This window comes from Artemia sp. Qi Xiang Cuo, chromosome 6 (genome assembly GCF_049724085.1).
Source record: "Artemia sp. Qi Xiang Cuo chromosome 6, ASM4972408v1, whole genome shotgun sequence".
Taxonomy (NCBI): Eukaryota; Metazoa; Arthropoda; class Branchiopoda; order Anostraca; family Artemiidae; genus Artemia; species Artemia sp. Qi Xiang Cuo.
In genome coordinates, this window is record NC_142799.1 from 22,807,370 (window position 1) to 23,093,427 (window position 286,058).

General features: G+C 35.8%; 3 protein-coding genes across 5 annotated transcripts in view; 2 read left to right on the plus strand and 1 right to left on the minus strand.

Moving 5' to 3' along the window:
* The first annotated feature begins 40,068 nt into the window (after positions 1 to 40,068).
* On the plus strand, positions 40,069 to 195,090 carry LOC148951000 (glycerophosphocholine cholinephosphodiesterase ENPP6-like). 2 transcript variants are annotated; one of them, XM_089090552.1, is made up of 9 exons: positions 40,069 to 40,223; positions 81,871 to 82,006; positions 123,645 to 123,787; positions 139,886 to 140,066; positions 141,403 to 141,538; positions 165,258 to 165,395; positions 190,517 to 190,802; positions 191,546 to 191,677; positions 194,836 to 195,090. In XM_089090552.1, exons 2-9 carry the CDS (start codon positions 81,873 to 81,875, stop codon positions 195,027 to 195,029), a joined length of 1,344 nt encoding a protein of 447 aa, XP_088946678.1. In that variant the 5' UTR covers positions 40,069 to 40,223; positions 81,871 to 81,872; the 3' UTR covers positions 195,030 to 195,090. The 2 variants fall into 2 exon arrangements, with proteins under 2 accessions (XP_088946678.1, XP_088946679.1); XM_089090553.1 differs by lacking the exons at positions 40,069 to 40,223; positions 81,871 to 82,006; positions 123,645 to 123,787 and adding an exon at positions 138,372 to 138,521.
* Positions 195,091 to 202,211: 7,121 nt separating this feature from the next.
* Positions 202,212 to 213,887, minus strand: LOC148951001 (uncharacterized). The gene is made up of 3 exons (XM_089090546.1): positions 213,751 to 213,887; positions 210,458 to 210,697; positions 202,212 to 202,491 (listed from the first exon to the last, which is right to left on the minus strand). The coding sequence occupies exons 2-3, from the start codon at positions 210,695 to 210,697 to the stop codon at positions 202,246 to 202,248; spliced, it is 486 nt and encodes a 161-aa protein (XP_088946672.1). The 5' UTR covers positions 213,751 to 213,887; the 3' UTR covers positions 202,212 to 202,245.
* Positions 213,888 to 253,408: 39,521 nt separating this feature from the next.
* The window catches only part of TAF1B (TATA box-binding protein-associated factor RNA polymerase I subunit B), a 66,056-nt gene continuing 33,406 nt past the window's right edge, over positions 253,409 to 286,058 (plus strand). The window contains exons 1-5 of one of the 2 annotated variants that reach the window (XM_089090544.1): positions 253,409 to 253,561; positions 260,882 to 260,996; positions 264,319 to 264,496; positions 267,406 to 267,576; positions 283,578 to 283,759. In XM_089090544.1, coding sequence (XP_088946670.1) covers positions 253,475 to 253,561; positions 260,882 to 260,996; positions 264,319 to 264,496; positions 267,406 to 267,576; positions 283,578 to 283,759 — 733 coding nt within the window. In that variant the 5' untranslated portion in view covers positions 253,409 to 253,474. Of the gene's footprint in view, positions 253,562 to 260,881; positions 260,997 to 264,318; positions 264,497 to 267,405; positions 267,577 to 283,577; positions 283,760 to 286,058 lie in introns of those variants that run through there. The other variant, XM_089090545.1, reaches the window with a different exon arrangement.

A 286,058-nucleotide genomic window follows, 5' to 3' on the forward strand; every position in this document is an offset into this window, starting at 1 on the left:
TTTCGGTTTTGCCTCCTTCTCTCATGGTAAAAGTCTAAAACCTACTACGTCATTGGCTCTTTACTGAAAACGAATAATATTACAAATATTTTCTTTTCTAGTTATTAAAAAATTGAAAATAAGCTTAAAAAGTAGATTAGAAATAAATTTTGAAGTGATGGGTTTCCAGCAAGTAATATCATTATAAATCAAGTATTCAGTTTAATTTTATTAGTTCTTTCCAAGACTGTTCAAGACATATATAGTTACACTACAAACAAGAGTTTGGATACTGCCCCCTTCCTTAGCTGTAAAAGTCTAAAGCCTACTCCGTCATTGCTGCCTGACTATTTTCCTGAATATTTTCTTTTCCAGTTATTACAGCATAGAAAATGAAAATAAAAATTACAGCGAAATAAAATCTTGAACAGATTATCTTTCAACAAATGATATCGTTATATATTAAATATTCAGTTTGCTTTTATTTGTACTTTCCAAGACTGTTCAAAACACAAACCGATACAGTTTTCAGTAAAGGGCCAATGACACAGTGGGCTTTAGACTTTTACAGTAAGAGAAGGAGGCAAAACCCGAACTATTGTGTGTAGTGATTTTTGTTGGTTTAAAGCTTGGTTTGCATATTCAATATAAGTTTCACTCGTTTCAAGATTTATTTATCCATTTATATTAGTACTTACTGTAGGCTTATTTGCTATGATTGTTATTTAATTTCTGTTCATTTTGGGTTTTATTTATTCTTTAATAGTAAAATTCTTGTAATTTATTCATGTATATTAGTACTTGTTGTGTCTTTTTTCGCTATGATTAATTATTTAATTTCTGTTCGTTTTGGGTTTCATTTATTCTTTAATAGTAATTTATTATTCGGAAATCTTCTTTTTTGAAAAGTTTTTTTTAAATTAATTTTTGTTCGTTTTTGATTGTAAAAAGTTACAAGTTTTTAGAAAGTTCCTTATTTTAAAAAAAATTCAGCATCAAACTTTCATCACAGTGTCAAAGTATCAAAGTAAAGAAAGCATCTAAGTAAACAAGGTATCAAGGTAAACAAAGTAACAACAAGCAAGTTCCGTAGCTCAGAGCCATTTCCCTGGAGCTGGGAGGGGGTCGATATACTTTCAAAGTTTTTCAAAAATATCTCCTTCGTCATGTATTTCAAATTGTTGAACTTCGTTTAAGATAATCTCACATTTTATTCTATCAGAAACCATTCCAGTACAGCTGGAAATGGTTTAAAACATGGAATGTACTGGAAGTACATTTCAGTACAGGTATATGTTATCATTCCAGTACAGCTTTCACTAGTGGGCTTGGCTTTTGAATCACTGACAGAGTCAGCAAGATTTAAAGGAAGGGGATATTCTGGTAACCTTATTCTGGGACTGTTTAGTGATATTAAGCTATGGCATTTTCAGACTCAAGAGAAATATCGTCCGTTTGCTGCTGGCACGATGGGATGAGCTGTAAAAGTCAAATATTCCCTTAGTCATATCACTCTCTGCCGATTTCTTTCGTAAGGCTATGGCTGCTAAATCACTCTCTTGATCTTCTAGTTGTGTATCAGGAACTAGATAGACAATAAGGCATGCAACCTCTTTCGCTTTACCGAAATATTGGCAAACGTAGGTTCCATGATTTTTTTCTAAGAGGTGGTGCTAAAGTTTATTAAGTGCATATATTTACACTACTATATTTCTGATCACATTTGCAGTGGGGGTGTAGCCAGGATTTTGTTAAGAGTCGCTAAAGGGCTTGCTTCAGGTTTCTAGCTGCCACTAAGTGGCAGAAAATTTCTTGAATTTTCTTTATAATAGTCATTTGTTTGAATTTGACACTTAGAGAACTATTTTGGCAAGCTCAATACCTGAAAACATAATCTTATGCCATGGAGAAGCAATTTTATTTAAATTTATCGTTATTCTTATATAATTATTCTTACATTTTTCCTCTATTTTAAATGCGCTGCGCTTTTCGACGATCACGTCCCTGGGGACAAGAAAAGTTTTTCTTATGGTTTGTAGAAATATGAGCAAAAACCTACGAAGTTTTATAAATGTGCGTTCATAGAATCCTTTTGACCATACCAGACCAAGGCTCCTTAATCGTATGACCTTTTTCAAAGATAGAACTGTATAGCAAGAAAAATAGCTTTGACATTTCTACACAATAAATTACAAAAAAAATAATGGAAATCTGAAGAAATAAAGTGCAAGTGAAATGATGAAAAGACATTGAAATTTGGCTTCTTCATTGCATAATATTCCTTTTTTTTCAGGTTATTTTCGTACTAAAACAAGTTTCTTAAAAGGTAAACATACAAAAATTACACTATTTAGTGTTTAATTTCAAAAGTTTCTGCGGTAGAGCGACTAACATTTTTGTTATTCGCTCCTTCACAATTCTTCCGAAACCATGCCACTGAAAAAAAAAGATAGAAAAACCCTGAAAGAAAAACTATTTGATCATTCTAGTTGATCAGTATATATCCATTAGCTAATCAAATCCACTTCATCCAAAATTATTTTAAACACAAAGAGGGAAAGGGGCTTACCCCACTCTTATACTGCTACTTAAAATTAGCCTCACGCACAGTCTTAAGCGACAGTGGATGGGTGGTGGATCATTGGCGGTAGCTTTAACTTTCTATACTGCACTATTAACTTAATAAATTGTAATATACTTTTTAAAGAGTATTCTCCGAACTGATTGCTAAAATCATAGCTACAAATATTTTTTGCCTGATAGTAATGAATGAAATCATGTGAAGTAAATTGATATTAGTAAATATGAGAGTGACGAACAGATCGAATGACCGAGGAACGATCCAAAATGGAAGGAGATGGCGAAATCACTGCAATATTACTGCTCTTTCACGAGAAAATTAACTCCAAGGATTCCAGATGCCACCCTTCCACCCTACGCCTGAAAATGACGAACTTTTTTTAACCCCTTTAAAGAAGTCCAATACAAATTTCGGTCAATATATATTGCAATAGAAATTTCATACCTCAAAATATTGATTGTAAGCCGGCATCTTCACTCGCTATTGCGCATCAGATTATGGCAAGGCCTTAGGAATTGGTGAGGCGATTACCACCACAAGAATACTTTTACTGACAAAAGCTATAGTGATTGGAATATTGTCATCTCACTTTTGGTCCTTTGACGCCATAAACATGTCTTTAAACAACAGCACAATCACATATTTCTGTACTTCTTTAAGATCTTTATGAATATCAAAAACATGATCTTTAAAATAGCCTTTCGTCACATTGACAGCATTTGACGGTTATGCGGTTGGGTTTTTTAAAAGAAATATTAAAATTCTTATCGGCACTTGACATTTCGAAACAAATGTCTGAAAAAGTACGATCCAAGCTAATTCCACAAAACCATGAGTACGTTACTCAGAAGAATTCTAACCATACGCTAAATTCTGCTTCACCTTTCTTTTCAAACCACAGCATAAGTATATATTCGAATAGTAGCGAAAAATTTCTTCAAAAATGATACAGATTAAAGCGCTCAGAAATGGAAAACCGTCTGTTTCACAACAATAGTTTCAGTTGCTTCTTGGTATTCAGTTAGATCACAAGTTTTTCAATAAGCCGGGGTAACGTGCTAAACATTTTTCATTGCGCATGTGCGAAGGTGGTCATGAAGAGAGGTCTAGATTGATTTTTTCAAAAACCTTGAATGGAGAGTATATGACTTTTCGCTACTTATTGCGGGCGAAAAGCACCAAAATACTTCCGTGTTCGAGGAAAGCACCAAAAATGGCTGATATTTACTTTCGAGCATGCTCTTTAATATGGCTCTATTACGCAAGCGAAATTTATCCTTGGAACGCCGCTAGATGGCTTGAAATCCAAAATATTGGACGGAAATACGAGTTTATCAAAATGAGAAGACATGGCCGTTCAAATAGGCTAGTATGGGGTAATTGGTGGCAAAGGTTCCGAATGTAAGTTTAAAAATAACTTAAGTGTACCGTAGTGGCGCTAGATGCCTCAAATCCAAGATGGCGGTCGAACATATGAGTTTATCAAAATGAATAGGTATGACCGCTCAAATACGCCAGTATGGGGTAATCTATGCAAAAGTTCCAAATACGAACGTAAAACTAGCCTAAGTTGTGCCGTAGTGTTGCTAGGACTTCAGATTTAAGATGGCGGTCGAAAAATACAAGTTTTGTTAAAACAGGAAGTAATGAATTCAAATGGGTGGATTAATAGCAATTGGTACTTCAGATTATGAAAACATACGTATATGCACATAAAGGTATCTTAGTTGTACCGTTGATCCGCTTGGGGTCTTAAATCAGTTTACCCGTTGACCCACTTGGGGTTTAAAATCGAAGATGGCGGAAGAAAATGTCAGTTTTCCGAATCGCACGAGGTTAATGATCCCGATATAACAGGCTGGAGTGGACTAATTAATGCAGCAATTTTAAATATCGTTCTGTCATTCCGACATACGCCTAATAGTAGTACAGTCTGTACAGTACAATTATTTAAGTAAGAGACCAAGATGCGTCCAATTTATTGCTTTTATTTACATTTGCTTAACTAAAATCAGAATACTTGTTAACTCTTCATCTCTTTATTTTATTGTAAATGAATCAACAGAAGGTAATCAGACTGATTAAGGCATTTAGGAATTATAATTTTATCAGGAACACAAAGAGATCAATCGAATCCTCTGTTAAAAAAAAAAATAATCACTTGTTCAACAATTAAAGCACTTTGATTTGCACCAGCATTGTGGGCTGCAGTTAAGGTCAAATTTCCTGCAGCGGCACCTTTTTTCACACCTTTTTTTGCAACAACAATGCACTGTCTCGAGAGAGACTTTTAACGCTAGCAGAAGAGAACTTAATCAATTAGGAAGCCGCTATCCATCGGTGCCTCTGACCCAGTCAAAGTCAGAAAATCTGGGAAGGGTGGGTGTTGATTCCAAGCTGCGACTCCACGCATGATGACCTGACTGTAGAGCACCTCGAAGACTCAGTTGTAAAAGCAAAGCACTAGCTGGAGGAATTCTCTGCATGTTTTTGGTCTTTTGTCGTAGAAATGTTTCTTTCCTAAATTCATTCACATCGTCGCAGTCTTGTTTTACGTCGTATGTCTTCATGACAAAGCGTTCAAGGTCGTGTACTTGCAGTTCTGTCACTTGGGAAGGCTGGTTTGTCAGTTGAAGGAAAGTCTCCGTCAGCTCTGGCATATTTTGTCAAGTCGCAGAGAACTGCCTCTTTGAGTGGTGGATAAAAGAAGAAACGATATCACGTCCTGTAAACGCGTGGAAGAACAAAAGTGTGTGTGATTTCGGCGGCCTGAGCGATCGACCTACGTCGTGAATGGGAACGTACCTTAGGTTGGTACCGGCACCGAACGCATTAAATAGTTCGGATACTACAATACAATCAAATCATGAGGTTGCTTTCATAATCACGTCTATATCCACCGTTCGTATGAGAATCGATGCATTTCCTTATAAGGCTGCGTCAAAACCGTGAAGCAAAAGGCGGGTATCGGCCTTCGTGTGAACATAACTGGATGAGGTTCTGCTCTTCGAATGCCTGGTTAGCTGTGCATGTGTTTTCAGTAGTGCAACATACTCGTTTTGACTTTGGAGACATTTTCACGACAGTGTGGAACAGCAGGTTAAACAAGTGTGTTTTGTTTGCAGCTACTTGCAGGAATTCTTTCCACTTCGATGGGATTTTTGGGTTCGGAACAGCTTTTAGTCGTGAAACCTTGCCTCTGTGACTTCTGACTAACGACTTTAGACTATCCAATCTATATAAATCGAAAACAAGGCCAAGTCACTCGAAATATCTGAGCTGATTCTCTAATATGAGAAAAAACAGGTTTGCTGCATAAACTCCGAAGGCCTTCGAATTCCCTGGGTTCAACATTTGCGCCAGAGGAGCCCCATCTATCAGTTTTGCTGTAACATTAGGAACATTAACCTCAGAAGCTGGGGTTAATCTGATTAAGACATGTGCAAGTTCAGCCTTGTTGTCAACACGAATCTGGCCATCAGGCGTCAAAGCCCGCGGATACTGACTGTTTTCGTGTTTGAAGATGGCGTCTATGTCGCCTCTTCAAGGAACGCAGCCCACATAAAGTGCTTCAAACAGGCCGTTTTTTAGCACTAAGATCTTACATCTAAGATCTTGCATCTTTCTGCAAAAATTATCGTTTTTTAACTCATCTTTGTTCTAAGATCTTACAGCTCACTGATGTTAGCAAAAAGTGTGAAGACCGCCACTGTTCTGCAATATAGAATAATGATGAGAGAACTTTGATGATATACTCATCATTGTTCTCAGACCCCTAATCAGAGCAGAATGATGAAAGACGTTTTGCATAAAAACAACAAAAGATATAAGATCTTAGTTCAAAGATTTCACTTTTAAGCGTTTTCTGACAAAAGATGTAAGATCTTATCACATTGATGAGTGAGAAAACAGGCCTATCATTTCTAGCGGCGCTGAGCTGAGTTTTCGCTGAGGTTGGTCTTTTCTTCTTAGACCCCCCAAATATGGCGATGGAGTTCTTGACCAACGGAGCTGTTATTGGTTTGGAGCATTCAACGAGGCGACTATTTGGACTAATGAGTTTTTTATTTTTTTTTTATTGTGAATATCGGGTTTTTCATGCAAACTGCATGTATTTCTTTAGTTAGTTTTGTATCCAAATGTTCTGAATATCTGAATAACAATCCAATGTTCATGTTACAATGTTCATGACTAGCAATCCATATCCAATGTTCTGAATAACATTATTCAGAACAATAGGCAGAATTCCAGATATTATTACTTTAGTCCACTCTTACTTTCATATACCAGTGCCATTGATTACCCCAGACTAGCCTATTTGAGTGGTCATGTCTTCTCATTTTAACAAACTCACATTTTCGTTCGCCATTTTGAAATTGAGGCACCTAGCGGCACTGCGGTACAACTTAGGCTATTTTTGAGCGTATATTCAGAACCTCTGTCATGAATTATTTCGTACTAGCCTATTTGAACGGCAATGTATTCTCATTTTGACAGAGTTGTATTTTCGTCTGCCATCTTAGCTGTGTTTTCAGCCAACAGGTTCCAACACGGGTTAAAACCCAGCTCTGCAGCAGTTGTTTTAAGAAGTCTGGGTTCTACACGAGTCTGCTACCAATTGTGTTCAAACCCGGGTTTCTTAAATCTGGAACCTGCTTTAGTACCAAGTTCAAACACGGGGTTCACAGTAATTGGCGCTAGAATTTAAAAATGAACTACAAACCTGAGTTTAATGAATTTTGTTCATTACGATCTGTTGTTCAATTTTTTGTGGCCTTTGTCATTGTGCTGAAAAACTATCCATAAATTCAATCTTTCCCAATATGGCCAATTTATGCATCTCTTTAAGATACGGTTGAAATTCAATAATAGAAACAGCTTAAAAAAAATTGAATTGTCTTTATGGAAAACAATAAAAATCATTGAAAATCTGAAGCATTACTAACAGAAAAATATCTTTGTACTTCTTGACCTAATTTTTTTTTCTTAAACCTTAAGCTACTGGAGTCTACATCGGTTTAAAAGTTCATATTATACAGTTTTTGAATTCTTGCCTTCAATCCTACCATATGGCGTTTTCAGCAGAGCAGGTTCCAACCCTGTTCTTTGGTGGTAGAACCCGCAATTTAAAAACACTTATTGCCCTACACGCGTCCAACCCGTGTTGAGACCCGTGGTGTCTGAAAACGCAGCTCTTGGATTTCAAGCCTCTTAGAGGCGTTCCGATCCGAAGAAAATTTGACTTGAGTTATCAACCCATATTAAAGAACATGCTCGACAGTACATCTCAACCAATTTTGGTGCTTTTCTTAAACACGGAAGTATTCTGGTGTTTTTCGACGCTTTCCGCCCGCACTAACTGTTCATATATATATTTTTATTTATTTATTTTTGACCCACTAACATTATAAAAAGTGGAGTAACAAAAGTAAATAAAAGGAAAAGACACACAAAACAAAACACTTGCAAAACAATATCAATATAAAGAACTACAAATGCAAATCAGAACAATCGCACATGAGGATGAAAAGGACCCAACCGCTTGCAGGCCTCATCTTTTAACTTAAAGTCCAACTTTATTATATGACTTCAATATATAAGTTGCATTAAATATTCGAATAATCTTACGGTTTCTAAACCAACGAGGCAAATACAAAAGATATTTACAATAGCGGAAATACAAAACTCTAATATGCTGCATATCACTAGTATTAAAAAATGGGCGCAAACCTGATAGAAAAAGAATGGAATGGTCGCAATATGTAGAATAGAGTTTAGTCAGCGCCTTACGAGAATGTCGGCCATGATTTGGGACGATTTTAGCATAACCTGCTTTAAGGTTATTCTTAATATCTGCAAGTACACTAGCAAGGATAGCTGAAATATAGAAGATCAGATACTAATCCCAAGCCAACGCAACGCAGGAACCAGCTTAACAGAAAAAGAACTACAACTCAAATCACTACTTGGGTTTTTAGCATTGAAAATTAAATACTCACATTTTTCAGTATTAAGCACGAGGCCAATTTCTTCAAAAAGCTTAGAAACAAACTGTGTAGACTTAGCTAGGGTGAGTTTTGAACGGCTAATAAGTAATAAATCATCTGCATAAGCAATATAAGATAAATTAATTAGACCCGTAAAACACGACAGTAAAATACGAGAAAGCGCAGGGTATAAACGAGCATTAAAAAGGTATGGTGACAGAACCCCTCCCTACCTAAGTCCAGACCGAATAGGAATATTACTAAAAAAGATCTCTCCTGACCGAAGTCGAACATATGAATTTGCATACCAAAAACGAAGGACACATATAACAGAGGAATTCACTCCAAGCTGGGTAAGAGAATACCATAGTTTTCGTGACAAACCGAGTCAAAAGCTTTTGAAATATCTAACGCACGTAAATGAACTTCAGATCCATCTTTTTGTGCTTGAATTAAAAAAGAAGTAAGAATTTTATGCGCATGTTGGCATCCTATATTTGGGTTAAACCCAAATTGATTGGACACATAACCAACTTTTGGAAGAATTTCAGGAAGCAGGATATCTTCAAAAACTTTGATCTGCGAACAGGCTACCGTAATAGGTCTATATGATGCGCAATTAGTCAGATCTTTCCCACTTCTAGAATCAAAGTAACACTCCCGCACAAAAAAGTGTCAGGCACCAGAGACGTACATAGACAAATTTGAAATAATAACTGCAAATGATAAATCAATTCTTTCGAATCTATATGAAGGTGAAAAACACTAATACCATCAATATCACATGATTTAAATTTTAAATTCTTAACACAACGAATCACACGGTCAGCAGAATCGGGAGGCACATGGCCTTGGGAAATTATCGCTGGTAATACATAAGAACAGAGGCTAGCAAACTGAGAGTGAACCGCATTATTTGTAATATTAAAAATCTTATTATAATGATTAATCCAAGAGGCATTAGGGATCCCATCGGCATTAGGAGGTGAATTAAATTTCGCAACGTTAATCACTTTTTTCCACTGACTAGAGGTCGTCGGAAATTCCACACCATTGTAGCTTACTTTGCGAAGATAACGTTTAAACTCCAACTTTGTTTCCTGTTTAATGTCAAAAAGGTGACCCCTTAAAGGGCGGCCACACGCTACCCAATTTCTAAGCCAGAATTTTGCACGATTTTTCACAATTTTTAAATCCGGGTCAGATTTCCATATTGAACCTCTAATTTTAAGCTTATGTGAAGGAACCTTAAAACGACAAAGCGGGACTTCTTCAGCTTTTTTCAGGCAGGAAGCAATCTGGCTGTAATATATATTGAGCTGAACTCGAGCTTGTAGGGATATAACACTGGTACAGAGTAAATTAAATGGAACTTTAATTGTAGACAAAATAAGAGCAAGTGTTGATAGATATAGAGGCCAGTCCGCTTTATTCCAGTCTCTTTTGGTTATCCACTTTTTGCAATTAGTGCATAAGGTCTGTTCAGCCCGAGTCGTATTGATAGTGACAGTGGCTGAAAGGGGCAGATGGTCATATGGTCATATGATATATGGTATATATATATATATATATATATATATATATATATATATATATATATATATATATATATATATATATATATATATATATATATATATATATATATATATATATATATATATATATATATATATATATATATATATATATATATATATATATATATATATATATATATATATATATATATATATATATATATATATATATATATATATATATATATATATATATATATATATATATATATATATATATATATATATATATATATATATATATATATATATATATATATATACATACTTTTGCTGTGTTTCAAACTGACCGATTGACCGTCAAAAATACAGTCTAATAAAATGATTTTTTTCTTATTTCTGGAGGCACTGAACACCTAACTTCGGTAAGATAAAGGATGGTAACTCCAACTCGTGAGAAGCTTCGAAAGGCGAGCGGATACATTTACAGAACAGATTAAATGGGAGATGGAATAATAGTTATATGAAATGGTAAAAATTCACATCAAGTCAGAGTAAAGTCACTTTTGAATTGTATTCCTTGTCAAATAAATCCAAAAGTGTTGGATTTGACAAATTGTTTGTCAGTCGAGTGAAAAATCATCTTTCGAATTTCTGGAAAAACTTATACTTCCTTCCTAAGATAACAGAGAATTTCCAGCAGAAAGCTCAAACTTTCTGGTGATGTATGTTTATAAAAATAAAATTGTAAAATAAGATATGATAATTAAAAATTAGAAATGAGGACTTGTGGCTGGATAGTCTCAAGCTCAGTATGTTGGACTTTTTTATTTCTTCTTAAAAACTATGGAGGAAAACAAACATCATTTAAAGGTCTTTTGTTCTATAGCCTAATGACTTTCATAAAGATCAATTGCTTAATTGGTTAGAGTTTTTGTGCAAACTGCAGGATTTTGCTTTTTTTGACGTTTCTTTCGTAATATTGCATTTGAATTCTCTGCGATTTTATCAATTCGTCTGCGGTTCTCCGTTAACCTGCTCAGTTGGCTTTCTGACTAAAAATCAAAAAATGCATTTAGGTAATGAGTGTGAACCAGCTGAAATGCTCAAATCTTGTAAGGGGAAGTACTAAACAAATGAAATTCAATACTGGGATGGACCTAATTTTGAATTATACAAGTTTGCTCACGGATCAGATAAGAGTCAAGAAAAAACTTTGACAAATTTAGTGGCAGACCAGGACCAGAAGAAAAACCGAGTTTGGTTGTTTTTTAACTCCCTATATCAACAAATTTTGCGAACGCTTAATAAATTACAGTAGGAATTCAATGAACTGTAATGAACATTTCAGCTTACCTTAATTGCAAATGAGCGGAGCTAGCGCGATAGAACTAAGCAAATTCACTGAATTTGGTAGTTCTATAGTAGCGAATAGGAAACAAATGAACACCTTAAATCACCGAATTTACAAATAGGAAGAACTATTGCGATAAAACTACCGAATTTGGTAACAAACGGGAACAAAATGAACGTTAAATTACCGAATTTTCATTTAGGCAGAAGTAGTTCGATAAAAATATTGAATCCGCATAAATTCGGCAGCGAATGAGAATCAAATACATACGCTAAATTATGATACACGGAAACAGACGGAAAAGAAATATTAGAAACGGGGATTTTCCGAATTCGGTAAAGAATGGGAACAAAATGAATACATTAGTAGTACGGGGTCAACAAATTTGATGCCACCCATAGGGAATATACTAGGACAAAAATGGAGTTGCTAACCCCTCGTAAAGGTCTAAAAAAATCTGACGACACCCATAGGGGGTATACTATTGGAGCTGCTAGCTCTCAAACCAGTTTTTTCTAGGTAAACAGAAATTCCTCGGCCATTTTGTTTTTGTTGCCAACTCTTTTTGCTTCCAAAAACCCCTGTGAGTCCATCCGTTTAGGTAGGTATCAATTACAATGTACAACAACTGGACTTGGTATCCCTCAAAAGGGCTTTTGAAAGTCCAGGGATATTTCGGCCATCTTGTTTTCCGTGCATGCGCATTTGAAGGCTACTAATGCGTAATCTTTGAGCGAATAGACCATGGAATGCTCTAAAATACACTTTCAGATGTATTTTTAGTGCAGTAGTAAAAAAGAGTTCAGAATAATAACATTATGGCTATAGTTTTAATTCAAGTTTTTTCCATATTTTTCCATTGGATATGAGTGGTTTTACACCAAAGAAAGTGGAGAAAGCATTAAAATATGAACTAAGGAGGTGTAAAGTGGAGGCCATGGATAAAATTGCCGAGGATCTGGAAGATGCAGCTAGACGGCATAATGTAAAATATTGTACTGGCACGTTAACAAATTGAGAGGGAGTAGCCAATCCGGACTTGGCCCAGTTAAAGATAGGAATAGGGTCACAATTAGCGATAAGGAAAACACTAAAGAGAGATGGGCCCAACATTTTGAGAATTTGCTTAACCGAGATAGAATTGCAGGAAAAAATATAGAGGAAAATGAAAAAGTTTGTGATACCTTGGATGTGAAGGAAGATTTGTTTTGTGACGAGGAATTAGCAACAGTACTAAAAGGATTAAGGAATAACAAGGCTCCAGGTGCTGAAAGGGTAGTAAATGAGTAATATGGTGGCTCTGAGGTTAGAAATAAGTTACTGAAGATTATGAATATGATTTTTGAAAAAGTGGAAGCACCTACCCAAGGTTTTTTAGGAAAACCATGACTAAGCCACTTTATAAGAAAGGTGATTAAGTGAGTATGGTGATTATCGAGGCATTAGTCTGCTCTCCGTAGGAAGCAAATTACTTAGTAATATAATACTTTTTAGACTGAGAGATGACGTAGACAAAGTTTTAAGAGAGGAGCAGTGCGGTTTTAGAAAAGGTAGAGGATGTGTCGACCAAATTTTCACTCTTAGGCTAATAATTGAGAAGTGCCTGAGTTTTCAAACACCTTTGGTCCTCAGTTTTATAGATTATGAGCAAGCATTCGATTCTGTTGATATAAGAGCTTTAGTAAAGGTTTTAGCCTTGTATGGTATACCAGACAAATACATTAAAGTGATTAGTGCTTTGTACGAGAATAACACTGCTGCGGTTAAGGTAGGAAATGAGGTTAGCAGCTGGTTTTGTATTAAAACAGGAGTTAAGCTGGGTTGTGTTCTATCCCCCTTTGTAAGGATTATTTTGATGGACTTTGTTTTAAGGAGCACAGGAAAGGCAATGGAAGGCCATAGAATCAAATGGGGAGGAAAAATCCCCTGGACTTGGATTATGCTGAGTATTTAAGCATCCTAGATGAAAGTGTGAGCAAAATGAATGAAGTTTTAGAGGTTTTGCGAGTTCAAGGTGCTAGAATTGGTTTGAAAATTAATGTTAGGAAGACTAGGTCACTAAGGCTAGGAATAAGTGAAGATGAAAAGGTGAAGTTGGGTAACGAAAAGATTGATCAGGTGGGCAGCTTCACTTACCTTGGTAGCATTATTAGTAAAGATGGTGGGAGCAGTGAAGATGTTAAATATAGAATAGCCAAGGCTCAGGGTGTTTTTTCAAAGTTAAAAAAAAGTCTGGAAGAACAGAAAGATAAGTCTCCAAACCAAGATTAGAATATTAGAAGCTACAGTGATGACAGTGGTCAAATATGGCTCTGAAGCATGGACGCTCCGAAAAGCGGATGAAGATTTGCTAGATGTTTTCCAGAGAAATTGCTTAAGGATTGTTCTTGGTACCCGGCTGACTGACCGTATTTTAAACAATAGGCTATACAAAAAATGTGGTTCAATACCGCTCTCTAGGGTTATAATGAAAGAAAGGTTGAGGTGGCCTGGGCTCGTTGTGCGGATGAAGGATGACAGATTACCGAAGATTGTTCTTTTCGGCCAACCATCTAGGGCTAAACGGAAAGCAGGTCGTCCCCTTCTGGTCTGGGAGGACGTCATAAAGAAAGATTTAAAGGAAATGGGAACTTCGGGGGCGGGTGTAAAAAGGGACGCTTTGAATAGATTGGGGTGGAGGAGGAGCGTGCGTAGCTGTGTTGGCCTCAGGTGGCTTGGTGCTGCGGTGAGTTGTTAGTAGTAGTAGTAGTAGATGAATGCCAATCGATTTGCAATAAAAATGACAAATCTTGTGTTCTCTTCTTCTCAATTATTGGAACACTACGCCCTGAAGTATCGCAAATAAAGAATTCTCGAGGAACGATCAGACAATCAAAAATGGCTATGCCAGGTACCTAGGTGTACTTCTTCACGAAAACTTATCCTTCATACATCACATGCACGCTGTGGAGCTGAAGCTCTCTCGTAATCTTGGGATTATCAGGAAACTGAAACACATATTCTCTCAAATAAACCTTCGTCTGCTTTATAATGGACTTATCAAGCCTCATCTGCAGTATTTTATGTCAATTTGGGAGTCAAAATTTACATCAACCTAAAATAGGCTTGATTGAATACACAAACTTGCCCTGAAATTAATCGGAAATATGGACGGTTTTCTTTCCCGTGAATCACTTTATCATTTATCATGCTCAGTTATCGTTTTAAAATTTTGTTCGGATTACTTCCATCAGTATTCCACAGTCTATTCCAGTTGATATTGGAACAACATCCTAGGAACAAGAGATCTGCCTCAAACCTTTTGGTGAGACGAACACCTAAAGTACGGTCGGATTTTTCACCAGATGTGACGTGCGCGAAAGTGTGGAACGTGCTTCTACAAGAGCTGAGATGTAGGGGCTCCCTCGGGTCTTTTAAAAATAATTTGAAAAATTATCTTGTGGAATTTCAAAAAATAGAGTTAATTAATAATTGAGAATTTTTTAAATAATTATCATTATTATATCGGTTTGTTTTTTGTTATTTATTTATTTATTATTATTTTGCAAGGTTAAGGTAGCTGTGATTTTGGGGAGGAAGGGGAAATCTCTTAGATAATGAATTTTATGGACAAAGGCTGTTTTTTGTGTTGAAGAGCAAAGCGAGAGTCGTAAAGCATGATTAGGAGGAATTGTTTTTTTAAAGGACTCAACGTGCGTTTTTTTGCACACAGAAGTTTATTTATGTTTATTTATTTCTATTTGTTTTATTAAAACCCGATTAAATTGAATTGATCAGCTTTAGTGTGATATTGGAAGTAAAGGAGTACTTTTCCTGAACGTAAGTTAGTTTCTTTTTTAGCAGTGTGAGAGTCAAAAGTAGAAAAATGTTCTACACATATCGACTGTGTTAGCACAAATTGGGCAGCTGGTCGTCATGTAAGAACTGCACTAGTATAGATGAGTGAATGTGATGAAAAACTCCTTGTAGACTACACAGAGAATATGCAATTCGAATTGAGGATTGTAATTCCTGTCTTAAGAAGCTTGTGCCACTCGCACTAAAGGCTTCTAATGCTCCAATTGTCACTATGATAAGTTGACCAATGGGAAAATACTTACCCAAGTATGATTGGGAAAAAAACCCAAACATAGTTTCAGTTTATGTCTAAGAAACTGGTATCGTCGTGGTTTTAAATTGTTTTGGGAGGAAGAGCCTGGACTACATTTCAATTGTTGGAATAAAAATAGAATACGGCTTCTGCGTCATCGTTATAAAGACAATGGCTACTATGATTGTAACTCAACTGACTATTATTTAGCTGCTAAAGAAAGTGATTCTTCATTCGAGAATACTATGCGTTAAATTACTTCGAATAAGCAAATTGAAACACGTAAATTTTGCAATTTGAACGAAAATAGTATCATTGACTTCACAAAGAGACACAGTAAAAGTGAAGTTACATTGTATTTTAGGATATATGACTCAGACTTTTTTCACACAAAGACCAGTACAAGTTGAATCCAAATGATCCTCCGCCACTAGTGGTCGTCGATGACCATCCACTTGTAGAAGAAGAAGAAAAAATCTAAAAGACGAATCTACTTGAGAAAAAACGAGAAAAAAAACTTTTTTGTATCAGCCACTACCCAAGAATCAAAGTCAGAGTTATATCCTAGCCAACAAACAAAAAACTGTCTCCTGCCCCTCTGAATTCGAGTCTTTAATATATTTTCAATATGATAAATTCCATCATTCTTGTTTTTGAGTTATTGAAGTTTATAGTAATAAAAACCACCGAGAATCTCTTCAGCTTTCGTATCACGTAGAAGATATGTCACATGTTTAGCATCTAGGATATTTGACACTTTAAAAATCTCAGTGGACCACAGGTAGTACCGATTTTCAAAAACGTTAGTAGTTCATTTGGTTCGAACTATATCGCCAATATTGAATGTCTTCTTCTCTTTAACATTGCTTTCATTTGAATTTTGTATAAGAAAAATGTCACTTGTATCATCTCTTCGATAAACTTCCAGAGGGCTAACGTTGGACAGGGATCGATGGAGGCACTGATTGTAAATCTACATGATTTGATCCAGATCGTTAATAAAAGCAGTAGTATTTTTAATGTACAATATCTCGAGATTAGAAGTCGAATAGGACTTATAAGTCGCTCGGCCAATGCAGCCTTCATTGGACTATGACTATGATGGAGCATTGGATTATATTCAAACAAAACCTTTTTTACGCGTGGATTAATAAATTCACTACCCCGATACACATCCTTGGATCTCTAGGGTTTGAGCTTTCTGTTTTTCATTTTCACCCGCCATTGCTTTTTTAAGATGAGGAAGAAAATCATTTAAAAAAACTTTATGACTGTTGAATACATTTTGAATGCATATGGATAATTGAAGGAGGGCACTACTATAGGTAGGGAAAACCTCCATCCCATGATTACTATGAAATTAAATTATTACATATACTTAGAAATTAAACTCTTACCTGGATATATTGGCGTATCCTTTTTATAAATCCTTTTTATAATTCGGTCTTTGAACAATCATTATCAAAATATTGTGTCCCTTTCAAGTTACAGCCTGTTTTTATTGTGTTCATTCAAAGATTACGTAATATTAGCTATCAAATGCGCACACACGGGATAAAAGATGGTAGAAATGTCCGTCGACTTTCAAAACCAGTCTGGGGACTTGCTACTCCATTTACATCTGTATAAGGCTTCTCCCGGACCCATGAGACTTATTCGAGGGATCAGAAACTCCATTTATTCCATGTAAACCGGGATAGGGCTGCGCTTGGATCCATAAGGTTATATGAGGGTTGACCTTTTCCATTATAGTCCTGTTATGCCCCCTAAGGGTATCGTCGGATTCTTTGAGACATACAAGAGGGTTAGCAGCTCTATTTGGGTCTTAGTATACCCAAATGGAGGTCGTCAGATTCGTTGACCCCATACTACTGACGATAAATCACTAAATTTTCATACAAATATACGAATGAGAACCAAATAAATGAGTTAAATAATCATATATGGAATTAGACAGAAAAGAAATATAAGAAACTGGCATCGTGGCTTCGCCACGATGCTTGTTTCTGCCAAAATTTTCGCCTTCGCCGAAAATGTTTCTGAATGTCAAAGAAGTTGGGGGGGGGGGGAGCGATAGGCCCCCTACGCCCGCCAGGATGCCCCTGTTCGCTACTATTCAGTAGCATTGAGTAAACAAAAAAAAGATTGTATAAGTGAACGTTTTAGAGCACACAAAACTAAAAAAAAATCTCTGGATTAACTTTTTCATTTATTATTACTATTTTCCACTGCATGGTATTATTTTTTTTATAAGCTTTAATGGTGTATTATTTTAATTTTTTTTATTCTCTACCGTAAATTATTTTTTCCTTTTTTTGCTGTATTTTACATTTCTGTCTTTTATTTTTTGGCATTATAATATTATTGACTTGATATGTAAATTTGGCTTCTATAGCTTATTATAGCTAGTAAAAATTGGTTTGATGAATCTTATATGAACTATGTAGCTGAAGGATTCGCAATTTTCAATTTTTTTTTATGGACTTGTTTATATAAATTAATTAAAAAAAACTTTTACGAAAAAAACTTTTTCAAAGAAAAGTAAAAACCAAATTAAATTTAAGATCAGAAATTGTAAACCAAAGTAACTCAAATTCAAAACGATCAGAAATTACTATTAAAAAATAAATTTAACTCAAAATGAGCAGAAATTAAATAAACAATCATAGCGAGCAAACATACAATAGGTACTAATATAAATGAATAAATAAATCTTAAAAGAAGTAAAGATTAAATTGAATTTGCAAATCTAGCTGAAAACAAACAAAAATATTTTGTTATTGAAGTATAAATGAAACCCAAAACGAACAGAAATTAAATAAACAATCATAGCAGACAAACATACAGTAAGTACTAAAATAAGTGAATAAATGAATCTTAGAAGAAGTGAAAATTAAATTTAATATCCAAATCAAGCTTGAAACAAATAAAAATCACTACAAACAAGAGTTTGGGGATTGCTTCCCTCTCTCACTTTAAAAATCCAAAACGTACTGTGTCATTGGCACTTTGCTTAAAACTATATGTGTCTTAAAGAGTCTTGGAAAGCACAAATTAAATCAAACTGAATATTTGATATATAATGATATTAATTGTTGAAACAGCATCAGTTCAAGATTTCATTTCACTGTATTTTTTGTTTTCATTTTCAATTCTGTAATAACTGGAAAATAAAAATATTTGTAATATAATTCGTTTTCAGTGAAGGGTCAATGACTCAATAGGCTTTAGACTTTTACAAAGGGGGCAGTAACTAAACTCTTGTTTGCAGTGAAACTATATTTGTCTTGAAAAATCTTGGAAAGAACTAATAAAATTAAACTGAATATTTGATATTTATAATGATATTAATTGCTGAATGTTCATCAGTCCAAAAATTTATTTTACTGTAATTTTTATGCTTATTTTCAATGTTCTAATAAGTACAAAAGAAAACATTTGTAATATAATTCGTGTTGAGTAAACCGTTTAGACTTTTTCAGTGAAAGAAGGAGGCAATATCCAATAATTTCATGATTTTTTGAATAAAATATCGTTATATTATTTTTTTTGAGGGCGTTATGAGGGAGGGCCAGGGGTCAGCACCATGGTATTTGTAATACAATGTCATTAATAAGTTTTTTTTGTATGGGATCCGGGTCTGGCCATGGGGAGAGATCCAGGGGTCAGCTCCTGAGTTTTTGAATTAAAATTTCGGTAATAAGTTGTTTTTGAGGGTGCGATGTGGGAATAGAGGGGTTTCTGGGGTCAGATCTCATGATTTTTGGAATAAAACATCGTTGATAAATTTTTGTGGTATTCTTCTTTTTTTGGGGGGGGGGGGCATTGAAGGAGGGCCAGGGGTTTCAACAGAGGTTTCATTTTCAAGTCATGTAATATATATCTTTTTATGCTCATTTAAGAAGCAATTCTTGTCTTATATTTTATTTAATAACCGAAGATTGGCACAGCTGCGTTTCCCTAAAAAGGTTGTTTGTCAAACAGATGTAAATGAACCAGTCTGATGCGAATCTTTGTTTTGTTTTTAGTACATCCAATTTGTGCGAGCTATTCTAAAAAAAAAAAAAAAAAAAAAAAAAAAAAAAAAAAAAAAAAAAAATAGCTGTACAAAACTAAATAAAATTCTTGTTGAAACCGTAGTTTCTTATGCGAAAAATATTGTTTGTAGGATCAGAAGTCTTCCATAGAATCACCGTTTGTCTTTTGATAGCATTGATCTAAACAAGGCATTCAAAAATGTTTGCTTTCGGTGCTACTTAAGCTAGAGACACCTTATTTCAGTCAAATAAGCAGGGATGGAGCAGAATAAACAATTAAATAGATCCAAAATGAATCTTTAAGAAGCTGTTTTATGAATCGCAAATAAACTACTTGTAAATGGTATAAGTATAAGAGAGAGAGAGAGAGAGAGAGAGAGAGAGAGAGAGAGAGAGAGAGAGAGAGAGAGAGAGAGAGAGAGAGAGAGAGGTTTAAAATGAACTCACAAAATGTATTTCTTCCAAATCTGAGGGAAGAATGCTTTTCTATTTTTAATCAAGGTATAAAAAGGCATATTTTAGAACGTCCCCCCCCCCAAAAAAGGGGACCCCTGCTAGTAATATGTGTGTTGCCATACCTAAGCTACTCTATAGTTTAATTTGTAGATAAAAAAAAGAATTATTTATGACTACAGGTCCAATAATTCTCTCCGCACGTTATTTCGAGAGCCACAAAATTTTCTTATGATTCAGATCTCAAATTGAAAGTTAAATGCATGTCAGAAAAAATGGAATCCTGGAACATCAGTTTTCCCATCTTTATACTTGATCCAGTAGAAGATCTAGAAACAATATTTTTAATGAAAAATGTCTGTGAATAATTCAATAATCGCATAAGTATTTCAAACCAAGTTCTTGCAATTAAAATCACCCTGTTCTGTTGGGTGACTTTAGAATTTATATCAAAGGATGACTGGGATTTGGCTGAGGCATCAATCTGAGAAGTTTAGTTCTTATTGAATGAAAACAACACAAATTTAAAAATTTAATATTTCCGGCAGCTTTTCACGACTATAAAAACTGTACGAAGAAACCGTTTAATTGTTGAGTAAAAAATGAACACTTTCTATACACAAAATTTAACAAAATTTACACATTGGCAGCATTCAAAAGTTGGTGGGTGGCAGCGTCCTGATCATCCTGTGAAATGGATAGTGCTGAAGGTTGAGAATGGTTGGGGTCCCACAGAAAGATATAGTAGAGAGAAAGTAAAACTGCTGCCATTGAAACGGAGCAAGCATAAGCAATAACAGTCAGAATACGGATAATTTTGCTGGGGCCATTTTTTTCTACTATTGGCTTTTCTTGCTTTTCCTGAGCTTCTTCAGCAGACATCAGTGACTTGGTGAACTGGAAGGAACACATAGAGCATTGTTATACACTTTCAAAGTAGTTTAAAGGAAGAAATGTCGAAAAACAATACACATGAAAAATTTTGGGCAAGCAAAAATATTTAGAATCCAAGAAGTTTCAAAGAGGACCTCTACTATGGTATAAGTAACAATGGGTTTATTTAAAAAAAAAAAAATATATATACATCATCGATTCCCTGAAGCAATGCTTGTGCGGGAGAAAACCCACCTAATAAATCAAAAAACCAAGAAACCAAAAAAGAAAAAAGAAAAAAAAAGAAAAAAAAAGAAATATAAAAAAAAAAAAACATAATTAGAGCTCAACGTACCGGACCCGAAAACCAACGAACCTCCAAACAACACCCAACAAAAATATAATAATTATAATCATATTCAGCTGCAACTAAACCCTCCTCAAAAACAAAACTTAAGTGGCGTGGAATAATCCATTCAAAATATACACATCACAACAATGGTTCTTTAGCGACTTACGAAAATCCTGCAAACCCCCAACATTCCTCAAATCCTCTGGCAAACTCTCCCAAACTAACGGAACAACATGGCGAATTGAAAACCTAGACCTAGACGTGACCATAGCTGGTCTTCGCACCAACTGAGAAGATCGTGTCAAATGATCGTGAGTAGTAGACGCAAGACTAAACATTCCTGAAAAACATGATGGTAACTCCGAAGCTAAATATTTAAACATAAACAGAGCATTATAGAATACACATATTCCTGCCAACGGTAGAATTTTATACTCGCGGTAAAGATGCCTCACCGAAACAGATATGTTAATGTGATTACCATACAGAACTCTAATTGCCATATTCTGTGTTACGCAGAGCGGATGGAGGTGAGTTACGAATGTTTTCGACCAAACCATACAACAATAAATGAGATATGGGTGAACCATAGAAAAATACAACATTCTCAGAATTTCACACGGAAAAAGATACCTAAGTTTACCCATAATACCAATATTACGAGACAATTTGCTGCTAACAGATGCAATATGGTCTTTAAAACTAAGGCTTTCATCAATTATAACACCAAGGTATCTAGTACTAGTAGATCTTACAATAGTATGGTGCCCTACTTCTATATTATTAATCCATGGATAATGTCCAGTAATTCTACCATAAATCAAAAAATTCGACTTATTGTGATTCAGTTTCAATTTATTTACTCGCATCCACTTTTCAATCGAAGAAATACATTGTTTCAATATAGTCATCAACTCATTTTCAGTTCTAGCAGCTACGGTGAAATGGGCATCATCAGCAAAACATGGTAGAATTCCCTTAGTACCGTAAGTATCAAGGTCTAAAGAACAAGACACATTACTTGAAGCTCTACAAAGGTCATTAATATAAACCAAAAACAACAAAGGGCCCAAAACGGAACCCTGGGGTACTCCAATCGAAATATATTCAATTTTAGATGTAACTCCATCCATCACGACACACTGAGTCCTTCCACTAAGAAAACTAACTATCACATTTAAAAAATCACCACGTATACCACTACTATATAGCTTTTGAACTAGTATATCATGATCAACAGAGTCAAATGCTTTAGTAATATCCAAAAATATCGAAGCTATCTTCAGACCCTTGTCTAAAGCATCATTAATAAAAGTTGTTAAAAACAAAACTCCATGCTCTGTAGAATGATGACTCCTAAACCCAAACTGACTAGAGCTAAAAAATTGTCTTTTCTCGAAAAAACTTACCATCCTACTATGAATCAACTTTTCAAACACTCTAGAAATAAATGGCAGTAAAAAAATCGGTCTATAATCACTAAAACAATTCTTATCCCCTCCTTTAAATATCGGGATAACATTCGCGCACTTTAGACAATCGGGAAATATTCCAGCTTTTAAACAATTATTTATCAGTCCTAACAAATGACTAGATATAACAGGTAATACCGACTTCAAAACCTTCAACAAAATAAAATCGCCTCCTGATGCACCATTTTTCATATTATTTATAACATCAAATAACTCATCAATAGTTACAGATTTAAGGTACGCAGACACATCACAATCTTCAGGTAGGAACTGACGAAAATCTCCATCTTGATCAAATACTGGCACCGATGATGACACACGCTGCCCAATAGTAGCGAAGTGATTACACATCTCATCTGCAACATTATTATTCATTCCTATATTATCTGGACGGATCAAGACGCTACCAGGGCAAGTCACCGACTTAATCAATTTCCAAGTCTTACTCGGGTTACCCTCAACTTTTTTAAATTTAACCTTATAATATTCTACCTTAGCCAGTCGGAGTGCAGCATTTAACCTACTAGTATAAACAATAGTCAATATAAATAGTCAATATGTCAGTTTTGACTTTTTATAGAGCCATCTACCTCCTATGTATTTTTTTTCTACAGTTTTGTGTGAAGACGTGGTCGTAGAAACTGAGACGGAGGCTGATTCGATCAGATTGGAATTTTTAGTGTCATTTTTAAGACAGATAGATAGATAGATAGATAAGATTTTATTCATTATCAATACACATACAATAATACACTGTGCTAGTCCCCCCAAAGGCTCCTCGGTTTGTAATTAGGGGAGTATATACGGAATACAAACTCAGAGAACAATAGCCAATTATTTACTGAGATAAAAATGAAGAAGAAGAAGAACAAAAACAATACAAAAAAAAAAAAAAAAAATCAAACATCAATATAGCATAACATAGTTCATTTCTCTGTATATTATTCTCAGATCAAGTGATCTTCATACCCTTCTACAATCCACTGGTCACAATCAGTTTATACATAAAAAAAAGAAAAGAAAAACAGAAACGAAAAGCAATCAAATGAAAAACTATTGCCAGCCATTCAAAACACAAAAATAAAACACGAGAAAGAAAAATAACACTCATACTCACAGTCACAGAAAGAAGAGCAAAAAGGAGAAGAAAAGAAAATATAAATAAATAAAAATTATAAAGTAAAGCTTATTCTGGAAAAATTAAAAATTTATTCAGGCAAAAGTAAGGAAAATTAATCACATGAAATAAATTTCTTTTTTCTAGTATTTTGAAGGTGCCAAACGGGTAGCACCTAAGGGAAACAGTATTTAGAGGACTCTGTCCCCCCTACACGCCCTTTTTGTCCCAGGTTACCCCCATAACTCTCCATGGTATAAGATAAAAATTTCAAGACGTATTTATTGACCAAATAGTCAAAAGCCTTAATAAGTATAATTTATGGTTCGGCACAACCCACCCCAGAGGAAATAACCCCGTAACTTACCCATTGTTTATGGGTAGGTTTGTAGGAGAGGCAGGTGTGTTTGCTCTAAGCTATCAAACCATTATGGAAGTCCAGGGGTCGTTTACTAGGCCAAATTTCTTTTAGTTCCTCAAGGGTATGCTCCTGGAACGATACGCGCATCTGAGAAAATCAAAAGTCGACACACCAAACCGAGTTTTTGAAATCTGCAATATCTGGGAAACGACTCGGGGGATCGTTTTAAAACTTTCAGGGTATGTTAATAAGGAGTGGGTGGGAGTGTTCCCCAACTGACCACTCCCACACAGATTTGCCTCAACAGATGGGTGTGGATAGACCCCCCTTCCTCAGGGGATTTTAGTATCTAGGTGTTTAACCAAGCTCTAATAAAGTCCAAGGCCTTTGTTCGAATGGGCGTGTAACATTTCACCTGAAAACGAGCACATCGATTTCCTAGCCTCAGATCAAACTACAAAACCTTCTGAAGTTCCGACTAAGGCGATTTGTAACATGACCAACTGTGCACTAATATGCACTTAGGAAGTATATTTTATTTCCTAATATACTTCCTAAGAAGTATGATCTTGTACCGTTAGGATGGAAGCATCAGGTCACCCTTGAAGACATTTTTTATTTTTTTCGGCTTTTTTATAGAAAGCGTTTCTTGAAATTTGTATGCGATGCTATGTGGAGCTATGCGGGCTCTCGGAGCAGAAAAGCATATTGGATGTCATCTAATTCGTTTCCTCGCATAAGTTGGGCACCTGACATCAGGATTTGCCGTCAAACAAGCCCCTTACAGCTTTCTGTTTTCGTGTTCGCTATATTATGGGACGAGGGAAAAATAATATCTGTAAGATATATTGCTCTTTTGCTACATCTAAGCTAGCCCTCAACCGAAAATCAAAGGAAATCTTTGAGGTATTTACTAGCTGTGTTTTGCTTTTGGAAAGGAGGATCGGGCCCAGAGACTGCACTTTAGGCCATTCTATCATAGACACAAATAATCCTTACATGATTTGATTTTTGATGAGGCGTAATGTGACCACCTTTATGCTACAACGTATCTGTGTATCGTGTGTTTTCTAGTAAGATATTTTCTTAAGTTGAGGCACTTCCCCTCTTTTATATATGTGGGTAGAATATGCGCCTGCTATTCTTATACGATGTTAATTTGGGCTGAGAGGGTGCTCGAAGGTACAAAAGAATTTGAAACGGTGGGTAGGAACCCTCCAAAAAGCTTTCTTCGCATAAGACGGCCAATAGATCCTAGAATATAGCGTCATGTTAGCCAGGGACTATTGATTTTCCTGAGGCCACAATAATTTCAATTATTTACTACTACTGCTACTAATAACTGACTGCAGCACCAAGCCACCTAAGGCCGTCAGAGCTACGCATGCTCCTCCTCCACCCCAATCTATTTAAGACTTCCCTCTTTATACCCTCCCAAGTAGTTCCTATTTCCTTTAAATCTTTCCTTGCGGCATCCTCCTATTCTATTCGGGGACGACCTGCTTTTCGTTTGGCCTTAGACAGTTGGCCGACAAGGCCAATCCTTTGCAATCCGTCATCCTTCATCTGCAGAATATGCACTATCCATCTCATCCTTTTTTCTAATTATACCCATAGAAAGCAGAATTGAACCACATCTTTCTCACAGTTGGCTGTATGAGATTCGGTCAGTCAGTTGGGTACCCAAAAGAAACTCTAGGTAGTTTCTGTGGAAAATATATAGCAGATTATCCTTCATTTATCGGAGCACCTACACTTCAGGACTATACTTGACCCCTGTAGCTTCCAATATTGTAATCCTGGTTCGCAGTCGTAAAATTATCTTCCTATCTTCTAAACTTCTCTCAACTTTCAAAAAAAACCCGGACCTTGGCTCGTCTACTTTTAATATCTTCACTTCATCCACTTTCTTTACTAATAACACTACCTAGATAAGTGAACCTGTCCACTTGATCGATCTATTTGTTACCCATTATCCTCTTTTCACCTTCACTTATTCCTAATCTTACCAACTTAGTCTATTTAACATTGCTTTTGAAGCCTCTTCTTAAACTCTGAACTCGCGGAAGCTCTAAAAGCACGTTCATTCTGCTAACATTTTCATGTTGAATGCTTAAATCATCAGCATAATCTAAGTCTAGGAGAGATTTACTTCTTTGATTCCGTGTTCTCCCATTGCCTTTGCCGTGCTCCTTAGGACAAGGTCAATATAAATTATCCATATAAATGTAGATAGAACACAACTTTGCTTGACTCCTGATTTAGTACAAAACCCACTACTAACCTCATTTTCACCCTCAACCAGAGCAATGTTATTCTGGTATATAGCAGTTATCACTTTAATGTATTTATCTGTTACACTATACAAGGATAGGACTTTCGCTAAAGCTTTTTTATCAGCGTAAAAAGTTTAAAGGTTTCATCATACTCAGTAATTTGTTTCCTATAAAAACCAGGCTAATACCTATAATTGCCACATTCTTTTTTATCACCTTTCTTATGGAGGGGTTTAATAAGAGGTTTCCTAATCAATGTTTAGCACATTCTCATAATGTTCTGCCATCTCTTTTTAACTCTTTCCTTATCACTTATTTTGGCATTGTTCCTATTAGTAACTGGGACAAGTCCACATTACTATTCCCTCTCAGTTTATTGACATACCAGCAGAGCATTTTACTAATATGCCGTCTGGCGGCAGCTTCCAGATCTTCAACAATTTTATCCATGACCTCCTATTTACACCTCCTTAATTCAGATGTTAACGCTTTCTCCACTTTCTTTACATTCTTCTTATTTAGATATAAAATATCACTCAAATAATTCATATAGCCTACAAGGCCCTCCTCCTCTCTATTAAACATAAAGCATTTTCCCTAATATTCCTAGCTGCGGTTGTAACTTTCTTTCTTTAGGCGCCAACAGCAACTTCACGAACTGTTTTTCTAAAATTAATCATTTATCTTCTACATTTTCAAAATTAAGCTCTCTAGGTTAGTATTCAACTGTTCCTGGAAAGTTTCTCTTAGATTGAGGAAAAAAAACAAGAAAAAAACTAATTTTAAAAGCTTTATAGCTTGCTGGAAGATAGTAACACTTCCTAAATTTAACTAGCCCTAGCTTAAAACTTAAAACTAATCCTAGACCCTACTAGGTTGTGATCTTTACTTTTAACACCAATAACATCACTCTTAAGTATCCTAGTATCTTATATCGATCCTGCCAGTCTTCAGTTTACAATAACATAATCAGTAAGGTCAGCTGTCTTACCATCATCTGAGTATCATGCTACCTTGTGGGCCATTTATGACCAAACACTGTATTGGCTATAACTAGATCGTTATACCTACAAAATTACAACACTGTGCAACCATTACTGTTTCTTTTCGAACGCCAAATTTACCTAAGTTATGATATCATCTGTCTCTATTTCAATCCACCTGGGCATTAAAATCCTTCTAAAAAAGATACTATATTTCTACCTGGGACCCTGTCAGTTCGTTCCTGTAAGTAAAATCCATACGAGTCACTATTCTCTCTACTAGTCGGGTCTATAGTGGCATATACTACTATTACTGATACCCTGCACTTTTTAGTCATAAAATGATTGACTAGTGTTCTATTATTCCCAACCTAAACAAGACTTGGCAGCTTTCTTATTCATCATGAGCCCTACTCCCAGCAAGTACCACAATTTCTCCCTCTGAGTAGACCTAATTTTGTTTTTCCTACCCCCGTGATATGAGTTTCTGAAACTCCTAATAAGTTCAGTTCGAGGGGTCTGAATCCGTCAGTCAAAATATCGATGCAATAGTTTGTTTAACGTCATAACATTCCAAGTTGTAATTTTCATATTCTTTAAATCATTGAAATTATTATAGCATCAGAAAAAACAAAGTCCCCAAAACCAGCACAGGCAGGGGATCAACACACCTTCTCAAGCCTGCACAAGGCAATTTAGCCGACCTTGAACCGGACAGTAAGAAGTCCCTGAGACCACTAGTTGAACGGGGGCTTTATGCAATCCTTGGCCCATCTTGGTCACAACATGGTTTTTGACACTGTCTTGGCGATGCTCTTCAATCAACAAGAGTTGAAATCCAGCACCACTCTATATAAATATAATACTATTATACTATTAATATACAGTACCCTGCGCAGATAATCTCAAGCCTATTATCTCCGACTCGTTTGTTTATTGATACTGGTTATGATGTAAATTTGTTTGATTTATTTGTTTGGTTTCTGTTTTATTTGATATATTTTTCCTTGAGATTACGTGTGTTTTAAGCCTTATTTTTTGCCTCGTTTGAAGTGGCAGTCGGTCTCATTGTCTTGTTTATTTTGTCCTGGGTATTGTTTAGTTACTTTGCTATTAGTTTCCAAACATCTATAATTGGGATCTTGTCAGATGGGCCCGTGCGACGACCCCTAAATGTTTCGAGCCAATTGGACACCCAAGATCAAACATGCTACGTTTTCCGCTATAAAACCTATCTGTAAACAGTTGGTAATTTGCTTAATTTACGACTTGTGCATCAGGGGCTGTGATTGATTGATTAATTTAATAGTACTCCTCATTATAAAACTACATTGTTGTTCTCTTAAAACTTTATCTACGCCCCCTCTAAGTCTAAAAAGTATTATTATACTAAGTAATTTGGTTCTTACATAAATTAAATTAAAAAAAAACAAGTTTTTTAAACTAAAAGTAAGGAACGACATTAAAACTTAAAACGAAAAGAAATTATTCCGTATATGAAAGGGGCTGTCTCCTCCTCATCGCCTCGCTCTTTACGCTAAAGTTTTAATTGTTTTAAAAAATAAAGTTGTGAGACAGAGTCAAACTTTAGCGTAAAGACCGAGGCGTTGAGGAGGGGACAGCCCCTTTCATACACAGAATAATTTCTGTTCGTTTTAAGTTTTAATGTCGCTCCTTACTTTCAGTTTAAAAAACTTGTTTTTTTTTATTTAATTTCTGGTCGTTTTTTAGTTAATGCAGCTTTGATTTTGGCTCACCGTCATTGAATAAGTGAACAAATTTGCATAAAAATTTTAATTTTCTTTTGCTAAATGGCTGTCTCTAAATTTGGTTTTGACGTAATTTACAAATTAACTTACGTAACGAACTTCTATACTCGTATATTTTGCTTCTGGCAAAAAATACGAAGCTGCAGATATTTGCAGATATGAGTTTGAAACCTATGTTACAGGGTTTTCTGATACGCTGAATCTGACGGTGTGATTTTCATTAAAATTCTTTCACTTATAGGGGATGTTTCCACCCTCTTTAAAAAAAATCAGATAAATTTTCTCAGGCCCGTAGCCTTTGATGAGTAATACTAAACTTAATAAAATTTATATATTTAGAATCAGCATTATAAGCCCATTCTTTTAATATATTTATTGACATCAAAATTCCGTTTTTAAAAGTTTAGATTACTATTGAGCCGTATCGCTTGTTTTTTTATTGTTTTTTTTATTACGTATATGTTATTACGTATATGAGGGCGTTCTCCCCTTAGTCAATACCACGTTCTTTACGTTAAAAGTTAAAAAAATTTTAATTCCCAAACCCCTGAATTACAAAGGCCGTTTAATTAGAATAGATAGCTCTTTTGAAATCACTAAAAAAAAAAACTGTAGCGTAAAGAGCGAGGTATTGACTTGGGGGAGAACCCCCTCATATGCGTAATAATTTCTGTTCGTTTTCTGTTCTAATATTGTTTCTTACTTTCAGTTTAAAAAACTTATTTTTTTTATTTAATTTCTGATGGTTTTTTAAATAATGCTTGGAAATCCGGCGCCCCCTTCATAGAAATGTCCCTTGCCCCAAAGAAACATCCTCCACGGAAAGATTCTCCCAAGTAACCCCCTCCTCCAGCCCCCCCCCCCACCAGAAAAAATCCTTCCTGAAAATGCCTGTATACTTCCCAATAACCAATACAACATGTAAGGAATGGGCAAAGTTCATAACTTGCAGCCCATCCCCTGGGAAATGTGGGGGATCAAGTCATTCTAAAAGACATATTTATTAGATTTTCGACTATGCTGAACAAAATGGCTATCTCAAAATTTCAATTGCGTGACTTTGAGTAAAAAATGAGCGAGGGAGGGGGCCTAGTTGCCCTCCATTTTTGGGTCACTTAAAAAGGGCAGTAGAACTTTTAATTTCCGTTCCAATGAGCCCTCCTACGATATTCTAGGACCACTGGGTCAATACGATTACCCCTGGAAAAAAAACAAAAAAAAAAAACAAACAAAAAAATACGCACCCCTGACCTCTCTCCTGGTAAGAAATGGAAAATTCTTCATTTTTGTAGATATGATCCTGAAACCTGTACATTAGGGTTTTCTGTTACACTGTTTATGATGGTGTGAGTTTCATTAAAGAGTTATTATTTTTAAGGGGTCTTTCACACTTTTGCCGAAAATCAGCCAAATTTTCTCAAGCGCGTAACTTTTGATGGGTAAGATTAAACTTGATATATATATATTTGAAATCAGAATTAAAATCTGATTCTTTTGATGTATCTATTGGTATCAAAATTCCGTTTTTTAGAGTTTCGGTTACCATTGAGCCGGGTCGCTCCTTACTTACAGTTCGTTACCACGAACTGTTTGACCAAGCTAATGCCTCTATGATTACCCCACTCACTTTTATCACCTTTCTTGTAGAGGGGTACTTCCTCTTCTTCAAAATCATATTCATAGTCTCCAGTAACTTATCTCTAACTTCGTAACCACCAAACTTAAAAAAGAAACTCATTTACCACACTATCAGCACCTGGGGCCGTAATATTTTTTAATCCCTAAGTACTTGCATATTCTTTTGCTTTTTCTAATCTTTTTATAATTATTAGTCTTACGTCCTTTTATGTCATAAGGAAATGAAACAGGATAATTTCATTTGGATTGAAAATTATAGCCAAAATCCTGTACACTTATTGTGATTTTGAAATCTAAGATTTATAAATTCTAAAAAAAAACTCAAAGATTAACCCTAGAACTTCCTAGAATCCTAGATTAATCTAAGAGAGAGAGAGAGAGAGAGAGAGAGAGAGAGAGAGAGAGAGAGAGAGAGAGAGAGAGAGAGAGAGAGAGAGAGAGAGAGAGAGAGAGAGAGAGAGAGAGAGAGAGAGAGAGAGAGAGAGAGAGAGAGAGAGAGAGAGAGAGAGAGAGAGAGAGAGAGAGAGAGAGAGAGAGAGAGAGAGAGAGAGAGAGAGAGGAGAGAGAGAGAGAGAGAGAGAGAGAGAGAGAGAGAGAGAGAGAGAGAGAGAGAGAGAGAGAGAGAGAGAGAGAGAGAGAGAGAGAGAGAGAGATAGAGAGCGAGAGAGAGAGAGAGAGAGAGAGAGAGAGAGAGAGAGAGAGAGAGAGAGAGAGAGAGAGAGAGAGAGAGAGAGATAGAGAGAGAGAGAGAGAGAGAGAGAGAGAGAGAGAGAGAGAGAGAGAGAGAGAGAGAGAGAGAGAGAGAGAGAGAGAGAGAGAGAGAGAGAGACAGACAGACAGACAGACAGGCAGACAGGCAAACAGAGAGGAAGAAAGACATAAAGAAAGAATTTGACAGGAACTGCTAAGAATTCTTAATTTTCCCTCCTATATTTCTTAAGTTTTCCAAGGAAGTTGAATTGGGTGTTTTTTTTGTGTGTTTTTTTTTCATTTATCTTTTTTTACTTACTGCTATTATGACGCTATATTCATGTTTTTATTTTTGCTCGGTTTCACTTCATTTACTCAATTCCGAAATTTGTGCGCTGGACAGGTTATTTTTGCAAGGCAGCACAGGTCTTGCAATGCGCAAAATGGGTCTTCGACATATAATCTGTTGATACTTTTTTTTAGTTTCAGATGTGGCTACTAAGCCCCTCCCCCTATATTCGCAGCAGTTATCACCGTATTCAAGTTAATATTTCAGCATATTCTACTGATTCTTGCCTAATATTAAAGAAAATTGGTAGTACAAAAGGTGTCTGAATATAGACACAATTTTGTTATGATAAAATCCTTTTGAAAATTGGAATAAGGTCAAAAGCTATACTGCAACTTGCAGCTAACTTACCTCGATTTTAAAATGGTTGAGTTATCCTTTAGCTCCTTCAAATTCAGTTGCACTAGGAATGAGAAACTATGCTGAGAAACTTCATCGAAACTTGCGCCATCGTGGGAATCGATCAATTTGGGAAATCTTCTCTATGGCTTCACACAGGAGTTCTTGGCAAGAGTTTTCTTAATCTATTTTTTATAATTATTTGAAAGGAAATTTAGGTCAATTTGAATGGCTTCCAAAACTTTTTTCTTTTTAATCGGGCCTGTAAAGAGAGTAGGAGGGGGGCTTTGTATCCCTTCCGGTGAAATTTCCAGTTTTTTCCTTTAGTTTCTTTTTCACACAAGCTAACAAAGCCCGTATTTTTAGACCTCCCCCCCTGAAAATTTACCCCCTACCGCTCCCAAAGTAAGTTACTGAATACGTGACTGATTTCAACACTTTACACTGCCAAAAAACAGGAATTTGTCATAAGAAAATCTGCGCTTGGTGGACAACAAACCTGTGGCTTCGCACCACAGTTTATAGAATTATCCAGTAAGCTTATCGCAGATCATTTCTGGTCTACGTTCTTGGTGCGAACAAAAAGCTTCTCCCACTTATTCTGCATTAGCAAGAATGTGGGTTAGTTTGTTTCCGACTGTATCCAACAAAGTGCATAATTTGTAATAGCGGGGTTCCACTTGCTTCCGATTAGATCACAGTCTGGATTGTCCACCCATGAAAAGATGTGACTTCGCTTATGTTTATATTTGGATAAACGTTCTCCGGAGCACTTGTACCCCGGTCCGAGTTTTTATAATGTGTGAGATAGAGAATGATCATACTGGATAATTATATAAACTGTGCTTCGCACTCACTAGTCAGACAGTTTTACTGTCTGACTTTTTAATGTCAGACAGTTTCACAGTCTTACTGTCAGACAGCTGGACTACTATGGCGCATCAACAGATAATTGACTACGCAACTTTGCTCTGCTCAAAATAGCATAGAATAGATTTAATTATTTTAAGTTAGTTCATTTTAAGTTAAATAATTCCTTGGTTTAAATAATCATTTCCTTTAGCGGATCGATAAGGCTCCATAGTCTAATGGTATATGCATGAGCTTTTTTGGGGGTTGAGGAGGGTATCAGGGGCTAATATGAAAAAAAAGCCTACAAAACTTCATTAAATGCAAAAGATAGACAAAGCAAATGGATAATACAAGATACTATGATTGTAATTGGTAACTTATTAAGAGCTCAAATATGTATGGTCCCGAGCTTAGTAAGTATTTTTAATGCACAATAGTGGACTATGTTGAAATAAAGCATTGTTGTTTAAAGAACATCTCTGAATCGAAAAATAGGTACTTGTGCATTTTATGGTACAGACGAAAGAATCCAAGTTTGGTTAATGCTAATGAAATATAATAAAATAGGATGAATATATAATAGTTTAGAAACACATTTGGGCTATATATTTGCACATTAGGGGGGATGGGGGGAGCATATATTAAATACATAACCTAACCTAACCTAGGTACCTCCCCCCCTAAACCCCCAAAAACAGCAGTTTAAATATTGTAAACGCATTGAAAACCAAGCTTTGCATTCCATTTCTCTATTGCAAATACCCGTTTGACGGGTATCCATTAGTAGTTCATTGTACAATATATAGCGGTGGGTACCATAAAGTGCACAAGAACCAAAAAATATTTACTATTATTGGTTGTTACATGGAAATATGGCAAAATAGTAACAGTCTCTACAAAACAAAGAAGACATGGTCCCTGAAAGTACGAACCCTTGCTTATGGGTCAATTATAAACGCTAAATGGATTTTTTTTTTTTTTTTTTTTTTTTTTTGCAGTAATTTTGAACCATAATTTTTAATTTGTACGTTACCAATAGATAGTTATAGCTTTTTATAGACTAAGGACATTCATGGAGACTAATATTCAACATAGACAATCTTTAAACAAAATAAACAAAAGGGAGCTGAGGGGGCTGCCCCCTCCTCAATATCTCGCTCTTTATGCTAAAGTTTTTTAGTATTTAAAAAAAAGCTTCTTATTTTCCTAATTACTCGACCCTTGTTTTTCAGGAGTCGTTCTTAAAGAACTAGGACAAAAAGTCAAACTTTAGCGTAAAGAGGGAGGGATTGAGATGGGGCAACCCCCCTTATATACATAATAGTTTCTGTTTGTTTTAAGTCTTAATGTTGCTCCTTACTTTCAGGTAAAAAAAATGTTTTTTTTTATTTAATTTCAAATTGTTTTTTAAATACTGCCGGGAAATCCGGTGAGAGGGGGGCTAGCTGCCCTCCAATGTTTTTGATCTCTTAAAAAGGGGACTAAAACTTTTAATTTTCATTAGAATAAGCCCTCTCGCGATATTCTGGGACCACTGCTTCGATAACATCAACCATGAAAAAAAACCGAATAAACACGCATCTGTGATCTCTTTTGGCAAAAAAGCAAAATTCCCCGATACGCTTAATCTAATACGCTGAATCTGATTGTGTAATTTTCATTAGGATTTATTGACTTTTAGGGGGTCTTTCTCCCTTTTTTCCAAAAACATGCTAATGTTCGCAGGCTCTTACCCTTCGACGGGTAAACCAAACTTGATGAATCTTACATATTTTGAATCAGCATCATAAGCGGATTCATTGGGTATATCTTTTGCTATCAAAATTCCGTATTTTAGAGTTTCGGTTACTATTCAGCCGCACCGCTCCTTACTTACAGTTTGTTACCACGAACTGTTTGAAAATAGCCAATTTCAAAACTCAGGCCTTATGGATCCATTTCAGTAGAAAAGCGGCCCTGTTACACCTGGTCTGGACTAGAATCATGCAAAGATTCCTACTCTCAATGGATGGAGGGCCCAAAATATAGTCCTTGGGCCTAATCCACTTCACAAAAGCAAACACCAAGAAACAAATACCAGGTATTCCCCACAGTTAAGAAATACCTTAAATGCCCTTTGATGTCTCTCTGATCCCTAGTTTTAATCTAACAAAGAGCAACTTGTCTTAAAGGCATTATTATCTCCTTGTCTCATAATGTAGAAAACACAATCGAAGAAAGTTGTGAGTCGCCCTTCTAATCGCAAATCCTGATATTTAGTGCTCAACTTAAGTGAGGAAACGGATTGGATGACGCCCAAGCCCCCTTATCTGCCTCCAGGAGCCCCCTTAGCTCGACATAGCGTCCTATATAAATTTCTAAATTAATTTTACGTCAAAATGGCCGAAAAGGTTATAAAATGTCTTCAGGGATTAAATAATATTTTCAGCTTAACAAATCAATCGTCCTAATAGCCCATTTCAACATATACATCCTAGATACATACATTAATTATACATACATACATTAATTATTATACATACATACATTAATTAAAACGAAGAAGATATTTCTGAGGGAAGTAAAGAGCGAAATAGAAACTTAAAACGAGCAAAATTATTGCTTCACAGTCTATCTAGCATATATCAATAAAACTAATGCAAATAAACAAACTAATGATATTTCCCTATGTTTGTATGACGATAGAAAACTAGCGCTTTACTGAAAACACAAAATTATATAGGAGTTTTGGCACAGAAAAAGCAAACTGATTAAGGTCACTTTTTACAGTATAAACATAAAGCATTTAGGATTGTTGCTATTTATGTTTAATTTGTTATCACTTCTGCACAATGAGCTCAGTCCAATGATTAGATCTCGTTTTGGTTCTGAAAAGGATATTTCAGGATTAGTTTGTCGACAAGTCTGAAGTGAAGCCATCTTTGATAGTATTAGTACTGCGTGCTAGCTTTAGGATTTGTATCATAACTTGGAATTTTCCGTTGTATATAGAGAAACAACCGGATTTCTGGAGTTCATACTATGGTTTATTTGCTACAATATTAAAGCATGTTTTTTTTACAACTTGAAATTGTGTATTACTCCCTATTGGCATTATAAGCGGTGAGGGCAAGATGTTACCCGCTAAATCAAACCATTATTTTTTATGTTGTCCAGTGACTTTGCGGTTATTATAATATAACTCATTATTATGCTTTTGCTTTTAAAATAATTTTAATTGTATACTGAAAGTTACTGATAGTACAGCAAGTGTAAGACTATGAAATCATACAAACATCGAGAAACATCATTAGTTGGTTTATTTGCACTAGTTTTATCGATATATGTTAGACATAATTTTTTAGTAAAATTTTTCTAAGTAAAATTATTATTAATTATTACTGTGAAGTAATAATTTGTGTTTGTTTTAAGTTCCAACTTTGGTCTTTACTTCCCTAAGAAAAACTTTGTTTCAAAATTAATCTTTGACCGTCTTTAATTTAAATTTAATGTAGAAGCAACATTGCCGTTAGCTTTTTTATTTGATTTTTCTGAGAGGGGGGGGGCATCCCCCTCATAAGGAATAAATTCTGTTCCTTTTAAGTTTTACTGTTTCTCCTTACTTCCATTTGATTTTTTTTTAGTTTAATCTAAGTAAAATCTCCTACCTCCGAAGGTCAACTTTTTAGAAATCAAATAAATATATAACTTCAATATTGATATTGAAGAATATTGAATATTTTAGAATTTTGATAGAACCAATTTTGAATATTGATAGACTTCACATTTTCTCTTCAGAAACCTAAGCAAAATTTCTATATATGTCAAAAACTTTTGGGTACATTTTGGGTATATAAGGATACAGTAAATCCTTATTTCGAAAACAAAAATTCCGATTTTTCGAAAACTTTGGGCATAAAGTATTAATATATTTTATACGTTTAGTAACGTGCAAAGTAAGCAAGAAAACATGCGCTCTTCTATATAAAAAATCAACTGTATGCAAAGGAATATTTTCTAAAGTTGTCATCTCGCATCGATTTCTTTGACATAACTACTTTTTAAACATGATTTTGAAGATTTTCAAAACCTAAGCAAAATTTACATATTCCTCATAAGTTTTTGTGAAATTATACCGTATAACTAAATTGCGAAAAACAGAAGTTTCGGTTATTTTTAATGGGCCACTTGATACCAACAAAATTTGCGTATTCATTGCCCACATTATTCAATTGTTACTCCTGGGTCCTAATTACCTTCCCGGTAATTTCATAGAAATATGTGAAATTTCTGTCAGCAAGGTAATGGCAGCCGTAAACTCCGTCAGAGTCTACGACTCTGAAGGAGTTTTGCTTGTGGACTTTTTAAAAGGTTGTAGAACTATTGCAGAAGTCAATAATGTAAAAGTTATAAGGAAATTGAGAGCAGAATTAGCTAAAAAGTGCTAGGGAGAGCTCCATCGTAGAATCCTCTTCCATCACACCCCAGCACATTTTTCACACGCTAAAAAAGAAGGTTTGAGAGAGTTTCGGTCAGAATTGGTAACACGTCCCTCTTATAGCCTAGGCCTAGTTTCGTCTGACTTTTTTTTTACCCCCAGCTTTTCCACTTGAGAAATGACACCAAAAGTACCGTTTTGAGTGCCATGTGGCACTAAACCGATGATGTAATTTATAAAAAGCACTTAGATATGAACAATATATTATGAGTCACTAAAGTTTCTCTGAGATGTTCTGGTAACACGCTAGCCCAGGTAGAAAAAAGGAAAAGAAAACGAGACACAACAGTGCTATCCATGCAAAAAATTGATTTCCCTTGTTGTTCAACATGGAGGACTATATTTCTCCTATATATGGTCTTCGACTATGCTGATTTTAATGGCGTACTTTTTATTTTGATCTGACATCATTTTTAAAGGGTTTCAGGCTCTTTTTTAAAATTACCATATTTTTTTTTAGCAATAAACTTTTACTTGTAAGATTAACCGAAATAAAAGCTACCATTCCTGAATAAATTTCAAATGGTAATTCTTTCTCATTAGGCAGTTCTTAAAAAAAGGGTTTTTCAGCTATTGGTTACTATGGGCTGTGGTTCGCTCTTTACTAGGATGCAGCTAATGCTGCAACCATGATTAGCACGGAGTTGGCCATGTTACAACGTATTATGAGATTCATAAAAGGTTTTTAAGTCTGTAAACTGAAGGCCCCCAAGTGGAACTTCTCTTCGGAGCCCTCAGGTGGTCATTCGCCCCCTGAGGATCAATCCCCCCAGATTAAAAAAAAACAGTTTTTTGTTATTTTCACTGAAGGAAGCCTTTTTTTGGCGTTTTCATTAAAAAACCAAAATTATCTCACCCCCCCCCACCCAAAAAAAATGTGTCGAAAGAATTTGTTCCCTCCCACCCTTCTCGTCAATTGGCATCGCTGTCTTTTCTATTCTTGATCAGACACAGAGTATTGGTGTAATGGCCATAAAAAAAGATATTGCCCAAATATTCATTGAATTAATAGATTAAGTTAAAATTTAATGATATTTAGCCATTTGATAAGCTAAATGTTTTTTTTTGTAAGTATCTACCCTTGCTGATACTATTAAACTGCTACTCCTATAGGGATTATTTATGATCACAGCCAAAATATATTGAACCATTCATGTAAAGAGAAGAAGGTTCGGGCTCTTACCCTCACCCATCATGTGAAGCCTTAAGGTTCTTTCTATACTTTAGTTTTCTGCGCAAATGTGAATTTTCTTTTCTCCCTTTAGTGAATTACAGCATACGTGCCTTTTGCCACTGTTATACAACATACACCATATACACCGTACCTTCTATTTGTATATGCTGGTTTGTAACTAAAGGACGTACGCTGGGTAGCTTCAGGCCCCCTTCCAAGATCTGAAACCTAAGGTCCTCCCTGTTATTTTAGTATAATTAGTCAGTTTTCACCGGTGAAAAAAGAGAACATACACCATATACACCGTACCTTCTATTTGTAAATGCTGGTTTGTAACTAAGGGACGTACGCTGAGTAGCTTCAGGCCCCCTTCCAAGATCTGAAACCTAAGGTCCTCCCTGTTATTTTAGTATAATTAGTCAGTTTTCACCGTTGAAAAAAGAAAACATGCACCATATACACCGTACCTTCTATTTGTATATGCTGGTTTGTAACTAAAGGACGTACGCTGGGTAGCTTCAGGCCCCCTTCCAAGATCTGAAACCTAAGGTCCTCCCTGTTATTTTAGTATAATTAGTCAGTTTTCACCGGTGAAAAAAGAGAACATACACCATATACACCGTACCTTCTATTTGTAAATGCTGGTTTGTAACTAAGGGACGTACGCTGAGTAGCTTCAGGCCCCCTTCCAAGATCTGAAACCTAAGGTACTCCCTATTATTGGAGTATAATTAGTCAGTTTTCACCGTTGAAAAAAAGAAAAAAAAAATCTCCATCACTGAAATAAGTTCCTCTGTTCGTGCTTGTTGCCACTGTTGTTCACTAAAGCCAGTCCTATGTTTGGTGATGCTCGGGGGAAAATTAATTACAGCGCCCCCTCCCGACTCAAATATAAGCAATAAAAGCCAAGTTCAAGTGAACAAATTGATCATAGTATGAAACCTCACAGTCACGCCCCCCCCATCCACGGTGCCTGGCGCAGTTGTCCCTCCTTTGAACGGCTGTGTTGTTCACCATCCTTTATATGTAATAACTAAGGAACTGAATGATAGTATAAAATGAATTTTTGGACTGTTGTATTTAATTTCATGAATATTTATCATTCGTTAGGTATTTTATTACTTACAGAGTCTAATAAACAGTGCATTAACCTGTACTAGAATAGACAGTTTTTGCAAAGTTTTAATAAGTTTTTCGTTTCTTTGTCCATAAAATTTTTGTTCAACCTTATTTTGATTATTTCTGCAAACGATGTTATCCTTTTAAGAATTCATGCAAAGACTCATGAAAAATGCGCTTTGAATTTCTAATTTGAAAGATTAAAATTACACACGTTTCTCCCACTTGTTGCCCGCGACTTTGAGTATCCGTGGCCAGAAATTATTTTGGGAGAGAACTCGAAATTAGTTCGAAGTCCAGTTGATTTTTCCCGGTGCAACGGACCCGAACACAAAATATTTCTTGGATGATTCTTTCCTGAAAATAAAAGAGAACTTCAAGGTAAATAAAAGTTTCATTCATTATAAACAGCTTAATGTAGACAACTGTTCAAACAGAAATGTGCCCTATCGCTTATATATTTCAGTCAAAACCAAAAAGTCATTTAAATAATATTTGTTTTATTTGTGCATATTTTATTAGCTATAATCTTAAACTCAAGAAACCAAATTTAACTTTAAAAACCAAACAAAAAACAGTTATACCTTGCGTAGAAAAAAAGTTAGGAGCAATTATAGAATAATTGAGGAATTGGAATGAGTCAGATAGCTCCAATATACTACACACTACGGAAAGAATTTTATGACATACAGATCTGATACCAAATTCCTAAAAAGGGGGGCATATTTTAAGTACGTGTGTGCAGCGGTAGATGTAGAAATTTGAAGGAGGAGAGACAGAATTTGAGGGCTTTCTGCTTTTGCTCGACAGACTGTTAGGCTATATTCCTGATGACTTCTTTTTTGCAGAATGGACTTTCTTTTTTTTAAATACATATTCTTAAGGTCTTAGGCTAAAGTTTTGCTGTTTTATGTTGTTTTTTTTTTTTGCTGAAAAAAATATCTGGATTATAATTTTTACTAACATAGGTCTAGTTCATGGAAGATTTTTCTATCTTTACTCAAAATTCTCAGAAGAAACACTTTTACGAACAGTTTCTCCGTTTCGTGTATTCGCATAATTGTAAGGAAAAACTGCACAATTAAGCTTCACCAAAGATAAAAGAAAGTGACTCCAGCAATCCTTTTAGGTCTCATAAACTGGGGGGGGGGGGTATGAATACAAAAATTGTTTTTTTAGTCAATTAAGTATCTTAATAGGAGCTTAAAAATATGAAATAAAACGAAATTAATGTTAGATGTAGGAAAACTGGAGAGGGCAGCTGCCCCTTCTGCCCAGGCCTAGAGCCACTATTGAGTGGATCCCTTGAAACTTATCACTGGGCGAAACGCTTCTTGTAGTTAATGCTTTGGAGCAATGGTTTGACTTCTTCAGAAAAGCCGTACGCACTGAGGAAGTCAGTATGTGTTCAATATTTTATTTTTCTCTTTATTTGAATGTTTTGTTTCAGTTGCTCAGTGTGGGTTTCCTTTGTTATTTTTTACTTGGTAATTTATGTTTGAGCGGCACCTATACAATATCTGGCTCAACTCCAAAATTGACAAAGAAGATAACTTGATGTAGCGGCTTCAATGAAGGGCACGGGGAAGGGAATGTGCTTCCCTTTTGTTTTTTGCCCTCTTAAAATTTCGGAAAAAATATTTTTTTTTTGGGGGGGGAGGGGTATTTTCATGAATATAGCTTATTTGGTTTCATTGAAAAATATGAAAAATAAACTAATCCCCACCCCCACTCTAAGACTATGGGAAAAAACAGTTTGTCCCCATACTTCGCTGGTTTTATTTGAAACTTTTCACCGATTGAAACTTGTCATTTAATGTAATGACCGGCCACATAATATCAAAACGTATTTTATTTTTAAATTGTTAAAACATCTTTGTCATTTGGAATGAACAAGTACATAGAGGATTGAATCTTCAAATTCCCCCCCCCCCCTAAAAAAAACTCAGATTTTCATGATTTTTTTTTACTTGATGTTATATATTGTCACTAAAAGATTCCTGATTGTTATGTTTTGTAAAAGAAATCTGCCCCTCCAATATTTTCGGGTTTTCTCTTAATCAAAATATGTATACGTTTTTTTTAGATTCTAATTTTGTGGTAATTTGCTTGAACATAAGAATTTCCAGGGAATTTATTTCTTGGAAGCATACAAACTTAAGATATTTTGACATGGTACATGCATGGAAATTAATTTAAGGAAAATAGACAAAGTTTCATTTTTCTCTAGGTTGAGGGGGGGGGGAACGAGAAAAGGCAAATAATTTGAAAGATATAGGGCTTCTAGAAAGAATATAACAACTATGTTGTATTTTGTGGGACGGGAAGAAAGATAAAACCCCGTCATTAGGAGGTATTAAATTAAAAAAAAAAGTTTTTTGAAGTGAAAGTAAAAAGCAACATTAAAACTTAAAGGAACAGATATTATTGGTATATAAGGGAGCCAACCCCCTCCAAAATCCCTCACTTGCTACAATAAGGTTTTGTACTACTTAAAGCAATTTTTTATTCCAATAAAACGGCCCTTTTGTTTCAAGAGCCGTTAGTAAAGAATTGGGACAAAATTCAAACTTTAGCGTAAAGAGCAAGAGACTGAGGAAGGGGCAGCTCCCTTATATATGGAATATTTTCTGTTGGTTTTAAGTGTTATTATTGCTCATTACGTTTAGTTGAAAAAACTTGTTTTTAATTTAGTTTCTGATCGTTTTTCAAATAATACGGGGAAATACGGCTACCCCTTTCGTTGAAAATTCCCCCTCCCCCGAAAATGTCTCCCATGGAAAATTATCGCATCTGAAATGTCTACCCCTTAAAACCCCTCTCCCACAGAGAGGAGGGACAGGTCCCTCCTCTCTGAAAATTAAAACCATGAAAATTTCCTCCTGGCAATTTTCTCTAGAAAATTATCCTAACTTTTATTTTAAAAAAACTACTTTTTATCTAATTTCGGAGCATTTTTGAAATCATGATGGAAATCTCCCCCCCCCCTTCTTTATGGAACATTTCCCTTGGAAAATCTTACTCGGGACGGGTTAAATTTTATTGGTTTCATACCATTTTATTACAGTCCAATAATTATAAGCCTTATGATTGAATTAACCCATAGACCTCAATTTTGCTACCTAGCCTCAGAAATAAGCAGAGTTGATTGAATTGGAATTTATATAGTTTTAAATACATGCTAAAGGCTGTACATGGCTTAAGTTTTGATTTTTTAATATTTTGGATAAGAGTTATGAATAATATCGTAACAGCTATTATGATGTTGGTTTTACCTGACAATACACATAATTCTGTTTCGACGATAGGGATTCGCTTATAGTAATAATAATATATATATATATTTTTTTTTTTTTTTTTGAGTCTATTTAATATAATTAATAAATTTAGTTTATTTATTCTAATTTTTTCTATAGTTTCCAGTTTATCTATATTTTCTTTTCTTCTCCTTCATATGTGAGTAAGTGATCATTTTAAATTTTCTTTTGTTTTTTATCTCTGTGTATGTAATTCATGTGTCGTCCCTCTTTGTACAGACCAATGAGCCTTTGAGGGATTAATAACATGTAATATTATATGTGTATTTAATGAAGAATAAAACTTATCTTATCTTATCTTATCTTATCCAGCGGAAAGTTCCTCCCGCCGAAAATTCTCCCATGAAAAATTTCGCCCGTAGAAGTACATTCCGTAGCCTATATGAATTTTGACAAAATTCCCTGGTACAAAGTGTACCCTTGAAAATCCCCCCCCCCCCACCCTGGAAATTTACCCCCCCCCCCGCAAAAAATCCCCCGAAGAAAACTTCGGCTGAAAAGGTCCGAATTGGGTGAAAAACTTGCGCTTTTCATTGATTGAATTTTAGATGTTTTAACTATTTTCCCTGGTTAGATTTTTGCGGTTGATTTTTCTGGGTTATTTGCTGGGTTGAAAATTTCTGTATATGGTAGAGTTTTGCTTGTTGAATCTTTTTATTAGTAAATTTTGATAGACCGAGATCTGGTGATTTGAGTCTTGATGGGGTTGAGTTTTCCTTAGGTTGAGTTTTGCCGGCCTTAGTTCTCCATATGTGAATTTTGTAGTCGTTGATGTTTGCAAGGGTTGTGTTTTATGTGGATAAAATTCCGCCTGGACTGAATTTTCCTTTGATTGAATTTCGCAGGGGGGTTCGTATGGGTTGATTTTGTTTTGGTTTAATTTAGCGTGGGTTGAATCATGTGTGGACCAAAGTTTTCTTGGATTGAGTCCTGCTGAGTCAAGTTTTACAGGTGTAAATTTTGCTGGAGTTGGATTTTAACCAGTTCAGTTTTGTTGAGTCTTATTTTGTTTGCCGAGTCAACAGTGTGCAGCTGTTGTGGGCTGAATTCATGTGATGAGATCCAACATTATCCAGAAGGTAATTAAAAACTAGATTGTTTCTACCCAATTTGGTATAGAAATGAGTGTATGACTTTTGTCTAGACCTGGAAAGCATTAGGTGTGTTAAAAAACATTTATTATGCGTGTCACACGGCAGCCACAATGTACTTAAGTTGAAAGCAAAGATGTCACTTTTCCGTGGTGACTGTAAGAGCATGTCCACCGATCCTAAAAGCCAATTAACCTGCTCATGGCACTCATTTAAAAATGTTTCGCGAAAGTGGTGAGTTGAAGCTCATGCTTTTGAGTCAGAACATAATCTAGTCAAGGCCATATCCCGGGCGAAGGATATGATCTTAAAACTTTTGATGCATTAATTTAAACACATTTGATTTAAACATATAACAACTTTTGATGCATCTTTTATAGTTTTTTAAACCCCCTCCCTTACCCCGCGAAACAATACCCCCCCCCCCCCCTGAACAAAAATCCTAGATACACCGTTGAATCTAGTGATCCATAACTAGATCATACTATGTCGCTAATTCTGCAATTTGGCTTAAGAGAGATTTTCCTATTTGCATTCACCTTCAAAATACTTAGGTTTCAGAATGCTAAGTTCTTAACTTTGGCGATATGCATTGATGCAATACCCTTAAAATAAGATCGATCGTGACTAAAAACAAGTATTTCGAATTAGATCCTTTTCTTTCTTGATAATTATATGATCGTTAAAATTGTCACGCCTCAGCACTGGATTAGATAGAAAATCAAATGTCGAATTTAAGTAATAATTAAGGGGATAGATGGCCTACTGTAGGTGCACATGGTTTTGACTCTTCCTCATGTTCTCTCAAGCCTGCCATCTGCATTACAGTTAATTTTAAACCGTGAATTAAATTGTCACCATGGAATAGCTCTTATGGCATAAGACAAGTCATGTGGACATCATGGCTACTAATATCACCAACCATGGGCGTCTAAAAAATGGAGGAATGAAAGGAGGGGAGAGCAGCAAATTGCCCTCTCCCCCTGCGAAGACGAAAGCACATAAAAAGTCTAATTTGCTGCAAAAATTGGAAAAAATAGAACCCTCAGTAGAATAGATCTATGCAGTTCTATGGGGCCCCCGTACAAACAGGTTTCTGGACCTTGTATACGCCGTTTCAAAGAGATTCCTTTCTGTGCTATTCTGGACCTTGTATACACCCTTTCAAAGAGAGTGAGTATCCTCTCACATAGCCTCATGCTTCTACACTGCTCGCGTACAAACATGTCTATAGGTCTTTAAACTCTAGGAACGACGCACTTTCAAAGTTCAATGTCTTTTTTTTTTATTTCAAAATACCGGTGTCTCTTATTTTTTAATCGCCTATTATCTTTTTTATATAATCAGGTTACATATTGGAGTCTCCATCAGTTTCGAATCGTTTATATTAGAGTTATCATTTTTTATAATTAAATAGAAAAAATGGATAATTCTAACCTTTTTCTGGTGAGTAAAAAAAATATTCGCATTATTAAAAAGAAATTGTCATTAAGTTAAGGAAGAAATTCTTTCCTTACACTAGAACTAAGGGATACTTATACACTTAGAATCCTGTTGTTTTTAGTAGCTGAAAAAACCTCTAATTCTCTTATAGGTTTAAATTTACAGTGTGATTTTTTTTATCAAGATAAGTGGTATTTTATATGTTTTTTTTTGAAAAAAGTTATTATCTTTTAGATCGGTAATTTTGGATTATAATAAAATGTTGATTTTTTAATTTATTAATTGTTACAAAAGCTTAATTTTTTATAAAGATCAGTGGTTTTTTTTTTCTAGGAATGTTTTTTAAAATACTTCCAGGCCAGTCTGCATTTAAGGTGTGATTTTTTTTATCGGGATCAATGGGTATTTTAGTTTTTTTTTTAAAAAAAAGTGCTTAGCTTTTTCGATCGGTAATTTGGGAATTATAATAAAATGTTTATTTTTTAATTTATTAATTTTTACAAAATATTCCTTTTTTATAAATATCAGTGGCTTTTTTTTTTATAAAGATAATTTTTTTTTTTTTTTGGATTTTTTTTAAAATAATTACATGCCAGTCTGCAGTTATTGTGTGATTTTTATAAAGATAAGCGGTCTTTTTATTGATGTTTTTTAAAAAAATTGATTAGATTTCGATCTGTACATTGTTATTATAATAAAATGTTTTTAATTTTAATTTATTTTTTTTTAAAAAAGGTCCCTGTTTTATTACAGTTCGATTTTTTTTTTTTATAACTATAAGTGGTTTTTTTATTGATGTTTTTTTTTAAATTATTTAACTAAAAGTATGCTTTTTATAATATCTTACTTAAATTTCAATAATTCAAAACCCTCACCCCCCCCAGTTCCTCAAAAATAAAATTTTTTACCTTAAAACCCTCGTTAATAAATAAAAGTGTTAGCTCTCCATTTTATGTAACGGACCTAATTATCTCATAAGAGGGATTGACAGAGCCATGCTAATTAACTTTTCCACTTCTTAAATTTCAATTTATGTCTACATTTGATTGAAATATGATAGTTTTACTTGACTGTCATATGCAATTCTTCTCCATATTGTTTAATAAGGAACGCAAATACTGCTTTTTAAGTTTGAATTTACAAATACAGTCACGGAAGCATGGACATAGGAGGGGGGAGGGTGGAGGGGGGAGGAGCAGTTTAGAAAAGGTCCTCCATCCCACTATCAAAACCTCTGATTTTTAAATCAAGATGTCTAAAATAAACTAAATTATTTTCCAAAAACCCAAAATGCATTTTTGCTACAGGCTAATTTTTTTTTTTTTTTTTTTAAAGTAATAATTTACGTGCAAAAAAACACATTCGGGTAAAAAAGATAGATATGACGAAACTTAATTAATAACGCCCACAAGAGCGTCTTTTATCAAAGTCTATATAATAGTTACACACTATCATGAATAAATCAATCAACTTAGAAAGACAGAACAATCTGACCCATCAGCTGTATCCTTTGCAAACCCCCCCCCTCCCGTATTACAAATGAGTTCAGATATATAATACAAATCAGAATTTGTAAGTATATACATATTTTTTTTCTATCCTTATTTTCAAAAAAAATAAGACAAAATTTTCTCAGGCGCATAGATTTTTAAAAACTTAAAATTTTTTTTTAAGATATTTAATTTTATGTAATTATCAAAATTAGATATATTTATGTATTGATTATCATAAATTTATATAACAAAAAAAACAACCATACCACGTAAATTATAAATAATATTATTTATAATGAAATATTCCTTTTAGACAAAAAAAAAACTAAATATAAATGTAACGCGCACATTGATAAGGATATTTTCGTGCCTAATGCATTTGAATAAATCCGCTATAATTATCAGATATATCACTGCTTTTTAATATGATTTGAATTATAAGGAGGGTCGCATGCAAAGCGGTCTTTAAATGGCAAGGTCCTTAATTAGCGGTATTTAATAAGCAATTTACACAGGGAAAAAAGGTTTTTTGACAATTTCCAAATATGTCTTCGCAGCAATGTTAAGAAACATTATTTGAATGAAGCTGTTTATGGACATTTCATTGAAACACTGAGGTGTTTTTCAAGAATAGAATTATAGTAATTTTTAACATGGGGTTTCAATCAGCTCCCACTCACCCGGTGAAAGGTCATCGATCCTCCTCGCTCGCAGTAAGCCCCCCCGTGTACACAGGTTTATCCCTGGGAGGGGTTTGGGGGGGGGGGGCCATCACCCATTTTATTGTGTTTGTTTGATTGAGAAATAAGTTCTTCTCTCTTCAACGAATTTATTTTTCCCCGGTATAAAAAAAACGGTGGTAAAATAAAGAGGAAGATACGGATTATTGAGAAAGTGGCACCACCGAGCTCCGACATATGGAGTTCGTTTCCTTTAACTGAAGCCGAGGAGCAACTGCTCGTACAACATACCGCGTCGGTTGAACAATGGTCAAATTTCATCGACAGTTACAATGAAGAAGCTCAAAGAATTGAATTGGACTCATATTTTGAGTTTTTATTTTAAAAAAAAATTTTGAATAAAAACATTAATTTTTTATATCATGATATTGGTCGAAATTACCAGTCTAATAAGAAGACCAGGTCCATACAAAAAATATTTTTTTTTTTTTAAAATTGTAATGTGACATTAATAAAGAACTAAGTAAATTTAACTTTTTTTTCTTCTTTTAATTTTTAATTTGTTGGGACAATTAATAAGAGAAATTGAAAAAAGTGTATTAACTATAAAAAAAAAATAATGATAATTTTACATAAAAAATAAAAAACTTTTTTTTCTAAAGATTAAAAATATATAACCCCCAGCGGCAGCACCAGTGAGTGATGATGCAAGTATATTTACAGAACCAATTCTGTCACCACCAGCAGAGTTCAAGGATGAACCTACACTGGTTCTAGAGAATATGGAGTGGCATGAGGGATTCCTTAATGATGTTTTTGGGGAAATGGCCAGCCTGGAGGACCTCACTTGTGATATTGACATGGTTGAGGACCCAGAGTGGGCAGATAGTTTCATGCGCGAATATTTAGATGATGATGCTACAAGTAAATCTGAACTGGGTCCTCATAACGAAAATCCATCAGAGGACAATACAGGCTGGCTTGACCAATTGTCCCAAAACACCTTAGAATATGTACTAGGGGACCTCATGTCACAACCCTCCAATATGATTGAACAAACAGGGTCAGGACATCAAAACAGTACTACGTCCCCGGAATTGCCTGATTTTTATCTGTTAGAATCTGCTCTAAGCCATTTGCAAACGTACAGGGTAGATTTTAGCCTTCCCGAGGAAATCGCTGGCTTTATTTTAACTGACCCCGTGAAAAATCTCCATAGCTTTATCGACAAAATTCGAGCACTTATTGATATTCAGATCCAGAAATGGGGAGGTCAGGGGTGACTTAAAGCATCAGTGAACCAAAAAGTTTATTTACAAAAGGGGACATCTGGGGACATTTTTTATTTTCATTTTTCGACAGGGAACCAGACTTTCTACCCAGGTCTAAACGATTTTGAAGACAACTTTTTCAACTGGGTAAATAAACTAATTTTAAGTTTGGATACATTGAACGACAGAGGAAGTGGGTCCACCATTTTATACATTGAACGCATGGATCTGAATCTCAGTAGATTTAAAAAAAACTTTATTTTAAGGGGTGGGAGGGGTAAAGGAATAAAATGCCACCCAGATTTGTCGGCTACCAAAGGAGTTCAGGGTTTTAATTTTGACACTGGACTTCAATGCTTTAAGTATGAGTTCTTAGCAGCGGCCCATAAGACATTAAAAGATGAGTCAACAATGAAAAATCTTGACAAACTTGCACGTAACGGTGGGAAAAATTTCCCTAAAGTAAATTTTGATTTTTTAGAGGTAAAATATCCGGTGTCATTTAAATAAATAATCATCGTCGAGAACTCATATGACAATCTTGGGGTGGGTGGAGTTGTTCTCCTGTACGACACTGAATGGGTAGATGGGGGGAAAAAACTAACTAAAAAGGGGGTGGTGTACTCGGTGAGGACACCGATGGTGGAAACTGTTAAAAATTTTGTATGGATTATGGACCAGCCCCACAAAGATGTAAATTCTTATTGTCTTTTTTCCCCGTTACGGCGATAAGTCGACTCCTCTGTCAAGGCAAGACCAAAGGTGAACGTTTCTATAGCCCCAGGTGTCTTTCCTCATTTACATCCGACCGAACTTTCTCAGAACACATAGGGCCATGCAAAATTCACTAAACTGAGAGAATAGAACTGCCGATAGAAGGCAAAGACAATTTACAATTTAAAAATTTTCAAAATTCTCTTCTGCAATCTGATAAAGTGTCTTCGGACTGGGAAACAAGACTGATTGAGCTATCAGACCAATCAAAACCAAATATAGTCAATGAACACAAACTAGTCGCGTGTTCCTACGCACACGCCTGTCTCGACGTCAACAATAAAATGCACTTGGAAGAGTTTTTTTTGACTCTGGACGAGGAGGGCAGTATGGAAAAGCTATTGGTTTCTTTAATAAAAACAGCAAACAGGGCAATTTCACGATTACGTCATACTAATTATCCGATGACATTGTTGGATAAAGAGCAACTGGCGCTGGAAAAGGGGACAATTTGTTGGGTGTGTAGGGATGCCCGTGCCCCAAAAGACGAGGTGCAGGACCACAATCACCTTATTGACCCCAATTCAACGGGAAAAAGTAACTTTCGGGGGTGGTCTCATAATTCGTGTAATTTAAAAATTAAACAACAACTTTTTCTACCTGTTTTTATACATAACTCTAACTACTATCTGAAGTTTGTGCTACCTACATTTTCACATCTTAAATGAAATGGAACAGTGGATGATGCATGGGTGATAGACAGCTTTACGTACAACATCATACCTAAGTCATCGGAAAAGTTGATTGTTTTGGACTTTATGTGGAAATTTTTTGAAGCCGGTGTTGAGTACACGAATAAAATTCGCTTTTTAGATTCCTACAGTTTTTTTCCCAAATCATTGAGCGAATTAATTCAAGTGCAGAAAAACGATGACGGCAGCAACGCTGTCCCCCTTCTCAAGCAACGATGTCCAAATGATTTATGTGATTTGTTAACGGTCAAGGGCATCTATCCATATGACAATTAGTGGTCAAATTCTAGAGTCACAGATGAGGATGATCATTTTCGTTACTGTGTGTTATACATAGTTAACGATCGTGGGTTAACAACAAAGTAAATAATTTTTTCTAAAAAAGTTTGTTCCTAATGAATATGTAAAATTCGTTTTATTAATGAAAGATGTCTTTGTATAGTGACGTGTTAACTTTGCTATATATTATGTGTAAAAATACGGATAAAATATATGATGGATTTAATCGTGATTTGTGTTATTATTTTTCTTCACCTCATCTAGTTATGTACTTCATCCTAAAACTTGGTGAGGAAAAACTTGGGCTGAATACTGACATTGATCAGCACATTTTCATCGAGCGATAAATGAGGGGGGGTGTTGTATGTCATGGGGACAGTATCTTGGAAACTGATCCTACGGAGGAGAAGACGGGGACAGAATCGAATGCAGTTTTCCTCGATATGAATTCTCTCTACCGCTCAGCCATGTGCTATTATGCACTACCTTGTGGTGACTATAAATGGCTCAGTGACCCTCAAGCTCCCCATTTCCCCAACATTGGCGACGACAGTGTTGAGGAGACTGGACCGGTTGGATGGTTTTTTGAAATTGATGGAGAGATACCAGTCGAGCTTCACGATTCAGTAAAGGATTTTGTTTTCCCGTGCATAAATAGACCTGTGACTAAGGACTCTTTGATCCCTCGCAATAGGCGTTTAGTCGAGGTGGACGGATTGCATTGGGCACCTTCAAAACAAAAACTTATTGCTGACCTTCTGCCGAAAAAAAACATAGTTGTACACCATGTAGCGTTAAAATGTATGTGAAACAACGGTTTCAAAGTCACACAGGTTCACCGAGCACTCGAATTGAGTCAAAAACCTTATTTGAAAACATGTGTTGACACTTTTGTCAGCAAACGTTCTGCAGCAAAGACGAAAGCAGAAAAAGAAATTTATAAACTCATTTTGAATTCGGCTTTCGGCAAAATGTGTGAGAGTGTTCGTAATAGGAATCGTTGCGACGTTGTGACCGATCCAGAACAATGTGCTCGAATTATTGCCGATCCCAATTACATTTCCTTTACAATCATTGGCCCGGACATGGTACTTTTGAATAGGAAAAAAAGACGCATTGTCCTGAATAAAAATATTGCTGCAGGCAGTGCTCTCTGAGAGATCTCAAAAAAGCTCATGTTGGAATTATACTACACTGTGGCTAGGGTACAGTGGCCGGACAAGGGGCAATTAGAGGTCTGCTACGGTGACACGGATTCTCTACTGCTCAAAGTAAAAACATCAAATCTAATTGAGGATTTGGCGCAAGGTGAAATTATCAGCTCACGGATGGACTACACCACTTGGAATGTTGGTCTTTGCCCTGAGCTAGTGAACCGTCGGGCGCCAAATCAACTTTTATTTTTAAAATCTGAAACGGGAAGAGACTTGAGGTCCAATTGTATTTGTGTCGGTCCTAAGGTTTAATTTAGACAAACACACGATGAGTAAATCAAGAAACAGTGCAAATGTGGACCCATACACTAGGTGGATAAGAATATCGACATGAACAGCTAGAGGACTTGTATTGCTGAAAGTGCAATTCCACGAGTAACATTGTTGGCAATTCGTTCGTTGAAGTACAAGAACTATACTGTAAATGTAGAAAAAAAAGCCATGAGTACCATGTCCGACAAGGTCTATGTTTGTCAAGATGGTGTGACCACCCTCCCCCTTGGTCACTATTTAACTCCAGACCGGATCGAATGTACGGCCCACCGGGAAAGTCTCGGTTTAAATAAAGTCCTGTAACTACTTTCCTAAAAACCTTTGGGGGGGGGGCCTCGCGGCCTTTGGGGGGGGGGGGGGGCCTCGCGGCCCGGGGGGGGGGGCGGCCGCCGCCAGCGCGGGAGGCGCACCGACACCAAAGTTATCTCTTTTTTTTGGACTTAGAGCAGATTTTTTTTTTTTTTCAAGTGTGATCTCTAAATTAATATTTTTTTATCTGTAAAAAAAAAAAAAAAAAAAAAAAAAATGTTTTTCTGTCTATTTAAATTAAATTTAAATTTTTTTTTTTTTTTTTTTTTTTAAAAAAATTTTAAAAAAAAAAATTTATTTTTTCAATTGCTATCTATAATTTAATTTTTTTTTTTTCTCTGTAAACAAAGTGTTTTTTATCTGTGTGTACCTATTTAAATGTTGTCGTTGTTGTTGTATTTTTTTTATTATGAATAAATTTAAAAAAAAAGTGTATTTTTTCAATGTATTGTTACTTTTTTATCTGCATATAATAAAAGAAAAAAATATTATTCTTTTTCTTTTGTCTTTGTCTTATGTAATAAAATATTATTAGGGAAAAAAAAAAAATTATTTAGTAATTATACAATTGGTGTATACAGTTATTTGTCCAGTTGAACTGTTGAAATGACCAAGTAAAAATTTAAAACACTAATCAGATCGTTTATGTGTGAGCCCCCAATGTCGGGCAAAACAACACTCTTAACTAAAATAATAAAAAATTGTGATAAAATGTTTGCAGAAAAGCCGAAAAAAATCTACTAGTGCTATAGTATTTGGCAGGAGTCGTACAATAAAATAAAAGCAATTGCTGCCACCACCACCACCATGGGATCGATGATGCAGATACAGTTCATACAGGGACTTGATGTTTTCAACATTATTGAACAAAACTCTTGGCTGATAATTGACGATCTGGCTGAATCTATTGAACAATGGTCTCAGCAAATGTTGCAATTGTTCACGGTTCGTTCTCATCATGAACAGATTTCAAATACTCTAGTTCTAGAAAATCTCTTTCATCAGAGCAAATATATGTGAACACTTGCATTGTACTATACCTACTAAATCATATATAGAATTGTTCGTGATTCTATATCGATAAAAGACCACAATAAACAAATCTATTCAGGATCCCCTAAATTCCTGCTCTCAGCATACAATCAGGCAACTAATAAACCCCACGGTTATATACTACTGGATATTACCAATAAGAGACCTGATGATCTTCTTTGTGTCATAGATATGTTATACACTGAAATTACTGTATATCTCCCGGTGAACACTAAAAAGACCTATTAGCCGCTGTCTTGACTCTTAAGACACTATATGTAAATAGACATTTGTTTTCAGTTCTAAAAACTTCAAAACCTCCACTTAGAAAAGCAATACTCAAACATGGTATTGACAATGATTTCATTAATATAATATCTGAACTTTGTTTAAATTTGACCGAGGTTAATTTTCAACTGCAAGAATTAGTTAAGCAACAGGCAAAGCAACATCGTTCCATTGTACGTACTTGGGCCTCTAAAAAGAAAGGAAATAATTTTAAAAAGAAACGACTTCTTCAGGCGGGCGGTAGCTTTTTCACACTTTTACTGCCAATAATTGCAGGACTTGTAAACAGTTTTCTCTAGTGAGAATGGCAAAACCCTATAAATTGACTCCAATAGAACTCGCTCTCTCACCCGTCGAACACTTTGAGGACAATCTGAGTAAAGTCCTTGACACTGAAACTATTGATGATGATAAAAAACTGATTTTACTTCAAGATGCACTTCGTCGAGTTGACAAACACTATCGATCAAAGCCCACTGCTGATCCCAAAAAATAATCATCTCCTCAAATGTCTCCTGCTGCTGATGTAACGAACTTCAATATGGAGTAATTGTATTAATTTTTTTTTAAATTTTTAAATATATGGCCCCACTAATTTGTTGAAAAAAGTAAACGACTCCTAATCTCTCTCTTGGAAAGTGATCAAATTCAAGTTGAGAGCAATGTTGAAAGGATTATAATTCAAGTAAAGATATATAATCTACTTGATTTAATGTATGACATGTTTACAAATCGTAAAGGACTATTATCATATGAAACTCATCTATACAACTTTCTAAATACATTAAACTTCCCCAAAAGTCTTATTGACAATAGACAAATTCTAAAAAAATTAAATGAACGTGCATCATCATCATCATCAACATTAAAAGATGAACTTGAAGCAGAAGAAGATTTTAAATCAATTTTGGAAAATACTAGCACACCACTGATAGCTAGACAAAAGCGAAGACGTATCAAGTCAACGTCTCCGTCACCAGCAGCAGCCAGTATACAAAAGGGTAGCGGACGTAACACAACGTGTTTACGTTCGAAATGGCTGAAGTTCTGAAAGGTGCTTATGAAAATATTGGCGAGGCGGGGAGTTTAAGTTCCCCCGCAACTCTTTCCAAAGTCACGGGTGTTCGCGCTAATAGAGTACAAGACTAACTACAAAATGAACCAAGATACACTCTGCACCGGAATCAAAGACTTCGTTCCAATCAATCTCGACAAACTAAAGCCTTTTAACCACTGGATATAATGCAAGTAGATCCCATGGCTCTAGACGAGCTTCAAAGACGTAAAAATATACAGTAAAATTAAATTATAATTGAAATCTTTGTCTTTATTAGAGATTAATATTAAATTCATTTGAGATCATAGATTTTTTTTTATTAAGACCAGTCAGTTTATAGTATTCTTTAACAGAATTCATATAAAAAATTCTAACGGATCACGGTAGTGAAATTTTTGATTCCAAAGTCGCACAAGTACTCGAGAAATATATTACGCTGCTCTATCATAGTCACAGTCATATAAAGGCTACATTGGCCGAACGATTGATAAGAACTATTCGACTTTTAATTTCAAGATATTGTACATTGAAAAATACACCGGATTTTATTCATGATCTTGATAAAATCATGTTGATTTATAATCAACGACCTCATCGCTCATTGTCCAACTCTACACCAATTGAAGTTCATAATTATGATAATAAAACAATTTACATGTTTCTTGACCAATATTCAAATGAATAAACGGCCAAGAAGAAGAAGAAAAATAAATTCACGGTTGGCGACACGGGTATAAATAATATAAAAAATTACTATTTTAAAAATGGGAATAACTTGTGGTCCAACGAGCTTTTTAAAGTGTCAAAAATCCTAGACACTAAACCCATAACTTATCGCCTGCGTGATACCAAAGATGAAGAGATTCTCGGCGGCTTTTATGACTATGAATTGCAAAAAGTTAAAAATGCTAGTGAAATCTATCAAATTGAAAAGATATTAAAGACACGTACTCGCGGGGGTAAGAAACAGTTACTTGTTCGCTGGCTAGGATACAACTCTGATTTTGATTCTTGGATTGGTGTTGAAGATATTGACAATGCCCAATGATTTCTATGTAACTTTCATGTCCAACGTTTCCAATCCTCTCTACAATGACTTGAATACGACAAGTGATTTTTGGACAAAACTCTCACCCGCCATCAAATTTGACGGTGCATATGACGTGGCCCTTGTCGACTGTATCCTCAAAAATACCTATGACATCCTGAGAAAGGATCGTGTGTATGATATAAAAGTTATACAATTCGATTTGACTATGAATGGCTTGGGCTATGTCGATTATGAATGGATTGAAACACTTAAATCTAGTGACTATCCACATGTCAAATTGAAATATATTGAATATGATAATATGGGGGATTTGTGTCGTACAATCAATAGAAAAATCTCGTATAGTAGGAATGGTACATTCCATTTTAATTATTCATTGGAATATGATAGGATTTACATTAGCTCACCTGTTGACACTAAAACAATTATTCTCAATGACAATTTGAGAGATGTTCTTGGCTTTAAACAGTATATGATCCATGGGAAAAATGCTGGCGCCGTTCACGGGATTGATCAAGTTATTTTTGGCGATTACCCACCTGGGTTCGCCTCGGACTCTTGAATAGTTCTCCATGCATCCTTTGTGGAAACATCGAGATTCGGTAATTCAAATGTCCCTCTACTACGAGTTCTTGAACGAAAAACATCTCATGAACTTGTTCATCAGTACAATATCAAGCATCTTCGGTATATTCCTGTAAAAACTTCACATTTGTAACTCTGTCATTTAACATTAAGAAGTTATTTGGGTGATCCTCTAGAAATAACAAAAGGCTTAGCAGTGATTAATTGTCATTTTCTACCCTTTGTCAACGACAACGGTACAATCACCTAAAAAAATAAACAATAGAAGAATTCCATTTGTCTGTCCCGATATCGATTGTTTTCTCGGTGCTGTGAGTCAACGTCAAATAGGCAATGGATTGGACTACTACAAGGGGCGTACTACAATGTCTGGCTATGGTCTTGGTAGCTGGTTTGCTAGGCTATTTCGTTCTGTACTACCCCTTGCCAGAAAATATCTTGTACCTGCTGCATCAAATTTTGCTGCTTCCACACTACAGGACTGGGGGTCGGGCAAGAATTTCAAGGAGAGTGTTAAGGAAAATATTAGATCTTCAGCAAGAGCCGTTGGCGAACAATTAAAATCTCGACAAAATGGGGAGGGATTGAAAAGGATGCGTTCGCGTCATTCACTCATCAGTCTCCGCCCAGGCAGGAAGCAAAGGACATCAACAAGGACTTTGAGAAATAAAACAACAAAGACCAATAAGCAGCAGAAGAAGAAGAAGAAAAAGATTGTTAGATCAAAGAAGGATTTCTTCTCTTAAGATGACTTATCTCACACACAAGGAATCATATCCATCAATCACGTCCTCATTGAATCTATTCAATGCTGAAAATATTGATGTCATTGTCAAGTATGGCTACTATGAACAATTTCACCCCCAACAACACCTCTCTGAAAATATACACTTTCAAATATTTTCCAATGAATAATATTTCATTGATTTGTCGTCAACATTTATTGATTTAAATGTTGTGGTGAAGAAAAAGTCAGATAATACAATTCCAAATGCCGGCGAGGGTCTCTCCTATGAAAACTGTATTCTACACAACCTATTCAAACAAATTAATGTATTTATTAATGGTACATTGGTGAGCACCAGCAATAATTTATCCAACTACGCAAGCTACATACAATTTATGATGATGACGCCTAAGGTGTACAAGGAGATGAGAGGACAATCATCGGGCTATGAATATCGACCAGGTGTTGATACTGACGGTGAGTTGACTACAGCAGTGACCCAGGAGTATCATCTAGTTGGAAAATTAAATCATGAGATATTCAATATATCCCAATGGCTACCCCCCAATGTCAAGATTGACATAAAGTTACAGATGGCCCCATCGAATTTCATTCTGAGAAAAACACTTCCTGCAGCATCCGATGCAAATGTTATTATCACATCGGCAATTCTCCATGTCCGAAAACAACAAGTTATGAGCTCTGTTGTATTGGCAGTGGAAAAGCTAAGAGCCAATGGTAACAACATTAAACTTCTTGTCCCCCAGACAATCACCACTCAACGTCACATTGCCACTGGTTCTCGTAGCTATAGCGATTCATCGTTTATCAATGGAGAAATCCCGTCAAAATTAGCTTTGGCCTGTGTGAAGAGTGGCAGCGTCGTTGGATCCTGGACTGAATCCCCCCATGATTTTAATTTTTTCGGTCTATCTAGTCTTGTGTGTAAAGTGAATGGTATTCCACTGTACACTCTATCATTTGATAAAAAATCCTATAGAACTCTGTACGAGTTGACTATGCAATCCCTAGATCATGACTCTCAACTATTTGAAAATGGAATAACCGAATCAATGTTTTAAAAAAATCATGGGGTTATTGTTTTGGACTTGTCAGGCACACAGGATATGACCATAGTACGAACTGTGTATGTACGTTTAGAGTGTACATTTGCCAATGATCTGACTGAGAGTATCACGATACTATCACTGAGCCAATTTGAAACCTATTGGGAAATCACACCTGACGGTAGTGTTCTACTAGACCTTGCACCATGAACACAAACCAAATAATCAATGTATTCAGTATGGACCCATACATGTCCCAGTACAAGTCCTATTGCATACCCTCGGACTTCATTGAAAAAATTCCAGGTGTTAACAATACACTAATCATTGTTAATAGCAGTCCGTCGACTTTGAAGACTGGTCATTGGCTATGCATCTTTCAAACAGCGAAGAATATTGAATTTTTTGATCCTCTTGGCCTATCGTATAAATTCTACGTTCCATACATCAACAACTTTATTGAAAGCAGTGGGAAAACCATTATTCAAAATGAACGAAGAGTACAGGATTTAACAACTAAGACATGTGGCTTTCATCCACTACTCTTTTTCATGTTCAGATGTCGTGGCTACACCTACAAGCAATTTCTCAACATCTACGTTGACTTACCTCAATTTAACGACTTTCTAGTGGATAATATACTTACAATTTTATTTAATATTTATTTTTGTGCCATAAGAATAAATTTTTCTAAATATTTTTTTGAAATTGTTTATTAATAAAAAAAAAATTATATACATGATAAAAAACGACTTTTCTACTCTTTTAGATTTCATCCCCTACTAGGTATTTGTCGACAACAACTAGTGCAGGTAGATTATGTGAATTCACAGTGTACTGATCTTTATGTACTGCACTGCCAGGGTCACATATTCTACAGCAGAGCGTGACTTCACACTTGTCATACCTATTTGTATAGTCAAAGATACTATTCTAATTCATTCTATAGAATTCACATGTTTCAATTTGCGTATTTGAAGCAATTTCACAAACAGTGTCCTCAAGTGTCGAATCACATTCTGTCACAGCCAAATAAAAATCAGTGGGCTTATAATCAAAACACCCAGTGTCTTCACAACAATGACGTAGACACCATTTTATCTTGTTGTTCCAACATTTGAATCGCTGACCTGGTTCCTCCTCCAAGAACAATCTAAAACCACGACGATACCAATCTCGTAGCACTAAACTAAAATCACCGTTAGGATTCTTTCCAATCATACCGGGATATGTACTCTCCCACTGCTTGCATTTTTCATAATGACAATTGGAGCATAGGTAACCTCTAGGATGAGAGTCACACACCTCTTCAAGACAGGAATTACAACCTTTAATTTGTACAGCATATCCTCTGTGCAATTTACACGGGTTGCATAATCTACACTTTTCATCATACTCATCAATCATTGTGCAATTCTCACATGATGACCAGCTGCCCAGTGAATACATACATAGTGGACATGTATGGAACATTTTGTCATGTGTTAACGCTCTCACTGCCACAATGAAACTTAGCTAGCAACAAAAAAAAATTGTCTGAGATAGAGAGAGAGAGAGAGGAGTAAATAATCCTTGAGAACCATCTTTCTTATGAAAAAAAGTCCTAAATTTCTAAAAACTAATGTTTAAAAGCATATCCACAATATCATTTTGCCGTGTCGTGATCAATATATCAATAAATTGTGTAAATGCTTTTGGATCACGATGTAGAAGCTTCATAAAATAGTCTAATGATGGAGAATCAGTTTTCATTATATTGATAAGCATCCCCCGAGAAAATATCTTCCTTTGAATAGACAGCTCTAGAAAATCATCATCTAGAATCAAACGTTTTTTCCATAATAATTAGATTCCTCATGATTCGATCTTTCTCGAATCTATCCATTTTTTAGAGTCCTAACTCTCTCGCAACCAACATCAGACTAATCATAATCTCTTTTTTTGTACTCAAAATATATGCTATTATACTATAGAAAAAAAAGAAAAAATAACATTGATTTAGAAACAGTTTTATTGAACATAATTACAATAATAATAATATTCACTGATGCATTTTGTTCTCATCAATATATTTCGATAGAACATCTAATGCTGACCGAAGTTTATTTATATGGAGAATATTCACTTTTCCAGCAAAACACAGCTGGTCCTCCTGCTTAAATTTGCTTAATGATATCACGTATCTAGCATACATAGTGTCCCATTCAAGACATAGTCTACAGCCAGCAGTTATTTCCACAGCTACATTGGGTACTCGTATATCGTTGCTGCTGCTGCTCTCGGTTCCATCATTAATCTCCAATAGTGTAAATGCACCACTCATTTTTTCTCTACTAATATCCTCTCAAATAAAAAAATATTCTCTTTGAATCCAATTCTCTTACTAATATGAATTGTAGTGAAAACTGTTCCTTTTATTCAAATCCTAATCACCAATCAAGTTATACACGTTCCTCTTGGCAAAGAGTGTGTTGACCTGTAACTACTAGAAAAACCTGTTTGGTACGGGGGCCCAGTAGAACTGCATAGATCTATTCTACTACCCTCTTCTGTAGAAAGGGCCTTTTCAAACCTTTGAATTATTAGAAAATGTTTTAGGGTCCCTCACCTAAATTAAAACATAAGTAACTCGCCGAATAATTACAGATTTTTCGACGCTAGTCGTCATTGAAGAAAACAAATATTTAGAAATACTTCCGCCGCATAAGGTATTTAAAATAAGGCGTCGGTCGCAAGCGTTTAGCGCTGGTTCCAGACATTCATTTGTTCAAAAGCCCTGCTGCAAATTTTCTAAAATCAGTTTCCCCCTAAACAATATCTAAAAATTGATTTACTGATCAAGTTTATAAAAATGTGGGCATGGGCGTACGGAGGGAGGGGGGATCAAGGGGCTGCTGCCCCCCTAGAAATTCAAATTTACACTAGATATGGCTGAAAAAGCAGATGGTTGAAAAAGCAGAAGGTTGAAAAAGCAGTTGGAAAAAGGTATATGGATAAAAAAACAGCTGATAAAACATAGATGGTTGAAAAATCTGGAAATAAACAACTGAAATGACAGAATAAAAGTCAAAGAAGAAGCAATTATCCATAATGCCTTGGAAAGATTTAGCTCTAATCCAAGAAGATTAATGCTGAAGCTCATTGACGATTTTTGGTGATTACTTATTAATAAGGATTTCATAGGTATGATAGAACTTGCTGGCAATGTAAGGTTTTATCAACTGATAATATAGCTTCAGCTTTCCTCCCCTGCCCTTCATCACAGAATCGGATGCCCTCTTCTAGACAAGAAGCTACGTACGCCCATGCAGGTGGGTTAATAGGGCCTGGTTAATTGACAAACCAGGTCAAAATGTTCTACTATGTTTCTCTAAAACCCAATATAATCACTTCTCCACCAGCAAAGGGTTAAGATTGCTCATGTGGTAAGAAAAATGAGTAACACAATCACTTAGAGCTGAGAGTTTTGAGACCCTCTCTCAGGAAAATGCCCAGAAGGGAGAAGGGCTTTGGGCCCCTTCTCCAGATTTCCTAGGGTGTAAAGATTGACGGTTGGTTTCCAAAATATTTTTAGGAAATGTCTTAACTTTTTTTATTTTTTTCTAATTTTTTCCCCCATTCGAAATAAAAACCTATGCAAGTGCCCCTCCCCCTTCTGAAATATCTATATATGTACTTTCCACAAATTTTTACCCACTTTTCCATTGTTGATACAAATCTCCTATTTCTTCTGCTTTCTGAAGTTGGCACCCTCTGAAATATTATCCTCATCCGAAAGTAAACGCCAGAAGAAAATCCTACATGTACCTGCAACAATTAGACCTATTTCAGATTCAACAGTATCCCAATAGGGATTTAAAAACAACAATAATGTGTTATCCTCATTTGTTAGGAAAAAATTCCTTACATGAAAATGTACAAAAAATGTTCTTTTAAAGCTGATTCTGGAATGGTAACAATTGTTTCTGTTAGTTCTAATAGTAAAAGTTAAAAAAAAAGTTAATGGGAATTTCGAAAAAGAGCTTGAAATTCATCGAAGTGAAATAATACCATTGAGATCACCCTAGCTTAAAACTTTACAAGATGAAATTACAGTCCCCAACCTTGAACAGCAAGATAAATCATTTTTTGCACGGGTAGAAATGATGTGTCTTCTGTTTTTCTTTTATTCCGCTTGGGGGATTGAATCAAGGCAGTCGTCATAGAACAATGGGACAGGGTTCATTTGAACGGCAATTGCAATATAGTGCCGTCCTGGCTAAGTGGACGTGCGCTGGGTTGAGAATTCTTTGTCCAAGGGGCTCAACATGAAAAATGTACAAAAAATGTTTTTTTAAAGCTGATTCTGGAATGGTAGCAATTGTTTCTGTTAGTTCTAATAGTAAAAGTTAAAAAAAAGTTAATGGGAATTTCGAAAAAGAGCTTGAAATTCATCGAAGTGAAATAATGCTATTGAGATAACCCTAGCTTAAAACTTTACAAGATGAAATTACCGTCCCCAACCTTGAACAGCAAGATAAATCATTTTTTGCAAAGATAGAAATGATGTGTCTTCTTTTTTTCTTTTTTTCCGCTTGGGGGATTGAATCAAGGCAGTCGTCATAGAACAATGGGACAGGGTTCATTTGAACGGCAATTGCAGTATAGTGCCGTCCTGGCTAAGTGGACGTGCGCTGGGTTAAGAATTCTTTGTCCAAGGGGCACGGGTTCGATCCCTGGCGTGGCCAGTTATTTGGTTTGGGACGCGGGTCAGTGGTGCGACTCTGTAAGCTTAGCCAGAGTCGACCAGCTCTAAATTGGGTATCTGGAGAAATCTGGGGAAGGTAAGCAGGAAGGGCGTGTGAAAACACAGGGTGGCTGGCCCCCAGCCCCCCATTGCACTTTCTGGCTGAAGGGTCACGAAACGGAGGTCAGCACCGTCGGTTTGGACCTTAAGGGTCTAGTGCCGTCATACTTACTTACTTCTTACTTACAATTGCAATATACTGTGCCCTGTTTAAGTAACAAAGGAGAAAAGGCCACAGAAAAGTGGCGTTATCAGCCATTTCGCTCCATAAAATTTGATTTTTTCCCCAAAGAGGGTCAATATTCCTGGTAAAGCAAATTCTAAGTTAACCAAGCAATTTTTAATGGTCTAAAACCCTCAAATAGAGTTTTTGACCCCCCTCCACATCTTGAAAAACAAGATAAATGCAGCAGAGGCCCCCGTGTTTACCCATTGATCATTTATTCCGATTTCAATAAATTCTAAAACCAGTGCTTTACTGAAAACTGATCTTTCTTGATTTACTTCGAGAGCCAAAATGTATACTAGAATCTGTGTCTCCTAATCCTGTTTTTCTGCGTTGGTTTTCATGTTTAAAGTAAAGCTCTAGTTTTTTTTTCAGAATTAAAAAAATATACTTAAATATCACGATTCAGTTTATTTGAATTAGTTTTGTAGATGTATGTTGCTTAAACTGCAAATCAATGATTTTTTTGTCATTTCAAGGTTCGAATTCACTCTTTAATTCTGTCAGAAAACTTCGTCTTTTTCTAAATTAACGAACGTTCAGGAAAGTGGGAACTTCCCAAAAACCCCTCAAAAAATTTAAATCATGAGATTATAAGGTATGAATAATTTTGATATGAGCTGTTCTCGGACTCAGGATTTTCAGCTCTGTTAGGTACAAACAGATTCAAGTAAGTTTTTCCTTAAAAAGGTACCCACAAGGTTTCCACTTTCTATCGATATGTGAAAAATAAGGATTAATTGGGTAAGCTAACTTTTCCTTGACAAGAGGGTGTTTTTTATTTTTAAGAAGAAAAAAGGGTCTGTATTAAAAATAAATCTACAAATTAGCAACAAACCCGAAGTTGCCAGAGTGGGTAGCGTAGATAAGGGGAAATTATGTTATCGAGGAAACTTTGTAAGTTACACAGTACTAAATTAGCATATTCAACTAGCTTTTAGCTTTCTCTTTAAATTGTTTAGAAATTGCTTCATAATATAGTAAAAAAGTTTGCCTATATCGTCCTAGAGATTGGCAATTCTACATCACCGCCTGAGTTTGCAAAACCATCGTTGATTGTAGCTGTTTTGGCTGTAGCAAGTAATCAGTTGTTTCGTTTGCATTATTGCAATTAACTAGTTGTCGCCTATTTATTACAACTAACCCAAAATTGTGAGCCAGTGAAATTAGTTCCACTTCTTGGAATGGGTTTTTGACCTGTAGATGTGTGAATGTGAGAACACGATACTGATCGTTCCTGTCGGGTATTATTTGAAAAAAAACTACGTTTTCTAAAGAGTTAAAGAGGCTGAGTCACAGGTTCGAACCTCAAAACGTACAGGGATTAGAAGGTACAGTTGGGGGGCTGCCGCCCCCAAACCCCCGCTTTCGCAGCCTTAAAAAAAATAATGTTAAACTGAAAGTAAGGAGCGACATTAAAACTTAAAACGAACAGAAATTATTTCGCATATGAAAGGGGCTGTGCCCTCCTCAGTGCCTCGCTCTTTACGCTAAAGTTTGACTTTCTCACAACTCTTTTTTTTAAACAATAAAAACTTTAGCGTAAAGAGCGAGGCGCTGAGGAGGGCACAGCCCCTTTCATATGCGGAATAATTTCTGTTCGTTTTAAGTTTTAATGTCGCTCCTTACTTTCAGTTTAACTCTTTTTTTTTAAAAGGGGGGCTGTTAAACTTTTTTGTTAAAGGGGGGCTGTGGTGGGAGGGTCGAAACTTCCGGCCCAGTTTACCCCATGAAGATAAAGTCGGAGGAGGATGAAATTTTGCACGTTTCTTAGTTTGAGCTTGGGCTACAAAATGCAATCCCCGCCGTCTCTCTGCGACCTCTAGGACCTGAAATCGCTTAACATTGTGGTGGGTCGCCTCTTGATAGAGGCACAAGTGTGCCTCCTTGATGAATTCATTCATAATCACTACAAATTTCATGGAGTCTCAAATGCTTAAATATCCCATGGGGGTTTTTATTTTTGTATTGAAATTAGGAATAAGTGGTTTTATAATATTTTGGGGTTAATATTAATGAAGTTGTTGATGTCTGATATCATCAGATGTCTGGTTTCTAATGTATTGAGTTTCTATTTTTACTAAGGTTTGAGCTTATTTATTTCAAGTATTTCTATTAATTTTTTTTTACAACTTGAGGCTCTATCATTCTTAAGAGACACGCTTGAAAAGAGGAAATTATATGAAAAATGTTGGTTTTCATAAATCGTTCTTACTAAGTTCTTACTAAATTCGGTACTGGTGCATTATATGGTCACTTCTAAAATGTCAAGTTTGGTTAATGCTAATTAAATAAAATAGGATGAATATATAATAGTTTATAAACAAATTTGGGCTATATATTTGCAGAATAAGGGGGGGGGGGTAAAGAATAGTATATATTAAATACGTAGCCTAACCTAACCTAGGTACCTTTCCCCCCTTAAACCACAAAAAAACAATCGTTTAAATATTGTAACTCATTGAGAAACCACGGCTTTGCAGTCATTTATGTATAGCGGTCTCTTGAGAATAGCCTGTTTGACGGGTTTTTTCGTGACTGGTGTCTTTGTACAACATTTAAAAGTTCCATACAACGCACCAGTACCCTAAATTCTTACTAAATTCTTGATCCCTCTCCTCCTGCCGGTGGAGAAATACTTTCTTTCATTCCCCTCCTACCAAAATACAAACTGTAATACCTTCCTGTTTGTCGCAAGGTTCAAGAAGTTCTTAATTTAGATCCATTTTTAAGGTTCATCTTAGGCCCATATTGAGCGTAACAAAAATGAAATTTAAAATATTTACGAAAGCAATATCTTACCCAGGATGAAAGCTCTGAAAGAGAGACTTGAAAAGTAAAAAAAAAGATTAAGGTACCATAATTAACTTAAAAACTAGATCTTTAATTGCATAAATATAATGCTTTGTAGTTTAGCAATTATATCAGGTTTCATGCTTAACACCAAGCTGTTCCTAGGTTTGGTGGTGCCCGGGGTAAAATCAACTAAAGCGCCCTCCTCCCGATTCAAATATAAGCGAAAATTTTTGTCTCCTCTTGACTACGTGGTCCCACAGATCCCCTCTCTATATTCTTTTAATAGTCACTTGCTAGGCTGGGAACTAAACAATTCTCAAAAGTTCGTGCGTCGATTACTGTCTTTAATTATATCCCTTTATCACATCCGACTTGTGACTGTGAAAACAGATCAATTTTCTGAATATTAACTCTCAAATATTATTTGAAATAAATTATATGATTGAAATTGATGGTAAAAAAAGCTGTGCATGAAAGGCTAAGGTTTGTGTGTGTGTGTATGTGTGTGTGTAGAGATAAAAAAGTAGACTGCGTTCACTGTGGTAATAAAGATTGACCGCGTCAGTGTAATATTATGCTTTAAAGCTGTGAACTTACACCTTATAAGTTCTCCTATAGCACCACTTATAGCGCTAAAGACTGTGCCATATGTAATATTATTGTTTTAAAGCTGTGACGATTAAGATGGGCCAAATGTGGCAATAAAGTCTGGGGCCACAAATGTAATACTGTGATTTAAAGCGGTGTACCGATCGCGCCACTCGCTGAAAGCGAGAAAACAAAATGCGCAGCTATAGTAGGTTAGAAATTCTCCAACTATCAATTCGGGAGCGTAACCTCGCTTCCTCGGGTTATCGCCGCGTTGATTACCTCTAATGTTATGTAGAAATCAGATTCCTGGGAGCGTTACCGATCGAGACATACGAAATAGTTACCTGCTGTGCGACTGGATAGAGATATATAAATAAAACGAACACAAATAGAAAAGCAACAGATTTATTGAGACTTACATTTTAGGCGTACAACAGTGCTTCACTTCAACTGACGACAATAGTGGCAGAGATAACAATAATGACTAAATCTCTACAATGACTGCATAATAATAATTTGAACTGCAATGCCTGAATACCAATAATAATGATTCTGATCTACGAATGCCTCATCATAATGCATCCATATTAACTCTGACAAAACGAATGCCTCGAAAAACACTTTTTTCACTTTATCACACAAGTATAGCTTCTGCGCTCTACTAGCTTTTTCACGATTGTCCCAAGTCCTGTCGAGGGGGCCGCTACCTTGTAATTATGTTCGCAAACTCACTTCATTATGTTCACTGACCGTCCAATAATTTCTTTTGAATATTTCTGATGATTATACGTTATAACTTAAGCTTCCTGTGAATTCTGTATCTGGTGTTTTTTTTATTACCAAATATCTTAGCGAAATTCAAAACCGAATAGCGTCGTTGTTTGGCTGAGGCCAAAACGCAGTTTCTCTTTTTGCTGATTAAGAGTTTAGACTCTTGGAAACGGGATTTGAACTTAATTAGGGGAAGTTTAATTTATTTCGGAATTATCTTTAGAAGGAAAGATTTTTTGTGTTTTAAATATATCACATGTTACTCACGGTACATATTACCCTTTCCATTATTTTATGACGTCCCGTCATTAGGACTTGCTTGCCCTTGGGTTTTTGAAATATTCGTGATTTATTTATTATTGGTCCTACGTAATTTTAATTGCCATTGTATTATTTAATACTCGTATATAAGCTTAATCAGGAGTGCTAAAAATTTTCTCTATTGCTTTTCTTATTTTTTTTATACATCCCTATCTAAAGTTAATCTACCGGAATGAGATTATTTATGGTTCTAGCCTAGCTACTATACTAAAGATTATTTTTTCTACATCTAACACTGATGACTTTCACATTTCCAACAAGGTTGAGGCTATTTTACTTTTACTATGAGGTTTTTTTTTGAAAATTCACCTTTTACAAGTTTTTATCCTTAGCTAACTATTGGATAATTGTGCTTCCTATCTACGCTAGATTTAGTGAACAGTACGACAACGCTACACATAACTCTATATGAAAATCTAACACTACATATAAGAACGATTTAAAACACACAATATTATGTTTACCACGGTCACTGGTAAACATTAAAACACTTTTACTGGGGATGTTTTCTATGTAATTTTATTGATAGAATATTCGAATTTTAAAGTTTTCGAAGTTTTTAAGATGTAACTTATGCAAATTGACACCCATTTCATCACCATTCATATCTTTTAGCGTACTCAATCCTTCTATTGTAAATTATGGTCCTTCACTCCTTTCGTCTTGGCAAAATTTTTAAAACACTTACAATATAGTTTCTTCACAGAACAGTTCGAGCATGATTATATTCATCTTGCACGAAAAGCTTTCTCTAATTGTCAAATGGGAAATGATACTCCCAGGTACAGGCGTTTGGAATTTTGATATCAGCGTTCATTCTCACCTGCTGTTTTTAAGGTAGTTCATTAGGTGCCTTATCGTTAAGGGGTTGAACACCGGGACTGCGTTCATTTTCTTCTCAGCATATCATTTTTGACATATTTTAAAGCACATAGAGAATGTGCTTCTCGTAAAAAATTGTTCATTTGTGCAATTAGAGATTACAGTTCTCTTATAGAATTGTTCGTGCCTGGCTTGCGTCTATTAAATTTTGCGGAGATTCCTTGGTTAATCACAGGGGAATTGGAGTTTGGATTGAGGATTGGACGATACTAAACTTTAATAACTCCTTCAACATATTGTATGTAACTTGTTGGAGGAATATATAATCACTTAAGTGTTAGCCTATAGGGTTAATTTATGTTTTTGTAATTCAATGGTTGGTTTCCAGGTCCATTTTTCAGAAATTATGTCTTAACATTTATGGGATAACAGAGGTATGAACTTTTTGCATTTGATAGAGATGATAGGAGGGATTCCGAGAAATGGTCGAAAGGGATTCGACGCGTGAATCTGCGACACGTAAATAATGTTTTAGATCATCAAATATCATAACTATACAGTCGTATGGTACATGGGTCCATAATGATTATCAAGGGTGATATTTATGTACTCATATCTTGTACTGGTCGATGGGGTTCTCAGGATTTATGTGTTTATATAGTTAGATAATGCACTGGAAACTAAGACTCAAAGATAGTGTTACCTGATACGTAATATGGTTTGTGGTCGAGGAAACAACGATCAAAAGGTAACTATAATTTTCGTAAACGAAGCTGGGATGAAAATTACTTGGAGTCTATGGTGAGTACTCTTCGTTGGTTGAGGTATGATGAAAATAGATGCTATTAGGTTGTATCTGCACTGGACAATGCATTATAATGATTTATTTCCAATATGTCAATCCAATTCCTGTAATAAAAATGACGAGGCAGAATCACACGTTCTTTAAAACAAGTCGTCATAATACATAATAAGCTAAAAGGCAATATTAAGCAAATGCTAATGTTAATGCACATGTATTGATAAAAAAAATGACATCGTTACTTTAAATAAGGTCTCTTATTATTTGCTTTAGTATAAGTTATTACACACGCTTTATCTTAATCTTCTTAACCCTTATTTAATTCTACAATAGATTTAAAATAACCATTTAACATAAATTACGCTACATCATTTAATTTGAGGTCTTATTTTACAACATATTTCATGCCTTCATTGTTCAAGCACGTCCGTGATGTTTAAGAAATGCATGTTACAGCGTCGTAGCCACACGGTTTTACGTAGACGACACTTACATTGAGGGAACAAGACATAGCGAGGATGAGTGGAGACCTCTATACCCACTCGTTTTCTAATGTATTTCCTATTTCTTGGCTTAGACGTTCTCATGGGGTTCCGGGTTTAACTTCTGCATTTCAGCCGTTTTCCCGTGTTCTTCCTTTGGGTTTTGCCTTCTTAGTCTCAGGATTTTTACATAATTAAAAGTCAGTAAGTTTCTCATGGTCAGGGAAATCGCGAACACAAAACATACAGTCAGTAGTATGTTCCACCAGAAATTGGTTGAGAATAATCCGTATCTATTATCCACATACGTTAATCTTTGGTCTTCATTTGTAATTAGGGGGATCTGGGAGTCTAATACTTCTCTTATTTTTGGAAGCCTTAATGTCCCTTTGATCTTTTCTGTTTTGGACCATAACGAGGTTTTCATTTCCTCACTTTCTATATTGGGAATAGTGTACGACAGGTTAATTGCCTTGAAATTGATTATTTTGGGACTTATTATATTTGTGCTCGTGGTAATTAACGGCGTTCGAATAGTTGACTCTTTAGTTACACGTCGACATCCTTGTTTTATGGTTATCGTACCCGTATCTTGTAATAGTAATTCTGTCCTGTAACTTGGATTTACTCTTTCTGTATTATTATAGCAAGACAAAGCTCCAACAGTTTCACTTGGAACAGAAAATAACCAAAGATCATTTCTAAGGTGTATGAATATTTCTCGTTTAGTACTTCCTATCAAGACTTCTTTCAGTTGGACTGGATACATCGTGCTGGAATGGCACGGGTAGATTTTTACTTTTGAGCTAGAAGTTTTTAAGCTATTAATCCTGTGTAATGCCTATCCATAAGAAATCTTTTTTTGTATTTTAAGGGTATTTTAATCTGTCCGGTTTCTTAACCGTTCTACCTGACTGTGTTGTTACTTTCTCCTCGACTTCTTGCGGTTTTTCTTTTTCGGTTTTGCTAGCGAAATAAGATCAAACTGTTTGAATTGTTTTTTCAAAAATTCTTGCCCTTTTAATTTTGTTTCTTTCGCCTGCGCGGCTGCTGAAGTCGGTTTTGATTTCCCTATTCCTTTAGCTACTATATGGTCTGATTCGCCGCCAGACTCTTCGAAACTGATTTCCGATGATTCCACATTAGAACTTCTAGAAGGGGAACTTCATGTTTTTGAGGTATCACCTGCCCTTCCTTTGTAATTTCTACTCCTCTTGAAGTAGAAGGTTTATTCTCTAAATCTTGGCCTTGAATTTTCAACTCGAGAGACATGCCAGATTCTTGAGAGCTCTGAGAGGACTCAAAGGTTTTTGCGGGGTTTCTCCATTGTTTAAATGCCATGTCTTCAGGGGGATGGTTATCAAGGGAGAATAGTTATCCTTATTTTCTTTTACTGAGTCTTTGACTTTTTTCTTCTTACATTTATGTTTGCTCTTAGTATTGATAGCATTAAATTAATTTTTCTCAGTGTCCGACGGCATATTTTCTGAGTATCTACTCAAAAAGTTACAAGCTGCATTTTGTTTACCTTTTAAATATTCAAATTCGTAATCTAGGTCTTAGATTTTCATAATCCATCTAGCTAGAATCCCCGTGGGGTTTTTAAATGTGCGCAGGTACTGCAAGCTTTTATGGTCTGATCGTGGTATAAATTTTCTACCAATTAGATAGGGTCTAAATTTTTCCAAGTGGTAGATTATAGATAATAATTCTAAGTTTGTGTCGGAATAACTACTTTCGGCTTTTGATAAAGTTCTACTCGAATATCATATAACTTTTTCAATTTTTTTTATTGGAAGGTCCTTGTAAAGGATCAGGGTTTCCTGTGGCAATTATTTGCGAAAGAATAGCACAAATGCCTTTTGAACTAGCATCAGTTGTAACCAAAAATTGTCCGTTTTCAAAATCAGGCAGCGATAATATTGGTTCAGAAGTGAGTGCCTTTTTGAGACGGTGTAGGGAAGTTTCAACTTTCTTGGACAAGGTAACATTTTGGGAGTTCCCTTTAGTTAATCCCGTGAGGGGTTTCGCAATTTTGGCGTAATTGCGCACGAATTTTCTAAAGTAGCCAGTAAGACCTAAAATTCCTCTTAATTCTTTCATAGTTCTTGGGGGTTTGAGGTTTTCAACACATTTTATTTTGTCAGAGTCTAGAGATATTTCTCCTTGCGTCACCTTTACTCCTAAAAATTTAATTTTTGGTTGAAATAAATTTACTTTTTCAGGCCGGCATTTTAAATTGCCCTGTCTGAATTTCTCGAACACATTAGCTAATGTTGCTAAGTGTTGTTCAGCGTTTTCTCCCACGCATATGCCATCATCAACAAAATGAATGATATTCTTTAATCCTCTTAACAGGTGTAACAAGGGTCTACATAGCACGCTTGAACTTGTCTTAAGTCCAAAAGGTACTCCCAAGTATTCATAGGTACCACATTCAGTTATGAAAAACGTAGTTTTATTGACATCTTCTTTGGATATTTTCGATTGGTTTTAGCCTTGGGTAAGATCTAAGAGAGTACACTTTTACTTTTTCTCGAGATAAAGTCAAGATGTTCGTTTATTCTCCATGAGGGAATATTATCGCTAAGCATTTGCTTGTCAAGGGCTATATAATCTATTAAGAGTTTAAGATCAACATTCGTTTTTAGCACCAAGACCACTGGTGCAGAATACGGACTCATACTGGGGCGTATAATTTCATTTTTTCTAATTCATGAATTTTGTTTTTTAACCACTCTTTGTGCTTATACGGTACACGATATGGCTGTTTCGCGACAGGACTACCAGTCGTTAAAATTAAATGTTCATAAAACGGTATCAGTCCAATGTCATCTTCAGATGCAGAAAATACATCTTTAAAATCCCATAATAATTCGCATAATTTTTTCTTAAGTTCTAAGTCCGTAATATAATCCATATTAAATTTGTTTAAGAATTGCGATTTAGTTAGGGAGTATTTGCGATTTGAGGTTTTAATGCCGTTAACTAGGTTTCTTTTGGAATTTTCCCATCTATCTAAATCATTCTCCGAGATAACTTGGATTTGAACTAAACACGTCCCCTTTTATATTTTAATTGTATCATTTTCATGGTTATTGGTTACCCAAATAAAACTTTCTCACTTGTCGTAAGCTATAATCTGTTCCTCCTATAACAAATTTTCAGGAATTTCATTTGACGGGATCGCAAACCATATTTCAGATTTGCTATCTACTGGTTCAATCATCTGTGATATTTGAATTCTTTGCATTGTTTTGGGAGGGATCTTTGTTTTTCGTATCTCGAATCCGTAATATTTCTCTTTATTTTTATTGTCTATTAGATTCATACTGGCGCTACGCTGCGTCACTGCGGCATCTTGCGGCGTCACATTGGGTTTTACTATGTTTTTCCATAATTCCGCTATTTTCTTGATTTCGTTTGACCTATACTGTTGCATATCTCCTATTTATATTTTTGCAGATTCAATACACTTATTATTTAAATTTACTTCATTTCTGCAATGGCTCTCAGAATAATCGAACAAATTTCTGATTATTTCATGTCCTCCTTGCGAGACATGAGGTTCAAAAGATTGCGACATTATACCGCCAGATATTTTATTTACTGTTACGTTCTCTTCGTAACCTCTGTTACAATTTATTAAGGTAGAAATTCTTTCCCCTACCTTATCTGGGTAGACAAGCCTTTCGTTTCCCACGTCTAATAGTACTCTATTAGACCTTAAAAAATTTGCACCGATAATGGCTTCATACGGAAAGTTATTGTATATTATAAAATTTGTCGGAAACATTCTATTATCCCTTTTTACGTCTAGGCGAGGTGAACCTTTTGCATCCAATTGATGCCCTGTCACGCTAGTTAAATTGGGATTATTAAAATTTCTTTGTTTCCTAATATGCGGAGGCAACATATTAAATACGCTTGAGTTTATGATATTCGCGGTAGCACCGGAGTCAATCAAAGCCTTAAAGTAAACCTTTGCCACACAAAAATCATTAAATATAGGTAACTTATTATTGCTATAATTACAAGACGGTACTACTATCGGTTTGACCTATAAAACATTCTTGGCGCCCTCTGGGTCCAACTTATTCTTCTGAGGAGCCTGAAAGTTTCCCTGCGGATTTATTTCATGAGTCGGTGTCTGCAATAAAGATTCGGACATGTGAGATTCCGTAGGCAGATTTAATTGATTTACATTTGTCTGCCTTCGCCATGTATTGTTACGGTAGTTTGGATTTCTTACGTCAGTGCCAGCTGCTGGCGCTGATTGCCAATGCCGTTGGCTTGAAAAATTTTAATTTCCCACCGGCAAATTTTCGGGATTTCTATATACCATTCTCGCATTATATTGGCTTTGGCGAGTATTTGGGTTTTCAAATCGGTAATTAATTTGTCTACTGGGGGCAGGGTTATACACATTTGATCGGTACGCATTGTAAGGTACTGATTGGCGCAATCTTCCCTGGTTATAGCCTAGTGCACCACTGGCACTAAAATTTGTTCTTCCGAACAAATGGTTGCCATAATTTTGTCTTTTACCGATAGCAATTCTTGGTGTGCGATTGGGGACATAACGGCACTCTCTCGTGATATGCCCAACACGATTACAAATATAGCATCTTATTATTGTCGGGTTATTTTCATAACTAATTTGTTTGACGGGCTGAAAACGTACTGTTTTCTGCCTAGCGGGTTCTTGCGTTCTATTTCTCTGTGGCACTGGGAAGTTATCCCCTGAAAAGAAATTGGGAGATGCCTGGTCGCCCTTGAAGGTCAGGCTTGCGTTTGATTCCCCTAGGCTATTTATTTTTGTTCTACTGTGATTTGCCACCATCATGTTGACTTTGATCAATCGCCCTACCTCCTGAACTGCAAGATCTAATGTCAGAATATTTTTGGATATTACCATTCTATATAGTTTTGGGGGGTAGCCCTTGCAAAAAGGTATTTAGTATGACTTTTTAATACAGTTCTCCTGAACCTTTTCCGTATTTTGCTTATACTGAAATCTGTATATTATCAAGATATTCTCTTACGTTTTGTGAATTGTCAAAGCATACCATTCCGTGTTTTAATTTATTTGTGGAACTGGTTTCGACAAATCTATCTTTAAATGCCGTTAATAATTTGTCCACAGTATTTATTGGCAGGCTGGCGTCATCACCTATAGTATTTTCAATTTGCTTTAGGAAGGTTAAGGCCTGCCCTTTTAATCTTAATAGGAGAATGCAGACTAACGTTTCTAGCTCTGTTTTTGTTAATTCTACAAACTGGGCCCATTGAATATTAAATTCGTCGATATCTGTTTGTCCATCGTATTGCGGAATAGATTTTGCTATTTCTACATTCTTCGCGACCAACTTTTGCTCCATTAATAGTTCGCTTAATTCTTCTGACATTTTTGGTTTTGAATTAACTCAAAATAATTTTTTTTCACTTAACCTATTTTGGGGGAGGCTATTATCTCCTATGAAATATTTTAAAAGGTTTTCCTGTAATAACTGAGCGAATATAGGCCTATTCAAAGTTTGTTGTATACCTGTATCTCTCCAATGATTAAATTTAAATTACAAAGTTTATAGACTAACTAGTTCGCGTATCTTCCTCCAAATTTCCGACCGTGCCATATGTAGCGATAAAAAAGTAGACTGCGTTCACTGTGGTAATAAAGATTGACCTTGTCAGTGTAATATTATGCTTTAAAGCTGTGAACTTACACCTTATAAGTTCTCCTATAGCACCACTTATAGCGCTATATACTGTGCCATTTTTAATATTATTGTTTTAAAGCTGTGGCGATTAAGATGCGCCAAATGTGGCAATGAAGTTTGGGGCCACAAATGTAATACTATGATTTAAAGTGGTGTGCCGATCGTGTCACTCGCTGAAAGCGAGAAAACAAAATGCGTAGCTATGGTAGGTTACAAATTCTCCAACTATCAATTCGGGAGCGTAACCTCGCTTCCTCGGGTTATCGCTGCGGCGATTACCTCTAATGTTATGTAGAAATCAGATTCCTGGGAGTGTTACCGATGGAGGCATATGAAATAGTTACCTGCTGTGCGATTGGATACAGATATATAAATAAAACGAACACAAATAGAAAAGCAATAGATTTATTGAGACTTACATTTTAGGCGTACAACAGTGCTTCACTTCAACTGACGACAATAGTGGCAGAGGTAACAATAATGACCAAATCTCTACAATGACTGCATAATAATAATTTGAACTGCAATACCTGAATGCCAATAATAATGATTCTGATCTACAAATGCCTCATCATAATGCCTCCATAATAACTCTGACAAAACGAATGCCTCGAAAAACACTTTTTTTCACTATATCACACAAGTATAGCTTCTGCGGTTTACTAGCATTTTCACGATTGGCCCAAGTCCTGTGGAGGTGGCCGCTAACTTGTAATTATGTTCGCAAACTCACATCATTATGCTCACTGACCGTCAAATAATTTGTTTTAAATATTTCTGATGATTAAACGTTATAACTTAAGCTTCCTGTGAATTCTTTATCTGGTGATTTTTTTATTACCAAATATCTTAGTGAAATTCAAAACTGAATAGAGTCGTTGTCTGGCTGAGGCTACAACGCAGTTTCTCTTTTTGCTGATTAAGAATTTAGACTCTTGGAAACGGGATTTGAACTTAATTAGAGGAAGTTTAATTTATGTCGGAATTATCTTTAGAAGGAAAGAATTTTTGTATTTTAAATATATCATATGTTACTCACGGTACATATGTGTGTGTGTGTGTGTGTGTGTGTGTGTGTGTGTTTGTGTGTGTGTGTGTGTGTGTGTGTTTGTGTGTGTGTGTGTGTGTGTTTATGTTTGTGTGTGTTTGTGTGTGTGTGTGTGTGTTTGTGTGTGTGTGTGTGTGTGTGTGTGTGTGTGTGTGTGTGTGTGTGTGTGTGTGTGTGTGTGTGTGTGTGTGTGTGTGTGTGTGTGTGTGTATTTTTGAGAATGTAATATAACCGTAGAAAATATATAACATCGTTAAAGCTTTAGAGGAGAAATAAACACCCAAGATTGAAAATAGGCTGTTCTTTATTTTTCTTCTTAGAACTACAATTATTAAGTGTTTTTTCAGCTTCAGCGAAGCAATATGCAGCATTTTATTACAGTTTTTAGTCAATTTTCTAAAGCAGAAATTTAACCGACTTACAAAAATCTCATTGACAGTCCATCGTAACAACGTATGAGTTTTAAAGCACAATAATTTTTAAAACAATATAATTTTTGAAAGAGGTGGTTTTGAAGTAAGAATTGTTTTAAACAAAAGCTCAGGACACCAGTAGCTTTCATTTTCAGATTTTTAAGACAACAGAAGGATAAAAATTAGCAAAACAATGGAAACAACAGAGGTTGAAGGAAAAATACCGTATACTCGGTGGAAAAGTTTAACCAAAATAAGAGAAAAAATGGTGCACAATCCTAGTGAAAGACATTTAGTTACAATCGTGTTTCCATGAGCTAAATCAACACTATTTTTAAAAATTATTCTCGCGCTTCTATAACAATTACATAAAAGGTAATAGAGAGAATTTTTGACGGATTTCAAGTCTGGAATTAAATAAAAACGTCAGTGACAAAAATAGACTTGCAAATATTTACGCTTCAAAAATAAATCCAGACCAATTTTGTGTTTTGTAGTTATGTGTTGCCAGTTTTTAATTTTCATAAAGATGGAAACGCTTTAAAACATAATTTTGTTATATTACAATGACAATTCTGCGACTAACACATTTTCTTATTTTCTTGTTGTGTTTCCGCGACCCAGTTGACAATTATAAGTAGCAATTGGATGAGCAAAAACAAGCCAGTTTGGACACGGTTTACTCATTACGTTCCTAGGTGCAATTAAATAAAAAAAACTAATTTTTTTAACTGAAAGTAAGGAACGACGTTAAAACTTAAAACGAACAGAAATTATTCCGTATATGAAGGGGGCTGTCCCCTCCTCAATGTCTCGCTCTTTACGCTAAAGTTTTTTTATTGTTTAAAAAAATAGAGTTGTGAGAAAGTCAAACTTTAGCGTAAAGAGCGAGGCGTTGAGGAGGGGACAGCCCCTTTCATATACGGAATAATTTCTGTTCGTTTTAAGTTTTAACGTCGTTCCTTACTTTCAGTTAAATAAACTTGTTTTTTTTATTTAATTTTTGAACGTTTTTGAATTAATGCAGGTTTTGATTTTGGCTCACCGTACATGAATAATTAAAACAAAATTTGCATATTATATTTGGTTAAATGGCTGTCTCGAAACTTGTTTAATTTTATATACGAACGTTTTTATTAGTAATAAATATACGTAACTTAGAATTAACTTACGTAACGAACTTCTATATTCATAAATTTTTAACACGTATATTAGGGGGTTCGCCCCCTAGTCAATACCCTGCTCTTTAAACTATAGTTTGAATTTTTTTCCAGTTCTTTAAAAATGACCTCTTAATCACAATCAGTTGATCAGTTGAAAAACTTGTTTTTTTTTTATTTAATTCCTGATCTTTTTCTTTAATAATGCTCGAAAATCCGTTGCCCCCTTCATTGCCCTGTCCCGTTCCCCCTGGCCACTTCCTTCATGGCCAGATCCTTCCCTATAGCCCTCGCCCCGCGCCTTCCCCCACCTACCAGAAAAAATCTCCTCTGAAAAAGTCTGTATACTTCCCAATAACCAATACTATATGTTAACATTGAGTAAAGTTCATAACTTTCAGCCCTCCCCCTGGGGACCTTGGGGGATCAAGTCATCCTAAAAGACATTTTTATCATATTTTCGACCATGCTGAACAAAATGGCTATCTCAAAATTTTGATCGGATGACTTTGAGGAAAAAATGAGCGTGGGAGGGGGCCTAGTTGCCCTCCATTTTTGTTGGTCACTTAAAAAGGGCACTAGAACTTTTAATTTCCATTCCAATGAGCCCTCCAACGATATTCTAGGACCACTGGGTCGATACGATCAGCCCTGAGGAAAAAAAAAAAAAAAGACACACCCACAGACACCCGCATCCGTGATCTTTCTTCTGGCAAAAAATTGAAAATTCCACATTTTTGTAGATAGGAGCTTGAAACCTCTACATTAGGGTTCTCTAATACGCTCAATATGATGGTGTAATTTACATTAAGGTTCTATCACTTTTAGGGGGTTTTTCCCCCTTTTTTCGAAAATAAGCCAAATTTTCTCAGGCACGTAACTTTTGATGGGTAAGATTCAACTTAATGAAACTTATATATTTGAAATCAGAATTAAAATCTGATTCTTTTGATGTATCTATTGGTATCAAAATCCTGTTTTTTAGAGTTTCGGTTACCATTGAGCCGGGTCGCTCCTTACTTACAGTTCGTTACCACGAACTGTTTGACAAAAAAATCTGGTGGAATTTAGGCAATCAATGTGAAGCTAATAATATAAACTGATATTATAAGTACCAATGTAAAATTTATGGTAAAAAATTGTAATAGGAAAAAAATCAATGAAAACCTCTTTTTTATTTTAATTGGACAAGAAAACTTAAAACTCAAATTGTCCTTTTCAAAACCCTTTACAAGTCTGTGCTAAAACTATTAAACTTATATGTACCGTTTTCTTACACAAATTGAAATAGAATTTGCATGAAAAATATTAATTTAGAAATCCCAGTAAAAAAAAGTAGGAAACCCAGATTTTAGTGTGAGATCAGGACAATACATCTAGACCAAAACCAATGCTTCTTACGCCCGTTGTTGCCATACAAGCTAAAAATAACATGAAAGAGATAGCCGGGTGGTTTTCCATACCATCCCACGTTAATGAAAATTCAATGCTACTTCTTCAAGGGGGTGGTAGTATTGCTCTGTTATTTTTGAGAGTTTGTTTAGAGCTTAAGTCGAAAGTGGAAACGCAGCAATTGATAGACAAGAGTGGTGTCATCAAATAGCAACTTCAACAAAACAAATATGAGCTAGTATATCCTAGGTGATGCAATAGGACATAATCATGACTGAAACTAGCACTTTGAGCTGCATAGGAAGACATTGACGACAAAATTGTAAACAATCTTAACTACAAAAACTTTGACGTCTATTTTGACGACAAAAAGGTCGTCAATAAGGGTCAACGTACTGGAAGTTCGACATTGAATGGGACAGACTTAAATACCATCAAAATCAACAGTCTTTCGAGCTGCTCCACGATTTAAGAGATAGTTTGATGGTATAGAAGTCAGTGTTTACAAGATTATGACCAATGCTGATAAATTAGGACAATGCACCCAATCCTGCTTCGCTAGAGTAAAGGATGTGCTATCCGACTGGAGCATCATAATGCTATCCCAGCAACTTCTTGTTCGGCTTTGGCTCCTGGGGTTTTCTCCCGAGTCTTTTGGGTGCGGAGCTATTCAGTAAATTGAATTTTAGATATATCGACCACACCAAAGAAATGAAGTTAGGTTAACCCTAATGAAATATACCAAAATATGATGAAAATATAGCACGCTAGGAACAAAATTATGGAAACTACTACAGAGAACTATGGAGAGCAGGCCGCCCAGAACGCATTATATTAAATACCTAACCTAATATTAAATATGTGATTAAAACATGCCTGCATAGTAGTCTACCTCACTGAGACTAACCTAATTATCTCTGAATGCAGACAGAGAAACCAGTTTTTCTTAGATCAAGAACTTGAGTGTGGTCGCTATAACAAATAAGTACCGCATTTCATTGCTTCGATGTAGATGTTCATTAAGCAGCCATAACTTTTCTCTTAGAGCTAGTTCTGTCGTTCCACTCAAATTCTCATAAGAATAGAAATTTATTCGGGCTATTTCTCATAATTTTGGACTATTGTTCCTGGATTATTGTCTTAATGTGTCTGTTGAAGTTATTCCAGCTTGATCGTGATTTCTGTGCTTTAGCTGTAGTGGCTGATACATACCTCTCGGTCTTCCATCTTAAGTTAAATTAATTGATAACATTTTTTGGCTAAGTTATAGCACAATATATGCAATTTTTTTTTATCAGAACATGCATTCTACATTTCTCAATATTATTCGTGGGTATTCAAACAAAAACTCTTTTCAAGACGAACCTTTTCAAACATTAGAAAGCATTGCCTAGTTACTGAAAATTTTACTCTAATCCTTTAAATAAAAGGTCCAAATCTCGCTTATAAAATTAATGTCAATTTACGATTTATTCCATAGTGATCATGCCTCCTCTATACTTTAATGTAAACGTAGGTGGGCTTCTACACGTCAGGAATAACGAAGGTGGGAGGGCAGTAGATTTATCATGTTATATGTTGTTTTGTTTCTTGCTAAATCGGCTGTTCCAAAATTATTCTGCAATTTTTTGGCAGTCGGGATAAAAGCTATTTCATACTGCCATTGCGTAACTTAAGCTACTTAACATAATAATGTAAAATTGCCTATTTAATAAGCTAAATGCAATCCGCTAAAAAAAAAAAAAAAAAAAAAAAAAATCAAATTTGAATTCTTACTGAACTTAATTAAAACAGCATGATAGGCCTATTTAACCAAAATGAAGTAGGGACAATATTGTCGTCATTCTTTTCTAAACACCGTTTCAACCATGAAGGCACTTTATCAAAGAGGCGAACACGAAAAAGTATTGTTTTTTTTGTGCAAGTCTTACGAAATTACAGTTTCTCAGACAATGACTGCATGAATTATTCCTGTTTAATACACAAAAAGATTTTATTTTCAAATGTGTTCCTGCTATGTGTACATCTCTGAAAGTATCATTTCTACTTTTTCAGACATGAGAAGTGTCTCTTTTCTTTTGATTTGTTGTTACATAAGTCTCGCAACAGGAGGGATTGTCTTACCTTCACATCATGAACACGTTGAAAACAGTGAGGAGAAACAGAAGCTGATCGTTTTTCTTTTAGATGGGTAAGAATGTTTGTTTAAATTTCCAATCGTTAAAAAGATTAATGTTAACATATAGCCTCTATGTTATCCTAAGAAGAAATGTGTGCTTAACAATTGTTGACTGAAAAAAAAGACTATACTGCATATGGCTTTAGTATCGTTACCAAATAATCTTAGTCGGTGGAAGACAAAATAGTCCAGTTCAACCATTACATAGCATGGTTTGTTGGTTCGCTTTGGTCAAATTATCTACTCTCAGCATCAGCGTTGCCAACAATTTGAGATAAATTGTACCAGTTTTCCGACCGAAGTTGCACCATAAGAGATTAATTTGTGCCATCTGAACAGTAGGTAAAAATTCGCCGCTCGCGTCACTTTGCGACTCTAGCAGGTAGTTATGTTTAATTGATTTCGCAGAAAACTGAGAAAATGTTCTAGGGCAAGAGCAGGAAATATAAACCCAAAGCAGTAGTAACCTCATAGCTTGAAATATGAAAAATGCTTTTATAGAACTTCTCAGCTTGACAAAATAGCAGACCCAAACCGCTAAAAGCATTTTAGAAGAAGGTTTCAGTAAAATTTCTGAAAGCGTTCTCGAATCTGATTGTTGGGGTTAATCCTTTCTTTTGCAATTTTGGGCATTAAGGGGAATAATGGATAAAGTAAGACGCCCAATAACGTAGTGTCAAGAACTTATAATCCACCTATAGGATAAGTAATGAGTGCCAGAAGCTACAAACAAAACATATCAGCAATCACGCCATGAAAATGGCTAACACCAACGATTCCCATGGGTCCACGGACTAGGCTACCCACCGGCGAGTTACGCGCTCACCACACAATTCACTGGTTATCCTACATAAATTCTTGGTCAATTCTATTAATCAGAACTAAATTAATTTAACAGAAGTATTTCGACTATATTGCACAAGAAATTAGGTTGAACCGTACAAAGGTAACAAAACTGTAACATTAAAAAAAAGAGGAACATTTTTGCTAGTTGGTCAATTTTTCTGTTGTTTCTTCTTGCAGCGCAGCTTTTTCATATCCCCTTCCAAAGTTTTTCCACTTTGGATGCAGAACCGTTTTCAAGGGTGGTGTCCAATTCTTTGAGACGGCCCGTTTTGCACTGAGAAGCCCGTTCAAGGTGGTGAAACCGAAATTATTTCTAATGCTGGTTTGTTCAGATTGACAGCTGGGTAAGTTCGCTCAGCAACAGTGGAAGCGTGTGGTAGAACAAGTAGGCTTAAAGTGAAACGACCGAGCAGAGGAACACACTTTGACCCATTAATATCCGTTTGCCTGTAAACCCAAGTCCAAAAAACGGCTGGATCTGAGTCAATCGAAGTACCAAGCTCAGAGCAAAAGGGTAATATCTTCAACTCTTGAAAAATATCTTCCAGATCATTGTCAATCATTATATTCGGAAAACTGAGCCAGAAGTGGTGCCAGGTTTGGCTGATTTTACTCTACTCCCATAGTATAGCGTGGATGAAGCCTATCGAAGTTTCTTACCGATGAATAATTGGAGTTGAAAAAATGCTCTCATCTCATCACAGAGCACGATCAAAAGTTTCCTACGCCCTCTTTTTAATTTAAATGCATCAGAGAGAGACACATCCTCTTTGGGAAAAGTTACTTCCACTTTACTCCCACAGTCCAACTTCTTAAAATCGACGTTGCAGTTGGTGTCATGTGGGCTTATGACGTTGGAATCAATTTCTTTAGTATGACTAGGCAACAAAATGTGGGATGCTTTTGTCTTGTACACTTCAGAAAAACGACTATAGATAAGATTGATCTGAAACAACAAAACAAGAAGAACAATAGGGAATTCTTTTCGTAAGACAGACTCACTATAATATGCGACCAATGAAACAAAAAAGCAAAATCTTTCAAAATAGTCCCAGCATCCTTACTTCCGCGAAGTTCAACCAGGACTGATAAAAAGTGAGGTAATATAAGGCGATTCGTTGAAGTGAAAATAAAATAGTATAAAAACACCTTCTTCCTGCTAATTCAACCTTTTTGGCAGCTAGCCTCAAAGGTCTTTTAGTGACCGATTCTGTGTTAATGTCTATGGGTTTTTCAAAATATTTTGTAAGATAATTTTTAAATAACTTTTTGTATAGAGCATCAAGTGTATATTATAACATTTGAATATACACTAAATCAAACTAACCGAGTCAAACTCAAAACGAGCAGACATAAACATAATTTGGGCTCAAAACCCCTATGCCTTCCCAAGGCCAGAATAAAATTTGCCCTTCACTGAAAAAATATAAAATTTTTTACATTTATAACTTTAATAAATAAAATAATATTAACATTTTGATTACTAAATATCAGCATGTTTATATTAAACTGACAATGCACATTCATTTGTATTTTTTCAGTAAAGTGCAAATTTTGTTCTGGCCTAGGGAAGGCATAGGGGTTTTGCGCCCAACTTATGTTAATTTCTGCTCGTTTTGAGTTTGACTCGGTTATTTATTTTAATTTCTGTTCGTTTTGGGTTACATTTATTTATCGATGCTGATTTGAGGTAATTTCACGCTTGGTAGATTATTTGATTTTATTTTTGCTCATTTTTTGTTTAATGGAGTTCTTTAATTTTCATTGAAAAACTTATTTTGTGGAAAAAGTTTTTTTAATTAATTTCTCGTTTTATATTGACATAGTCTTTTCAGAGAAAAAGAAAATAATACTTTAAATCTTTTCGTTTTTTTAAGAATATTATAGTTTGGCCTGCTATTTGTATGCTGGAGAAAAATTTTCAGCGATTTTTAACAACATACACCCTCTTAATAGTCTTGACACAGATAGTAGTGTTTAAATTAGTTTCAAAACTCCTCTAGTTAACCTGAAATGGAAAACTTGATACCATTCGCAAAAAAATTTATTTACTTTTTTTGATAGCTTGGATACACTTACGCTATTTTGATTTGCTTAAATTTTAAGAGCAGAAGCAGCCCCAAAAGTTTGAACATAATACCCTCAGTCGTTCTTGGGATACTGCTGAGATGCCTTATTGGGAATTAGAATTACCACAGTGAATTTTGATTTAATCTTATGGCAACATTTAGTTTTTAAACATAAAGTCAAATGGGAAGCTGGGCGTGGGAGGGGGATTAGTTTCCCTCCAATCACTTTCGACTATTAAAAAGGGCTTCAGCCCCTTGTATTTTCAGTTGAATGAGGACTTTTGGAATTACCTTCGACAAGTCCTTCGTAACGAAGTACCCAGGTCTAAACAACAACAACAACAACAACAACAAAATAATACATTTTACCAACATGAATCCTTACTATAAAAATTTCAAGACTTCCAGTCCCTTTTGACTATTAAAAAGGACATTAATCCTTTCGATTTCCAATCGAATGAGCCCTTTTTGAGTTTCTACGACTACTTTTCCTATAAACACCTTATACGCCCCCAGTGCATAAATTACAACTCTTACACTAAGGACTGTGAGGGTGGTTGTCATCCTCTAAGGCCTAATTTCCAGAACTTTCAACTACGTCAAACAAAATGGGTATCTCAAAATTTTGATTGGATGTGTCTGGGAAAATGGTGGGCGCGAGAGGGGCGTTAGTCTTTCTCCAATCACTTTCAACTATTAAAAAGGCACTAGCCCTTTCAATCTCCAATCAAATGAGCCCTTTTGAAGTTTCTAAGACAACGATTTCAATAAAAACCTTATACGCCCCTAGGGGATAACTTACAATCCTCGCCCTGAGGGCTGGGGATTGGGGGTTGTCATCCTCACAGACCTAATTTTCAGAACTTTCTACTACGTTGAACAAAATGGCTATCTGAAAATTTTGATCGGATGTGTTTGGGGGAATGGTGGGCGTGAGACAGGGGTTAGTTACCGTCCAATCCCTTTCAACTATTAATAGGGCAGTAGCCCTCTCAATTTCCAATTGAATGAGCCGCATTTGAAGTTTTTACCACAACTCTATCATTAAAAACCTTATATGCCCCCAGGGCATAACTTACAACCTTTGCCCTGGGCGCTCTTGGGGGTTTTTCATCCTCAAATGTCTAATTTTCAGAACTTTCCACTGCGTTCAAAAAATGACTATCTCTAAACTTTTATTGAATGTGTTTGGGGAAATGGAGGGCGTGAGAGGGGGGCTAATTACTTACAACTATTAAAAAGGGCAATTTCAATTTCCAATCAAATGAGCCCCTTTTGAAATTTCTAAAACAACTTTCTATATAAACCTTATGTGTCCTCAGCGCATAACTTACAACCCTTCCACTGAAAGCTCTGATGGGGTTATCATCCTAAAAGACCTACTTTCCAGAACTTTCGACTACGTTGAACAAAATGGATATCTCAAAATTTTGATTGGATGTGTTTGGGGAAATGGTGAGCGTGAGAGGGGGGTTAATTGCCCTTCAATAACTTTCGACTATTAAAAGGGCACTAGCCCTTTCAATTTTCATTGGAATGAGCTCTTTTGGATGTTTTTACAACATCGCTTTCACTAAAAACCTTACATGCTCCCAGGGCATAACTTAAAACCCTTGCCATGAGGGTTGTGAGAGAAACCCTTGCCATGAGGGCGTGAGAGGGGGTCTAGTTACCCCTAAATAACGTTTGACCATTAAAAAGAGCACTAGCTCTTTGAATTTCCAATCGAATGAGCCCTTTTTCAAGTTTCTACGACAAAGATTTCAATACAAACCTTATTGGCCCCGAGAGTATAATATATAACCCTTGCCCTGAAGACACTGGGGGGGGGGGGGTGTCCTGGTAAAAGTTATAATTTCCTGAAATTTAAACTTTGTGGAACAAAATGGCTATCAAAAGTTTTGATTGGATATGTTTGGGGAAATGGTGGGTGTGGAAGGGGTGTTAGTTGCCTTCCAATCACTTTCGACTATTAAAAAGGGCATAAGCCATATCAATTTCCAATCGAATGAACCCGTTTTGAAGTTTCTACGACGACGCGGTCAGTAAAAACCTTAGATGCCCCAAGGGTATAACTTACAACCCTTGCCCTGAGAACTGTGGGGGAGTGTCCTCCTCAAAAACATAATTTCTATCTGGAAATCCACAACACTGAACAAAATGGCTATCTAAAAATTTTGATTGGAAGTGTTTGGGGAAAAGGTGGGCGATAGAGGCGGGCTAGTTGCCCTCAAATCACTTCTGACTATTAAAAAGCACACTAGACCTTTGAATTTCTAATGAATGAGCCCTTTTTCAAGTTTCTACGAGAAAGATTTCAATAAAAACTTAAATGCCCCCAGTTACATAACTTATAACCCTTGCTCTGAAGACTGTGGGGGGAGTGTCCTGCTCAAAGGTATAATTTCCTGAACTTTAACTGCGTGGAACAAAATGGCTATCTCAAAATTTTGATTGGATGTGTTTTGGAAAATGGTGGGCGTGGAAGGGGTGTTAGTTGCCTTCCAATTACTTTCGACTATTAAAAAGGGCACAAGCCATTTCAATTTCTAATCGAATGAGCCCTTTTTGAAGTTTCTACGACAACGCTCTCTATAAAAACTTTATATTCCCCCAGGGCATAACTTACAATCCTTGTCCTGAGGGCTGTGAGGGGGTTGTCATCCTCAAAGACCTAGTTTCCAGAACTTATAACTACGTTCAACAAAATTGATATCTCAAAATTTTTATTGGATGTGTTTGGGGGAATGATCGGCGTGGGGTGGGGGGGGGGGGCTAGTTACCCTCTAATAACTTTCGACTATTAAAAGCACACTAGCCCTTTGAATTTGCAATCGAATGAGCCTTTTTTGAAGTTTCTACGACAACACCTTCTATAAAAACCTTATATGCCCCCATGGCATAACTTAAAATCCGTGCCGCGAGGGTTGTGGGGGAGTGACCTCCTTAAAAAAATATTTTCTATCTGGAAATCAACTACGCTGAACAAAATGGCTATCTCAAAATTTTGATTGGATGTGTTTGGGGGAATGATGGGCGTGGGGGGGGCTAGTTGTCCTCCAATCACTTTCGACTATTAAAAAGGACACTAGCCCTTTGAATTTCCAATCAAATGAGTATCTTGAAGTTTCTACGACAACGCCTTCTATAAAAACCTTATATGCCCTCAGGGCATAGCTTAAAACCCTTGCCCCGTGGGTTGTGGGGGAGTGTCCTCCTCAAAAACATATTTTCTATCTGGAAATCAACTACGCTAAACAAAATGGCTATCTCAAAATTTTGATTGGATGTGTTTGGGGGACGGATGGGCGGGGGGGTCGCTAGTTGCCCTCCAATCGCTTTTAACTATTAAAAAGGGCACTAGCCCTTTGAAATTCAAATCGAATGAGCCTTTTTTGAAGTTTCTACGACAATGCTTTCTATAAAAACCTTATTTACCCTCAGGGCATAACTTAAAACCCTTGCGTTGAGGGTTGTGGGGGAGTGTCCTCCTCAAAAAAATATTTTCTATGTGGAAATCAACTACGCTGAACAAAATGGCTATCTCAAAATTTTTATTAGATGTGTTGAGGGAAATGATGGGCATGGGGGGGAGGGGGGCTAGGTACACTCCAATCACTTTCGACTATTAAATAGGGCACTAGCCCTTTAATTTCCAATCAAATGAGACCGTTTTGAAGTTTCTACAACAACACCTTCTATAAAAACCTTATATATACCAAGGGCATAACTTAAAACCCTTGCCCTGAGAGCTCTGGGAGAGTAACCTCCTCAAAAACATATTTTCAATCTGGAAATCAATTACGGTTAACAAAATGGATATCTCAAATTTTTGATTGGATGTGTTTGGGGGAATGAGGGGCGTGGGGTGGGGGGGCTAGTTGCCCTCCAATCATTTTCGACTATTAAAAAGGGCACTAGAAATCTCGATTTCCAATCGAATGAGCCCCCTTTGAAGTTTCTACGACGACCCCTTCCATATGAAGTGCCTCTGGAAAAAAACAAAACAAAATTGCTATCTCAAAATTTTGATTGGATGTGTTTGGGGAAATGATGGGCGTGGGGGGGCGGGGGGCTAGTTACACTCCAATCACTTTCGACTATTAAAAAGGGCACTAGCTCTTTAATTTCAAATCGATTGAGCCTGTTTTGAAGTTTCTACGACAACGCCTTCTATAAAACTAACCTGACAAGTATGTGTCCAATAAGAGAGTCATTAATACTCCTGCCATTTACCCGTGCCCCAGCCGTTTAAACATTTGCCTCTCAATTACTTGGACTATCTATCTTGGCTTTTCTCTGTCTACAATTACCCAGCCCAGTCTTGACGCAACCTATGCAACCTATTGCCCAAAATACGTGATAACTTCAATTCAATGAGGGATAGCCGTGAGGGGAGGGGCTAGTTGCCCTCCAATCACTTTCAAAGGCACTAGCCACTCCAATTTCCAATCGAATGAGCCCTTTTCGAAGTTTCTACGACAACTCCTTCGATACGAAGGGCCTGTCGAAGAAAGAAAGAAAAAAAAACATTGTTGTCACATCGTAGTAGAAGTAGAAGATGGAAAAGTTTTCAAAATCACCACTGGAAAGCTAATTAAAGGTAGAGCCATTGACTGATACAGTCTAGCTAATATATCCCTTCTCATATTACCCCGCAGATGAATGAGGGAACCAAACGTCTTTCTTATCTTAACTTCCAGATGGCTTATTATTAAAAGAGGTGATAGTCCTTTTACAAAAGAATATGGGACACCTAAATATATCACCGAGTCCAAAGCATGAAAAATCCGATCACTACCGCAATCAAGAGGCAGAGAGCCAAGAGGGTCACTAATCTCAAAATACTGGCATTTCGCGAGGCTAATTTGTAGTCCTTTTTTGTTCAACTCATTCGTTAGAATCTTAAAATTTTCAATCAACACAGTCTTGGACCGACTAAGTAAAATAACGTCATAAGCATAAGCCAAATAACTAATTTCAACTGCTAAGTAAATCAGAGAGGTTTTTAATGAAGCAAAAAAATCTTTTAGACACAAATTGAAAATAGACGACGATAATATCCCCCCCCCCCTGTCTAACCCTCCTAACTACTACTTCATCATCAGAAATTATAGATCCCGAGGCAATGCGAAGTAAGTCCAGAATACCACGAACGAAAAACATTGACCAGGTTATGTGGTAAACCATATTTTAGTAAGCTAAGTAGAGCAGATGCATGAGAAAGATTATCGAAAGCTCCTTTAATATCTATTAATAAACAATATAACGGGTCTCCTCTAAGCCATGAAGAATTTAAAATTTGAAAAAAAGTAGTATGTGCGTGATCACAACCCGTACCCCTAGTGAACCCCAATTGATTCGAACAGAAATCAAGCGAAACAAAAAGAGATTTAACACTAAATTCAAACATCTTACTTAATTGAGAGCCCTTAGTAATATGCCGAAAAGAATCGCATGTCTGGTACTTGCTTTTTCCATGCTTTGGAACCGGCGTAATTATCCCTGTTTTAAAAGAAGTTGGCACTTGCCCAGACAAAAGAATCAGATTAAAAAAAACACCATAGCTTCGCAAGAAATGAAGCCGGGGCAAGTTTCAGATGATTGGAAAAAATTCCATCATGGTCCGGAGCACTTTTATTTTTAAGACTCTTCATAGCTACACTCAGATCATAACTAGTAAGAAAAAACTGAGGATCCCGACGAGAAACAAGTTCATCAAGCTCTCGGACATCTTCAGGGTTATCATTAGATAAAGACATTAGATTTGAAAAATGGTCCACCCACATTTTCTCTGTTGGGGCCTTATGAGAGATTTTATTTGAACCTGCTCTCTTCCTATTTTTTAAAGTTCTCTACAATGACTGCTGATCATCATCAACTTTTTCTGAAGCAAATTTTATCAAATTATCTTTATGCCACCGGAATTCCCTTTGGAATGCAGCCTTCCTTGCTTTCATCTAAAAAAATATGGACATGCTGCTCCGTTTTGACCTGAGTGGTCTCTCTCTAATAACTGAAAAAGGTATACCTAAAGTGTACTTTAGAGGTTTGAGACGTATCTTTCTCCTCCTTGTCTTCCCTGAAACATTCCCAGGTAGATAGTTTGCAGCTAAGTTATGTTGGATTGCTCTTTCAGCCACTGCACGGCAATACAGATTCTGATAGAGGAAGGCTGTGTAAATAATATTTTCACAGTTTGAAGGGTATTGATGATTCCAGATTTTCACTCTACAGGCATTAGGTCCTTATGGGTGCAAAATAGATGCTTTATAAAACAAAGTGGTAGAAATAAGCGTTATGTTGCGACAATCTTTTCACTACTTAAAAAGAACCCTAGAAATTTTGACTTCAGTTAAAATGACGTCCCACTCGATGTTCTAAAACTACTGGCTCGACATAATAACCCATGTTGGAAGAATTAAGAAAGGAAAAACAATACCAGAAACTTTGGCAACAACCTGTTGACCTTCTTCAACGTATCGTGTTTTTGAATAGAAGTACTTGCAAAGTTAAGATTAAATTTTCTAGCATGTCAAATTTCATTATTTATTTTCATCCAGATCAATCCACCGGTAGGTATTTCTCCACTTTTTCTAAAGTTTAATTTTTAAGTTTAAATTTTAAAATCAAAAGCTTAATTTTTTACGCTAATAGCTTTTAATAAATAGCTTTAAACTTTGCAACTGTTACATACATTGCAAGCGTTATGTGGCATAGGCATCCATGGTTAAGGACCCTAAGTGCTACAGCATCAGTGGCCTTGCTTCTATAAAACAACACTGGTCAAACCATTGCTGTGTATGTTCAGATTTTGGTGTTAAGTACATTTGATGTCTTTGGACAAGCTTTTGCTCAGCTAGAGGAAAACTACTGCCCCTGAGGCTATTCTAAGTTAAATATCTACCATATATGTTTCTGCCACATATGTTGAAGCTGCCATATATGTCGACTGATAAGCCCAGATGCTTCAAGTATTTTTTCCAGTTTCTTGTGAACATTTCTGATTTCCACACTTTGTAGATGATGGGGTATGGCTGTGAAGTCACTTCTGTGCAGCCGACATTTACAAATTCAATTTTTGTGCTATCTTTCCTAGGCACTTTGCGACATTTTAAAATTTCAGTAGTTTGTTGAACTTTTGTGAGGGACAGGAGCCTTAATCTAAGCTTTCATATTTTGTTGCTGATATCTGATGTTTATTTTGACCTCGAGTAGTCTCTCTTGTATTTTAATTTTCTGTTATGCATCCCAAGCATAGAGCTTCTGCTTGTATATTGTCAGCAATGGTTTTCAGTATTGCTATCTATCTTCTTTTGTTGCTTGGTAGCACTGTTCCGCAGTTACTTAAATTCTTTGACTTATTATTATTGACTTTTAGTTTTTCAGAGGTGACGTTAATTGTTGTTTGAAACATCAAGTCACTCCTCTTCCGTTTCTTATTGCCCAAAACTGACGCAGCGACATTGTTAACAGAATCTCAGAACTTAGCCCAGTCATACTCCATGCTTGGCTCTTAGAAATCCAGACTCTCTGGTTCGAGTGTTGTGAATCGGTTTGACAGCTGCAATTTCAATTCTTGAAAAATGGTAGGGTCTTCAAATTTGTGTCAGTTTAGGCATGGAAAAGGGTTAATTCAAGGTCTTGTTATACATTTTATCTTTTGTTTCAAATTTATTGATGGTCTGAGCCCTGACCCTGACCTGGGTGAGCCACTGAGCGTTTTGAATTCATGTCTTAGTTACCACCAGTTTGTGGTCCATGGCAAAATACATAGCAAAAGCCAGGCTCTTTATTAACTGTTCACCATTGTGAGTGCTTTTAAGAAATGGAGGGGGATTTACGGAGCAGAATTTTCACTCTTATTTTGGAGGATAACACCACGTTTCGAGTTCTGACAGCTCTCCTTACTTTGTGTCTAAAGTCTTGTTAATAATCTATTTTTTTTTTATTTGTTAATAATTAGCATTCTATTTTGTTTATATTCTTTTCTATACAAATGTTTTTTTCTGAAACTAATTCAGCTGTGATGAAGCAATTTAGCTGAAGTCAAATCGGGTCTAGGAGATTTCCCCCCACCCGAGAAAATACCCCCCAGAGATTTTCCCCCGGTAATTTCCCTCCCAAAATCCCCCCCCCCCCCCCGTAGAAGATTTCCCCCGTTGGAAATTTCCCCCCCAGAAATATCCCCCCGTAGGAGATTTCCCCCTGGAAATCTTCCCCCGTAGGAGATTTCCCCCTGGAAATCTTCCCCCGTAGGAGATTTCCCCCCTGGAAATTTCCCCTTGTAGGAGATTCCGACCCTCCTAGCTCCACAAGGTCCGTGAGACCTTGAGACTGAAATTGAAGTCTCTTAATTTAATCTCTTAATCTTCTTAATTAAATCCTATAATTAATACGTCATAACAGTTAACAACCCCGGATTATTCCATTCGAAAGTTAAGGAGATTCAGACCCTCCTAGCTCCACAAGGTCCGTGAGACCTTGAGACTGAAATTGAAATCTCTTAATTTAATCTCTTAATCTTTTTAATTAAATCCCATAATTAATATGGCATAACAGTTAACCACCCCGGATAAAACCATTCGAAAGCTATTTATGCTCCCGAGCTGTGCCATACTGGGTCGGTTAATTTTTTTCGTGTCACATCCGAAGTACGTAAAGTTTAGTAAGATAATGGAACATTTCAAATCAACGCGTGGAGTTGACAAGATTGCCTTCGAAGTAGTCCCCGAAGCCACACCACGCTGACATGACGGCGGCAAATGTGTGATTTAATATCGGCGGCGCCGCGCCGCCAGGCACGCCGAAATTTTTTTGGCGGCGTGCCGCCGATTTTAGACCGGAGGCGCGCCACCGCGCTCCCATTTTTCTAATTAAAAAAAATAAAAAAAAATCCACATAACCAAGCACCTTCAACCTCGATTTTAGTAAGGATTTTTAAATGGCTAGAAAAACATACAAGAACAATATGACAAAACAGGAATTTGTTGCGCCGTGCGGAAAGTGTTTATGTTCACCGTCGATCAGACCAAGTAGAACTCTCATTTTTAGCCACTTGACCCAGGGAAACCTATGTTGTGTTTATGTTTAACATCACATTGTTCCTATAAAATCCCTTGTTTAGTCATTTCCTTCTTGTTAATGATTTGGGCTAATGTGTGTATAACTTTCAAAGTTTGAAGTTCAAACATCTCCTGTTCATCAAATACATACGAACAACTTCTACACAACACAATACATACACAATACATACAACAACTTCTTCGATATGAAGTGCCCCGGTCTAAAAGAAAAGGTTACTCTCCCACAACCTAAGGGTCGTGGGGGAGTAACCTTCTCAAAAACATCTTGTCTCTCTGATAATCCAGTTCGCGGAGCAACATAGCGGCTTCCAAATTTTTATTTGATATTTTAGAGGAAACGATGGACACAAAAGGGATAGTGTCTGCCTTCCAATTCATGTTGACTATTAAAAGGTGCATTAGTCATGCCAATTTCCAATCGAATGAGCCATTTTTGAAGTTTCTTCAACAACGCCTTCGATACGCATTGCCCTGGTATGAAAAAAAACCAAAAACAAATAAATACAACATTGTGCCAACATTGTTCTTTACTTAGGCAGCTCGATTGCGCTGCCTATGATAACATCCTGAATTGCCTAATGCTCTTTTACCTACCTCTTTTCATCTGAAAAATCAGAAAGAAAAATGAACAGAATTTTAAAGTGGAAGGTAGAATTTTTGTTTCAAGAAAAATTTCTTCTTCTCCTTCCTACGAACCGATATACATGGCGAGCAGTATTTATCTTTAAGAAACAGATTAGCCGGGATGATGGTTGAAACCCGGAGGTCGATATCGATAACCAAAAAAGAGAGAAAAAAAACCAAAAAAAAACGGCGGCGTATTAGTGACGCCGCCGCCGATTGAATCAGCGGCGGCGTCAGTGCACAGATGCAAGCTCGGCGGCGCGCCACCTGTTTGTTTGCGGCGGCGCGCCGCCGACTTTTCGGCACGGCTTCGGGGTCTACTTCGAAGGGTTTGTTTATACGAAACAGAAAGACTTGGCGGCTGGAGTTGTCAGTTTAGAATGCGAGTTGAGACGACAGACGAAGGAAAGGCAAGGCGAGTGCAAGGCAAAGATCAAGGTGAAGGATGGTGCTTTGGCCGGGCGTTTGAACGAACATTCACATGCTCCTAACGATTTAGCTTTCAAGTACAGGAACTCCGCAACCAGATGAAAAGGAAAGCAACCGAGACGCTTGAAACCCCGCAGCAGATTACGCGGGGAAATTTCCGGAGGGGGGATCTCCTACGGGAGGAGGTTTCCGGGGGGGGGGAAGAATCTCCTACGGGGTGAAATTACCGGGGAGAAATCTCCGGGGGGAATTTTCTCGGGGGAAATCACCGGAACCCAGTCAAATCAGTTGTGTAATGAGTGGTTAGAACACCTTTATGGAATTAAATAAAAAACAAGTTTTTTCAACTGAAAGTAAGGAGCAACAATGAAACTTAAGCAAACATAAATTTTTACGTATATAATGAGGTTCATCCCCTCGTCAATACCATGCTCTTTACGCTAAAGTTCAAATTTTGTTCCAATTCTTTAAGAATGGACCCTGAATCACAAAGGGCTTAATCAGAATAAATAGTTCTTTTGAAAGTACTAAAAAGCTTCAGCATAAAGAGCGAGGTATTGACGAAGGGGTGAACCCCCTCATATACGTAATAGTTTCTATTCGTTTTAAGTTTTAATGTTGCTCCTTACTTTCAGTTGAAAAAAACTTGTTTTTTTATGTAATTCCTGCTCGTTTTTTAAATGATTCTGGGGAATCTGGCACCCTCTTCATGGAAAATTCTCTTCCCTCATGAAAAATTCCTCCATGGAAAAATCCTCCCACGTAAACTTCTCCCCCTGACAGAAAATATCCTCCCTGAAAACGTCTGTATACTTTTCAATAACCAATACTATATGCAAACAATGGGCAAGGTTCAAAACTTGCAGCCCTTCCCCTGGGGACTCTGGGAGATTAAGTCATCCTCAAAGGCATAGTTACTAGATTTTTCGACCATGCTGAACAAAATGGCTATCCCAAAATTTTGATTAGGTGGCTTTTGGAAAAAATGAGCGTGGGAGGGGGCCTAATTGCCCTCTAATTTTTTTGGTCACTTAAAAAGGACACTAGAACTTTTAATTTCTATTCGAATGAGCCCTCTTGCGATATTATAGCACCACCGCGTCAATACGATCACCCCTGGGAAGAAAAAAACAAACAAACAAATATCCACGCATCTGCGATCTTTCTTCTGGCAAAAAAATACAGAATACCACATTTTTGTAGATAGGGGCTTGAAGCCTCTACAATAGGGTTCTCTGATACGCTGAGTTTGATGGTGTGATTTTCATTAAATGACTTTTAGGGGGTGCTCCTCCTTTTTTTCTAAAATAAGGCAAATAATCTCCGGCTCGTAACTTGATGGGTAAGACTAAACTTGATGAAACTTGTATATTTGAAATCAGCATAAAATTCAAATTCTCTTGTTGGACCTACTGGTATCAAAATCTCCGTTTATTAGAGTTTCGGTTACTATTGAGCCGGGTCGCTCCTTACTTACATTTCGTTACCCCGAACTGTTTGTTTAAAGTAGCGGTCAAGTCGAGTTCAGTCGAGTTTCTTGATTCAGCCCTAAAAAGAACACTTCTATTTTGTTTTTGTTATTCCAAGAGACTGTAAATAACCCAGGCAGGGCTCACAGGTTTTATATTTTTTTCAATCAGCCACTTTTGATCTGAATTTCGGTAGCGCAAAATTATAGAATTGGCATATCTTTGCGATGGACAATTTTTTTTTGACATTTTAAAAAGGAGATTAGATTTAGCAAAGACTGAATAAACCATTTCTATATTTTTTTTTACGAACATTAGTCCAATGTAGTCACCCATAGACAGTTAACCTTCAATACAAATTCCAAGGGGATTGGAGGGGAAGCTTAAAAATATAAAAGTGTTGTTTCAGGTCGTAATTGTCGATCTTAGGTGTTTAGCATACATCTAATACACCTCCTCTGACTTCATTTTTAAAACTTTGTCGAAATACAATACTAATAATAATAATGTCAATAATAATAATAACAATAACAATAATAATACTAATAATAATAATAACAATTTATTTGAGCTCACCGTACAAAAGAAACCAATCTCACAGAAGGAATCAAACAGTTCATGGTAACGAACTGTAAGTAAGGAGCGATGTGGCTCAATAGTAACCAAAACTCAAAGAAACAGAGTCTTGATAACAATAGATACATCAGAAGAATAGAATTTTGATATTTATTCAAATCATATAAACTTCATCAAGTTTAATGTTACTCATCAAAAGTTACGAGCACGAGAAAATTTGCCCAATTTTTGAAAAAAGGGAGAAAACACCCCAAGACATGAAGTGATCTTAAAGATACGCAAAGCATCAGATTCAACATATCAGAGAACCCAGGTGTAGAGGTTTCAAGCTCCTATATACAAAAATGTAGAATTATGCCTTTTTTTGCCAAAAGCAAGATTACGGATGCTTGTTTATTTGTTTGTTTTTCCCAAGGGTGATCGTATCGAACCAGAGGTCATAGAAGATCAGTAGGGGGCTTATTCGACCGGAAACCAAAGGTTCTATTGCCTTTTTAAGTGACCAAAATATTGGAGGGTAGGTAGCCCCCCCCCAACGTCCTTTTGTCCCAAAGTTTTCAGATCAAAATTTTTAGATAGTCATTTTGTCCAGAAAAGTAGAAATAACTAATAAATGTGTCTTTGAGATTGAATTGATCCCCCCTCCCCAGCTCCCAGGGGAAGGACTGTAACCTATAAACTTTGCCGATTGATTACATAAAGCATTGGCTATTGGGAAGTATACGGATATTTTCCGCGGGGGATTTTCTGTCGGGGGGTGGGGGTACGTGGGAGTATCTTTACATGGAGGAATTTATAGTGGGAAAATTGAATTATGTACGGAGGGGTAGCTGAGTTTCCCGGCAGTATTTAAAAAACCATAAGAAAATTAACAAAAAGAGTTTTTCAATTGAAAGTAAGGAGCAACATTAAAACTTAAAATGAACAGAAATTACTACGTAAGTAGAAGGGGGGGTCCGACTCGTGACAGGACCACGTGGTTTATGGTTTTCTCAGTGAGAATGAAAAAACAGGAATTTTCTCACTTGAAAAACCATGAATTTTGTCACATTTATGGTTGTTTTCATGGATGGATATATGTGTTGTTCGATTTATTTGATATTTTTCTCGGATGTCAACATCAAATTATGGATGTTTTATGGTTTTTGTCAGTGAGAATTTGAAAAACATGAACATTGTCACATTTATGGATGTCAACAGCATTTCATGTCTGTTTTATGGTTTTCTCAGTGAGAATGAAAAAACAGGAATTTTGTCACATTTATGGATGTCAAAAGCAATTTATGTATGTTTCATGGTTTTTGTCAGTGTGAATAGAAAAACAGTACTTTTCTCACTTTGCTGTCAGTCATTAATCAAATTGTTTCCGGGCAAAGTTTAGTAATGTCTGACAGGTACTGCTCCAGGAATAGATCCAAGTCATTAATGTCTTTGCCTCGGGAACAGTTCTACTGGTCGAACTCCAAAGGATATTAATAACCCCAGGCCATGGAAACAAGTAGGCAAGAAACATCTTAGCGATGACTTGTTTTAGCGCGCGAGAAGGTTTCCTATTAATTTGAAATGCGTTAGCACAGAGATGCCAATAACAAAGGAACACGCTGAATTTGCGTTTAGGGATTATTTGGGCGAAACCGTTTTAGACAGGTTATGGAACTATTTCGGCGAAACAGATAGAGACATTTTAAAAGAAGATTTTTGAAGAGATTTTGGAAGAGGTTTTGAGTGTGGTCGTTATAATACACAAGTTTCATTTGAACAGTGTTGTGAGGTCCTCTAACCCAACCCCAAAGGGTTCCAATCCTCCTATCCCAACCCCCAAGGAAGCCCCCGGTCCTCAAAGGCCCCCCAAGCTCCCAAAGGCCCTCCACCAGTCCCCAAATGTCCCCCAGGCCCCCAACTCCCCCCCCCCCGGACACTCAAAGGTCCCCCAAGCTCCCAAAGGGCCACCGGCGCCCTCCAAAGGCCCACCCCAGACCCTCAACGGCCATCCCCGGGCCCCCCAAAGGCCCATCGAGTTCCCAAAAGACCAACAGGGTCCCAAAGGCCCTCCACCGGTCCCCAAATGTCCCCCAGGCTCCCAACTGGCCCCCGGACCCCCAAAGGCCCTCCCCCGGCCCCCAAAGGTCCACCGGGCTCCCAAAGGACCAATCGGTCCCCAAAGGTCCCCCGAGCTCCCAAAGGCCCACCCAGACCCCCAAGGGACCCACAGACCCTCAAAGGCTCTCCCCGAGCACCCGTCTTTCGTTGATGTGTGTTGTCTGAAACCTATGATTTGGGATGTGTAGTTTGCTACTTCAGTCTTTTCTGAGCTAAGGTTTCCTAGTATTTCATAGGTGTTTGTTGTCTGAAACCTATAGTTTGGGATGACTAGTTTGCTATTTCAGGCTTTTATGAGCTAGGTTTCTTAGCCTTTCGTTGGTGTGTGTTGAGTGAAACTTATGATTTGGGATATGTAGTTTGCTATTTTTGACTTTTCTGAGTTGGATTTCTTAGTCTTTCATAGGTGTGTGGTGTCTGAAACCTATGATTTGGGATGTGTAGTTTGCTATTTTCGACTTTTCTGAGCTGGATTTCTTAGCCTTTCATAGGTATGCGTTGTCAGAAAATTATGATTTGGGATGTATAGTTTGCTATTTCAGGCTTTTCTGAGCTAAGGTTTTCTAGTATTTCGTAGGTGAATGTTGTCTGAAACCAATAGTTTGGTATGTATATTTTGCTTTGTTTGTCTTTTCTGATCTTGTTTTCTTAGTATTTCTTTGTTGTGTGGTGACTGAAACCGATGATTTGGGATATGTAGTTTGCTATTTTTGACTTTTCTGAGTTTGATTTCTTAGTCTTTCATAGGTGTGTGGTGTATGAAACCTATGATTTGGGATGTGTTGTTTGCTACTTTTGACTTTTCTGAGCTGGATTTCTTAGCCTTTCATAGGTGTTTGTTGTCTGAAACCTATAGTTTGGGATGACTAGTTTGCTATTTTTGACTTTTCTGAGCTAGGTTTTTTAGCCGTTCATAGGTGAGTGTTGTCTGAAACCTATGATTTGGGATATGTAATTTGCTATTTCCAACTTTTCATAACCGGATTTCTTAGTCTTTCGTAGGTGTGTAGTGTCTGAAACCTATGATTTGGGATGTGTGGGCTGCTATTTTTTGACTTTTCTGAGCTGGATTTCTTAGTCATTCGTAGGTGTGTGTTGACTGAAACCTATGATTTGGGATGGGTAATTTGCTATTTTTGACTTTTCTGAGCTAGATTTCTTAGCCTATCATATGTGTGTCATTTCAGAAAATTATGCTTTGGGAGGTGTAGTTTGCTTTTTGGACTTTTCAGAGCTAGGATTCTTAGTCACTCATAGGTGTTTGTTGTCTGAAACTTCGAGTTTGGGATGAGTAGTTGGCTATTTCAGACTTTTCTGAGCTAAGGTTTCTTAGTATTTCGTAGGTGAATGCTGTCTGAAACTTATGATTTGGGATATGTAAATTACTATTTCGGGCTTTTCTGAGTTGGATTTCTTAGTCTTTCATAGGTGTGTAGTGTCTGAAACCTATGATTTGGGATGTGTAGTTTGCTATTTTCGATTTTTCTGAGCTAGGTTTCTTAGCCTTTCATAGGTATGTGTTGTCAGAACATTATGATTTGGGATGTATAGTTTGCTATTTCAGGCTTTTCTGAGCTAAGGTTTTCTAGTATTTAGTAGTCTGAATGTTGTCTGAAACAAATAGTTTGGGATTTGTAATTTGCTATTTCCGACTTTTCATAACCGGATTTCTTAGTCTTTCGTAGGTGTGTGGTGTCTGAAACCTATGATTTGGGATGTGTGGGTTGCTATTTCAGGCTTTTATGAGTTGGATTTCTTAGTCTTTCATAGGTGTGTAGTGTCTGAAACCTATGATTTGGGGTGGGTGGATTGCTACTTTTGACTTTTCTGAGCTGGATTTCTTAGCCTTTCATAGGTGTTTGTTGTCTGAAACATATAGTTTGGGATGACTAGTTTGCTATTTTTGACTTTTCTGAGCTAGGTTTCTTAGCCGTTCATAGGTGAGTGTTGTCTGAAACCTATGATTTGGGATATGTAATTTGCTATTTCTGACTTTTCATAACCGGATTTCTTAGTCTTTCGTAGGTGTGTGATGTCTGAAACCTATGATTTGTGGGTGTGTGGGCTGATATTTTTTGACTTTTCTGAGCAGGATTTCATAGCCATTCGTAGGTGTGTGTTGACTGAAACCTATGATTTGGGATGGTTAATTTGCTATTTTCGACTTTTCTAAGCTAGATTTCTTAGCCTTTCATAGGTATGTGTCCTTTCAGAAAATTATGATTTGGGAAGCACACAAAAACTTACACATGCACACGAAAACTTACATGCACACAAAAACTTAAATGCACACAAAAACTTATACACACACACACACACACACAAAACTTACACACACACACACACGAAAACTCAAACACACACTCAAAAACTTACACACACACAAAAAAAGACACACACACACACACACACACACACACACACAAAAACTTACACAAGAACACAAAAAAACTCACACACACACGCACAAAAACTTAAACACACACACACACACAAAACTTACACATACACACACAAAAACTTACACACACACCCCAAAACTAAAACACACAAAAACTTACACATGCACAATAAAACTAACACACACACACACACACTAAAAATTACACACACACGCCAAAACTTACACACACACACACACACACAAACTTACACACACACACACACACAAAAACTTACACATGCACACGAAAACTTACATGCACACAAAAACTTAAATGCACACAAAAACTTACACACACACACACACACAAACTTACACACACACACACACGAAAACTCACACACACACACGCCAAAACTTACACACACACAAAAACTTACACACACACACACACCCACACAAAAAAAAACTTACACATGAACACAAAAAAAACTCACACACACACACACTCAAAAAATAAAACACAAACAAAATATTACACACACACACACACACACACACACACAAAAACAAAAACATACACATTAACACAAAAACTCACACACACACACTCAAAAAAACTTACACACACACACACACACACACAAAACTTACATCCACACACACTAAAACTTAAACACACACGCAAAAAATTACAAACAAAAAAACTTACACACACACACACACACACACACACACACACACACAAAATTACACACACACACACACAAAAAACTTACACACACAAAAACTTACACACACACACACACACACACACACACAAAAATACAAACAAACAAACAACAAAAATAACCACACACAATAGCTTAGACACACAAAAACTTACACACACACACAAACAAAAACTTATACACACTCACAAAAACTTACACACACACACAAAAACTTACACACACACACACGAAAACTTACACACACACGCCAAAACTTACACACACACACAAAAACTTACACACACACACACACACAAAAACAAACTAAAACATACACACGAAAACTAACATCCACACAAAAACTTATACACACACACACTAAAACTTACACACACACGACAAAACTTACACAAACAAAATCTTATACACACAAAAACTGACACACACACACACACAAAAAATTACACCCACACACAAAAACTTACACACACACAAACACAAACACACACAAAAAAACATACACACACACAAACACACACACACACAAACTTACACACACACACAAAAACTTACACACACACACAAACACTTACACACACACACACACAAAAACATACACACACACACACACACAAAAACTTACACACACACACAAAAACTGACACACACACACACACCCAAACTTACACAAACACACAAAATCACACACACACACACAAACACAAACACAAACACACACACACAAAAAAAAACAAACACACACACAAACACACAGACACAAACACAAAAACCTACATATGCACACGAAAACTTACATGCACATAAAAACTTACATGCACACAAAAACTTACACACACTCGCAAAAACTTACACGCACACACGAAAACTTACACGCACACACTAAAACTTACACACACACACACACACACCAAAACTTACACACACACGCCAAAACTTACACACACACAAAAACTTACACCTACATACACACACACAACCACACCCACTCACCCACCCACACTCTACCAAAAAAAACAACTCACAAACAAAAACAAAAAACAAAAAAAAAACAAACACACACAATAACACTCAATAAAACAAAAAAAAACAAACACAACCCCACACACACACACACACATACATACACAAAGACATACATACACACATACACACACACACACACACACACACACACACATCCTATCTATGGCTAAGTTTGCTAAAGACAAGCTATTTTCTTGTGAAAACACACAAAATAAGAAAAAATGATCAATGTTCCTCTAGTACCTACGCAATTAGACTAAAAATGAAGATATTTATGCAGAGTTTCAACTAGCTATGGCTAAGTTTACTAAAGACAAGCTATTTTCTTGAGAAAACACGCAAAATCAGACAAAATGTTCAATGTTCCAGTAGTACCTACACAATTAGACTAAAAATGAAGATATTTATGCAGAGTTTCAACTAGCTATGGCTAAGTTTGCTAAAGACAAGCTATTTTCTTGGGAAAACCCACAAACTCAGAAAAAATGTTCAATGTTCCTTTAGTACCTACGCAATTAGACTAAAAATGAGGATATTTATGCAGAGTTTCAACTAGCTATGGCTAAGTTTGCTAAAGACAAGCTATTTTCTTGCGAAAACACACAAAATCAAAAAAATGTTCAATATTGCTTTAGTACCTACACAATTAGACTAAAAATGAAGATATTTATGCAGAGTTTCAACTAGCTTTGGATAAGTTTGCTAAAGACAAGCTGTTTTACTGCGAAAACCCACAAAATAAGAAAAAAAATGATAAATGTTCATCTAGTACCTATTCAATTATGCTTAAATTAATATATTTATTAAGAGTTTCAACTATCTCTAGCTAAGTTTGATAAACACAAGCTATTTTCTTGCGAAAACACACAAAATCAGAAAAAATGTTCAATGTTCCTTTAGTTCCTACGCAATTAGGCTTAAATGAAGATATTTATGCAGAGTTTCAACTAGCTATGGCTAAGTTTGCTAAAGACAAGCTATTTTCTTGTGAAAACACACAAAATCAGAAAAAATAATCAATGTTCCTTTAGTACATACGCAATTAGACTAAAATGTAAGATATTTACGTAGAGTTCCAACTAGCTATGGCTAAGTTTACTAAAGACAAGCTATTTTCTTGAGAAAACACACACAATCAGAAAAAATGTTCAATGTTCCTTTAGTGCCTACTCAATTAGGCTGAAATGAAGATATTTATGCAGAGTTTCAACTATCTATGGCTAAGTTTGCTAAAGACAAGCTATTTTCTTGCTAAAACACATAAACTCAGAAAAAATGTTCAATGTTCCTTTAGTACCTACGCAATTAGGCTTAAATGAAGATATTTATGCACAGTTTCTGCTAGATATGGCTAAGTTTGCTAAAGACAAGCTATTTTCTTGCGAAAACACACAAAATCAGAAAAAATGTTCAATGTTCCTTTAGTACCTACGCAATTAGGTTGAAATGAAGATATTTATGCAGAGTTTCAACTATCTATGGCTAAGTTTGCTAAAGACAAGCTATTTTCTCGCGAAAACACACAAACTCAGAAAAAATATCGTTAGATTAGGTTAAGTTAGGTTAAGTTAGTTTAGGTTAGCCTACGTAAGTGCGCGTATAGGTTAGGTTAGGTTAGGTTGGATTAAGTTAGGTTAGGTTAAGTTAGGTTAGGTTAAGTTAGGTTAAGTTAAGTTAGGTGAGGATAGGTTAAGTTAGGTTTAGCTGATTTAGGTTAGACTAGGTTAGCCTACGTACGCGCGCGTACGTAGGCTAACCTAGCCTAACCTAACTTAGCCTAACCTAACAATATTTTTTCTGATTTTGTGTGTTTTCGCAAGAAAATAGCTTGTCTTTAGCAAACTTAGCCATAGCTAGTTGAAACTCTGCATAAATATCTTCATTTAAGCCTAATTGCGTAGGTACTAAAGGAACATTGAACATTTTTTCTGATTTTGTGTGTTTTCGCAAGAAAATAGCTTGTCTTTAGCAAACTTAGCCATAGCTAGCAGAAACTCTGCATAAATATCTTCATTTAAGCCTAATTGCGTAGGTACTAAATGATTATTGAAAATTTTTTCTGATTTTGTTTTTTTTAGCAATAAAATAGCTTGTTTTTAGCAAACTTAGCCATAGATAGTTGAAACTCTGCATAAATATCTTCATTTAAGTCTAATTGCTTAGGTACTAAAGTAACATTGAAAATTTTTTCTGATTTTGTGTTTTTTCGCAAGAAAATAGATTGTCTTTAGCAAACTTAGCCATAGCTATTTTAAACTGTTCATAAATATATTTAATTTTAGCCTAATTGTGTAGGTACTAAATCAACATTGAACATTTTTTCTGATTTTGTGTGTTTTCGCAAGAAAATAGCTTGTCTTTAGCAAACTTAGCAATAGCTAGTTGAAATTCTACATAAATATCTTCATTTTTAGCCTAATTAAATGGGTACTGAATTGAAATTGAACATTTTTTATGATTTTGTTTGTGTTTTCGTAAGAAAATAGCTTGTCTTTCGCAATCTTAGCCATATCTCTTGGAAAATCTACTTATATATCTTAATTTCAGTCTAATTGCGTCGGTACTAAAGGAACATTGAACATTTTTTCTGATTTTGTGTGTTTTCGCAAGAAAATAGCTTATCTTTAGTAAACTTAGCCATAGCTAGTTGAAACTATGCATAAATATCTTCATTTAAGCCTAATTGCCTAGGTACTAAAAGAACATTGAACATTTTTTCTGATTTTGTGTGTTTTCGCACGAAAATAGCTTGTCTTTAACAAACTTAACCATAGATAGTTGAAACTCTGCATAAATATCTTCATTTCAGCCTAATTGCGTAGGTACTATAGGAACATTGAACATTTTTTTTCTTATTTTGTGGGTTTTCGCGAGAAAACAGCTTGTCTTTAGCAAACTTAGCCATAGCTAGTTGAAACTCTGCATAAATATCTTCATTTTTAGTCTAATTGTGTAGGTACTAAAGCAATATTGAACATTTTTTTGATTTTGTGGGTTTTCGCACGAAAATAGCTTGTCTTTAGCAAACTTAGCCATAGCTAGTTGAAACTCTGCATAAATATCTTCATTTTTAGTCTAATTGCGTAGGTACTAATGGAACATTGAACATTTTTTCTGAGTTTGTGGGTTTTCTCATGAAAATAGCTTGTCTTTAGCAATCTTAGCCATAGCTAGTTGAAACTCTGCATAAATATCTTCTTTTTTAGTCTAATTGTGTAGGTACTAAAGGAACATTGAACATTTTTTCTGATTTTGCGTGTTTTCGCAAGAAAATAGCTTGTCTTTAGCAAACTTAGCCATAGCTAGTTGAAACTCTGCATAAATATCTTCATTTTTAGTCTAATTGCGTAGGTACTAGAGTAACATTGATCATTTTTTCTTATTTTGTGTGTTTTCACAAGAAAATAGCTTGTCTTTAGCAAACTTAGCCATAGATAGGATGTGTGTGTGTGTGTGTGTGTGTGAGAGGGTATGTGTGTGTGTGTGTGTGTGTGAGAGGATGTGTGTGTGTGTGTGTGTGTGAGAGAGTATGTGTGTGTGTGTGTGTGTGTGTGTGTGTGTGTGTGTGTGTGTGTGTGTGTGTGTGTGTGTGTGTGTGTGTGTGTGTGTGTGTGTGTGGGTGTGTGTGTGTGTGTGTGTGTGTGTGTGTGTGTGTGTGTGTGTGTGTGTGTGTGTGTGTGTGTTTTTTTGTGTGTGTGTGTGTGTTTGTGTGTGTGTATGTGTGTGTATGTTTTTTTGTGTGTGTAAGTTTTGGTGTGTGTGTGTAAGTTTTCGTGTGTGTGTGTGTGTAAGTTTTCGTGTGTGTGTGTAAGTTTTTGTGTGTGTGTGTAAGTTTTTGCGCGTGTGTGTAAGTTTTTGTGTGCATGTAAGTTTTTATGTGCATGTAAGTTTTCGTGTGCATATGTAGGTTTTTGTGTGTGTGTGTGTGTGTGTGTGTGTGTGTGTGTGTAAGTTTTTGTGTGTGTGTGTGTGTGTGTGTAAGTTTTTGTGTGTGTGCGTAAGCTTTCGTGTGTGTGTGTGTGTGTAAGTTTTGTGTGTGTGTGTGTGTGTAGTTTTGTGTGTGTGTGTAAGTTTTGCGTGTGGGTGTAAGTTTGTGTGTGTGTGTGTGTGTGTGTGTGTAAGTTTTTGTGTGTGTAAGTTTTTGTGTGTGTGTGTGTGTTTTGCGTGTGGGTGTAAGTTTTGTGTGTGTGTGTGTGTAAGTTTTTGTGTGTCTAAGCTTTTGTGTGTGTAAGTTTTGACGTGTGTGTGTAGTTTTCGTGTGTGTGTGTATAAGTTTTTGTGTGCATGTAAGTTTTCGTGTGCATGTGTAAGTTTTTGTGTGTGTGTGTGTGTGTAAGTTTTTGTGAGTGTGTGTAAGTTTTGGCGTGTGTGTGTAAGTTTTCGTGTGTGTGTGTTTAAGTTTTTGTGTGTGTGTGTAAGTTTTTGTGCGTGTGTATAAGTTTTTGTGTGTGTGTGTAAGTTTGTGTGTGCCTAAGCTAGTGCGTGTGGATATAAGTTTTTTGTGTGTTTGTGTAAGTTTGTGTGTGTGTGTGTGTGTGTGTGTTAGTTTTTGTGTGTTTGTGTTTGTGTGTGTGTGTTTTTGTGTGTGTGTGTGTGTGTGTGTGTGTGTAAGTTTTTGTGTGTGTGCAAGTTTTGGCGTTTGGGTGTAAGTTTTCGTGTGTGTGTGTGTTTGTTTTTTTTTGTTTGTGTGTGTTTGTAAGTTTTTTTGTGTGTGTGTGTGTGAGTTTTTTTTGTGTTCATGTGTAAGTTTTTGTGTATGTGTGTGTGTGTATGTGTGTTTGTGTTTGTGTGTTTGTGTGTGTGTGTTTTTGTGTGTGTGTGAGTTTTTTTGTGTTCATGTTTTAGTTTTTGTGTGTGTGTGTGTGTGTGTGTTATTTTTTGTGTGTGTGTTAGTTTTGGCGTGTGTGTGTGTGTGTTTTCGTGTGTGTGTTGGTGTTCGTTTTGTGTGTGTGTGTGTGTGTAATATTTTTGGTGCATGTTAGTTTTTGTGTGGTTGTAAGTTTTTGTGTGCATGTGTTAGTTTTTGTGTGTGTGTGTGTGTGTAAGTGATTGTTTGTGTATGTGTGTGTAAGATTTTTCGTGTTTGTTTGAGTTTTCGTGTGTGTGTGTGTGTGTAAGTTTTCGTGTGAATGTGTAAGTTTTTGTGTGTGTAAGTTTTGGCGTGTTTGTGTAAGTTTTCGTGTGTGTCTGTGTAAGTTTTGTGAGTGTGTGTGTGTGTAAGTTTTTGTGAGTGTTTGTGTGTGTTTTATTTTTTTAATGTGTAAGTTTTTTTTTGTGTGTGTGTGTGTGTGTCAGTTTTTGTGTGTGTGTAAGTTTTGGCGTGTGTGTGTGAGTTTTCTTGTGTGTGTTTGTGTAAGTTTTGTGTGTGTGTGTGTGTGTGTGTGTGTGTAATTTTTTGTGTGCATGTAAGTTTTTGTGTGCATTTTATTTTTAGTGTGAATGTGTAAGTTTTTGTGTGATTCCCAAATCATAATTTTCTGAAAGGACACACCTATGAAAGGCTAAGAGATCTAGCTTAGAAAAGTCGAAAATAGCAAATTAATCATCCCAAATCATAGGTTTCAGTCAACACACACCTACGAATGGCTATGAAATCCTGCTCAAAAACATAAAAAAATAGCAGCCCCCACCTACACAAATCATATGTTTAAGACATCGCACACCTATAAAAGAATCCGAAAACTACGTTTGAAAAGTCTGAAATAGCAAAATAAATATACAAAATCATAGGTTTCAAACAACACTCACCTATGAACGGCTAAGAAACCTAGCTCAGAAAAGTCAAAAATATCAAACTAGTCATCCCAAACTATATGTTTCAGACAACAAACACCTATGAAAGGCTAAGAAATCCAGCTCAGAAAAGTCAAAAGTAGCAATCCACCCACCCCAAATCATAGGTTTCAGACACTACACACCTATGAAAGACTAAGAAATCCAACTCAGAATAGCCTGAAATAGCGACCCACACATTCCAAATCATAGGTTTCAGACACCACACACCTACGAAAGACTAATAAATCATTTTATTAAAATTCTTAATTATAAAATTAAACATCACAAACTATTTGTTTAATACAAAATTCAGACTACGAAATTATATATAACCTTATCTCATAAAAGCCTGAAATATCAAACTACACATCCCAAATCATAATGTTCTGACATCACATACCTATGAAAGGCTAAGAAACCTAGCTCAGAAAAGTCGAAAATAGCAAACTACACATCCCAAATCATAGGTTTCAGACACTACACACATATGAAAGACTAAGAAATCCAACTCAGAAAAGCTCGAAATAGTAATTTACATATCCCAAATCATAAGTTTCAGACAGCATTCACCTACGAAATACTAAGAAACCTTAGCTCAGAAAAGTCTGAAATAGCCAACTACTCATCCCAAACTCGAAGTTTCAGACAACAAACACCTATGAGTGACTAAGAATCCTAGCTCTGAAAAGTCCAAAAAGCAAACTACACCTCCCAAATCATAATTTTCTGAAAGGACACACATATGATAGGCTAAGAAATCTAGCTCAGAAAAGTCAAAAATAGCAAATTACCCATCACAAATCATAGGTTTCAGTCAACACACACCTACGAATGACTAAGAAATCCAGCTCAGAAAAGTCAAAAAATAGCAACCCACACACCCCAAATCATAGGTTTCAGACACCACACACCTACGACAGACTAAGAAATCCGGTTATGAAAAGTCGGAAATAGCAAATTACATATCCCAAATCATAGATTTCAGACAACACTCACCTATGAACGGCTAAGAAACCTAGCTCAGAAAAGTCAAAAATAGCAAACTAGTCATCCCAAACAATAGGTTTCAGACAACAAACACCTATGAAAGGTTAAGAAATCCAGCTCAGAAAAGTTAAAAGTAGCAATCCATCCATCCCAAATCATAGGTTTCAGGCAACACACACCTATGAAAGACTAAGAAATCCAGATCAGAAAAGTCAAAAATAGCAAACTACATATCCCAAATCATCGGTTTCAGTTAACACACACCAACGAAAGACTAAGAAACCTAGCTCAGAAAAGTCAAAAATAGCAAACTATTCATCCCAAACTATTGGTTTCAGACAACATTCACCTACGAAATACTAGAAAACCTTAGCTCAGAAAAGCCTGAAATAGCAAACTATACATCCCAAATCATAATTTTCTGACAACGCATACCTATGAAAGGCTAAGAAATCCAGCTCAGAAAAGTCGAAAATAGCAAACTACACATCCCAAATCATAGGTTTCAGACACCACACACCTATGAAAGACTAAGAAATCCAATTAAGAAAATTCAAAATAGCAAACTACATATCCCAAATCATAAGTTTCAGTCAACACACACCAACGACAGGCTAAGAAACCTAGCTCATAAAAGCCTGAAATAGCAAACTACTCATCCCAAACTATTGGTTTCAGACATCATTCACCTAGGAAATACTAGGAAACCTTAGCTCAGAAAAGCCTGAAGTAGCAAACTACACATCCCAAATCATAGGTTTCAGACAACACACATCAACGAAAGACGGGTGCTCGGGGAGAGCCTTTGAGGGTCTGTGGGTCCCTTGGGGGTCTGGGTGGGCCTTTGGGAGCTCGGGGGGACCTTTGGGGACCGATTGGTCCTTTGGGAGCCCGGTGGACCTTTGGGGGCCGGGGGAGGGCCTTTGGGGGTCCGGGGGCCAGTTGGGAGCCTGGGGGACATTTGGGGACCGGTGGAGGGCCTTTGGGACCCTGTTGGTCTTTTGGGAACTCGATGGGCCTTTGGGGGGCCCGGGGATGGCCGTTGAGGGTCTGGGGTGGGCCTTTGGGGGGCGCCGGTGGCCCATTGGGAGCTTGGGGGACCTTTGAGTGTCCGGGGGGGGCAGTTGGGGGCCTGGGGGACATTTGGGGACTGGTGGAGGGCCTTTGGGAGCTTGGGGGGCCTTTGAGGACCGGGGGCTTCCTTCGGGGTTGGGGTAGGAGGATTGGAACCCTTTGGGGTTGGGTTAGAGGACCTCACAACACTGTTCAAATGAAACTTGTGTATTATAACGACCACACTCAAAACCTCTTCCAAAATCTCTTCAAAAATCTTCTTTTAAAATGTCTCTATCTGTTTCGCCGAAATAGTTCCATAACCTGTCTAAAACGGTTTCGCCCAAATAATCCATAAACGCAAATTCAGCGTGTTCCTTTGTTATTGGCATCTCTGTGCTAACGCATTTCAAATTAATAGGAAACCTTCTCGCGCGCTAAAACAATTCATCGCTAAGATGTTTCTTGCCTAATTGTTTCCATGGCCTTTGGTTATTAATATCCTTTGCAGTTCGACCAGTAGAACTGTTCCCGAGGCAAAGACATTAATGACTTGGATCTAGTCCTGGAGCAGTACCTGTCAGACATTACTAAACTTTGCCCGGAAACAATTTGATTAATGACTGACAGCAAAGTGAGAAAAATACTGTTTTTCCATTCTCACTGACAAAAACCATGAAACATACATGAATTGCTGTTGACATCCATAAATGTGACAAAATTCCTGTTTTTTCATTCTCACTGAGAAAACCATAAAACAGACATGAATTGCTGTTGACATCCATAAATGTGACAATGTTCATGTTTTTCAAATTCTCACTGACAAAAACAATAAAACATCCATAATTTGATGTTGACATCCTAGAAAAACATCAAATAAATCGAACAACACACATAACCATCCATGAAAACAACCATAAATGTGACAAAATTCCTGGTTTTTCAAGTGAGAAAATTCCTGTTTTTTCATTCTCACTGAGAAAACCATAAACCACGTGGTCCTGTCACGAGTCGGACCCCCTCCTCTACTTACGTATATGGTGCTTAATACTTCGCTCTTTACGCTAATTTGTTTTTAGAACTTTAAGAAATTATATTAGATAAGATTTCTTAGAATGACTTATTAGGAGTCATTCCTAAATAATTGGAACAAAAAGTCAAACTTTAGCGTAAAGAGCGAGGCATTAAGGATGAGGCAATCCCCCTCATATACGTAATAACTTCTGTTTGTTTTAAGTTTTAATGTTACTCCTTACTTTCAGTTGAATAAACTTTTTTTTAATTCAATACAAACAAAACCTGTGGCGAAGCAATAATTGATTCTAGCATGCGGCGAACCAATAGGCAATAAACCAATGCACTTTTGCGTAAATTGAGCTTCAAATATATTATTTTTATCCTACACAGATGTTATTCGTCATCTAATTACAGATAAGTAGATAAATAATTATCAAATCTTAACTGTAAATATTGAGTCAAATCACAGATTATAAGGATCACTGTATCCATTTTCAGAAGAAGTGTTTTTAGATTTTCCCAGTGAAGTATTCATTTGAAGCAGGAGTCGAACTAATATTTTCACCTTCTTTAAAGTTTTAAGTCAATATAATTGTTTGAATGCTATACTCCAGCAAGGAAGTGAAAGGCTTGGGCTTGTCTTTGTCTGACCTTGTAGCGAAAACCAAGTACAAGGAGCTCTGTTTTGATGTATTGACTTGTAGGTGTAGTTTTTAGAAACCAATGTAAAGGCAGTCAAATTTTGATTAGCAAAAAAAAAAAAAAGAAAGCCAAGAGTATTTAAGCCCTAAAAACGACGCTAAATTTAAAAATAAATTATCAGTTTTTTGTGATTCCTATAAAAGGGCAATTATGATAGAAGATGAGTAGTTTGGTGTCAACTAAACGGGCTTCGAAACCAATGCTCTATCTACTAAAAAAGAAAGAAAAAGAAAAAAGAGTTAGTAAGAATTCTTGGCAAACACGCAAAACGCTCTCTTGAGATATAAATAAAAACAGCAGTTAACATTTGAGAAAAATTATTTGACAGGTGTTTTGCATAAACACCATCATTTTTCATGATTGTTCCGACTCTTAGATTCTTTGGACAAATAAATTTAAGAATCGTACATTTTCCTCATTACACTTCTAAAAATAAACTTACGAGATACAAATCTTGCAGGGAATACGTTGCCGATAAATTACCCAAAGATTTAAAATTTCTAACTAAAAGCTTGTTAAAAACCAGTTTTTCAAAATATCTACCAAATGTCTATTTTTGACACTGCAACAGTTTCTCTAAAGATAATTTTACCTGTTGGAATTAACTTATAGCACAAATTATTCAATTTCGAATAAATCAGTGAGTAGGGATTCAATTTTCCATGGTTTTGCCGAATGGGGTACTTACTCTAGTGCCGTCGCTTCACAGGGCTTTTTACTTTCTATTATACCTCTGGGCTTGTCTCTACCCCATCTTATTTGCATCCAAGCCTACCATTCTTTTAACGCCAATTTTGTCTGTCTTTTATCCTCTTGGTACGCACAAAAAGATACAGTGCAACTTTGAGTTAATTAAGTTAAAAAAAACTTTTCCGAAAGAGAAGTTTTCTAAGAAAAGAAAAGAGCCGTAATAAAACTTAAGATGAGTAGAACCTAGATCCGTGTGATAATTTAGATCTAAAACGGCTATAAATTACTAACAAAATTGAGATGAGAAATTAAGATAATTAATCACGTAAAACTTAAAGATACATGATAGATTAATAAAAGAATCCTGAAGGGAGTAGAAATTTAAGTGAATAATCAAGTAAAACGAACAGAAACTACCACAAACAGGAGTTGGGCAACTACCCCCCCCCCCTCTTAAGCTTCTAAACCTTCTCAGGACTATTGGTTCATTTGTGTTTCATTGAAAACAATATGAATTTCGAACAGCGTCGTTTAATTTTTCAAAGTATCAACGAAGAACAAAAAATAAGATAAAAATCAAAATATTGATTCAACTGTCTGGAAAGAACTAATGAAGATATGTTGAATGTTTGATATATAATTATACTAATTCCAGGAAATCTCAGCAATTCAAGAGTCAATATTTTTTTAAATATTGAGATAATCTTAAATCAAGTAAATCAAGGGACGTCCAAATCAAGGAATAAAAACACATCTCTCATAAATCTTGAGTTTTATTGTGGGTCGTAAACCCGGCGCCACGCTTTTCCGATGTTATTTACTGCATAAAAGTAAATAATAATAGTAGATCGACAATTATGATGCTAATAAGGCTAAAATAATATGAAAAGAATAAAAAAAAACGTAAGCTTTCTGTTTTTGGGCGTACAATTCTGAAAAACAGCATAGTGTACGTTGTTAATATACAACGTACACCACAATAAAATGATGGGCAATTTTATTGGAATGGTTGCCACTCCTCTGTGTCAAGCGGATCTTGTAAAAGGAAGAAAACTAATGCATTTATCTAGGGCTTTTTACTACACGCTACGCCAGAGTGTTGGCCCTCATTACACACGAGTCAGGGTCGCCACTTGGCCATCTTTTCTGTCCAATCCATATTTCGAACGGTTTATGTTTTCCGTCTTAGAAGCACTTAAGTCCGGGCTCTATCGTGTTTGTTTAAGTCAGTTTAAAGGAGAATCTAAGCCTAATAAATTAGAAAAACAAACATACAAGAGATCAAATTCTAACTCTGGAGAGAACTCGTTTGAAAGCCCAGAGACTAGATGGGAACTTTTTCGTCTGCTTGGGATGCCATCCAGGTTGTTTTGATGTTTAAAAAGCGGCTTCCCATCGTACTGGCAATTTGGGCAGTTGTTGAGGATGCTTTGAGCTAAGGGGTGCTATGATCCCAATTTGCGTGCTACCTGTCAGTTCAATCTGTGGAGCTATATTTGACAGTTGATTTTCTGAACTTTTTCGTGAGACTTTATTAAGGAAAATGTAAGAAAGGGAGAGGAGAAGGACTGCTTGAAGCAGTTATCAAGTATTTTGCAATAGGTTGCATCAAGACGCTGGGTAATTGTAGACAGAGAAAAGCCAATGATGAACATAGCAAATAATTAACTAAACTTATATTTAGCTTTTAGCCGCTCCATAATATTAAAAAAAAGAAATAGTGTTCTTCCTGCACCATCTGTTTTAAACTAATCCTACCATATAGTATCCCAAGCTTTTTACTTCCACTACTACTACAACTTGTTACATTTTAACATTTGTTAATTTGAGCGTTCAGGAAAACTTCTAAAGCAATATAAACGGCATAATAATGCCTCCATGTATAAAAGGTACCAGTAGAATCCTTACTTGCTCAAACCCTTAGGCTAGGAAGATGTCAATAACATATTTAGAAGAAAATAAGAGGCGATTCACCGTTGATCCAATAAGTCGACCCCCCCCCAGGAGTCGAAAAAGTGAAATTGTGAAAACTAGACATCTATTTCCGTTAGAAAGTATTGATGACTGCCCCACCTTAAGTAAAGGGAGGTACTATCATGTCACCTACATTATTTATCAGTTTTCAAGGGGGCAGCCGAATTAGTAAGCTGCTACCTGTAAGTATAGATCTAGAGGAAAACTGACCCAGGTCGGGTGATGAGGGCTCGACTTTAGCGAGAACCGTCAGTATTGAAAAGACACCTTTTGTTTTGACTCCTACTGCAGATAAATTAGAATTTTGACAATAGTTTGGTTTTCCTCATTTTTTTTTGTATTCCTTCTTATTTTGTATTCTTATATTCCTTCTGTATTCCTTTTGTATTCCATCTTAGCCCAGTAGATTTATTTAATTACCACTTGAAAAGATAAAGTTTGTTAAAGTGTCTGATTGTATTTGGAGAGATTATTTCTTTTAATTATTTCTCAAACTAAAAATAAAATTATTTTCTAATTGAAGTAATGCATTATGTCAAAATTCAAAGTTTATATGAATTACCTCCATAGCTAAGTTAAAATTTTAAAATGTGAAGTCATTTTGCACAATATTGGGGAAACTGCCGCCCCTCTAACATATTATATTCTTATATTTCATTAAATCATGCTTCAAATTATATTTTATTGAATTCAGTACTTTGAATGAAACAAAGTTCTGTCGAGAAGTGCTCAATCGTCATATTTAAGCCATCACTTCTTATTATTTCTAAAAAATTATGCAATAACAGATGAAGTGGAATTCTAAAGGAGGAACAGTCCCCTTATATCAAGGATGAAAATATTAGTCCGTTATTATCTATAGTTTTTACAACTATATTTACACCAGCTTTTACTTTTTCTTACTTCTTCTTCCTTTTTTCTTACTTTTTCTTACTTCATCTTCCTTTTGACATTTACAGGGTAATTTCTTTTTGTGAGGTCACCGGAATCAATTTTAAATCAAACTTTATTTAGGTCAGTATGCAAAAGTTTGCATCACAATAATTACCTCTTGATTTTTTTTTTTCAAAGCATCTAAACACTGGTTTTTCTTTCATTGTGATATGAAATTCTAACGTTTGAAACATGATGATTTCCAAAGTTATAGTCCACTTTAGTAGGGGTCATTTGGTTCTGAATTTATTTATGAATAAACTAAACAAAATCAGCTGAAAAAACTGTATTTTCTGTCAAGAGTAACTCAGTACTCAAGGGCGTATTTGGGAGGAGTCACAAAATGTTTTTATGTATTTGTGTTAAATATTACGAGTCGGACAAAAAATCGGGGGGGGGGGGTGTTCAAACTCAGTATCACCCACAACACCCCTAACAACACCCCAAGCCTCTGGGATACGGCTTTGTCAGTAAAAATACAAAAAAAAAATCATTAAATCAAATGGGATAATTCTTAGAAATGACTAATCTGAGAGCTACAACAGAAGTTTTTACCGTAGAAACATTTGTCTTTAGTTATTTCTTAAAATTATATGTTGTCTAATTTTGCGGGTTTTTTTCCTCACTCAAGGTGCCTAGTGTCGGTCAAAACTTTTATTTTCACCCAACAATTAAGCCCTGTTTACATATCTACATTCGTTCTGGCCTGGAAATGGAACAGTTGGCATCCAGTTAGAAAATTTTTATATTGGTTTCCAGAATCACTTAGAAGTAATTGGCACTTATTCCAAGTTTTTCCTTTGAATACATTTTTTTTTTTTTTTTTTACTTAGGTCTTCTGATTACTGAAAACAAGTTATACCATCAAAGCAATGTGACAGCTACAGATCAAATAAATCTGATCAAACCTCGACGGCGGTCTGAAGCCTCCCTAAATGAGCAATATTGTTGGCAATAATTTGACGCACTATCATAACATTTTACGAAGATCTTTTTGTACACCACATTGGCCTGCCAAAACAAAGAATAATAATAATAAAAAAAATAATGACCGAGATTGGGTTTTTTAAGGCCAACGAAAATATTGGACGAAACCAAACGTAATTGACTTTTTCCAAACAAATATGCGAGCAGAACAAACCGGATAAAAACAAAGTAACAAGGAAAGGAAAGCAAAACAACGAGAAAAGAAGGAAGTAAAAGTAAATAAAAACCTACATTGGAAGAATTGAACCGTCTGGTTTCGCCAAGTGCTTTTGTTCGTCTTAAAAACAAAGCCAACTCTGTCACAGCGGAGCTAAGTCGGTAAAACTTAAGGTCGAACTGAAAGCAGAGGAGATAGTACCTGAATAAGAATCATTGAATTTTTGTAGCCTTTCTCTAGTTAATTTTGATTTAGTAGTTTCGTTTAAGAGTTCATTTTGCTACATTTTTAGTGTTATAGGCATACAATTTCATATAGGGCTTCAATGCCTTGAACTAAAATATTACCATCATTTTTCTCATTATTTCAGTTGACGTGAGTCATTTTCAATACAAAAAAATAGGAAAAAATCTTGGCCATTCCTTAATGGATTAAATAAAAAAAAAAAAACAAGTTTTTTTATCTGAAAGTAAGGAACGACGTTGAAACTTAAAACGAACAGAAATTATTCCGTATATGAAGGAGGCTGTCCCCTTTTCAACGCCTCGCTCTTTGCGCTAAAGTTTTTTATTGTTTAAAAAAATAGAATTATGAGAAAGTCAAACTTAAGCGTAAAGAGCGAGGCGTTGAGGAGGGGACAGCCCCTTTCATATACGGAATTATTTCTGTTCCAAGTTTTGACGTCGTTCCTTACTTTCAGTTAAAAAAACAAGTTTTTTTATTTAATTTTTGAACGTTTTTGAATTAATGCAGGGTTTGATTTTGGCTCACCGTACATGAATAATTAAAACAAAATTTGCGCATTAATTTTGCTCTTGTTTGGTTAAATGGCTTTCTCGAAAGTTGTTTAATTTTATTTACGAATGTTTTTATTAGTAATAAATATACGTAACTTACGAATTAACTTACGTAACGAACTTTTATATTCATATATTTTTAATACATATATTAGGGGGTTCGCCCCCTAGTCAATACCTCGCTCTTTGAGCTAAAGTTCGAATTCTGTTCCAATTCTTTAAAAGTGACCCCTTAATCACAAAGGCCGTTAATTAGAATAAATAACTCTTGTGAAACTACTAAAAAATGTTTGGCTTATAGAGCGAGGTATTGACTATGGGGTGAACCCAATCATATACTTAGTAATTTCTGTTCGTTTTAACTTTTGATGTTGCTCCTTGCTTTCAGTTGAAAAACTTTTCTTTTTTAAATTTGATTTTTGATCGTTTTTTAAAAAATGCTGGGAAATCCAGCGCCCCCTTCATAGAAATGTCCCTTCCCCCATGAAAATTTCCTTCATGGAAAGATCCTCCCACATAACCCCGACCCACCCACCCCCACCCCCACTACCAGAAAAAATCCCCCCTGAAAACGTCTGTATATTTCCCAATAACCAATACTATATGTTAACATTGGGTAAAGTTCATAACTTTCAGCCCTCCTCCCAGGGACTTCGGGGGATTAAGTCATCCTAAAGGACATAGTTATTATATTTTTCAACCATGCTGAACAAAATGGCAAACTCAAAATTTTGATCGGGTAACTTTGGAAAAAAAATGAGCGTGGGAGGGGGCCTAGTTGCCCTCCATTTTTTTGGTCGCTTAAAAAGGGCACTAGAACATTTAATTTCTGTTCCAATGAGCCCTCCCACGATATTCTAGGACCACTGGGTTGATACGATCACCCTAGGAAAAAAAAAAAAAAAAAAAAAAAAAAAAAAAAAAAAAAAAAACACGCATCCGTGATCTTTCTTCTGCCAAAAAATGCAAATTCCATATTTTTGTAGATAGGAGCTTGAAACCTCTACAGTAGGGTTCTATGATACGCTGAATATGATGGTGTGATTTTCGTTAAGGTTATATAACTTTTAGGGGGTCTTTCCTCCTTTTTTCGAAAATCAGTCAAATTTTCTCAGGCGCGTAACTTTTGACGGGTAGGACTAAACTCGATGAGACTTATATATTTGAAATCAGCAATATGATTCTTTTGATGTATCTATTGGTATCCAAAACCTGTTTTCTAGGGTTTCGGTTACCATTGAGCTGGGTCGCTCCTTACTTACAGTTCGTTACCACGAACTGTTTGAAAGAGATGAAACTGACATTTTAGTACTATCAATTAAATAAAGAAAGAAAAAGTTTTTTCAACTAAAAATAACGAGGAACGCTAAAAATTCAAACAAACAGAATTTGTAATATAAGGAGGGATGCCTAAGTTTTTTGTGTTTTAAAAATGCTTCTTGTTCAAACTTTAGCATAAAAAGTGAGGAATCGAGGGATGAGCAGCCCCTCACATAAGAAATAATTTCTGTCCGTTTTAAGCTTAAATGTTGCTCTTTACTTTCAGTTGCAAAAACTTATTTTTTTTGTTTAACTTCTGCTCGTTTTTCTAATCATACCTAGGAAAGGGATACGGCCCTAGACCCTCAAAGTCCAAACCGGCGATGTTGATCTCTGTTTCAAGGCCCTTCAGTCAGGAAGTGCAATAGGGGGTTGGGGACCAGCTATCCTGTGATTTTGCACACCCTTCCTGATTACCTTCCTCAGATTCCTCCAGGTACCCATTTAGAACTGGGTTGGCCCTGGCTGAGCTTACAGACTCACATCAAAGACCCTTGTTCCAAACCAAATAACCGGCCACCATAGGAATCAAAGCCAAGCCCTTCGCACAAAGGATTCCAAATCCAGCACGCCAACCACCCGGCTAGGACTTCTGAAAAACAAAAGAAAAATTCATCATTTTTGTAGATAGGTACTTGAAACTTTTACAATAAGGTTCCATTATATACTAAATCTAATTGTGTATGACTTTGATCAAGATTGACGGCTCTTTTGGAGGTGTTTCTCCCCTTTTTCGAAAATCAAATTTTCTCAGCTGGCAGCTTTTGATAGATAAAATATGACCCCTGGAAATTTGGGACTATAAAGTAGTTATAAGGAAACCAAAAGAAAAAAGGCAGAACATGGAAAAAACATGGAAAAATCTATTTTGCCCCATCGTTGACTGCCTGCCAATAGATTTTGACCCTATAACGAAAGTGTAAGAGTCTAACTGTTGATTAATCACAGAATCAGCTATTCATGGCGATCCTAAATATGTGTTTGTTTATTAGTAATTAGTGCAATTATTAGTACACAAGAAAGAACTTATAGTACACGTAGAAAACACAAGGAAAACAACTTAATAAGGGCAATTTCGGTAAAAAACTGCCGTCAACTTTCGCTTGCATTGCCAGAGTACCCATGAACTGATATATAAAGCCACTATAATCAGATATGTTTCTCCTGAACGGAATGCTAGGAATTTTGTATTTTCCCCTTGAACGGATACGTTTTTTGTGTTTTATTATCATGTATCTATTTTTGCAGGAGTGATTGTATTTATCTAGTTGTAGCTTTGAAAAAGATTTCATATTTACAGTTATGAAGTGTAAAGGTGGCAAATATATTGGTTTTTGGTATTCAAATTTAAATTAAAAGTATTGAATTAAAAATTTTTATTTGATTTTCTTAATATTAGTTTTAATGTTTTTCTTTGAACTAAACTACTTTGATTATGCAGTACTTTTTATAAACAATTGAGTCTAAAGGCATTACATATTTTGGTGTGTCATAACCAAGTTCAAATCTGTCGATATTGTAAAAAAAAATATCCGTCCAACGCTTCGGCATTGCTCAACAGAACTGAATGCTAGGCGTTCATATCTTAGTTTTTGTAAGTAGGCTATTGTTTTATGTAATTTTTTAAATTAGTTACTTTTTCGATTTTTATATACTTTTATTTTAATTGACATACTTTTTTCATTGGCTTTAGAAAAATGGTTTTAAGCTTCCTTAAATAAAAAAAATATTTTTCGGCTGAAAGTAAGGAACAGCGTTAAAACTTAAAACGAACAGAAATTATTACGTATACGAGGGGGTTGCTCCCTCCTCAATACCTCGCTCTTCACGCTAGAGTTTTTTGGCACTTTAAAAAAAGTTACTTATTGTTCTAATTAAACAACCCTTGTGTTTCCAGAGCTGTTTTAAAAGAATTTGCATAAAATCTAAATTTTAGCGTAAAGAACGAGGGTTTGAGGAGGGGCAACCCGCTTCATATACGTAATAATTTCTGTTCGTTTTAAGTTTTAACGTTCCTCTTTACTTTCAGTTGAAAAAACTTGTTTTTTTATTTACTTTCGGATCGTTTTTTTTAATAACGTCAGTTTACCTGGCTCCACCTCCACGGAAAAATCCCCATCCTCTAGGAAATATCCTTTGGGCAGTTCAATTCTGGCAAAAATAAACCCCGGACAATTACCCTTAACACTTCCACGCTTAAAATTGAATCGGTAAAGGAAAAGCAAGACATATAAAGAAATTTCGTATAGGAATTCTGGCAAATTCACCAAGTATAAAATTTCCCCTGAAAAGTTCACCCCGTGGAAACTTCCCTCTCCAAAGAAAATTCTCTCCGTGTAAAATCCTCCCATCAGAAAATTTGTCCTCCCCTCCCCACCGGAAAAATGTATACATATTCCCAATAACAAATAAACAATGGGTAAATTTTATAACTTAAAAATGTTTCCCCTGGGGCTATAGGGGTTTATTTTATCTCTAAAGACATAGTTATAGGGCCTTTCACCTATGCTGAAGAAAAAATTTATCTCAACATTTTGATGAGACGATTTTGGGAAAAAGGTGAAGTGGGAGGTCGCCTAGTTACCCTCCAATTACTTTTGACACTTAAAAGGGGAACTAAAACCTCTGGTCTCCCAAGTAATGAGCCCTCTCTCGACGGTCTTGGCCCACTGGGTCGATACGATCACCCCTAGAAAAAAAACAACAACAAACAAACAAATAAACATGCATCCGTGATCTTTCCTCTGGCAAAAATTAAAAAATTCCACATTTTTTAAGATAGGAGCTTGAAACCTCTACAGTAGGGTTCTTTGATACGCTGAATCTGATCGTGTAATTTTCCTTAAAATTATATAAATTTGAGGGGGTCTTTTCACCTTTTTTAGAAAATCAGACAAAATTAGAAAAATCAGATCAATAGGTTGTTGCGACAGCTGAATCGTAAGTTTGTAGAATCTTGTTTCCTTTTGCTATTTTTGGATACATTTTCTTAGAAAATACAATCTCCTTTCGGGAAATCCCCCCTCCCCCCCCCCAAAAAAGTCTTCTATTTAGACAAAATTTAGCTATAGACTATCTACAAGGCTGGGGAATTGAAGATTGAAACGGAAATGACACCAAAAATATGATTTATAAAAAAATTGTATATTATTGCCTATAGGGGGGGGGGGATATAGGGCTACCATTTTTAAATGATAATATATCACTTTTTTTTAATTGAAAGCAGGGATGCCAAAAAGCTAATTATTTTTTTTTCATTTAAAGCGGAGACGGAAGAAAATGATATCAAATTCCATGGGAAACCATAGGAATATTTTGACAGACCCAGGGCCCCCCATTGGGACCTGCTCATTGTCTCGGGTATTTTTGGATTTATCATAGGATACTGGCCTAATTTGGCTTTTTTGTGTGCTCCCTTTTAATTAGATTCCTTGGATCTTATTGAATGCCACGGCGAATCTATTATCTATTATTTCAACTATTACGCAAGGGCTCTGAAATGCCACACCCATTTCATTTCTATCAGATTTCTACTTCGCTTGATGAATAAAGAAGAAGACCAGCGTCCAGCCAGCGACTTGCGAAGTTTTAATCTGTTGCAAATTCAAGCTGGGATTTAAGAAAGACTGATGAAAACATTAATATTTGCGTTCAATATTGATCGCGCCGGGGGCGCGCCGCCAACATCTCACCGGCGGCGGCACAAAAAAAATCATCGGCGGTGCGCCGCCGCTGCTATTTTTGGCCCCGCCGGTCTTCCCTTATCGGCGCGGCACCGGGGTCTAGTCTTATATATGTTCCTCATTATTTTACCTGTTCAAGTTCTTTATTAGTATGAGTTCTTTATAATATACAATTACTATTAAATATTACTACTATTACAACTTTTTACTATTAAATATAACCCTTTTTATAATAGGTTCCGTTGGGACTATGTTGATAAAATGCCTCGTGGTAGTCTTCCAGGGTTTGAAAGAATTCAGAACGAAGGAGCAAGGGCCCTGTGGGTAAATCCCATCTTTCCCTCTGTTTCTTATCCAAGTTGGACAACACTCAGCACAGGTAAATTTCACGTTGTTTTTAGTTCTCTAACTTCCTTACTTCTCTAACTTCACTTTGTTTTTAGTTCTCTAACTTCCTTACTTCTCTAACTTCCCTTTGTTTCACTTTCACTTCACTTCACATCACTTCACTTCTTAGATATTACAAGTCGTAACTGCCACTCCACTTAAATAAAAATCAATATTTTGCCAAACAACATTACATACAAAGAATAAAGATACCATTTTCTGGGAAACGCTCGCGTATATTGTGATTCACGCAACACGCTCATTCTTAACTCTGTAGCTTCTAAGCAGCTCTGTTATACTACAGCTGCTTTATACTATAGCAGTTTGTTCATTTTAGTAAACCCTTCAATAGCTTTTACTTCATCAGAATGCTCCCAATGGCGGTTCTGGCCTCTCTTGTGCCTGGGGCAAATACTTGATTAGCGGCCCCTCCCTGTCCCCCAAAAATTTTCAGGCCAAATTTTAACTTAGATTTTATTTTTATGGCAAATTTTATACCAATTTTCTGACAAATATTTTCTTTTGTACTTAATATTGAAAATAAACATTAAAATTATAGTAACATTTTGAACTTATGAGCTTTCAGCAATTAATATCTATTGGAGGAGGGTGAGATGGGGGTCACCACTTTTAAAGGCAAAAATGGCGCAAAGAGGTTGCTATTCCACTTACTGGAGGGGGAGAATCCCTCGTCGGCCCAAAATAGAGGGATTTCCGCGGTTACTCCAACGGTTCCGTATCTACTAGCGTGATTGAATGGTCCCAGGGCCATTTTTAAAAGCCAAGGGTTACCGGTAAAAAATCTTACACTTAATGAATACACTTTAAGACGCGCGCTTGCGCGCGCACCTTTGACCAAAGGCGATGAATGGCCGAAAGAAATCAGACGCCCAGCATCCTTTGAAGCTTTTTAAGCTCCAAATTTAAGCTGTATGAGTCATCGCTCAACTGGCTTTTTCAGACACTCGCTAATTAGTGGATTCTTCAGACATCGTAATAAAAGCTTTCCCGGGGTTTAGATATTTAACATAAATGAAGTTAAATTTATAAAAAGGACATTTTTCTGAAACAAAAGGGGCCAAAGGTCCCAACAATATAATTATACATCAAATATTCAGTTTAATTTATTAGCTCTTTTTAAAGTTGTTAAAGACGAATATAGTTTCCCTACAAAGAAGTGTTTGGATACTGCCTCCTTTCCTAACTGTAAATAAAAACCAAAAGCCTACTGCGTCATTGGCGCTTAACTGAAAACAGATTAAATTACAAATATTTTCTTTTCCAGTTCTTACAGCATTATAAATGAATTACAATTACAGTGAAAAAAAATTCTTGAACTGATGGATCTTTCAACAATTAATATCATTATATATAAAATATTCAATTTGATGTTGTTTGTTCTTTCAAAGACTGTTTAAGACGCATATATTTTTCAGTAAAGCAACAGTGATGCAGTATGTTTTTGACTTACAGTGATAGAAGGTCATACCCAAACTCTTGTTTGTGGTGATTTTTGTTCGTTTCAAGATTGATTTGCATATTCAATTTAAGTTTCAGTCGTTTAATATTTATTTATTAATTTACATTAATATCTATTGTATGTTTGTTTGCATTGATTTTTTATTTAATTTCTGTTCGTTTTAAGTTTCATTTATACTTCAATAGGAAAATATCCTTTTTCGTTTTAAGGTTGATTTTCATATTCAATCTAAACATTAATGCCATTAATCGCTTTAAGATCTGTTTATTCATTTATATTATTACTTGTTGTATGTTTTTGTTATGATTGTTTATTTAATTTCTGTTCGTTTTTGGTTTCATTTATTCTTTAATAGTAATTTCTGGTCGTTTTGATTTTGAATTTTAAAAGTTATTTGTATATGTTGATCTTAAGTTTAAAATGGCCTTTACTTTTCTTTGAAAAACTTAGTTTTCGAAAAGTTTTTTTGTTAATCAGTTTTTGTTCGTTTTTGATTGCAAAAAATTTCAAGTTTTTAAAAATTCCTTATTTCAAAATCAAACTTTAAAAAAAAATAAAATATTCGTCAAAGTATTAAAACTTGTATCAAAGTAACAATATCAAAGTGAAAAAACTGGTTTTGTATCAACCTCGGAGTTTTTATTATCTGATGTTTGAACTATTTTTAACAAAATTGCTATCTCAAAATTGTTATCGGATGGGTTTGGGGAAACAGGGCGTGGGGAAACACGCTTATTCGATTGGAAATTCAAAGGACTAGTGCCCTTTTTAATAGTCTGAAGTGATTGGAGGGCAACTAGCCCCCCACGCCCATCACTCCCCCGAACACATCCAATCAAAATTTTGAGATAGCCATTTTGTTCAGCGTAGTTGATTTCCCGATAGAAAATATGTTTTTGAGGAGGACACTCCCCCACAACCGTCAGGGCAAGGGTTTTAAGTTATGCCCTGGGGGCATATAAGGTTGTTATAGAAGGCGTTGTCGTAGAAACTTCAAAAAAGGCTCATTCGATTGGAAATTCAAAGGGCTAGTGCCTTTTTTAATAGTCGAAAGTAATTGGAGGGCTACTAGCCTCCCTCCCACACCCATCATTCCTCCAAACACATCCAATCAAAATTTTTAGATAGCCATTTTGTTCAGCGTAGTTGATTTCCAGATAGAAAATACATTTTTAAGGAGGACACTCCCCCACAACCCTCAGGGCAAGGATTTTAAGTTATGCCCTGGGGGCATATAAGGTTTTTATAGAAGGCGTTGTCGTAGAAGCTACAAAAAAGGTTCATTCGATTGGAAATTGAAAGGGCTAGCGCCCTTTTTAATAGTCGAAAGTGATTGAAGGGCAACTAGCCCCCCCCCCGCCAAACCCATCATTCCCCCAAACACATCCAATCAAAATTTTTTGGATAACCATTTTATTCAGCGTAGTTTATTTCTACATAGAAAATATATTTTGAGGAGGACAATCCCCCACAACCCTCAGGGCACACAACCCACAACCCTGGGGGGCTAGTTTTGAAGTTTCTACAACGACGCCTTCTATAAAAAACCTTATATGCCCTAAGGGCATAACTTAAAACCCTTGCCCTGAGGGTTGTGGGGGAGTGTCCTCCTCAAAAATATATTTTCTGTCATGAAATCAACTACGCTGAACCAAATGGATATCTCAAAATTTTGATTGGATGTGTTCGGGAGAGTGATGGGCGTGGGGGGCTAGTTGCCCTCCCATCACTTCAGACTATTAAAAAGGGCACTAGTCCTTTGAATTTCCAATCGAATAAGCGTGTTTTTTGGATTGATTGGATGTGTTTGGAGAAATGGTGGGCGTGGAAGGGGTGTCAGTTGCCTTAGAATCACTTTCGACTATTAAAAAGGGAACTAGCCATTTATTTTTCCAATCGAATGAGCCCTTTCTGAAGTTTCTACGACAACGTTGTCTATACAAAACCTTAAATGCCCCCAGGGCATAACTTAAAACCCTTGTCCTGAGGACTGTGGGGGATTTGCATTGCTCAAAGACCTAATTTCCAGAACTTAAAACTACGTTTAATAAAATGGCTATCTCAAAATTTTGATTGGATGTGTTTGGGGGAAAGTTGGGCGTGAGAGGGGGGTCAGTTGCCCTCCAATAACTTTCGACTATTAAAAATGGCACTAGCCCTTTGAATTTCCAACCGAATGAGCCCTTTTTTAAAATTTCTGCGACAACACCTTCTATAAAAACCTTATATGTCCGCAGGGTATAACTTAAAACCCTTGCCCTGAGGGTTGTGGGGGATTGTCCTCCTCAAAATATATTTTCTATGTGGAAATAAACTACGCTGAATAAAATGGTTATCCAAAAAATTTTGATTGGATGTGTTTGGGAGGTTGATGGGCTTGGCGGGGGGGGGGGCTAGTTGCCCTCCAATCACTTTCGACTATTAAAAAGGGCGCTAGCCCTTTGAATTTCCAATCGAATGAACCTTTTTTGTAGCTTCTATGACAACGCCTTCTATAAAAACCTTAGATGCACCCAGGGCATAACTTAAAATCCTTGCCCTGAGGGTTGTGGGGGAGTTTCCTCCTTAAAAACGTATTTTCTATCTGGAAATCAACTACGCTGAACAAAATGGCTATCTAAAAATTTTGATTGGATGTGTTTGGAGGAATGATGGATGTGGGAGGGGGGCTAGTAGCCCTCCAATTACTTTCGACTATTAAAAAAAGGCACTAGCCCATTGAATTTCCAATCGAATGAGCCTGTTTTGAAGTTTCTACGACAACGCCTTCTATAAAAACCTTATATGCCCCAAGGGCATAACTTAAAACCCTTGCCCTGAGGGTTGTGGGGGAGTTTCCTCCTCAAAAATATATTTTCTGTCTTGCAATCAACTACGCTGAACAAAATGGCTATCTCAAAATTTTGATTGGATGTGTTCGGGGGAGTTATGGGCGTGGGGGGCTAGTTGCCCCCCAATCACTTCAGACTATTAAAAATGGCACTAGTCCTTTGAATTTCCAATCGAATAAGCGTGTTTTTTGGATTGATTGGAATTGTTTGGGGAAATGGTGGGCGTGGAAGGGGTGTCAGTTGCCTTAGAATCACTTTCGACTATTAAAAAGGGAACTAGCCATTTAATTCCAATCGAATGAACCCTTTCTGAAGTTTCTACGGCAGCGTTGTCTATACAAAACCTTATATGCCCCCAGGACATAAGTTACAACCCTTGCCCTGAGGACTCTGGAGGAGTTGTCATCCTCAAACACCTTATTTCCATAACCTAAAACTACGTTGAATAAAATGGCTGTCTCAAAATTTTGACTGGATGTGTTTGGGGGAAAGTTGGGCGTGAGAGGGGGTCAGTTGCCCTCCAATAACTTTCGACTATTAAAAATGGCACTAGCCCTTTGAATTTCCAACCGAATGAGCCTTTTTTAAAATTTCTGCGACAACACCTTCTATAAAAACCTTATATGTCCGCAGGGCATAACTTAAAACCCTTGCCCTGAGGGTTGTGGGGGATTGTCCTCCTCAAAATATATTTTCTATGCGGAAATTAACTATGCTGAATAAAATGGCTATCCCAAAAATTTTGATTGAATATGTTTGGGGGAATGATGGACTCGGGGGGGGGCTAGTTGCCCTCCAACCACTTTCGACTATTAAAAAGGGCGCTAGCCCTTTGAATTTCCAATCGAATGAGCCTTTTTTGAAGTTTCTACGACAACGCCTTCTATAAAAACCTTATATGCCCTCAGGGCATAACATACAACCCTTGCCCCGAGGGCTGTGCGGGAGTGTCCTCCTTAAAAATGTAATTTCTATCTGGATATCAACTACGCTGAACAAAATGGCTATCTAAAAATTTTGATTGGATGTGTTTGGAGGAATGATGGGTGTGGGAGGGGGGCTAGTAGCCCTCCAATTACTTTCGACTATTAAAAAAAGGCACTAGCACATTGAATTTCCAATCGAATGAGCCTGTTTTGAAGTTTCTACGACAACGCCTTCTATAATAACCTTATATGCCCCAAGGGTATAACTTAAAACCCTTGCCCTGAGGGTTGTGGGGGATTGTCCTCCTCAAAAATATATTTTCTGTCTTGCAATCAACTACGCTGAACAAAATGGCTATCTCAAAATTTTGATTGGATGTGTTCGGGGGAGTTATGGGCGTGGGGGGCTAGTTGCCCCCCAATCACTTCAGACTATTAAAAATGGCACTAGTCCTTTGAATTTCCAATCGAATAAGCGTGTTTTTTGGATTGATTGGAATTGTTTGGGGAAATGGTGGGCGTGGAAGGGGTGTCAGTTGCCTTAGAATCACTTTCGACTACTAAAAGGGAACTAGCCATTTATTTTCCCAATCGAATGAGCCCTTTCTGAAGTTTCTACGACAACGTTGTCTATACAAAACCTTAAATGCCCCCAGGGCATAACTTACAACCTTTGCCCTGAGGACTGTAGGGGAATTGTCATCCTCAAAGACCTAAGTTCCAGAACTTAAAACTGCGTTTAATAAAATGGCTGTCTCAAAATTTTGATTGGATGTGTTTGGGGGAAAGTTGGGCGTGAGAGGGGGGTCAGTTGCCCTCCAATAACTTTCGACTATTAAAAATGGCACTAGCCCTTTGAATTTCCAACCGAATGAGCCTTTTTTAAAATTTCTGCGACAACACCTTCTATAAAAACCTTATATGTCCGCAGGGCATAACTTAAAACCCTTGCCCTGAGGGTTGTGGGGGATTGTCCTCCTCAAAATATATTTTCTATGCGGAAATTAACTATGCTGAATAAAATGGCTATCCCAAAAATTTTGATTGAATATGTTTGGGGGAATGATGGACTTGGGGGGGGGGGGCTAGTTGCCCTCCAATCACTTTCGACTATTAAAAAGGGCGCTAGCCCTTTGAATTTCCAATCGAATGAACCTTTTTTGTAGCTTCTATGACAACGCCTTCTATAAAAACCTTATATGCACCCAGGGCATAACTTTAAATCCTTGCCCTGAGGGTTGTGGGGGAGTATCCTCCTTAAAAACGCATTTTCTATCTGGAAATCAACTACGTCGAACAAAATGGCTATCTAAAAATTTTGATTGGATGTGTTTGGAGGAATGATGGGTGTGAGAGAGGGGGCTAGTAGCCCTCCAATTACTTTCGACTATTAAAAAAAGGCACTAGCCCATTGAATTTTCAATCGAATGAGCCTGTTTTGAAGTTTCTACGACAACGCCTTCTATAAAAACCTTATATGCCCCAAGGGCATAACTTAAAACCCTTGCCCTGAGGGTTGTGGTGGATTGTCCTCCTCAAAAAAATATTTTATGTCTGGAAATCAACTACGCTGAACAAAATGGCTATCTCAAAATTTTGATTGGATGTGTTCGGGGGAGTGATGGGCGTGGGGGGCTAGTTGCCCTCCAATCACTTCAGACTATTAAAAAGGGCACTAGTCCTTTGAATTTCCAATCGAATAAGCGTGTTTTGAAGTTTCTACGACAACGCCTTCTATAAAAACACTATATGCCCCTAGGGCTTAACTTAAAACCCTTGCCCTGAGGGTTGTGGGGGAGTGTCCTCCTCAAAAACATATTTTCTATCTGGAAATCGACTACGCGGAACAAAATGGATATCTCAAAATTTTGGTTGGGTGTGTTTGGGAGAATAATGGGCGTGGGGGGGGGGGGGGGCTAGTTGCCCTCCAATCACTTTTGACTATTTAAAAGGGCACTAGAACTCTCGATTTCCAATCCAACGAGCCCCCTTTGAAGTTTCTAAGACGACCCCTTCCATATGAAGTGCCTCTGAGAAAGAAAATGATAATAAATAATTAAACATTAGCTATAGCGTTGCCTCTGATGAAGAGGGCTTGGTAGGGTTTCCAAAATACCTACTTTATCTTTATTTACCTACTGAAAATTACCCTGGTACAGTTGTTCACTTCTGATGTTTTTTCGTTCTCTGCTATTTTTTTTTGTATGTATTTGATAATTAAAATAAATTGGTTCTGCATTTATCACCGAGTGATTGCCTAAAAAAGTGATTAAGCTAAAAATTGGAAGTGACATGGACAAGGAATGCTGGAAGTGCCATGGTTTCACTTTGGTCACCCCGTTTAACAGATTTTCTAGTTCAAACAACGGGTAAAGTACTTAACTGTGTACTAAAAGTTGGCAAGGGTATTGGGGAAGTTTGCGGCCTACTTGGAGAATGGCGAACAGAGCCCTACACTTGTGATTTTCCCTCGTTTTGATTTTCATTTGTTTATTGATAGTGATTTATGATAGTTTTACGCTTGGAAGATTATTTGACTTTAATTCTGCCCATTTTTGGCTTAATAGAGGAGCTCTTATTTTTTTTTTTTCAAAAACTTGTTGTGTGGAAAAAGTTTTCAAATTAATTTCTGTTCGTTGTTTTGTTGACTTATTCTTTTTGATGAAAATTTTTTTTTATATCTTTTTGTCTTTTCTATAAAAATCATGGTTTGGCTTGCTATTTGCATGTTGGAGGAACTTTTTCAACAGTTTTTAATCCTGACACAAAATTTTTTTTTAATTTAATTTTATACCTCTTAGTTTTAATTTAATTTTTAATCTCTCGAATCATAAGAACTTGTTATTTATCATTCTTGCTACTTATCAGAACTTGCTAATTATTTTTTATTATTTCTTAACTTGATTTGACAGAGAAGGAAAATTTTTTTTTGTATAACTGTAAAAATTTGTCTATTACTCATTATTTAATTAAAGCTAGCGTAATTCCTTTATAAACTTTTGAAAAGGGGAGAAACCCCCAACAAGGCAAGCGATCTTGACGAAAATGCCACCAGCCTGTAATCATCTTTCCGTGATGTGCTAGTGTCCAACTAGTGGTGAAGAAAGCAAACAAAAGAAATGTGGAATATTTCTCATGCAAAGAAAAAAAAATCCTTGTTGCTCAATATAGGGTACTGTAATTCTCCTACATGGGTGTTTGTGGCTTGGGGGGCGTGGTTTTGAAAAGGGGTGTGGGGGGGCTAGTTGCCCTCCAATCTCTTTTGACTCTAAAAAACCTAGCTAGAACTTTCAATTTCCAATCGAATGAGCCATCTCTGAATTTTTTACGAGCATCCTTTCAATAACAACCATACATTCCCCCAGGGCATAACTTACAACACATGCCCTCGGGCCCTGGGGGTCTGTGTTGACCCCTGAGTTTTCGTTATATGGTCATTGAAATATTAAAAAAAAAGCTATCTCAAAGTTCTTATTGGATGGGTTTGAGGAAAAAAGGGCGTGGAGGGGGGGGGATAGGTACCCTCCAATCTCTTTTGACTCTTAAAAAGTGAACTAGAACTTTCAATTTCCAATCAAATGATCCCTCTTTGAAGTTAATACGAGCATCCTTTCCATAATACCCCTATATGACCCCAGGGCATAACTTACAACGCCTGCCCCCGTGCCCTGGTGGGTTGTGTCAACACCGGAATTTATGTTATATGATCTTTGAACTATTTTTAACAAAATAGCTATCTTAAAATTTTTATTGGATGTATTTGGGAAAAAAGGGTTTGGGGGGGGGGAAGCTGGTTACCCGTCAATACCTTTTGACGCTTAAAAAGTGAACCAGAACTTTCAATTTCTAATCAAATGAGCCCTCTCTGAAGTTTATACAAGCATTCCTTTCATAATAACCATATATGCCCCCAGGGCATAACTTATAACCCTTGCCCCTGAAGACTGTGGGGAAAGTGTCCTGCTCAAACATAGAATTTTCAGAACTTTCAACTACGTTGAACAAAATGGCTATATCAAAATTTTGATTGGATGTGTTTGGGGAAATGGTGGGAGTGGAAGGGGTGTCAGTTGCTATAGAATCACTTTCGACTATAAAAAAAGGCGCTAGCATTTTGAATTTCCAATCGAATGAGCCTTTTTTGAAGTTTCTACGACAACGCCATCTATAAAAACCTTATATACCCCCAAGGTATAACTCAAAACCTTAGCCTTAAGGGTTTTGGGGGAGTTTCCTCGTCAGAAACATATTTTCTATTTGGGAATCAACTACGCTGAACAAAATGGCTATCTCAGAATTTTGATTGGATGTGTTTGGGGAATTGATGGGCGTGGGGGGGATGGGGCTAGTTGCCCTCCAGTCACTTTCGACCATTAAAAAGTGAACTAGCCCTTTGAATTTTTGAATTATTTTTAACAAAATAGCTATCTTAAAATTTTTATTGGATGTATTTGGGAAAAAAGGGTTTGGGGGGGGGGAAGCTGGTTACCCGTCAATACCTTTTGACGCTTAAAAAGTGAACCAGAACTTTCAATTTCTAATCAAATGAGCCCTCTCTGAAGTTTATACAAGCATTCCTTCCATAAAAACTATATATGCCCCCAGGGCATAACTTATAACCCTTGCCCCTGAAGACAGTGGGGGGAGTGTCCTGATCAAATATATAATTTCCAGAACTTTCAACTACTTTGAACAAAATGGCTATATAAAAATTTTGATTGGATGTGTTTGGGGAAATGGTGGGCGTGGAAGGGGTGTCAGTTGCCATAGAATCACTCGACAATTAAAAAGGGAACTAGCCATTTAAATATCCAATCGAATGAGCCCTTTTTGAAGTTTCTACGACAACGTTGTCTATACAAAACCTTATGTCCCCTGGGCATAACTTAAAACCCTTGCCCAGAGGGCTGTGGGGGGGTTGTCATCCTCAAAGACCTAATTTCCAGAACTTAAAACTACGTTAAATAAAATGGCTATCTCAAAATTTTAATTGGATGTGTGTGGGGACAAGGTGGGCGTGAGAGGGTGGTTAGTTGCCCTCAAATCACTTTCGACTATAAAAAAAGGCGCTAGCATTTTGAATTTCCAATCGAATGAGCCTTTTTTGAAGTTTCTACGACAACGCCATCTATAAAAACCTTATATGCCCCCAAGGTATAACTCAAAACCTTAGCCTTAAGGGTTTTGGGGGAGTTTCCTCGTCAGAAACATATTTTCTATTTGGGAATCAACTACGCTGAACAAAATGGCTATCTCAGAATTTTGATTTGATGTGTTTGGGGAATTGATGGGCGTGAGGGGAGGGGCTAGTTGCCCTCCAATCACTTTCGACCATTAAAAAGTGAACTATCCCTTTGAATTTCCAATCTAATCAGTCTGTTTTGAAGTTTCTACGACAACACCTTCTGTAAAAACCTTATATGCCCCTAGGGCATAACTTAAAACCCTAACCCTGAGGGTTGTGGGGGAGTGTCCTCCTCAAAAATATATTTTCTACTGGGAAATCAACTACGCTGAACAAAAACGCTATCTAAAAATTTTGATTGGGTGTGTTTGGGGGAATGATGAGCGTGGGGGGGGGAGCTAGTTGCCCTCCAATCACTTTTGACCTTGAAAATGGCCACTAGAACTCTCGATTTCCATTCAAATGAGCCCCCTTTGAAGTTTCTACGACTTTTACGACTTTTGTATTTATACAGTATACTGTTTTTGTTTTTTTTTGGGGGGGGGGGTAAAGAGGAGGCAGTTGCCCCGAGTGAAGAAATTTTAGGGGCGCAAAAGTTCAAACAAATAATCTAACATTTGTAACCGTTTATAATTTTTTAAACTTTATTTTTATTAAATAAAGTAGAAGGCGCAGTTGGCAGTAAGTATAAGCAAATTGAATCCAAAATCTTCAATTTTCCCATATCTTTTCCCATCAAACAGTTCCTGGTGACGAACTGCAAGTAAGGAGCTCTATAAGACTCTAAAAAATGGAACTTTTAAACCAATAGATATATCAAAAGATTTGAATTTTTATTCTGATTTCAAATATATAAGCTTCATTAAGTTTAGTCTTACTCATCAAAAGTTACGAGCCTGTGAAAAGTTGCCTGATTTTGAGAAAATGTGGAAACACCCCTTAAAAGTCATAGAATTCTAATAATTATCCCGCCATCAGATTCAGCATATCAGAGAACCCTACTGTTGAGGTTGCAACCTCCTATCTGCAAAAATGTGGAATTTTGTATTTTTTTGCCAGAAGAAAGATCAGAGATGCGTGTTTGTTTGTTTTTGCTTTTTTTTCTTCCCAAGGGTGACCGTATCGACCCAGTGGTCCTAGAATGTCGTGAAAGGGCGCATTCTAACGTAAATTAAAAGCTCTAGTACCCTTTTTAAGTGACCAATAAATTCAGAGGGCAACTAGAACCCCTCCCACGCCCCTTTTTCCTCAAAATCTTCAGATCAAAATTCTGAGATAGCCATTTTGTTCAGTAAAGTTAAAAGGCCAAATAACTATGCCTTTGGAGATATCATAGCCCCCCCCCCCCACAGCCCCTGGTAAAAGGTATTTAAATCACAAAATTTGCCCATTGTTTACGTATAGTATGTTATTGGGAAGTATCCATACATTTCTTGGGTAGGGAAGGGGGAATTTTCTGTTGTTGGGATTTTCCACGGGGATAATTTTCCATATGGAGGGCAGTTTGCAGGGGGTGAATTTTCCAGGGGAAAATTCACACTGTGGGAATTTGCCCTTATTCCTATAAAAAATTCCTCTTGTGTCTTTTTTTCTCTTTGCCGACTCAATTTGCGCGTAGAGATGTTAATGGTAATTATCCAGGTTTTTTTTTTTTTTTTTTTTTTTTTTTTTTTTTTTTTTTTTTACCAAGATTGAATTGCGTAGAGAATAAATCTGTGAGGAGGAGGGATTTTTTCGTGGAGGTGTAGTCAGATTTCCTGACATTATTTAAAAAATGATTAAAAATTAAATAAGAAAAATAAGTTTTTCAATTGAAAGCAAGGAGGTTGCTCCTCCTAAACATCTTGCTCTTTACGCTAAAGTTTGAATTCTGTCCCATTTCTTTAAAAACCACTCCCTGAAATACTATGTTCGTTTAATTAGAACAATAAGAAGCTTTTTTTTAACAGTACTAAAAAACTTTAGCGTAAAGAATGAGGTGTTGAGGAGGAGCAACCCCCCTCATATACGTAATAATTTCTGTTTTTTTTAAGTTTTAATGATGCTCCTTACTTTCATTTGAAAAAACTTATTTTTCTTATTTAATTTAAAGAAAATCAGATTAAAATAAACGAAAAAACTTGCTAAAAAATTAAATTTTATTAAAATGTGGCAGGAAAATTCTTGGGACACAGGGGGCGCTAATAAAGATTTTATCGCAGGTTCAAGAGAGTCCATTGCTACCACTACTCTCTACAAAAGTCAAGTGAGGTCCAGATTCCCACATTTGAAATTATTACATACTTGCCTCGAAGTCCGATCGGAATCTACAAATCTTTTGGCAGATTCTCTGATTATAGGAAGCTAAAGCCTCCTCATACCTCACAAGGGGAAGATTAGGGTCAGTACACAAAGAGGCACAAGTAGGACACTGAATCTCAATTCCAACTAGGCTTGATTGATATTGATCAACCCATTCTGAAAGGTACCACGTTAAAAATAATTTAGGAATTCTTCCTCTCTCCCCCTGAGGTCAGATCTTGTAGGACTCTCGAAATGCAGAATTGGGCTGCTTATTATTGATCCAAACCTGGTTTGCCTAAAACACAAAAATCTTTCCTAGCAGATATCATGATGACAAGGACTTATAGATCCCCCTTTTTCTCCCCCACAAAATGGGATCGTGTCCTGATTTTGAATGTGCACAACTTGCTTCGATTATTCACTATTTTTGGTTCATGACTAATAACGTCCTTTGATGGGTGTTCTGATTGTAAGATCTAGCGAACAACTCCTTTGTCGAGGTCAAAATGTGCTGGTACTCCCAAAAAAAGCATAATTCATAATAATAAGGGTAAATGTCCGGGATAAATTTTTACCAGGATTGGGTTGTCTAGAGAATAAATCCGTGGGGAAGAGGAGAAATTTTTCCGTTTAGGTGCAGTCAGATTTCCTGGCATTTTTTAAAAAACGATCAGAAATTAAATAAAAAAAACTTTTTCGACTGAAAGTAAGTAGCAACATTAAAACTTAAAACAAACAGAAATTATCACGCATATGAAGGGGTTGCTCCTCCTCTACACCTCACTCTTTACGTTAAAGTTTGAATTCTGTCAGTCGAAAAAGATATTGTTTTGCATGTGTTTTGTTTCTGTATGTCTTTACTTTTTATTTTCTTTTGTTACTCCACTTTTTTATAATTGTTAGTGGGTCAAAAATAAATTATTATTATTATAATTCAGATATCAGCTCACACTTCCTATTAAGTTCGGTTGAGGTTCGAACACGCATTCTAGTAGGTATGCTGATCAGATGGTTCCAAATTCCAATGAATCCTAGTATCCTACCAGCATTAGTAGGATTGCAGCCAGACTTGCTGCTGTCTAGTTCCAGCTCTGTCGGTTAAGTTACAAAATATACCATTGTTTACGCCTTTACGTCTTAGCCGACTTGTTTTGGAGATGTAAGGGTAATTGTCCGGGGTAAATTTTCACCAGGATTGGGTTGTCTAGAGAATAAATCCGTGGAGAGGAGAAATTTTTCCGTTTAGGTGCAGTCAGATTTCCTGGCATTTTTTAAAAAACGATCAGAAATTAAATAAAAAAAAACGTTTTCGACTGAAAGTAAGTAGCAACATTAAAACTTAAAACAAACAGAAATTATCACGTATATGAAGGGGTTGCTCCTCCTCTACACCTCACTCTTTACGTTAAAGTTTGAATTCCGTCTTAATTCCTTAAGAACGACTCTTGAAACACAATGATCGTTTAATTAGAACAATAAGAAGCTTTTTCTAAAAGTACTTAAAAACTTTAGCGTAAAGAGCGAGGTGTCGAAGAGGAGCAACCCGCCTCATGTATGTAATCATTTCTTTTCGTTCTAATTTTTAATGTTGCTCCTTATTTTCAGTTGAAAAGACTAGTTTTTTTTATTTAATTTTTGTACTAGCACGAATCTAATCCTTAGCAACAGATAAGGCCTCAGAAAAACAATATTGGCTATGAGGCATTACATAAATTTTGCTATGATAACGAGCTCTTAGTAATAAGGAACAGGTTTCCACAAATAGTATTTTTATTTTTCGTATCTTTGTAATAAAGTAAGATATAATGAGACACTCGAGATAAGGGAGACCCACCCTTATTCATTTTTTAGGGCACACATCATTGGGTGGGGGGAGGTGAAACTAAATGAAAGTTAAAACAGTGAATGTTGGAAGCAATGCCGAGGATTAAAAGCATGTTTAAGATTAAAAAATATGGAGATTGGGCAACAGGGCACCTGCATATATTGTTTTTCCGGAAATACCTTTCAGATTGAAAAAAGTAAGTAATTTTGGAAACATTCAGCGGACTTTATTTTTCTGTAACTAAAAGAGCAGTATTTCCACTTTCGAGGTTCAAACTTCAATTTAAGCTCTTTTATTCCTGTTGAAAGAAAATTAAAATTCCAGAGTTCCAAATTGTCGGCCTTCTTAACTTATTAGCTCTATCCAACAGGCACCTAGAAGGTTTCGTGACAGTCTCTAAAGTTTTTTTTCTAAGAAAATAGACAAAAAGAAATTATGCAATCGCTGCAAAAGATTTATTTCAGTCTGGTAAATGTGTTATGTTTGACTTGGAATGCAAGAGTCAACTAGTATGCTGGTTTAGAAAGAACTTTCAACAGCGTACAAAAAGTTTGGAGAAACTCTGTTTTTCTCTGAGCAAGAAAACAGACGCCATCTATTGTTATTCAGTAAAATCATAATGATAAATGTATTTCCCAAGTAAGAATATGTGTGGTGTTTATCTTATTTTTTTCTTTTTCCCACCTTCGCTTTAAATTGAACTGAAGTTGTTTTCTGGTTCTGGCAAAATATTATGAGCTACTGTTGTTTTTCTTTTTCATTGCTATTGCTGACACAGTTTTTTGGTTAGTTCAGATATCAGATTAAATATCAGATTGGGTAGGGCAGTCGATACTAGTTTGTAGCCTATAAAAAATATTTAAATTAAAACTATTTGAATAGTAGAAATGGGTTAAGTAAAACCTGGCGGAAGACACATTTTAGCCAAAGAAGAACAATAGATATGCGAAGAAGAAGAACAATAGATAACCTATGATGTACAAGGGGGTCTATTGGGGAGGAAGGGAAGGGGGGATTTTCTTTCCTGTATTTTTTGCCCTTGTAAATTTTGAAAAACACACCCCCCCCTCCTATATTTTCGTGAATTGAATTATGATCAAAATGAGAAAATTGATTTTATTTCTTATTTGATTTTAGTTCTTACAGAACATGTCCTATCCGTAATGTATCCAGTGCCTCAAGTAAATTCACCATAAGTAAATTCGGGCCTTAACTAGAATTTTATCTATGTAAGTTTACGTTATTTCTAGAAAAGTCACCGAAGCAGAAATAAAATGTAGTTTCCTGACCAATAATAAGTAAATTTTGAAAACAAGTTACTCGATCAGGGATTGAACCTTAATCTTTGATCAGCATTTCCAGTTTTGAATGCTTTACTTACGAGAATTTTAGACGATGATTATAATGGTTTAATGTTATTGTTAAAGTAATTTTTCAAGTATCAAAGGGTATACTTCACTTCAAGTAATCTAGCCACTTAGCATAAAACATTTCAGTATTTTCTTTCGTTTTTAAGTTTACGTTTGGTATTTTCTTTCTTTTTGAAGTTTACTTTTGCAGGCCTGTATGCTGAAAGCCATAATATAATTGGTAATTACATGTATGATTTTTCAAGAAATGAAGCATTTGAATTATTTAATACAACATCTACTCAGCGTGCTCATTGGTGGGAGTCTGCTGAGCCTATATGGACTACAGCCACTCGACAAGGAAAAAAAGTGGGACTTTTTTTGTGGCAAAGGTATGTTTGTCAAAGTCTAATTCTCTCTGTCAGAAAAAAATAAAGGTACTTTTAGGAATAGGAATACAAATTGTTTATAAGAAATCACTTACTTAGGGTAAGTTTTCTCACCGTTTACAATCGGTAAAAAGACAAACTTTAAGTAATATTTCAAGGGAAGGCAAATTACCTTAAGCCTGTTTATTACGTTTAAGGAGAGTTAGTTCCACCTTTAATTGATCTTATGGACTGTCCTGGAAAACTTTTTTTTTGGAAGAGTAGATATAGCAAGGTACGCACATGCATAGGAATTCTATTGTGGGTGGAAATTAGCATTTTGTTGGTTCAAAAATGTGCTCAATATTCTATTTTCCGCAGTTTTTCTTGCCCTTTATTTGTTCATAAGTTATGAACAAATAAAGGGAATTTAAGTGATGCAATGTGAATTATCTTCTCAAACTCAGATAATTGTCAAATTACCCAATTTTTAAGCCCAAAATATTTAAAATTGAAAGAAAGCAACAGGGATCAAATTAGAACAAATTTTGCTTTGTTTTTTTTTTGAAAAGTAAGGTGAAGAAAAGTAATTGAACAAAGCAATTTTTTAGATACTGATGTTGATATTATTTTAGATTTTGAGCAAAATAGCGTAATGGCTTTAAAATGGCAACTCTAATGTTTTATAAACCTCCTATACTATATTTTGTTTTATTACTTTCTTCTTTTCCCTTCATGCTGTACTATGAATACAATTTAAAATCTAAAATACGAAAACTGTGTTTAAAAATTAGATCCTATAAAAGATGTAACTCCTATCCTTACAACTATCCTTACTACAGTTGAAAATTTTTTTTTTGTTCTTCTCATCAACAGTTTGTTTGAACTAGAAAGCTTTGATTAGCTTTTGTGTTAAACAGTTGTACTTAACACTTATCCCTTTCATATCCGTTGTTTTGTTTGTGAAAGAATTATTGAAAACTCACCCTGTTCCTTGAAAAGATTTAATTCTTTCTACTCTGGAAAACAATTTTACCCAGCTAGCAAAATCGTTGTAGTTGGTGACTAATTTGTTGTGACAAGTAATTTTAGTGTTGTCTAAGTATTTTCATGAGCCTAGAGTCTAGCTGCATTTTCATATGACGTTGTAATCCTGTTTACCAGCGCTTAAAAAAAAAAAAAAAAAAAAAAAAAAAAAAAAAAAATCAGTTCTTTTGTAATTAAATTGGTTGATTTCCTTTCCGGTCTTTCCATAAAACCCAAATTAAATGTAAGGCTTTATGAGTATTATTAGATTATTTATAATATAAAATATTAGCAATTATGTCTTTTATCCAGTGATTTTGTTCTATTTTAACAGGTGTGACGTACCGCAGAAGGGAATAAGACCTGCACTATGTGATGGATTTGTTGCAAAACGCGGATCAAAAGTCCTTGAATCTAATCTTGGAAAAGCATTTGAAATCTTAGAGCAAGAAGATTATGATATGGTGATGGTAAGCCTTTTTTAAGGGTATAGTTACTTATAGCCTAATGACTATAAAATCAACTAGGTCTCGTTTGGACAGGCTCATCCAAAATTCATGCTAGATTATTTTTTCATAAAACAAGAATATCCAGAAGATTTGTAAGCTATTCCAGGATATTATAGAAATTAAGTTATGTTCTTTCAGAACCAATTATGTGGGTTAATTGCTTATTTACTTTCTAAATGTTAATAATACGATTTCTTATAACGACTCTTTGCTCTAACTATACATAATTCAGAAATTAACTTTATAAGTGTGCTAGATAAACAAAATAGCCGTTAGAAAATGTGTCATTATATTAATTATAAGTTAAATCACGGTGCAAAGAGCAGGGATACACGGAGTTGCCGCTCTTCTTCTTTTGAGGGTGTTTTTGTATTTACTAGTCAAGGAGCCTATATCGGAAAAAGAAAAAAAAAATTGTAGTGTATATTATTTTCAGATAAACCAGAGAAAGATATTTTGTCTTCGTTCTTAAAATACGTATTCGAAGTCAAACACGTTACTGAGTATTATAATTTTTTTTATATAAAAACACGATTTATGAATTTTGTTTCAAAAGTAAACAAGTTTAAACACTAATAAACCTATAAGATAAAAAAAAATAATTTTGCTTACACTTACCTGAACATAGGGGACATGAGAGCAAAGCCCCTTAGATTAGGCAGAAGCAAACCTTCCCCCGGAATCGTGTTTAGGTTTAAATTTACGGAGTGGTGAAAGACAAATAAAAGTTTCAGAAACACCAATTGGTGTCTCAAGATTAGTTTTGCCATTGCTAAGATTTCCTTGGTTGAGCTGCATTCTTCATGGGGTCTTGGGTTCAGCTGTCAGTATGTTGAGTTGCCTTTTTTGAGTTGACTTTTCTCTTGGATTTATTGTCTGTGTTACGATTATCTGTTTATATTGAATTTACTGCGCTGACTTGATTAGCTGGAGTTTTCTGTATGTTGAGTTACCTGTGATGAATTTTCTGAATTGAGCCGCCCATATTTAGTTTCCTTTTTTAAGTTGACTGAGATTCGTTTTTTAAGCTATAACACTGTATGGGGACTCAATCAAAAAGGTCACAGTCACCAATAAGTATAAAATAAGAGATATGTTTTGCTTCACATAGAATTTTATAATGCATACTTTCTTGACCAGGCGTCGTCAGGGATAAATTAAATCATTATTTGCAAGATATGCTTTCATTTGTTAATTAAATGGATTTTTTTCTAAGATTATGTTTCCCGAATACTTAAGAGCAATGTTAAAACCTATCCCTAGCAGAAATTAAGTCCTGTCATAATTCAAACCGAATACGAACAGAAATTACTATCAATGGATAAACGAAACCAAAAACGAACAGAAAATAAAAGGAAAAATCAAATGAAACACAAAGATAACAGATACTGCTGATAAGAACAGAAATTGATATGAATAATTAAGTGAAACAACAAAACGAATGAAAATGACCATAAATAGGAGTAGGGCTACGGTACCCCGTATCTTTTAATGGTCAGATCGTACATGATTCAGTGCAATGGCCAGTGGTGCTCTTAGGGTAAAATCACCCTGGAGGTATTACCTTTTAGAGCTTTTGACGTTTTTGAACAAAATGAATATCTCAAAGTCTCGATTCAAAAATGAGGCTTATTGCCCTCCAATCATTTTCAGCCTTATGACCTTAAAAAGAGCAATAGAATTTTCAATTTCCAAACGAATTAGCAACTTCTCTAGTTTCTGTGACTACCCATTCCCAAGGAAGTGGCCGGAGAGAAAGTCTTCTGTTCTGCTTCTTGTTCTTCGTCAGGCCCCATTTTGGAGGAATAATTTTTTTTTCTTGTATTTTTCCTCCTGGATTGCAGTCCCATTTTTAAGTTTTTCCTTTTGCATTGTTTTTTATCCCTCGCCCAATATCAAACACGCGTCCTTTTCCAGCATAAAACCTATGTTTAAACAATTGACAATTTATATTATTTACAACCCTTACCCCAGGGGCTGTGTGTATCATATCATCCACAACGGCACATTTATTAGATCTTCAACTATTGTGAACAAAATAGCTATCTCAGGATTTTAATCGGATGATTTAGGGGGTTTCGGAGCGGTAGCAAAAAGGGCCCAGGAAGGAGAGTTAATTACTTTCAAATCACTCTTGAATCTTAAAAAGAGAACTAGAGCATTAAAACTGCCAATCGAATGAGCCATATGTCATGTTTCTTGAACCATATTTCCATACAAATTGGCCAGAAGGAAATAACAAGTTGAAGGCCTTTTCCCTTTTTATGTAAGTGGCACTAGAGCGTTATCTGCGCTGCCTAGTTAATAGATATCAAACAAATGCACAAATAAACACAACAAATGTACATGCAAATGTGAATATTGAAACTTAGAAAAAATAATAAACAATTATCAGTCAATTACTACATTAAGAGGATGTCAACTGACTTTAATTTTGATCTACTGTTTTGGAGGAAGTGGTCACTGCACCAACAACGTTTATAAACAACCCTCTGGTGCAATGATAAAACCATTTAGAAAGTCTACTAAAATATCCTTTGTGACAAGTTTACAAATAAGATTCATTCGAAAAATCAATCGAAAATTCAATTCACAGCGTAATAATGTGCAGGTTCAGCTTTTTAAAACAAAGAACAAACAGTCCATTTATTTTTTTTTTAATTTAAATCATACTATTTTTAAAAAAAAATGCATAATAGATTTTTTATTAATAAAAAATAAAAATAAATTCTTGGAAACAATGAAATGAAAATTCTACCCCGTCTAACAAAAAGCTGGTTATATGGCACTACAGAAAGCGCGATTTAAAATCAGCTGATCACCACTTAATTCGCCAAAAGCACTCTTAAACGATTTTTAAACCAATCAATGAAAAGGTTGACTCGTTCATGTCAACTGGCCCATGGCAACTAAAAATTTGTATATTAATGGCAAATTAATTAATTGATTGAAAATCAGGACTTCCCGTCAGGATCCCCAGATCCAAGGGTTCCACTGAACATGCCTCGAGTATTTGTAAGGTCTTCCTGCGGTGTCCACATGCAAGTCCAGCAAGACTCCCATAACTAGACATTTGTGTCTGGCCATGCACTTGCTTAAGCATTTAAGTCTAGCCGATTATACACATGAAAGCCAATCTTAAGTGCAAAAAAAAATAATTATAGTGCTACAGAGCTTTCCTGTTCGGTAGAATTTGAAATCCTAGACATAGAGTTCTAGACTCTAAAACTGGATGCTTAGCTGTAACTTGTTGATGCCAACCACCAAATCTTGCATGTGAACGGCAAATGCCTGAATATTTTTGTCTGGACATCCACTTGTCCAGATGTACAAGTTTAACTAGACTAATTTGTTTGTCAGTTACGAAACTGTAAACAATGGTGGCACTGATCTAAAATCTACAGAGAAAATAAAGCAGCCACGGTTGCAGCAAGAAATGGTATGATCGTAATCGCACTCACATCAGAGGCAACGCTGTAGCGTTGCCTATAGTAAAGGTCATATGGCTCCAATGTTTTATTATTATTGTTGTTTTTTTTCCAGAGGCACTTCATATGAAAGGGGTCGTCGTAGAAACTTTAAAGGGGGCTGATTCGATTGGAAATCGAGAGTTCTAGTGCCGTTTTTAATAGTCGAAAGTGATTGGAGGGCAACTAGCCGCCCTCCCACACCCATCATTCCCCCAAACACATGTAATCAAAATTTTGAGATAGCCATTTTGTTCAGCGTAGTTGATTTCCACAGAGAAAATTTATTTTTGAGGAGAACACTCCCCCACAACCGTCAGGGCAAGGGTTTTAAGTTATGCCCTGGGGGCATAAAAGGTTTTTATAGAAGGCATTGTCGTAGAAACTTCAAAACAGGCTTATTCGATTGGAAATTCAAGTGCCGTTGCCGTGCCAAGGGCTAGTGCCGTTTTTAATAGTCGAAAGTGATTGGAGGTCAAAATGCCCCCCCCCCAACGCCCATTATTTCCCCAAACACATCCAATCCAAATTTTGAGATAGCCATTTTGTTCAGCGTAGTTGGTTTCCAGATAGAAATATGTTTTTGAGGAGGACACTCCCGCAAAACCCTCAGGGCAAGGGTTTTAAATTATGCCCTGGGGGCATATAAGGTTTTTTATAGAAGGCGTTGTCGTAGAAACTTCAAAGGAGGCTTATTCAATTGGGAATTCAAAGGGCTAGTGCCCTTTTTAATATTCAAAAGTGTTTGGAGGGCAAATAGCCTCCCCCCCACCGCCCATCATTTCCCCAAACACATCCAATCAAAACTTTGAGATAGCCATTTTGTTCAGCGTAGTTTATTTCCAGATAGAAAATATGTTTTTGAGGAGGAAGCTCCCCCCACAACCCTCAGGGCAAGGGTTTTAAGTTATGCCCTGGGGGCATATAAGGTTTTTATAGAAGGTGTTGTCGTAGAAACTTCAAAAAAGGCTCATTCGATTGGAAATTCAAAGGGCTAGTGCCCTTTTTAATAGTCGAAAGTGATTGGAGGGAAACTAGCCCCCCCCAGGCCGATCATTCCCCCAACCCCATCCAATCAAAATTTAGAGATAGCTATTTTGTTCAGCGTAGTTGATTTCCAGATAGAAAATAGGTTTTTGATGAGGACACTCCCCCACAACCCTCATGGCAAGGGTTTTAAGTTATACCCTGGGGATATATAAGGTTTTTATAGAAGGCGTTGTCGTAGAAACTTCAAAAAAGGCTATTTCGATTGGAAATTCAAAGGGCTAGTAGCCTTTTTAATAGTCAAAAGTGATTTAAGGGCAACTAACCCCCTCTCACTCCCACCCTTTCCCCAAACACATCCAATCGAAATTTTGAGACAGCCATTTTATTAAACGTAGTTTTAAGTTCTGGAAATTAGGTCTTTGAGGATGACAACTCCCCCACAAACGTCAGGGCAAGGGTTGTAGGTTATGCCCTGGGGGCAAATAAGGTTTTGTATAGACAACGTTGTCATAGAAACTTCAGAAAGGGCTCATTCAGTTGGAAATTTAAATGACTATTTCCGTTTTTAGTAGTCGAAAGTGATTCTAAGGCAACTGACACGCTCACCACTTCCCCAAACACATCCAATCAAAATTTTGGTATAGCAATTTTGTTCAACGTAGTTGAAAGTTCTGGAAATTATATTGTTGAGCAGGACACTCCTCCCACAGTCTTCAGGTGCAAGGGTTATAAGTTATGCCCTGGGGGCATATATGCTTCTTATGGAAGGAATGCTCGTATAAACTTCAGAGAGGGCTCATTTGATTTGAAATTGAAAGTTCTAGTTCATTTTTTTAGCGTCAGAAGATATCGGAGGGTAACCAGCTTCCCCCCAAACCCTTTTTTCCCAAATACATCCAATAAAAATTTTAAGATAGGTATTTTGTTAAAAATAGTTCATATAACGATCATATAACAAAATTCCGGTTTTGACACAACCCACCAGGGCCCGGGGGCAGGCCTTGTAAGTTATGCCCTGGGGGCAAATATTGGTTTTATGGAAGGGATGCTCGTATTAACTTCAAAGAGGGATCATTTGATTGGAAATTGAAAGTTCTAGTTCCCTTTTTAAGAGTCAAAAGAGATTGGAGGGCACCTAGCCCCCCACCCCCTGCGCGCACTTTTTTCCTCAAGCCCCTCCGATAAGAACTTTGAGATAGCTTTTTTAAAATAGTTCAAAGAACATATAACGAAAACTCAAGGGTCAACACAGACACCCAGGGCACGAGGGCAGGTGTTGTAAGCTATGCCCTGGGGCATATGCCCAGTTGTAAGCTATGAAGGGATGCTCGTAAAAAATTCAGAGATGGCTCATTTTATTGGAAATTGAAAGTTCTAATTCCGTTTTTAGAGTCAAAAGAGATGGGAGGGCAAATAGCCCCCCCCCACGCCCCCTCTTCCTCAAATGCATCCAATAAAAATTTTGAGATAATCATTAAGTTAAAAATTTCTCAAAAATCAGATAACCAAAACTCAGGTGTCGTCACAACCCCCCAGGGCCCGGGGGCAGGCGTTGTAAGTTATGCCCTGGGGCATATATTGTTCGTATGAAAGGGATGCTCGTATAAACTTCAGAGAGGGCTCATTTGATTGGATATTGAAAGTTCGAGCTCACTTTTTAATAGTCAAAGGAGATCCAAGGGCAGCTAATCCCCCCCCCCCTGCCTCCTTTTTCAAAACCCATCTGATGAAAATTTTGAGATAGACATCTTGTTAAAAATAGTTCAAAGGTTGGATAAGAAAAAATCCGGTATCAATAGAACCCCACACAGGGCACAGGGGAAGGCGTTCTAAGTTATACCCTAACGGCATGTATGGTTCTTATGAAAGGGATGCTCGTATAAACTTCATAGAGGGCTCATTTGATTAGAAATTGAAAGTTCTAGTTCACTTTTTAAGAGTCAAGAGAGTTAAGGGCAACTAGCCCACCTCACGCCCTTTTTCGCCCAAACCTATCCGCTACATATTCTGAGATAGTCAGTGTTTTGAAAACTCTTCAAAAATTAGATAAAAAAAACGCCCCCAGAGCCCGTTGTAAGTGTTTTCCTGGGGGTGTATATGGTTTTTATGAAAGGGATGCTCGTATAGACTTCAGAGAGGGTTAATTTGATTGGAAATTGAAAGTTCTAGTTCAATTTTTAAGAGTCAAAATATACCCGAGGGCAACTAGCCTCCCCCCACACCCACCCTTTTTCCCCAAGCCCATCTGATAAAATTTTTATAATAGCCATTTCATTAAAAGTAGTTCAAAGGTCAAAGAAGAAAGATTCCTGAGTCGACGGAATCCGCCAGGGCCCGGAGGAAGGCATTATAAGTAATGCTCTAGGGGAATATATAGTTTTTATTGAAAGGATACTCGTATAAACTTTGGAGAGGGTTCATTTGATTGGAAATTGAAAGTTGATGTTTACTTTTAAGAGTCAAGAGGGATCGGAGGTGAACTAGCCTCCCCCCCCCCTTCCTGCATGCCCTAAATGCATCAGATTGGTAGAGCCTGGGTGGCCCTACCCCTGGGCCACCCAGGGCCCGGGGGTAGGCGTTGTAAGTTATGCCCTGGGGTATATATGGTTGCTATGGAAGGGATGCTCGTATAAATTCCTAGAGCGCTCATATGATAGAAAATTGAAAGTTGTAATTCATTTTTTAAGAGTCAAAAGTGATTGGAGGGCAGCTAGCCTCCCCCACACTATATTATTTTTTTCCCAGATGCACTTCATATAGAAGGGTTCGTCGTATAAACTTCAAAGGGGGATCATTCGATTGGAAATCGAGAGTTCTAGTGCCCTTTTTCAGAGTCAAAAGTGATAAGAGGGCAACTGGTCCCCCAAGCCTTTTTTCACAAATACATCTGATAAAAAATTTGAGGTATCCATTTTGTTAAAAATAGTTCAAAGATCATATAACAGAAACACCTTTACGTATGGTCATTTCGTTAAAAATATTTCAAAGATCAGATAAGGAAAACTCTTGTGTCGACCCCCCGCCCCCAGGCCGGGGCAGGCGCTGTAAGTATTTCTCTGGGGGCATATATGGTTCTTATGGAAGGTATGCCCGTATAAACTTTAGAGAGGGTACACTTGAATGGAAATTTAAAGTCGTAGTTCATTTTCTCAGAGTGAAAAAAGATCAGAGGGAAACTAGCCCCTCCCGCCCTCCACACCATTGGGCGTATCGGATGGATAAACCCATCCGATAAAAGTTTCAGGTATTTATTTTGTTGAAAATAGTTCAACCATCAGATATTAAAACTCCAGGGACGACACAACCCCCCAGGGCCCAGGGATAGGCGTTGTAAGTTATACTCTGGGGATAAATATGGTTCTTATAAGTAGTATACGCCTTCTGGATTTGCCCAGACATATAGCAATTTCTACGTTATTCTATAGAAGCTCTACACCTTTTCAAAGAGATTCAGAGCTCCCTCACATGGCCTTCTGGATTTGCTCGGAGGTATAGCAATTTCAACGTTATTCTATAGAAGCTCTACACCTTTTCAAAGAGATTTAGAGCTAGGAATTCAGGTTCCTGGGCCAACCAGACAGGTTTATGGGCTAATAGGTGTATGGAAATACTGTGGGTACATATGGAATCCGGTTAATAGCCTGTAGCTTAAAGGTATCTGAGATATCGCCCCAGTATCGCAAACACTATTAGAGATGTCAAAATGATATCTAATTTGCATTAAGCTAACTCAATTTGCGAAAAGAAATTCCATTTACATAATTCTGCTCTGATTGAATTGTCGCCAGCAATGGGTCGAAAATGACACGTAATCACTGCTAAGCCTTTTGTTATTGCCAGAGGATTACCCAATTCCCTTCTTAGTGTTAACTGACAGTTCCAAAATACGAACATTTTGAAAAGCAGACAGGTTTTTTTTTGTTATTAAAAAATTGGACACTATAATCAGAATTATTTGATTGACATTTAAAAAGGGGTAATGAGATTTGCACAAATTGGAGTGTAGGATTTGTCAATTTTGGAGGGAAAACCAAAAATACTCAGAATCGAAAATAAATGGGATCTGCCTCAAGGGGAAGACTCAGAGGCCCTTTGTGCCCCCATTTGTGAGGGCAGGGGAAGGGGGGGGAGGGACTCTGCTTTTTTAGTCCATAAGATTTTTCTTTACTTGGAGATAAGTAAAAAATAAAGGTTTTCTGTTAAATAAATTATTCATATACATTTTAAAGTAGATGTTATTGTAATGAGGGAACTATTTTGTGTTATTAAATGTAATATTTTCTTTAATTTATGCTAATTAAAAATGCGAGGAGTTCTGTTAAATAAATAATTCTTATACCTTTTAAAATAGCCGTACAGGGTTTGAGGGACTCTGTTGTTTTATTCCGTGTGATTTTTTCTTTTCTTGGTGTTCATTCAAAAAGCGAGGATTTCTGTTAAATAAATAATTCTTATACCTTTTAAAATAGCTTTACGGGGTTTGAGGGACTCAGTTGTTTTATTCCATGTGATTTTTTCTTTACTTGATGGTCTTTCAAAAAGCGAGGATTTCTGTTAAATAAATAATTCATATACCTTTTAAAATAGCTTTATGGGGTTTGAGGGACTCTGTTGTTTTATTCGGTGTGATTTTTTCTTTACATGGTGTTCGTTCAAAAAAGCGAGGATTTCTGTTGAATATATAATTCTTATATTTTTTCCATTCAATTGAAATCGAGGATTTCTGTTAAATAGATAATTCTTATACCTTTTTAAAATAGATTTACGGGGTTTGATAAACTCTGTTGTTTTATTCCATGTGATTTTTTTTTCTTTACATGTTGTTCATTAAATAAGCGAGGATTTCTATTAAATAAATAATTGTTATACCTTTTAATATAGCTTTACGAGGTTTGATGGACTCCGTTGTTTTATTCCTTGTGATTTTTTATTTACTTGGTGATAATTCAAAAAGAGAGGATTTCTGTTAAATAAATAATTCTTATACCTTTTAAAATAGCTTTACGGGGTTTGGGGGACTCTGTTGTTTTATTCCATATGATTTTTTCTTTACTTGATGGTCATTCAAAAAGCGCGGATTTCTGTTAAATAAATAATTCTTATACCTTTTAAAATAGCTTTACGGAGTTTGAGGGACTCTGTCGTTTTATTCCGTGTGATTTTTTCTATACTTGGTGTTCATTCAAAAATCGAGGATTTCTGTTAAATAAAAAATTATTATATTTTTTATGTTCAATTGAAAGCGAGGATTTCTGTTAAATAAATAATTCATATAACTTTTTAAATAGCTTTACGGGATTTGAGGGACTCTGTTGTTTTATTCCGTGTGATTTTTTTCTTTACTTAGTGTTCATTCAAAAAGCGAGGATTTCTCTTAAATAAATAATTCTTAGACCTTTTAAAATAGCTTTACGGGGTTTGAGGGACTCAGTTGTTTTATTCCATGTGATTTTTTCTTTACTTGATGTTCATTCAAAAAGCGAGGATTTCTGTTAAATAAATAATTCTTCTAACTTTTAAATTGGCTCTTAGGTGAGGGAGATAATCCGTTGTCGTTGGCCGTGTGATTTTTTCTTGGATGTGTGTTACTTAAGATATCAAGTATGCATGTTAAATAAATATTTCTCATAACTTATAAAAAATATTCAAGAGGTTAGAGATAGTCTGGGGTTTCATAACATGTGAATTTTTATAATATTATTATTAATAAAAATAGCTATTAGGAATGTTAATTGTATATGTCCTAGACCTTTTAAAAGTGCTTGACTTTGATTGTGTGAATACGGTGTTTTATTCTTTTTGATTTTTCCTTAACTTATATTCAAAAAAACTTCGTGGAGTTAAGAAAATAAGAGATTAACCTTACATTTTAAAATGGCTTTACTGTTTTTGAGTGAGTCTGTTGTTTTAGTCCGAGTGATTTTTTATTTCCTTGGTCTTCATTCAAAAAGCGAGGATTTCTGTTAAAAAAATAATTCTTATACCTTTTAAAATAGCTTTACGGGGTTTGAGGGACTCAGTTGTTTTATTCCATGTGATTTTTTCTTTACTTGATGGTCATTCAAAAAGCGGGGATTTCTGTTAAATAAATAATTCATATACATTTTAAAATGGCTTTACGGGGTTTGAGGGACTCCGTTGTTTTATTCCGTGTGATTTTTTCTTTACTTGGTCTTCGTTCAAAAAGCGAGGATTTCTGTTAAATAAATAATTCATATAAATTTTAAAATATATTTAAGGGGTTTGTGGGACTCCGTTTTTTTATTCTATGTGATTTTTCTGTACCTGATATTCAATAAAAAATCAAGGATTTATTTTAAATAAAGAAATCCCAAACCTTTTTAAAATGGTTGTATGGGACTGGAGGGGCTCTGTTATGTTGTTCGGTGTGATTTTTTGTTTACATGTTCTTCATTCAAAAAGCATAGATTTATGTTAAATATATAATACTCATACATAATAAAAGTTATATCATGGGATTTATTGTCTCTGCTGTTTTATTAACCATGACTTTTTATTCTCTTGTTGTTCTTTTAAAAAGCGGGGATGTATGTTAAATAGATAATTACTATACAATTTAAAATATCCTTGAGGGGGTTGAGGGACTCTCGTGTGTTATTCAGTGTGAATTATTCTTGTATTTGTGTTCATTCAAAAAGCGAGGATTTCTGTTAAATAAATAATTCTTATATTTTTTCCGTTCAATTGAAAGCGAGGATTTCTGATTTTTTCTTTACTTGATGGTCATTTAAAAAGCGAGGATTTCTGTTAAATAAATAATTCTTATACCTTTTAAAATAGCTTTACGGGGTTTGAGGGACTCCGTTGTTTTATTCCATGTGATTTTTTCTTTACTTGATGGTCATTCAAAAAGCGAGGATTTTTGTTAAATAAATAATTCTTATACCTTTTAAAATGGTTTTACGGGGTTTGAGGGGCTCTGTTGTTTTATTCCGTGTGATTTTTTCTTTACTTGATGGTCATTCAAAAAGCGAGGATTTCTGTTAAATAAATAATTCTTATATTTTTTCCGTTTAATTATTTTCAGTTTAAGCCAACATAATTCCAGGGGGAGTAAAAACGGTAGTTATCTAGTACCCGGTAAACAGGTAACTTAATATGCTTCATTAGAAGTAGGTTATTGCTAATGATACCTCCTCGACAGATATTTTTATGGCTCTAACAATTGTACTCTATTCTTGCCCAGAGACACAATGTGGCTTTCCCGTTATTGCTCTATGGCCAGTTATCAACAGTACCTAGTTTATTGCATGTATTAAATCAGTATTTTTTACACAGTGGAATGATAAACACGTAACTAATATCTCTTAAAAAGTGAAGATGAAGCATTTTAAGAAAGTGTGTTCACATGATAGTGTTATTTTAGCATTGAATGCTGACAAGGAGAAGTATTTAAACTATGAAACAATTACAAGTGGTAGCACTATCGGAAACGTATGCGTGCATTGTCATGACAGTAAGGAATTGAATTTCTTTGGAGTATCAAAAAAATTCAACTCTTATGATGGTGGCTATGCGAGATTGAGATCTCCGGAGATGATTGCACTCAAAGAGAATGCCAACATAAAAATAGTAGTTGATAAAGAGGGGTATCTTCTTGCTAGTGCTTGTGGTGACATGTTATCCAGTGTTAAACCATATCGTCAGCTTTCGGGTATTAGCATTCAAATGAAAGCAAAGACGAAAAGAAAGGTCTACTCTTCTACTAATATCATAAACCATATCCTGTCTACATGCCGGAACTGTTACCTGTGTGAAAATAGTGTGATAATAGACAGTGAAATTGCTAAAACAATAAAAAGGGCATTGGCAGAAAATATCACTAAGGAATATAAAGATGAATCGATGAAAAACCAAGTACCAGCAAACGTTACTGCCATTGATCAAACAGTCAATGAATCAAATAATACCAAAGACGAAAAACATATTGACCCTGTCGATGACACACCTATAAAAATTGTGTATGAGTCAAAATGGAATAATGATTATTCTACTGATTACGAAATAAGAGAAGACAATAGCTAGAGTACCAAGAAAGAACATGGTGAACCATTTTATGGAAGAGATTCAAAATATCCAAAGCTCTTCATTGATATTAATAATGTATAATAATATCTATTTTTTTGCATTAATATTCTACATGACATTATTTCATTAAAAATATATTATGCCTTACATTGTTATGTATTCATTATTTTTAGAGTAAGCTAGCATATCGAACGTTTAGAATGTCTATTACAACATCGGAGATGTAAGAAAAGGAATTTATATACATCATATATCGGATAGATAGGTTAACATAGAGAAAATCTAAGTATAAGAATGAATAAATTCTCTATCAACATCTATTGACAGATACTTGGGATAGCATTGACAAAATCAAAGTATCGTAAGTAGCAAACTCTTTCGTGAATTCAACTCATGGGATTTCTCGAATTAAATATCAAAACAATAAAGAGTTTATTACTTACTTGCGATTTTATCATGATTTCTCGAATTAAATATCTGTATTGTGTCCAGGAAGCGAATTCAGGAAAGTGATTGTTACTTACAATTTCTTCACAATTTAATGAAAAGAATAGAACTATTCTAAAGAATAAAGACGGGTTAATCTTAAAGATATTTATTGCTTAAACGTATTAACAGATTTTTTTTTAGAGAAAAAAAAAACGCAACAACAAATGTTTACATAAAAATAGTACTTAGAGTTCACTCTTAAACATCCACAAACGATGGTCCCATGATATAGAATAGTTTTTACCATGTCTTATGGATTTATCCCGATCAGGTATGTTCTTAGGTATCCACTGTGCGAAGAACCTAACCTCGTCTTCAGAACGGTGATAACCCCCTTCAAATTTAGGACACTTAAACTCTTCTAGATTGAAAAGTGGAACCCTAGGGTCACACTTTTGAATTAAAACTTTATCTTTAGGTGCATTACCCTTTACGTAGAGTGCTTCAACCCTAAAAAGGCTGAAAATTTCCCCGATTTCCTCTTGATCATTTCTCAGTTCCCGACCAGCATTACTAATTAGTGTAATCACTCTATAGTAAAATCCCTGTCTGTTTGTATGACGTATTATAGTACTCCACAAGCTTTTATCATACTCAAACATGTTATAGTTTTATTGGATAGTAAACACTATCCAATGATAACAGTCAATTTCTTCGAGTTCCATAGACAATAATAAAAATGCACATTCAAATATAACACCACAAGATGATTTTTTCAAACTGATAAATTCTGTGTCATAAAGTCCTATCATCTTGGAAGTTATTAATGTAGTTGTTAAGTAGAAAAATACTTCATCAAACTTTTATACCTTCGCTCAAGGTTGAATGGAGTTATGGCTAGGGGGATGAGTCCTAAAACCATCTGAATTCATTGTGGTGAGGAGTCATAAAACCCTTGGAAGTCATTGCGGGGAGGAGTCATTGAACTCTCGATAACTATTGGATGTAAATGAAGTCTGGAAATTTCAATAACAGAACAACTGTTTTTTTTCTCTGTATCAAAAACAATTTTCACTTTGCTAAACGATGTAGAAATTTAATTCAAGAAATTATGAAAAAATTCTCAGTAAGTAACAATTTCTGTCTTGAAGTCTACTCTTGGATACACAATACGGAAATCTCATTCGAGAAATTATGAAAATATTTGTAAGTAAGTAACAAGTTCTTTATTGATTTCACCTCTTGAATATACAGTACAGATACTTCATTCAAGAAACGTGATTAAACACGTTTTGAAACTACATGCTATTTGCTTGCCTTTCCTTGGCACCTTTCCAAACGAGCGGGGATTCCCCACTAGTTCCTACACATTGCGAAAAGTGAGCAGTACGAAAACTCCACGTTTTCAACCAGACTGGTTTTTTTTCTCTTTATCACAAAAAATTTTCACTTAGCTACACGATGTAGAAATTTAATTCAAGAAATTATGAAAAAATCCTCAGTAAGTAACAATTTCTTTCTTGAAGTCAACTCTTGGATACACAATACGGAAATTTCATTCAAGAAATTGTGAAAATATTTGTAAGTAAGTAACAAGCTCTTTATTGATTTCACCTCTTGGATATACAGTACAGATACTTCATTCAAGAAACGTGATAAGACAAGTTTTGAAACTACATGCTATTTGCTTGCCTTTCCTTGGCACCTATCCAAACGAGCAGGGATTCCCCACTGGTTCCTACACATTGCAAAAAAGTGAGCAGTACGAAAACTCCACGTTTTCAACCAGACTGGTTTTTTAGACAACACCCATTTTTTTAGGGGCCAATCAGACACAGCGGAGGTTGCTCAATATACAATAACTTGATTGGTGATTGGTTACACACCGCGACGGCGCATACATAGTGAGAGAGAGACATGCAAAGTCAACATAGCTTTCTTTAATTTTTTTAAGGTTAATTTAGACGAGGTTACGTGCGCGCACGTAACCTCAAGAGGTGAAATCAATAAAGAGCTTGTTACTTACTTACAAATATTTTCATAATTTCTTGAATGAAATTTCCGTATTGTGTATCCAAGAGTTGACTTCAAGAAAGAAATTGTTACTTACTGAGAATTTTTTCATAATTTCTTGAATTAAATTTCTACATCGTGTAGCTAAGTGAAAAATTGTTTGTGATAAAGAGAAAAAAAAACAGTCTGGTTGAAAACGTGGAGTTTTCGTACTGCTCACTTTTTTGCAATGTGTAGGAACCAGTGGGGAATCCCCGCTCGTTTGGAAAGGTGCCAAGGAAAGGCAAGCACAAAGTATGAAGTTTCAAAACGTGTTTAATCACGTTTCTTGAATGAAGTATCTGTACTGTATATTCAAGAGGTGACATCAATAAAGAGCTTGTTACTTACTTACAAATACTTTCATAATTTCTTGAATGAAATTTTCTTATTGCGTATGGAAGAGTTAAGTTCAATAAGGAAATTGTAACTTACTGAAAATTTTTTATAATTTCTTGATTTAAATTTCTACCTCGTGTAGCAAAGTGAAAATTGTTTGTGATACAGAGAAAAAAAAGAATTGTTCTGCTATTGAAATTTAAAGACTTCATTTACATGCAATAGATACCGAGAGTTCAATGACTCCTCCCCGCAATGTCTTCCAAGGGTTTTATGACTCCTCCCCACAATGAATTCAGATGGTTTTAGGACTCATCCCCCTAGCCATAACTCCACTCAACCTTGAGCGAAGGTATAAAAGTTTGATGAAGTATTTTTCTACTTAACAACTACATTAATAACTTCCAAGATGATAGGACTGTATGACACAGAATTTATCAGTTTGAAAAAATCATCTTGTGGTCAACTAACCCCCCGGTCCATAACCCTTAATTAAATTTCACAAGTTCATCAACCATTTTATGAATTATAAATTGAATGGATTCGTTTTGTTGCAAGCTTAGCTGCAGTTCGTTTACTTTTCTCATCATTTAACCCATTCTGACCTTTGTTCGCAAGGTCATCTTTCGTTTCAGAAATATTATTAAAATCAGTATTGGTTGAATATCTTGCCTGCATTTTAATTAAACTATTATAAATTGAATTGATCCCAACTTCCCCTTCATCTCTATTGATACTAGTACCCCCATATATTATCTTTTTTATTTCTATAATTTCCCTGAAGCTTTGTAAAAGTCCTACAGACGTATCTACTATTTTTGTTTGATCAAATAAAATACTGTGATGAGGAAAATTATAAAGGTGTTCTGCAACCGCTGACTCAAACGTTTCTGGTGTTTTGTTTTGTTTTAGAGCGTAATCTATTGCATTCTTGTGTTGTTCTAGCCTATTTTCTAAAGTTTGTTGCGTTCTAACCACATATAATTTTCCACAAGAACATGGAATTTTGTATACTCCCTTTTGCAAATTTCTCGGTATCTTGTCTTTCCCTTTATTTAACAACGAGCTTATATTATGTCCTGATTTAAATGCTGTATTTATATTATGTTTTTTTAATTCTCTTCTTAATTTTTGTGATAAAATTGGTACAAAAGGCAAAGTTATGTAATTTGTTTCTTGATTTGACCCATCTTCTTCTAATATTTTTGGCTCCGTCAACTTTTTTTCCTCTTTTCAATTATTTGAGAAATCATTTTTTCCGGATAGCCATTACCTATTAGAATATCCTTAATAAAAATTAGTTCATTTCTTATGTATCCTGGTGATGCTAATTTTAATACCCTATCCACTAAAGAAATAACCACACCTGTGGGTAGAACGCAACAAACTGTAGAAAATAGGCTAGAACAACACAAGAATGCAATAGATTACGCTCTAAAACAAAACAAAACACCAGAAACGTTTGAGTCAGCGGTTGCAGAACATATTTATAATTTTCCTCATCACAGTATTTTATTTGATCAAACAAAATTAGTAGATATGTCTGTAGGACTTTTACAAAGCTTCAGGGAAATTATAGAATTAATAAAGATAATATATGGGGGTACTAGCATAAATAGAGATAAAGGCGAATTTGGGATCAATTCAATTTATAATAATTTAATTAAAATGCAGGCAAAATATTCAACCAAAACTGATTTTAATAATATTTCTGAAACGAAAGATGACCTTGCAAACAAAGGTCAGAATGGGTTAAATGATGAGAAAAGTAAACGAACTGCAGCTAAGCTTGCAACAAAACGAATCCATTCAATTTATAATTCATAAAATGGTTGATGAACTTGTGAAATTTAATTAAGGGTTATGGACCGGGGGTTAGTTGACCTTTTATTGTTTTGGTCTAAGTATAAATATATTCTTCATTTTTGATAGATTTCAATTTATATACTGGGAGGAGGCGAGTAGAATCAATATAGACATTCAGTACATGGAAGTGTTTATTTAATATATTTCCATTTATATACTGAGATGATGACAGTTGATAGAAATTAATTTAATTGAATTTTTTATTAATTTTTTTTTTTTTTGTCTTTTTTTTTTATTTTTTTATTTCTTTTTGGCTTTTTTTTCTATTTTTTTTTTTTTTTTTTTTTTTTGTAATGTAATTTAAGTTGTTTTTTTTTTTTGCTTTATTTTTTTTTTTTTTTTTTTTACGTTTAGAAAGGCTCCCGGATGTGGGGCCGAAATATTAGGAGCTTTTGTGCATAATTAATTGTTTTGTAGTTAAATGCTTGTTAGAAAATTAAAACCCGTTTTTCGTGTTTAAAAATTTTTTTTTGTTTTTAATGGAAAAGCAGTGTGGTCTAAGAAATTATTTACATCTTGTGGTGTTATATTTGAATGTGCATTTTTATTATTGTCTATGGAACTCGAAGAAATTGACTGTTATCATTGGATAGTGAACTATAACATGTTTGAGTATGATAAAAGCTTGTGGAGTACTACATTACATCATATAAACAGACTGGGATTCTACGATAGAGTGATTACACCACTTAATAATACTGGTCAGGAACTGAGAAATGTTCAGGAGGAAGTCAGTGAAATTTGCAGCTTTTTCGGGGTTGAAGCGCTCTACGTAAAGGGCAATGTACCTACAGATAAAGTTTTAATTCAAAAGTGTGATCCTAGGATTCCACTTTTCAATCTAGAAGAGTTTAAGTGTCCTAAATTTGAAGGGCGTTATCACCGTCCTGAAACCGAGGTTAGGTTTTTTGCACAGTGGATACCTAAGAACATACCTGATCGTGATAAATACATAAGATATGGTAAAGACTATTCTATATCGCGGGACCATCGTATGTGGAAGTTTAACAGTGAACTCTCAGTACTGTTTTTATTTAAACATTTGTTGTTGTTTTTTTTCTAAAAAAAATATTTTAATACGTTCAATTAATAAATATCTTTAATCCTAAACCTTATTTATTCCTTAGAATAATTCTATTCTTTTCATTAAATTGTGATGAAATTGTAAGTAACAATTGTTTTCTTGAATTCACTTCATGGACACAATGCAGATATTTAATTCGAGAAATCATGATAAAATCGCAAGTAAGTAATAAACTCTTTATTGTTTTGATATTTAATTCGAGAAATCCCATGAATTGAATTCAAGAAAGAGTTTGCTACTTACGATACTTTGATTTTGTCAATGCTATCCCAAGTATCTGTCAATAGATGTTGATAGACAATTTATTCATTCTTATACTTAGATTTTCTCTATGTTAACCTGTCTATCCGATATATGATGTATGTAAATTCCTTTTCTTACATCTCCGATGTTGTAATAGACATTCTAAACGTTCGATATGCTAGCTTACTGTAAAAATAATGAATACATAACAATGTAAAGCATAATATATTTTTAATGAAATAATGTCATGTAGAATATTAATACAAAAAATAGATATTATTATACATTATTAATATCAATGAACAACTTCGTAAATTTTGAATCTGTTCTATAAAATGTTTCACTATGTTCTCTCTTGATACTATAGCTATTGTCTTTTCTTAGTTCATTATATGTAGAATAATCATTATTCCTTTTTGTCTTATACACAATTCTTATAGGTTTGTCATCGACAGGGTCAATATACTTTTTGTCTTTGGTATTATTTGATTCATTGACTGTTTGATCAATGGCAGTAACGTTTGCTGGTATTTTGTTTTTCATCCATTCATCTTTATATTCCTTAGTAATATTTTCTGCCAATGCCCTTTTTATTTTTCTTGCAATTTTACTGTCTATTATCACAACATTTTTACACAGGTAACAGTTCCGGCATGTAGACAGGATATGGTTTATGATATTAGTAGAAGAGTAGGCCTTTCTTTTCGTCTTTGCTTTCATTTGAATGCTAATACCCGAAAGCTGACGATATGGTTTAACACTGGGTAACATGTTACCACAAGCACTAGCAAGAAGATGCCCCTCTTTATCAACTATTATTTTTATGTTGGCATTATCTTTGAGTGCAATCATCTCCGGAGATTTCAATCTCGCATATCCACCATCATAAGAGTTGAATTTTTTGGTACTCCAAAGAAATTCAATTCCTTACTGTCATGACAATGCACGCATACGTTTCCGATAGTGCTACCACTTGTACTTATTTCATAGTTCAAATACTTCTTCATGTCATCATTCAATGCTACAATAACACTATCATGTGAACACACTTTCTTAAAATGCTTCATCTTCACTTTTTTAGAGATATTAGTTACGTGTTTATCGTTCCACTGTGTAAAAAATACTGATTTAATAAATGCAGTAAACTAGGTAGTGTCGATAACTGGCCATAGAGCAATAACGGGAAAGCCACATTGTGTCTCTGGGCAAGCATAGAGTACAATTGTTAGAGCCATAAAAATATCTGTCGAGGAGGTATCATTAGCAATAACCTCCTTCTAATGAAGCATATCAAGTCACCTGTTTACCGCGTACTAAATAACTACCGTTTTTACTCCCCCTAGAATTATGTTGGCTTAAACTGAAAATAATTAAACGGAAAAAATATAAGAATTATTTATTTAACAGAAATTCTCTCTTTTTGAATGACTAACAAGTAAAGACAAAATCACACGGAATAAAACAATTGAGTCCCTCAAACCTCGTAAAGTTATTTTAAAAAGTATAAGAATTATTTATTTAAAAGAAATCATCGCTTTTGGAATGACCATCAAGTAAAGAACAAATCATATGGAATAAAACAACAGAGTCCATCAAACCCCGTAAAGCTATTTTAAAAGGTATAAGAATTATTTATTTAACAGAAATCCTCGCTTTCAATTGAACGGAAAAAATATAAGAATTATTTATTTAACAGAAATCCTCGACTTTTGAATGAACACAAAGTAAAGAAAAAATCACACGGAATAAAACAACAGAGTCCCTCAAACCCCGTAAAGCTATTTTAAAAGGAATAAGAATTATTTATTTAACAGAAATCCTTGCTTTTTGAATGAACACCAAGTAAAGAAAAAAAATAATACGGAATAAAACAACAGAGTCCCTCAAACCCCGTAAAGCTATTTTAAAAGGTATAAGAATTATTTATTTAGCAGAAATCCTCGCTTTTTGAATGACCATCAAGTAAAAAAAATCACATGGAATAAAACAACTGAGTCCCTCAAATACCTTAAAGCTATTTTAAAAGGTATAAGAATTATTTATTTAACAGAAATCCTCGCTTTTTGAATGACCATCAAGTAAAGAAAAAATCACAGGGAATAAAACAAACGAGTTCCCTCAAACCCCGTAAAGCTATTTTAAAAGGTATAAGAATTATTTATTTAACAGAAATCCTCGCTTTTTGAATGATCATCAAGTAAAGAAAAAATCTCATGGAATAAAACAGCAGAGTCCCTCAAACTCCCCCCCCCCTGCCCTCAGAAATGGGGGAACGAAGGGCCTCTGAGCTCTGAGTCTTCCCCTTGAGGCAGATCCCATTTATTTTCGATTCTGAGTATTTTTGGTTTTCCCTCCAAAATTGACAAATCCTACACTCCAATTTGCAAATCTCATTACCCCTTTTTAAATGTCAATCAAATAATTCTGATTATAGTGTCCACTGCAATCCTCTTGCAATAACAAAAGGCTTAGCAGTGATTACGTGTCATTTTCGACCCATTGCTGGCGACAATTCAATCAGTGCAGAGTTGTGTGAATGGAATTTCTTTTCGCAAATTGAGCTAGCTTAATGCAAATGAGATATCATTTTGATATCTCTAATAGTGTTTGCGATACTGGGGCGAGATCTCAGATACCTTTAAGCTACAGGCTATTAACCGGATTCCATATGTACCCACAGTATTTCCATACACCTATTAGCCGAGGAACCTGTCTGGTTGGCGCAGATACTTGTCTGATTGACCCAAAAACCTGAACTCCTAGCTCTAAATCTTTTTGAAAAGGTGAAGAGTTTCTATAGAACAATATAGAAATTGCTATACCTCCGAGGAAATCCAGAAGGTCATTTGAGGGAGTCCTGAATATCTTTGAAAAGTTGTAGAGCTTCTATAGAATAACGTTGAAACTCCTATATGTCTGGGCAAATCCAGAAGGCGTATACTACTCTTATAGAAGGGATACTCGTATAAACTTTAGAGAGGGCTCATTTGATTGAAAATAGAAGGTTCTTGTTCATTTTTAAAGATTCAAAAGAGACCGAAGCTTAATCTTGTCCCCCCATGCCCTTTTTCCCCAAACCCATCCGATAAAAATTTTGAGATAGCAATTTTGTTAAAAATAGTTCAAACATCAGATAATAAAAAATCCGAGGTTGACACGAACCCATTTTTTCACTTTGATATTGTTACTTTGATATCAGTTTTGATACTTTGATGAACATTTGATTATTTTTTTTAAAGTTTGATTTTGAAATATGAAATTTTAAAAAACCTAAAACTTTTTGCAATCAAAAACGAACAAAACTTGATTAAAAAAACTTTCCGAATAATAAGTTTTCAAAAAAAAGTAAAAGCCATTTTAAACTTAAGCTCAGCATATGCAAATACCTTTTAAAATTCAAACTCAAAACGACCAGAAATTGCTATTAAAGAAAAAATGAAACCCAAAACGAACAGGAATTAAATAAACAATCCTAGCAAAAACGTACAACAAGTAACAATATTAATGAATAAATAGATCTTAAAGCGAGAAATGCTTAGATTGAATATGAAAATCACGCTTAAAACGAAAAAAAATGTTTTCCTATTCAAATATAAAGAAAACTAAAAACGAACATAAATTAAAGAAAACAATCGATGCAAACAAACATACAACAGATATTAGTGTAAATTAATAAATAAATCTTAAAACGAGTGAAACTTAAATTGAATATGCATATCAAGCTTGAAAAGAACAAAAATCACCACAAACAAGAGTTTGGGTACGACTTCCTTCTCTCACTGTAAGTCTAAAACCTACTGCGTCATTGGTGCTTTACTGATAACTGTATGCGTCTTGAACAGTCTTAGAAAGTATAAACAACATCAAATTGAATATTTGATGTATAATGATATTAATTGTTGATCCATCAAGATCCATCAGTTGAAGATTTTATTTCCCTGTAATTGTATTTTATTTTCAATGCTGTAAGAACTGGAAAAGAAAATATTTGTAATATAATTCGTTTCAAGTTAAGCGCCAATGATGCAATAGGCTTTTGGTTTTTATTTACAGTTAGGAAAGGAGGCAGTATCCAACCACTTGTTTGTAGGGAAACTATATTCGTCTTTAATAACTTTAAAAAAAGCTAATAAATTAAACTGAATATTTTCTGTATAATGATATTAATTGCTGAAAGCTCATCAGTTCAATATTTTACTATAATTTTATTGTTTATTTTCAATATTAAGTACAAAAGAAAATATTTGTCATAAAATTGGTTTGATGAATAAAAATATTTGATGTATAATGATATTAATTGTTGAAAGATCCATCAGTTCAAGAATTTATTTCACTGTAATTGTATTTTTATTTTCAATACTGTAAGAACTGGAAAAGAAAACAGGAAAGGAGGCAGTATCCGAACACTTGTATGTAGGGAAGCTATATTCGTCTTTAACAACTTTAAAACGAGCTAATAAATTAAACTGAAAATTTTATGTATAATGATATTAATTGCTGAAAGCTTATCAGTTCAAAATTTTACTATAATTTTAATGTTTATTTTCAATATCAAGTACAAAAAAAATGTTTCTAATAAAATTGGTTTTCAGTACAGGGCCAATGTCGCAGTAGGTTTTAGACTTTTACAGTGAGAGAAAGAGGTCATACCCAAACTCTTGTTTGTGGTGATTTTTGTTCGTTTCGAGCTTGATTTGCATACTCAATTTAAGTGTCACTCGTTTTAAGATTTATTTATTAATTACATTAATATCTATAGTATGTTTGTTTGCATCGATTGTTTTATTTAATTTCTCTTCGTTTTAAGTTTCATTTATACATCAATAGAAAAATATTTTTTTTCGTTTTAAGCTTAATATTCATATTCAATCTAAGCATTACTCGCTTTAAGATCTATTTATTCATTTGTATTATTACTTGTTCTATGTTTTTGCTATCATTGTTTATTTAATTTCTGTTCGTTTGGGTGTTATTTGTATCTGCTGAGCTTAAGTTTAAAATGGCCTTAACTTTTCTTTGAAAAACTTATTTTTCGGAAAGTTTTTTTTTAATTAATCATATAAAAGAAGCAAAAGTGGTTTTGTGAAATTATGTCCTCGATCACTTATTAGTTTTCAAAGTTTTTTATAATGATATTAAAGTAGTATATTACCATTTTCAGCTTTATAATGAACACTTGGATAATAAAGGACACTATAATGGACCCCACACTAAAGAGCTGTATGAGGCTTTGCAGGAGCTTGATGCCATTATTTACAGACTTTTTGAGAAAATTAGTCGTAGCTCCCTAAAACACAAGGTAAGCAGTTGCAGCTATATTTTCTCTCTCTTCCCCCTTCTCTCTCTTTGTTCTTTATTCCCTTTTTAATGTAGTGTACTATGTGTATATATTATTATACTTCCGTCAATCTGTGTTTTATTAATTTTAATGTAAGCGAAATACTTCCACCACAAGAGGGAAAATTCATGACACATTAGTGCAATACAACCTAGGAGACTGGGTTTTATCCTTCTTCTAATTTCCATTTATTCACGCTCTTATTTGTCCATTTTTCTCATTTCGGTTTCCTTTATTCATTCTTCCTTTTAGGTCTTGTTTCTTTTACCTATTTATATAACTGTTCTTATATAAGATTCATGTATCTTATTATAACATATTTATACGCTCTAAAACTGCCAGAGTAGCAGTCGACTTTGTTTTCTGAGGTTTTAGACCAAATTTGCTTGTTTTACGATATATTACTGACAGAACACCAGAGGAATTAGTTAATCCAGAACTTGGTTTTCTTACAACTTCTAAAAATCTACTTCTCTCGCACTTTTATTGGCTGAATTTTTTTTTCGGCTTGTCCGTTAAACCCCATATTAAAACAGGGCAAAGCACATTCTGAATACAGAATTAGATTTCACAGAATAGGAAACTTTTTACTCCTTTTTGACTTTAATAGGTAATTTTGCCAATTTTTTCTGTAAAAACCTTTTCGTAAGTTTCCTTTTTCCCCTCACTTGAATGGTATAGGGTTTATTTGTATCAAACAGTTCGTGAAAGCGAACTGTAAGTAAGGAGCGACCCGGCTCAATAGTAACCGAAGCTCTAAAAAACGGAATTTTAATACTAATAGACATATTTAAAAAACTGGATTTGTATGCTGATTCCAAAAATATAAGATTCACTAAGTTTAGTCATACCCATCAAAGGTTACGAGCCTGAGAAATTTTGTCTGATTTTAAAAAAAGGGGGACACACCCCCTAAAAGTCATAGAATGTTAATAAAAATCACATCATCAGATTCAGCATATCAGAGAATCCTAATGTAGAGGTTTCAAGCTCTTATCTACAAAAATGTGGAATTTTGTATTTTTGGCCAGAAGGAAGATCACGGATGAGAGTTTATTTGTTTTTTTTTCTGTTTTTTATTGTTTGTTTGTTTTTCCCAGGGGTGATCGTATCGACACAATAGTCCTAGAATATCGTGAAAGGGCTCATTTGAACGGAAATTAAAAGCTCTAATGCCCTTTTTAAGTGACAAAAAAGATTGGAGGGCAACTAGGCCCCCTCCCACGGCCCGTTTTTCTCAAAATCGTCCAGTCAAAATTTTGGAGTAGCCATTTTGTTTAGCACTGTTGAAAGTTTGAATAAATATACCCTTGGGGATTTCATGACCCCCCCCCCCCTGAGCCCCTGGGAAAAGGTCTTTAAGATAAAAAATTTGCCCATTGTTTACGTGTAGTATTTGTTATTGGGAAGTATTCCTACATTTTTCGGGTGAGGGGGGGGGGCAAATTTTCTACAGGTGGGATTTTTCACAGTGACAAATTTTCGTGGAGAGGGATGTTCTTAGGGGACGAATTTTTCCGTGAAAATTTTACACTGGTGAAATTTGCCAGAATTCCTATACGAGATTCTTCTTATGTTTTGCTTTCTCTTTGTCGATTCAATTTTAGACGTGGAGATTTTAAGGGTAAGTGTTCGAGGTAAGTTTTCACCAGGATTTAATTGTCTAGAGCATCGTTTCTCAAACTCATTTAGACACTGTACCCCTTTTTACCCACAAAATATTTTATGTAACCCTTCTCAGTTACCGGTAGTAAGGAAACTATAGCTAAAATAGAAATAAAATTGTCCTAGAGTTAAAGGGTTGTTTATTTTTTTTTGTTGGCTGGCTGTGTACCCCCTAAAAATTTTTGCGTACCCCCAAGGGGTACACGTACCACAGTTCGGGAACCACTGGTCCAGAGAATAAATCGGCCAAAAAGAGGGATTTTTCCGTGGAGATGTAGCCAGATTTCCTGATATTATTTAAAAAACGATCAGAAATTAAATAAAAAACAAGTTTTTTTCAACTGAAAGTAAGGAGCAACATTAAAACTTAAAACGAACATGAATAATTACGTATGTGAAGGGGCTCGCCCCCTTGGTTAATACCTCGCTCTTTACGCTAAAGTTTTTTTTAGTACTTTCATAAGATCTATTTATTCTATTAAATCTTTTGTGATTCAGGGGTCATTCTTAAAGAATTGGAACAAAATTTGAACTTAGCGTAAAGAGTTAGGTATTGACGAGGGGGTGAACCCCCTCATATATGTAATAAAAAATATACGAATACAGAAGTTCGTTAAATAAGTTAATTCGTAAGTTTCATATATTTATTAATAATAAAAACGTTCGTAAACAAAATTAAAAGTTCTAGTTCCCTTTTTAAGTAAACGAACATAAATAATTACGTATGTGAAGGGGCTCGGCCCCTTGGTTAATACCTCGCTCTTTACGCTAAAGTTTTTTTTAGTACTTTCATAAGATCTATTTATTCTATTAAATCTTTTGTGATTCAGGGGTCATTATTAAAGAATTGGAACAAAATTTGAACTTAGCGTAAAGAGTTAGGTATTGACGAGGGGGTGAACCCCCTCATATATGTAATAAAAAATATACGAATACAGAAGTTCGTTAAATAAGTTAATTCGTAAGTTTCATATATTTATTAATAATAAAAACGTTCGTAAACAAAATTAAAAGTTCTAGTTCCCTTTTTAAGTAACTAAAAAATTGAAGGGCAACTAGACCCCCTACCTCATTCCTTTTTTCTCAAAACCGTCCAATCAAAATTTTGAGACAGTTATTTAGCCAAAAAAAGTAAAAAAAATAATACGCAAATTTCATTTTAATTATTCATATACGAGTAGAGGAGGGGGTACCAGCCCCATGTGGCACCCCTGCTGCCACCTACAACTTTTTTTGCACCCCAAATAAGGGCATAGCCTCCCTAGGGAGAACACGTGGTTAATGGGGTCAATGACCTCTTTTTCCAAGGTCGATTTATTTGATGTTTCTATGTGTAATAGCTCCGGGGCGAAGGTTGCACATGCGCATTGAATTCTAACGGGAAACAATGTTATTGATCTAGGACTTGAGGGGGAAGTGAATTTCCGAGAACTTGATTGTGTAATCGATCGCGAATGTCATGGTGTCCAGAAATAGTATTTGTTGTTCTTGCTCTAGGCAATGTTATGAGTTTCCCGGAATTTGGAACACCTGTGCTGTCAACCTCAATTCACCTATCGTGAATCAATAATTCCCCTTAGAAACAACAAATTAATTTTCCCTTTCTTGACAGATCAATCAATCAATGACATCATCTGTCAGACTTTAAAAATTTCCGCCTAGAAACATTTCTCTAGGAATAGATCCAAGTCATTAATGTCTTTGCCTCGGGAACAACTCTTTTGGTCGAACTCCAAAGGATATTAATAACCAAAGGCCATGGAAACAATTAGGCAAGAAACATCTTAGCGATGAATTGTTTTAGCGCGCGAGAAGGTTTCATATTAATTTGAAATGTGTTAGCACAGAGATGCCAATAACAAAGGAACACGCTGAATTTACGTTTAGTGATTATTTGGGCGAAACCGTTTTAGACAGGTTATGGAACTATTTTGGCGAAACAGATAGAGACATTTTAAAAGAAGATTTTAAAGAGATTTTGGAAGAGGTTTTGAGTGTGGTCGTTATAATACACAAGTTTCATTTGAACAGTGTTGTGAGGTCCTCTAACCCAACCCCAAAGGGTTCCAATCCTCCTACCCCAACCCCGAAGGAAGCCCCCGGTCCTCAAAGGCCCCCCACCCTTCCCCAGGCCCGCCACCGGGCCCCACAAGTGCCCCCGGGCCCAACTGCCCCCCCCCCCCCGGAAACTAAAAGGTCCCCCAAGCTCCCAAAGGGCCACCGGCGCCCCCAAAGGCCCACCCAGACCCCCAAAGGCCATCCCCAGGCCCCCCAAAGGCCCATCGAGCTCCCAAAGGACAAACGGGGTCCCAAAAGCCCTCCATCGGCCCCCAACTGCCCTAAAGGCCCTCCCCTGGTCCTCAAAGGTCCCCCGGGCTCCCAAAGGATCAACGGGGTCCCAAAGGCCCTCCACCGGTCCCCAAATGTCCCCCAGGCCCCCAAAGGCCCTCCCTGTGCCCCAAAGGCCCACCCAGACCCCCAATGGCCATCCCCGGGCCCCCCCAAAGGCCCATCGCGCTCCAAAGGACCAACGGGGTCCCAACGGCCCTCCACCGGTCCCCAACTGGCCCCCAGGTCCCCAAAGGCCCTCCCTGTGCCCAATGGCCCTCCCTGTGCCCCAAAGGCCCTCCCCCGGCCCCCAAAGGCCCACCCCAGACCCACAACAGCCATCCCCGGGCCCCCCCAAGGCCCATTGAGTTCCCAAAAGACCAACAGGGTCCCAAAGGCCCTCCACCGGTCCCCAAATGTCCCCAGGCTCCCAACTGGCCCCCCGGACCCCCAAAGGCCCTCCCCCCCCCCCAAAGGTCCACCAGGCTCCCAAAGGACCAATCGGTCCTCAAGTGCCCCCCAGACCCCCAAAGGCCCACCCAGACCCCCAAATGCCATCCCCGGACCCCCAAAGCCCATCCCCCGGTCCCCCAAGGTCCCCCCGAGCTCCCCAACGACCACCGACCCTCAAGGGACCCACAGACCCTCAAAGGCTCTCCCCGAGCACCCGTCTTTCGTTGATGTGTGTTGTCTGAAACCTATGATTTGGGATGTGTAGTTTGCTACTTCAGGCTTTTCTGAGCTAAGGTTTCCTAGTATTTCCTAGGTGAATGTTGTCTGAAACCAGTAGTTTGGGATGAGTAGTTTGCTATTTCAGGCTTTTATGAGCTAGGTTTCTTAGCCTTTCGTATGTGTGTGTTGAGTGAAACTGATGATTTGGGATATGTAGTTTGCTATTTTTGACTTTTCTGAGTTGGATTTCTTAGTCTTTCATAGGTGTGTAGTGTCTGAAACATATGATTTGGGATGTGTATATTGATATTTTAGAATTTTCTGAGCTGGATTTCTTATACTTTCATAGGTATTATTTGTCAGAAACTATTTATTTGGTATGTTTAGTTTGATATTTCAGGCTTTTCTGATCTAAGGTTTTCTAGTATTTCGTAGGTGAATGTTGTCTGAAACCAATAGTTTGGGATGAATAGTTTGCTATTTTTGACTTTTCTGAGCTAGGTTTCTTAGTCTTTCGTTGGTGTGTGTTGACTGAAACCGATGATTTGGGATATGTAGTTTGCTATTTTTGTCTTTTCTGAGTTGGATTTCTTAGTCTTTCATAGGTGTGTAGTGTATGAAACCTATGATTTGGGGTGGGTGGATTGCTACTTTTGACTTTTTTGAGCTGGATTTCTTAGACTTTCATAGGTGTTTGTTGTCTGAAACATATAGTTTGGGATGACTAATTTGCTATTTTTGACTTTTCTGAGCTAGGTTTCTTAGCCGTTCATAGGTGAGTGTTGTCTGAAACCTATGATTTGGGATATGTAATTTGCTATTTCCGACTTTTCATAACCGGATTTCTTAGTCTTTCATAGGTGTGTATTGTCTGAAACATATGATTTGGGGGTGTGTGGGTTGCTATTTTTTTGACTTTTCTGAGCTGGATTTCTTAGCCATTCGTAGGTGTGTGTTGACTGAAACCTATGATTTGGGATGGTTAATTTGCTATTTTTGACTTTTCTGAGCTAGATTTCTTAGCCTATCATATGTGTGTCCTTTCAGAAAATTATGATTTGGGAGGTGTAGTTTGCTTTTTGGACTTTTCAGAGCTAGGATTCTTAGTCACTCATAGGTGTTTGTTGTCTGAAACTTCGAGTTTGGGATGAGTAGTTGGCTATTTCAGACTTTTCTGAGCTAAGGTTTCTTAGTATTTCGTAGGTGAATGCTGTCTGAAACTTATGATTTGGGATATGTAAATTACTATTTCGGGCTTTTCTGAGTTGGATTTCTTAGTCTTTCATAGGTGTGTAGTGTCTGAAACCTATGATTTGGGATGTGTAGTTTGCTATTTTCGACTTTTCTGAGTTAGGTTTCTTAGCCTTTCATAGGTATGTGTTGTCAGAACATTATGATTGGGGATGTGTAGTTTGCTATTTCAGGCTTTTCTGAGCTAAGGTTTTCTAGTATTTCGTAGGTGAATGTTGTCTGAAACCAATAGTTTGGGATTTGTAATTTGCTATTTCCGACTTTTCATAACCGGATTTCTTAGTCTTTCGTAGGTGTGTGGTGCCTGAAACCTATGATTTGGGATGTGTGGGTTGCTATTTCAGGCTTTTCTGAGTTAGATTTCTTAGTCTTTCATAGGTGTGTAGTGTCTGAAACCTATGATTTGGGGTGGGTGGATTGCTACTTTTGACTTTTCTGAGCTGGATTTCTTAGCCTTTCATAGGTGTTTGTTGTCTGAAACATATAGTTTGGGATGACTAGTTTGCTATTTTTGACTTTTCTGAGCTAGGTTTCTGAGCCGTTCATATGTGAGTGCTGTCTGAAACATATGATTTCGGATATGTATTTTGCTATTTCTGACTTTTCATAACCGGATTTCTTAGTCTTTCGTAGGTGTGTGATGTCTGAAACCTATGATTTGGGGGTGTGTGGGCTGATATTTTTTGACTTTTCTGAGCAGGATTTCATAGCCATTCGTAGGTTTGTGTTGACTGAAACCTATGATTTGGGATGGTTAATTTGCTATTTTTGACTTTTCTAAGCTAGATTTCTTAGCCTTTCATAGGTGTGTCCTTTCAGAAAATTATGATTTGGGAAGCACACAAAAACTTACACATGCACACTAAAACTTACATTCACACAAAAACTTAAATGCACACGAAAACTTACACACACACACACACACACAAAACTTACACAAACACACACACACAAAAACATACACACACATGCCAAAACATATACACACACAAAAAAATACACACACACACACACACACACACACAAAAACTAACAAAATAACACAACAAAAAACAAACACACACGCACACAAACTAACACACACACACTCAAAAAACATACACAAACACACACTAAAACTTACACACACACGCCACAACTTACACACACACAAAAAATAACACATGCACACAAAAAATTACACACACACACACTCTAAAGCTTAGACACACAAAAACTTACACACACACACACACACAAAAACATACACACACACGCAAACACACACACACAAAAACTTACACAATAACACGAAAACTTACATTCACAAAAAAACTTACAAGCACACAAAAACTTACACACACACACACACACACACACAAAACTTACACACACACACACACACACGAAAACTCACACACACACACGCCAAAACTGACACACACACAAAAACTTACACACACACACACACACACACACATACACAAAAACTTACACATGAACACAAAAAAAAACACACACACACACACGCAAAAAAAAACCCACAAACACAAACTAAAACAAAAACACACACACATACACAAATAATAACAAAAGAGCAAAAAAACTCACACACACAAACGCACAAAAAATAACACACACACACACACACACAAAACTTACACACACACACACAAAAACTAACACACACAAAAACTTACACACACACACACACACACACACACACAAAAACATACACACACACACAAAAACTTAAACACACAAAAACTAACAAACACACACACACACACACAAAAACACACAAACACACACAAACACACACAACACACAGAAAAAAAAAAAAAAAAACACACACACAAAAACAAACACACACACACACAAAAAAACACAAAAAAACAAACACACAAACACACATACACACAAACACACACACACAACACACACACACACACAAACACACACACACACACACACACACACACACACACACACACACACACACACACACACACACACACACACACACACACACACACACACACACACACACACACACACACACACAAACTTACACAAACACAAAAAAAACTTATATCCACAAGCAAAAGCTTAGACACACAAAAACTTACACACACACACAAAAACTTACACACACACACAAAACTTACACAAACACACAAAAACTTACACACACACACACGAAAAATTACACACACACGACAAAACTTACACACACACTAAAAAAATTACACACACACAAAAAAAATGACACACACACACACACACACACACACAAAAACAAACACAAGCACACGAAAACTAAAAAGCACACAAAAACTAATAAACACACACACTAAAACTTAAACACACACCTCAAAACTAACACACACAAAAGCTTACACACACAAAAACTTACACACACACACACAAAAACTTACACCCACAAGCAAAAAATTACACACACACACACAAAAACTCACACACACAAAAACTAACAAACACACAAAAACACAAAAACAAACACACACACACACACACACTAAAACTAACACACACACACAAAAACTGACACACACACACTCAAAAACTTACACACACACAAAAACTTAAAAACACACACACACACACACACACACACAAAAACCTACAAATTCACACTAAAACTTACATTCACAAAAAAACTAACATGCACACAAAAACTTACAGACACTCTCAAAAACTAAAACGCACACACAAAAACTTACACTCACACACAAAAACTTACACACACACACGAAAACACACAAACACACTCCAAAAATTACACACACACAAAAAATTACACACACACACACACACACACACACACACAGACGCACGCAAACACACACACAGCTTATCTATGGCTAAGTTTGCTAAAGACAAGCTATTTTCTTGCGAAAACACACAAAATCAGAAAAAATGTTCAATGTTCCTTTAGTACCTACACAATTATAATAAATATTAATATATTTATGAAGAGTTTAAAATAGCTATGGCTAATTTTGCTAAATACAAGATATTTTCTTGCGAAAACACACAAAATCAGAAAAAATGTTCAATGTTCCTTTAGTACCTACACAATGAGACTAAAAATGAATATATAAATGCCGAGTTACAAATAACTATGGCTAAGTATGATAAAGACAAGCTATTTTCTTGCGAAAACACACAAAATCAGAAAAAATGTTCAATGTTCCTATATTACCTACAAAATTAGACTAAAAATGAATATATTTATGCCGAGTTTAAACTTGCTATTGATACTTTTTATAAATACTATATTTTTTCTATAGAAAACAAGAACCCTAAGAAAAAATTTTAAATGGTCAATGATTAACAGCGAAAGAAGACTCAAAATGAAGTTATATATTAAGAGATAAAACTAGCCCTGTCTCCTTTTGCTAAATAAAAGATATTTTCTATAGAAAACCCACAAACTCAGAAAAAAAGTTCAATTTTCCTTTAGTACCTACTCACTTAGACTAAAAATGAAGATATTTATGCAGAGTTTCAACTAGCTATGGATAAGTTTGCTAAAGAAAAGATATTTTCTTGTGAAAACACACAAACTCAGAAAAAATGTTCAATGTTCCTATAGTACATACTCAATTATACTAAAAATGAAGATATTTATGCAGAGTTTCAACTATCTATGGCTAAGTTTGCTAAAGACAAGCTATTTTCTTGTGAAAACACACAAAATCAGAAAAAATGATCAATGTTCCTTTAGTACCTACGCAATTAGACTAAAAATGAAGATATCTATGCACAGTTTCAACTAGCAATGGTTAAGTTTGCTAAAGACAAGCTATTTTCTTGCGAAAACACACACAATCAGAAAAAATGTTAAATTTTAATTTATTCCATACCCAATTAGACTTAAAATGAAGATATTTATGAAGAGTTTCAACTAGCGATGGCTAAGTTTACTAAAGACAAGCTATTTTCTCGTGAAAACACACAAAATCAGAAAAAAAATGTTCAATGTTCCTCTAGTACCTTCGCAATTAGGCTGAAATGAAGATATTTATGCAGAGTTTCAACTAGCTATGGCTAAGTTTGCTAAAGACAAGCTATTTTCTTGCGAAAACACACAAAATCAGAAAAAATAGTGTTAGGGTAGATTAAGGTAGGTTAGGTTAAGTTAGGTTAGGATAGGTTAGATTCAGTTAGGTTATGCTAAGTTAGGTTAGGCTAGGTTAGCCTACGTACGCGCGCGTATAGGTTAGGTTAGGTTGGATTAAGTTAGGTTAGGTTAGGTTAGATTAAGTTAGGTTAGGTTAGGTTAGGATAGGTTAGATTAAGTTAGGTTAGGTTAGGTTAGGTTAGGCTAGGTTAGCCTACGTACGCGCGCGTACGTAGGCTAACCTAGCCTAACCTAACCTAACCTAACTTAATATAACCTATCCTATCCTAACTTAACTCAACCTAACATAACCTAACCTAAACAAACCACACATAACTTAACCCAACCTAATCGAACCTAGAAGCATGTACACTTAGGCTAACCTCGCATAACCTAACATAGCATAACCTAACTTAGCATAACCTAACTTAATCAAAACTATCCTAACATAACCTAGCCTAACTTAATCTAACCTAACAATATTTTTTCTGATTTTATGTGTTTTCGCAATAAAATAGCTTGTCTTTAGCAAACATAGACATATATAGTTTAAACTCTTCATAAATATATTAAATTCAGCCTAATTGCGTATGTCATAAAGTAATTCATAAAATTTTTTGTTATTTGATTTGGTTTTTTACCAATTATATATATTTTCTGTAGTAATATTAGACATAACAAGTTGAAACTTTGCATAAATATCTTCATTTTTAGTCTAATTGTGTAGGTACTAAATGAAAATTTATCATTTTTTCTGATTTTGTATGTTTTCTCAAGAAAATATCTTGTCTTTAGCAAACTTAGCCATAGCTAGTTGAAACTCTGAATAAATATATTCATTTTTAGTCTAATTGAGTAGATACTAAAGGAAAATTGATAATTTTTTCTGATTTTGTGTGTTTTCTCAAGAAAATAGCTTTTCTTTAGCAAACTTAGCCATAGTTAGTTGAAACTCTTCATAAATATCTTAATTTTTAGTCTAATTGAGTAGGTACTAAAGGAACATTGAACATTTTTTCTGATTTTGTGTGTTTTCACAAGAAAATATCTTTTCTTTAGCAAACTTAGCCATAGCTAGTTGAAACTCTGCATAAATATCTTCATTTTTAGTCTAATTGTGTAGGTACTAAAGGAACATTGAACATTTTTTCTGATTTTGTGTGTTTTCGCAAGAAAATAGATTTTCTTTAGTAAACTTAGCCATAGATAGTTGAAACTCGGCATAAATATCTTCATTTTTAGTCTAATTGCGTAGGTACTAAAGGAACATTGAACATTTTTTCTGATTTTGTGTGTTTTCGCAAGAAAATATCTTTTCTTTATAAAAATTAGACAAAGAAATTTGATACTCGTAATAGATATATAAAATTTTTTTCTACTTGCGTTTTGACTAAAGTTAAATTGAACATTTTTTCTGATTTTGTGTGTTTTCGCAAGAAAATAGCTTGTCTTTAACAAACTTATCCGAAGATATTTGAGATTAGGCATATATATCATCATTTTTAGTCTAATTATGTAGGTACTAGAGTAACATTGAACATTTTTTTTTCTGATTTTGTGTGTTTTCACAAGAAAATAGCTTGTCTTTAGTAAACTTAGCCATAGCTAGTTGAAACTCTATATAAATATCTTCATTTTTAGTCTAATTGAGTAGGTACTAAACGAACATTGATCATTTTTTCTGATTTTGTATGTTTTCTCAAGAAAATAGCTTGTCTTTAACAAACTTAGCCATAGCTAGTTGAAACTCTGCATAAATATATTCATTTTTAGTCTAATTGAGTCGGTACTAAGTGAAAAGTGATAATTTTTTCTGATTTTGTGTGTTTTCACAAGAAAATATCTTGTCTTTAGCAAACTTAGCCCTAGCTAGTTGAAACTCTTCATAAATATCTTAATTTTTAGTCTAATTGAGCAGGTACTATAGGAACATTGAACATTTTTTCTAATTTTGTGTGTTTTCACAAGAATATATCTTTTCTTTAGCAAACTTATCCTTAGGTACTTTAAACTATTCATTAATAAATTCTTTTTTGTCCCAATTGTGTAGGTACTAAATAAACATTGAATATTTTTTCTGATGTTTTGTGTTTTTGCATGAAAATATCTTGTCTTCAGAAAACTTAACTATAGATAGTTGAAACTCAGCATAAATGTCTTCATTTTTAGTCTAATTGCGTAGGTACTAAAGGAACATTGAACATTTTTTCTGATTTTGTGTTTTCGCAAGAAATTATCTTGTCTTTAGCAAACTTAGCCATAACAAGTTGAAACTCTGCATAAATATCTTCATTTTTAGTCGAATTGTTTAGGTACTAAAGGAACATTGAACATTTTTTCTGATTTTGTGTGTTTTCTCAAGAAAATATCTTTTCTTTATCAAACTTAGCCGTAGTTAGATGAACCTCGGCATAAAAATATTCAATTTTAGTCTCATTGTGTAGGGACTAAAGGAACATTGAACATTTTTTCTGATTTTGTGTGTTTTCGCAAGAAAATATCTTGTCTTTAGCAAACTTAGCCATAGCTAGTTGAAACTCTGCATAAATATCTTCATTTTTAGTATTATTGTTTAGTTACTAAATTACCAGATAACAGTTTTTCGTTGTGTGCGTTATTTATCTATAAAATATAGTGGCATTAACAAAATTCTAAAGTGATATGCTGGTTGGTTTGGTGGGCGTGTGTGTGTTGAGCTGGGTGGGGGTTTGTTGGTGTTTGTGTGTGAGTGTTTGTGTGTGTGCCAGTTTTGGCGTGTGTTTGTTAGTTTTCGTGTGTGTGTGTAAGTTTTTTTGTGTGCGTGTAAGTTTTTTGTGTGTGAATTTTAGTTTTCGAGAGTGTGTGTTAGTTTTTGTGTGAATGTATGTTTTTATTTGATTGTATGTTTTAGAGTGCTTATATCGGTTTTTGTGTGTGTGTGGGTGTGTGTTTTAGTTTTTGTGTGTGTGTACTTTTTTGCGTGTGTGTGTGTATTTTTTTGTGTGTGTGCGTTAGTTTTCGTGTGTGTGTGTTTTAGTTTGTGTGTGTGTGTGTGTGTGTGTAAGTTTGTGTGTGTGTGTGTTTGTTTTTGTGTGTGTTTTAGTTTTTGAGTGTGTGTGTTAGTTTTTTTGTGTGTGTGTGTGTTATTTTTTTTGTGTATTAGATCTTGTGTTTGTAAGTTTTTTAGCGTGTGTGTTTGTGTTCGTGTGTGTTTGTATAATTTTTTGTGTGCTTTTTTGTTTTCGTGAGAATGTGTCAGTTTTTTTGTGTGTGTGTGTGTGTGTGTGTAAGTTTTTGTGTGTGTGTGTTAGTTTTTGTGTGTGTGTGTTAGTTTTTGCGTGTGTGTGTTAGTGTTCGTGTGTGTGTGTGTAATATATATTGTTTTTTTTAAATAGATTGGTATAGTTATTATTTGGTTTTTTTTTATATTTTGTTGTATTTTTTCAATTATATATAGCTTTTTGTTATTTTATGTTTTTTTGTTTTTTAGTTTGTGTGTGTGTGTGTGTGTGTGTGTGTGTGTGTGTGTGTGTGTGTGTGTGTGTGTGTGTGTGTGTGTATTTGTGTTTGTGTTTTTTTTTTTTTTTTGTTTGTGTTTTTTTGTTTGTGTGTGTGTGTGTTTTTGTGTGTGTGTTAGTTTTTATGTGTGTTAGTATTAGTGTGTGTTTGTGTAAGTTTTGTTTGTGTGTGTGTGTTTGTGTGTATGTTTTTGTGCGTGTGTGTGTGTGAGTTTTTTTGTTCATGTGTAAGTTTTTGTGTATGTGTGTGTGTGTGTGTGTGTAAGTTTTTGTTTGTGTGTTATTTTTTTCGATTGTGTTTGTGAGTTTTTTTTGTGTTCCTGTTTTAGTTTGTTTTTATTTGTGTGTTTTTGTTTGTGTTTGTGTTTGTGTGTGTTTCAGTTTTGGCGTGTGTGTGTGTGTGTTTTAGTGTGTGTGTGTGTGTGTGTAATTTTTTTTTGTGTGTGTGTGTGTGTGTAATTTTTTGTGTGCATGTAAGTTTTTGTATGCATGTAAGTTTTCGTGTGCATGTGTAAGTTTTTTTGTGTGTGTGTGTGTCAGTTTGTGTGTGTGTGTGTGTGTGTGTTAGTGTTTGTGTGTGTGTGTGTGTTTTAGTTTTTGTGTGCTTGTGTAAGTTTTTGTGTGTGTATGTTTTGGCGTGTGTGTGTAAGTTTTCGTGTGTGTGTGTGTAAGTTTTGTGAGTGTGTGTGTGTAAGTGTTTGTGCGTGTGTGTGTGAGTTTTTTTGTGTTCTTGCGTAAGTTTTTTTTTGTGTGTGTGTGTGTGTGTGTGTATTATTTTTTGTGTTTCTAATTTTTTTCTAGTGTTTGTGTTTGTTCGTGTGTTTGTTTTTTTTAGTTTTGTGTGTGTGTGTGTGTGTGTAATTTTTTGTGTGAATGTAAGTTTTTGTGTGCATGTAAGTTTTCGTGTGCATGTGTAAGTTTTTGTGCTTCCCAAATCATAATTTTCTGAAAGGACACACCTATGAAAGGCTAAGAAATCTAGCTTAGAAAAGTCAAAAATAGCAAATTAACCATCCCAAATCATAGGTTTCAGTCAACACACACCTACGAATGGCTATGAAATCCTGCTCAGAAAAGTCAAAAAATATCAACCCACACACCCCCAAATCATAGGTCTCAGACATCACATACCTACGAAAGACTAAGAAATCTTGTTATGAAAAGTCAGAAATAGCAAATTACATATCCCAAATCATAGGTTTCAGACAGCACTCACCTATGAACGGCTAAGAAACCTAGCTCAGAAAAGTCAAAAATAGCAAACTAGTCATCCCAAACTATATGTTTCAGACAAAAAACACCTATGAAAGTCTAAGAAATCCAGCTCAGAAAAGTCAAAAGTAGCAATCAACCCACCCCAAATCATAGGTTTCAGACACTACACACCTATGAAAGACTAAGAAATCCAACTCAGAAAAGCCTGAAATAGCAACCCACAAATCCCAAATCATATGTTTCAGACACCACACACCTACGAAATACTAAGAAATCATTTTATGAAAAGTAGGAAATAGCAAATTACACATCCCAAACTATTTGTTTCATACAACATTCAACTACGTAATACTAGAAAAACTTAGCTCAGAAAATCCTGAAATAGCAAACTACACATCCCAAATCATAATGTTCTGACAACACATACCTATGAAATGCTAAGAAAACTAACTCATAAAAGTCTAAAATAGCAACCTACACATCCCAAATCATAGGTTTCAGACACTACACACCTATGAAAGACTAAGAAATCCAACTCAGAAAAGCCCGAAATAGTAATTTACATATCCCAAATCATAAGTTTCAGACAGCATTCACCTACGAAATACTAAGAAACCTTAGCTCAGAAAAGTCTGAAATAGCCAACTACTCATCCCAAACTCGAAGTTTCAGACAACAAACACCTATGAGTGACTAAGAATCCTAGCTCTGAAAAGTCCAAAAAGCAAACTACACCTCCCAAATCATAATTTTCTGAAAGGACACACATATGATAGGCTAAGAAATCTAGCTCAGAAAAGTCAAAAATAGCAAATTAACCATCCCAAATCATAGGTTTCAGTCAACACACACCTACGAATGGCTAAGAAATCCAGCTCAGAAAAGTCAAAAAAATAGCAACCCACACACTCCAAATCATAGGTTTCAGACATCACACACCTATGAAAGACTAAGAAATCCTGTTATGAAAAGTCGGAAATAGCAAATTACATATCCCAAATCATAGGTTTCAGACAACACTCACCTATGAACGGCTAATAAAACTAGCTCAGAAAAGTCAAAAATATCAAACTAGTCATCACAAAATATATGTTTCAGACAACACACAACTATGAAATGATAATAAATACATCTCCAAAATGTAAAAATTAGCAACCCACACCCCGCAAATCATAGGTTTCAGACGCTACACACAAATGAAAGACTGAGAAATCCAAGTCAAAAAAGCCCGAAATAGCAAACTACATATACCAAAACATCGGTTTCAGACAAAAAACACCAATGAAAGACTAAGAAACCTAGCTCAGAAAAGTCAAAAATAGCAAACTACTCATCGCAAACTATTGGTTTTAGACAACATTCACCTACGAAATACTAGAAAACCTTAGCTCAGAAAAGCCTGAAATAGCAAACTATACATCCCAAATCATAGTTTTCTGACAACGCATACCTATGAAAGGCTAAGAAATCCAGCTCAGAAAAGTCGAAAATAGCAAACTACACATCCCAAATCATAGGTTTCAGACACCACACACCTATGAAAGACTAAGAAATCCAACTCAGAAAAGTCAAAAATATCAAACTACATATCCCAAATCATCAGTATCACTCAACACACACAAACGAAAGGCTAAGAAACCTAGCTCTTAAAAGCCTGAAATAGCAAACTACTCATCCCAAACTATTGGTTTCAGACATCATTCACCTATGAAACACTAGGAAACCTTAGCTCAGAAAAGCCTGAAGTAGCAAACTACACATCCCAAATCATAGGTTTCAGACAACACACCTCAACGAAAGACGGGTGCTCGGGGAGAGCCTTTGAGGGTCTGTGGGTCCCTTGAGGGTCGGTGGTCCTTTGGGAGTTCGGGGGGACCTTTGGGGAGCGGGGGATGGGCTTTGGGGGTCCGGGGATGGCATTTGGGGGTCTGGGTGGGCCTTTGGGGGTCTGGGGGCACTTGAGGACCGATTGGTCCTTTGGGAGCCTGGTGGACCTTTGGGGGCGGGGGAGGGTCTTTGGGGGTCCGGGGGGCCAGTTGGGAGCCTGGGGACATTTGGGGACCGGTGGAGGGCCTTTGGGACCCTGTTGATCTTTTGGAAACTCAATGGGCCTTTGGGGGGCCCGGGGATGGCCGTTGAGGGTCTGGGGTGAGCCTTGGGGGGCCGGGGGCGGGCCTTGGGGGCACAGGGAGGGCCTTTGGGCACAGGGAGGGTCTTTGGGGGCCTGGGGGACATTGGGGAACCGGTGGCGGGCCTTTGGGACCCGGTTGGTCCTTTGGCGCTCGCGGGCCCGTTGGGGGGGCCCGGGGATGGCCTTTGGGGGTCTGGGTGGGCCTTTGGGGCACCGGGAGGACCTTTGAGTGCCTGGGGGACATTTGGGGACCGGTGGAGGGCCTTTGGGACCCCGTTGATCCTTTGGGAGCCCGGGGGACCTTTGAGGACCAGGGGAGGGCCTTTGGGGCAGGTGGGGGCCGGTGGAGGGCCTTTGGGACCCCGTTGGTCCTTTGGGAGCTCGATGGGCCTTTGGGGGGCCCGGGGATGGCCTTTGGGGGTCTGGGTGGGCCTTTGGGGTCTGGGTGGGCCTTTGGGGGCGCCGGTGGCCCTTTGGGAGCTTGGGGGACCTTTGAGTGTCCGGGGGGGGGGGGCAGTTGGGGCCTGGGGGACATTTGGGGACCGGTGGAGGGCCTTTGGGAGCTTGGGGGGCCTTTGAGGACCGGGGGCTTCCTTCGGGGTTGGGGTAGGAGGATTGGAACCCTTTGGGGTTGGGTTAGAGGACCTCACAACACTGTTCAAATGAAACTTGTGTATTATAACGACCACACTCAAAACCTCTTCCAAAATCTCTTCAAAATCTTCTTTTAAAATGTCTCTATCTGTTTCGCCGAAATAGTTTCATAACCTGTCTAAAACGGTTTCTCCCAAATAATCACTAAACGTAAATTCAGCGTGTTCCTTTGTTATTGGCATCTCTGTGCTAACACATTTCAAATTAATATGAAACCTTCTCGGGCGCTAAAACAATTCATCGCTAAGATGTTTCTTGCCTAATTGTTTCCATGGCCTTTGGTTATTAATATCCTTTGGAGTTCGACCAAAAGAGTTGTTCCCGAGGCAAAGAAATTAATGACTTGGATCTATTCCTGGAGAAATGTTTCTATGCGGAAATTTTTAAAGTCTGACAGATGATGTCATTGATTGATTGATCTGTCAAGAAAGGGAAAATTAATTTGTTGTTTCTAAGGGGAATTATTGATTCACGATAGGTGAATTGAGGTTGACAGCACAGGTGTTCCAAATTCCGGGAAACTCATAACATTGCCTAGAGCAATAACAACAAATACTATTTCTGGACACCATGACATTCGCGATCGATTACACAATCAAGTTCTCGGAAATTCACTTCCCCCTCGAGTCCTAGATCAATAACATTGATTCCCGTTAGAATTCAATTCGCATGTGCAACCTTCGTCCCGGAGTTATTACACATAGAAACATCAAATAACTCGACCTTGGAAAAAGAGGTCATTGACCCCATTAACCACGTGTTCTCCCTAGGGAGGCTATGCCCTTATTTGGGGTGCGAAAAAAGTTGTGGGTGGCAGCAGGGGTGCCACATGGGGCTGGTACCCCCTCCTCTACTTATACGGTGTGCCAAAATCAAAACCTGCATTAATTCAAAGACGTTCAGAAAAAAAAAATATTTTTTAACTGACAGTAAGGAGTGACATTAAAACTTAAAACGAACAGAAATTATTCCGTATATAAAAGGGGCTGTCCCCTCTTCAGCGCCCGCTCTTTACGCTAAAGTTTGACTCTTTGTCACAACTCTACTTTTTAAAACAATTAAAACTTTAAAGTAAAGAGCGGGGCGTTGAAGAGGAGACAGCCCCTTTCATATACGGAATAATTTCTGTTCGTTTTAATTTTTAATTTCACTCTATACTTTTAGTTGAAAAAAACTTGTCTTTTTAATTTAATAATGTATTGAGATGATAAATTGCTTTACATTCTAGAAGAAACTCAGTTACGGTAAAGCAATTAATAGATAAAGAGGTGTAAAAACAGCTAGTTTCCAACAAAGCTACTTGTTGTTGTTTTTTGTAATTAATTTTCAAAAACTTTCCTAAAAATAAGTTTTTCAAAGAAAAGTAGAGGCCATTTTAAACTTAAGCTCAGCAGATACAAATACCTTTTAAAATTCAAACTCAAAACGACCAGAAATTACTATTAAAGAATAAATGAAACCCAAAACGAACAGAAATTAAATAAATAATCCTAGCAAAAACATACAAGTAATAATTTAAATGAATAAATAGATCTTAAAGCGATTAATGCTTAGATTGAATATAAAGTCAAGCTTAAAATGAAAGAAAATATTTTCCTATTGAAGTATAAATTAAACTTAAAACGAACAGAAATTAAATAAACAATCAATGCAAACAAACATACAATAGATATTAATGTACATTAATAAATCAATCTTTAAACGAGTGAAACTTAAATTGAATATGCAAATCAAGCTTAAAACAAACAAAAATCACTACAAACAAGACTTTGGCTATAACCTACTTCTTTCAGTTTAAAAGTCTAAAACCTAATGCGTCATTGGCGATTGATTGCAAATCAATTTTATGACAAGTATTTTCTTTTGTACTTAATATTGAAAGTAAATATTAAAATTATGCTAAAATACTGAACGGATAAGCTTTAAGCAATTAATGTAATTATGTATCAAATATGCAGGTTAATATATTGTCTTTTTTTAAAGTTGTTAAAGACGAATATAATTTCCCTACAAACAAGTGTTTGGATACTGCCTCCTTTCCTAACTGTAAATAAAAACCAAAAGCCTACTGCTTCATTGGCGCTTTACTGAAAAACAGATTAAATTACAAATATTTTCTTTTCCGCGTTGTAAGTTATGCCCTAGGGCATAACTTACAACCTCTGCCCCGGGCCCTGGGGGATTGTGGCGACACCTGAGTTGTGTTATCTGACTTTTGAGCAATTTTTTACTTAATGGTTATCTCATAATTTTTATTGGATGCAGTTTGGGAAAAAGGGGCTTGGGGGGGGGGGGGCTAGTTGCTCTCCAATCTGTTTTGACTATAAAAAACTGAACTAGAACTTTCAATTTCCAATCAAATGAGCCATCTCTGAATTTTTTACGAGGATCCCTTCAATGAGGACCATATATTCCCACAAAGCATAACTTACAACACCTGCCCTCGGGCCCTGGCGGGCTGTGTTGACCCCTGAGTTTTCGTTATATGGCCTCTGACCTATTAAAAAAAAGCTTTCTCAAAGTTCTTATCGGATGGGTTTGAGGAAAAAAGCACGTGGAGGGGAGGGGGTAGATGCCCTCCAATCTCTTTTGACTCTTAAAATGTGAACTAGAACTTTCAATTTCCATTTAAAAGATCTCTCTTTGAAGTTACTACGAGCATCCCTTCCATAAGACCCATATATGCCCCCAGGACATAACTTACAACGCATGCCCCCGGGCCCTGATGGGTTGTGTCAACACCGGAATTTTTAATACATGACCTTTGAACTGTTTTTACCAAGATAGTTATCTTAAAATTCATATTGGATGCATTTGGGAAAAAAGGGCTTGGGCGGGGGAGGAAGCTGGTTACCCTCCAATATCTTTTGACGCTTAAAAAGTGAATTAGAAATTTCAATTTCCAATCAAATGAGCCCTCTCTGAACTTTGTACGAGTATTCCTTCCATAAGAACCATATATGCCCCCAGGGCATACCTTATAACCCTTGCCACTGAAGACTCTGGGGGGAGTGTCCTGCTAAAACATATTATTTCCAGAACTTTCAACTACTTTGATCAAAATGGCTATATGAAAATTTTTATTGGATGTGTTTGGGGAAATGGTGGGCGTGGAAGGGGTGTCAGTTGCCTTAGAATCACTTTCGACTATTAAAAAGGGAACTAGCCATTTATTTTTCCAATCGAATGAGCCCTTTCTGAAGTTTCTACGACAACGTTGTCTATACAAAACCTTATATGCCCCCAGGGCATAACTTACAACCCTTGTCCTGAGGACTGTGGGGGATTTGTCATCCTCAAAGAACTCATTTCCCGAATTTAAAACCATGTTTAACAAAATTGGTGTCGAAAAATTTTTATTGGATGCGTTTGGGGAAAAGGTGGGCGTGAGAGGGGGGTTCGTTGTCTTCCAATCACTTTCGACTAATAAAAAGGGCCCTATCTCTTTGAATTTCCAACCGAATGAGCCTTTTTGAAAAATTTTACGACAACGCCTTTTATAAAAAACATTATATGCCCCGAGGGCATAACTTAAAACCATTGCCCTGATGGTTGTGGGAGAGTGTCCTCCTCAAAATATATTTTCTATGTGGAAATCAACTACACTAAACAAAATGGCTATCTCAAACTTTTGATTGGATGTGGTTGGGGGAATGATGGGCGTGGGTGGACTAGTTTCCCTCCTATCCCTTTGGACTATTAAAAAGGCACAAGCTCTTTTAATTTCCTACCTCTTGTGCCTTTTTTGACGTTTCTATGATACCTCCTTCTATAAAAACCTTATATGCCCCCAGGGCATAAGGTACAACCCTTGCCTTGAGGGTTTTGGGGGGAGTGTCCTCCTCAAAAACATATTTTCTGTCTGGAAATCAACTATGCTGAACAGTATGGCTATCTCAAATTTTTATTGGATGTGTTTGGGGGAATGAGGGGCAGGGGGGGGGGTTAGTTGCCCTCCAATCACTTTCGACTATTAAAAAGGGCACTAGCCCTTTGAATTTCCAATTGAATGATCGTGTTTTAAAGTTTATACGACAACACCTTCTATAAAAACCTTATATGCCCCCAGGGCATAACGTAAAACCCTTGCCCTGAGGATTGTGGGGTAGTGTCCTCTTCAAAAACATATTTTCTATCTGGAAATCAACTACGCTGAACAGAATGGCTATCTCAAAATTTTGATTGGATGTGTTTGGGAGAATGATGGGTGTGGGGGTCGGGGGATAGTTGCCCTCCAATCACTTTTGACTATTAAAAAGGGCACTAGAACTCTCGATATCCAATCGAATGAGCCCCCTTTGAAGTTTTTATGACGATCCCTTCCATATGAAGTGCCTCTGGGAAAAAAAAATAATAACAACTAATAAAACATTAGAGCCGTATGGCCTTTACTATAGGCAACGCTATAGCGTTGCCTCTTATGAAGAGGGCTTGGTAGGGTTGCCAAAATACCTACTTTATCTTTATTCACCTACTGAAAATTACCCTCGTACAGTTGTTCGCTTCTGAATTTTTTTCGTTCTCTGCTGGGTTTTTTTCGTATGTATTTGATAAATAAAACAAATTGGTTTTACATTTATCACCGAGTGATTGCCTAAAAAAGTGATTAAGCTAAAAATCTGGAAATGAGATGGACAACGAATGCTGGAAGGGCGATGGTTTCACTTTAGTCATCCCGTTTAATAGATTTTCTGTTTCAAATGGCAGTTCTTCCTGACAATTCCAAGCTCTCAAGCGTTGGACAAAATTAATAGTTGAAGTCAAAACTTACTTGGTGTTTGAAGTTTTACGTCAAAGTTTGCATCGAAGCTACCAAGTTTTTTAAGGATTTGGTGCCACAGAAACAAGAAAGTTGTTGATATTCCATAACGCAGAATTGTCGTTTCAATCTTTGAGGAAGTTTGTTTAAATAAAACCTAAACTTATTCTCGTACATCAAGTAGTTTTCAAACGTTTCGGAATATTAAACCTACTAACGCCAGCAAGTTCGTCAACAAAATTGATACATTTTGTGATAGCATTCCGGAATACTGATTTGGCATTGGCACTAGTTATTTGAGCACTCGTTAATATTTGTCCCTGATATTTTTTTTCTACTGGGAAATGTGATGATAAATTGCTTTACATTCTAACAGAAACTCAGCCACGGCAAAGCTATGGCAAAGCTAAAATGGTGTAAAAGCAGCTAGTTTCCAACAAAGCTGGAAAAGAGCTGTCTCATTCACAAAAATCGAACAATTATTTTTGGCACCATTTTCGTCTATTAGCTGGCAAATATAAGAAATTGCCTTCTGCAGCATCATATTGTAATGCTGTTCCGCCGTAACAATTCTTCAAACTAGGGTCTGCTCCGTTCTCCAATGATTACCCAAAACTCACCCCGGGCGTAAAAATTTCAGGGGTGCAATTCCGAAATAAATAATCTAACAATTATAGTATTTTTTCAATTTTTGAAATTGTGTCTTTATTAAAAAAGTGTAGCCTGGATTGCTAGTTTAATTTACATATACTGATATATATCCTTAAAGCCTTAATATTTTTTTATGTATTAAAGTAAAAAAAAAGTAAGAACGTTTAAAACGTACTTTGTATATGTAGAACGCAAATTATTTTCTGGTCTTGAGAAGGTATGGGGGTTATCAGCCCTATTAAGTTTTGCTCGTTTTGATTTTTATTTATTTATTGATAATAATTTGTGGTAGTTTTAGGCTTGGAAGATTATTTGACTTTAATTCTTCTCACTTTTGGCTTAATAAAGGAGCTCTTTACTTTTCTTTCAAAAACTCGTTATATGGAAAAAGTTTTAAATTATATATAATAAGGGCCATAAAATCATGTAGAAGAAATGCTAATCAGAACTTTAACCTAGCTTTATAGTAAATAGTAGAAAGCTAAATAGATGCCTGAGTCATTCATAGATAAGTCTATTTCATCATAACCGTAAAATCAATAGCAGATAAAATTTGAAAAGAACATTTGCTGCTGACTTAGATTTTATATTAGATAAAACCATGGGCGCCCATAAGCTGAATTCCAGGGGTGGGGGACAAACCTCGTCTAATTGGCACTTTTAATGCTATATAATAGAAATCTCAGAACAAAAATATAAAAATAAGGCAGCATCATTCAGCCAGGGGGGGGGCGAGGGCCCCCCCCCCCCTGTCCCCATAAATGGGCGCCCATGGATCAAACTTTATGTGTCGTCCTCTGGTGTAATTTAGCATGGAAGATATATATTTTGGAACTTCGTAGGAACTCAATTAACATAATTTATTAAAACTTATTTAAACTATATAAAACGATTCACTACATTTTTAATTAGGATTGACCAAAATGGTTTCATATGACTATTGTTTGTTTGTTGACATCAAGTTTTGTAGTTTTTCGATGTTAATTCTTATTTTAGGGAGTATTTTTGCGTCTATAGCAGCAATAAATATTGTGCTTGAAATCTTGTCATGCCTACAAAATTCATACTTACAACAGTAAAACAGGCTACTAAACACAAATGCAAACAAAATCACTTCATGAAGATTTACTAAAAAAAAGTTGACTGGTTGAATTATTCTCAAAATTGACAGAATACTGAATTTAACCGTTACATAAAGTTGCCATAGTCATTGTTCAAATTGACTAATGATATTTCTCGAATTTTTAGAAATGTAAAAAGCTGATGCTTGACTGAATACTGTGCTTGCTTGTTTTTTTTTTGAAAATTTTAAAATTTATACTAAAAAGTACTAATATCATAGCCTTGAAAGACTATCGAGAATCTTCTGAATTGGTCTTTTATTCTATGCAGGTTAGTCAAGGAATTTTTATTCCTAAGATAATGTCCTCTTTTTCAGGAGTTGTGTTTTTTTTTTTTAAAAATTTCAAATTTATGCTAAAAAGTACCAATATCATGGCCATGAAACACTATCGAGAATCTTCTGAATTGGTGTTCTATTTTATGGAGGTTAGTCAAGGAAATTTTTATTCCTATGATAATGTCCTCTTTTTCAGGAGTGGGTTTAGTGTTTTCAGTATAGTGTTAGCTTTTCAGAATTATACAAATATAGGGAAATATCATCGGTTTATTTGGGGTAGTTTCGTAAATATATGCTGCATAAACTATGGAATTTACAAACTATGGGCATTGTTGTTATGTGCGTATTTTTGGATAAATAAACAGCAATTATTATTGTTATAAACCGCGAAGTAATAATTTGTCTTCGATTTAAGCTGCAACTTCACTCTTTACTTTAATAAAAACAGTATTTTTTTTAATTAATAATTAGAGCAATTGATATTTTTGCTGACAGGAGATGCATGTCTCCCCACCGCTAAAGATCATCCCCAGACCTCGAAATGTTATAAGACCTAAATAAAACGTGAAGCGTCTTATCACGATACGAAGCTTAAGAAACTCCAAAAACACAGAACTTTGATCTGATGAATTTCCAGGCGCTCATGCATACGAGCAGATCCATAATTAGGAAATTATTGTTTAGCTACTTAATTTTGATATTCTTAGTTAAATAAAAAGTGAATATTTTTGCAGGTTAACATCATGATTGTATCCGATCATGGAATGGCTGATGGACATATTGAAGCTGGAATGAAATATGTCAACGTTAAAGATTTTGCCAATTCTGATGACATAAAATTAGCCATTGACGTGGGTGCTGTTATGACTATTGCCCCAGAAAGTGATAAATTAGAAAAAGTATATAATAGTTTGAAACGAATGCCAGGTGTCAATGTATATAAAAGAGAAGAAATACCCGAAGAATACCACTACAAAAAAGGGCTATTTGTTCATGACATATTACTTGTTGCTAAGACAGGTGAGCATATATACCAGCTTACTGTAAGAATATTCGCTTAATTTACCCATCATTTTGCGTAAAATAAAAAATTTTCTTGTGAATTTCTGGTGTTTCAGAAAAAGAGCTAACGGATTATTAAGCAGCATCTATGGGCATTGACAATTTTGATTATGTTTTATATTTGGTTTGGAAAAACTCCATTTGAAACTTTTTCTAGACAGTGAAATATGTTTTCCCCACAAATCCAAAATACCCAAATTAGGTATGAGAATCACTTCAAAAAGTTATTACAGAAAACTGTTGATGACTCAAAAATTAGGGTCCTTTTTTCATGTTCCATTTAACAGTTCTATTAAAATCCCTTGCTTTCCCTTCTTAAAATAGTAACAAAAAAGAAAATATTAAATCTATTCCCTGATTCTATAAATAAACGATGAAGTAGGGATTGGAAAAAAGAGATTTTGTTTTTCAAGAACAAAGCAAAGAACAAAGCATCATCTTACATTACCTCAAAATAAATAAAATATTTTAAGGTGAGAAAAGTATATTCGTGAATATTGTTGCTAGCCATTGCTTGATATTTTGTAATGCTTGATTCCCCCAAAAAGTTTGCCCTTTTACTCCTTAACAGTTTTTGCTTTATTTCACATAATTAAAAAACAATGCTTGGTATGGCTACTTTTGATCTTTCCAAAAAACTATGTCATGCGTGCGTGCATAATTAAATCCTTCGGATGTAACAAACAATGTTTTTTTTTCAGGATTCTTCATAAATGGCTTTGAAAGCGAGAAACAACTACCACCAAATGCTCAAAATGTCGAATGGGGTGGATTTCATGGATATCCACCTGGGGATCCTGACATGAGAACCGTTTTCTTTGGATGGGGACCAGGTACAGTTAACTTGAAAGTTAGAGTTTAGTTGTTGCAAGTTAAATACATTAAGTGTAAAATTTAAATTTTCAGTAGTTGTATTTTGATGCAAAGGCAGGACAATAAGCACAACACTATGGTGCCTATTTTTTACTGCAAAAGGGTTGGCCTTGTTGGGGTTTAGGGCGGGGGGGACCGGGAATATGCTAAATTAGAATACCAAACTATACAGTATCAACAATTTTCTTAATATTTAGAAAAACGTTCCACTTTTTGAGTAAATAATATTCTTCAATCTTTTCTCTAAAACTTTTGGGGTACCAGGCCCATCATGATTAATAGATATCCAGATAGTCTCTTAATAAGACTACTCAGGCGTTTCAAGTGTTTTTTCAGCCTATCTTTCAAGAAATTGGCAAGATGGCTTTGATGAGATAGCCCATCGTGGAAAAAATATCACCATCAATTCGGAGGTCCTGACAACGATATTTTTCAAGTAGCCGTTCCTAAGCTTTTACTTTTCCAGGATTCTTTTATCTTTGTGTTTTGTTTGAGTCCTTTGTATCATATATCGAGCTGTAAGCCTTTCCTATTTTGTGGCAGCAACCAATAATCCTATTAAAACTTGACCTGTGTCGAGTTAAGCAAGACTTAACTCCAATGCCATCTATAAATGAAATTTAACTTCATCTCAATTGGTAAAAGCGTATATATTGCTATTTTGCGGTTACAACTTTCATACTCCTTTTTAATTTTTTTACTTTGAGCGACTTTCAAGCAACTAATGAAAGACTTATCTCTTTTATTGATACTCTTTTAACCTTCTTTCTAAATTTAAGCATTCTACTCAATATTTCTCTTCGATTTGCTTCTTCTATACAATTATTATTATTTTTTTTTCTACAAAATTGTTCTTCAGAGCACATAAAACTGGGGAGAGATAAATGAATCACCTGTCTACTTTGGCAGTGTCTATGAGTTTCTCCGTGCCCACTTGCTATGATTAAAAAATACCTCTTGCACTACGTGTCTAGAACTATTCTATCGCATGGAAATATAATTATTCTTATGCAAAATATGTTATTAAGAAATAATATAGTAGCTTCAAATTGTTTACTTTCTGGCTGTTTTTTAGATTATATAGAAGAAGAATAAAGTACTATGATAAGACTATGAAAATAGAAGTTACGTTTTGCTATTATCAAGGGGAGCGAAGCATAGTCACAAGCCTTAAGACTCATTCACAATGAGACTTAATTAATACCTAGATTAGCACTAATTAAAAAATTTTTTTTTTCATAGAATCTTCTGATTGGCTGAAAAATTCTATGAAAAGTTTGGATTGGCTCAAATTAGCACTAGTTAAATCTTGGTATTTCACATTTCATTGTGAATAGACCTTCAACAAGAAGCTGACATAGCACCCGAGCTCTTAAGCTTGGTGCAGTAGATAACAGTTTTATTTAAAATAACCCTTCCACCAGGCTTGAATACTTTCAAAGCATTATGTGGTTTTCATCAAGTTATGATTTAAATTTGGCCTTTAATTTGATTGAATCGAGTCTCCACCCCCTTCAAAAAATATAAGGACAAAAATTTAATGTACTCCGCCAGTAAGATTGTTCATAAGGCTAATTATGATTAGCCTTATGATTAAACTTTGTGGTGCTCAGAAGGAATCTCAATTTTATTAATTTTTTTCAGTAAATTAGACGAACAGCAAAGTCAAAGATCAATAAAAAACATCCAAAACCGAATTTCCAAAATGGAAAACTGTTCAGTTTTGAAGCTGAATAACTAACGATTTTTTTGTATTAAAAACAAGTCAGCTGAATGCTCAGGACCATCAAAAAAAGGTTTTTGAATTACTGGTGCTGTTTGAAAGTGAAGCTAGTATTAATTACTAGGGGAAAATTCCAAAATGGTAACTGGTATAACCTATCCCCTGGGGGAATATAAACTTTAGGGGTTACCCTTCGTGGAAAACTCATTAAATTTGTAAATGCCATGTCAGCCAGCTATGAACATTCAAACTAAATTTAGAGCGAGGGATCAGGGTGATGGATTAGAGTGAAAATCAGAGCGTACACGTTACGGTGTATCTGGCAATGCAATCAATTGAAGGGAGGGGGCGCATTTGCTTTAGCCCCCTAGACTTTGAAAAATATTTTGCTGTGCAGTTTTCATTGAAAAAAAAATACCATTCCCCTGGTTTTGAATAATACAAAGTACTACCTCCCTATATTTTTGTGAATTGATACCACTGCCTATGTGATACAAAGTGACCAGTGGAAGTTAAGGTATAGTGTTGTGTTCTACTTATTCAAGCTTAGTTTGATTTCAAATATACCCCTTTAATCCTGGTCGGAAGGGCCCACAAAAATCAATTTGCAGAGTAAAGTATGCTTGATTTTGTAAAAGTTGTGAAACTTCCCGACAACGATCAGATCTGAGTAGAGTGCAAGCAAGTGAATTGACCATGGTGGACATAACCCTAAATCTGGGACGTTTCAAGTTCTAACCCTGTTCAATGCATAATTTCAAAAAATAAATAATTTTGTGTTTTTCTTGCTACGCGAACGCTTGATTTTGTTTTATCCTGTTCTTTATCATCAACGGTACTCACATCAAATCAGATTTAATAGACAGTTTGGAGGCGTTGAAAGAATGGAAATTGTTATGAAATTGTGCACCAGCTTAAAATACTAGATTAAAAAGGAAAAAAAAGATAAACAACAAACAACAGCAAAAAAACAAGCAAACAAACGAACACACACACAATGGATTCGAGTCATAAATGAGCTTAAAGTTGTGAGTTGCATCCTAAATGGGCTTACGAACAAACTGGCTATAAATGACAGACAAAAAAAAAAAAAAAAAAAAAAAAAAAAAAAAAAAAAAAAGAACAGAGAATTGAAACAAAACGACAAAGCATTCAATAGAGATTATAAGAAGGTTAAACTTCATAAAAATACCGTACAAAAATATTTCATTCAATATATTTAACCGAGTATGAAGTAATCATACACACGCATTATATTTTTGCTATTTTTTTTCGGTAGTATAGCAGGTAGCATTCCAAAAAAAATTGACATCTTTTACATGTTTTATTTGTTTCCGAGATAAAAAAAACATATTAAGCGCGTAAGCATTCTAATAAACATTTTTTTTTCCACAGCATTCAAAAGCCACTTCAGAGGGAGCCCAATTGAGCTTGTAGATGTATATCAGCTATATGCCCACATTCTCAATATCAGTCCTCAGCCTCACAACGGTTCTTGGGAGAGAGTGCGGGAATACTTAACCTCTACAGCTGCAATCATCCAGTCAATGCTTGTTACATTTAGTGCCTTATTACTGTTGCTCATTTGAAATAACGCCTTTTATAGATTGTTTTAAGCTAATTTTCCAAATAAACTTTTGCGTATCGGTACCACTTTAGATGGTAGCTAGCAGCGCAGCCGGGGAGTGGGTGATTGCTGGGCTGAGGTCCTAACCCATCTTAAAATATAAAAAATACTTTAAATATTATGGACACTAAAAGAACAGACAGTTTTCATTGGGGAGGGTAAGCCAAAAATAATCTTCTTGAAGAATTTGGGGCAAAATAAAAAGAAAACTTTTGCCAAAAGCTGATCATAATTTTTCCTGAATGCTGATTTTTTATGACCCCGACCTCTGGGTTACTCATAATATGTAATTTATACGTTCTAAGTAAAGAACTTATCAAACAGTTCGTGGAAACGAACTGTGAGTAAGGAGCGATGTGGCTCAATAATAACCGAAACTCTAAAAAACAGAATTTTGGTACCAATATATAAGAACAATCAGCTTATTATGCTGACTCAAAATATATAAGATTCATAAAGTTTAGTGGTACCTACCAAAGGCTAAGAGCCATAAAAAAAATTCTCTGACTTTTAAAAAAGCGAGGATACATTCCTTAAAAATCAAAGTCAATCTTAATAAAAATCACACCATCAGATTCAGCATATCAGAGAGTCGTAATGTAGAGGATTCAAGCTCCTATCTGCAAAGATGCAAAATTTTGTATTTTTTGCCAGAAAAAAGATCACGGATGTATCTTGATTCGTTTTTTTTTTTGTCAGAGGTGATCGTATCGAACCAATAGTACTATAACATCGGAAAAAAGCTTGTTCGAACAGAAATCAAAAGTTCTTGTGTCCTTTTTAAGTGACCCAGAAAACTTGAGGTCAACCAGTCCCCCTCCCATGCCACTTTTCTCGAAAATCATCCGATCAAATTTCGAGATGGTCATTTAATTTACCGTAGTTGAAAGGTCCAAAAACTATGCCTTTTCAGATAACATGACTCCACCCAGCCCTTGGGGACAGGTCTTTAAGTTATAAAATTTGCCTATTTTGTACGTATAATGTTTGTTATTGGAAAGTGTGCATATATTTTTCGGGTGTGGGGGAGGGGATGTATTTTCTACTGGGTTGATTTTCAACGAGGAGAATTTTCCATGGGGAGGGAAGTTTCTGGATGGGGAACTTTTCAGGGGAAATTTTACACTAGGGAAATTGGCCAGAATTCCTATAGGAAGTTCTTTTTATTTGTCTTACTTTCTCCTTGCAGACTCAATTTTACGTGCGGGGATGTAGGGGGGGGGGGAAGGTAAATTTACCCGGGATTGAATTCTGTACCGGATCTTTTCGTGGGCGGAATTTTTTGCAAAGGTGGAGCCAGATTTCCTGGTATTATTTAAAAACGATCAGAAAGATGATCAGACAGTAGATGAATTCGAGCTAGTAAGTAACTAGTAAGAAATAAACAGGTCCCTTAGTATCAAATATATCCCCCTCCCCCCAAAAAAATGGTGTCAGATCGAAACACAAAGTAAATCATTAGAACCACAATGTTCAAAAACCCTAGAAAGGAAACTTATAGTCCCTTGACTTGAAAAAAAGGAAAATCGATTTGCTTGAAAAACAACGGAAGTGGCTGAAACCACGATATTCTGCAGCGAACCCATTTTTTCCATTTATATCTCTGCCGCTAACGAGAAATTGGAACATCATAGAGAGCCATTCAAAGGCTCATTTTAAAGGAAATTGCTACATAGAGATAATAGAAAAATGAGTCAAAATAAATTACAACGATATTTCAGACTAGGATACATGGGACAACAATCAGCACAACGATTCACAAAGGATGATGATGGAGAACAAAATCTGTAGCTAGGAATATCTCAATTGGATTGAAATTACTAATCTGCCATTTTATGACTGCAAACTAAAGAATAACACGATAAGTGCATAATTTAGACTTAAATGTTTCAGAGGGTATATCCCATGGAATATTCCTGGCTGGTGCTGAGTTACATAACAACAAATCTTAAGTAATTACTGGAGAAAATTTACCCCCCCCCTACATCCCCGCACGTAAAATTGAGTCTGCAAGGACAAAGTAAGACAAATAAATTGTCGTATGTTTCCTAGCCACAGATCTTGAGATCCAGCCACAGATCTTACAGAATTCAATCCCGAGAAAATTTAGCCCCCCCCTACATCCCCAAACTTAAAATTGAGTCTGCAAGGAGAAAGTGGAGACAAATAAATTGTCGTATGTTTCCTAGCCATAGATCTTGAAATTTGGCTCCACCTTTGCAAAAAATTCCGCCCACGAATAGATCCTGTACAGAATTCAATCCCGGGAAAATTTACCCCCCCCCCTACATCCCCGCACGTAAAATGGAGTCTCCAGGGAGAAAGTAAGACAAATAGATTGTCGTATGTGTTTATTTCTTACTAGTTATTTACTAGCTCGAATTCTTCTATTATTATTATTATTATTATTCTTCACGTAAAATTGAGTCTGCAAGGAGAAAGTAAGAAAAATAAATTGTCTTATGTTTCCTAGCCATAGATCTTGAAATCTGGCTCCACCTTTGCAAAAAATTCCGCCCACGAATAGATCCTGTACAGAATTCAATCCCGGGAAAATTTACCCCCCCCCCCTCCTACATCCCCGCACGTGAAATTGAGTCTGCAAGGAGAAAAAAAGAACAAAAGAACTAATAAAAAGAACGAAAAGAACGAATAAAAAGAATTTCCTATAGGAATTCTGGCCAATTCCCCTAGTGTAAAATTTTCCCTGAAAAGTTCCCCATCCAGAAACTTCTCTCCCCATGGAAAATTTTTCTCGTTGAAAATCAACCCAGTAGAAAATACATCCCCTCCCCCACACCCGAAAAATATATGCACACTTTCCAATAACAAACATTATACGTACAAAATAGGCAAATTTTATAACTTAAAGACCTGTCCCCAAGGGCTGGGTGGAGTCATGTTATCTGAAAAGGCATAGTTTTTGGACCTTTCAACTACGGTGAATTAAATGGCCATCTCGAAATTTTGATCGGATGATTTTCGAGAAAAGCGGCATGGGAGGAGACTGGTTGACCTCAAGTTTTCTGGGTCACTTAAAAAGGACACAAGAACTTTTGATTTCTGTTCGAACAAGCCTTCTCCCGAAGTTATAGTGCTGTTGGTTCGATACGATCACCTCTGAAAAAAAAACGAATCAAGATACATCCGTGATTTTTTTTTGGCAAAAAATACAAAATTCCGCATCTTTGCAGATATGAGCTTGAATCCTCTACATTACGGCTCTCTGATATGCTAAATCTGATGGTGTGATTTTTATTAAGGTTGACTTTGATTTTTAAGGGATGTATCCTCGCTTTTTTAAAAGTCAGGGAATTTTTTTAATGGCTCTTAGCCTTTGGTAGGTAGCACTAAACTTTATTAATCTTATATATTTTGAATCAGCATAATAAGCTGATTGTTCTTATATATTGGTATAAAAATTCTGTTTTTTAGAGTTTCGGTTATTATTGAGCCACGTCGCTCCTTACTCACAGTTCGTTTCCACTAACTGTTTGATAAGTTCGTGGAACTTATGAAAGTTCCACGAACTTATCCCCCCCCCCTACATCCCCGCACGTAAAATTGAGTCTGTAAGGAGAAAATAAGACAAATAAAAAGAACTTCCTATAGGAATTCTGGCCAATTCCCCTAGTGTAAAATTTTCCTTGAAAAGTTCCCCATCCAGAAACTTCCCTCCCCATGGAAAATTCTCCTCGTTGAAAATCAACCCTGTAGAAAATACATCCCCCCCCACACCCGAAAAATGTATGCACACTTTCCAATAACAAACATTATACGTAGAAAATAGGCAAATTTTATAACTTAAAGACCTGTCCCCAAGGGCTGGGTGGAGTCATGTTATCTCAAATTCAGATATTCCAACTACGTTGAACAAAATGGCTATGTTAAAATTTTGATTAGATGTGTTTGGGGAAATTGTGGGCGTGGAAGGGGTATTAGTTGCCTTCCAATCACTTTCGGCTATCAAAAAGGACACAAGCCCTTCCAATTTCCCATCGAATGAGCCTTTTTCGAAGTTTCTACGACAACTCCTTCGATTCGCCCCGGTCTAAAAGAAACAAAGAAAGAAACCAAGAAATAAATTGTATATTGTGCCAACATCGTTCTTTACTTAGACAGCGTTGTTGCGCTGCCTATGATTTACGACCGGTTTCAACTTCATCGTAGAGATCTGGACCCAAATACATGTTAGGATTAAAGAGTGGTGTATATGCAATGGCAATTGTTTCCTGGAGGATATGTTGGTTGAGAACACCAGCGAAGTATGGTCTCCACAGTTCTGTCACTTCTTCTTGACCGACTAGAAGCTGACCACAAAAGGGAAGACGTCTGTTTGGGTGCCTACTATCTTCTTGGGTAATAAGTACACAGGTCTACTATCTCCATGACCTGCAGCTTGTTTGGCTACTGTGACTAGATTCTCGATATATGGTCTCTTATCCCCCTCCATTCTACAGACTTCGTATGTTTATTTTTATTTTTATATTGTTCTTTGAAATATCACGATAACAGCTATCACAGAGATGACAAGACGAGTATTTATCAACAAGTTCTTTTATATAAGCTATTTTCTTTTTAAGATACCAAGTGGCATCAGTAGGTCATTCTTCTTTCCTACGCTTTTTACATCATACAACTTTGACGACAACATCTTTAATGCATTGCGTCACTGGACTCCCAGAATCCATCAATACTCTCGCACTGCAATCTTCAAGCTCCAAGGTTAGCTAATGTGCTTTCCAGTGCATGATCATATTTCCTCTGCAGAGCATTGTTATGAAGCCTTTCAGAATCAAACATTACCGCAGATTTTCGTCACAACTTTCAGCTTCAATTTGCACTTTGCTCTTACAAGTTGATAGTCTGAGAAGCAGTCTGCTTGATGGTGCGTTCTAACATCTTCAAGGAATCGTCTCCTCCGTTTACTAATACGCATGTGGTCTATTATGAACCATGACAATTATGAACAGTTTCATCCTCAACAACCCGTGCTGGAAAATATACATTGTAAAATTTTGTCCCATGAAAATTATTGCATTGGTTCATCATCTACATTTATCGACTTAAATGTAGAGGTGAAGTCGACTTAAAGTTTAACAGTCAAATCTCCACAGATACCAAAATCTGTTCCATGAACATGTGTTCTCCATAATTTGTTTCAACAAATTAATATGAACACTAATGGGTCACTAGTTAGCGCTAGCAGTAGTCTATCCAACCATGAAAGCTACATACAATTTATACTGATGACTCCAAAGGCATTTGAGAAATCATGAGAAATTTTTGTTTGTTTTGAGTTTGACTCTGCTATTTATTCTAATTTCTGTTCGTTTTGAGATTAATTTATTTGTTGATAGTGATTTGTGGTAGTTTTACGCTTGGAAGATTATTTGACTTTATTTCTGTCCATTTTTGGTTTAAAGAAGCTTTTTGCTTTTCTTTGAAAAACCTATTTTGTGGAAAAAGTTTTTTTAATTAATAAAAATAATGGCAGCGTCATTCAGCCAGGGGGGCTGGCGCCCTGCCCCTGTCCCCCTTATGAGCGCCCATGGTAATGAGTATACGTCAATTTTGGGTGATTCTCCAAAGAATTTTCATAGTTGCAATCAACGTCCATGAAGAAACTTTTTATATAAAAAGACTATAGTAGGTGTTTGTTGTATTTTGGGAAAAATTTGAAATTTAAAGCGCCAACAGGCATTCCAATGTTCGCCTGGTGTCTAAAGCATTTTGTTACTCTACGATTACATTGCAGTTTGAGGTACAAGTTCACATATACCAAAATATAGCCACGGCCAAATATACAGTGGTGTTTCAATCCAGTGACTCATATCAAATTTAAGAGAACCTTAGCAACGTTTGCGGTGACAAAAAGTACAAATTTTTTATAACTATTAGAAACTTTTTTTTTTTGCTTTTTGCCAAGATGGAATAAAAACTAGATCTGTTGAATCACTTTACAACTATAAGACACACCAAGCTGTTTACAGGGGACATCCATTGTGTAAAGGAGTTTATAGCCCTTGCTGCGAATTTCCATTATACATGGGAGCTTTTCGTTCCCTTCCCACATCCCTAATAATAATGTCGCTGGACTGATAAATAGCTGTGGATGTTCTAGGTTTAAATAGGACTGTTTTTGCATCAGATTTAAGATACTCAATTTAACTTTATGATGTTCTAAACTATTATCAAGAGCTACACATTTAAATCTTAAGGCAAAAGGATTAAGTATATTTTTTCTTATCAATTTTGTAATGGTTTAATGTGATTCAGTGTAATCTAAGCAGGTGATAAAAGGAATAATCAAAACTGAAATTGATATCCACTTTTTACGTTGCCTTTATAGACCAAAAATGTTTTACTTTAAAGTATTTATGCTGTACAATTAACATACAATTACATCATATTATATTTAATTTTGTGACTTGGACAATCAAATTGATTTTTAAAGCTCAGTGAAAAGGATTCTACATATTAGTCAAACCATTATGTTCACACCGTTTATTTTTAATTTCCAATAATTAATGATTCTGCTGAGCCATTTCAAAAATTTCTTCAAATTTCTCTCAATGAAAAAGGTTTGCTCACCTATGGGTATATTCTTCACCAGGGGTGAATTAGTAAAGTTCCCAGTGTTTCGTTTGGGTCAAATTGAGGGGGGGTAAAACGAGTAGGGGATCACAGTTTTAAAAAAAGACTGCTTACGTTTAAACACCCTATCGATGTTATCTGGCAACTGGTTGCACTGTATAATGTACTCACAAAAGAAATGACCCCGGAACACCGTCTTTACGCTTCCTTCATCTTAAGTTTCAATTTTCGCATTCAACTGCATTCAGAAAAAAAAGATGAGGTAATTTACAAATTTGAAGATCACCGTAAATATTTTTGGAAGAAGCGTTTGAAATTTCCCCAATCCTTTCCATAGACCACAAGTTGAAATTTAATCTACTTCATTTTAAGTCTTAGACATCCTGATAGCAATTTACGATTTGGCCCCTTGCCAGTTTTTTTTTTTTATTGTTGTTATTGCTGGAGTTCTAAGCCATGGTAATAAAATCTATCAAATCAACCTTGTACACCAGTTTTACCAACGTATACTTTCAACCATCACCAAAGAAATTAGAAAACAGAAACATCAAAGAAATTAGTTTATTAAAAAATAAATAAAATTAATAAACTGATAGAGGAATAGCCTCAAGACGTCCTTTTAACCTTCTGTTACCCATCTTGTCCGTCCCAGAATCGTTATGTGTTGTGTTTTTATCCATGACAACATGACGCATACATGCAGGACAAGGCATTGCGATCTTAAGGTCTCCTGGACTGCGCCATATGCAGTCTGCTATATGAAGCTCACGCTTGAAACCTTTGCCAACATGGGCATATGTATAAGTGAACGTCGTGTCAGATGGTATCTGTAAAGAATACAGTATTAGTAATGCTATAAGCTGTCAGACACTCAATTGTTGCTGTTTATTCTCTGTTGCTTATTAAATAGAAAAACAAGTTTTTCAACTGAAAGTAGGGGGATTTCCCCCTGCTCAACACCTCGCTCATTGTGCTAAAGTTTTTTGACTCTTTAAAAAAAAGTTACCGTACTTGTTGTTCTAATTAAATTACCCTTGTGTTTCAGGAGTCGTTTTTAAAGAATTAGAATTTTTTTTTAATTTTAGGGTAAAGAGCAAGAGGTCTTGAAGACGGGGCTATCCCTTCTTGTATATAATAGTTTTTGTTAGTTTTAAGTTTAAATATTGCTCTTTACTTTCAGTTGAAAAACTTGTTTTTTTAAATTTAATTTCTGATCGTTTTTTAAATAACGCCAGGAAATCTGGCTCCATTTCCACGGAAAAATCCACCTCCCGCGGAAATATCCTCTGTACAATTAAATCCTGGTAAAAATTTACCCCAGACAATTACACTTAACAGCTCCACCCGTAAAATTGATTCAGTAAATAGAAAGCAAGACATATAAATGAATTTTGCATAGGAGTTGTGGCAAATACCCTCAGCATAAAATTTCCCCTGAAAAGTTCACCCCTTGGAAAATTCCCTCTCCATGGAAAATTTTCCCCTTGCGAAGTCCCCCAGGCAAAAATGTGTCCTCCTCTCCTTACCCAAAAAACGTAAGCATACTTTCGAAAATACTAATATTATACAAATACTATGCGTAAACATTGAGCAAATTTTAAGATTTAAAGACCTTTCCTGAGGGGCTATGGGGGTCATGTTATATCTAAAAACATAGTTATTAGGCCGTTCAACTATACTGAATAAAATAACAATCTCAGAATTTTGATTGGACGATTTTGGGGGAAGAGGTGTAGGAGGGGTTCTAGTTCTCCATTTTCTGGTCACTTAAAAAGGGCATTAGAAATTTTAATTTCCGTTAGAATTGTCCCTCTCCCGATGTTCTAGGCTCACTGGATCGATGCGATCACCCCTGGAAAAAAAAATAATAAACACGCATCCGTGATCTTTCTTCTGGCAATAAGTATAAATTCTACATTGTTTTTAGATGGGATAAGATAAGATAAGATATTTATTTCAAAAAATGACTATCACAAAGCCCGAAGGGCCGAATTCGCATTTCCGGGTCATATAATAAAAAAAGACATAGAAATAGCACAACAACTAAAAAACTGGCTAAACAATGCCAAAAACAACAATATCAGAAAGGCAAAGCCATTCATTAGTCTAAAAAACAAAAAGTGTCAAATGTAAGAAAGTTAAAAAGGCACAAATTAAAACAAAACCAAAACAAAAATTGAGATAAAAATAATGTTAAAAAGAGAGTATATAAAAAGGGGAGGGAACGGAAGAGCCAAACGGACACCAGCATAGTAATCACCAGTTAAAAAAAACAAAAAAAAAAAAAAACTAGTGGTTTATTTGATCAGTAATGAAGGGGACGAAGGTTTTTTCATATCTGGAGGTTAAAAAACGGATGGGGGAAAAGAGAGGGATGGGTTCAAATGCAGTACGTGGCAGATGGTTTCTGGATGGGGAATGTCTTTTGGGGAAAATGTTTTCCGTGCAAGGGTTTATTATTTCATTTTTTGAAAAACGTAGACACAACGTTCCTCTCCTGTGCTCAAGAGTTTCCAGCTAGGCCTTTTTTAGAAGGAGTGAATATGGTACCAAAGTTTCTTTAAAAATTATTCTTAGGGTTCTTTTCTGAATAGATTCAATTTTATCTGATTCATCATGGGAGATGCCACGATGCCATACTGGACAAGCATATTCAAGATATGGGTGGACAAAGGAAGTATAGATCCTTAAAGAATGGGATGGGGGATGTTAAATTTATTCAAGAGCTTAAGGAGAGACATGAACGAATTAGCTCTACGGACAATATCTTTCACATGGATATCCCACTTTAAATTAAAGGAAATTGTAACCCCAAGTAATTTAAAGGAAGATACAGAAATATTTGGGAGGATAGGGTCAAGGAAGGCGGTAATAGATTTCAAGAAATTTATCGTCATTATATTTGATTTAGAGGAAGTTGCTTTCATACTTAGGTTCTTAGCTTCATCCGAAATGTGGGATAGAATTTCAAGGGGGTCACTTTTAATATTCCTGTGACATACTTCGAGGATCGTCAAGTCATCCACGTATTTCCACCTTTGGGGGAATTCCTTACCAATATCGTTAATCATGACTAGAAATAAAAGTGGTCCCAATAAGGTTCCTTGAGGAATTCCACAATGTATAGGGAGGGGGTTAGAGAAAATATTTTTGTATTTAACAACTTGGGATCTATTTGAAAGAAACGATATAACAATATTTACTAACAGAGGATCAAGTTTAAAGTTAACCAGTAGTGAACGAATTAGGGTGGTGTGGTCAACCATGTCAAAAGTTTTTTGGAAATCAACTAAGACAAGGTTCAGCCAGACATTTGGTTTATCAAGGTTACTTACTATGGTATGTATTCAGTGCACAAGGTAATGGGTGGTGGTGGAAGTTTTCTTTAAGTTACCAAACTGCCGGGTGTCAGTACACGGACAAATTTTATCCTTAAGCCAGTCACAGAGGAAACCTTCATAAAGTTTGGAAAAAACAGAAGTGAGCGTAATGGGGCGAATATTGGCGAAAGTCAGACTGGCACATTTTTCAGGGACAGGTTCTATAAAAACTTGTTCCCAGAAACATTAGAGTTTGCCACATTCTGTGATGTAGTTGAAAGAATTTGATAGATGTTTAATAATTTTCTCCAAAAAAGCTAAAATTAAGCCACCTGGAATTTTCAAGGGACAAATACTTGATTTTCTAAGCTTAAGAATTTTATTTATAACATCAGAGGGAGAAATAAAGGGGAAGGAAGTATTGCGAGGAATAGTTGGACTTGAGCCAGTGAAAGGGGGAGACTTGGCACGATGGAAGCAAGGTACAAGTTCAGATCGTTGGCAGTCTTATTAGGGGGTTCAGGGAGATGAAAATCAATTTCGGAAGGACTTTTTCTGCATATTTCTTTAATTTTTCTGTACCATTGCTTGGGCTTGTTAGAATATAGATCTTTGACTTTATCATTAAAATAATTAGAAGCTGCTTTTATTAATTTTTCCTTTAGGAACTTCCTTATACTATTAGCCTCAGTAATGCGACCTGCTTTGAAAAAATTGATTTTTTTTCTTATAAGTTTTTTAAAATACTCAGTAACATAAGGCTTATCTGTAGAACACGTTTTAAATTTTTTCTCAGGGAAGTGGGAAACTGGGAGGTTGCAACTTCTACAGTAGGGTTCTCTGATACGCTGAATCTGACAGCGTGATTTTCATTAGGATTCTATGACTTTTAAAAGGTATTTCCCCATTTTTCAAAATCAGGCAACTTTTTTTAGGCTCGTAACTTTTGATCATTAAGACTAAACTTAACAAAACTTATATATTTAATATCAGCTTAAAAATCCAATTCTTTTGATATATATCTATTGGCATCAGAATTCCGTTTTTTGAGCTTCGGTTACTGTTGAGCCGGGTCACATCTTACTTATAGTATCTTACCATGAACCGTTTAATTAGAAAGATATCCAAATTACGAATGAAAGATTCATAAGTAACTAACAATATAGTATTTTGATATATGACTTGTCTATTTTTTCCCCTTATGCAGAAGAACTTTCCTTTGTAGTATCAAGGTGTCCATTTTTGTCCCCATTGATAACACCACCAAGCTACTTCAGACCGGTTTGAGTAGGTACAATTTGTCCCTTGAAAGAGAGTGAAAATTCAACCACCACTCGCCGGCCATCACCCATCAGCAGCGAGCGGTAGGCTACCTGATCTTCAGAACCATCATCAGAACCGGCTCTAAACTTCTTAATTCCGTCTGACATTACTTCTCAAAGTGATTCGTGTTTTTTAGGGAGTTGAAGCCCCCCCCCCACCCAACTGGACAGGAATGTAGCAATCATTATTAGCTCCAACCCATCTAATCTCGGCAACATCCTACCTAGTGATCAGACACTGTGCAGAAAAGCCAGTAGCTTGCAAGCGAGCGAATAAGTTTTTAGGCAGTTAAAAAAGAAAAAATAATAATAAAAGCCAAAAGAGCACAAGTGTAGTCATCTGACCATGGGCAAATAAAGACTGCCCATACGCAACTGTAAGTATACAATTTGGAAAACAATAAAAATAGACATTTAATACCCTTGGGATGAAGACAGATGGCAAATAAGTGGCAGAGAGAATTGTCACCCTTGGGATGAAGACAGATGGCAAATGAGCGGCAGAGAAAAAGAAAAAGATAGAATGAGAAAGAAAAAGGAGTGCGAGGGGTAATAGAAAAGGAGAGACGGAGAAGGATGAGAGAGAAAGAGGGGAAGAGAGAGAGAGAGAGAGAATAGTTCACAATTCGTAAATCTCATAGAAATCGACACTCATTTATTTCAAACCTTATTAGTAGGGGGAGGGGTTGACATACTAACTATACAAGATCACACACCCTTTTTCTAGGTCAATCAGAGGGATAGAATACTAACTATATAAGATCACACCTACTAAGAAGATAACTTCAAACAATCAAGTAGCTAACTAAGTCCAATGTATTCAACGGTTTGGTATTCCAATGATCGTCTTTTAATATAAAAAGGTGCAAAAAGTTTCCTATATAAGGGTTTCAGAAATGGCGGTTCTAATGGCGTACTTTTTGTTTTGATCTGATTCTATTTTTATGAGTTATGAGTTATGATATTTCTTAACATTGGACGTGATCGTCTCTTACTGGGTCACTAGCCACCGCTGCAACCCAGATGATGTGTTTTGCCTCATCATGCATATAATGTCGTTCTTTAAGATAAACCCAGGTAGCTGCCTTATGATCACTTTGCCTCTTGAAAAGAACACTAGAGGGTCTGAATACCAATCCAATGAGCCCCCTTCGAAGTTTATATGACCAGTCTCTATAAATACCTTATATGTCCCCAGGGTATAACTTACAACCCTTGCCCTGAGGACTGGTGGGATTTTTTATCCTCAGAAACAAAATCTCCGAGCCTTTCTGATACGCTGAACAAAATGGCTATCTCAAAATTTTGATTGCAATTGTTTCGGGAAATGATGGGCATGGGGGGCATTTGTCCTCTTATCACTTTTGACTAATAAAAAAGGCACTAGTGCTCTCAATTTCCAACCGAAGGAGAACTTTTTGAAGCTTCTATAAAACTTTCAATGAAATACAAAATTTTCTATAGACCTTATATTCCCCAAGGGTGTAACTTAGGACCCTTGTCCTGAGGGCTACGGGGGGAGGGTTGTCATTCTCAAAGACATAATTTCCAGACCTTTCAACTACGTGGAACAAAATGGCCATATCAAAAAGTTGTTCGGAAATTTTTGAGGAAATGATGGGCATGGGGCGGGGGTGATTCTCCTCCGATTACTTTCGATTATTAAAAAGGACAATAGCCCTCTCAGTTTCCCATCCAATGACCCCTTTTTGAAGTTTTACGACAACACTCTCTATAAGAACATTATATGCCCCCAGGGCATAACTTACAATCTTAGCCCTGAGAGCTGTAAGCCTGGGTGGGGGGGGGGGTTGTCATACTCAAAAACATAATATCCGGACGCTTCAACTACGTTCGACAAAATTTCTATATCGAAATGTTGATAGGGGAAATGTTGTTTGGGGAAATGATGGGCATGGAGGGGGGGGGCATTCACCCTCCGATCACTTTTGACTATTAAAAAGGGCACTAGCCATCTCAATTTCCAATTGAATGAGCCCTTTTTTAAGTTTCTGCGACAACGTATTCTATAAAATATCTTATATGCCCCCTGGGCATAACTTACAACCTTAGCCCTGAGGGCTGTGGGGGGTTCATACTCAAAAACATAATTTTCTGACCCTTCAACTACTTTCAACAAAATGACTTTATCAAAATGTTGATTGGAAGTGTTTGGGGAAATGATGGGCGTGGGGAAGGTATTTTGACTATTAATAAGACACTTTTCTATCGCTTTTGACTATTAATAAGGCACTAGCCCTCTCAATTCCCAATTGAATGAGCCGTTTTTAAAGTTTCTACGACAACGCTTTCTATAAAAAACTTATTGCCCCCAGGGTATAACTTACAACCTTTGCCCTGAGGGTTGTGGTGGGGGGGGGGGGTCATCAAAATTTTGATTGGATGTGTTTGAGGAAATAGTGGGCGTGAGAGGGGGGTTTGTTGTCCATCAATCACTTTCGACTATTAAAAAGAGCACTAGCTCTCTCAATTTCCAATCGAATGGGCCCTTTTTTAAGTTTCTGCAACAAGGCTTTCCGTAAAACCTTATATTTCCCCAGGGCATAATTTACAACCCTTACCCTGAGAGCTGTGGGGGATTGTCATCCTTAAACACTTAATTTTTTAACTCTCAATTACGTTGAAAAAAATGGCTATCTTAACATTTGATTGGATGTGTTTGGGGAAATGGTGGGCGTGAGAGGGGGGCTAGTTGTCCTCCAACCAATTTCTACTAATAAAAAAAAGCACTAGTCCCTTCAAGTTCCAATGGAATAAACCCTTTTTATAGTTTCTACGACAAAGCTTTCTATGAAAAACCTTATATGCCCCAAGACCATAACTTCCAACCCTTTCCCTGAGGGGTGTGGGGGTATCATCCTGAAATATCTAGTTTCCAAAACTTTTAACTGCGTTGAACAAAATGGATATGTCAAAATTTTGATTGCATATGTTTGGGAAAACGGTGGGCGTGAGGGGGGGGGTAGTTGCCTCCCAGTCACTTTAGACTATTAAAAAGGGTACTAGCCCTTTCAATGTCCAATTGAATGAGCCTCTTTTAAGTTTCTACGACAGGGCTTTCTATAAAAACCTTATATGCCCCCAGGGTATAACTTACAAACCGTGCCCTGACGGGTGTGGGGTGTCTTATCATCCCCAAATACAGAATCCCCACAATTTTTTGTTATCTCGAACAAAATAACTGTCTTAAACTTTTGATTAGATATGTTTGGAGTTATGGGGGGCGTTATAGGGGGGTAAGCTGCCCTCCAAGAACTTTCAGCTATTAAAAAGGGCACTAGCCATTTCGATTTCCAATTAAATGAGCCCTTTTTGAAGTTTTTACGACATCCCTTTCTATAAAAACCTTATATGCCCCCAGGCATAACTTACAACCCTCGCCCTGAGGGCAGTGGGGGGGTTGGTCATCCTCAATGACCTAATTTCCAGAAATTTTAACTATGTTGAACAAAATGTCTTTTGGGAAACGGTGGCCGTGAGAGGGGGGTTGGTTTGCCCTCCATTCACTTTCGACTGTTAAAAAGGGCACTAGCCCTTTGAATTTCCAATTGAATGAGCCCTTTTTTAAGTTCGTACAACAACGCTTTCAACAAGAACCTTATATGGCCCCAGGGCATAAATTACAACCCTTTCCCTGAGGACTGTGGGGGAAGTGTCCTCCTCAAAGACATAATTTCTAGATCTTTCAACTACGTTGAACCAAATGGCTATCTCAAAATCTTGATTGGATGTGTTTGGTGAAATGGTGGGTGTGGAAGGGGTGTTAGTTGCCTTCCAATCACTTTCGACTATTATAAAGGACACAAGCCCTTCCAAGTGAATGAGCCCGTTTCCAAGTTTCTACGACAACTCCTTCGATACGAAGTTCCCTGGTCTAAAACCAACCAAAAAAAAATATATATATATATATATATATATTATGCCCACATTGTTCTTTACTTAGGCAGCGCTATTGCGCTGCATATGGTTGCAGGTGAAGTCAAAATACATTCAAAGTGTAGGTATAGCTCGAAGGACACTTTAACCGTGGCACCAACTCAAGCCAAGCCAGCGAAATCTCCTTCAGTAGTGGATAGAATAATCTAAACTATTACAATTAAGGGTCGAGGTCACAATCACAATTTCCTTACCTCACGCTCCTCATCATATTCATGACATGTGTACTTATCTATGTTTGTAACGAAGCCTTGAGCTTTGAAACTGATATCACCGTTACAAATATTGTGAAGATGGAGCTCTTCTGCTGGACCAGGTTGTTTTATACACATTATTTCACGGTTCTTGGCGTGCGAAACGCAGCTTATGTCTTCATTTGCGTTGTTTAAGCCAACTAACATATAGAAAACAGCGACAAGTAGGTGCCAGCTCATCTAGAATTAAATTATCATGGATTAAATAGAATATCTACATTCACACAAGGTCAGAGCTCCTGCCCTACGTGGTTTACAAGTATTTTACTTACTTACTATAAGGCCTTTTCTTAGATTAATTGAAATGTTATCATTTCAAGGGCCAAGACTAAGAGAATAGCTCATCGTAATTTAATTCACTGTGACTGTCTTAACCAGGTGGCTTGTATCTTGGGGTTTTAGGGCATTTTTAGAAATGGTGCCTGCCAAAAATTGTAGCTTAGTATCATTAGTAATGGCACCAAAAACCTTGCAGAAAAAATACTAAAAAGTAGCAAAGATGAGGGAAAAATTGTTGTACTGACTAAAAGAGTATAGTAAAAAGTATATATATATATATATATATATATATATATATATATATATATATATATATATATATATATATATATATATATATATATATATATATATATATATATATATATATATATATATATATATATATATTATATATATATATATATATATATTTATATATACATTGCTGTGAAACGACATTTCAATTATATTTACTATATAAGAAAATAAAAACTGACGAATAAAAATGAGCAAATATCCGGAAGATGGCCAATTACTAATTTCAGACAGTAGTGTACCCAGGACTTAATTTACTGAGAAATCCAGCCAGTGACGTCAAATCGGGAGGGAGAATATTGACCCTTGAAAGATTTTAACTCACCACCTCCCCTCCCCCCTAGATTTCAAAAAACACCTTAAAATAACCGAAAAATAATGTATATTTTAAATATATTTAAAAGTCTCGGGAGCTTGTTTAGTAAGTTTGAAATAATGTACTTGTTCAACCTAATAAATAGACGCTTATTGAGTTTGAGTTCCAACCATGGGTTTCTGCAAATTTTTTTTAGGATAGAAGGAGCCCAAACAATTCGCAATTTTAGGGGAGTGACAGGAGGGGGGGGGGACTTGCCCTAGGTCCAGAATTTTCGAACAAATAACCTAAAGATTATAATGTAATCTTGAATTTCATTTCCATTAAAGTAAAGTAGAAGAGCAGTTAATAAATTAAAATAATAAATAAATAAAATAAGTCAAAAACAAGAATAATTAAAATTATCAAATTAAAAGAATTAATAATAATTAAATAACTAAATAATTGAAATACTAAGTTAAAAAATAATTAAAAATAAATTGTTATTTAATTAATCAATTAAAAAATAATTATGTTAATAAATGAATTTTTTTTTAAATTTGGCCAGAAAATTCTGTGACAAACAGAAGGGGGGGGGGGGTCATAATCATTATTTTCCCCGGACGCAAGAGAGACCAGAACCGCCACTGCAGAAAGGTACTATATTTTATGCCCATTCTACATGGCATTTCTGTCTCTATATTTGATGTACAAAGGGGAAAACAAAAATTTCTATTCTACGGCTCCTGAAAGCCCCATGGCTAAAATATTGATGCTTAGTAAAAGATATACGCTTCTTGTGTTCATTAACTAAGAAAAACAAGTTTTTTTTTTAACTGAAAGTAAGGAGCGACATTAAAACTTAAAACGAACAGAAATTATTCCGTATATGAAAGGGGCTGTCCCCTCCTCAACACCTTTTTGAATTAATGCAGCTTTGATTTTGGCTCACCGTACATGAATAATTAAAACGAAATTCGCATATTAATTTTCCTTTTTTTTTGGCTGATTGGCTTTTTCGAAATTTTGTTCTGACGTAACTTACGAATTAACTTACATAACGAATTTCTATATTCGTATATTTTTATTACGTATATTAGGGAGTTCGTCCCCTAGTCAATACCTCGCTCTTTACGCTAAAGTTCGAATTTTTTTCGAATCACAAATCCCTGAATCACAAAGGCCGGTTAATTAGAATAGATAGCTGTTTTGAAAGTACTAAAAAACTTTGGCGTAAAGAGTGAGGTATTGACTAGGGAGCGAACCATCTCATATACGTAATAATTTCTGTTCGTTCTAAGTTTTAATGTTGTTCCTTATTTTCAGTTGAAAAAAATTGTTTTTTTATTTAATTTTCTGATCGTTTTTTAAAAAATGCTGGGAAATCTGGCGCTCCCTTCATGGAAATGTTCCTTCCCCCAAGGAAATATCCTGCATGGAAAGATCCTCTCCCGTAACCCCTACACTGACTCCAACCCCCCACTAGAAAAAATACTTCCTGAAAACACCTGTACACTTCCCAATAATCAATACTATATGTAAATAATGGACTTGTGTTTTTTATTCAGTTACACTTTCACCGTTACTAGGAAAGGGTCGTCCAATTTTAGTTTGGTGTTTTTATTTTAAGGTTTGGTTTTTACATTTTCATCAGTTTTATTCTGCACTGAGGACGGTTAAGTGGAGGTCTTGACCGAAATATTTGCATAATTTTTTCAATTTCTTTTCACTGGCTGTTAATTGTCCTTGTTTCCTTTCTTCGCGATTTTTTGTTTATCATGATTAGCCAGTGTGGTCTCAGAAATTATTTATATATATATATATATATATATATATATATATATATATATATATATATATATATATATATATATATATATATATATATATATATATATATATATATATACATATATACATATACTTATTTCAGTTTATGTTCCAACGTGTATACTATATTCAAATAGTATGTTAAATACTCTCTTAAAAAGTTGCACTACCTTCAATAACTGTGTCCGATATTAAGAAAAGAAAAACATTTTCTTCTCAATTTAGCCGCGTTACGCATACTGCATTCTTGCTTAGAAGATGAAAAAAAAACGATTTATTCTAAGCACAAAGAAAACCACTTTCGAACTTAATCTTTACTGCTAAATGGAGATGTGAGCTAAGCATCCAAGAAAGGAGATGGGATGGGGATAAGAATAAGTAGCAGTATAAATTTTCCGAATTTTTTTGGTCTGCGTTCAACATGAATAGAGGGGGAAGGATAATTAAAAGGATTCAATTATCGCAAATTTAATTCACAAGAACATGTTTTTTTTCATAAATTAATTAGAAATAATAAAAATTTTGAACATACCTTTTTCAGATGGTATCCAAGGAAACTCTGAGTTTTACTTCCTTCTACAAAATATTTACCACCTGTTGAATTTATTAACAATTAAATAGCATGAAGTATGATATACAACTTATCTTGCAGCATAATGCCCCACATAGGTCGTGACACGTTGTGAAACTCTTGTCGATATAATTAGCTTAGTAAAAGAAAAGAAACTGATGGGCTGCATGCCAATTTTTCATTTTCTGTTTTTTCCTCCTTTTTATGTAAAAAAAAAAGTTCATTCTAAACATTTTATGAAATTTCCTAATGATAATAAATTGTTTGCATTTTTAGATTGCTTAAGTGCTTGATAGCCAAAATAGGACCAACGGCAGTTCTTTCAGTATCAGAGGCAACGCTATAGCGTTGCCTATAGTAAAGGCCATACGGCTCCAATATTTTATCATTTATTTATTATTATTTATTGTTTTTTCCCAGAAGCATTTCATATGAAAGGGGTTGTCGTATGAACTTTAAAGGGTCTCATTTGATTGGAAATCGAGAGTTCTAGAGCCCTTTTAAGGGTCAAAACTGATTGGAAGTAAACTAACACCCCTTCCACGCCCACCATTTCCCCAAAAACATCCAATCCAAAATTTTTAGATAGCCATTTTTTTCCATGTAGTTGATTTCCAGATAGAAATCATGTTTTTGAGGAGGACACTCCCCCCACAACCCTCAGGGCACGAGTTGTAAGTTATGCCCTTGGAGCATATAAGGTTTGTGTAGAAAGCTTTGTCGTAGAAACTTCAAAAAGGACTCATTCGATTGGAAAGTCAAACGGCTAGTCCCCTTTTTAATAGTCAAAAGTGATTGGAGGGCAATTAACCCCCCTCTCACCCCCACCTTTTCCTCAAAAAGATCCAATCAAAATTTTGAAATAGCCATTTTGTTCAACGTAGTTGAAAATTTAGGAAATTATGTCTTTAAGGATGACAACACCCCCCCCCAGCCCTCAGGGCAAGGGTTGTAAGTTATGCCCTGGGGGCATATATGGTTCTTATGGAAGTAATGCTCGTACAAACTTCAGAAAGGGCTCATTTGATTAGAAATTGAAATTTTGAGCTCAATTTTTAATAGTCAAAAGATATCCGAGGGCAACTAGTCCCCCCCCCACACGCCTTCTTTTTCAAAACGCATCTGATGAAAATTTTGAGATAGCCGTTTTGTTAAAAATATTTCAAAGGTCGGATAAGAAAAATTCCGGTGTCAATACAACCCCTCAGGGTCAGGGAGAAGGCGTTCTAAGTTATGCCCTAAAGGGATGTATGGTCCTTATAAAAGGGATGCTCGTATAAACTTCATAGAGGGCTCATTTGATTGGAAATTGAAAGTTCTAGTTCACTTTTCAAGAGTCAAGAGATTTAAGGGCAACTAGCCCCCCATGCCTGTTTTCCCGAAACCCATCCGCTATAAATTTTGAGATAGCCTGTTTTTTGAAAATTGTATAACGAAAACTCCGGTTTCAACACAACCCCCAGGGTCGGGGGGGGGGGGGTAGGCGTTGTAAGTGTTGTCCTGGGGGCGTCTATGGTTCTTATGAAAGGGATACTCCTATAAACTTCAGAAAGAACTCATTTGGTGGGAAATTGAAAGTTCTAGTTCACTTTTTAAGAGTCAAAAGATATCCGAGGGTTAACTAGCCCCCCCCCCCTAAACATACTTGTTTCCCCCAGACCCATCCGATACAAATTTTGAGATAATCATTTTTCTAAAATAATTCAAAGGTCAGATAACAAAAACTTTGGTGTCAATACAACCCCCCAGGGACCGGGGGCAGGCATTGTAAGCTTTGTTTTGGGGCCGTATATGGTTCTTATGACAGAGATGCTCATATAAACTTCAGAGAGGGCTCATTTGAATGGAAATTAAAATTTCTAGTTCATTTTCTCAGAGTAACAAAAAATTGGAGGGCAAATTGCCCCTCCCGCCCTCCACGCCTTTGGGTGTACCGGATGGATAAACCCATTCGATAAAAATTTGAGGTGGCCATTTTATTAAAAATAGTTCAAGCATTAGATATTAAATTCCGGGGTCGACAGAGCCCCCCAGGGCCGAGGGACCAGGGCCCAGAGGGCTCATTTGATTGAAAATGAACAGTTCTAGTTCACTTTTAAAGAGTCAAAAGATATCCGAGGGCAACTTGCCCCCCCCCCCACAAACCCTTTTCCCTAAACCCATCCGATACAAATTTTGATATAACCATTTTTCTAAAATAGTTCCAAGGTCATATAAGACAAAATCCGGTGTTGACACAACCCCCCAAGGCCCGGGGGACAGGAGCTATACGCTATATCCTTGGGCCGTATATGGTTCTTATGAAAGGGATGCTCGTATAGACTTCAGAGAGGGCTCAGTTGAATGGAAATTAAAACTTCTAGTTCATTTTCTCAGGATAAAAAAAGATCGGAGGGCAACTAAACCCTCCTAAAAAAAGATCGGAGGGCAACTAACCCCTCCCGGCCTTCACGCCTTTGGGTTTATCGGATGGTTAAACCCATCCGATAAAAATTTGAGGTGACCATTTTGTTAAAAATAGTTCAAACATCAGATAATAAAAACTCCGAGGTTGACACAAACCCATTTTATCCCTTTGATATTGTTACTTTGATACCAGTTTTGATACTTTGATAAACATTTGATTTTTTTTAAATAATGATCTTAAAATAAGGAATATTTAAAAATTCAAAACTTTTTGCAATCAAAAACGAACAAATATTAATTAAAAAAAAATTCCGAAAAATAAGTTTCTCAAAGAAAAGTAAAAGCCATTTTAAGCTTAAGCTCAGCAGATACTCAAAACGACCAAAAATTACTTTTAAAGAATAAATGAAACCCAAAACCAACAGAAATAAAATAAATAATGATAGCAAAAACATACAACAAGTAATAATATAAATGAATAAATAGATCTGAAAGATAGTAATGCTTAGATTGAATATGAAAATTAAGCTTAAAACGAAAAAAAATAAAATATTTTGCTATTGAAGTATAAATGAAACTTAAAACGAACAGAAATTAAATAAACAATCAATGCAAACAAACATACAATAGATATTAATGTAAATGAATAATTAAATCTTAAAAGGAGTAAAACTTAAATTGAATAAGCAAATAAAGCTTGAAACGAACAAAAATCACTCCAAACAAGAGTTTGGGTATCGCCTCCTTCTCTCACTGTAAAAGTCTTAATCCTACTGCGTCATTGGCGCGTTACTGAAAACTACATGCCTCTTCAACAGTCTTGTAAAGTATAAACAAAATCAAAATGAATATTTGATGTATAATGATATAAATTGTTGAAAGATCTATCAGTTCAAGAATTTATTTCACTGTAATTTTATTTTTATTTTCAATACTGCAAGAACTGGAAAAGAAAACATTTGTAATATAATCCGTTTTCAGTTAAGCGCCAATGACGCAGTAGGCTTTTGGTTTTTATTTACAGTTAAGGAAGAGGGCAGTATCCAAACTCTTGTTTGTAGTGAAACTATATTTGTCTTGAACAACTTTAGAAAGAACTAACAAATTAAAGTGAATATTTGATGAATAATGATATTAATTGCTGAAAGCTCATCAGTTCAAAATTTTACTATAATTTTAATGTTTATTTTCAATATTAAGTACAAAACAAGATATTTGTAATAAAATTGATTCTCAGTAAAGCGTCAATGACACATTAAGTTTTAGACTTTTACAGTGAGAGAAGGTGGTGATGCGCAAACTCTTGTTTGTAGTGCTTTTTGTTCGTTTCAAGCTTGATTTGCATATTCAATTTAAGTTTCACTCCTTTCAAGATTTGTTTATCAATTTACATTAATATCTATTGTATGTCTGTTTATAATGATTGTTTATTTAAGTTCTTTTCGTTTTAAGTTTCATTTATACTTCAATAACAAAATATTTTTTTTCGATTTCAGCTTGATATTCATATTCAATCTAAGCATTACTCGCTTTAAGATCTATTTATTCATTTATATAATTACTTGTTTGATGTTTTTTGCTATGTTTGTTTATTTAATTTCTATTCGTTTTGGGTTTCATTTATTCTCTAATAGTAATTTCTGGTCGCTTTGAGTTTGAATTTTAACAGGTATTTGTTTCTGCTGAGCTTAAGTTTAAAATGGCCCTTACTTTTCTCTGAAAAACTTATTTTTCGGAAAGTTTTTTTTTAATTAATATTTTCAAAGGACCTATAGACAGGCCACAATTAGCATAAATAAACACATTTTTTGAATTATGAGCTAAAATATGTGATTCTCCAAAAAATTGCGCACTTGATTTAAAAATGAATTAATAGCTTGGTAAACAGCCACTAACACGTTGGGTAGTTTCGGTGACACACAATACGTTATAATAGGCCTTTACTAGTTACGCTATCTATGTTGTCGTTACGTTATAACAACAGTAAAAAGTTAATCAAGGGCCAAAAATGATCTACAAATAATAATTTGCCCAGGCCTGAGAAAAACCGGTGGAAAGTCGGACTGTAAACTTTCTAACTGGAAAAGCGCTCAAGCGATAATAAGTAGAGGAAAAACATCAAATATTGGTTATGAAAACAGAATTTAACCGGAGCCAGATTTTTAAGTGCATCGATATCAATCCCTAGAACTTCCCTTTTTCTTAATACGCGATATTACGCCAGTTCCACATCTAAGAAAACATTTTGGCTAACTTCACAAAAAAAATTTCTAAACTCCTCAAAATAAAATTCTAAAGTAATTCTCATTGAAAGAATAAGACATATAATTGAAAGCAGGGTTTGGTTTAAAAAAAAATAATAGTTTGATTTAAAAATCAAACTATTTTAATTAATTTTAATGTATTTATTAACTAATACATGTATCTTATTAATATTAATTAAATAATCAATAAATTTAGATTTTAATAGAGATTTATTAACTATATATCAAATAAAAACATAAATAAGCATCTAATTGTAACAGGACTTTTGTTTTACACGATTGGGTTTGATATTATTGCGATTTCCTTGGCTGAAAGATAGTTTTGAATGTAGTAAAGTTTTGGTCATATTTTCACTAATTTGGAGCTGTCTTAATTAATGCAATCAATCTTTTAACAGGAAAATTACTGTCCTTATGTGTAGTCAAAATATTAGCTATAATTTTTAAACTAGGTCTTTACAGCTTTTTACAATATTGCTTCTACATTTTTTTCTGTAATCCATGCAATACATGTTAAGGCCCATTACCTCTTTTTAAAGAAGAATTTTTAGGTAAGAGATTAAAACTAAATTCGAAAAATGCTCAAAATGGCAATCCTCTGTAAATAAATATTTTGACGATGAGGATTTTGTAGGGCTTTTGTCGGCACTTAACAGCTTAAAAATAACACATAAAAATAAAAATTAAAATATCGAGTAAATCTAGACAAAAACTAATAAACAATGATAAATGGTAGAAAATAAAACAAACAGTTCAGATTTGTATTAAACACATGGAACTTTACCTAATTGCCGACGTTTAAGTGGTGAGGAACAGGATATTTTTGTAAAATAAAATTATTTGCCGCAAGAAATGTGAAACTTAACAGCAAATTTAACCAGCGACAAAACCCCGAAAGAGCCTTCCACAGCTAGCTTTTTTACATTGAATCCCAAAGTAGCAAAAAATACAGCACATTTAGCAAATCCAGGGAACAATATAATTGGTCTCAGAATTGTTTTCTTACGAAAAAAATATTTGATTGCTGGCTCTATTCTTAGTGTTGATGACCTGGCCTCTAGTCTGTGTAGTAAAAAGAGGAATCACCCGTGGATGGGCATCCTTTTTTATTTATTTGTAGTCGGTTTGAAATATTTTTACTTTAGTATTTACTTATATTTCTTGTTTTTCTATCTTTTTTTTACTCCATCGTCTTAACTTTTTGCGTTGATGGTAATAAAGTTTTTCTTTCACTTATTGAATATAATTTAACGAGTATACGCTTACTATAACTATACCTCAGAGATACATGTTGTGCATACCTTGTATAAAAACCTGCTATGGTGGTTTATCCATTAACCTGTTTTTTTAACCTACTTTTACTCCGCCTGTAAGTAATTATAGCCAGTCCCAAGCCTTGATAAAGGAGGAAGGTTTTGCGGTGGTCTAGCAACCTGCCCTTAGAAAAATTTATGCTATAGAAACATAAAAAAAAGCCAAAGTTTATGGTTTGTGTTATGATTGCCCAGTCTAATGATGACCACTGACCATTGCCGGATTAACCGACGTTGACGACATTGGAATACCCCCAAACACGATTTTTGAAAGCAAACTACCCCATGAAACTTGGTTTTCGGAATGTTAGAGTCATGGTGCAACTCTCGAAAACTCAACAGCTTATGAAAGAAATGCATAATTATGGCCTGGATATACTAGCGCTCATTGAGGTCCGTTGGTCAGGAGCAGGCAAGCAAAACCTTGATAAGGGGTATATTATCCTGTACAGTGGCCTCGAGAATAAGAAAGTAGCGGATAGTAGCGGATATTAGAAAGTGCGAGTAACAATGCAAAGCTAACCGTAGTAGCATGCTATTCACCTGCAAACGACGCGGACGACGCATTGAAGGTTAGCTTCCACAATGCCCATCCAGTGGTGACAAAAGACATTCCCAGTCATGATTTAATTTGTTTTACTGGTAAATTCAATGCTAAAGTGGGGAATGATAGATCTTGTAGCCCAGGAGTCCTTGGAAGCAAAGTACTCGGGGAGATAGATTAAAACAGAAAGTTGCTAATTGACTTTGCTCTTACAGATGTAAAATCGTAAATTATTACAAAAAATACAAATAATAATTGGGGGCACGTGTTTGCGCATAAAATAATCCATAAATATGCTTGGAAATCCCCTGACGGATGAACGCATAATCAAATTGACCACCTTCTGATCAACACAAAATGGAAGTACAGTATGCAAGATGTGAGAGCTTTTAGAGTTGCTGACGTGGCGTCTGATCATACACTAATTATAGCGAGGATAGCATTGAAACTAAAAGCCACAAAGAAGATTAGGTCTAAAGTAAATCCAACATTCGACTCCTCGAAGCTTTCCACTGCGGCAGTGCGAAATGAGTTCTTCGCTACACTCTCTAACAAATCTGAAGCCTATCCCTTAGATGTTGACACTCAATCAACCTGAAACATTATTAAAGAGGCTTACAATCAGACGGCCGCCGCTACGCTGGGGTACGCAAAGAGACCAAAAGACCAATGGATATAAGAGAGAACCTGGAACCTAATTGATGAGCTTCGTAATTTTAGGTAGCAGCTCAAAAATGGTAGCAAAAAAAGTGACACAGTTCTGAAGAACCAAATGTACAGAGACCGAGATAAACAAGTCAAAAGGAGCGCAAAGAGGGGCAGAGCATAAACTCAACCTTTTAGACCCGTATACAAGATTACAAATGAAATTTTGGGGAAACGCAGAAATGTAAACGGACTAGTTAAAGATGCAAATCGCAAAATTGTCTCGGATCCATCAGAAATACCTGTAGTATGGGCCTTGTATTTTGAAAAGACACTGAACAGACTCTGCCCAGGGAATCCGCCAAATATCCCACAGCGAGTGCTGGTATATTAGTCAACAAAAAGAATGACAGAGTCTTGCCTTCGAACTCAATTGCCTTCAGAGAATTCTAAATATTGACTGGAGAGATCGCATCACAAGCCAGATAGTCTGATTTTTCTCAGGCCAGCCCACGGTTATAGATATCGTTCGGCAACGAAGGTGGTGATATCTTGGGCATATGATCCGTATGAATTACAAAAGGATCCCAAGACAGATCTTGGAATGGCAACCACAGGGAAAGCGCAGGAGAGGTCGCCCAAAAAACAGATTTCGTCGCAGGTATTAACGGGACCTGTCTAACATTCACACGATGATACAACCTCAATGGGAAGATATTTTAGCGGTGACGTACATACGAGATGACTTGCGGCTCTTTGTGGATGCCCTAGGTGCCTCTGGCGGCGCAGAAGCATATAAGGTCAAGGGGTTTTATTATATAGACCTGCTTTTATTGTATAAACATAATACATGTTATTTATCTATTTTACCTGCTATGTTCTGAAGTAGGTGTACAAGTACTGCACTTATTTGGATCATGAACGACTTCAAAACAATCCAGCAAAGTAGACTATACGCTGCTGTACTGGTAAATAGATAAATAATATATGACTTTGCCCTTGGGTAGACACAAAAATAATTTGAAATATTGAATCGAATGTCGTTTACGTGACTTACCTCTTATGAATCATGTGTTTTCTCGCGGGATTTGATAAGAACCTATGTGTAACTAGATAGAATTAAGAGAGGGTGCTTCCTTAATTTCTGTATTTAATATTTCTAAACCAATTTATCAAATTGTCTCTGACGCTTGTGATATTTTTGTGAAAATTGAAGATTTACCCTTTGAACACTTACGATAGTAGATAATGTAATTGATTTAGGGTGTGCAAATGTACTGGAAAGTGGCTCTCACTGCTGAAAGTCTTTTCGAATATTTGGCACTTATGAGATAATGACCCCCTAGCTGGAGATTTCTTTTATTCACATTATATAGGACTGTTAATTTTAGAAAGAACTTCTGTTAATAACTGTTAACTAACCGTTAATTTTAGAAGTAACTTCTGTTGTGACAGTTAACTTTAAGTAGTTGTCCTAAGCGTAAGTCTTAGCTTCATGAACCGTCTTTCTCAGTAGAGTATAGATTCATCTTGGGTAAATTGATTTCTCAGCTGAAGGATTTTCCAGACTTTTAATGCTGCTAATTTTTTTTCTTCTCGGCAAGGGATAATCGAGAAGAACATAAAATTCGTATGCTACAAAATGTTCAAATGATAGAATATTTAGTTTATTCCTTTTTTTGCTGAAGCAAAAAAAGAACAGCCTGTTTTATCATCTGCTTCTTCCAAACACATCTCAGCCTACAGAAAACAGCTGAGGCCTTGGCAGAGCGGGCAAAGACTTTATGGTCGATGTAGTTTTCCCAAGATATTGTAGAGCCAAGGTAATTGAAATGGTCAACCCCTTCAATTTAGGCTCCGGCGAACGAGTAATTTGATTTGTTGCTGTCAGACCTGGGCTTCACTAATATCAATTTTGCATTATTTCAGTTAATGAACAATCTGGTCCTGGCATCTTCTTCCTGAAGCATGTTCAGAGCCATGAGTAGCTGAGATTTGGATTTAATGACCAGTGCTAGAGAAAGTAGAAGCAATTGTCTACAGCAATGCAGGAGTCAGAAAAAGTAGTCCTTGGTACGTCCAAGCCAAATTAGAAATGCTGGATCAGCCAAGATACTATTAAGTTAGCCGAAAAATGTTGAGCTTCATGCTCTAAAACAGAGTGTAAGAAGCATAGAGCCGAAGCTAAGAAATCTTGCAGAATAGAGAGGCAAAACTACTGGAAGGAAATAGCAGACTCAATGGAAGCCCCGTCTAGGGCACCCAACATCAATAAGTTCTATTAATTGGGAGAAAAGACTACTGAGAGGAAGGAAAAAGTCTCTGAGATCATTCGTCTGAAGGACAGGCAAGAGCTTGAGCACCTTATGAGGTTTTTCTCGTACTCCCCGATAGCAAAGAAATTAAAAAAACCATTCGTTCACTGACGAACCACAAGTCTCCTGGTGTAGCCGGTCTGTCTTCAGAACTATATAAAGCTGCTGATCAGATTGTCGCTACTCAACTCAAAACGCTGGTTGACCAATTGTGGACCGAAAAGCGAAGGACTGGGAAGCTTCAATCCTTCTTCCTCTCTTCAAAAAGGGTGACAAGTCAGAATATAAGAACTACCGAGGAGTCAATCACACTGATATTGTGTCCAAGTTATTTGCCATTCTTCTCCTCAACTCGTTTAAATAGGCCCGAGAAGAAAGTACGAAAAATTGGCATATATGTTTCTCTAGATTGTAACAGCATTAAACAGGTTATAGAATTTGTCTACCTCGGATCCTTTGTGAATTCAGAGGTGAGGATCTGATCAAGAAGTTCAAAGGTGTATTCGCCTAGCCCCAGCCAGCTTTTCTCAGATCAATAAATCACTGTGGAAGTGTTGAAGCGTAAGCCTCACTACGAAAATTAAGGTCTATGAGGTGATCGTCAGAAGAGCTCCCCTATATGGGTTCAAAACATGCACTGTCAAAGCTCAAAATAATAGTAAGCTGGATGTCTTTGATCACGACCTTCTTTGTCTTATTCTAGGCACCCACAGATGACAACTCGTGTGGCAGGGCCATTGTTTAGACCGTGAAGAGTACCGATGCATCTTGAAGTCCGCTATTAAATCACAGACGCTTGTAAATCTGGAACATCGACCGGGAGGCCAGAAGATTGGAGGTCAGTAGATAGAGCCAATTGGAGGCTTTCGCCTCTTCAGTCACCTCAGGGACAGTGATTGGCTGTACCATGCAGAAGCCGTTGCACGTAACCGTACCTCATGGAAAACTCTATTGGAAAAGTTATGGATGCCGAGCGAGGCGGAGCAGCATCTAGTTCCAGTCAAAATTTATGTAAATAAGTAAGATAAGCCAATTCATTATCGGTAATAACTAGTACCTTTTTACCTCTTAAACTTTTCTCGCATGCTTACCAATGGTCTGCGTATTGCAGGTACTGTTTTCCTGATTTTCTACCTTCGGCCAGGATTGCAATACGTAGTTGAGGACGAATCATCCAACGCTCCCCTTATTTTTTCATTATCATTAATTCTCAGTATTTAGCTCTATTGTAAAAAACCACTTCCAAATATATATTTTTAATATTTAACTGACTCATTCAACCCAAAGGGACCAATTTCCATTCGAAACATATACTGACAAATATTTGAGCATTGCAATGTTCTCTAAACTATATTGCTTGATATTATTTTGATTTGGTATTCAAAGAAACCCAAAATACAGCTAGGAACTTTTACACTCATGTCACTTCAATTGCCGACATGAAATGCCTTACCCTGATTTTAGCCAAGTGCAAAATTCTCAATTTTAACACCAATACTGTCTTTCTACTATTTATAACAAAAGCTGCTATAGGTATTTCAATCTTTTAAGTTTACGAACATTGGGCTCCACCTTTCCTAATAAACTCGCATCTCCTAATAAACTCGCTTTCCATAGTCACCATGCACCTTAATTAATAGTAACTGCTAATATTTGCACACAAATTTAAAGGAACATTCAATCTAGCCTTTAATTTGTTGGTATTGAATTATTAACACTTATATTTTATTCTGGTTTAGTAAGTTAAAAGGAAACAAGTCCTATGTGTTTAGAAGATATGCGAAAGCGAGAATCAAAACGCGTCAAAAATGAAAGTGAAGACGAAATACAAAGTTAGAAGAACAACGTGATCATAATCTTTGACACCAACAAACTGTGGCACAAAAGCCAATACAAACCTACAAGGATGCCGTAAACTACGTAGGCGTTACTTACAAGTCAATGGGACCCTTTAACGTTGTATGTATTCACTGTGGAGCCCTACATTTTCCCGAGGAAAGAGTGGCAAAGAAATATAATTCACTTGGAGAATGCTGTTTTCTTGTTCAGACTGCATGGCCACCTTCACATTTCCCAAATGAATTGGTTTACCTTTTTTTTAGGACGTCACTTACTCTCTAAAGAGTTCAGCAAACAAATCCGAAGCTTAAACTCATGTTTCGCTTTAGCTCCATGCAATATAAGAAATAATCGAGGCATCAATGGTCTTAATGTCTTCAGCTTCCAAGTAGCTGGACAAACTCACAAAATCAGTTGAGTGGTACATCCATCACAAACAACTGAAGGTGATTTTGAACCACCTTCATACGACCAAATGTGCTTTTAAGACCCTGGTGATGCTGTTGAGAATTGTTCTTCCTCTCTTCAAAAAGGGTGACACGTCAAAATATAAGAACTGCCGTGGAGTCACTCTCACTGATATTGTGGCCAAGTCATTTGCCATTCTTCTCCTGAACTCATTTAAATATGCCCTAAATAGGATCATTTAAACGAGCCCTAAAAAGAAAACTAAGAGCTAGCTAGCTAAGAAAACTAGCAAGCAAATTACCGCAGTCTTTACAAAGTTTTATCAGACGTTTTCAGAGTCCTTGTATCCTTAAAAATGTTGAATTTTCAATTGTTATTTTGAGAGATAATAGTAATATTTTTGAACCAGTGTAATCGACTTACTTAGCCAGTGTGAGAACACTACCCTGAAACCTTGTTTCTTTCAAATCCTGGCAAACCGAAATTATAAACTTTGAAGTCCACATGCACCTGAGAAGAGACTTTGAGCTGAGGTGAGAAGACTTTGACTAATTTTGTCGTGCAAATCATTAAATTTGGCTCAAAAAGTAACTACTGAACGTGCGGATCTGAAATCGAGGGTGAAGTGATAGTCAAGTCTGCTGGTGGAAAAGAAAATTAAAAATTTATTATTTTTATTTGTTGTTCCTTGTTTCCAATATTATAATCAACACTACAGAAGCAGGAAATGGAAATAAGAGAAAATTGGTTTGAAAAGCCAATATCAACACTAATTTGTTCCAAATGTTGTTTACTATTACTACTAACAACTCACTGCTGCACTATACCGCTTGAGGTCATTACAACTAAACCCTAGCGCCGCGCCGATGAGGGAAAACTGGCGGCAGAAGGGCCAAAAACAGCGCCGCCGGTAAGATGTCGGGGACGTGCCGCCGGCGCGATCAATGTTGACCGCAAATATTAATGTTTTCACCCGTCTTTCTCAAATCACAACTTAAATTTACAACAGATTCGAGCCTATGTATGAGTCCGAAAATTCACAAGTCGCTGGCTGGAAACTGGTCTTCTTCGTTATTCATCAAGAGAAGGAGAAATCTGGTAGAAACAAAATGGCTGTGGCGTTTCAGAACCCTTGCATAATAGTTGAAATATCTATTAGCTATGCATTCTTAACATAAATAATTATCAAAATTATTAGTTTTATTCATCGAACATTACTGCATACAAAACTTCAAATACCGTATCACAAAATTCGTCAGTTATCTGGGTAAGAACTTTGAATATAAGTTTGAACTTAAAAGCTTATTTTTTTTCATAATGCCCTTTGCCTATATCTACTTTGTCACCTTTAAAACAGTTGAAATGGGTGACTTTGATATTGATTGTTTTTTTTGCGCTTTCGGATTCCTAAAAAACCTTCCTTGTATTAAAAACTGGTTTTTAATAACAATATAAAAATAAAATACATTTTAAAGTTTTTATGGCTTATTTATAGAATATATGTCATGTAGGCTAAGGCTGAACTGCTACTTTTTTTTATTGCTTATGGCTGCTCTTTTGGATGTTATTCATTTTTTCTTTTGGGAATTCATTCCAAAATTAAAACTCATAAATACCTAATATCAGCCAAATTATAAACTGCATCTAAAAGGAGTAAATTTATTAAATTGAAGAATACAAGATGAACACTTTACATGAGAACATTTCAATTACAATGAAACAAAAACACTTAATGGTTTATTCGGTATGAAGAAAAATGAAGTGCCAGCTATTTTCTTAGGTAAAAAACGAAAAGATCATCCGTTTTAAATGTAATTAAATGAAATGATATGCAGACTTAAGTAGATCCAGGAAGATGTTAAGATTTTCTTCCTAGTTCGTCACTTTTAATCCAAGCAAAATGTTAGGAGACTTAGTACGGTATCAGTTATTTAGTTTAAGCGTTTCCCCCAAATGCATCGGATAAAAATTTTGAGATAGCCATTAAGTTAAAATTGTTCAAAAGTCAGATGACAAAAACTGAGGTGTTGACACATCCCCCCAGGGCCCGGGGGCAGGCGTTATAAGTTATGCCCTGCGGTATATATGGTTCTTATGAAAGAGATGCTCGTATAAACTTCAAAGATTGCTCATTTGGTTGGAAATCGAAACTTCAAGCTCACTTTTAAATAGTCAAAAGAGATCGGAGGGAAACTAGTCCCCCCCCCGCCTTTCTTCCAAACCCATCTGATGAAAGTTTTGAGATGGACATTTTGTTAAAAATAGTTCAAAGGTCGGATAAGAAAAACTTCGTGTCAATACAACCACCCAGGGCCAGGGGAAAGGCGTTTTAAGTTTTCCCCTAAAGGCATGTATGGTTCTTATGAAAGGGATGCTTGTATAAACTTTATAGAGGGCTCGTTTAAGTGGAAATTGAAAGTTCTAGTTCAATTTCTAAGAATCAAGAGATTTAAGGGTAACTAGCCCCCCTCCATGCCCTTTTTTCCTCAAGCCCATCTGCTGCTAATTTTGAGATAGCCAGTTTTTTAAAAATTGTTCAAAAAATAGATAACAAAAACTCCGGTGTCAACACAACCCCCAGGGCCCGAGGGGTAGGCGTTGTAAGTGTTGTCCTGGGGGCGTATATGGTTCTTAAGAAAATGATGCTCGCATAAACTTCAGAGAGGGCTCATTTCATTGGAAATTGAAATTTCTAGTTCGCTTTTTAGGAGTCAAAAGATATCCGAGGGCAACTAGCCCCCCCCCCCCCGAAGGCAACTAGCCCTCGATTGGAAATCGAGGGCTCTAGTGCCATTTTTAAGAGTCAAAATGATTGGAGGGCACCTAGCCCCCCCCCATTCAAGCCCTTTTCCCCAAATACATCCGAAAAAAATTTAAGTAATCAATTTTTTAAAAAATAGTTTAATGATCTTGTAAGGAAAATTCCTTTACATATGACCATGTTGTTGGAAGTAGTTCAAAAGTCTTATAAGAAAAACTCCTGGGTCAACACAACACCCCAGGGCCCGGAGAAGGTGTTGGAAATTATGCTCTGGGGGCATATATGGCTCTTATTTAAGCTATGCTCGTATAACCGTCGGAGAGGGCTCGTTTGATTGGAAATTGAACGTTCTAGTTCACTTTTAAAGAGTCAAAAGATATCGGAGGGCTACCAGCCCCCCCCCCCTCTCCCATGCCCTGTTTTCCTCAAACCCATCCGATAAGAACTTTGAGATAACCATTTTTTTAATAGTTCAAATATGTTATAATGAAAACTCAGGGTCGACACAACCTCTCAGGGCCCGGAGGCAGGCGTTGTAAGTAATGCTCTGGGGGCATATATAGTTCTTATGGAAGGGATGCTCGTATAAACTTCAGAGAGGGCTCATATGATAGGAAATTGAAAGCTCTCGTTCACTTTTTAAGAGACAAAAGAGATCGGAGCGCAACTAGCCCCCCTCCCCTCTCAACGCCCTATTTTCATAAAACCTATCTGATAAGAACTTTGAGAGAACCGTTTTTTTCAAAATGATTCAAAGATCATATAACGAAAACTTTGGGGTCAATAGAATCCTTCAAGGCCAGTGGTAAGCGTTGTAAGTTATGCCTGGGGGGTATATACAACTGTTGTGGAAAGGATGGTCGTATAAACTTGCAGAGAAGGCTCATTTGATTGGAAATTGAAAGTTCTAGTTCAATTTTTAAGAGTCAAAAGAGATCAGAGGGCAACTATCCCCCATGCCCCTTTTCCCCCAAATGCATCCGATAAAAATTTCAAGCTAGCTATTTTGTTAAAAATAGTTCAAGGTCAGACAAAAAAAAACTAAAAAAAAATAAGTTCAAGAATTTATTTCACTGTAATTTTATTTTTATTTTCAATGCTGTAAGAACTGGAAAAGAAAATGTTTGTTATATAATTCGTTTTCAGTGAAGCGCCAATGACGCAGTAGGCTTTTGGTTTTTACAGTTAAGAAAGGGGGCAGTATCCAGACTCTTGTTTGTAGTGAAACTACATTCGTCTTGAACAACTTTAGAAAGAACTAATGAATAAAACTGAATATTTGACATATAATGATATTAATTGCTGAAAGCTCATCAGTTCAAAATTTTACTGTATTTTTAATGTTTATTCTCAATATTAAGTACAAAAGAAAATATTTGTAATAAAATTGGTACAAAGATAGGACCTTCGCTGAAGCTCTTCTAGCACCTGATTCAAACGCGTTCTCATGATCTATAAAATATATAAAATCTCAATATATTTAATCTATCAAATATATCTAATCTATAAAATCTCATAATCTATTAGGAAAATTATGTTCTGGCCTTGGGAAGGCATAGGGGTTTTGAGCCCAACTGATGTTAATTTCTGCTCGTTTTGAGTTTGACTCGGTTATTTATTGTAAGTTCTGTTCGTTTTGCGTTTTATTTAATTATCGATGCACATTTGTTGTAGTTTCACGCTTGGTAGATTATTTGATTTTATTTTTGCTCATTTTTTTGTTTAATGGAGTTCTTTACTTTTCTTTGAAAAACTAATTTTGTGGAAATTTTTTTAATTAATTTCTGTTCGTTTTATATTGACATAGTCTTTTCAAGGAAAAAAAAAATACTATTTGACATCTTTTCGTTTTTTCTAAGTCCGGAAACAAATAGTAGTGTTTGGTTTAGTTTCATACCTCCTCTAGTTGACCTGAAATGGAAAACTTGGTACCATTCGTAAAAAAAAAACTGTTGACTTTCTTTGATAGCTTGGATACACTTGCGCTATTTTGATTTAGTTAAATTTTAAGAGCCGAAGTAGCCCCGAAAGTCTGAACATAATACCATCAGTCGTTCTTGGGATACTGCTGGGATGCCTCATTGGGAATTAGCATTAACACAGTGCATTTTGAATTAATCTTAAGGCAATATTTAGTTTTTAAACATAATGGGCAAATGGTAGGGTAGGCGTGGGAGGGAGATTAGTTGCCCTCCAATCACTTTTGACTGTTAAAAAGGGCATCAACCCTTTCTATTTTCAATCGAATAAGCCCTTTTCGAAGTTCCTACAATAACTCCTTCGATATGAAGTGCCCTGGTAAAAAAATAATAATAATAATATAAATAATAATACATTGTACCCACATCGATCTTTACTATAAAAATGTCAAGCCTTCTAATCACTTTTGACTATTAAAAAGGGCACTAGCCCTTTCAATTTCCAATTGAATGAACCCTTTTTGAGTTTCTAGGACAACCCTTTCTATAAACACCTTATATGCCCCCAAAGCATAAATTACAATCCTTACCCTAAGAGCTGTGAGGGAGGTTGTCATGCTTAAAGACCTAATTTCCAAAACTTTCAACTACGTTAAAAAAATAGTTATCTCAAAATTTTGATTGGATGTGTTTGGGGAAATGGTGGGCGTGAGAGGGGCGTTAGTTGCTCCCCAATCACTTTCAACTATTAAAAAGGCACTAGCCCTTTCAGTTTCAAGTCAAATGAGCCCTTTTGAAGTTTCTACGACAACACTTTCAATAAAAACCTTATATGGCCCCAGGGGATAACTTACAACCCTTGTCCTTCGGACTGGGGGGGGGTTGTCTTCCTCAAAGACCTAATTTCCAGAACTTTCTACTACGTTGAACAAAATAGCTATCTAAAAATTTTGATTGGATGTTTTTGGGGGAATGGTGGGCGGGAGCGGGGGATTAGTTACCCTGCAATCACTGTCGACTATTAGAAAGGGCACTAGCCCTCTCAATTTCCAATTGAATGAGCCGCATTTGAAGTTTTTACGACAACGCTTTCTATAAAAACCTTATATTCCACCAGGGCATAACTTACAACCTTTGCCCTGAGGGCTCTGGGGGGTTTGTAATCCTCAAATACATAATTTCCAGAACTTTCAACTACGTTGAAACAAAATGACTATCTCTAAACTTTGATTGAATGTGTTTGGGGAAATGGTGGGCGAGAGAGGGGGGAGGATAATTACTCTCTCCTCTCTTTCGACTATTAAAAGGGGCACTAGCCCTTTTAATTTCCAATCAAATGAGCCCTTTTTTGAAATTTCTACAACAACTTTCTTTATAAACCCTATATACCCCCAGGGCATAACTTACAATCCTTGCACTAAGGGCTCTGAGGGGCTTTTCATCCTAAAAGACCTAATTTCCAGTACTTTCAACTACGTTGAACAAAATGGATATCTCAAAATTTTGATTGGATGTGTTTGGGGAAATTGTGAGCGTGAGAGGGGGGTTAGTTACCCTTCAATCACTTTCGACTATTAATAAGGGCACTAGCTCTTTGAATTTCCAATTGAATGAGCCCTTTTTGAAGTTTCTACAACAACACTTTCTATAAAAGCCTTTTATGCCCCCACGGCATAACTTACAACCCATGCCCTGATGGCTGGGGGGGAAGGAGTTGTCATCATTCAAGACCTAATTTCCAAAACCTTCAACTACGTTGAATACAATTGCTATCTAACAAATTTGATTGGATGTGTTTGGGGAAAGGGTGTGTGTGAGAGAGGGGTTAGTTGCCCTCAAATCACTTTCGACAATTAAAAGGGGCACTAGACCTTTAATTTCCAATCAAGCCTTATGTATCCCCAGGGCATAACTTACAACCCTTGCCCTGAAGACTGTGGGGGGAATGTCCTGCTCAAAGCTATAATTTCCAGAACTTTCAACTGCGTAGAACAAAATGGCTGGAAATGTTAAAAAACTCAAAATTTTTATTGAATGTGTTTGGGGAAAGGTTGGCGTGAAGGGGTGTTAGTTGCCTTCCAATCACTTTCGAATATTAAATAGGGCACTAGCCATTTCAATTTCCAATTGAATGAGCGCTTTTTGAAGTTTCTACAACAACAATTTTTATAAAAAACGTATATGCCCCCTAGGCTGAACTTACAACCCTTGCCCTGAGGGCTGTGGGGGTTTTTCATCCTCAAAGACCTAATTTTCAGAACTTTCAACCACGTTGAACAAAACGGCTATCTCAAAATTTTGATCGGATGTGTTTGGGGAAAGTTGGGCGTGAGAGGGCGGTTAGTTGCCCTCCAATTACTTTCGACTATTAAAAAGGGCAGTAGCCCTTTGAACATCCAATCAAATGAACCTTTTATGAAGTTTCTACGACAACGCTTTCAATAAGAATCTTATATGCCCCCAGGGCATAACTTACAACCCTTGTCCTGAGGGCTGTGGGGGAGTGTCCCCCTCAAAAACTTAATTTCTATCAAGAAATCAACTACGCTGACCGAAATGGTTATCTCAAAATTTTGATTGGATGTGTTTCATCAAATGGTGGGCGTGGAAGAGGTGTTAGTTGTCTTCCAATCACTTTTGACTATTAAAAAAGGCACAAGCCACTCCAATTTCCAATTGAATGAGCCCTTTTTGAAGTTTCTAAAACAACTTCTTCGATACGAAGTGCCCTGGTCTAAAGGAAAAAAAAATAAATGCTAAATTGTGCCAACATCGTATATATATTCATTCCCTCAGGGTATAACTTAAAATCATTGTGCTGATCGTTGTGGGGGAATATCCTCCTCAAAAACATAATTTCTATCTGGAAATCAACTACGCTGAACAAAATGGCTATCTCAAAATTTTCATTGGATGTGCTTGAGGGGCATGGAAGGGGTGTTAGTTTCCTTCAGATGACTTTCGACTATTAAAAAGGGCAATAGCCATTTCGATTTCCAATCAAATGAGCCTTTTTCGAAGTTTCTACGACAACTCCTTCGATACGAAGTGCCTTGGTATGGAAAAAAAAAATAATACATTGTGCCAACATCGTTCTTTACTTAGGCAGTGTGATTGCGCTGCCTATGATTAAAATAATCCCTTTCTCTATATTGTAGGATAACTGGGTCGATAGGATCACTGTGACTTTTTTAATCTGGATATAAGCCATCTTTTAGTTTATTGATCAGCAAATTATGCATGTGATGAAACCGAGATAAATTGAACATTCCAGTCTCATAAATTTAGAAAATTATTCATCTTTCGCAACCGAGTTAGACATTAGTTAAAAAATCATTTAACGTTATTTTAATCTTGACGAGCAAGTGATTGATTTATGCATATGTGCTAAGGAATTTATTTTGAACTCCATTAGTCATAGTTAATTTTGGAGATTTTACATTTTAATCGAATAATAATAATAATCTGTATGTAAAAGCCAATTAAAGCCATATACAATAAGACAAATACTAAAGAAAAATACACTTCATTTGACATCCTTCCCATCAATACAAAATTTCCTACTGCCACAATATAACGGGGAGTCCTAGACCTCATTAAATCACAAAGCAGCCTATCTTCCCCCTCCTGGATAATTAATCCCCTTAAATGAGATAGCTGCTTACACCGGAGGAGGAAATGGCCCAACCCATAATCATTTTCCCCACATCTTAAGAAACTACACCCGGCCTCCGAACCTTCCCTCTTTTTCCTTGCAACTTTAGTATAAATTGAAAGACAATTTGCTCGAATCTGAATCCAAATCCTCAGATACTTAATGGGCAAAAATCCCAGCTTGAAATAAATCTCCTGACAAAAATTCTCTTTTACTTCTCTATACAAAGTAAGACTCGGAGATTTGTCCACAGCTGCTTGCCATAGTTGCACTTCTTGGTCTTCAAGTCTTGCACTAAATTCCTTGAAGAACTTTTCATGATCCTCTGGCCCTTTTCCCTTATCCCACGAACTTGAAAATCCATTCTCATCTAATACCCTTTTGATTTGTGCTGTCCATGATGTTTTGTTACACTGAAGGAGAAGATCTTCATATGCTGATCAGGCGAGTCCAATCTGGGGACGTTCTAGAAGTCCTAACCAAAATTGTTAACTTGGGTATATCTTTTTAGTTTCAGGTCAAATATGTCAAGATCACCTTTTAATACTTACGTAAGTGTTGTATTGTGTAGGCCGAAAACTCGTTTATAATATTGAGGCTGAAGGGTATCTAGTTGCTTTGACGGCTGATACCCCCATATTTCTGATCCTTAATGTAGGATAGGCATAATTTTAGTATTAAATATATGTTTGTGGAGGCTTAGTTCACTTATTTCTGCTGTTAGTGTGCTTCTGTATATATCAAATAATGCATTTCTTCCTTTCTGTGCCATTGTTGTAATATGACTCGTCCATTTTCCAGTTTGACAAAGGATGAAACCTAAGTATTTGGCCTTTTCCACCACTTCCAGCATTTTTCCATTCAATAAAAAATGTGGTGCCGATTCCAAGGCTACTTTACTAAAAATCATGATTTGGGATTTCGTGACATTAACCACTAGCATATTCTCTTGCAAACATTTTTGAAGGAGATTCAAGAGAGATTGCAAATCATTCTTTCCCTTTGCTAGTAATATAATGTCGTTTGTAAATAGTAGCATTGACATATTCAGATTTCCCAGTCGCAGAGTAGGTGCCCATCTTTGTCGGAAATAAGGAACAATATCATTAATAAACATAGCAAATAATTTTGGTAAAAGTGTACTTTCTTGGCGCACACCCTTTTCTGAGAAAAAAGGCAGAGATATTCCCTTCCTAACTACCTTCACAAAACTTTTATGCAATGAATACATAGATGATAGAATTTGTAAAAAAGGGGCTGGTAGGCCTAGATTTAATAAAACATTCAGCAATAAAACACGATCTACACTATCAAATGCTGATTTCAAATCGGGATTCAGATAATATCATATTTCCGATAATATGTCGTTCCGAGTAGGAGATTTGGCCTTGGCAAAGTTTGCTCGATATCCCCTATGGCCCGTTCGAATTGTTAGTATCATCAAATCAGCTTGGGGGAATAAGTCAGATCAATTCAGAGTATCAGATCAAGGTACACACGATCTGCAGATAGTTTTACAGTCAAATCTTTTGGACTATGATTAGCATGTGGTTACGGCGAAACTGTCAAAAGAAAAGAAGTTTCCGTCAGCGTTTGAAGAGTTAGAATGCTTTTCCGAAATTTATTTGGAACACATCCTAAAATCACGAAGTAGTGCAATTCCAGGGCCTAACACTGTTACAAATTTATTTGAAAAGCTAGCTGCTACTGAAGACGAGCTACTGCGGACATAAAATAGTATGTTAACGGAGATTCTGAAAAAAGTAAATGAGAAAAGTGGACAGAGTAGTAAGCAGTCTCTTAGGGCAGAAATGATTGTGAGTGAGGTGTATGATGCTATTAGCATTGATTAGAATCCCAAATTTGCAAGAACTGAAAAGCTGCTAAAAGGTCTGAAAAGCCAAAAGGAGTCTCTTTAATCGCGTCTTTTAAGTGTTGAAGCTGGTGTTAATGACTCAAAGCAGGATTCACTGCTAGAAAATCTGGTTTTCCTGAGTGTGAAACAAAAACCTGGTGTTGATCTGAACTCTTCAATACTAATTATTGTGAACAAACAGATGGGTTTGGTTGATTTTTTTGTGAACCAGATCAGGATTGTCAATCGGTTCAAGCTTGCTAGCCTTTCTAGTTCGAGCACCCCAGTTCTAGCACTAGTGATTGTACAGTTCACAAGCCGACATTTCAGGTATATAAACTTAAGTCGAGGCTTGCCGACTCAAGTGTTTTTGTGAGTGAATCAAACAGTTCGTGGTAACGAACTGTAAGTAAGGAGCGACCCGGCTCAATGGTAACCGAAACTCTATAAAACGGGTTTTTTGATACCAATAGATACATCAAAAGAATCAGATTTTAATGCTGATTTCAAATATATAACTTTCATCAAGTTTAGTCCTAGCCATCAAAAGTTACGCGCCTGAGAAAATTTGGCTGATTTTTGAAAAAAGGGGGAAAGACCCCCTAAGAGTTATATAACCTTAATGAAAATCACACCATCATATTCAGCGTATCAGAGAATCCTACTGTAGAAGTTTGTTTTTTTTGCCAGAAGAAAGATCACGGATGTGTGTTTATCTTTTTTTTTCAGGTGTGATCGTATCGACCCAGTGGTCCTAGGATATCGTTGGAGGACTAATTGGAACGGAAATTAAAAGTTCTAGTGCCCTTTCTAAGTGACCAAAAAAATGGAGGACAACTAGGCGCCCTCCCATGCTCATTTTTTCCCCAAAGTCACCTGATCAAAATTTTGAGATAGCCATTTTGTTCAGCATGTTTGAAAATATGAAAACCATGTCCTGTAGGATGGCTTAATCCCCCGAATTCCCCGGGGGAAGGGCTGAAAGTTATGAATTTTACCCAATGTTAACATATAGTATTGGTTATTGGGAAGTATACAGACGTTTTCAGGGGAATTTTTTCTGGTAGTAGGGGGGTGGGTGGGTGGGGGGTTATGTGGGAGGATCTTTCCAGGAAGGAAGTTTTCATGGGGAAGGGACATTGCTATGAAGGACCGCCGGATTTCCCAGTATTATTTTAAAAAAAAATCAGAAATTAAATATAAAAAAACAAGTTTTCCAACTGAAAACTAGGAGCAACATCAAAACTTAAAACGAACAGAAAATATTACGTGTATGATTGGGTTCAGCCCTTAGTCAATACCTTGCTCTTTAAGCCAAAGATTTGTTAGTACTTTCATAAGAGCTATTTATTCTAAATAACGGCCTTTGTGATTAAGGGGTAATTTTTAAAGAATTGGAACAAAATTCGAAATTTAGCTTAAACAGCGAGGTATTGACTAGGGGGCGAGCCCCCTAACATACGTATTAAAAATATATGAATGTAGAAGCTCGTTACGTAAGTTAATTTGTAAGTTGCGTATATTTATTACTAATAAAAACGTTCGTAAATAACATTAAACAAGTTTCGAGAAAGCCATTTAACCAAATAAAAGTAAAATTAATATGCAAATTTTGTTTTAATGATTCATGCACGGTGAGCCAAAATCAAAACCTGCATTAATTCAAAACGTTCAAAAATTAATTTAAAAAAAAGTTTTTTTAACTGAAAGTAAGGAACGACGTTAAAACTTAAAACGAACAGAAATTCTTCCGAATATGAAAGGTGTCCCCTCCTCAACGCCTCGCTCTTTACGCTAATGTTTGACTTTCTCACAACTTTATTTTTAAAACAGTAAAAAACTTTAGCGTAAAGAGCGAGGCGTTGAGGAGGGGACAGCCCCTTTCATATACGGAATAATTTCTGTTCGTTTTAAGTTTTAATGTCGTTCCTTACTTTCAGTTAAAAAAGCTTGTTTTTTTTAAATTAATTTCTTACAAAGCGAAAAAAGTCGGTACTGGAGGCTGCGAGAAATAAATTCGGGGTTAAGAATGTGTGGACAGAATAGATAAGGGTTAAATTTTTGCTCGCTTGCATGGGGAAACTGCTACTCGAAAACTCCGTTCTTTGTCAGATACGTTCTGATAGATATTCGGTTGTTTGTGTGTAGTGCATCTCGGCTTTCCCTATTTCAGTGAACCTATCTATTTTGGGAATGCATTTTTTTTTCTCCGTTGTTATTTATTTATTATACTCTTTTGCGTTGTTCTGTATTGTTGTTCCCTTGTTGCGCTGTTTCTTCATTAATACCATTTCGTTTTTTTCGCTTTGTTTTTTTTTTTTTTTTTTTTTTGGGGGGGGGGGGAATTGGCGTTGTTTTTAGAATTGTTGCTTTTGATGTGTGAAAATTACCGGCATGTGTCTTAAGACACACATGAATAATCGTTTCTGGATTAAGAATATTTTAAATGCCTGTATTGGTCAAGATGCGAATATACTATTTGTTAGTTTGTTAGCAGAAAAGCTTTTATATTGTGCCCTCGAAGATTTTACGGCATGATTCTTTATGCCTGTGTTCGTGGAATTGCCACCTGACTACTGAGTATCTTCATGTTCTGCAATTTATTGAAGATTCTACGCAGAATATTGATTTGACTGCTGTTTGCGAAACATTTATTAGTTCAGACCAGTCTTGGTATATAAGCCGCCTAGCACTCGCTTGGACGAATTTATTGAAGGTTTTGATCTAGTTATATCTTGTATGTCCCTTAGTGGTTTAGATTGTATCTGCATGTAACATTTTAATTTTAACTTGCTAGATTTGAATGGTGATAATTTAGATTATTTAATTACATGTTTGCTAATGATCTTTACCCTTTAGCAAACATGTCCTCTAAAAATCGTTAAACATCGGGAAGATATACCCCGGAAACCCTGGATGAGTGTTGAAATTGTTCATGAAGTAGAAAACAGGAATCATCTTTATGAACCGTACTTAGGACAGAAAAAGGAGAAGATTTTGAAGAATTCGGGATTGCGCGTAACAAGGTAAACTCTCTTAGAAGAAGAGCAAAGAAGTATTATTTTGAAAAGAAATTTACTGAGGCAAAAGGTAGCTCGAAAGAAACCTGGAAGGTCATCAGGGAGATGATATCGAAGAATAGCAATGGTGAGCCTCTCTCAATAGAGGCAGGTGGGACTGCACTCCATGATCCTCTACAAGTGGTGAAACATTTTACAGATTATTTCTCAAAAATTGGTCAAACAGTGCAACAGGAAAATAACCAGAGTCTTGATCCTTCCGCGAGTACGAGTTTCAAGATGATAGAGGGGAAAGATTAGCCTTTGAGTTTGAGAGGTGTACCAGCGATGAACTAAAATTGTTGGAAGCATGAGCTCCAATTCAGCGGGGATAGATGGAATGAACCTCAGAGCTTTTAAGTCAGTTTTGGTTTATCTTCTCCCTTCTATTGTTCATATAATAAATTTCTCGCCAGAAACTGGAATCTTTCCTGAAGGTCTCAATGCAGCCAAAGTTATTCTCCTTCACAAAGGTGGCTCAAAATCTGATATTGGGAACTGGAGGCCAATCTCCATCCTTTCCTTTTTCTCGAAAATACTTGAAAAAGTTGTACCGGTACCTTACAAATCAGGATATCGTTAGTGATACTCAGTTTGGCTTCCGCAAAACTCACTCAACTACACACGCGGGGCAACACCGAAGTGATTTTGTGAATCAGTGTCTTGATAGTGGAAAAATACCTCTCACTGTTTGTATATATTTTAAAAGGCATTTGATACGGTTGATTTTAGTATTTTATTAAATAAAAAAAACAAGTTTTTTAAACTGAAAGTAAGGAGCGACATTAAAACTTAAAACGAACAGAAATTATTCCGTATATGAAAGGGGCTGTCCCCTCCTCAACGCCTCGCTCTTTACGCTAAAGTTTTTTATTGTTTTAAAAAATAAAGTTGTGAGACAGAGTCAAACTTTAGCGTAAAGAGCGAGGCGTTGAGGAGGGGACAGCCCCTTTCATATACGGAATAATTTCTGTTCGTTTTAAGTTTTAATGTCGCTCCTTACTTTCAGTTTAAAAAACTTGTTTTTTTATTTAATTTTTGAACGTTTTTGAATTAATGCAGGTTTTGATTTTGGCTCACCGTACATGAATAATTAAAACAAAATTTCATAATATTTGGTTAAATGGCTTTCTCGAAACTTGTTTAATTTTATTTACGAACGTATTTATTAGTAATAAATATACGTAACTTAGAATTAACTTACGTAACGAACTTCTATATTCATAAATTTTTAACACGTATTTTAGGGGGTTCGCCCCCTAGTCAATACCCTGCTCTTTAAACTATAGTTCGAATTTTTTTTTCCAGTTCTTTAAAAATGACCTCTTAATCACAGTCAGTTGATCAGTTGAAAAACTTGTTTTTTTTTATTTAATTCCTGATCTTTTTCTTTAATAATGCTGGGAAATCCGGCGCCCCCTTCATAGCAATGTCCCTTCCCCCATGAAAACTTCCTTAATGGAAAGATCCTTCCATATAGCCCCCGACCCTCTCCTTCCCCCACCTACCAGAAAAAATCTCCTCTGAAAAAGTCTGTATACTTCCCAATAACCAATACTATATGTTAACATTGAGTAAAGTTCGTAACTTTCAGCCCTCCCCCTGGGGACTTTGGGGGATCAAGTCATCCTAAAAGACATTTTTATAATATTTTAGACCATGTTGAACAAAATGGCTGTCTCAAAATTTTGATCGGGTGACTTTGGGAAAAAATGAGCGTGGGAGGGGGCCTAGTTGCCCTCCATTTTTTCTCCACTTAAAAAGGGCACTAGAACTTTTAATTTCCGTTCCAATGAGCCCTCCCAAGACATTCTAGGACCACTGGCTCGATATGCTCACCCCTGGGAAAAAACCAAAAAAAAAAAAACAAACAAACAAACAAATAAACACGCATCCGTGATCTTTCTTCTGGCAAAAAATGCAAAAATCCACATTTTTGTAGATAGGAGCTTGAAACCTCTACAGTAGGGTTCTCTGATACGCTGAATATGATGGTGTGATTTTCATTAAGGTTCTATAACTTTTAGGGGTCTTTCCCCCTTTTTTTGAAAATCAGCCAAATTTTCTCAGGCGCGTAACTTTTGATGGGTAGCTCTAAACTTGATGAAAGTTATATATTTGAAATCAGCATTGAAATCTGATTCTTTTGATATATCTATTGGTATCAAAAACCCGTTTTCTAGAGTTTCGGTTACCATTGAGCCGGGTCGCTCCTTACTTACAGTTCGTTACCACGAACTGTTTGATTAAATAGAGTAAAGCTTTTAGGGGTTAAAGGGGCTTGTTTGAATTGGTTTGATTCTTTTTTTAAAGGGGAAGCCGATAAAGTATGTAATTTATAGCAATAATAATAACAATAATAGTTCATCTATGCCCTGTATACATACATGATGTACACAGAGGAGTATAGGAAGTAAATGAAAAGAAAACTAAAAATACAAAATTACACTTCTAACGAAAAGGACGAAAATAAGTAGCTCATAATACTCAATAACTCATGAATATATAATACATAGCTTATGATAGCTCATCATAAAACGTAACGCATAAACACCCATAATGCATAATGCATAAATAGCTGTTTTATTAAAGCAATGGCGACAAAACAATTTTTTCATTAAACGAGACAATTAAGGGGAAAATTTATTCTGTTTTCTCTAGATCATCTAAGAAATCGGTCGTATTGCTGATCCATTTTAACATTAATATCAAATATTCCAAATTTTCGAATAATATACCTATTTTTGAACCACAGTGTAATTCCAAGAAAATATTTATAAAACCGGAAAAAGTACACGCGGATACGCTTTTTATCACTTTTACTTAAAAACTTCAAGAATGGAACAATGAAAAATACATGAGGTGCAAATATTGTATTATAAATTATAGCAAGTGTTTGTCTATCAAAACGACCTTTCACCCTGACTAGCAGGCCATAAGTTTGCCTAAGTTTCCCAGTACAGACGATAACACCAACTCCAGCGTAGCTTTAATTGTTGGGCCAAAAGGCAAGCCAAGTTAATTAATAGAATCATTATTAAAGATATTAAGTGATCCCACCCTAATTGAATGATGCCGAAAATCACTGTTATTGCCTGCCACTAGGAATTCGGTTTTAGTAGATTCAATCTCTAATCCTATCTCTCGTAGACGTGAATGTAATATATTAATTGTATTCTGTATTGAAATTAGATTGTCCAAAAATAACAAAATATCACCAGCATACGACAAGTGGCTAATATCGATACCGTTAATAACATATGGGGGTAGGTACCGTGTGGTTATTCTAATTGCGTTATTAAATATAACGGGGCTAAGAACTGACCCTTGTTTTACCCCACGACGTAAAGAAATTCGGTCTGGAAGTTACCCTCCCAAAAAAATTCTCACAGATAAGTTACCATCCCAACCCGTCAAACACTGGCTTATAAATGCGTTCACTCCACTACGCAACAATGATAAAAAAGCGTGGTTACTCGCCTAGCTCTTTACGCTAAAGTTTTTTATTGTTTAAATAAAAATAGAGTTGTGAGAAAGTCAAACTTTAGCGTAAAGAGTGAAGAGTTGAGAAGGGGACAGCCCCTTTCATATACGGAATATTTTCTGTTCGTTTTAAGTTTTAACGTCGTTCCTTACTTTCAGTTAAGAAAACTTGTTTTTTTTTAATTTAATTTTTGAACGTTTTTTAATTAATGCAGGTTTTGATTTTGGCTCCCCGTACATGAATAATTTAAATAAAATTGACATATTAGTTTTACTTTATTTAGTTAAATGGCATTCTCGAAACTTGTTTAATTGTATTTACGAACGTTTTTATTAGTAATAAACATATGTAACTTACGAATTAACTTACGTAACGAACTTCTATATTCATAGATTTTTAATACATATAGTAGGGGGTTCGCCCCCTAGTCAATACCTTGCTCTTTAAGCTAAAGTTCAAATTTTGTTCCAATTCTTTTGAAATGACCCCTTAATCACAAAGGCCGTTAATCAGAGGCAACGCTGTAGCGTTGCCTATAGTAAAGGCCATACGGCTCCGATGTTTAATTTTTTTTTTTTCCAGAGGCACTTCATATGGAAGAAGTCGTCGTAGAAGCTTCAAAGGGGGCTCATTCGATTGGAAATCAAGAGTTCTAGTGCCCTTTTTAATAGTCGAAAATGATTGGAGGGCAAATAGCCCCCCCCCCCACGTCCATCATTCCCCCCAAACACATCCAATCAAAATTTTGAGATAGCCATTTTGTTCAGCGTAGTTGATTTCCAGATAGAAAATGTATTTTTGAGGAGGACACTCCCCCACAACCCTCAGGGCAAGGGTTTTAAGTTATGCCCTGGGGGCATATAAGGTTTTTATAGAAGGCGTTGTCGTAGAAACTTCAAAACAGGCTCATTCGATTGGAAATTAAAGAGCTAGTGCCCTTTTTAATAGTTGAGGGTGATTTGAGGGCAACTATCCCCCCCCCCCCGCCCATCATTTCCCCAAACACATCCAATCCAAATATTTAGAAAGCCATTTTGTTAAGCGTAGATGATTTACAGATAGAAAATGTATTTTTGAGGAGGATACTCCCCCACAACCCTCAGGGCAAGAGTTTTAAGTTATGCCCTGGGGGTATGTAAGGTTTTGATAGAAGGCGTTGTCGTAGAAACTTCAAAACAGGCTCATTCGATTGGAAATTAAAGGGCTAGTGACCTTTTTAAAATTCGAAAATGATTGGAGGGCAACTAGTCCCCACCCACGCCCATCATTCCCCCAAACACATCCTATCAAAATTTTTATATAGCTATATTGTTCATAGTGGTTGATTCAACGACAAAAAATAAACATATGAGGAAGATATCCCCCAACGCCATCAAAAAAAGGGTGTAATTTTATGCCTTGGGCGCATAAAATGTTTTTATGGCAGGTATCGTAAGAAATTCAAGACATGCTCATTCGATTGGAAACTTAAAAGGATAGTGGCCTTTTTAATAGTCAAAAGGGATTGGAGAGCAACTAGCCCCCTTTCCCGCCCCCCTTCCATGCCCATCATTTCCCCAAACACATCCAATCAAAATTTTTAGATATCCATTTTGTTCAGCGTAGTTGATTTCCAGATAGAAAAAATATTTTTGAGGAGGACACTCCCCCACAACCCTCAGGGGAAGGGTTATAAGTTATGCCCTGGGGGCATATAAGGTTTTTGTAGATGGCGTTGTCGTAGAAACTTCAAAACAGGCTCATTCGATTGGAAATTAAAGGGCTAGTGCCCTTTTTAATAGTCGAAAGTGATTGGAGTGCAACTAGCCCCCCCCCCACGCCAATCCTTTCCCCAAACACATCCAATCAAAATTTTGAGATAGCCTTTTTGTTCAGCGTAGTTGATTTCCAGCTAGAAAATATGTTTTTGAGGAGGACACTCCCCCAGAACCCTCAGGACAAGGGTTTTAAGATATGCCCTGGGGAAATATAAGGTTTTTATAGAAGGCGTTGTCGTAGAAACTTCAAAAAAGGCTCATTGGTTTGGAAATTCAAAGGGATAGGGCACTTTTTAATAGTCAAAAGTGATTGGAGGGCAACTAACCCCCCCCCACGTCCATCATTTCCCCAAACACCTTCAATCATACGTCGGAGATAGCCCTATTGTTTAGTGCAATTGATTTCCAACTAGAATATATATTTTTGGGAAGAACATTCCCCCATAACCTTCAGTGCAAGGGTTTTGAGACATGCGTTGAGGACATAGAAGGTATTTATATGAGATGTTGCCGTAGAAACTTAAATAAAGGTTCTTTCGATGAGAAATTCAATTGGATAGTGCCTTTTTTAATAGTCGAAAGTGATTGGTGGGCACCTAACCCCCCCCCCCCCCACGTCCATCATTCCCCCAAACACATCCAATCAAAATTTTAAGAGAGCCATTTTTGTTCAGCGTAGTTGATTTCCAGATTGAAAATATATTTTTGAGGAGGACACTCCCCCACAACCCTCAGGGCCATGGTTTTAAGTTATGCCCTGGGGGCATATAAGGTTTTTATAGAAGGCGTTGTCGTAGAAACTTCAAAACAGGCTCATTCGATTGGAAATTCAAAAGGCTAGTGCCCTTTTTAATAGTCGAAAGTGATTGGAGGGCAACTAGCGCCCCTCCCCCACGCCCATCATTTCCCCAAACACATCCATACAAACTTTTGAGAGATCCCTTTTGTTCAGAGTAGTTGGTTTCCAGATAGAAAATATGTTTTGGAGGAGGAAAATCCCCCAGAGCCCTCAGAGCAAGGGTATTAAGTTATGCCCTGGGGTCATCTAAGGTTTTTTATAGATGACGTTGTCATAGAAACTTTAAAAAAGGCTCAGGCGATCATAAATTCAGAAGGTTAGTGTCTTTTTCAGTAGCTAAAAGTTATTTCAGGACAACTAATCGCCTTATCACGCCAACATTTTCCATAAACAAATACGATAAACATTTTGAGTCAGACATTTTATCAAGCAGAGTTTTAGTTTCTGGGCATCATATCTTTGAGGATTACAACTCCTCCACAGCCCTCAGGGCAAGGGTTGTAATTATTCTCCGAATCCTTCATATTATTTCTTATGGATGGGATGGTCGTATAAATTTCATAGAGGGATCATTTGATTGAAAATTGAAAGTTCTTGTTCACTTTTTAAGAGTCAATAGAGATTGAAGGGAAACTAGCCTCCTCCACGCCCTAAATGCATCAGATAAAAATTTGAGATAGACATTTTGTTAAAATAGTTCAAAGTTCTGGTAACAAAAAACTCCGGTGTCGACACAGCCCACCAGGGCCCGGGGGTAGGCGTTGTAAGTTATGCCCTGGGGCAAAACTTATTAAGGGGGATTTATAACTTATGGGAAGGGTTTTAGTATGGGAAGAACACATAGGAAATATTCTATAATTATCCAATTATAAGGTTAAAATACGTACTCTGTGATAGATGCAAAATTGCTTTGGCACACAAATTCCTATTAAGGTAAATTCCAAACAGTCGTGATCCCTTTGTGTCAGCAAGTGAAATGGTCTAAACCCCCTTATTGGAGCTATTTTTTCAATCCATTCATTGTTGTCAATCGCTGTCCACAAGTTATGAAAGCTTCTATTGTTCATATATAAGCTTTTTATCAAAGAGGTAATCGTATAGACTTTGAAAAAAGCCTCATTCGATTTAAATTGAAAGTTCTAGATCCCTTTTTTAAAGTCCAGAATAATCGGACAGTAAGCACCCCCCCCTATGCCAAAAAAAACTTGAAACTTTTTGCACTCAAAAACTAACAAAAATTAATTTAAAAAACTTTCCGAAAAATAAGTTTTTCAAAGAAAAGTAAGTAATGCTTTTAAAGCGAGTAATGCTTAGATTGAATATGAAAATCAAGCTTAAAACGAAAACAAATATTTTGCTATTAAAGTATAAATGAAACTTAAAACGAACAGAAATAGAAACAAACAATCAATGCGAACAAACATACAATATATATTAATGTAAATGGGACCTTGTTGCCCTCCATTTTTTTAGTCACTTAAAAAGGGCACTAGAATTTTTAATTTCCGTTCCAATGAGCCCTTCCACGATATTCTATGACCACTGGGTCGACACGATCACCCCTGGAAAAAAATAAATAAACACGCATCCGTGATCTTTCTTCTGGCAAAAAATGCAAAATTCCACATTTTTGTAGATAGGTGCTTGAAACCGCTACAGTAGGGGTCTCTGATACGCTGAATATGATGATGTGATTTTCATTACGGTCCTATAATTTTTAGGGGGTCTTTCCTCCTTTTTTCTAAAAACAGCCAAATTTTCTCAGGCACGTAACTTTTGATGAGTAAAACTAAACTTGATGAAACTTATATATTTGAAATCAGGATTAAAATTTGATTCCTTTGATGTATCTATTGGTACCAAAAGTCCGTTTTTTAGAGTTTCGCTTGCCATTGAGCCTGGTCGCTCCTTACTTACTGTTCGTTACCACGAACTGTTTGATGATGGTGTTCCAATATTTCTAGAAATATTACGTGTGCATTTTGAACCTCAACACCACTTCAAAAACCTAACTGATGGTTTCCCATATCATATTTTGTTGATAAATTTGGGAGTAAAATATTTTCAAATAATTTACTAATAACAGAACAAGGTGTTATAGGTCTATATGATGAACAATATGAAGGATTCTTGCCCCTCTTGCATATACCAACTACTTTAGCTTCTCCCATCAAAGAAGGGACATAATGCTGGATTACTATTACTTGATATAATAACTTAATATGTTCCAGTAGTTTTGTAGTACCATACAAAAGGTGCTCTGATAACAAACCATCTGGACCTGGGCCTTCCCAAATTTTAGTGATCTAATTTTAATCAAAACCGAAGATGGAGAAAAAACAAGCTAGGTTTTTATATGGGTTCAACTGAGAAAAATGCTTATAAAACAATTCACGATAACTCAATTCATTTGATGGTGGGTTGGACGAAAATACTGAAGTAAAATGTCCATACCATTGTTCCAGCGAGATTTGGTCGGATAAATCAGCTGGTGATTGCGTTAATCTATTAACCTCATTATAAAGTAACTTTGGATTATTCCTAATTTTGGTTGATATATCTTTTACTTGTTGTTTCTTCCATGTTGCCACTAACATTATATATTTCTTTTTTTGTTGATTTAATTATCTGGAAAAGGGGGCCGTTTCTCGGTCGGTCACATTGATCCCAAATATGATACCATAGCCAATATTTCTCTTTTGCTTCGCCCAAACCAGGCATATCAGACCATCCCTTTTTTTGTGTATTTGTAAGGACTCTAATGATAGGAACCGCAACGGAAGCCGCAACTTTCATAGCATGATCTATTTCAGCATAATACATATCTAATTCCAACGAATGAAATTTTTGAGACTGTGATAGGAGGTGAAAAGAAATTATAATTCTACTGAGAATATCATCTAATAAACACTGATATAAGTGTACGTCTATCCTATCCCATAGCTGTTTTTGAAACCATTTGGGATTACAATGTATATAAAAAAAAACATTTAAAACAGCAGACACTTCAAGGTAAGAATGATCACTAATCAACATTTCATCCTACCCTTTAACAAGAGACTTTTTTTAACGATTCAAGATCTGAACATAAGTATTATTTCTGCTATTCGTTGCCACAGTTAGATCTTTCGGAAGTGATGATAATAAGATCTGGGACCACGGTAAACTGGGGATAGTAAGGTCAGTGTTAAAATTGCCACAAAGCAAAATGGCTTTACCAGACGCTCGTAAGGGACATTGCTATGAAGGGGGCACCGGTTTTCCCAGCATTATTTAAAAAAAAAAAAATCAGAAATTAAATATAAAAAAAAAGTTTCCCAACCGAAAATAAGGAGCAACATCAAAACTTAAAACGAACAGAAAATATTACGTGTATGATTGGGTTTACCCCCTAGTCAATACCTTGCTCTTGAAGCCAAAGATGTTTTAGTACTTTCATAAGAGTTATTTATGCTAATTAACGGCCTTTGTGATTAAGGGTAATTTTCAAAGAATTGGAACAAAATCCGAAATTCAGCTTAAAGAGCAAGGTATTGACTAGGGGGCGAATTCCCTAATATACGTATTAAGAATATATGAATATAAAAGTTCGTTACGTAAGTTAATTCGTAAGTTACGTATATTTATTGCTAATAAAAACGTTCGTAAATAAAATCTAACAAGTCTCGAGAAAGCCATTTAACCAAATAAAAGTAAAATTAATATGAAAATTTTGTTGTAATTATTCATGTACGGTGAGCCTAAATCATGTGATGGAAACGACACATTGATCTTGTGGCAGCAAAAGTTGCAAGAGGCCTTGGAATTATGTGTCGAAAGAAGCACTTTGTACCAGGTCGGGTGATGTTGCTTCTTTATCATGCGATTATTAGCCCCTATATATCGTACGGCTGTGTGTTATGGGCTAGCAATTTTTTTTTGGTAATTTTAGGCGTGCATAGGCATTACAGATTATGGCAGTCCGTTTGAAAAGGGGCGACGATAAAGAAACTAATAATACAGTAGCATGTTTTAGGAAATTAAAGGTGATGGATGTAGGACAAGTTCGTGACTACCAAGCTGCGGTTTTTACTTACCAGTGTTTACATGAAGTGTGTCCATCGGTGTTTTAAGATTTTTTTTCGACAAAATAATGATTTGCATGATTATTATACAAGGAATGCTAATAATCTGGTGACGGAGTATAGGAGTGGAAGTCGAACTGGATTTCAAATAAAAAATCTGTGCCAGGGGGTATGGAATTCCCTCCCAGATAGTTTTAAAGTGGCTGAACACCAACATTTGTTTAAAAAAAGAGTAAAGAATTTTTTTGTAAGGGGGGAGAGGAGCCATGATTCAGAGATTGAAGATATATGTTATCATTTATTTTCTTTTGTTATTATCTTCTTTTTTCTTTTCTTTTCTTTCTTTTTTTTTCTGTGTTTTATTAGAATGTTCATTAGTATGCGTTTAAAAGAAATTTAAAATTTATTTAGAAATTTAAAAGTTATTTTTTAAGTTACTTGAAATAGTTTGCAGTAACCGCCAAGTGCTAGTACATTTATCTCTTAGCGTGGGCGGTTGCCTATTGATCATCTCTAGCAATGTAATTTGGAAATACATTAATCTAATCTAATCCGTTATCTTTCTCCTGGCAAAAAAAAAGAAAATACAAAATTCCTTATTTTTACAAATAGGAGTTTTGAACCTCTACAGTAGTATTTTCTCATATGCTGAATCTGATGGTGTGATTTTCATTAAGATTCTTCGACTTTTAGGAAGTGTTTCCCCCTTTTTTTAAACGAGGCAAATTTTCTCAGGCTCGTAGTGTTTGCGGAGTAACACTAAACTAAATTCCACATATGAAGGGCTGCTCCCTTTTAATACTTTTCGCTAAAGCTCATAGCAATTTTAAAAAAGCTTCCTATTCTAATTAAACGGCTCCTGCGTTTCAGTTACGGTTCTCGAAAAATTGGGACAGACAGTCAAACTTTAGCATAAAGAGCAAGGCTTTGAGGAGAGGGCAACCCTTTGTATGTGAAATAATTTCTGTTCGTTTTGAGTTTTAGTGTTGCTCCTTACTTCCAGTTGAAAAAAAAACTCGTTTTTTTATATTTCATTTCTGACCTTTTCTCGAATAGTGCCCGTAAATCTGGCTCACCCTCCATGAAATATCCTCCCCACACACACCCTCACAGGAAACACCTCCGTTTTAGTCTCATTCCATGTAAAGTGCAAATTCCCTCCAGAAAGTTCCATCCTCGCTGAAAATGTTCCATCCTCCATCCTCGATGAAGTCCCCTCCTCCCGTATAATTTTTCGGATTGTTTAGCCTGAAAAATTCTCCTTAACATAGATTCATTTGAAAAAGACTTTAATTTCTAACGATTTTCTCGATCACTCTGGATATGCCCCCTTCCGTGGTAATTTTTTGCAGGAAATGAAAACACGCAAAAATCACCCCCAGATAATTCCCTCCAAACATCTCCACATGTAAAATTGAGTTGGTAAAGAGAACGTAAGACAATTGAAAAATAGAATTTCGTATAGTAATTCTTGTCAAATCCCCCCTGTGTAAAATTTCCCGATCACGCACCCGTGATCTTTCTTCTGGCAAAATTTGCGAAATCCCACGGTATCAAACAGTTCATGGTAACCAACTGTAACTAAGGAGCGACCCGGTTCAATAGTAACCGAAACTCTAAAAAACGGGAGTTTGATACCAATAGATACATCAAAAGAAAAATATTTTAATACTGATTTCAAATATATAAATTTCATCAAGTTTAGTCCTACCCATCAAAAGTTACGCACCTGAGAATATTTTCCTGATTTTCGAAAAAAGGGCGAAAGACCCCTTAAAAGCTATAGAAATGAAAATCACACCATCAGATTCAGCGTATCACAGAACCCTACTGTAGAGGTTTCAAGCTCCTATCTCAAAAAATGTGGAATTTTGTCTTTTTTGCCAGAAGAAAGATCACGGATGCGTGTTAATTTTTATTTTTATTTTTTTATTGTTCCCAGAGGTGATCGTATCGACCCAGTGGTCCTTTTTCGTGACAAAAAATGGAGGGCAGCTAGGCCCCCTCCCGCGCTCATTTTCCCCAACGTCACCCGATCAAAATTTTGAGATAGCCATTTTGTTCAGTATGGTCGAAAATATAATAACTATGTCTTTTAGGTTAAATTAATCCCCCAAAGTACCCGGGGGGAGGGCTGAAAGTTATGAACTTTACCCAATGTTTACATATAGTATTGTTTATTGGGAAGTTTACAGACGTCTTCAATGGGAACTAATTCCGGGTGGTATGGGATGGGGTCGGGAGGTATGTGGGGGGATCTTTCCAGGGCGGAATTTTTGATGGAGGAAGGGACATTGCTATGAAGGGGGTGCCGGATTTCCCAGCACTATTTATAAAAACGATCAGAAATTAAATAAAAAAATAAACAAGTTTTTCAACTTAAAGTAAGAAGCCACATCAAAACTTAACACGAACAGAAATCAATGAGTATAAAATTGGGTTCACCCCCTAGTCAATACCTCGCTCTTTAAGCCATTTTTTTAGTACTTTCATAAGAGCTATTTATTCTAATTAATGGCCTTTGTGATTAAGAGGTCATTTTTAAAGAATTGGAACAAAATTCGAACTTTAGCGTAAAGAGCGAGGTTTGACTAGGAGGCGAACCCCCTAATATAATTATTATAAACATATGGATATAGAAGTTCATTACGTAAGTTAATTCGTATGTTACGTATAGTTATTACTAATAAAAACGTTCGTAAATTAAATTAAACAACTTTCGAGAAAAGAAAGCCATTTAACCAAATAAAAGTAAAATTAATATGCAATTTTTTTAAATATTCATGTACGGTGAGCCAAAATCAAAATCTCCATTAATTCAAAAACATTCAAAACTTAAATAAAAAAAACAAGTTATTTTTAACTGAAAGTAAGGAGCAACATTAAGACTTAAAACGAACAGAAATTATTACGTATCTGAAAGGGGCTGTCCCCTCCTCAACGCCTCCCTCTTTACGCTAAAGTTAAACTCTTTCTCAAAACTCTGTTTTTTTTTTAACAATAAAAAACTTAGCGTACAGAGTGAGGCGTTGAGGAGGGGACAGCCCCTTTCATATACGTAATAATTTCTGTTCTTTCTAAGTTTTGATGTTGCTCCTTATTTTCAGTTAAAAAAAACTTGTTTTTCTTATTTAATCTACGAAAAAAACGTGATTGCACAGTATACAAGTTATAATTCGTTAATAAGAGGCATGTGATGCCGGTTATAGCCCAATAGCGGTGAACATAGAAATTAGAAGATTGTTTCATTATATTAAGTTGATTCACTTGATGCTTGATAAAATTGAGATCAGGCGTTTACCACCCTAAAAATACCCCCCCCCCTGAAAATACCCCCATGGAAACTTTTCCCCGCGAAAAATTCTACCTTGAAAATCCCCCCCCGTGTAAAATTTACCCCATCCCCATGGAAAATTCCCCCAAGCGCAAAATTGACCAGCTAAAGAGAAAATACAAAATTGGTACCTCAAAATGTCAAGCAACCAGATATCAAAAACAATTTTAGGATATGGGCTGGCCGGTCTCCAATCCCTTTCTAAATATAAGAAAGGACTAGAACTCTCAATGTCTGATAGAAAGAACATCCTCCGAAGTTTTTACAACCATGAGGCGGAGGAGGTATAGGAGGTTCCCTCCTGTACGGAATGAATATGTTTAATATTACTCTTAACTTTCATAATAACAGCGTAGACCAGAAATATTCCAAGAAACAAAGAGGGACCAAAAATCAATTTCTACACCCCCCCACTCCGCCCGCCCCATCCGTAAAACCACCATAATTATGGCAAAGGTGAATTTCTACACTTTTGTGTTTCTCCAACAATTATACCATAAATCTCCATCCCATTTTGGGCACATTAAGTTCATGCTAGAAAGTTTAACCTTTTTCAACTCAAAGACTACGAACAGAATACATTTAAGGGTTTTAGACCTCGAACTGCTGCAATTAACTGTACTTAACGTGACTGAAGTTAGGTCATACCTAGCTCTATCAAGTTCAAATGTCAAAACTTTACTTCTTTGTCATTAAAGGAGCCAATTGTCAAATTGTTAGTCAATATGTGCAAAAAATTAAATGAAGAAGTTTTTTTTAAGACTATAATACCACCTTTGTTAAAAACTCTAAAATCTATAAGAAAAGTTCCCAACACCCTTAAGTGACTATGCGCCGACTCTGCTCAGTGGCACGAAATAAAAAAGTCCACTAGCCTAGAGCTCAAGGTTAGAACGATCAGAGTAGCAGTGAGTATGAATAGTAGAACGCTTGCATTTGACTATTATATACAATGGTCAACTTAAAAAACAATGGTCGTCTAAAGCCCGAATGTACTCAATATTTATGCTATATTTGTCCTTCAATTTTAATTTTGTCTACTAGTGTGATTACATAATGGACCGAACAGAACAGCCCAGGCACGGAAAAAATTTGAAAAAAAAAAAAAAAAATCAAAGTTGCCTTTTCGGCCACGCATTTTTGAAGAATTTGTCTAAATATTAGATCCACGAGCCAACAGCAAGAACTTTGAATTTGAACCACGCTAAAGCAAATAAGCTAGCCTAGAAAATAATCACAACCACTTATATTAAGTGCAAAGACCATGCCAGTTTGCAACCTTTGTGGTGAAGACGTTATTCCTATTGGATACACTGTCTGTTGTGAATATTGTGGAGCAGAATATAGCTGTGTAATATAATTTGGCCTGATATTGTTATTAGGCTACAGGTTAACTCCCCTCCTCTTTAAAAATAACGTGATTTATTATGGAAATTTATGTTATTATTCATCTAGTCTTCTTCCATTTCAGTTTCTCACTTCTGTAGTAGGCTAGGCCTACAGTACAAATAAAGGTAGCCTAGCCTAATAGGCCTAGCCTATTAAAATCACATTTGGAAAATTTTTCATAGTTCATATTATTGACTTACAAATAAAGTAAACATACTATGGTAAAATTCTACTTTAGCTACTTTTGGCTATCTTGGAAAGGGGTTAGGTTAGGAAAACAAAACTTTTAGGGATGGGTCTACAGGCTAAAGTAGGTCACAGGTAAGTATTTTGAAGCACCTATCTTCACTCCTTCTCCCTCTAGAGGGTTCTGACCTTTGATTACCTTGGTAAAATTCTAATTTAGCTACTTTTAGCTATCTTGGAAAGGGAAAAATATACAATATTTAAACAAATTAATAAAAAAAACTACTTTACAGACCTTTTAATGTACATAATGGTGTACCATAGGGATCTGTCCTTGATTTAGAATTGTTTAATATTCAAAATAAGCTTATCCTTTATGTTGACAAATCCAAAATTTAATTAAATATGTTTGCACTCTAGAGGTCATCTATTTCATTAAGAATAATCTTTCTATTGAATCCAGAGGATGTAATTGATGTCCCTAGCCCAAAGCTTTATGCTAAAGTTTGCTCTTTTTTATTGGCATTGTTTGATATTATGGACTAAAGGGCTAGGCACATGTAGCTGATTTCAGCATCAGTGGACAAACAATAGCCTAGTGGTAAGAAAAATTTATTGAAAGAAAAATCTATTGCGCAAAATTTTCAAAACAAACAATCATGGACACAAATAGTCAACTGGAGTTTATTAACAGTTGCTTGATTGATCTCAGATTAGTTCTCAGCTTAGTAGTGGGGTCTTTCACCACAGATACTTTTGGCTGACTATCTATTTGTATCCCTATTTTTTTGTGGTGATCATGATGAAAATCAGCACTGATTTTGTAAATCAGCACCAAAAACTAGAATATTTTTCAAGCTCAAATTGACACTGATTTCTTTTAAAATCAGCACTGATTTGGAAATCAGTACCCAAAATCAGCTATGTGTACCCAGCCCTTAACTGATAAGTACAAAAATATTACAAACAAACAGCATCCACATACTTGTGTATGTACCCTATTCAGCTGTATTAGGGGGATTATGTTATAGGTAATGCATGTATGTGATGCATTCATGTTCAAGATAAATAATAGGGGAGGAATATAGGAGGAACTGAAGAAGTTCTCAGATGCTTAATGATGCTAGATGCTTGCTCTCCTTATTTTTGTAAGCAAAGGAATTTTGAGAAGAACACCACAATTCATATACCAAAAAAGACTTATTCTGTGAAATTTTATGCTTCTATTTTGATTAATTTAGCTGTTGTTTTAATACAAATAGGCAAGACCAAAAAGATTAATAAATCTGTTTAGAGACTGCTGAATAGAATCCAGTTTGGATTTTGGGTAGACAGTTTGAAAAAAAACATGCATGTTCATTCATTTGTGTTAACTATATCAGATGCTGAATAAAAGTATGCTTTTAATGCAAAATTTGAATCTGTAATGTTTGTTTGGTTCTAACCCATCACTTAAAAAGAATTTTTCTTTAAAATTTGGATTCTGTTGAAAATTGTTCTACAGCAAATATCTTGTAGTTGCTATTTCAAAAAAGTACAAATGCTCATCTTCATGATGCATCATTGAATACCAATGCCTCCCAAAATGATGTGTGGCTAAAACTTAACTTATAATAATGCACATTTTTCACTGTCAGATTTGTCTTCCAATATGAAATTCTAATAAAAGAGGCAATCCTTCTAAAAATTGTATATATATTGGATAGGTATAATGTCTTTAAATAAAACATTGTGATCTAGTAAACTATTTAGCTAAAGAGAAGATAAGACAAACACTAGGTGATTCTTCAGATCATAATATTGCCTGTGCCATGATAAGTCACACTTGTTGGTAAAAAAAAAAGTCAAGCTTTAAATGATCTCAGTTTTTGCTTGTAGGCCTACTACAAAAGCGAATTTTGTAATTTTAAGAATTTGGCTTATAATATGTTTAAGAACATATTAATATATATCTCTTATATTTAAGAATGTATCAACACTAACTTGTTCCCAAATATTATCTACTAATATTAAGTCTTTGTATCTTTTGCTGGATTCATCATACAGATACAAAAACTAATGTTCTAAGTTTCTATCTCATTCTGTTCTCATTACAAAAATGTATGTCTTAAACATTTGCTCTTATTGATCAAGTAGAAAAGAGGTTAGGTTCAATTTAATTCAATAAATTGATTGACTAAAAATTAAATCTAATTCATCAAATAAAAATATGCTTTTAATGACAAATTTGAATATGTGATTTGTGTATGGTTCAAATCCACCACTTAGGCTACATTGTGAAAAAGCACCCCAAAAAAGTTGAACAGTACCCCAAAAGGTCAATATTGAAAATCACACCATCAGATTCAGCACACCAGAGAACCCTACTGGAAAGGTTTCAAGCTTTTATGTACATAAATTTGGAATTTTGCATTTTTGGATTACATTTCCAATGTAACCCAATGTGCAAGGAAACCATACTAAAATAAAGTTTTTTACTACTTTAAAAAGCTTCTTATTCCAATTAATCGGCTCTTATATTTCAGGAGTTGTTCTTAAAAGTTGCAACAAAGAGGTGAGAAAATAAGGACTTTGTCAGCCAGTAGCCAAATATGAAGACAAAAACTAAGCAAATATATTGACAGGACCTCCGCCAAGTCGTCCTCAGTGGTAATAAAATATTAAAATTGTCTCAGTCACTCATTGATATTAAAAGACTCAATCAACATTTTCGCCCAGTCTAATTTAAGACAACCTGTCTGCATATCTAATGGAAATCGGGGTTGCAGAAAGGCAAAACCTATTGCAAGGCAAATAATACCTGTCCAATCCAATTGATGAATTGCGTTTCATTTATTTCTGGCTGGTTTCTTGATTCAGTATCTTTTCTCCTCTTTTTAGGTTCACTTAGAAAGGTTAGATTTTGTTTTTTGTGAGCACTGAGGATGACTTGGCAGAGGTCCTTGTCAAAATATTTACTTGTTTTTTGTCTTAATATTTTGCTGCTGGCTGCCAAAATCCTCGTTTTCTCACCCATTTGATTTTATTTTTCATTTATTATATACTTTCCTTTCTTGGTTTCATAAACCAAAAATTGTAGTGCCAATTTTAAGTGACCAAAAAGATCAAAGACCCTTTTTCCCCAAAGACATCTGATCAAAATTTTGACAAAGCCATCTAATTCAGCACAGCTGAAAGGTCTGATAACTATGCCTTTGGGGATGACATGGCCCCCCATAATCTCTGGAGATAGGACTGTAAGCACTAAGTTGTGCAACTTGCCCATTACTCACATATAGTATTTGTTATTGGGAAATATTTGGATTTTTAGGGGGGGGGGATTTTTTTTTTGCAGGGAGGATTTCTCATGGAGAGTTTTCTGTGGGGACAAAAATTTCTTGTGGAATTTTCCAGGAGAAATTTTATAAGGGATGAAGGGGATTTCCTATGATTTGAAACACAATCCAAAATTAAATATAAAAAATAGACATTATTCCATATATGACACAGGCTTCCCCACCCCCTCAATACCTGCTCTTTATGCTAAAGTTTGATGCATGGGGGATGGGTAAACCCAGCGCTCCTTCAGTGGTATCAATTCACCAAAAACTGGAAAGGGGTAAAATATATTTTTAAAGATCTAGGGGGGGGGGGGATATGTTGTTGTTTTTCATTTTTGTTTTCAATAAAGATACCAGAAAAAATTCAATATAAACGTCTTAGAAAAAGGGGAAGTGGGTGAATAATCAGTAAAAAATAAACTAAGAGTCAACAGTACCAAACAGCCTAAAAATTGCTGTTAAGTCATTGCACCATTAGGATTGCAAACTGCATTAATGGCAAGTAGTCATTAAAATTGCTTGACATTTTGAGGAAGTTTCCACTGTTTTTTGAAAATCAAGCAAATTTTCTGAGGATCAGCATAAAAAGCCTATTTTTTATGCATCTTTTGTTATATAAATTCAATTTTTTTAGTTTGGTTACTATTGAGCCGAGTTGCTCCTTACCTACAGTTTGTTACTGCAAACTGTTTTGTACAAATCCTATTTATTTTATGTTAAATTTCGATGCCATACCTCTTAAATTTTCCTAAAAAGTATGTTACACCCAATTTTGAATTGGTAACTGCTCAATCTGTAGCCAAACGCTCTACCTCTTTACTATGAGCTATGCATCACAATAATGAATGTTATTTTCTAAACAGTATGGACGAGTTTCATGACTTTTAGTCCTTTCCCCAGGAGCTGTTTGGGGTCATGTTATCCTCCAAGGTATACATTTCAACTATGCTGAACAAAATGGATGTCTCAAAATTCTACTCAGATGACTTTTGGGGAAAGAGAGTGTGGATCTGAAAAAAAAAACACTAGAAGGTTTAATTTATGACCAAGTGAGACCCCTCTTGATCTTCTACAATAATGTGTTTGGCACAATCACACCTGGGAAAAGAAACTAAAAATTAACAAATAAGTGCACATCTGTGATCCGTCTTAAAGCAGAAAATACAAAATTCCACATTTTAGTAGATAGAAGCTTGAAACCCCAATGGTGTTATTTCTATTAAGATTCCTTGACTTTTAGGGGGTGTTTCCCTCCTTTTATGAAAATCATGCAATTCAGGCTAATATCTTTTGATGGAAAACTAAACTTAATGAACCTTATACATCTGATATCAGCATAATAAGTCAATTTTTTTTTATATATCTCTTGATATCAAGATTTCGTTTTTTAGAGTTTTGGTTAATGTTGAGCTGTATTGCCCCTTACTAGTACAGTTCGTTACTACAAAATGTTTGATATCAGACCTCTCTTTTTGTTGTGGGCATGTTAGTTTAGACATTACCAATCTTTGAGTTTGTGTGTTTTACCTTATGTATTTGATTGAGTTTAGTCCAGCCTGATGTTTCTCCTTAAAATTTTCGTCAATTTTTGTTAAACCTGTGTTTTATTTGACAAAACTGCACTTTTACATAGTGCAGAATTAGGAATTAAGTAAATTATCCATACACCAATATAAAAAACAAACAAAGGAATTGAACTAATAATTCCTCCTTAAATAACAAAAAGAGCAAATACACTCATAAAACCACATGTAAAGCTAGCCCAAGAACCAATCAGACGACAGATGTACACAAGAAAAAAAATATAAATATTATCATTCTCATATGGGGATTGGAGAGAAAATATATTGCTGTTTTATCCAAAACACAAATTATTCTCAAGTCCTCCCCCCTACCTCTCTCCCTCCACAAAAAAAGGAAAGTTTCAACTAGCTCCCCATACATCAGTCAAAACAATGTATGCATTCCAAATTACGTTTAAAATTCGTTGCTTTTAATGAAACCTAAAGACTGTATGCAATCTCTGTATTGAAAAGTACTCGCTTGCCTTAAGGCATAAAAACGTATATCTCCTTGTGATGATTAGAAATATACTGACGCTTCTGGTCCCATTAGCATCTCTTCAGAGATATTTCAAAAAAGGTAAAGGATACAGCACTAGGTTCTTAAGGTCCAAACCGGCAGCACTGAGCTCTGTTTCAAGGCCCTTCAGTCAGGAAGTGCAATGGGGGCTTGGTGGCCAGCCAATTGCTTTTGCACACCCTTTCTGCTTGCCTTCCCAAGATTTCTCTAGGTACCCATTTAGAGCCAGGTTGACTCTGGCTGAGCTTACAGATTCCTGCCACTGACCCCTATCCCAAACCAAATAACTGGCCACACCAGAAATCAAACCCTCGCCGTTCGTTATATGGACATGTTGTATAACATCACATGGTGGTTTTCAAATTAATAATTTGCTGGGTGTTGTGTAAACTTACCAATTATAAGAAGTAAGAACAATAAAATATGATGCTATGGAATATGTTTAGTGAATAACCTATTTCATCAGTCATAACTGAAATTCATGTGAGTAATGATGTTAAAGAGACAAGCTTTGTTAAAGTTGACAGGCTTGGAGAATAAATCTGGTTGAGGAATAACACTGCTGCGGTTAAGGTAGGAAATGAGGTTAGCAGCTGGTTTTGTATTAATTCAGGAGTGAAGTAGGGTTGTGTTCTATCCCCCTTTACATGGACCATTTTGATTGACTTTGTCTTAAGGAGTACAGGAAAGGCAATGGGAGAGCATGGAATCAAAGGGGGAGGAAAAAGTCTCCTGGACTTAGATTATGCTGATGATTTAAGCATCCTAGATGAAAGTGTGAGCAAAATAAGTGAAGTTTTAGAGGTTTTGCAAGTTCAGGGTGCTAGAATAGGTTTGAAGACTAAGTCGCTAAGGCTAGGAATGAATGAAGATGAAAAGACCAAGATTAGAACATCGGAAGGTACAGTGATGACGGTGGTCAAACATGGCTCTGAGGCATGGGCGCTCCGAAAAGCGGAGGAAGATTTACTAGGTGTTTTCCACAGAAATTGTCTACGGGTTGTTCTTGGCACCTGTCTGACTGACCGTATTGTAGGCTGTACGAAAAATGTGGTTAAATCCCTTTTTCTAGGGCTATAATGAAAGAAAGGTTGAGATGGCTAGGGCACGTTCTGCGGATGGAGTATGAAAGATTGCCGAAGATTGTCCTTTTTGGCCAACTGTATAAGGCTAAACGGAGAGCAGGTCGTCCTCGTCTGGGGTGGGAGGATGTCATAAAGATTTAAAGGAAATTGGAACATCTTGGGAGGGTGTAAATAGGAGGGCTTTAGATAGATTGGGATGGAGGAGGAGCGTGCATAGCTTAGTTCGCCTCAGATGGCTTGGTGCTGCAGTGAGTTGTTAGAAGTAGTAGTTTAATTTGGTTTTCATTACGTATTGCTCAATTCTGAGCTATTTTCATCTTTTGCCGTGGACAACTGCTGGTGATGTAGCTGAGATATTTGCATGTATTAGTTTGCCTTCCACTGTCTTAAGCCTCGTTTTGATTGACATCATTTACCCTGCCAGCAGCATCTTTTGTAGGCGAGTCATTTTTGAACAGTCTGCTATGATTGGACTGTCAATATAACTTGACAGGCTTTGAAAATTCCGACAGCTATTATTGGCTGTTCGGTCAAAGCCGGCCCTGCTGTTGCTGGCAGGGTTAATAATTAAAATCAAGACGAGGCATTAGTGTTTCGTTTTTATTACAGGAATCTTTGGAAGAAGATACAAAAAACGTTACTGTCGACTATTCAGCAACTCAGACGCAGCCAACTGTATATTCCTATAATGAACTACAGCAACTGAAGGCTGAGGAGCAAGAAGGTAAGAAAATTGTGAATGCTAACGTGAAGATAAAATTCCATGAATGACTTATCTAGCTTAAGTAATTTTTTTTTTACAAAACCGCAGGAGCCAATTTTAGCATAGAAATCGTTTACGGCTGTGAGTAATGTCACCAACCACTTATATTCTGGAACGCTCTATCCTTTTACTGCATCCGAATGAATAGGATGAAGTGAATCCGAACTTCTGTCAAATTTAGTGCCTTTGTTCAATTGATTGCTTTTGTGATTTGATGCTAATTATCTTGCCATAAATTCTTAAAGTCATAGTTTTAATTTTCTCATTTGTTTCTTAAGCAGTTCCTCAGTTATCTAAGGAAAATCATTTATCAAATACTACTGTGAGCAGATCTAAAGACTGACATATTCGATTATTGGGTATACCTACTGACAAAATTTGTCCTTTAAATGATCACATAGGCCACTTAATACTTTTATTTTTATTGGCGGAAAACTGTTTTAAAAACGTCGCTTAGGTTGAATCTCAAAGTCTAAAGAGGCTTGAGTATTCTTTGCTTGAATTAATTTTGGAATCCTTTTCCACTGCTTGATCCAGTCGCATGTTTCGTACTATCTAATAAAATTGATGTCGACATTTCCTTCTCTTTCCCAACACCTTTCCAAGGCTCGTAATAAAACTAGAAAACCTCGTTCAGCAAATTAATCGTTCAGTAGCTATCCTACTACTTGATTTTGAATGCCTGTATTTCCTTTCGAATTCATGCTTAATTTTTTCTTAGCTCCATGGGTGACCTCCCCGAGCTCCTTATTGCTCTGTTATCTTTCACCTCTGGTCAAACTATTTGTCGTCGTCTTGCTATGGATCCAGCTCAAATTGCTTTTACTCGATTCGTAAGGTTAGACTTCAATCCTGTAATGGCGAATATATACTGTTAGGAATATTCTGCATAGATAACCTTGAAGGTGTCATCCGGCTAGCTTCTATAAAATGGCTAAAAAAAAAAAATAATCTGGTTTCTCTTAATAGTTTTTTTTTCTAGGATTGATTTGAGTCTATTTTTTTGCTGATTGATTTTATAGTCCTTAAAATTTCCTTTATCCTCTCTGAGCTGAAGTTTAAATGACTCGCGTGTTAATCTAAAGGACTCCTTTAACTGCCAAGGAGCCCTCATGGGGATTAGTGTAATATATTTATTGTATGTTTAATTAACCATGATTAAATCTTTTCTTTTCTTGTAGTAGGGCTACTTGCCCCACGAGCTTACGGATGTAAGTCTTAAGTCTCTCGGGGACAAAATGTTTTAACCCTTTTTCCAGCCACGTGTTCGCGCGAACCTGTATTAGTTTTTTGGTCCAGATTGGGATACCTTAGGGCCAGTAAATATGAGTTTCAAGTCAATTGAAAGAAATACTTTTTGTCCCATTTTCACATTTTTCTGGGGAGTTGTTGGTACTAGAATTTACATTGTACGTTTGAAGCCACTCAGAGAAAATGACCTTATTATTAGGAGAATCAGTTTTTACATTTGTGCAATGGGGTCCCCTTGGCACAAGGACTTGAAGGTATTTGATTTATGCGGAACGAAAAAATGCTTTTTTTGGGCCCCATTTTTAGAGGACCTGTTCTCTCAGTCTAAAATTTTCTTTACATTAAGGTTCTCTCGGTTCAGAGAAAAATAGTTTTCAGTCCATTTTTGGTCTCCTACTGCCCTCCTCTGTTCCGGTAGATGTTTGAAGTCCTCTTGGCCTAGGGAACGATACTGGAAGTTTCAAGCCGATCGAACAGCCAAGATTCAACATGCTCGCCTTTTTTCTACTATAAGTTTTTCCTTCAAGAAAGAAAAGTTATAAGAAAAGAAAGGAAACCAGACTGCCTTTGGTAGTCTGCATATTTAAGGCCCATGCCCCTGGGGTTTCGTGGGTCGTAGAATCCCCAAACACGTATTTATTGGACCTTTTAAATATTTTGAGCGAGAATAGCTATCTGTGACTTTTGATCCAATGCCACGGATTTTGCCCCGTTGCAGAGAAGGGAGCAGTAGGGACAGTTGCTGTTTTGATCTCTCTCGCGGTTGGGGCAAAATATTGATCAGTTCCTCACTATCTCCCAAAATTTTCAGGCCAAATTTTAAGAAAATTTTCATTTGTTAACAAAATTTGAATACAGAATATACCAAAAACATGATAATTAATTAAATTTGGCCTACTTACCTTTATGTTAGAGGAATTATGGTGAAGATATGGGAGAAAGGAAAATTTCGGATCCAGCTTACTCATACTTACTGCCAACAGCGCCCTCTTTCTTACAATAAAATTTCAATAATTACAAAATGGTCATAGCCGTTAGATTATTTATTTGAAATTTTGCGCGGTTAAAATTTCTGCACCCGGGGCAAATGCCCTCTCTAATCCCGCCTCTGAGTAGGGAGGCTGGTATGGTATACCCTTGAATGACTTTCGTTTCTTAAGAAGTGCACTATAACTCAACTTCCAATCGAACGAGCCCCCTCTCAAGTTTGTTCTGTTTACTTTTCCATACGAAGAACGGGAAAAAACATGATACACTTCGCTCTTTACTAAGTCAAACCTGGCGTATTGATTATGATTTAATGGTGCTAATAATAATTGCCAAAGTGAATGTGGGCTATATATACACTTTTGACTTTGAATTGGTTTGTAATACTGCGACAAGCCTATGACTTTCTCCTGTGTTGAATAAAATAAATAAATATTTCACTCAGAAAGTTGCAATTCAAGTGGAATGAAAATTCAAGAAAATTAGCATTGAAAAGAAAGAAAAGAAAATGGTTTATTAAAAGCTGTCTTCAACAAAATATTTGACTTGAATTGAAAAATATATGGACTGGTAGTATTTCTTTATTATGAAAAAAATTATCAATAATTCTAAACTTGATAAAAAATTAATGTAAAATAGGGTTTTGTTTCATTTCATCAATGCTATCCTAATGAAATCCCTCCTCCTTTGTCTTTTTGGCTAATCTTGACGTTTTAGGACTGGGTAGAAATATCGCATTTCGGGTAGTATTCCGACAATTTGTTTAACTTTGGTAGCGGAACCTGTTAATGATTTTTTTTTTCAAGCGAGCCACGTTGACATTGCAGAAAAAAGTGAAATTTAAAATTATTTTTAAACAACTAGGCAAAGACAGATTTCAAATTACTCTCGCAGCAAAATTAAATAGAATTTATAACGCAAGGTAAGAATTTGGCGGTGTCATCACATTTTTTAGAAAATGAATGACGTTCTAGAATTACCCAATTTTGTTTCTGACCTAACTTTGTAATTTTTTTATAGCTGATGCTAATAAATTAATTTTCAGTTCTTAGAGTTAACAGGTGGAGGAAGTTTGAGCTGACTGTTAGACATGCTGTGAAATGTCTAAGGGATATGAATATTGTTGAGTTGCCGAATGATTTCGAAGAGAAAGTCTTAATGTTCTGCATGTCCATTGATGATAAATTTGGAAAAAAACGAGGATCCTCTGGAGCACAAGCAAGGTAGAAGATTGCCAACGACTTTGTTTCTTATTTATGAAGTTAGGTTCTTACAAGTGTTTTACGTTACGGGTATTTTGAGCGAATGCTGTATACCTAAAACGGTTACTCTTTTATGCTTGAACACTTGATCTCCTAAACAGATAAAATTAAATAAAAGTGTTTATTATAAAGCTAAGTTAAATACGTATATATATATATATATATATATATATATATATATATATATATATATATATATATATATATATATATATATATATATATATATATATATATATATATATATATATATATATATATATATATATATATATATATATATATATATATATATATATATATATATATATATATATATATATATATATATATATATATATATATATATATATATATATATATATATATATATATATATATATATATATATATATATATATATATATTATTCTTCTTCGTTTTTGTTCGGGTGTCTCCAAAACAGTGCATCTGCTCCTTCTCTGTATTTTGTGCTATGGGGGGCTTCACACGTAACTTTTTGCACCGAATAGATTGGTACATACTAAACTGTTTCCCCTAGGGTTGCTCAGATCGGGAGCTAAAGCTTACAGTGCATATGCTACTTGACTTGACTTTCCAAATTCAAAACAGTGCATTTGACAGACCAATCAAAAGGCTTCAAAACAATCATTAAACCAAACCAGTATATCAGAAGGACCAATCACAAGTCTAAATTTCACCATATTCATTATCCGTGCCATCACCATCATCAATGTATACCGTTGAGACAGTTTTTTTAAGGTAGTTTTAAGCATTTTTTTTTTACAGCAGTGTTGCCTTGAAATTCCTGAGTGTGGCTTGATTTTTGGCCTTGTTAAAGTGGTTGATGTCCCAGTCTATTGATTTTTTCAGTATTACTAATATCTGAAGAAAATGGGGTAGTCGAAATTTCAAATCATATTTCTTATTTTGTAAAACAATGTATCTGCACGAAACTTCCTAAAGCGCATTTTAGAAACACTGATAGATAAAAAAAAAGTCTTATTTCTCGAGAATACGCTCAAGCTTTACTGAAAACAAATAGCTCCATGCGAATCAGCGTGAGAAAATCATCGGGGGGGGGGGCACTATTCATTTACACCTTTGTCCAAGCGCGGTAAGTCTGGTCTTCACGCTACCTGGTCGAGACTCCTTTGCAAATTTTTGAAAAATGTAGATGCACTGTTATGAAAATTGCTGCTCAAACCTCAACCCCATTCAACTCAACTCTATTCAGCTCAACCCTGGTGCATCCCAATCCCCTTTAACTCAACCCACATTTAGATCAACGCTCACCTAATTTGACTTCATTTAAATCAACCCCATTCAAATCAAGTCCTTTCAACTTAACCCTATTCAACTCAATTTCTTTTAACTGGACCCCGCGTAAATCAAATCCGTTCACATCAACCCCACAGTTAAACTATTCATTCCCGACAGTTAAACTCGGTTCTTCCTAAGGCATCTCAACTTCTGTTAGACCAACCCTAATTAATTGAAAAATGGGGTTCAATTGAGCATGGGGAGAGGAGAGGTATTTAAATCGGGACTGAGCTACATAAGTTTTTCGTTGAATAAGGGCTAAGTAAATTACAAAACCTGGAACCCTCACCTTAAGACAATAGTCCCTACCTTCAATTATCCGAAGTACTAGCATAAAAAAGAGCCTTAAAATGTCCAGCTAATCTTGCTAGGGCCTAATTAAGTGAGTAAGCTATTATGTTGTTACGTGACTATTATTGTCATAATCTTGTCATTAATTATTTGTGGTAAATCATGGCAGTCTTGTCATGACAATCTAAAATAGCATGGAAGATTGAGGCCTTTTTACCTCAAAATAGGGTGACCTTCACATCTCTAAAGGTTATAAATATTTTTCTTTCAAATGACCATTACAATCTGTATTAATATTTTTTTAAGGTAAGGCAGTAACGCCAATACCGGAAGCAGCGTTGCCAATGATTTGAAATAAACTGCACTAGTTTTAGGACCAAAATTGTACCGCGAGAGATTGATTTTTACCATCTGAACAGCAGGTTAATAATTTGCCGTAAAAGGAAGAAGATCTTTGATAAAGTCAAACTTGAACTGATGTCCGAGTCAGAAATGGAGCAAGTAAAACCCAAATGTGTTAGGAACATTTGTATTGTACCAATAAATTTCCAATTGTACTGCAAAGTAGCTGGGCCTCTAAATTCTACCGAAAACGGTAAAATTATATCGCATTGGCAGCACTGACCGCAAGGTGTCTCGAGGTCGATTTTGTTCCTCAATTTTTGTTTCATTTTGTACTCCGCTTTTTTTTTCTCTATTTCTCCATTGTAAGCGGGCATAAATAAATATATATATATAGTTAAATATCATTTTACTATTTAGTAAATCATAATGCTTACATATTGTTTACTATTTAGTAAATCATAATGGTGAGCGTTGATTTAAAATTTAGTATCATTTTACATTTAGTAAAATATCATAATATCGATAAAATATCAAATATATAAAACATCATAATATATAAAACATAATATATAAATATATAAAACATATAAATAATATAAAAAATATAAAAAATATAAAATATATTTATAAAATATAAAATATAAAAAATATAAAAATATAAAAAATACAAAAATAAATAATATAAAAACATAATATATAAATATATAAAACATAATAATATCGATAAAATATCAAATTATATTTGTAGATTTATCCTTTGTTTGTCTTTTTGCTGCAAATTTTAGGATTGGTTCGAAAAACGACAAGTTTCAGTACTTTATCGGATTTATGGATTTTGCTTGTTTAAATAAAAGATTGGATTTTAGGGAATTTTAAATAAATCAGACATAGTAAATTATTTATATTTTAAGAGAGGGAGAAGGAGACACGGAAAATGATGAGATGGAAAATCAAGTTAGCAATGTGAAAAAGTCAAATAAGGAGAATATTTTAACGATGTCAAACGTTATCGTTATTTTGTGGCTCGTTCTACGAAGAGACACTGAGCACAATCTTCCGATCCTCATGTCGGATCTCGTAAGGTATGTAAACAAAATAAAACATAGGAAGGGGTTATGATCTAGTGGGGAAAATTTGTATTGAACTAATGGTTTTCAATTTTTTGTCACATTCATATTGTGAGATAAGGCTTTTATCATATAATCAATATGATTCTTATAAGTGTTGTTTGGTGAACTCTGAGAAAGTGGCATAAACATGGGATGAAGGTACGACCTATTGGGTGAATTTCATTAACATTAGCGTTTTTTTAGGAAGAAGTTGGTGTGTACTGGTTTTCAATTTTCCTGTAGGGTACCAATTTTATGGTATAGTTATATTGTTAGATAGTAGATCTTAGTCCTTTATAGGCTAATATCACACCTTTAATATAAGCATAATGATCATCAGTGTCACTCTATTAATTGCCGAACTCTGAGAAATTACCATATATCATCATTCGGCATGTTTTCTGTTCAAAACACAGCGTATTCTATTATTTTTCAGCTAACCGGGTGGCGACTTCAAACTAATATCACAAGAATATCTGTTGTGCTTAGTGTATCTTCGTTTAGGGTGGCCTATTTTCGATTGTCAGTAGTTGCAAATACTTTTATATTAATAAATAAAACCATTCACCCTGTATTTTCTTTATTGAGCGCAGCTGAGGTGCAATACAATACAGTTTTTACCCCGGCCATCCTTAAAAAGCGTCTTTGTTTTATTGGCTCAATAGACGTGACTACAGAAGAGGTTTAAAACAGTCTTTGATGGAGGACACATTTCGCTAATGTGGTGACCTCAGGTGGTGTTTGGATATGGCAATTTGAAGTAATATGCATGGCCACTTCAAAAAGGCTGGTAGAGTGGAGGACACCAAAGTAAAGGGCCTAGACCTAGGAGGGGCCCATAAACGATTTAAAAGCAAAGATGAAAGATGGGTCATATCTATATGGATAAGCATTTATATTAGTGTTTTTTCTTCACTCTTTCTAACTTTTTTCTTCAGATGTGTTTTCTCTTCTTTAGTTACTAAAACAGAATTTTTTTTTTCTTTGTTTGTTTTGCCACGTCGCATTAATAGTCAAAATCTGTTGTCCTTTGACAGGCTGTAACAACTATAGTCCTTAAAGGTTATGAAATTTAACATTGGGGAGTCGACAGGAATATAATAAAAACTGGTGTTTTGTTAGATATGAAAATTTTATTAAAATGACTATTTAAATAGAATATATTCCAATAATAAGCAATAATATATTTGAAAAGAAAACTCTATATTGATAATGCCTCTGTAAGAAATGGCATATTTCAATAATACTACCACTGGAATAGGAAAGACACTTTTAAATAAATGGTACATAAACATCTATTTAGCTTGATAAAATACTATTTATTTTTATTGAGCGTATTCATTCCCGCAAAAAAAAAAAAAAAAAAAACAAGTCAGTGAACGAAATATAAGGAAACAGTTACTTGTAAGTACAAGCCAGTTATTAAGAGATATTTTCTTAATTCAGGCATGATAAGTTTTCAAAGCATAAACAAACAGTGCCACCGAAAGATAAGGGGAAACACAATGTCATAGGATCCCCTATTTGGTCAAGTTTGTTATTGCTATTGTTTTGATAAGGACACAAATAGGGTCCTCAAAGTTTCATTGCCTTTACAAGCTGTTAAACAACAACAACAACTAAGTATTAGTTGGTAATTAGTATTAATGGTAAATGTTAGTTGGTAGTGTTATTGTTTTAATAAAGACCTAAATAGGGTCCTCAAAGTTCCATTGCCTCTACAAGCTATTAAAAAAACAACTAAGTATTAGTTGGTAATTAGTAGTAGTGGTAAATATTAGTTGGTAATCTTATTGTTTTAATAAAGACCCAAATAGGGTCCTCAAAGTTCCATTGCCTCTACAAGCTATTAAAAAAAACAAAAAACTAAGTATTAGTTGGTAATTAGTATTAGTGGTAAATATTAGTTGGTAGTGTTATTGTTTTAATAAAGACCTAAATAGGATCCTCAAAGTTCCATTACCTACAATGGAACTTTGAGGAACTAGGGTCCTCTCTGAGGACCCTAGTGGTAAATATTAGTTGGTAATCTTATTGTTTTAATAAGGACCCTAATAGAATCCGCAAAGTTCCATTACCTCTACAAGATATTTAAAAAACAACAACTAAATATTAGTTGGTAGTTTTATTGTTTTAATAAGGACCCAAATAGGGTCCTCAGAGTTCCATTGCCTCTACAAGCTATTTAAAAAAAATATATATTAGTTGGTAATTAGTTTTAGTGGTAAATATTAGTTGGTAATGTTATTGTTTTAATAAGGACCCAAATGGGGCCCTCAAAGTTCCATTGCCTCTACAAGCTATTAAAAAAAAACAACTGAGTATTAGTTAGTAATTAGTTGGTATTAGTGGTAAATATTAGTTTGTAAGCGTATTGTTTTAATAAGGACCCAAATAGGGTCCTCAAAGTTACATTGCCTCTACAAGCTATTAAAAAAAACAACTAAGTATTAGTTGGTAATTAGTATTAGTGGTAAATATTAGTTGGTAGTGTAATTGTTTTAATAAAGACCTAAATAGGGTCCTGAAAGTTCCATTGCCTCTACAAGCTATTAAAAAAAAACAACTAAGTATTAGTTGGTAATTAGTATTAGTGGTAAATATTAGTTGGTAGTGTTATTGTTTTAATAAAGACCTAAATAGGGTCCTCAAAGTTCCATTACCTACAATGGAACTTTGAGGAACTAGGGTCCTCTTTGAGGACCCTAGTGGTAAATATTAGTTGTTAATCTTATTGTTTTAATAAGGACCCAAATAGTGTCCTCAAAGTTCCATTGCCTCTACAAGATATTTAAAAAACAACAACTAAGTATTAGTTGGTAATTAGTATTAGTGGTAAATATTAGTTGGTAGTTTTATTGTTTTAATAAGGACCCAAATAGGGTCCTCAAAGTTCCATTGCCGTTAAAAGCTATTAAAAAAACAACTGAGTATTAGTTGGTAATTAGTTGGTATTAGTGGTAAATATTAGTTGGTAATCTTATTGTTTCAAACAGTTCGTGATATCGAACTGTAAGTAAGGAGTGACCCGGCTCAATGGTAACCGAAACTCTAAAAAACAGAATTTTGATAACAATAGATACATCAAAAGAATCAGATTTTAATTCTGATTTCAAAAAATAAGTTTTATCAAGTTTAATCTTAGCCATCAAAAGTTACGCGCCTGAGAAAATTTGGCTGATTTTCGAAAAAAGGGGAAAAGACCCCATAAAATCTATAAAACCATAATGAAAATCACATCATCAGATTCAGTGTATCAGAGAACTCTATTGTAGAGGTTTCAAGCTCCTATCTTCAAAAATGTGGAATTTTCCATTTTTTGCCAGAAGAAAGATCAAGGATGCGTGTTTATTTGTTTTTTTTTCTGTTTTTTTTTCCCCAGGGGTAATCGTATTGACCCAGTGGTCCTAGAATTACGTAGGAGGGCTCATTGGAACGGAAATTAAAAGTTCTAGTGCCCTTTGTAAGTGACCAAAAAATGGAGGGCAACTAGGCCCCCTCCCACGCTCATTTTTTTCTCAAGTCACCCAATTAAAATTTTGAGATAGCCATTTTGTTCAGCATAGTCGAAAATCTAATAAATGTGTCTTTTAGGATGACTTAATCCCCCACAGTTCCCAGGGGAAGGACTGCAAGTTATGAACTTTGCCCATTGCTTACATATTGTATTGGTTATTGGGAAGTATGCAGACATTTTTAGGAAGGATTTTTTTCTGGTGGGGGGGGGGCTGGAGGAGGGGGTTTCTTGGGAGAATCTTTCCATGGAGGATGTTTCTTTGGGGGAAGGGACATTTCTATGAAGGGGGCGCCGGATTTCCAAGCATTATTTAAAAAACGATCAGAAATTAAATAAAAAAAACAAGTTTTTTCAACTGAAAGTAAGAATCAACATTAGAACTTAAAACGAACATAAATTGTATATGAGGGGGTTCTCCCCCAAGTCAATACCTCGCTCTTTACGCTACAGTTTTTTTAGTGCTTTCAAAAGAGCTATCTATTCTAATTAAACGGCCTTTGTGATTCAGGGATTTGTGAACTAAAAATTTTTTTAACTTTTAACGTAAAGAGCGTGGTATTGACTAAGGGGAGAACCCCCTCATATACGTAATAACATATATGTAATAAAAAAAAAACAATAAAAAAAACCAAGCGTTACGGCTCAATAGTAATCGAAATTTTTAAAAACGGAATTTTGATGTTAATAAATGTATCAAAAGAATGGGCTTATAAGCTGATTCTAAATATATAAATTTTATTAAGTTTAGTATTACTCATCAAAGGCTACGACCCTGAGAAAATTTTCCTGATTTTTTAAAGAGGGGAGAAACATCCCCTACAAGTGAAAGAACTTTTATGAAAATCACACCGTCAGATTCAGCGTATCAAAAAACCCTGTTACATAGGTTTCACGCTCATATCTGCTAAAGTCTGCAACTTTGTATTTTTTGCCAGAAGAAAAATATACAAATATAGAAATTCGTTATGTAAGTTAATTTGTTAATTACGTCAGCAAATTTAGAGACAGCCATTTAGCAAAAGAAAAGTAAAATTTTTATGCAAATGCATTAACTAAAAAATGATCAGAAATTAAATAAAAAAAACAAGTTTTTTAAACTAAAATTAAGGAGTGACATTAAAACTTAAAACGTACAAAATTATTCCGTATATTAAAGAGGCTGTCCCCCCCCCCCCCTCAACCCTTCTCTTTTTACGCTAAATTTTGACTCTGTCTCACAACTTTATTTTTCAAAACAATAAAAAACTTTAGCATAAGGAGCGAGGCGTCTAGGAGGGGACAGCCCCTTGCTCGTTTTAAGTTTTAATGTCGCTCCTTACTTTCAGTTTAAAAAACTTGTTTTTTTTTATTTAATTTTAATAAGGACCCAAATTGGGTCCTCAAAGTTACATTGCCTATACAAGATATTTAAAAACAACAACTAAGTATTAGTTGGTAATTAGTATTAGTGGTAAATATTAGTTGGTAGTTTTATTGTTTTAATAAGGACCCAAATAGGGTCCTCAAAGTTCCATTGCCTCTACAAGCTATTAAAAAAAAACAACTAAATATTAGTCGGTAATTAGTATTAGTGGTAAATATTAGTTGGTAATGTTATTGTTTTAATAAGGACCCAAATAGGGCCCTCAAAGTTCCATTACCTCTACAAGCTATTAAGAAAACAACTAAATATTAGTTGGTAATTAGTTTTAGTGGTAAATATTAGTTGGTAATGTTATTGTTTTAATAAGGTCCCAAATAGGGTCCTCAAAGTTCCATTGCCTCTACAAGCTATTAAAAAAAAGACTACTAGATACTGGCCGGGGGACCCAAACACAGTTGTAGATTTCTCCTCTCACCATACACTTTGCCAGATCTTGAACCTTTCTCCCCACACAATGTCCACCAGCTTGACATTCAAAAGGTGGAAAATCTCCAGTCGGTGCCTACTCCTATCCATACTATCTCTAATCAGACCCCTCTTAATTTCCATGGCCATCTTGAAAATTGAGATAAAGACTAATTAACCCTCCAAGTTTTGGCGAGGTTTTTCCCGAATTCCTTATTCCTGTTGTGGCTTCAGTTACAAGTTCTTGTCTCCGACCTTTTTAGTTGTAGCGTATGTTTGTTCAGCGTGGGATTAAATTTTGGGAGTACTTCCTTTGTTTTACTGCATCCCACCTTCCTATTCTAGTATTGTTCCATTTTTTCATTGCTCCATTTCATCACTGCTACATTCCAACTGCCCTGAATTTTATCAAGTTTAGTATATAAACTAAAAAAAAAAAAAATGCCAGTCACCTACAGCTTTCACAGAGAAATTTACGAGCTATAACTTTCAGGTGAGAGAAATATTCACTTTGTAGACAAATCGGGGATCAAAAGACGAGGACAAATATAATATGATACTGCAAATATGATATCTTAATGATTTGATTATTTTATACGGTTTGTGTAAAAATTCTCCTTTCCACTTCAGATTCCCTAGAGGTGACTGAATCTGTTCAAAGGAAAGCAGTCAAGTCCAGGGATGTGGGACGCAACCACACTGTTAAGTTTGACGTCAGTAACTTCGAGAGATTTGGATAAGGAAGACTCAGTGGAGAATCCTCTATTTATATGAAATTTCTCTGTGCAAATTTTTTGAATTGATACCACCTATATATACCAGCCTGAATAATCACACATCCCGCGAATTTATCCCATATGTTCAGTGTTGCAATCACACAAGCTTAATGTTGTCATTTGTCATTTTGTATAGTTTAAGTTAATTACAGAAATAACCCGAAGGAATGAAAGAATTATTCAACTTCAATTCTTTGTTTAAGGTTTGGCTCATACCCAAATTTTGAAAATGCCCTATTATATTCCGTGTTGCCATATCAAAACTTTTCCCAGGTAAAAATGTCGAATGTGTATCACCTATTTATTTATACCACCAGGGACTTGCATTATCCTATGTGTAGCTTCTGATCACTGTTACGTGAATTTATAGAGAGAAAATGCTCATTGAAGTCACCATTATCCTGCAAATACAAATGCCACTAAAAACAACTCTTCGTAGCAACAAACAACCTGAGTGCATTACAGCTGTGCAAGCTCTCGCAATGTTTTATAAAATAACAAATTTGCTGTTTTTGAACATTTTTCTGTTAGAAATAATGTTGAACTGATTAAGTGTAAAATACAAGGTTTAAGGTATTAATTAGGAACACATTTTGTTACACAACAGCCTATGGGGGGAGGGGGTCTCTATCCCCTCCCTGGGTACGCCCCTTGGGTTTGCCTAAGGTTGGCTTTGGAGTATCTAAAAGGGAGCTATATACTCGCGAAAATTATTTTCACCCTTAGATAATGACAGTAAACAAAAATACACGCATGCGTGTGAAAACAACTTTTTAGAGTTGTTCCTTAAACTGAGCATATAGCCACAGTCAGTGGTATCGGACTTTTTTTTTATGTTTGATCGTGTTTCCTACTGGGAAAATTGTCTCGTGTAAACCCCCTCTTCTAATAGGTGGAACTTACTGTCTCCTGTTCCTACATAAATGAGTGGGGGGGGGGGAGGAATTAATTTCTAGAAAAATCTTCGGAAAATCACCTAAATTATTGTTTTCAGTTTGTTATGTCTATTAAAAGGGTTATCTAGACCTCCAGTAGAAGGAGAGGGGTGATCTTTATGTATAAAGCTTTACACTGCCAGAAATCACACTACACTTCTAGAAAAATCTTCGGAAAATCACCTAAATTATTGTTTTCAGTTTGTTATGTCTATTAAAAGGGTTATCTAGACCTCCAGTAGAAGGGGGGGGGATATTTGTGTATAAAGCTTTACACTGCCAGAAATCAGAATAAAATTTTGCTAACTTTGGTTATCTATCAGATTGTAAATGTTAAGGCTCAGTACACTTACTTTTAGAACAATCTTCATATAAACCAATTATACTACTATCGCTACTAACAGCTCACTGAAGCACCAAGCCGCCTCAGGCCAACACATTAATCTCAACATCAATTTTCAAACCTATTCTTGCACCCTGAAGCCTCAAAATCTCCAAAAAATCATTCATATTGCTAACATTTTCATCCAAGACACTCGAATCATCAACAATAATGTAGCTGTTGGTGAGTTTTATTTTCCCATTTGGTTCTGTGCTCTCCTATATCCTTTGCTTTGTTCCTTAGGACAAAGTCCATCAAAATGATCCATATAGATGGAGAAATAACGCGACCCTGCTTAATTACTGATTCAACACGAAATCGGCTACTAACCCCATACCCCTCCTTAACCGCAGCATGATTATTCTTGTGCATAAGAACTATCACTTTAATGTATTTATCTGGTATGCCATACAGGGATAGGACTTTCACTAAAGCTCTTCTATCGGTTGACTAAAACGCTTGTTCATATTCTATAAAAGTGAGAACAAAAAGGGTCTGGTGACTCAGGCATTTCTCAATTATTAATCTAAGAGTGAAAATCTAGTCAACGCATCCTCTCCTCTTCCTAAAACCACACTGTTCTTTTCTTAAAATTTTGTCAACAGCATCTCTCAGTGTAAAAAGTATCATATTACTAAGTAATAAAGTTTCTTAAAACCTTATCCACATCGTCACTAAGTATAAGATATGATCACCACACTCACTCTAATCACCTTTTGTTATAGAGGTGTTTAATTAAGGTTTTCCTAAAATTGTTAGGTACTTTCGTTTTTTCAAAAATCATATCCATAATCTTCTGTATTTTTATTGTAACTGTGCAACCACTATATTTAAAAAACCCATTTACCACACTGTCAGCACCTGGGGCTTTATTATTTTTTAATCCTTTTAGTGCTTACGCTAATTTTTCCTCATAAAATATATCTTTCTCCACTTCCAAAGTGCCACTAGCTTTTTCATTTTCTTTTATATCTTTTCCCGTAACTTTATCACGGTCTCGCACATTTTAAAAAGGTTCTGTCCATCTCTATTTATCTCTTTCTTCAACACCAATTGTGGCCCCGTTCCTGTCTTTAACTGGGACAGGTCCAGATTGATCGTTCCCTCTCAATTTGTTAACATACCAGTGCAATATTTACTATTATGCTGTTTTGCTGCATCTTCCATAATCTTCAGTAATTTTATCGATGACCTCTACTTCATACCTTCTTAATTCTTATTTTAATGCTTCTCCACTTTCTTTGCCTTTCTCTTATTTTCATATTGTATATCACTAAAATATTTCTTGTACAAGCCCCTCCCCCTCTTTACTAAACTTACAGCATTTCCCCTAATACCTAGCTATGTTTCTAACTTTCCTCCATAAGACATCATCTGTTATTTCACAAGCTATCCTCCTAAAATTATTCATCCATCTTCTAAATTGTCTAATTGTAGTCGACCCCTAAGTCGGTTCCCTGGTCAGTCTCGTTACACAAAACTCCCTAGGCCTATTTCGGTGGCTTCATTTCATTTCAGTCTAGTAATCGACATAAATCTAGTGATCGTTTATTATTGATTATACCAAAAATTAAATCACGATGGAAACTGGCGCCGGCACAAGAAGCACCAGTTTACCCCTTTCATCTCCAACCAGTAGCTCTCGACTTCTTTTCGAGAGTAGCTCTCGACCCCTCTGTCTCTTCCCCAGATTTCCCCCAAAGTATTGATCCCCACTTCCAATACATTTACCCCCCATCTTTCAAGCCCTCAATATGATATGGTGATCCCCGGACCAGCTCAGACCGGGGAATTTAAGACCCCCAACATATTCTATCGCCACAAAGAAGACCCTACTTCCATCCATTCGTTCTCAAGTACTTCGGGTTATGGAAGCATCAAATTACGTGACTCTAGTGTAAACCAGTGTTTATTTCTAACTCATGTCCCTCCAAACCTTCCTCCCTAATTACTAAAAACAGTGCCTCAATACCATCCCCTTACCCTCAGCATCCTTCTCATAAACTTTAACCCCAAATAACTCCATCCAGAATTGAAAAAAAAATCCCAGTACCCAAGTCGTTTTAAATTTCCAACTTTCCTACTTACCAATGCTGAGAGCCTGAATTTTGACAAGATTACCGAAATCGAGGGTATCTCTGAAATTCATAAAATTAATCTTATAGCTGTGACAGAGGTTCAATCCCAGAACCCAGATTTCATAAAAATCAGCAATTTTACTCAGTTTATAAAACTTCGCCCTCCCGATCACCCTCTTGGGAAGCAAGGGGGCGGTATATTATTTTTTGTCCAAGATAACCTCCAACTTAAGCTCATCCCACCCCCAAATTATCAGATTACGATGAAATCCTATAGCTGAGCCTTAGACCAAAAGTACTTTCCCGTGCTTTCAGTTTAATTGTAACCGCCGTCATTTATCATTCCCCTAACCAAAGTATTGACAAGAAACGCAAATTTATGCGACAATTCCTGATAAGTGCTGACTTTGTGTTATCAAAGTATCTGAACACTGGTATTTTCTTACTTGGCGATGCGAATGACATGAGGATGGACTCTATCTGTACCTCTCTTAATATTAAACAACTGGTTACAATTTCTACAACAAAAGGTAACACCTCTCTGGATGTTATTTGTTCGAACATGAGTAAGTACTACAGCCCACCACATGCACTGCCGCCATTAGGAAGCAGTTACCACATGTCTTCTTTTTTCTCCCTCTTCAGCCATTGAACATTCCTTTACTACCTCCATTGGAGTTTGCCGTCCCCTCGGTGACACAGGTCTTTTTTCTTTTGGTTCATGGCTGACCAGAGAAAGTTGGTCATTCCTTCTTAATTCGAATAACCTTGAAGATAAAATTGTGATTTTTCACCAAAAAACTAATTGATTACTACTCATTATGTTTCCCAGAAAAAAAAATTCAAAAAATGCTCCAGTGATAAACCTTACATAAATAATCACATAAAAATGCTAACTCGCACAAAAATAAACTCATTTAAAAGGGGTTATTTAGCGGAAGCAAATAGATTAAGAAAGGAATTAAAAAGTCAAATTGGAAAAGCTGCCCGAGCCTACTATAAAAATAAAATTAAAAACTTGTGCCATGATAAACCAAAGAAATGGTACTCTGAAATTAAAAAACATACCGGCAAGAGCCAAGAACAACTATATTTTAATATAAATGAATCTTTAAAGACCACAGCTAATGACTTCAATAAGTTTCTGGCTTCTATTGTCCAGAGTCTCCCATAACTATCTTACGTATTTCCAGATGTTCCTGATCCTTTTTCATTCTCCCATATTTCCCCACGTTGTCGTAAAAAAAAAAATTGAAAAACTAAAATGATCAAGCATTTGCCACTTATATATTCCTGTTCCTCTTATTAAAGCTTTCAGTGATTACCTTTCAAAGTCCTATCCACCGTGTTTAATGAGGTTAGCGAATCTGGACAGTTCCCTCAATATTGGAAACAAGGCTTTGTTACCCCAATCAAAAAGAAAAATGGGAAGCCTGGCTTTGATGGCATTCGTCGTATTACTCTCACCTCAATTTTTTCAAAATTGTATGAAAGTTTTCTCGTAGACTGGCTTAAGATTAAAGTCCTCCTCCTCATTGATCTCAGACGGTTTGGTAATCTCAAATCCACGTCAACCTCTCATTACCTGATCCATCGTGTTGATACTATGGATAAATTCCTTGAAAAACCTAACACTTGGCTTAATCTGATTTCTATTGATCTTCAAAAACCTTTTGATTTGATTAACCACAATTTACTCATAGATAAACTTACAAATGAATTCCACATTTACACTTTCATGGTTAAGCTCGTTGCCGTTTTTCTCTCTAATAGATCTCAAGCAGTTATATATCTAAATTGTTTCTCAGATCATCTCCCCATATTTAATGGCATTCCTCAAGGGACTATTCTAGGCTCTCTCCTTTTTTATCTTAGGATTAACACCCTTTCAACCCTTTATGACAATTAAATAAAAAAAACAAGTTTTTTAAACTGAAAGTAAGGAGCGACATTAAAACTTAAAACGAACAGAAATTATTCCGTATATGAAAGGGGCTGTCCCCTCCTCAACGCCTCGCTCTTTACGCTAAAGTTTTTTATTGTTTTAAAAAATAAAGTTGTGAGACAGAGTCAAACTTTAGCGTAAAGAGCGAGGCGTTGAGGAGGGGACAGCCCCTTTCATATACGGAATAATTTCTGTTCGTTTTAAGTTTTAATGTCGCTCCTTACTTTCAGTTTAAAAAACTTGTTTTTTTTATTTAATTTCTGATCGTTTTTTAGTTAATGCAGCTTTTATTTGTATAAAAATTTTACTTTTCTTTTGCTAAATGGATGTCTTTACAAATTAACTTACGTAACTAACTTCTATATTCGTATATTTTTCTTCTGGCAAAAAATACAAAGTTGCAGATTTTTGCAGATATGAGCTTGAAACCTATGTAATAGGGTTTTCTGATACGCTGAATCTGACGGTGTGATTTTCATTAAAATTCTTTCACTTGTAGGGGATGTTTCCCCCTCTTTAAAAAATCGAGTAAATTTTCTCAGGCTCGTAGCCTTTGATGAGGAATACTAAACTTAATAAAATTTATATATTTAGGATCAGCATTATAAACACATTCTTTTGATACATTTATTGACATCAAAATTTCGTTTTTAAAAGTTTCGATTACTATTGAGCCGTATCGCTTGTTTTTTATTGTTTTTTTTATTACGTATATGTTATTACTTATATGAAGGGGTTCTCCCCTTAGTCAATACCACGCTCTTTACGTTAAAAGTTAAAAAAATTTTGATTCAGAAACCCCTGAATCACAAAGGCCGTTTAATTAGAATAGAGAGCTCTTTTGAAAGCACTAAAAAAAACTGTAGCGTAAAGAGCGAGATATTGACTTGGGGGACAACCCCCAAACATACGTTATAATTTCTGTTCGTTTTAAGTTCTAATATTCCTTCTTACATTTCAGTTGAGAAAACTTGTTTTTTTTTGTTTAATTTCTGATCGTTTTTTAAATAATGCTTGGAAATCCGGCGCCCCCTTCATAGAAATGTCCCTTACCCCAAAGAAACATCCTCCACGGAAATATTCTCCAGAGTAACCCCCTCCTCTAGCCCCCCCCCCAACACCACAAAAACAAACTGAAAATGGTTTTAAAAATACCAATAACAAATAAATAAAGCTGGCAAGTACGGCGCCCCCAAAAAGGCAAATTCCCTTACCCCAAGAAAACTTACTTCATGAACAGATCCTCCAACATAACCACCGACCCACCCTTCCCTCCCACTACCAGAAAAAAAACCTCCTGAAAACTTCTGTATACTTCCCAATTACCAATACTATATGTTAACATTGGGTAAAGTTCATAACTTTTAGCCCTCCCTCTGGGAACATCGGGGGATTAAGTCACCCTAAAAGACATATTCAACATATTTTCGACCATGCTGAACAAAATGGCTATCTCAAAATTTTGATCGGGTGATTTTGGGAAAAAATAAGCTTGGGAGGGGGCCTAGTTGCCCTCCATTTTTTTTTGTCACTGAAAAAGGGCACTAGAACTTTTAATTTCCATTCCAATGAGCCCTCCCACGATATTCTAGGACTACTGGGTCGATACGATCACCCCTGGGAAAAAAAACACAACAAACAAACAAACAAATAAACAAATAAACACGCATCCGTGATCTTTCTTCTGGCAAAAAATGTAAAATTCCACATTTTTGTAGATAGGAGCTTGAAACCTCTACAGTAGGGTTCTCGGATTCACTGAATATGATGTTTTGGTTCCTATTAAGGTTATATAAATCTTAGGTGGTCTTTCCCACTTTTTTTGAAAATCAGCCAAATTTTCTAAGGCGCGTCACTTTTAATGTGTCGCAGTAAACTTGATAAAAGTTATATATTGGAAATCAGCATTAAAATTTGATTCTTTTGGTATATCTATTGGTATCAATAACCCGTTTTCTAGAGTTTCGGTTACCATTGAGCCGGGTCGCTCCTTACTTACAGTTCGTTACCACGAACTGTTTGATAGGTGGAAATTTGTCGACGACTTGACAGTTTTAGAGATATGCCATAAAAACATTATTAGCCGCCCAATGGGCATATTCCAAGATATTGCCTGTGAGGCCTATTCCCTTGGCATGACAGTTAACCCTTCTAAATCCGCAATAGTCTCAGTAAGTTTCCCTAAATGCCCTACCCTTTTTCTTATTCCTATTCGTCCTGAAACCTCTGTCATATCTCTTAAGCTCCTTGGTGTTACAATTTTTTCCAATTTGAAATGGGATGCCCATATAAATAATATCCCACGACAAGCAGACTCCTCGCTTTCCCTCCTTAAACTTTTAAACGAAGTTAGTTGCCCCCAATCACATTTATTACAAGTATACATTTCATTTGTGCGTCCCATATTAGAGGATGCTTGTCCTGTGTCGCACCCAGGCCTCTCAAATGAAGCAACACAAAAAATTGAAAATGTCCAAAAGAGAGGTCTAAGAATGATTTTTAAAGAGGGCAAGGTACCTTATTTGCATTTGTTAAATATTTCAAAACTAGAAACCCTTGAGCGAAGAAGAAATAATTTGTGCCTCCGTTTTGGTAAGTTGGCACTTCTGAACCCCCGTACCGTAAACCTTTTCCCTGAATACCATATACCCGATAGTAATTGTCCTCCACGAACTGTGTCTCAGCCTATCCCCCACCTTATCTCCCATTCCTTATACTACCTCGCGATATAAAAAAATCTTTTATCCCTTTTTTTTTACTGATATAATAAATAGTTGTTAATTTGTGCATAACCAATTTTATCTTTTTGACCTCAGAATGTTGATCTTTTTATTGAACATTATTTTGTGTGTTGTTTTTTTTTTGTATTTTCTGTTATTGACTCAGAATTCGGCCTTTAAAGGCTAGTGATGGTCTATTTTTGTAATAAATCTTATTTTATCTAATCTTATCTCTTACAGATAAAAGAAACAGCTCGTTTTTCTTTTTTGTTCCTTACCCCCTTTTTATGTTGTTTTTTAAACATTTTTTAATGTATATGTTATTTATTTATTTTTAGTTTTATCAGTTTTTATCTTTTTAACTAGTTGACATTTTGCAGTTTTTAATATAACTGACAAAGGAATGATACATCATCCCGATATTTTTCGTTTTTGCATTGTTTGCCAGTTTTTTAGTTGCTGTGCTTTTGTTAGGATTTTATTGTTCATTTGTTTTTTTCATGGAGTTCGAAATTCCAATTCGGCTCTTCAGGGCTTGTGATAGCCCTGATTTCTCGAAATAAATATCCTATCTTATAGTATTTAACTGTTCCTGGAAAATTTCCACGTAAAATTCTCATCCTTGAGTCTACCAGCGTCAAAAATTCCCGGAAGGTTACCCTTCCTAATTTTCAGCTTTAGATTAACCCTAGACACTTAGATGGTGATATTTTCTTTTAAAATCACTAACAGTACTCCTTTAAACCCCAGTATATTTTATTGATCCCGCCAGTCTCCGGTTTACAATAATTTAACCAATAAGGTTAGTCGCCTTGCCATCATGTGAATACCATGTTATTTTTTGGGCCATTTTATGGCCAAATACTTCATTGATTATAACTAGATTGTTATAACTCAAAAATTGCAGCATTCTATAATCGTTACTATTTTATTTTCTTACGCCAAATTTACGTGGGCTAGGATACCATCTATCCCTACTTTTCCGGACCAGGGCCTTAAAAGCCTCTAATAGAAAAATTATGTTTCTACATGGGATCCTGTCTATTTGTTCCTGTAGCTGTACGTAAAATACCTTTGAGTAACTACATGTCCATCAGTTGGTTCTACGGGAGCATGATAACAAGCAAGGATATCTGATTAAAGAAATTGCATGCAGTTAGGTTTCATTAAAAGGTAACGGACTTCATGTTTTGTGAGTCGAGTCCAACTTGTTTTTTACCTCGAGGCTGGGGGGCTGGAGTTGAAATGTTCAGAAATAATTTTCCTGATGAATGTTTTACAATGAACCTTCTATAAGGGTCTTATGGAGTGACGGCTTCCCTCTTATTGCATGAATGTTTCAATTGTAACACAAAGTAACACATTTATTTGCTTTCCTGCCCAGATGGGAAGTGGGTACTGCTGTCCTATATAAAAAAAATGTTCTGTCGTATAGCTACCCTAGAAAGCGTCAAAATTATAACCCCAAAGTTCGTCCTTAATATTACATACTTGAAAAATTTTAAAATAGCTGGCGCCAAAAAACTCCTCAGAATTGACCCTTCAAGGAGTTTGGTCATCTGTCATTAGACATTATATTAACTTTTACCTTATTATTAAAAAATGTGTAATTCTTAGGGTGATTTCCCCTATTAATTCATGAAACGTATTTATAAGGCGAAAAATGAAACTAAACACAAGATATACATAAGGTCAAATTTTGTTTAGATAGTTATAATAATGGTTATAATGTTATATATACAATATACTTATAATGTCAAATTTTGTTTTAATTATCGAATATTTATTTATAGGTGGTTTCGAGAGCTACATATATTTGTCCCTGAGCCAAATCTGGTGTCTGGTCCAACGTCTTACACTATCCATGGCAGATCGCGTTTATTTTTTTGTTCTGCTTATTTAAACGTCGACGTCCTTTCGCCTTTAGACATAAGGACTATTATAAAAAGAACCCTCATTGATCTTGAACTACCAGGTAAGTTCTACCAGCTGAGCTTGCTCGACCTCAGTTTTAATAAGGAAGTTGTAAGTCTTTTCAAGTGTTAGTACAAGTCATCTCTTCATGCTTGTTGATTTGTATGCTCTGCAGGAAGTTGCGAAAGCAGCAACAAATTCAGGTTTCTATTAAAACACTGCTAGCACCGTCTTTGTTTCTTTAGATGGACTTGCTTTTTGTATACTCTCCATAACCTGACACATCTATTTTGACTGATGAAAAAGTTATATTTGTATATAAAGGGGTCATAACATGTCTGCAAAAGATAAAAACTAGTTAAAAAAATATAGAAAACAAAGTAAAAAAAGGTTACTGGAAACGAAAAACGTAAAACATTAAAAATCTGTTGATTTTGAATTATGAACTTAGTGGAAGCGATGAATGATTTGAGAGCCATGGCTAATTAGAGTAAAGCCAAGACAGATAGTCTCTATGAGAGGTTAAGCTGGCTTAACTGTTTCGCGATTGTTTAAAATTGTGATGCTTTGTTAATTTTATCGGTAATGCGAGGGATAAAAGTTTTTCATATCTAAAAGAAAAGTAGTGAATGGGGTACAAGATAGGAATAGGCCAAGAAAAGCTTGAGGCGGGTGGATTCTAGGGGGGGGGGTTGTCTTTTGAAGAAAATGTTTTCTGTGCGAGGGTTTATTATTCAGTTTTTGGAAAACGAAGGCACATCATAACTCTCTTGCTGTCAAGCGTTTCTAGCTTTTTTTAGAAGAAGAGATTGTAGAACTATGGCTTTTCTGAAGATTATTCGCAGGGCTCTTTTTTTTATGTATTCAGTTTTATCTGACTCCTCCTGGAAGATGCCAGGATAACAAACTGGACAAGCATAGTCATGATAAGAGCGGGCAAAGGAAGTATAAATCCTTAAAGACCGAGAAGGAGGGACATCAATTTTATTTTTGAGCTTATGGAAGAAGATGAAAGCATTAGCCTCGTGGGTGATATTTTTTACTTGAATACCCATTTTAAAATAGAAGAAATTGTGACACCAAGTAATTTCAGGGGGGATAGGATTTACAAAAGGGGCGGGTATTTAAGGGAATATATTGGCGTGATCAATGACTTACAAGGGTTTAATCCCATGTCTAAGTTCAAAGCATCATGTGCAATGTCGTTGAGGATGCTCATAAAGTTGCTCATAAAATTTCTATAGTATGTTTCAACTAGGGCTAGATCATCGAAAAATTTCAAACTGTCAGAAAATTCCTTAGCGAGGTTTAACTGAAAAGGAGGGAACTATGAAAATGCCTTGGGGTACTCAATTGTCTGCAGTGAGAGGATTGGAATAGCAATTCAGATATTTTACTACGTGTAATCTATTTGATAGGAAGGAGGAAGGAGGCAAACAGATTCACAAAGAAAAGCTTAATATTGAATTCAGCGACAGGCTTCTCACTTAATGTGTTGTGGTTGATAAGGTTAATGGAATTGATAAGACAAACAAGATAATGGGAAGTTGTCGTGGATTCGAGGTCCCAGAATTTCCTCAGATCGGTAAGAGGTAAGATATTTCACTGTAGCCAATCTGCAAGGAATCCTTTACATAGCCTTGAGAATATAAGAGTGAGAGCTATAAGACGAACATCTTCAAAACCAGACTTTCCGCCTTTCTTTTTAAAGGGGTTTGTGAAACACTGTTTCAATATTTATGGAAACTGCTCAGACTCTGTAATTTCATTGAAATTGAATAGATAGAGGCTTCGAAAATAAATCGCTGAAGGCAATAAAAAGAGGAAAAAGGGTATCCAAAGGGCTTGTTTTCTTTAGTTTTCCGATCATTCTTGCGATCTCAAACGGGTTAATTAAAGGGGGAGTATCATAGGTCGGTAGTTGATCAGCCCAAGCTGGAAAGCTTTGGACGATGGAAGTGAGGAAACTGAAAGGGTCTTGGCGGTAACTCCAGGGGGTTCATAAAGGTTGAAATTAAGCTGGTCAATACTCCTGCCGCTTATTTTGTTTAACCTGGAATGCCAATTTTGTTGTTTATTATTACACTATTCTTCGACCTTATTTTTGTGCTGGGATTGAGTAGATTGACGAATTTTCTTTTTTTGAATTTTTCTTAGTCTATTAGCTCAGTCCAGTTTACTATTCATGAAAAGCTTTAGTTTATACATAGTTAGTGTTTTTTATGCTTTGATTGATGCAGTCTTGATCACAGAACATTTTTTGAATCTTTTATTTTTTTGTGGAAATTAATTAAATATCTATCATTTAAATTTTGTAGAATTTATCAATTTTTCGTCAAGATTTTGTGAATCTTAAAAAT

Excerpts from the sequence above, each read along its gene's own strand:
- LOC148951001 (XM_089090546.1), bottom strand. The coding sequence starts at position 210,697 with ATGAGCTGGCACCTACTTGTCGCTGTTTTCTATATGTTAGTTGGCTTA. Across the intron at positions 202,492-210,457 it reads AATATGATGAGGAGCGTGAG|ATACCATCTGACACGACGTT; the intron begins GTAAGGAAATTG and ends TATTCTTTACAG.
- LOC148951000 (XM_089090552.1), top strand. The coding sequence starts at position 81,873 with ATGAGAAGTGTCTCTTTTCTTTTGATTTGTTGTTACATAAGTCTCGCA. Across the intron at positions 123,788-139,885 it reads TTGGACAACACTCAGCACAG|GCCTGTATGCTGAAAGCCAT; the intron begins GTAAATTTCACG and ends TTACTTTTGCAG. Across the intron at positions 190,803-191,545 it reads ATTACTTGTTGCTAAGACAG|GATTCTTCATAAATGGCTTT; the intron begins GTGAGCATATAT and ends TTTTTTTTTCAG.